This window comes from Vidua chalybeata, chromosome 2 (assembly GCF_026979565.1).
Source record: "Vidua chalybeata isolate OUT-0048 chromosome 2, bVidCha1 merged haplotype, whole genome shotgun sequence".
Taxonomy (NCBI): Eukaryota; Metazoa; Chordata; class Aves; order Passeriformes; family Viduidae; genus Vidua; species Vidua chalybeata.
In genome coordinates, this window is record NC_071531.1 from 56,359,503 (window position 1) to 56,647,860 (window position 288,358).

The window sequence follows — 288,358 nt, forward strand, 5'->3', positions numbered from 1 at the left end:
ATTTACATTGCTTTAGAACTTGGACTAGGAGTAAGATCAATTAGTTGGTGACAGCCACACCTCAGCAATGAAGATTACAGAACTCAATTGTATAACACTGCCTTGGAAAAGAATTTCAAATTTTCTTCTTTGTCTTTGGGATTACAAATGCAGGCTAGCTGCAATCTTTACTTTCTAATAAATAAAGCTTCAAAGAGAACACAATGAAAAATAAATGGGTCAATTGCTGTGTGAGGTCAAAAAATCAGCTTTACCCTTTGACTTGAATAGTATTCCACTGGGTGCAAATTAGGATTAGTATTTGAATAATTCTGTACCAGACAGTCAATTTGTATGATGAAAATAGAACTTGCCTACTCAATACTCTATTTACAATTGCAAATGAAGGATGAGATTGATAAAGCATCCAATTTCTGCCAACTTCTACACAAATAAGTTACCCATAGGCCAGAATTAATTTGTTGCAATGACATTGCAAGGTCAGGTGTTCTAAGGAAGCATTGTGTTAACCCTTCCACAAAGGGATGATGGCAGTCATCTATTTGTCCTCTTTAGGTTTAGAACTGATGTCTTTAGCAACTTTTTTTGACATGAAGAGGTGATGGCAGGTCAGATGAGGAGGTTCTGAACCAGCAATTTTATAGTGACCTGCATACTGAACAGAGAAGAGCAGTAGCTGCATTCCCAGTATTACTGCTGATTCAAAGACTGTGAAAATGGAATTTAGAGAGCAAATTTGCATCCCCACATAATCTCACATGCAAGGCTGTTGTAGGGAATAGGTGAATATAAAATTCCTATCTGCATTCTTCATATGTAATTTTAACATACTCTTTTCACCTGGGAAGTCTGGCTCAATTAATCACTTGTCTTATCTAAACTCTTCTGCCTTAAAGGTTTGATAAAGGAGTATGGAAAACTACAAAATCTCTCTGTGGGAAGAGAAAAAGCAAAGAAAAAAGTTAAAGAAGAAATAAGCTCTTCCTTAGCTACTGCCAAGTATCAAATTAGTTTCTGTTCATTTGAAGACTCACTTTGTATTAACTTTTCTTCCGACATTATAGGAAACAGAACTTGCCTGAGGCTTCATGCTTTAAAGACTGTTTCTGAGATGTTCTGCCTGTAATTGTTGGTTGTCATGAGGTCGCTTTGCTCTTGGATCACAGTTTGTGAAGAGAAAAATCTGAACAAACATATTATTTTTAAAACCACGATGATATAGGATAGCAAAATGTCATTCATATCCCGTTTCTGTGTAGTGATCTTTTCTCTGCACTCGTGAGATATATACATAATGGTATGCTTAAAGGGAAAAAACATGTGCTTGAAAGAAAAAGACCCTGTTCAACAGTTTAAAATGCAAAACAAATCCTATTTACCAGAAAAAGAAATTCATATCAATGCCTATGATTCTCCTCGCCTCCAGATTGTAATGGAAAAAATGAGGCAATTAAAACAAAACCAGAAAGTTTTTTTTTAAATTTGCTTGAAGCACTGAGATTGAAGGACACTAGAGTGGTAAGAAAATTAATCCTGATTCTCTTCCTTATTGGACACACCAGCAAGTCAGCGAGGATCTGTACATACAGCTCTTAGCTGAAGTTATGACTAGGTAATTAAACTGTTGGCCCTGAATGCAAGTGTTTCTAAACAGTGCAGAGGAGCAACTGTTAGTAACCATGAATAATAATCTTAGAAAACTGTACTTCACACTGTTTAAAACCAAAATGAAGTATGAGATTTATTCTGTACCTGCCAGAAATGCAAAAGTTAAAATGAAGCAATATTAAAGTAAATCCTCAGGTTCTCTCTCAATTCAACAGAGAGAAGTGTGGCCTTCAAACAACTTTTACAGGGAAATTTCAGGCACCTAATTCTGGTGTCTAACTGCAGACACCCTTATCCTTCTTTATCTTGGCTCTTTTTTCTTTTTCTTTCCCACTGTTTGGGTTAGAAAGAAAGCCCTTTGTCATTACATCCCTGAGGACTCTACTGGGAGTATAAAGGCCAAGGAAGGGGTTGAGTTCCTATCCCTGGAGGTCTTTAAAAGGCATATAGCTGCTTAGGGACATGATTTAGCAATGGACTTGGCAGTGCTGGGTAGGACTCGATCTTCAGGATCTTTTCAAGTATAAACAATTCTATGATTACAATGGTATTGATGGTAGGAGCTTACAACTCATATACATAGTTTGAGAGATGTAAGAAGAGGAAGGCTGGCTTGCTTTCTTTCCTTTTTCTGCAGGAGGACATCCAAAGACAAACTGACTCATATGCTTATTTACCATCCTAGGAACATTTTCTCCAGAAACACATTCTCTGGTGAGCACCTATGAAACTGCGTGAAAGCATATTAATATAAACACAAACAAACAGTTGCAGCTGCAAATACAAAACTTTTGTACTCTTGAACAAAACTTTTATCTTCTTTGCACTGGAACAACCAACCAACTAACCAAATGTGCAGGTACCAGATAGGCCATATCACTCTTTGGGCTTCAAACCACAGCAAACTCACAGCTGTGCTGCTGACTCCTTTAAGCAATTAGGGAACAATATTTTTGTGAGTAGTGCCAGAGTTTCCTCACTTAGAAGATGGGTATACTATGATGTATCAGGTATCTGACATAACTGATGAAATATTTACCTATGGTTTTAACTATCTTGCAGAATTAAGACCATTAGCTGAAAGTCCTTCCTTTATGAGAGCTGTTAGGCCAGTGAATATTATGAAATGTATGATTTGTTTTTATAAAAGCAGACCTCTATGACTGAAAAAAAAAAAAAACAAAACAACCTCTAAGTCTTGTATTTTAAAAATCTTAAATAAGTTATCAGAGAATGCAAGGACTTGTGCAATATCATGTCACTTTTCAAATTACAAGTTATGAATTTATGCTGCACTGTTAAACACTTTTTGTAGCTTTTCAGTCTGACAGTACAAAGTGCTAGTTATACATGACATAATGAAGTCATACAAGACAGAAATGAATTATTCATGAAGCAGGTTATACTTATTCTGAAAAAATTTGCATTTATTATTATTCACATTTTATTCTATATAGCTAGAAAGAAAACCTGAGAACAAAATGGGTGGGAGGTCTTCACAGACAAAGAACCCCAGACACACAAACTTTTCTAACTGTTACCATTTCTCAAACTGCAGCTCAGTCTCACCCTGTTAAATCCAGGTCTAATAATCTGCTGCTATTTGGGGTGGCTATAACAACAAAGTAGTCTCTTAGTGTGTTTGAGATGGATATAATAGCAAAATACTCTCAGAACCTTCTGCAAGAACTTGAAAAAAGGAACACAATAGATTTTTCTTCTCAGAGCTACTGTATTGTAGGATAAAGAGCACCTACTGAATCTAACCTTCACTCTCGAACTTTACCATCACATTTTCTTCACCCTTAAAATGATATATTAATTAGGTTTGTCTCTATCTTTATATTATTATAAAAGTAAAAGAATATGACATAAGTTACTCCTAAATTTCTTTGCTTGGTGAAATGGTATTTTTAGGTGAGTAAACAATAAATTTACCTTTTTTATGTAATTTCACAATTTATTATTTTTCATTATTGAAAGTAAGGGTTTTTTCCCAATACAGGTGACTCTTCAATGATTTCTGTGCACACATTCTTGCTCTCTTCCTGAAGAATGTTCCATTTATAAAACAAACAAAAAAAGATAACTGTTTTATGAATTCAATTATGACAATGGAGGAAAGAATGAGTAAAGCAGAATGTTAAAAGTAGAAAAAATTTCCTTGCAATTGGCAAGGCACTACAGGTACACCTAGTGCACTTGAAAGTATTAGGATTGTTCTCTGTGATGAACAAAAATGCATAAAGCAATTCAGTCCTTCAGAGGTCTGGATTTTGTCTTCTTTGATATGAACACTGAGACAAATGTTTGGAGTGCTGTTCCTGATAAGAAATAAAATGAAGTAGGAGAAGGCATTTGAACAGTGCAGGGATAGTCACACTTGTAATGATTAAACACAGTTTCATACAGTGTAATTTCAAAAGCAAAATCATTACAAAGGGAAGAAAATATACTTTTAAAGAGCTTTATCTGACATGGCAGCACTATTCTAATGTTAGTAACATATGCTAGTTTCATAGTCTCTGTTTTGATTGTTTATGCAATCTATTATGTGTGCCAGGGTCCTAATAATTGCAAAGCTAAGCATCTTATGTTTCTTCTTTGTCCTTTTCCCTTCTCATCTATATTCTCAACTTTTAGAAGTTTTGCTGTTACTATTGTTACTATGTTTACTCTTAACTTCCAAAGAGGAGGATCATGGATGTGTAGAAAGCAAGTGTGGCAAGGTTAATCTCAGTAGACTGAGAGCAAGGTAGAGAAAGACAACAAACTCCAGATTTTTGAGGACCTCAAAAGACTAGGACACCACTCTAGAAAACAGGAAATTCAATGTGGGCTTGTTTAAAAGTGTTCTGAATCACTTTGCTATTTTCATCCAACATAATCACATGCTAGTAATCTGCAAAGTAAGAGAGAAGACTCCATGCAACAGGACAGACAGGGCTGGAAAACAGCTCTGCAGAGATGGACCAGCAGGGAAGCTATCTTGGTGGCCTGTAAGTTCAATGTGAGACAGCCATGTACCCTGTTGTGACAAAGGTTAACCACATACCACCAGCAAAAGCTTAGCCAGCAGGTCAAGAAAGTCGATTATTCTTCTTTAGTCAGCACTGTGGAGGCTGCATTTGAAATGCAGTGATCAGGTCAGGGCTCCCCCAGATGAGACATGTTGTCAAAATAAACTCCAACATAAGGAAAAAATTATTTCCAAAGGTGGCTTAAGAGTTGGAAACAGCCTGTCCAAATGGGTTGTACCATTTCCAGCATGGAAACATTCAAAACCCAACTGGGGAAGGCTGTGAGTCACTTCAATGACCGTTGAAGTGCTCTGCAAATATCAGGAGTTGGGACTAGGTAATCTTCAGAAGTTTTTCCTGAATTATGCTATGAGCTATTAGGAAACTCAGTTTCTTATTTATCCACAAACTAATTACAATGCCATAATTCTCCAGTAATTTTCATGTAGCATAGGCCAGCTAAATAAAGAGATCCATTATGGTTCCCATCCTTTTATTAACTGCCCACTTGTGCCAACATAAAAGTTTGTGTTTTGTAGGCAGTAAACTAGGCAGAAAAACTTGTCCAAGTTAAAAATTGAACATTTATTTTGCTTGCTCCTCTGCCATCACCTCTCTTTGTCCAGCACAGCTGTTTGTGTGGGCACAGAAGCAGGGAAAGTAATCAGGGAAGGCTGAATGTCTCTTTTGTCAGCTTGAGGAGTTTAGAGGGATGGTTAAACCACAGCATAAATTTCTCTAGCTTATTCCCAGCCAATGCCCTTCAGTTCTCTGTAATAAACTGTTTCTGTGGGTATAATCTCTCCTTGTGATTTCTGCTCAGTTAGCTCACCCCAGGCAGTTAAGTTGTGACCTCTGTGGCATGTTACATCTGCTGTGTAATATTAATCACAACAGAAGCCAAATTTTAAAAAATGTAAAATAATTTTTCATCCCTCATTTTTAAAATTCTTTATTTACAGGACACTAAGGCCGTCATGTGCCCTAGGGGGTCTCCAGCTTTATTAACTACAACATTATGACAAGATTGAAACCCACTGAAAGTAATTTATGACAAACTTTTTCTTCCTTTAAGTGGAGGAACCCAAAAAAACTAGTTACTGAAAATATTCCTCTTAATCTAGGTCGGTGTCTCCATAATTACTAGTTACTAATTACTGTAACTTTAAATGACAGTTGGGGGGGAAATAAATAGTGTTGGGGAGTATCCAGCTAAAACAGTGTTACATACATATAATCTTAAATTCTTACAAGTGTTCACCAGCTCCAGCAGCTCCAGGCCTAGGGATTCCTCCCACCTGGCCACTGCAGCCCAGCCCAGGGAACCCAGGGTCTTTGTCCATGCTGAGGGACATGGCTGACACTTTCTTTTTTGTAGGTTCAACCAGCAGCAAAGCTGACTACATATCTCAGAGACACACAGACACATTCACAGAGGACACAGACAGAGTCACAGACAAGGTACTGCCCCCTGCGGCCCCCACATTCAGGACTCACAGCAGACACAGGCACACAGGGACACGTCTCCTCCACCTTTTGGACTGCATAGGCAAAAAGTCACTAGTACAGGACAGACACCACACTGCCCAGGTTCTTGGAATCACAGAATGATTAGTGTTGGAAGGGACATCTGGAGATCATCTAATCCTTCTAAAGCAGGGGCACCTTACAGCAGGTTGCACAGGATCATGTCCAGGCAGGTTATGAATATCTGGGGAAGGAGATGTCCACAACATCTTTGGGCACTATGTTCCAGTGCTCTACCACCCTCACAGTAAAGAAGCTTTTCCTCATATTCAGACGGAACTTTCTGTGTTTCAGTTTCTTTCTGTTGCTCTGTGTTCTGTTGCTGGCAACCACTCAAAAGAGCTTGGCTCTGTCCTCCTTACACCCTTCCTTAAAATATTTATATACATTGATAAGATCTGCCCCCAGTCATCTCTTCTCCAGGCTAAACAGTGCCAGCTCCCTCAGCAGAGAGATGTTCCAGTCCCTTGACCATATTAATTGTCCACCACTGGACCCTCTCCAGTCTCTCTTGTATTGAGGAGCCCAAAACTGGTCACAGCACTCCAGATGTGGCCTCACCAGGGCTGAGTAGAGGGGCAGGATCACCTCCCTTGACCTGCTAGCAAGGCTCTTCTTAATATAGCCCAGGATATCATTTGCCTTCTTGACCACAAGGACACACTGCTGACCCATGGATAGATTATTGTCTACCTGGGTCCCTAGGTCCTTCTCCACAGAGCTGCCTTCCAGAACTTCAGCCCCCAGCCCATACTGGGACATGGGGTAATTCCTCCCCAGGTGCAGGGCCCTGAACTTGCCCTTGCTGGACTTAACTGGTTTCTTCTCTGCCCAACTCTCCATCCTGTGCAGGTCCCACTGAATGGCAGAACAGCTTTCTGTTGTGTCAGGCACTCCATCCAGTTCTGTATCATCTGCAAACTTGCTGAGGATGCGCTCTTTCTCTTCATCCAAGTCTTTGATGAATAAGTTGAACAAGTCTGGGCCCAGTAGTGACCACTGTGGTTCACTGCTAAGCTACAGGCCTTCAACTGGACTCAGTGGTGCTGATCACTGAGACCTACCATGCAGCCAGTTCTCAATCCCCCTCACTGTCCACTCACCAAATCCACACTTCCTTAGCTGAGCACAAGCACACACACATTTACAGATCCCCTGAGCACTTGTATGGCCCCTCTGCCCACCTTGCACCCCTTCCCACATCTTGTTCCCCTTACTCACCCCACAAGCCCCTGACTGGCTGGCTGGTCCCGATAGATGCTCACTGAACACATGCAGGACTCACACACTTGTCCCACGGTTGTCCCACACTCAGAGGTTCCCCCAAATACCATCACAAACCTTCTGCCCACCTGATAAGCCTGCCTGGACCCAAGGCCCACTGCTCCCCGGCTGGTTCAGCTTGGAGTTTGCTGGGGAGTGCAAACCCCCCACACATACACGTGGTTTGGGGCAAGTATGGCACTTAGAACTGTAGTCTTTACTCATCCACAGATTCAGTGTGTGGCTTCTGAGAAGTCATTTGAGCTACTTTAGTCCTCAGTTCTTTTTCTCCAAGGCGGTGGTGAGCTCTCCTACTTCGCTGTGCTGTTCTAAAGATCAGAGCACTCAAGTTTAGAGGTTGTGAGACATTTAAATAATAAGGTCTAAAAAAAAAAAAGAGAATACCTTGATGAATATACCGAACAAAAGCTCCCTTCAAAGCAGAAGGAAGGAACAGGGAAGATTAAAAAAGGCACCTCACTGAAGAGGTTCAAAGCACAAAAGAGGAGAAGGGAATTCCTTTCACCCAGCCTCAGTCAGGCGCCCACATTAGCAGGACATTGTGGAGGTAAAAGAGAATCAACCTTCATGATGCTCAGAAGGCAATTTTTGTAATGTGTCATTAATTATTTGAGAAATTTCATCAGCTACATCTACAGTGAAAAGCCTTTGCTGGTCCAGGCATTCACTGACTACCATGGCTGGACTGCACACACAGACCAACCCTTCATCTACCTCTGGGTACTCACAGAAAAGGAATGTGCATTTGGGGAAGACAGACACAGCACATATCAGTTGTCCCCTAATCTAGAAAGCTATGAATGATATTAAAATTAACCAACTAGAGAGGTGTAAGCACAGCCTTTGCGACTGGTTTTTACCGCCTTTGCTTGCTTTTTTAGAGTCACCATGGATCTGTATCTAAGCAAAAACAGAACTGGGTCCTACATCCCATTCCAATAATGTATTCATATCCTTCACATTTAGAAAAACTAATAAAACAAAATACTTCTAAGAATTTCTATTCTTAGTCTATATTGACTTGGTCTCTTGTGCCTTAGCATGTAGCTAAGTCTAAGTTAGGATCACTGAGAAAAGCACATAGACTGCCTGCCTATGAAGAATATGAGATCACACAAAATCAAAGACTCATAGAAAGGTAGCATTGGAAAGGGCCCATGGGAAGTCTTCTAGTCCAACCTTCCTGCCCAGGCAAGGTCCCCTAGAGCTTGTTACTCAGGGTTGTGTCTATCTCCATGGGGGAGACTCCCCAGCCTCTATGGGCTAGCTGTTCCAGTGCTCGGTCACCTGCACAGTAAAAAAAGTTTTAACTCATATTCAGGTGGAACTTTCTGCTCATTGCCTCTTGTCCCCTATTGCCTGGCACCACTGAGAAGAGTCTCTTGATACCCTCCCTCCCTCCCTTCAGAAACACACCTGATAGGCCTGGCTCTTAACCCTTCTCCAGCTCCCTTCTTACATGACTGCTGCTGGCTGACTGTTCAGTCTGGTCTCCGCTTTTCAGTTTGTGAGTTGTCTAAGATTTCTCTTCCTCTTGAAAGAGATTTAAGAACTGCCTCATGAAAGGACAGGGGCCTTGGTGATTAGCCTCCTTACTTAGCCACTATGTCTCTCCAAGTAGGAAGACAACTGAAAAATAAGATATATAATACTACAGGACTCCCCACTGTGGCAGCTACCTAATGACTACCTGCCATTAAAAGTGTCTCAGAAGCTTTTAATAAATTCAGGGAAAAAAAAATCTTTGCAGTGGTTGGTGTCCCAGAAGGCACAATGAGATTTATTAAGAATTTTTGCAGACTTTAGACACCTTGGTGATCATGCAATTCCTATATTGATTTATGCTAATTTCCATTAAATCTAGCTCTTTGTCAAGAAAAAAAAAATGCTTTCTTTTTCTTTGAGAAGTAAAACATATAAAAACTTCACATTCCCTCACCATATAATATAATTGAATATTATTTGTTTCTTTATTAAGATTGTTAAGGTTGGACATGTCCTCCCAGGAGGTATCTCTGTTGAGATTACGCATCTACACCCAACACTAATCAGCTCCACAGACTTTTAAAACATGTCACTTAGCTAACATTGAAGGCTGTAAAGGAGAATAAACCAACACAAAAAACCACTTTATATTCTCAGCCACTTGACAGTGAATAGATATAAAGATAGATTTAAACATTTTAAGATTGTTCTTAGACTTTTAAAACTGCATTGCTAATCTTCACTTCCACTTTTACTGCTTTCAGCTAATTTTCTGTTGAACGCTAACAGTAAGCAGGTGTAATAAGAAGAAATAGAAGAGGATTCACAAAACATATGGACTACATTTTACAAAATTAGGCATAATCTGGTGTGTATGTCTAAATTAAGCATACAGAAAGTAATATAAGGAAACAGACTGTGTGCAACACTATATACCTGACTTGTACTGCACAGCAGGCATTTGATCAATGAACTGCATCTTTCAAGTTTTGAGTGTCTAGTTTTGAAAATTTAGCCCATTTACTACAACAGGTAACAGTAATGAGTAAACCACTTTTATTCTTGTTGTCTATTTAAATGGTACTTATCTGTTGTGGTGTGGTTTTTGCTTTGAGTTTGAGTTTGCCCACTATTCCCTTCCCTAACTTCCTCCCTCCCAAGCTGTCAATCCTCCCTATCCCTACCTCTTTTTCCAGAGTGTTCCTTGTCTAACTTGTAGTATTCGATACCCCATTTGTTACTTTGTATTATCCCCCTCCCCTGCTCTCCCTGATAGGTTTATAGAATGTTAGTCCTGCCCTAGATTCCTCCTCTGCCATGCCCTCATTGGTTGGTTGCCCTATACCCCCCTCCCCCTATAAAAACCTCTGCAGACCCCCTAAGTCTTGTCTTGGGGTCCCAGGTCTTGGACCTAATAAATCCATCTAGTTCCACGCCAAGTCCCGTGTCGTCATTATCTGTTCCTGCGCTGGACCAAGCAATAACTGGGAATAGCAGAGCTCACGGGGGGAAAGTTACGCCCCTACTGTCGCTGCCCAGCATGATATGACAGTGAACAGTGACACTTATCCAAGTAAAATAGACAGACATTTGGACAACAGGAAAATGGCTGTTTTAGCTCCTTTCCTTTCAATCTAGATACATGTATTCCATAAAGCAATAACAGAAAATACAAAAACCAGTTCACATACTGGAGTATAAAGTGTTCTTTGTAAGGAAAAAATAAAGAGAACTCATAGACAGCTTGTTTATTACTAGAAGAGTGTAAACACACATCTATTTTATTTAACTCGCTAATCCTCTGACAAAACTTGTGATGTGTTTGATCAGCAGGCTTCTTGTTCATCTTCCACCGTAGAAGTATCTCGGCTTTCCTTAGGGGTATTGACACTTGGCAGCAATCAAAGGCATCTAACTGCCAGTATCTCATTTACAGGCAATGACATTCAGCTACAGAAATGAAAATTATTTTAAATCACTCAATGAATTTGAATCTCAATGAAAAAAAATGCAAACACTCTTGGGAATGGAGACATTTAGACCCTTTCTTCTGGAAAGGGTTTTGTTCACTAATCAGTATTTCAGAGGCGAGCAGTGCAGGACATTTCTTGTTCTTGGGCAGGTCTCAGGCATAAAGCAGCTATGTCTATCATAATCCACTTTGGATATGTTGTCTTCAAGTTCAACATTAGGAAGCAATTTTCTTCAGAATTAGCATAATTGGTTTATTTGTGGTCTTTCAAACAAAGGCAACACATTTTTTCTGGAAATCACACTTTCAAAACAAATCACTCCACCTATCTGGATTTTCAGCTCATTCATGGCAAGTCAAGTATAAGTTATCCTCTAATGTGCTGGACTGCTGGACTAGAGTCTCAAGTAATTTCCTTCTACCTTGTCCTCTTGTCTGATTCTCAAAGAAAGAAAGTCAAGACAAAAAGGCTTTTAATGACAGAGATGGAAGGTGAAAGAACTTTCCCTAAAAATTTCAAGTGTTATCAAGCTTTCTCAGCATATTGTCCTGACTTTGAAAAATGTTAGGAGCTTAGTCTCCTAGACCCAGTGTGTATTAAATTTCCTGGAACTACCAAGTGGCTTTCCAGCAATTCCCAGCTTCTCCCAGTGTCAAGTTTTGATATAGCACAACTCCCTGGAAAAATGAAAAAGACAAACTGAATGTCCCAGTACTCTACAGAACTTTATATATTGCTGTACTGATGGACTAACAAGAACCAGTGATGGGACTGGCACAATCTTTTTCTATGTCATCACTTGTAACTTCTGCAGAGCAGTGGGGTCAATTTTGCTTCTTACTGAGCATGTTAGTAATCATCCTGGTTACCATAGTATAAGCAGGTCTGTATCAAAATTTCAACCCATGCATGTCTCTACCATATGCCCATCATCTTTCTTGTCTTTTAAGTCTGTAGTTTCAAAACACTGTAGGCTTCTTAAGCATAAATTAGTCCTCCTGAATTCAGCTCTCAGGAAATGCTAGCTATGTCATGCTACAATAACTCTGAATCTTAGCTGTGTATTCCAGTTTCCAATTTCAATCAGGATTTTTATCAGATGTCTCTATTTTCAGACTTTTTTTTACATTCATCCTTCATGCATTTCGCATTTGTGTGGAAGGCTCCATCCTCTATCCGCCTTCATAGTGTATTGATATGATGAAATTACTTAACAGTTAAGTAATTAAAAACTATGAAGCATAACAAGTGACAGAACCAGATATAATTAGAAGTTAAGGACATCATTGTCCTTAACATGATTGTCTTCCTCCTCATTCATTGCTTAGATGGCAAATGTAAGCGTTACTTAAATTTTTTGCTCATCTTTACAACCCAGGTGAAAATTCTAGTGGTCTTTTACATGTCCTATTTTTCAACTCAGATTATTTTCTCTACCATTTATTTACTCTCAATACTTGTCTTCAGTAGCCACATCAGGGCAAAGCACTTAGATGATATCTTATTTATTCAGTGACAAGTGCCAAATATTTCTGCATAATAGAACACACATATAGTTCATTCTTTGGCTCTCTAATTCAAACCCAGTTATTATAAAAGCAGATCATAATTCCTCACATTTATTTCTCTCTTTTAACATGACATGTTTGCTGTAGTCCAAAACTATTTATTTACAATAATATTTAAAAAGTTGACTATATCCCCCATTTCATATTAATTGCATAACCTACAGATCAGGTTACCCAGATGATGAACTGTGCTAAAATTCCACACTGAAAGAGATGCACAACACTACAAAAGACCCAAACCTTTGAGTTGTCCTGTACCAAAGTAGACAAAAGTCCAGTTGTGGGAGCTGCAGTGAAGGGCTGCAGAACTCAAATTGACTCAAGCTGTTTCCATGGAATATTATATGAAAAAATGTATCCAGCAAAACCTTGGAGTAGGGGAGAGATGGTATTGCTATCTACTCACTACCAGAATAAATTACTCCACTGATCCAGAGAACTGACTACATTTCTTTCAGATATAAAAATTAATCGAAATATTATCAGTACTCCTTTGCACTTTTCTCTGCCATTTTTCCTCATACTGTATATTTTTCCAAACTTAGTTTGCAACAACAAGTTAAATTTTGCACATAGGATTAGAAGGCATGCATTGAGCAGTTAAATAATGGGTAGTATTTTTTTTCTAGTTCCATTTCTGGTCCATTTTCTTGGTATTGTAGAAGTTCCTTCTACAGTTTTCCTAAACTGACTATTTCATCAGTCAAAGCCAAGGTAAATCAAGAGTAGAGAGATTAAAAAATATCATTAGTGCAGCTATTTATTATTTTTTCCTTGAGATGACATCAGATACAAAACCCTTGCAACTTAAAACTGAACCAAGATATATACTGCAGCAGATTGCCCATCTGGTGTGACTTCAGAGTACTAAAATATTCTGCAGGCTATCAGCACAATGACCAGTCAAAATCTTTGCAATCGCCCCGACATCTTATTTCACATTACATGGAGTTGTGTGATCTCCAATTAAGATGTTCAGCATCATCATTATTAGCTTATGATGAATGTTGATCATATCACCCAACCACAACAGTTCTGCATTTCAGCTGTAACCATCCAGCTAATGCGCAGTTACTGAAACAAGGCTTTGTCTGTAATCCAAAATATTACAGAAAATCAGGAACTGTCATTTATAGAGTGTGAAATCAAACGATTTTCTAGACTCTGTTGAACACTGTCGCTGTAGATTAATGTGATACAACTCCTAAATGATTGCAAAGCCATGATTTACATAAGACTGAATCTGAATGAACATAGCTTGTATAATCTCCCAGTTTAAAATAAATGGTTATACAATGACAACTTTGATTCTAGATACACAGATAATTTTCCTCTATTTCCACCTAAAACATAAATGGATAATTATATCCATCCCCACCTCCCTCTCAGAAGCCATACTAATAGACATAGGGATAAAACATTCAGTTATGAGATTGTGCACATGTATAGTTCAAAGCTAGAAAATACCACAAGTCTGAAAACTGCAATGTCAATTATAAAGTAGGGATTATTTACTAAATATGGTGAACATTTAGAAGTTACAACAGGCACTTAGTTAGTTGTAATACTATTCAAAGAGTGGAAAGTTAAGTATGGAAAGCAAGCATTGTTTATTCTGACGTATCTGTTCTGGTGAATTTTCTCATGTAAACACAGGCAGAAGATAACAAAGAAAGTCTAGAAATGAAACAGAGTTTACGTGTTGTAGTCTTTGCATGTAACACAAGTATCAAGCTCTGTGTATTAATCAAGACATTTATTATTGTAAAATGCCAGAGCTGTTTTGAATGGAGAAAAATGCAATGCCCCAAAAGGTTGCTGTCTCTTTGTGGAAGACAGACAGGAGATGAAGTCTAAACCAGGAGCAACACATAACAATGAGAGAGGCTGTATTTAATTATTCACTTCTGTGGGCAGATTGGCAAAGGAGAATTCTAAAGAAAGATTAAAAAGATAATAATTAAGTTGTTTGCAGATGCTTACATATGACTTCTTCATAGACTGAATGTCATCTGGGGAGAAAGCACAAAGGTACCTGTTTAGAAAGCTAACATATTCATGATGGGACTGATGTCATGTACCTATTAGAGAGTTCATTTCTTCATCTTGCAAAAGTTTCCAAGGTTGAATGCGAAGCTCTGCAAGTGAGAAAAAAACCCCAATGTATTGTAGCAGAAAAGAAAAAAAAAAAAAAAAAAAAAAAAAAGACAAAACAGAAAAATGGAATAGATTTCGCCAAGAACATGTTTTAGAACACTTAGGTTAGTAGCAGCATTAATTCTTTTAATCACCATCCAAGTAATTCTGTACAACAGGAGAGTATATTTGCAACTTAACGCTTCTCACAGTTTTTGAAGTACTTTAATATCCATAATGATAACAGCCTTCAGCAAAAGGAGTAAGGGAACTAGTCATTAAGAAGGAATATCTGTCTTCAGTTTTCAGACTATCAAAAACTATTTTCAAAGATGTGCAGATTACCTTGGAAGTGTGATTATTCAAGATTTTATTCTCTGAGGATCGCAAAAGAATTTTATTGTTAATTCCAAAGAGTCATTAACATTGCTATTTAAATATATCTGTGATCCTGAATTCATATGAATATGTATAATAAAATCTATTGAAAGGGAGTGAATATATTGACTGAAAATTGCTGAAATCCCCAGAATAGTTTGAGAGAATGAGATTTACCTCACCTGCCTTCAGCATCTAAATGTACTCTTCTGTTCTAAACCAGGTATCAAAGCATCTTCTATAGTCAGTGAAAACATAGAAGGATCTCCAGAGGGTCTCCTTTCCATTTGTTTTAAATTCATATTTTCAGAGTAGATGAACTGATTTTTGTAGATGTTAGTTTTTCTTCACTAGATAAAAGTGAGAACTTCAGTTAAGTGCTAATTCCTTAATCATAGAAAGAGCCTAGATTAGTTCTTTACTGATTCAATTGTCCTTAGCCAGAGAATATAGACCTCCCCTACACATAAATACTACAAAACTCCCACATATTTTGTTTTACAGAACCATACTACTTTGAAATACTTTCTCATTTCAATTATATTGTCACTCGTTCCCAGTATCGTTACTGACTTTTGACATTTTGACTTTTGACGTTGAAGGGCCACAGGGAAGTCACATCACCTAAGCAGAACTTGGAGTGATCATTACAGGGACAAGGAGTCTTAGAATGAGTAACACTGTTGTTGGGGGGTGGAGGGTGGATGAGTCAAGCTCATGATATGCTGAAGCAATGCAGTTTATTTGGGATCGGTACATTCCAGCGCTCAGTTCTCAGCAACATTCCATACATAAACCTGCCTGCTGCTTTTGCTGATGAGCTGTTTGCCCTGCTCTTGCTCCTGTGCATGCTGTTCTTCCAAAAAAAACTTTTTCTTGGTATCCTATTTCCCACAACGAATGAAAAAGAGTTGGGCACTGTACTGCTTTTAATCATGTTTATTTTGAACCACCTTTGGGGCAACATTCTTCCCTTTTCCATGTTGTAGTTCATATAAAGAAAGTATGTACCATGCACCCAATGCTGTATCTGGATTATCACATTTTGGCTGCCTTTATTAATCCCCCAGCATCTCGCAAGCCTGTGCAGATAGATCTTCATATTCCCTTTCTTTCAATGGGACCAAAAGAGGTCTTTGTTGGTGCTTTTCTAAATGGAAAACCTGCATCTATCTGATGTCCAGATTTGAAGCTCACAAAACATATGGTAAATAATAATTTTATGAGCATTTAGTGGGGTATAGTGTTTGACTTCTTGATGACTTCCTGGTTGATTTTAAATCCTGTCAAAGGCTTTCCTTCTTCAAGGAGACTTCCTCTTCACTGGTACCAGTGAAGCATGATTGCTCAATACAAGGGAAAAGAACTCATGAATGAAAACAAATACAGTTTTGTAGACAGATGAGGATAAGGAATTACATTACTTTTCAGAGACTAATAGGCACACTTATAATAATGAATTTTTTTTCCTCTCAGATTAAGGGTGGCTGTAGAAGTAACAAAGCTCTTGAGCCTCATGAAGTTATTCATGGGATGCACACACATGATGGATTGCTGTGTGTATCACACCACAGAAAAGAAGACAGACTTTCACTCTGCCAGATATGAACCCTGTTGATCCTGCACAGTATGTGACTCCCAAGCTTCTCGTGTTTCTTCACTGTGGATACATCTGATCATCTCCAGACCCTTGTTACAGTCACTGGAACTGCTCCTGACCCTGATCTTTGGCCTGACTTCAGACTTGCTTCATCATCACAAAGTTGCCTGGCAGACTGGACTACTGGATAAACCTAGCTATCACCTCTGGGCTGGTCTTTCCTTAATCTGGCTGGGGTCAGTGAGATGGGCCCTGGCTAGTAAGGGCCCTTGTCCTGCTGGCCATCGTATCTTCCTCAGCACCACATCCCTTAGGGAAAGCTGGTGTTCACCATGCCCTGACACTTAAACAGAGGCTGAGATTCTGCTCTCTGTAAATTTTCCGTTTATAAGGTAACAGAAACAATGCAACTGGCCTCTACTTTTCTGGAAAATACACCTTGGTTTCATAAGTGTCTATTCTGGTTAGGCTGTCGTACAATGAACCAAAAGCATCTTGAGACCCTACTGCCTATGGCCAGCTGAGGGGCAATCCTGTAATAGTTACAATACAATTTCTTTCACTTGCCTCCCTCTCCTCAAACACATATCTGACAGCTGATTGCGTCTCTAGGTCCTACAGGATATCACAATCCAATATAATCATATCTCCATTCCTGCAGAAATACTTTGTAAAAATAAGTGAAAGTGTTTTTTTTTTTTTCTTAACCAACAGCTTTCATTTATTATAACATAGGTGAACAAAGATGGAAACTTATGAAGTTTGTTCTGATTCACACTATCATAAAACTGCCACTCAAGAAACTTCCTAGGAGAAAACCCTAAGCTTAGCTGTGCTGCACTGGAAGACTACTTGTGATGCAAAGTACACCCTCCAGTTACACTCTTCATCATCCTATGACAAGAGATGAAGCTACTATTTAGCATAAGAAAGGCAGTGCATTGCACTCTGTAGAAATTTATGACTATGTGTGTTAAAAAGCCATTAAAAATTAGGTTGTCCATTGAAACTTGCCAAGGAACAGAGCATCAAAAAAATTATATGCAGTTTGGATAGCAACAGAGTGACTTCCATTACCCACAAAATTGCTGATTATGTTTCATATACAATGTATTTCAGGAATTTCCCCAAATGATAGATATTGTTTTTTTTAAAACAAGAGGATGCTTTTTTCTTAATCTACATGTACAGTACTTACTGTAACTGAATATTAAGTTGCAGTAACCATAATATGATTATATCCACTACTCTTGCAAGAGGAAAAAGTAGATTGAGAAACTTAAAGATGGATTAGAATACGAAAATCAATCAGAGAGAAATAAAAGCTATATAAACAAATTATAGTCAATTTTAAGACTTCTGCAATACATAACTAACACATAAAAAGCATTAAACATGCACATACATATATGTGTTTATCTCTCCCCCCCTCCCTCCCTCTCTTTAAATGACACATCTGTCAAAAGAAAATAAGGGACTTCTGAAAGCAAACTGTATCATGCCCTAGTAGAAAGTAATATAAATTACCACAAGGAGAAATGAAAGACAGAATCTTAGGAGGAAATTCAGAAAATGAATAATAAAAAAAATGCAGAAGTATATTAAAAAAGGAAAGCTATAAGGAATTTGGAGAGTTATCAGGAAGTAATGGAAGATAATTACATCTCAGAAGTCTGACAGAAAGCTTGAAATCTTTGCAGTGAATGCCCTGAAAAAAATCACTAAACTTGATCACACTTCTATGGACCCTAATAGTCACAAAAAAACCTTCAGTACGATTTTATCTCTGAAAACATATTTATTTTTTTGGACAAAATTGAATGCTTGCAATAATTTTACTAGGAGCATAATGATAGAATAGACAAAGTTTGAATAGCTCATTTAATTCTTTAGGCAGCTCTGAAAATCCCACATGAAGTATAAAATTAAGTAACACAGCCTTTATTGCGGCCCATGACACTCGGACCATTTACAATTTATATCACCTGTCAGGCGTGGCCTAGTCACTTCAACTAAAGTTAGAACTGAAGATAATTTGGCCCATAATTAAATTACAAACCTGAACTTTATAATAATGTAGTATGCAATGTATCCTAAATAGTGTCACAAATCACATCTCAAATATCCTCATAAAGATCCATTTGATGAACTATAATGGACTTCTTTACTGTTTTTTTCCCATCTAGACAGTATCTTGAAGGAGGTATATTAGATTTCCTCAGCTGAATGAAAAGCTAGCCTAAAATATTTTGTGAGAAATTATTAGCAACATGTAATCCACAATAAATTGATGAAGCAAACTACTTTCCTACTTCTTATAGCCTCATCTTTTACAGGGTGACTTTGAAAGCTTCAAGAAGGAGCGTGGTGCTATTCAGACCACAACTATTTCTGAAAGTCCTTAAATTCTAACTAGAAAAAACAGAAAATGAATCCATTACATGTTAAATTTTGTTTGAAATTTCAAAAAGGTACGACTGTTATATCAATAACAGGACTGTGACATATGCTGTCCTCAGGAATGCCTTGTCTGTCTATTCTGGAGTAAAGACAGCTATACCTGCAGGTTCTACTAAAACCTGCAGGATCTTGCTTTGTTGTTTTCTTCAGTAAAAATGTTAATGTTATAAGAAAAAAGGTGTTGTAGTATTTTAGACACAACTCTCAGTGGAAATTTCATTTCAGCTTGAGTAATTTAATTAGATCTTTAAGTGTCTGGAAAATACTGCCATGCAAACATGAAGAATGGGCCTGAAGTCCTTTGTGCTTCTCTAAAATCCAAGTATTTTTTATAACTATTGCAAGATACGTATTCCATTGACACTTAGCACTGATACCATCGTGCAAGTGTGACAGTCCAAGACTCCTAGCGAATATGGATATGGATATTGGGATGGCAATCAGGGATAGTCTGGTTTCCAAAAGTATTTCTACTGGTAACAGAAATGAATTGCAAGAAATATGACCATAATATTTTCCTGGAATACAACCATAATACTTTTTGTATAAGAAAGGGAAGAAAAGAACTGTTTTCTGAAGACTCTAGTTCAGATACTTTTAAGAAACAAGAAATATATGTGCCAAGAGGTCTGTGCCAAGAGCAGCTTTACCAACACTATGATCACAATGGCTTAAAGCTGCTTGCCTTTACAGACTATTTGCCACACCAGGCAAGACAGCATTTTCTTTAATTATCTGTCCGGCCATAAGTTCCTCTCTGCTTCTGCCTAAAATATGATACAAATATTAATTAGCATACTCTAGTTGTCTTTCAGGGTGCCAGTGAATAATGGCAAACAATTGTTTTGAGTACTTCCAACTGTACATAGCATGCTGGGCAGTCAAGACAGATGAGAGCAAGAGCAGGGCTTTAGAAGAGATGCATCATAAGACAAGTGGCATCCTACATTCTTAAAGCATCACATGAGAAAAATGATCTTGTTACCAAAGAAGAGTATAAGGAACATCAAAGAAAATTACTATTTTTTTTAGCACTGTCTTGGTTTAAGACAATTTAAAGAAGAGCATTCTCTAAAATAAGTTACCCTTAGTTTCAACCAATCCCTTTCCACAATAAGGAATGAATATGAGTAGATGTAAGTGAAAAAATAACTATTTGCTAACAAGCAAAACAGCAACAGGCAAAAAAACCCCAGTGAATAATCACTAGATAGAAAATTGCTAAATCTCACCAACTCCAGAGGAACAAAGAAACACCCAAAATGTTTCCAAATCTCTTGCAAGATGGTGACCCCCACTGCTGACTGCATCTAGGGAGACAAAGGGAGAATGATGCCTTCCAAGGGTGCCTATATAACACCCCAGTTACTTAATTCCAGGCTTTAACCAAGGTTCTTTTGTTCTGGGTAGACACAAATGAGACAATCCCAACCAGATAACATGTAAAAAATACACAAAAGTTTACTGGCAAACCATAGGAAATAAAAGAACATTGGCAAAAGAGTAAATGCAACATAACATCACTTATCACACAACAGACTTAGCCCAGAGAAAACCTTTAAACCCACTCGATGTTATGTTATGGAAGAAGAGAGTTAGAAGAAGAAAGTGAGAAAACCAGAAAGGCAGGAGAGGTATAGAAAAACAGTCATAGTTCTCCACTCCTGGGTTACAGTGATGTAACACGCCAAAGAGGATAGGAAGGCTAAAAGTCAACAGGCTTGCCCTGTGGTCAGGCTTCTTAAAGCCTTGGCCCATCCAGGGCCCTCCTCCCAGGTAGGACCTGCGGTCTCTCAGACACTCAGGGGCTGGGTCAGGCAACACTGGGGCTGCTCCATCATGATCTGACTGACAGACACTGTGGGGCTGGGGGGTATCCGGGACACGGCACCAGAGCAAGCTCTGACCCACCCACTACCACACATTCCAAGCTTCCCAAGATGTCTTGAAACAGATTGCGTTTCCAGTCTCTGACAGCCCGCCACAGGTGATCATGTATTCTGGGAAACAAAGGGACAAGATGGTGGCAGAAAGACCTCTCCCAGGAAGGTAGGAGCTGATGCAGGAGCTCTAGTGGCCGATGAGAAGTGCTGGCGGACGTGGGGTCAGCTCAGCTGGCTCCTCCTGCTGCCCGGGGTTCTGCTGGTGCTCATGCTGCAGTCTGCCCACCACACGCGTGCTGGGGCAGAGCGGAGCGCTCTGTGGGCACCAGCGCCGGCTGACCCAGCCCCAGGAACCGGCTTGCTTGGCAAAGTTCACTTGGAAGCAGTTTGTGATGGCGAAATGCAGTTCCTCTGAGTAGCTAGTATTGCAAGCCCAGAAAAACAAACAAAATGCCAAGCAAACAAAAAGCCAACTGCCCCAAACAACCCCCTCTGAAGCAGAGCCTCCACCTTCAGCAAACACTGCCAGGCATGAGCAGGTTGGCTCAGCCCTGTAAAGGGATCAGGGGACCAGCACCTCCCAGCTGCCCTGCAATTCCAGTTCTTGCCGTGCTAGGTCTTGTTATAGGTAAAAATTGACCCAGCCGAATTAGAAAAATAATTTTTATTATAAAGATCAAATTCTATCTGAGCCAGACACAAAGAAAAGGACAGTGCCGAGCCTGGGATCGGTGCTGGGTGAGACACAGGTTCAACCACTCTAGCAGAGGGTCTCTCCTATGCTTCGCACAACCCGTCCTGCACGAGCAGTTTTTATACAGTTTATTTTGCTTGAGGCCGGGATTTTGGTGATCAGCCTTTTCTTTCCATTCAAAGTCCCACATATTCATAAAGTCTCTTTTCTCTGCGCTGGGTTGAACAATCCGAGGTCCGGGATGGATGTACATCGATGATGGAGTTATGGGAACCCGACACTGAGATGCATCTCCCGGAGATTCCAGTGATTCCAATCTCGGGTACTTGGTGGGACAATCATCGATCCTCGCTTGTGAGCTCCTAGATTATGGCCCATCTCCAAGTGAGCCACTTGTATTAACTTGTAAATGAAGCCTTGTCTACAATGGTTTCGACATACATGAGACAGCCTTTCCCCTTTGCCCTGGCTCGCTTGCTTTGTGTCTATATTTAATCATATAAAAACTCCTATCTATATATCACTCTATAGGGACAAATTATGCCTATTACACATAACGGTCTGAAAAAGACAGTAACAAGTTTGGGGCAGAGATAGATATACAATATAATAACATTCTGTGTTACCCACAACAAGCATTTAGCCTAAACACAGTTCTCAGAATCTCTTTAAACACATTCATAACGAACAAAAGTAACCTTGATCATGAGCTTAAGCAAAGGAAAAATTCAATCCTTTATGAAGACTATTAAAACCAAAACTCTTTTTTGTCACATTTTAGTAGACTTATAATTCTGTAAGCTTTTACAACTAAGTTCATAACCATATATCAGAAAACGCTTAATACATTTTTCTCTTGTAAGAACTTAAGGTTAGTGTTGTATTAGTTGGCAAATTTTCAATTCTTTCCTTTTTCTGATTACCATGATCTTCTAGGATAGTTTTATTGGTGCTATAATTCCCAACGGGGAAGAATGATGCACAGAACTCCAATGATTTCAGAAGGCTAATGAATTACTTTATTGTACTGTAACTATATTACACTATATTACACTAACAAGAACTGTCACTAACTAGCTATAAAACCCATGACTCTCTCCTGAGAGTCCCAATACACACATGGATACAATTGGTCCAGGAATCCAAACAACCATCACCAGAATCCAATCAAGCAATCACCTTCGGTAAACAATCTCCATACCACATTCCACATGGGCACAAACACAGGCACAGATAGGAATTGTTTTCTCTTCTCTCTGTGCTTCTCCAGGAAAAAGCCCTGAGAGAGAGAATCATGTCTCTCTGTTCAGAGAATGTGAATGCCACAAGTTTTAGCAATGGATTTTCATTTTTCCCAGTCCATGCTAAAAACAGAATGTAGAGATGACATATACTACTACTGTGGCAGTGACACTGACTAAAGGACAATCAAATCATGTGCAAAAAAGCCAAAATAATTGTTTTACAGGAAATAAAACTAAAGCAAATTTTTGTTAATAAAACTTTATTATTTGAACAGAGTATGAATTTTTTCATAACTGTAACATAAATTTGTTAATTTATTAGTATGATAAACTTACAGCCATGTTCCTTAGTCAACTTAATAGGCTAGACTAGATGAACAATTTGAGATTTTATCTCCCCATTATCCTAATAATGAAATAATATGTTTTGAGAGCCACCCATGCTGTGAAAATTAAGTAAGATCTTATCCAAAGGTTACATTTAAGGATTTTACATTGCAAAAATTTAAAATAATAATGAATTTTATTTCAGTATAAAAATACAATTGTTAAAATATTTTCTTAGATAAAACAAGCATCAATTGCCTCCATAAGACATAAGGACAGGCCATGTTTTTCTAATGTAATTTTTATTTGCCTTATGAGTTAACAATTACATATCTTTTTGTAACTCCTGTATTAACTTTTTGAATAAGATGGTAGGAAAGGTATAAGATACATATTCAATTGGTACAATTTACAAATAGCTATGCAAGTTTGAAGGATTTGGGCTAGAATCGCCTGTTTGGGGCTTTCCATGGGAGAAAGAAGAAGCCATTTTCCTGAAAAGACGTGTCATTTGCTTGTCTCTGCCAAGCTACAGGAACTGTGCCTAGGAAGGTTTTCCTTGTTAGCATTCTTAAATAGAGTAGTATTAAACTTGTGTGCTTGCTTTGTAAAAACAACAACGTTGCTGACAAAATCCTTCATAACTTTTATGTGACAGGTCAAAAGGATGAACCTCATGAAAGAACAGTTAATTGCTTTATCTTCTTCTTATAGGAAAGAACTAGATGTTTCCAGATGAAATGTAGACAACTGCCTAAACACAGCAAAGGCCAGCTTTGAAATACTTTGTGCAGGAATATATTTGAAAAACTGCCTCTCTGGAACAATGAATATTAGGACAATATTCTATTTTTTTTTTAAGTCATGAATTACAGTATATTAAAAAAAATAAAAGAGAGATGGAATAGAATGCTAAAAGCCTAAATGAATCCATCAGTCTAAAGGACTACTTCTGCAAAATGTCCATGGTTACCTTTATGCACTTACTTTGTCTCAGACTTTCATATTTGAAAAATTCTCATTCCAGAAAAAAAATAATGCAAAATGGCCAAGCTATTTGCATGCCCCAGACAATCTGCATGCTATGACTAAGTAGAATCTCTGCACAATTTTAGTATTAGTGATGCATTTCTTTCTCACAGTTTTTTTCCTCAGTCGTGATTAATCTTAGTAAACTGAGCTGTTGCAACAGTGTTTCTGTGAAACACCTACCGAGCACAAGAGGGGCAGTATAAAATAATAATAAATCAAAAGTACTAACATTTACTTTTGGCTTAGTAAAACTGTCTGGTAAATTATTCCCTTCAGTGTTTCTCTGTTATTGCAACACAGTACCTTGAAAGTGATATATTGGCACAAGCCATTGTGTTCTACCACAGTGCAATTAGGAAGTCCATTTAAACAGCTTTATCATATGCACACAAAGCTTGATTAATTTTCTAATCAAATGTTCCAGGAAATCATTAACCATGACATTAAACACTGTTCTGCTAATTATACTCTCCACAAAGAATTCCGATATAAATTTACAAAACATCTATAGAAAGGTGCCAAAAGATGAACTGTTTAACGTCTACAAATAATTACGGCATCTCCCTGTGTGGCCCCACAGCTCCTCACCCTGCAAAGGTTGAGTCTGGGGCTGAATTCTGCTATGTTTCACCAGAACTCTGTGTACTGGCAGATGTTACATTTTGTAGGTCACTGCCTGTGTAAGAGATGGTGAAGGACTGAATGACAGAAAATAAATTCTTCTGTTTTAGGAAATACTCTAGAGATATAAATGCTGAGTATTAGCCTTTTCTTAATGATCCCTAACACTGAGATTTGGAAATAGATTTTCCCCTACATAAGTCTCCAGTTTGCATCATTATTCTAACTACCCTTAATTTAAAATAAAGATAAAAGCAAGGTATTGATTGTAGCAATGAGAATTCAATTGCCTTGTAAACCATATGCAATTTGCTAGTTTACAGCATAATGAAATCTCTATTTATGTATTTCCCCATAAACCACAGCGTCTTGCAGGTCTTTCAGTGATGGAAAATAACAGATTGCATTAAACAAATGCAGACTGCAGGTACACCTGTTCTTTTGGCCTTGGCAACACAGTTAACAGTTCCTCCACACAGACTCTGTCCATCACAAAACAGAAACTTGGGTACAGGAGGATGATGGAAACACTGCCACAGTTTTGGACAGGGACTATGTCTCTTCTGTGTTATTCTGCCTTAACCCAGTACCACCAAGTTGGTATAAAGTAATATGAGAAGTATTAATATATGACATATATATATATGTGTGTGTGTGTGTGTGTGTGTGTGTGTGTGTGTGTGTGTGTGTATGTCTCTTTATGTATGTCTTGCTCTCTACAGCTACCAGAGAAGAGGTTCTAATGGAGGTGGGGGCCAGTCACTACTGTGACTGCAGTAGAGACCAGAGGAAATGGCCTAAAACTGAGACAGGGGAGATTCAAATAAGATACTAGAAAATTATTTTCACTGTTCAGATGGGCAGGCATTGGAATAGGTTGCTCGGGGAGGTGATGGAGTCACCATCCCTGGGGGTGTTTTAAGAGATGGTTTGGATTTTTGGACTGGATGATCATGAAGGTCTCTTCCAAACCCCATGATTCTACGATTCTATGTAGTAATGTATATTTATATATAAAAGTCAGCGCTCTACTTGTTTAAAAAGGTCATATAGAAATAGATGAACCACTTTTCACCTGTTAAACAACGGCTTGAGGTATGGAATCGGAATTTTAAACAAAGCCACTTATTGGAAATCGGCATCCTAGGCCAAAGAGGTGAGGGACCCGCTCCGTGACCAGATCCTGACCAGACAGGATGTAGAGAAGACGGGGTTTGCACGATAAGGAAACAAACTCTCCCTTCCTCTGTGTGTGTGCGTATGTACCTCGGAGGCGGCGTTACCTCAAACCTGCGGGACCGTCCCGTTCCCTGCGGGGACAGGCGCGGTCCGGCCGGGCGGGGCGGGGTTGCGGCGGGGCCCGGCACGAGCCGCTGACTCATCGGAGACGGGCACCGGTCCCGCCAACCGGGAGGCGCCGCTGCCGCCGCGCCGGCGCGGATTGGCCGCGGCGGGCGGGCGGGGGCGGCACCGGCGGTGGCGGGACGGTTCGGACTGCGGGACGTTGCCGCGCGCCGCCAGCCGCGGCCGTTGGGAGCGCGCGGCCCCGCGCGGCTCGGGCGTAGCGGGATTAGGGCTTCTCCTCGCTAAATCCTGCGCTGCGGTGAGGCCGCGGCTTTAGCGCTGAGCCCCGCTCCTCCCCCCGCGGCGCCCTGCCTGGCCGAGCCCAGCTAAGCCGCGCTAATCGCAGGCGCCCAGCTCGGCCGGGGCCGCTGGGCCTGGGCCCGATCGTGGGCAGCGCTCCTCTCTGCCCATCTCCCTTCCTCGCCCGTACGCGGCTATGGAGCCCCCGCGGCCGCGTTATTGCGCCCCGTCGTCGCCGCCGAGTCGCGGCGGGCGGGAGAACAAGGGGCTCCGTCGGAAGGGCCCGCCGGGAACCGGGAGCGCCGGGGGCCCCGAGGAGGCGGCGGACAGCAGGAAGCCTAAATTCGTAAGTACGAGCCGGTCCCGCGGCGGGGGTGCCCGAGGAGCGGGGCCTGGCTGGCCCGTGCCGAGGGGGCCCGGCCGTGCGGTGACACCCCCGTCTGCCCCTCGCCGCCCCCTGCCTGGGGCCCCCCGAGATCGGGGCATTGAGTGGCAATACGTGGCGCCGTCAAGTTCAGCTGGGCTTCGAAGGCTCATCCCGCCTGGTCCAGCTCGCCTATTGCTTGCCCGTGTGAAAAGATACAAGAAGTTTTCAGGTCGCTCCCGAGCGCTTCATCATAAAGGTTCATTGCCTTACTTGCTGCGCGACAGCTATGGGTGCAAGGGTAGTAGAACAGAATTACAGCTCTTAAACGGTGTTACTTCTAATAGGACTGCAGTGTTTGTTTTGTTGGTGGTTTTTTTTGGTTGTGTTTTTTTTTTTTTTTTAACTTTCCTGATATAACTCTACAGTGTAAAACTGGTCTTTGAATTTAAAGGACATAGTAAAGTTCTCTTCCATAGGCCTGCTTTTACAAGCTTTTGGCTAGCACATCAAGAAATTGGGAAACTCAAGATGTCTTATAACCATTCACGAGATAACGTGTCTTCCAGATGAGCTCTAACCAAAGTGTACCCAGAAATAACCAGTTTTTGTTTGAACATGATGAGAATTCCAAGCATTAGAGTTGGGACCAACATATATTCTACAGGCCTTGTATCCACAGAATCAATTGGGTTGGAAAAGACCTCTGGAATCATCGAGTCTAATCTATGACTGAACACCACCATGTCAACTAGACCATGGCACTAAGTGCCATGTTGAGTCTTTCCTTAAACACCTTTGGGGATCATAACTCCATCACCTCCCTGGGCAGCCCATTCCAATGTCTAATCACCCTTTCTGTGAAGAAATTCCTCATTATGTCCAGCCTAAATGTCCCGTGGTGTAGTTTGAGACTGTGTCCTCTTATCTTGTCATTGGTTGCCTGGGAGAAGGGGCTGAACCCATCTGGATACAACCTCCTTTTCAGGGGGTATCTGCCATGTGCAGAGGAAATGCACCCCATGCTCATATTTAGGTGATGCATATTGATCTTTGTTCAGCTGTCCCTGAGCCCACCTGCTCTAAAATGTATTTGTTACATAATTACGAAAGAGATACCCTAACAATTATATTAGACTCTTGATTCTAAGTTTGTATTTATGTAACATTCAGTACTTGAGTGTCTGGCACTTGTGCGCAGGTTCAAAAAAGTTAGCCAATAAGCGGTATCAAACAGGCTGGCCAGACCTGTTCTGGAAGGTCACAACTTGCTCCTGGAATATTCCTGTTTGCTGCAATCTTTTTGCATTGTGGCTGCAGAGACTGCTGTTTGAACCATGTCCCTGTGCCTTTTTCTGCATGTTAGAAGAGGCATATATGAGACTGACCAAGAGCTATTTGTTCGGCTTCCTAAGTGGTTGTATATCCACTGGGGGAATGTGCGTTTTAGTCATGCAGATGACACGGCTGGACACGTGTAAGGCCCCTCGCTTGACGAGGCTTTCAAAAGGGGTCATGGTTGTTCCTGTATTCTGAGTTAGATGTACAGGAGAAATAGCAACAAGATATTCTCAAGAGATCAAAACAACAAAAAGACTTTACTGGCAACCTCAGAAAATCAAAGATTTGGCAAAAGGTTTAGTGCAACATTCCATCAACATAAAATACATCTCAAAGCATTAACTTAGCCTGTTCAACTTGGCAAACTTCAAGCTTGTTTGATTTTAAGTTACTCAAAAGTTCCTAGAAGAAAAAGAAGAGGAAGACAAAAAAAAAAAAAAACATGAAAAAGAACATGTATAGCTACCAGCTGCTGGGTTCCAGCAGTGCTCAGCTGATAGAAATTCCCAGAGGAGGTAGGGTCAAGATATGTGCTTGCGTTCATGTTTAAATACCCCTTGGCCTTCCGGAGCCCTTCCTCCAGGTGGGACTTCTGTTTGTTTGGCCACTCAGGAGCTGGGTTAGGGGCTCCAGAGGCCAGGTGTGCAGCATTGCCTCCTCTGTGCCAGGGATTGGTAGCCAGTGTGGGGCTGGCATACAGGCCCCAGGAGTGGGGTGTGTGTGCAGAGCAGGGCATCACCTCACCATGGTAAGGCCTAACCAACCCCTTGCCCCACACACATGTACCCCAAAATGCAGATGACACGGCTGGACATGTGTAAGGCCCCTTACACGTGACACCAGATCTTCCCAGTCTCTCACAACATGCTTTAGTATATGATCTGTGAGGAGAAACCGTGTGGTCTGGCCCATGTAAAAGATAGTGTCGTTGCTGTATGACTTGAGGGTTGGATTATTCCTTTCATGAAAGACATGGATTTTTGTGTGTTTGCGACTGACAAGAGCTCTGAGTCAAGATGTTTTATTTACTACCAATACTTCAACTGCCAAGTTCTTATGCAGATATAACAATGGTTTTCATTTTTTCCTCTAATTATGTGCTAAAACAGAAGTAGTGTGTTGCTATCATGTTCAATTTTGCTAATCATGTGGTAAAATGGCAGTACAATAGTTTATAGGGAGTAGAAATTAGATGTGATAAAAGCCATTGAGCCTTTTTTTCTTAGATGAAATCTCATCTTTTCAGTGAAAGAAGGCCTTTTTTTTTTGGTGCAGATGAGTTTGATGGGCATATGTTTAGGCTTCCCAGGCTATGCAAGAGTGGTTTTGATAATGTTTCAATATAGGCATCAGCTGACTTTTTTTTTAAGGTCATGGTGTTGAGGTCACAGCTACAGAAAATAAAGGGGGTTGAATTTGGAGTTCTGACTCAGTTTTATAGGGTATATAATCATCCTGTAGGTAGGTGTGGATTTTGATATTTTTTTTTTATTTTGGCTCTTCCTATTCCCCTGCCTAGTTTCTCTTTAAGCAGGGATATATGAGAATGTTTTGTCAAACTGTAATTTTCAAAAGCATTTCACCCTAACAATAGTCCTATTTTTCATCTTTAAATAATGTCTTAAAGCAAAGATTTTATCTTTGGATGTTGATAAGACTGAAGAATTATGGATTGGACATGGATTGTATTCTTGGTGTGCCATTAACTCACTGACTGACCTTATTGCTTTCTACAACTGGAAGGAGGCTGTAGTGAGGTGGAGGTCAGTGTCCTCTCCCAAGTAACAAGTAACAGAACAAGAGGAAAAGGCCTCAAGTTGCACCAGGATAGGTTTAGATTGGGTATTAACTAAACTTTCTTCACTGAAAGGGTGGTCAAGCACTGGAAGAGGCTGCCCAGAAAAGTGGTTGAGTCACCATCTTGTAAGGTGTTGAAAAGATGTGTGTGTAGATGTGGCATTCATGGACGTGGTTTAGTAATGGACTTGGCAGCGTTTGGTTTATGGTTGGGACTTGACGATCTTAGAGTATTTTCTAACTTGACTTCTTTGCATCTAATTCTTTCTGTAATACATCTTCAATGTAATTTTAATAGCTAAATTAGTTTTGTGTCAAAATGTGCAGAGCCTGGCTCTCACGCCTTTGGGTTCTCTGTAATCCAGTCTTAGATTTAGTTTATGCCCTTTTCTCTGTTTAGGGTACTTAGAGTGCCATACCTCATGTTACCTCAGTTATATTTCTATCTGTGTACATTTGTCAAACTAAGTTAGATTTATTGACCTCAAGTAATACAGATTATGTGAGTGTAATATTTCTCAGTGTTCAAGGCTTGAAAATAAGTTCCAGGTTGGACCCTTCCAGTCAATGCAACATATTGATCAAATTCTTTTTTTAACTGAGGAAAATACTGTTTTTAAAAACCCACTTCATATGAGGTGTGGAGGGGGGGAGAAAGAGGCGTTGGAATCAGCCGCTATAACTGTTTAGCCCTGCCAAATGAGGCCTTCAAGGACTCTTTTTGAATAAACTAGCTTCTCAGAAGAAGTGAATGAGTTTTAAGCCTCAGTTGTCTTTGTTCTTTTGCAGAATCATTTTAAATACTTTTTTTGAAGGAGTTCATTTTGAAGTACATACCAGCATGACTTTGTTCAACAGGTCCAAGTTTTTAGAAGAGTGGGACTTTTAAAAGGGTAAAAGAATTTCTGTGGTACTTCAGCTTATTGAAAGCTCATGCCTAACCCCCTTGTGGTTTAGGGCCTTGTAAAAAGAGGAAATCTACAGAAGGATGGCAGATATTTTACTTGTTCTTTCTATATACATTGACTGAGCAAGAAACTTCTGAAATCTGCGAGGGCAGGGTGGGGTAAAAAGAAATTGTTTGCCACTTCCTTTCCTTGATTCCCCCCTCACCTTAGAAATGTTTGGAAATCATTGCAGTGAGCACTATATTATGTGACTTCCAACTGCACTTTACAGATACTACATATTGTAGACTGGTCTTCAAAAGATCAACTTCAGTTTCTAGATCAAATAAGAGGTGTTTCTATTAATTTCAGTTTACCATTGACCTGACTTCAGTGACTTTCAGGGTATGTTTTTGGTTAAGCTCTTTATGAAATTTATGAGTCAAGAAGGGTTTGTTTACACCAATCTATTAAGAATAGACAAATTAACTGTTGCATTTAACAGTGTCTATAAATCAAAGAAAGATGTAGTTAAGAGGAAAAACACTTCAATTTCTCTGGCATAGAGTAGAAAGGTAAGACCAATCTGTGTCAATATCTTTAATTACAAAGTGACTGAATTATTGCTGCAGTTATGCTGCAGTGTAAGACCTTGAATCTAAATTAGTCTTTTAAAGAAATGATTGCTGAACAGATGTTACCTAAAACACTTTATCGCGGCTTTATAAAATTGTAAATTCTTCATGCTGTTATTTTTGTTGGCATGAATTAACACTGTGGGTTATGATACTAAATTTTAGTGTTGTGTTCTAGCACTTTGTTATATGATCTTACCTGTAAGCACCAATTTTGAGTTTAACTCATCAATGCCTAAAGAATATCACTGTGTAGAACCTGTCATGTTAAGGTAGTTTTGCTCCTGATTGCTTTCCCTATCTTGTAAAGATAGGGAAATAGATGTAAAGACTCACAGGATCGGACTAATACTGTTGATCCAATTAAGAGGGATTTGTCATTGCTTTGCTTTGCTTCACTGTCTCTACCTGGACTTGACTGGGGTAATTATATAGGCAATCCCTCAAGTTATTACATTATATCTAGCAGATGAACTTCAAGTATGTACTGCTGTTTGGATGCATCATCTTGTGTATTGATACCTGGGCAACAAGATAATGTTGCCCCATCATCCTCCCTGGTTCACCCCCTCCTCCCTTTCTTCCTTTTGATGCTGAGGCAACAAGATAATGCTTGAGCGATGCAAAAAGCTGTAGCTATGCGGAAAAAAGTAGTTACTTTGTAACAAGGTATGTGAATGAAGCGCTTTTTAGAAATCAGCAGATTTAGCAGAACAAGCTAACTGCAAAAAGCTAACCAGTGGCTGTTTCAGCAGGCAAGCTTATAGAGCATGCACAGAGACAGAGGTGAAAAGTTCACGCCCGAGGAAGACTTCTCAGCCTTCATCCAAAATGACCACAAGGAGGCTGATCACCACCTCGTGCAGAAACCGTACATGTGCTACAAGGGCTTTCAAAATCATGTAATTAGAAAATATGTTACAACGTGAAGGTTAGGAAAGTATAATGTGCACATTAAGTAGAAAAAGTATAAAAGCTTGTACTGTGCAAAGAATGGAAGAGTGAGTGTGTGGTGGAGCTATCCCCCTCATTCCTGGCATAGAATAAAGTATGCCTGCTCTATAGGCCTTGTGCTATGGAGTACTGTTTTCTTGCCTAGTTTTCAGGCATCAATATGACAATAAGATTCTCTACTGTGAATGTATATGAAGCCAAATAGTATTTGGCTTCCTTTAACTGAGAGGTGTGAAAGTTCCATCACACATGTCTTCATCATTTGTGACCTTTTCAAGAGACACAGTACTCTTCCTGTCTCGGGAGCAGTCGTCTTGTTGCTGTGCTTGTGTTGTGAAGCTCAGCCCTTGCATCCTCTTGTACCTTTCAGCTTCTAAGACTCTCACTATCCTTGGAGTTTTGCCAGCTCATCAAGAACACTGTACCACATGCTGCATGTATATGTATATCTTCCGTCTTATGACACTGGTTATTCAGCAGTATGCCTGAGAGACATAATCTTCTGTAAGGGGTAATTCTGTCAGATTGCTTGCTTTCTTCAAAAATGATACACCTGTGTATTTCTTTCTCATTGGACTTAACATTAAGTGAACTGCTTCTACTCAATTGCAAAACAAAATGACCTCTTCCTCCATGTCCTAGACTAAAAACTAAGGTACACTGAGGAGTGCAGTTTTAAAATTTAGTTTATAAATGTGTTTTTATAGCTGAAAACTAAGCAATGGTGTTTCTTCTGTTTTTCTAACTGTAGGTGCTACTTATAAATCTTTCCTGAACTGTCCTAATTAACTCTAATATCTTTGTGCTTTTGTATATCTCTGACTAGAAAACACGATGTCAGCATACTTAAAATACTGATAATTTGTTTTTCAGTTTTGCATATCTACTTTCTACATGATAAACAGACTAGAAGAATACTTGTACATAGCTCCTGTGCTTTCAAATCAATAATTTTGTTATTGTGGAGTTCATGGAAGACTCAGAATAGCATGAAATATTTTCATCCATTGTGAAGCAGTATTCTGTAAAACTACTTAATGTTTTTAGCAGTGACTGAATATTATAGGAATATTACTTAAGTCATATGTATTCACTTGTGGGCCTGTGTTTAAGGCAACCTGTTCACTTGAGCAGAATGTATGTTTTGTGAACTGATATATCTCAGCCTGGAAATAGAAATAGGTCCCTGTGGTAGTAAAGCACTCTAGCCTCTATCTGGAATTTACCTGACTCCTAGTCTAGTTATTTTTCCTCTTACTAGAAATGTGTTTGTTTCGTTTGGCCTGTCAAGAATAAAAATATGCTCTTATTCTTGAGTTGCAGCACTCCTCTATATACAATGCCATTAAAAGATCCAGTGTGGTAAGTTTCTTTGTTATGGTTGTGGTCGTTAAGACCACAGGTACTGTTCCACGTCCTGTATCCTTGCATGCTATAGAAGACCAGTGAAGCTGTCAACTGATTTTACTTTTGTTCTTCTGACAAAAAGAAGGACTTGGTGAGGGAGAGGGGAAAAAGAGAACCCCAGTTCTATTTTAACCAACTCCTCTGACTGAGAAGCATTATAACATAAAGTTTACTAAGTAAGTCTTTAGAGATGTCTTACAACAAGTCATTCAGTCTTTTGAGTGCTGAAAGGGCTGAACATTAGGTTGTAGTTTGCATGGAATTTCTTCTCCTTTATAAAGTCTCTATGTCACCAGTGTTGATATTTGGTGCTGGTTAAGTAGATTCTTACTTAAGAACCTGCTTTTAGCATTTGCCTTCAAACTAGACTCCACAACTTTTTATGAAAGAAGTGCTGATATTTTTTAGACTTCTGTACTCTAGGTATCCAGTAAGATGAAGATTTTGAGAGAAGGCTCATATCTGTATGTTGAGTTTGTTATACCATTATGGTGTCCTTAATTAGTTGTGTGGTAGTCTTTTTTTCACTAATTAGTCAGGTGACTTGGGTCAGTGAGGTGTTCTGATATACAAAATGGGAAACTTTTCACTTGTGATCATAGTAAATTGCACTGCTGAATTTCATGACTTAAAAGAAAAGTAAAATACTAGCTTGAACTATCCCACTAACTTCTGTCTTTTTCAAAGAACAAAACCTGAATCTGAAATTGCCTGGTTACCTGCATGCTGATGGTGTCTTGTATGGAGCAATTACAAAACATCCAACATCTGTTCTTAAGTGGAAATGAACCTGATGTTCTTGCTTTCCTGCATTTTTTTAGTGGAGTGAATTTGACATGAATCTTGAATTTCTACTCAAAGCATAGAATGCAGGTGGTTTTCATTCTAAGCAGATTATGTAATCTCCTGCCATGTTAGAGGAGCTCCATGATGGTATTTGTGCATTGCTTAAGGCTTAGTGATTTAAGTCATCTGCATGAAAAGGGAATAAATTTTCATGTTCTTCTCTAGCTAGTTGCAGTGTCAGACCGTATGTTAGTGTTTTCTCTTGCAGTTTTGCTCACTTAAGGGAAGAAGTATTGTACCAAACCTTTCTAAATGCAAACTCATGAGCTTTTGTAAATGACACCAGTTAACATTTTTACAGTCTTTGTAGATATTTAGCAGAATGGGAAAAGCAAGTAATAAACCCCAGTTCTATAGCAGTGTGTGGGGAAAAAGTCTGATCTACCCTTTGGCAGGAGAACACCAGTGAGAAGACTGGGATACAGATCTTCAGTTTCCTGGCCAGATTGGAGTAGTTGTTTTCATTTATTACAAATCCTCACCTGTTAGAACATGGAATGGAATTGTCATAAAAGTTCAGTAGTGACCTAGTACCTTTTTTAACAATTTTTTTTTGACGGAATATAGTGTGTCACTGAATATTGTATTTCCTTGCACATCATTTTTCTTCTATTTTTAACTTCATAACCATTCATCAGACACTTCTTCCTCAGTTTCTTGACACTATTCAGACTAGAGCTGTTGTGTGATAATGTTTGACTTAACACAAATTGACAAATTGTTCTTTAATTCTGAGGGATGAGCCAGAGAAGATGTCAGAAGTAATTGTCACAATCATAGAACCATTAAAGTTGGAAACCTCTGAGTTAATCATCATTAACCTAGCACCACCACTTTCACTGCCAAACCCAGGTGTTATGTCTCTGCATGCCATTAGAATGCTTTCAGGGATGTTGAGTCCAGCCTTCCCTGGGTAGCCTGCTCCAATGCCTGGCTACCCTTTCAGTGAATAAATTTTTCCTAATATCCAAGCTAACCTCCAGTGGTGCAACTTGATGCCATTTCCTCTTGTCCTATTGCTTGTTAACTGGGAGAAGAGTCTGACCCTCACCTTGCTATAACCTCCTTTCAGGTTGTAGAGAGAGATAGCCAATTATTGTTGACTTGGTGAAGAGTTTCCAAATCTGGTTAATTAAGATATAGTTGTTGACAGTTGCTGTAGCTGTTGCCAAGCTGTGTATACTAGGGGAGTCTAAGAGAAGGGTAAGAGTCTATCTCACTAAGTATGTGACTTCACATTCTTGACATTTTCCTGCCAAGTCTGTTCTCAACCTCTTCATAAAAATGATACGTCGGATCCCTGCAACACTGACTCATCAGTTGCCAATATTCTGTGCTGCTCTTTGCTTTTGTGGAAGAGCTGTACATCGTAGCACTTGCTGTGTTTGTAAATTTGCAGTGGAGAGCAAGTGTTGGTTCAGAAACTGCTGTTTTGAGTGATCTATAGATTTTTTTGGATGCTACTATTATTAAAAGCTTAGTTCAGTTTCTGCTCACAGGTTCATGTTCTGCTTGCTACAGAGGCATTATTTGAGACTATTCAACAATGTGAGTATTTTGAGTGTTGCGGCTTGAAGGATAGTTTTGAACTTTTGAGGAGCTATGTGTTCTTCTATTGGGTTTGAAATCTCTGGATTATTTGTTGTTGGTGTCCCCACAGCCATCTTGAGAAGACACATGTCCAGTAGCTGTATTTTGAGCAGGTCATCTGTACATTTAGCTCTAAAGCATAATTTAGTTATGAAATATAATAAAACACAACTTGTTTCAAGCTGTGCTTAGTTCATAGTCTTTTGATGTTCTGTTGGAGGATCAAATGGAAGATTTTTTAAATCTGTATAATTTGCTGTGCATTATAAACCAGCAAGGTACAACTTGCCAAGAACTTGGTTTATTTCAAGTGTCAGGATTCAACACTGTTTAATTTGCATGTTTTGAATAAAAGTAACTATAACTGAGCTTATTTTTTTTTTTACTGAACAATTTTGACATGACTGCTTTCCTGTTTGATTTACAGCACTTAAATATCAAGACACTGACAGATGATGTGGTAAGACAACTTAAGTTTTGCTTTGGCTAAGCAAATAACCTTACTGCTAATGCAATAGAAATAACCTTAGTAATACAAGAAACTATCTTATCTTTGAGGATAATTTAGTTAATTGGAAAAGTCTCAATGAACTGGTAATTATCTGTAACATAATCAAGATGAGTAGCAAAAATGTATGGATGGCTTTGAAGTATGCTCTAATCACAGCTAAATGAGCCTGACACAGGTAATTGTGCCAATCTACATGCAGTATAGTTAAGATATCTGTGATTGCATTTTTAATTCTGAAGTTACTTAGGCTGCGTGGCTAGCTTAAAATAACATGTTTAACAAAGTAACATTTGCTTGTGAAACTTATTAATGCTTGTTCAAACCACCTTAAATATATTCAGTGTCATGCTTAACAGTGTTTCTTGAATTTGATTAAGAGATGAGGTTCTGTATCTAACCACAAACCAGATTTTTTTCTTGCTCTTGAAGTTACCTCTTTCACTGCCTATACTATTCTTTTGTGGGTAATAATATTTTTTCTTAAAATACATAATTTTACAAAGTCTTTGAATTTGCCTAGGAAGTAATGTTTTGTCATCAACTAAAGATCAGCTGTTACGACTTCAGTGCTATACAGAATTCTTGCTGAAGTACTTCTGTGTGTAGCTGGGAGCTGAAGTGCAGAGAGATTTATGTCTATCAGTCCTAGTTTGACTTAAATAATCTGTTTCTATTTCTTTAGCAGAATTTCATTAAATGGAAATTGTTATTAAGAAATTTGAGTCTGACTGGCTGCTAATACAAGTTTGACTGGCTGATAATACGAGTCTGATTGTATAAACTTGTATATCTTGGAGAGCTAGGGAAATGCTATCAGCTTTCTGAAAGCAAAAGTATTTTTTGGTAACTAGAAAACAAGTTTTGATAGTATCATGTAAGGATTATAGTTGGGATACATGAGATCTTGCTGTTTGTTTTTGTGAGGTGCCTTTTTTCCTGTTCAAGAGGCTAGCTTGCTGCCTTTTTGCACTTGTACTTTACAAAGCTTATTGGACTTGTCATGCTTGTAATCATTGCCCCAAAAAATCGGCAGATTTATTGTGGATTTTTGAGATAAGGACAAAAAGCTTGTCAGCTCTGTAGTAAACAAACTTTTCCCAACTCCTTAAATTTCTCAGAGCATGAAAAAGGCCCCTTTCACAGAGTAATGAAATCTCATTTGCAGGGTAGTACCAAATTGTTTATATAAATATATTTTTGAAAAGGGAAACAACAGCTATTTAGTAAAAGGCTAACAGTGAAATAAATTACAACACCACAACATTTGAGAAATTTTAAATACATGTAAAGGGGGATATTCTGTTTACTTCCAACATCATCTTGGAATGAGGGTATGCTTTCAAATGGGCACTTTTTATTCCTCTATTTCAGTTTTCTATTGGTTTACTCTTTCTGTGTCTGATTCTGAGACAAGGACAAAATTTATAGTAAGAAAAGGTAAAGAAATTGAAGGTTTAACATGACTTGATTTTGTAGCTTTCGATGAAATAATATATTTAATTTCTTCTCATTGGCAATCACTTGCATGTTTACTTACTGCTGCATTATGCTTTATGAAATATTTATATTTCCCAAGCAATTTCTTACAAATACAGTTGTATGTTGGTGACCAGGAACTTTTTTTGTTTTTAAACTCAGACATGTTAGCAGCATGTTGAGAATCTAAAATGCAGACTGCTTTTCAGTATCTAAATTGGATTATTTGTGAGATGCTGATGAATTGTCTACTTTTAGTGATAAATCCTCATTTTTAAGTTCAAACCTTGATTTTTATACCTGTGCTTCTTTTAGCTTAATTGTTTGCTGTATACAAAGACGGCATTTGCATTCTTCCTCCACAGAGGAGTGGAAAGCAGGTAGCTGAGATATCAAATTATCTCTCTCAAATGCTCCACATTCCAACAATCACAGAATCATCAATGTTTGAAGATACTTTCAAGATCATGTAGATCTACTGTCAACATAGCACCACCATAATCACCCCTAAACTATATCAAGTGGCACATTTAGATTCCTCATGAACACTTCCAGAGATGGTTACTCCATCATGCTCCTGGGCAACTCATTCTAATGCCTAACCACTCTGCCAGTATTTTTTTTTTTCCTAACGTCCATTCTAAACTTCCTCAGGTGCAACTTAAGGCCATTTCCTCTCCTTTCACTTGAGATGGCCGAAGAGGCCACCTCCCACCTTGCTAAAACCTTCTTTCAGGTATTTGTAGAGGGCAGTTGGATCCCCCTTGAGCCTCTTCTACTCCAACATAAACATCCCCAGCTTCCTCAGCTGCTCCTCATAGGATTTGCTTTCTAGACCCTTCTTTCACCAGCTGCATTGCCCTTCTCTGGACACACTCCAGCACCTCAATGCCTTTTTTGTAGTGAGTGGCCCAAAACTGAACACAGAATTTGAAGTGAAGCATCACCAGTGGGATGGTCACTGCCCTGGTCCTGCTGGCCACACTTTCTGATACAGGCCAGGATGCCATTGGCCTTCTTGGCCACCTGGGCACAGCTGGTTCATGTTCAGCTACTGTCAACCAGCACCTCCAGGTCCTTTTCTGCTCAGCCGTGTTCCAGCCACTCTGACCTCAGCCTATAGCTCTGCAAGGGGTTTTGTGTGACCCAGATTCAGGATCTGGCACTTGGATTTATTGAACATCAGGCTGCTGTCCTCAGTCCATTGATCCAGCCTGTCCAGATTCCTCTGCAGAGCCTTCCTGCCCTCCAACAGATCAGCACTTGTCACCCAATGTGGTGTCATCTGCACATTGAAAGAGTACTTAACCTCTTAGTCCAGATCACTGATGAAGATATTAAGAAAGACTGGCCCCAATACTGAGCCTTGGGGAGCCCCAGTTGTGACCGGGTACCAGCTTGATGTAGCACCATTCACTACTACTCCCTGGATTCAGCCATCCAAGCAGTTTTTCACCCAGCAAAGAATGCACCTGTCCAAGCCACGAGCAGCCAGTTTCTCCATGAGAATGCTGTGGGAAATGGTGTGAAATGCCTTAGTGAAGTCTAGGGAGGCACCGTCCACAGCCTTTCCCTTATCCACTGAGTAGGTCAAATGATCATAGAAGGAGATCAGGTTGGTCAAGCAGGACCTGCCTTTCCCAAACCCATGTTGGCTGGGCCTGATATCCTGATTGTCCTGTACATTCTGTGTACTGACACTCAGGATGGTGTGTTCCAAGACTTCCCCTGGTACTTAGGTTAGTTTCACAGGCCTGTGATTCCTTGGATCATCTTTCTAATTCTTCTTTTAGGTGGGCCTTATATTTGCTAATTTCCAGTCAACTGGAACTTCTCCAGATAATCAGGACTGCTGGTAAATGTTTGAAAGTGAATTGGTAAGCTCTTTTACCTGCTCCCTCATTATTCTCTGGTACATCCCATCCAGGCCCATAGATTTGTTGGTGTTTAACTTCCATAGCAGATCACTAGCTATTTCTTCCTGGATTATGGGGGCTTCACTTTGCTTCCCATCTCTAACTTTCATCTCTGGGAGTTGGGTTTCCTGAGCACAACTGGTTTAGGTATTAAAGACTGAGGTAAAGAAGGCATTAAATACCTCAGCCTTTTTGTCATCCTTGGACACTACACTACACTCTGCAAGCAGCAAAGGAAAGAGACTCTTCATAGCTGTACATTGCTGGCAATGTATTCATTGAAACTTTTGTTGTCTGTAACAACAGTGACCAGGTTCCTCTTTGGCTTTGACTATTCTACTTTTTCTCCTTACATAACCTTACAACACCCCAGGTTGTCTGACCCTCCTTCCAGAAGTGATACACTTTTTTTCTTTTCTTTTTTTTTTTTTCTTCTTTTCTTTTTTTTCTCTCCTCTGAGCCCTGAGTTTCAGCCTAAAGTTCTCTATTTAGCCAGGCTGGTCTTTTTTCTCCACTGGGTTTTCTTATGGCATATCGGACAGACTGCTTCTGTATCTTTAAAATTTTCCATATTAAAGTATGTTCAGCCTTCCTGGACTTCTTTACCCTTCAGAATTGATTCACAAGGGACTTTTTCAGTCCATGTGCTAAAAACGCCTGCTGGCCTGCTAAAAGTCTGCCTGCCAGAAGCCCAAAATGGCAGTTCTGCTGGTGCCCATCCTTACTTTATTCAGAATTGAGAACTTTAACAATTTTGTTCTCCCAGTGCCCAAAATGGCCACCATGCACACCATATCACCCACTAGTCTTTCCCTGCTCACAAACAACAGATGTATTGGAACAGCTCCCTTGGTAAGTTGGGAGGGGATTCACCTGGCACCCTGAGCAGGGACCTACCTGTCTCTTATGTCCCCTCCTGCCTCTTGGGGTGATCTTGCACTTTCTGAGATGCAGTTTGCTGGCATGCCTGACTCAGTGTTGGCAGAAAGAGGGAGAATAAGACTCAGAAAGGTTAACTAAACCTACATATTAACAAAATTTTATTAAAAGGTATCTTATGGAGACAAAAAAGAAAAGCATACTAAAATTCCTTAGAACATCAAATTATACTGATTTCATAGCAACTGCTTTAAAGATTAGACTAGGCTGTATAATTTTCAGTATATAGAGAAATAAGATTCAGAGTGAAATATTGTCTACACATTTAGGATGCAATTGTGCACAGGTCTAAATTCTATAAATTTTAGATTGGTAAAGTAATCTCTGAGATTGAGTTTATTAGTAATAAGAAGTAATTCTATCAAAGGGATTCTTCTGTGTATCTTGGTTTATGCAAGTCTTGCTCTTCCTAAAAGCTCTACTACTAGCAGTGTAATTTCTTGCATACTAAGAAGTTAATCTTGTAGAGCAATTTGACAGTCAAAGAAAGAATATACTTTTTTAATTTTCTGGAGCTTCAAGGAGGAAAAATATGTTAAGAGGTCTTTGACTCAGAGTCATTGGAAGTAACTTCTTTGATCTTTTGAGAAGTATTTCTGCTGGTAAGTGGGTTGCTTTAAGTTCTGAAGATACTGAAATGAATTGTTGCAACCCAGTTCATTGTGTTGGTTCCCTATCCAGTAGGAATAATAATTATTTCAAGTGAAGACACAGGATTTGTTCCACTTTGTATTCTCCTTTTGTTCTTTCCTATGTTGTTAATGTTCCCCTTTGTCATCTGTCAGCATCAGGGTTTTACAGCAGACTTTCATGACTGAGCTCTTGGCTTCTGTGACTAAAATGATTGGCAAAATGTCTGGGAGATTGAGTTATTCTGTAGTGCTTGAGCAGATTTTTTAGATGTGAAAATGTGTTTACTGAGTATATAAATAGCAGGCAGTCAAAACGTGAACTTGAAAATAAAGGGTGGCAGTACTTTTTGTCCTACATAGCTATAAGGCAGAGTGAGATAAACACCCAGAAAAAGAGCAAAAACTATAAGCAATACTCTTGGCTTTATGCTTTCACTCAGGAAAGGAATATTTTATACCTGTATATATTTCATATCAGAACTCTGCTTAAAAACTCTGCTTAGTGATCACCATCAGTGTCTTGATGGCCTGTATATTTATTCATTTTTTTTTTATATATGTGAATGTGTGTGTCTCTTCATGAGAATGGGAGTGAAAGAAAGAAGATTGTTCAGTACTTCTAGTAACGTATTTTAGGTTAAACCATAATAATTCTGTAATTCTCTGTTTTCATGATGAGGTATCAGAAGTTGTGTCCTCAGGAAGACAACCCATGGGGAAGATACCTTTGTCAGGGACTGAAGACGGGTCTAAGGCCTGACGTATTTGGTCTGCGATTGAGCATGTCAACAAGATAATGTAGAAGAAGAATTTATTGTTAGTTGGTAGGACTAACCTTCAGAAATGAAACTATGTAACAATGGAATTCATCCTTTGAAAGGGGAATAATTAAGCTGTTGTTGGCAAGGAGGTGTGATCATGAGCTGTTGTGACTTCATCTCATGCAGTGGCCCCGTGTGAGATGATGTTGAAACTGGCCACTCCTGAGGTGGAGATATAAGGGTGGAGGAGAGAGGATGACATGATGCACACCGTTTTCATCAGGGGATGCCCTGATGCCTCTCCCACTCAGGAGCTGTGCTCTGTCTCCTTCTCCTGCTTGGCAGCTTCTCCAACATCCAGGGGTTGGTATGTATTTATTGCTAACACGACTAATAAAATTGGCTTGCTTTGCTATTCTGACTGTCTTGAGTTTTTTTGTGTACAGGCATCATCCTGAACCCATAACAATACCTTCCTGCATCTTTTTCCCTCCCCCTTTCATTCCTTCTCCTCCAGACCGATTACAGTAGCCTTTGAGAATTTTAAAGATTTTGAATAACCTTTGAATACCCTTGAAACCAACCTGATCCTTTTTCTTGGAGCCGGCATGTTATTGCATATGGTTCAGGTCTTGTTTAAGATCAGACTCTTAATTAAGAACATCACCCAGACATATGCCCAAAAGCTGGATAGTTTGGAGTGGAGGAATGTGTGGGACTGTATGGGCCAGTGTCTAGGGCAGTGGTCTGTGTTTGCACTTTACCCCTAGCAAGTGCAAAATCCAGAAAAACTAGTAAACGTTTTGGCCTTGGAAAAGGTGTGCTGCCACCCTGGCAACCCAGGAGGACCTAAACCACTAAAAATGTGTTGGGGCCTGGCCCAGACCTACTGAGCCATGCCCAGCACTGCCCAGTGCCCTCAGGAGGGAAAGAAGGTCTCTGAATCTGACAGTGAGGCACCAGGCCCTGCAGCTGCTCCAGCCACCGTGACAGACTCTGTGGTTAGTTCAAGCCTGATGACAAAAAGTGCCACTGAAGCAGAGAAAAAACATGTGCTGGTGTCACTTTCCTCTGTACATAAGCAGAAGAAATGTATATGAAAGTAACCCTTCAAAAAAGATCTAGCAAAAGCAGTCAAGGAGAACAAGGAGGCTGGAGACGGTGAAGGAGCAGGGCCATCACAAGGGCTATTTTCAGTGCTTTTACTAAGGCCATCCCTTACAGTGATAATGAATGTAATGAATGTTTTTTTTTTTTTTTTTTTACATGAATGTGCTGGATTTAATTTTTGAGAAATTTCTTAATATAGGAATAGGTGATTTGATGTGTTAATTAAGGGAGAGATGAGGGAGGCAGGGTGGCAGTGAAGTAACACCTTTCATTCCTGCATGCATGGCAGCTCTGTTAGTAGGTCATGTCTTGATAAGCTGTCGTGCCAAAAATTATTCTAGCAGTAACTGATCCATTGACTCCTGCATTATTGTGTGTAAGTTCAATATACGCTCTTTTATTATGGAGAATGGTATAAGAAGTCATCACTAAGGTCAAAATCAGAACACAAAAAGATTTACTTTCTAGGGACCTGATTAGAAACTGTGATGAGCCAGAAAGTTTGTATTGTGGATCTCTTTTTAACTTTGATTTTTCAGGGCCATGGTGTGGGCATAAAATCACTTTCTTATTTCATGGGCTCTCAGTGGAATAATAGTCAGCCTATGAAATAAGCCAATAAAACTTTGCCATTCTTTCTTGATAGTGGCTTAATTTTTGCTCATACAGATAGTTTTCTTACTCTCCTAGAGCACTGTTCCTGTATGCATCTATATGTATCCATTGATAAAATAAATACCAAAAAATAGAAAAGATGCAAGGTCAAACCTGCTTTAAACTCTAGTGAAACTGTATCAAAGCTAAGCTTAGCTGGAGCCTGTTGGTTACCCTGATTTAAAATGTTTTGGTGTAACATGGAAGATTATTGAACTTTTTTTTTTGCTGTTTCCTCCTCTATGCACTTGGATCGCCAGCAGCATCAGTGGTAGATTTCATAACACCCAAGCAATGAAATTTCTATTCTTTCTGTATAGTGCTTTCTGTGGACCATGAAATTATTTGCCTGTATGGAATACTGAGAAGTATTAACTTTTCTGAAGCACTATCAATGTATAATTCAAAAGGGAAGTATATGTAGAATATCCACACTCTACTGCTGTGCAAATCTTGTTGTGAATTCCCTTTTATTAATGTATGGGAATCTTTTTTTTTAGACTGCATTGTTTTAAATTATTTAAAGTAATTTAAAGTTTGACACATGTTTAAATGTCTTTATAATCCTATTATCTCAATTTGTCTTAAATGTTCTGTCTGATCAAATATATTCCAAGATGTGCTTTCCTCCTCTAGGATGAGTGGTATAGGATTTGGTGAATATGGGGGAATATGAATGTTATACAGCGTAATGTATAATGATGCAAAATATTTACTATACATTCAAGAGAAACTTAAAACCAAAACATAAACTAAAAATGGGAACAAGTGAAATATGTCTTTTCAAGGAGGAATAGGCTCTTCTCCCTGAATAAGGGCTGTCTGTTTCTAGCAGACCTCTGGGACTGCCTGGGATACTTCATGGTAGTTCTCCTGGCCAGGACTTCTGTTGCTGCTGTTGTGTGGAGCAGGAGAGGAAGAGGAGACACTTTGGGAGCACAGACTGTAAAGAAGGGACTGAGATTTTTCAGGAGATACTGGAAAAGGCATTTAGGGCACAGCTGTCTTAAACCAAATTTGTTCTCTGTTCACTGATTCATGGGCTGAAATCCATTATTTCAGCCAAAGTGTCTTCCTTCTACACCTGTTTCAAGTCTGTATGTGAACTGTCTGCAAATACAGTGGCTTGTGTCTTCACTTTATATTTAAGATGTCGGTGCATGGAGAAGCTAGTGGCTAACTCATTTTTTGGAGCAGGCATGTTGCTTTCATTAGTACTCTGTGAAAGACATTGCTTGAAAAGAAAAGTCTCATATAATAGGATTTTTTTACAATTCCAATCTAGTCACTTCAGTTTGAGGGCTGGCTTCATCCCCCCGTGCTTACAATAGACTTCTGATTTTAAAAGCCGGAAGGGAAATTGCTTTCTAGTCAAGATGTGAGATGGTTTTTGCTACTGATGACTACTACTGCACTTCCAGTGATGTTACCCTCCCTTTTGCTTTTGTTGCATTCTTTGTCTTCCTGGGTCGTACCTGTGTAATTATTCCTGTAGAGTATGCTCTTCCTCATTGCCTGCTGGTTTGATGTGACACAGAAGAGCCCCATCATCCATGCTGAGCTCTTTTGTGTTTATGCTATATTAATTTTCTGCTTTTGCATGTTCTGCAACCATCTGTGAGTAGCTTACAATCTATTTCTGTGTTCCAAAAACTGTTATTTTCAATTTTGAACTGGAAGAATTAAAGTCTTTATATTTTTCCTCTAGATCTCTCTTCATGGATGTCTGATAGTCAATTCTTGCTCTGACTGGAGTGGAACACTTGTACCCAATTTTTGCTACTGATTTTCTTTGCTCTTTCTGACCTTGATTCCACAGTTGCTATAATAATTTTACTTGTCATTTAGTTTGGTAACTGATGTACTTGTCTCAAGATACTTATCTTGAAGATGTATTGAAGCCTCAGAATATTTTTGCATAGCATTCCAAGACAGAAGTCTGTTGATATGTTTGAAATCTTGTCCAAAATCTCTTATGCATCAAATGTTTCTGTAACTTTCTTTTGTGTTGACAAGTGTGATGTTGCTGTTCATATCTGTTTAAAAAGGTGTTACAAAGATGATGATGTAGCGCATCTCATTATGTGTCCACTGCTTTGCCTTCTGTTGGTCTTTGGCCATGTACCTTAAAACACACAAGCTCTAGCATGGAAAATGTGTAAAGTTTCACTTAGTAACTCTTGATCACAAAGTTGGTAAATATCTAACCAGTTAAAAATCCCACAACCCAAACCACTTTTCTAAGAAAGATTTTGGCTCTTGGAAGGATTAATAAAGCCAGAGCAATTGACGTGTGCTGGGGATTAGTCATAAGGATCATTCATGAAATCATAAATGTGCTCTACAAAGCTTTAATAGAGGAGTCAATGGTTTCTCCAAAATTAGTTTCTATATTATTGGAGCAAAGGCAGTAAATATTGTATTACATGATGCAAAAAGAAATAGAAATAGAAAGAAAATAAATAGAACTGTGTCTTAGTTATGCTAACTTGTCTTTTTATTAAAAGTAGTTTCTTTGCATGCCTATATATTCTGTAGCCACATTAGGCGTACAGCTGTTTCTGGGTAGCTAAAACCACTTTAAAACTATGCTTTTGGTAAATAAACCTGCTTTCTCATATTCTACATGTAACGCTTGGAAAGAATTCTTCATAAATTGGTTTTGTAGATATCTATTCCTCCAAACTTTCTGTAAAATTCTGATGTTCTGCATGATTTCTTTCTAATGTAATGGGATTCTGGTTGGTTAACTCCAGTGCTAGGCAACTGACCATCATATATATCTTTAGGAAAAGCCTTTAGAATGAGGTGGTTAAATAACAGGTAAGCTACCACATCAAAATAAGGATGTTCAACTTCCAAGAACACCCATCTTAATTAGGGCTACAAAGAATGGAAGCAGTATGTGATATGTTGTAACTTTTGTGTTTTCAGTTGGATAGATTTGCCAGTATAAGAATTCCAAGAAGTAAAAAAGAAAGACCTCCTCTGCCACATATGAAGCAGTCACATTCTACAGATTGGTCATCCACACCTATGGACCCAGAGGATTTTGCTACAAAACCATTGTCGGAAAGAGAAATCATAGCACTGTTTGAAAAAATGATGGTAAGAGTCTTACACTTCCTTTTAGTTAAAGAAAGACAACATGGCTGAGTGATAGGTGGAACAGGTATTCTTCTGTGCATGTGTTCTAATCTTTACCTGAATTATTAATATAATTGTTGTGAGTTGTAATTGTGTGCTTATTATGGTGTTTCTCAGGAAATAAAGTATTGGAATTATTTTTGCAATTTTTTGTTCCAAGTATATTTAAAACAGAAATTAGAAGTGAGATTATGCAACATGTTTTGAGGAGGAACAAGAAAAAGGGGATCCTTCTTCCTTTTAAGATGATCTGAAACTTTCACAAAGATACTTTATGCCTTCAAATGTCACAGCCACATTTAGTTCTCAATTTATATGCCATGTCACTCTTGCACAAAAAGAGAGAATTGCCTCCAAAGCAGTATTTGTCTGCAAATTTGCTTCTTTCCTTAGTTGTCATTGTTAGTGCACTACAAAAGAGCAGTCACAAAGATCATGTGGCATTGGTAGCACCCCAGTTGGTTGAGCTTTTTGTCGTGATGATGACATTTTGGGCAACTGAAAACTAAACAGGGAACGGCCATGAGAAAAGAGTGACTGAAATGTGAAGAGCACAAGAGAACACTAACAAGGAGAATGATGCCTGGAATATTATTTCTTTCTCTGCCTCACAGCAAGTAACAAGTAACTCTTGAAATACAAAGGGGACTACTAGGGACTGGCATGTGGAGAAAATGCAATGTGCAGTGAGAGAAGTACTTTCGTGGAATTTATACTTCCTAGTACTCAGTTTAGTTTTGAAGAAGCTTTTATAGAACTCTTGAGAACTATAACTGAAGGATTTTCATGGTTAAGCTGGTGAGGGAAAGGAATAATTAACTGTTACCAACTTTTGTATTTGTACTTGTTGCCAAATGGTTCATTTTTCTTTTATGTCTTGCTTCTCTTAAAAAATTCGCTGTAACTGATAATTGCTCAAATGTTAGGAAATGGGAGAGTTCTTTTTAAAAAACTTGAAGGTGTGCATTCTTCCACACACCTCCTGCATTTAGATTGTATTTCTCTACCATCCTACAGACATTCTGGTATAGGGTAGTCTGTGATGTTATACTGTGCCACAAATAAATGGAAACTTTCAATAAATCCTCAGAAACCTACTACTGCGTGTCTAGATAAATATAGATGCTTATATCCATGGATCCTTAAATAATTAATTCCAATTTTAAAATTACTTTGCAAAATATGTTGAAGTACTGATGACATCTGGATAATTTGAATGCCTTCCTAGTTTCATTGAATAGTAAAGCACTTAAACTTGTATTAAGCTACTTTATCAGTGTTGTTTTATCTATAACATGCACTACGGAAAGGATTTTTCAGATTATCCACATTTGAATGGGCTGGAATAAAGCTAGTTTAGTCACAGTAGATTACATAGCTAATTATATATTGTAGCCTCTAGTTTGTTGTTCTGATCAAATTAAGTGATTTGGAGGGGTGGATTGGTGAACAATTTGAACAATTTCTAAAAGCAAGGCTTTTAGAACTAATTTTGTATGAAAAAAAATAGTCAATGTTTTCTGGTGAGGATTCACCTCATGAGTCTCAGCTGAAAATAACTGCAGTAATTCTTACTAAGCTTGAGTAATGCACATAGTAAAGCACATACTGTACGTGCTTTATATGTGTGTGCCAAAATTGTTAATTGTTGCTGAAAACTTTTTTTAAAAATTTTTTTTCTATTTTCCCTTTCATTCATTAACTTACACCATGTTGAGAAATGCCATTTCTCACAGATATGCAACTGATTACAATGATCAGAGCAGTTCTAGGCTGGAACAGTAGAACTCCCTGTGTCAGAAATTCTAGTGCCATTAAGAACTGTCACTTGTGTGGTTTTCAGTGTAGGTCTTTCTCTGCTCTTTTTGACCTCTGGATTTTTGTTGGGGTGAATGAATTATGATGGGGTTTTGATACTGATTGAATATTTTGATTTAATCCTTAGGAAATTTGGCCTTTCTTATTGCAAAAGTGATTATTAATTTGTGAACTAGTTTCAGCGCAAACCACATTCTGCTGCCAAGATGAAGCATTTGGGAATAGAGGAAGAGAATTATGGAATAAATTAAAAATTAAAATTGAAATTAAAAATATGTAAAATACTGGTTTGAGTACATTTATAAATAGTTTGAGAAGTATTAAATAATGCTCTTCTGTAGTTTGGTGCACACGTGTGTGGAACTGTAGGTCTTTCCTAAGAAGAGAGTGTAGTAAAAATGGTTGTGATGCACTTGTTAATCCTAGCATAGTTGACTGTTTTTGGTTTCTTTCAGTCTGAGTTTAGAGGGAATATGGATAAGGATTTTTATGGTTTTGAGTAACATCTTATGAAAAGTTGTTTGCATAACAGCTTTCAGTTGTATGAGTTTGTATTTTTGTGTCTTTATTTATTTAAGTCAGTCTCTTACATGAAAAACATTCTGTTGATGTATGGCATTTAAGACTGTTTTTTCTTTTTTTTTTCCTATCCCATTCTAGGAAGATATGAATTTAAATGAAGACAAGAAGATGCCATTGAGAGAAAAGGATTTTAATACCAAAAAAGAAATGGTGATGCAATATATTAGCACTGCTTCCAAGTCTGTAAGTAAATTACTAAAAGCTTACGTTATTTCCTGTTGAAGTGTTGCATGCATTCCTTTGACTAACTTCTGTTTCTCATAGTGCCTTTTAAAAATGTTTGTGTCTGTCTTACTATTTTACAAGTTACAGTGGCAGGTAGTCACTTGTACTTGAAATGTGTCTTCTATACAGAAACCAGCATTTCTTTTTGGTAAAAGTATGACTAAGAGTAGAGATGGAAAGATTCTGCAAAAACTTCTTGCAAAAGTTTGGTGTGAACCTTTTTCTTTTCTAGCATTGTTTAAAAAGAATTCCTCAACTGATGAGTGTTTTTCATGCCTGACTTAAAATAGAGTTCATATTTGATGCTATGTAATAGCTGATAATGAAAGTGTTGTGCACAAAATCAATTATTGTCCATTTTTTACCTATAATGATTGGTTGTTCTAAAGCAGTGCAAGGAGTTGTATATAAGGGCAAAATTAAGGATTCAATTGGCATAAGAAAATCTGCTTAGTTTTTGCAGAATGGGAACTGACTTCTGCACTAAATGCTGCATAGCTAATCCTGTCCTCAGATATTCTGATTGTTTTGGAATTCATATGTTTGAATTTTCAGCTCACTGATGTATGTAACTAGAGATATCAGTAAAATTTGCCTGGATGTAATTATAATTAAATACTGAGAAATTAAAACATTACTGTCTACTTCACACGATGTATATTATTAGTGTTAAGCTTTAGCACTTTTAGTAAGGTAGGTATGCCTAGTGCAGGACCTAACTGCCTGGAGATTATTTAAGATGAGTTTATCAAAGCTACTAGTCTTGTTTATAGCTTAACAAGTCCTTAATGCCAGAAGATTAGGTCTAGCTTGTTTTTCTTTTTTAGAGATATTGCATGGGAAATCATGGGAAATAGTAGATCTTACAACATTCTTGAAATTTATCTACCCAAAATAGTATGTGAGGGTTTACATATCATTGGCACCCCTACCCTCTATATGTATTTTAAGACCTCAGTTGTTTGATCTAAAAAATAATATGATAATAGAACATGACTGGCTGTGCAGAGTTGCTGCATTCATATCTGTTGCTGAAATCATAGCATGCTGATAGTGGTGATGTTAAGGCTTTCTTTGTCAAGAGAAAGGTTTTCATGTCTTAGCTTCCTGGCCACAGAGTACATCTCATTGGTCCTTCTTTCTGAGTGCCATTCACAATTTTCCTTTTTTCTTTGGATGTCGTCACACTTGTGATTTGGCAATGGAGCTTCTTGCACTATGCCCAAAGGAGCTGTATAAGGTGCTTTGTTGAAGAAGACAGGTCTGTTTCCTCCCCCAGGGCAGTGATTTGTTACCACAAACTGTTGTCTTGTGTGTTTTCCTAAGGTCACCAACAGCATTTTCTCCTTTCTGTTCCCTTCCTTTTCTGCTAGCTGACGTATTCCTCTTTCTGTGGTGGGAGATGATTGAAGACCAATCCATGCAGGGAAACTTGTCGTTCCTGAACTCTCTTTCTGCTGTTGTGTCTTTACTGGAAGTGACATTCACCTGTTGTGTACTGGGAGAGGCTGTTTCAGTGAGGCACAGATTTAGTACTTTGATCCAGTTGTGCTGCAGATGATTTTAGATTAGTTCTGGAGCTATTGGGATGGGAAATTCCTTCCCTTGCCATTGAAAACTCTTTGTTCTGGGCATGCTCTTTCATTCCTCGAGTTAGCTGGACTGAGTGCCTTCTGAGTCTAGAGAGAATAGTGCACTGCACCCCAAGAGTACTTGGCTAACTTTTTGTGTACCTTGATTTCATGAAAGTGTCATACTTTTTTGGAACAGTTGAAATGTCGTGTAGCTCCTGACTATTGTGTGCAACCAATCCCATCTCGGGCTTCTCCTTCTATAAGTGATACTGCAGTAACTTCTTTTGGTATTTCTTACTTCTTTTCATACTTCTTTAAGGAGATGGGTACTAAGATATTTTGCCTTGGGAAAGATATCCTCATTCACAAATGTCATGGAAGTGAGCATGTTTCATTTAAAGCATTTATCATTTTAGGAACTATTAAAATAGTTCTTAAAGAAGAACACAGATGCACCTCTAATGAATCAATGAAAATGCAACAGCCTCCGGTAAGCAAAGTGGGCTCTACTGTAATCAAAGCTTTATCATTGACCTCAGTGTTAGGGTTTCTCTTTCTCAGAAGTACACAACTCCTTTCCAATAATCACAAAGCACACCTCTTTGCATAGTAATACTTCCAGAAAAGAAAAGTTTTGTAAATAACTTTTCCATGTTATGAGGTTAATACTCAAGGGTATATAAAAGTAGCATTGCTATCATGTTACTCAACCATAGGTTTTGCTGTTTTATAGGTTGAAAACACACAAACTGTGTTTTTTAAGTGAATTTTCTTCTCAATATTTTCTTTTTATTGTTCACGTTGTGCTCTTGTGATATTTTAACTAGATTAATTAATGCTGACTTCATGCTGCATCTGCTCACAGACCAGTTGTTCTTCAATTGAGCAATTAAGTTTCTAGAGGCACTGATGCCTCAAGATATTTCCTGTTTCTCAGTAAACTTGAACATTTTGAACTTAAGCAGCTTTTCTCATGCTGAAATACAGCTAATATAATCTGTTTCACAATTGATACCAAATGCAGCTCTCATTTTATTTAAGCACTGGCAGATGTATCATATTATGTTGCAGAACTTCGGCATAACTGAATAAGTGGTACTTAGCATTGTGGTAGGTTGTTGTACAGACAGTCACAGTTTACTGCTTCTTTTGCATAGGGTAATGTACCAGTGGGGAACTGAGTTTGAAATGGGATGACTGGTTACTCTCTGGATATTGATGTGAGTCTCCACTGCATGTGGCACTGTTTTCAGACGGGTCACATGAGGCTTTCTGAAATGTCATTCTGGTGGATTCTTCTAGTATGACTGGGCTCTTGTCCCATGTGACCTTTGCACTGCACACACTTGCTATTGATTATTTTAAATTCCCTCCAAAATATCTTCTAACCATCTTAACTGTATGTTGTGTCCATATGACTGTCCTATATGACTGTACATCAAAAAAAGAAATTTTACTGACAATTTATAAGTATTTTGTTTCCATCAGTTTTGCCAATTTTACAGCAGGAACTGCTGGGAGAAGTCACTGGAAATGACAGATTCTCCACACAGGATATTAATCCTTATGCTTAGGCATACAAGTAGTGCTTATCAAGTAGTGTATGCACATCAGGAGCTGCCAGCAGAATTTCTGAGACTACTTGAAATTTCTAACTCTCTTGTAACATTTAGTTAAGTACTTTGTCATGAAGGCTGCTGGGAGTTTGGTCATTTTGTCTCTAGTCAGTCTGTTATCTTATCTATGCAGAGTCCAGCTGGAAAGATCCATGAAAGAAAACTGAAAATACTGAGTTTCATTTTGTTTGTGGGAACATTTATTGTTCCTGATTTTTTAAATTTTTCTCTGGGTTTCCTAGATCTGTCTTCCAGATTCTCACCTCAACCCTTATTCTTTGCAGTACATCTCATCTACTTTTTTTTTGTGTAGCATAGTTATTGGAAATTACCCTCATACTTAAGCAAGTAGGGATATCCATCAATTCAGAAGCATGTTTTGAATGACATTCCATGTATTACACATGGTGTTTCAAAATATAACATGAGATGCTATATTTTTGGGATGATTCCTGGCAGCAGGTGTTTTTTTTTTGTTTGGGTGGTTTTTATTTTTCTTTTTTTTTTTTGGATGTCCAGAGCACCTGTTATCAAGTCTGAGGAAATATAGTTGGAGTGGAGACTGTTATAGCCCCCAATGTTCTGTTGTCACAGAGTCATGGAATAGAATTAGATGAGACCCTGGAGATAGTCGCATCCAACTTCTTATCTATTCCAATTTTAATATCTCTTATAGGGGAGATTACACAGTGTGACTGAGCAACCTGTTCCAGTGCTATACCAGCCTCATGCTTAAGAAAACAGAGGGAGGAGGGGAGAAGTTTGTGTTTGTCTTATGTTTAACCAATTTCCTGTATTTCAATTTGTTCTTCTTGTCCTTTCATTGATAGGGTTCCCCTGAGCCTTCTCTTCTGGGGGCTAAACAATCTCAGTTCTACCAGCCTCTCCATGTACTACAGATTCTCTTGTAATTGCGTCCACAGCCCTTTCTGGACTCGTTCCAATATGTCCACATCTCTCATGCTGGGGAGTCAGGAACTGGACACAATTCTCCAGATGTCTCACCACTGCTTAGCTGAGGGGAAGGGTCATCTCCCTCAACCAGCTGGTGATGCACTTACCTATGGTCAACTTGTCATCCATCACAACTCCTATTTTCCTACAAGCCTACATTCCAGCTGGTAGGCCCAGCACATGTTGGTGCATGGGTATATTCCTCCTCAGGTTCAAGATTTACAGTTTTCTGTTGTGGAACTTCCTGAAATTCCGCTGCCCATTTTTGCTGTCTGTTGATTTCCCTCTGGATGGCAGCTCAGCAGCCTGGTCTGTCAACCATGCTTCCTATCTTTTAGCTTCATTTCTTTGCTAGAAACTATTTAATCATCTTCTTCTTCATAGAAGAAAAGATTACATCTCAGTATTTCCTGAGGATCAACCAAAGGGATAAAACATCACTTGTATGAAACTAATATAACATAATAATAATATAATGAGAGCTATAGTAGTATAATAAGACTATCTCACCATTTACAGTGATTAATTTCAAGTTATTATTGTACTGCAAGTCTAATTCTCTTCAATTACTGACTTAAGCCACTAGTTGATCAAGAACTGTTTAGTAAGTCTCTTTGTGTAACATGACAGTTGTGCTTCTATTTTCAAAAAAAGGAGTCTTGCAATGAATTAAGTCTAAGTTTTATGCACCATTGTATGCCTGCTTTTTTGTATTTAGATACGTTCTGTAGAAAATATATCTATCCTTCATGTGAACTGGATATTAGGTGGGCTAGACTTCTTATTTTTTGATATCTGCGTGAACACTTCTACTTCTGCAAGAGCAGAAGTTACCACAGTAACATGCTGAGTATTCTGGTATGCTGCTTCTTGGCTCTGTAAGCTTATGTGAGTGCAGTCACCCTTCTGGACATGTGCCCTGTGATCTCTTCAGAGGACCTCATAATTGGTTTTTCCTTCTGTTGAATATTGACTATTAAGGTGTTTGCAATGCATAGACAGAATCCATTCAATACAAAAATTTTATTTTTCTGAGCATGTGTGATAAATTTGTACATTTCATACCTGTTGCTTTTGTCTGTTGATAAAAAATTTATTCATAAAATGACCAAATTTAGTCAGTATTTGGCAAATAGTAGATAGCCATCAGTTACAGGTTTATAGGTCTACATTATATATTTTTCAAGGAACAGAAATGAAGCTTAGCCATTAATAAGCTGTTTAAGTTCTGTATGCACCAAATAAAGAAAAAGTGTATTTTCTGTGTTTCAGGGAAGTCTCAAGAGCAGTAGGAAGATTTCTCCCCAAGAATTTATTCAGGATTTAAAATCTGGGTCAACGGATGAAAGACTAGTCACTTGTTTAGAATCTCTCCGTGTGTCCTTGACTAGTAATCCTGTCAGGTAACATCATTAGCACATGTTGAAGAGATTAATCATTTTCTAATTTCTTAATGGATTAAAATTAATGAATATGTAGATGTACATGTCTCACGGTTTTCCAGTTAATGAGTATGTGTGCAGTAGAGTGATTTTAACTTCTTTCTTTTTCATTGATTATGTATCCTCTGTAGGTCTGTTATTTTTAATAGAGTTGGCTGATCTATACAAGGTAATACTAAGAGAAGGTAAATGAAATGTGATGCAGAAGCAGTTCCCTTTTTTTTCTAGTGCTAAGTAGTCAATTGTTTTTCATTTTTATTTTTGAAATATTTTCTAAGTCTTTGATCTTCTAACTTATTTTTGTCAGGGTAATCAATAATGGGAGTTAGGCACCTTGGTGTAAGTTATTTATATATTTCTAAAGATATAGGTTTATATACATATAAATGTATATATTTAGAAATATATAAATAAACATATATATTTACATATATATTTCTAAATGTGTGCTTCTGTTCAGTGTACTTTAAGCTTGCTTCCTTCCTTCCTTCTCGTATTTTTTCTGTATCGGTAGGGCTTATCTATACAGCAGAAAGCACAACCTTTGTTTACCTGTGCTTTATTGAAGCAAGGTTAACTCATCAGTAATCACTGACAAGTCTTAATTTTGATTTGTTCCATGCAGGTTGATTTGTGAATGCTGACTTTATTTTATTAAATTGTATTTTTCCTACTCTATTCTATTTACATTCTTTTGTTTAGAGTTACCATTTAAGACAGTGGTTGTACACATGATTTGGGGAAACTGTTTAGCGTGTAGTTTAAGATAATGCAAATGAAATGTTGGGACATGATTAGAAAAGGATTGCACAACTTTCTTTTGTCTGTGTCTGGTTTGGTGATGTGGGTCTTCTCTATGGGTATTTGCTTCTTTCTTTCTACTAATTTGTTTCTGAATTGAGTTGTCTTATTTAGAATATGTAATGGTTTATGTGGAAAGAAACATGCTTTACAGTAACCTGAGTTATTCTGACAAAGAGTTTTCAATTAGTCTTTTTTGTAAGTTGTATTTTGAGTTCACAGCGAAAATCTAAATCAAATATTACTGAGTTGTTTGGTCTCTGGTGCTTAGAAACAGGTATTGAAATCTATGGTTTACTGCAAAAAGCTGTGTTTATTTCCTATCACTATAAAAAGAAAGCTTCTAAAAGGACAATCTTGGTCACTAATCTTTAGGTAAATAATTTAGGTGTTTTGACCTCACAGTTCATCAAAAGTGGTTCAAGTGATCTAGTGTACATATTATTACAGATAACTAGTTATCTGCAACTATTTCTTCCCCTGTTGTGTAATAGTTGCAACAGGTTGAATTTCATTAAGAAGACATTTTTAAAAAAATACATTGAAAATAGAGGCACTGATATCTTAGTATTTTGTCAGAATGACAAAAAGCGGAGTGTTTTCTTTGGGCAGTGTAAGTAGTTTTTGTTCTCTTGTGGAAGCAGAGGTAAAGGCAGTAAGAATGCATCAGTACTTAGTTGATCATCCCCAGCTATTGGATGTACAGCAAAGATGCTGCACATAATTCTGCTAATACAAAATGTTCAAAGAAATGAATCTTCTAGGATTATGTCTAGGACAGATACGCCAAAAATATTTGCCAGTTAATTGCCTAATCTGTTTCAGAATAAAACACCCATCAGAGAAAATCTACTTTCATAATATATTTACTTATCGAAGAAAAAAAAAATCTGGTTTTCTCTTCCTGTAATTGTTAGTGCTACTGTCAGTGTGGTGTTAACTTGTATTTGATATCAAGGGGTTTTGAGCAATACTAAACAGGACCATGAAGCATCTGTCTCATGAAGAAACACCTGGCCAAGGGTTTAACCTCATCAAAAGATGCCTTTGGTAGTAGCTGAAATTTAAAATTTCTGTTGTGTTCTCTTGAATATATTTTGGGTTTAACACCATCTAATTATACCTGCTTTTATTTATGGTGACAGTTTTCTTTCACTGTGATTAGTCTTCGAAATGTCATTTTTTTAAAATGTCTTTCTAGCTGGGTTGAAAACTTTGGCGGAGAAGGTCTGGGACTGCTGTTGGATGTTTTGGAACGATTGGTTGAGACAAAAAAGTAAGGATTTAATATAAAATTAGCTTTTCTAAATATAAATAGAATATAAATTAAATATAATCTGTATATATATAAATATCTTAATATAAAGTCTTAATGTAAAGTTAGCTTTTCTTAATATTTAAAGAACATTTATTTACACTAAATTTTTCATTTATTCAGTCAGGACAGACTTGTGAAAAGGAGTCAGCATAAAGTTATACAGTGTTTGAGAGCCTTCATGAATAATAAGGTATGGGATTTTATTTATTCTAGAAACTAAGTTACTACAGTTCAATTAGATAAGGTACCTGATGAGTATAAGTCCGTGCAATTTGGTGAAGTGGTGGGTTGGTCACTTGTGGTTTGAAGTTCTTTCTGTCTGCCAGAAGTCTGCCACTTTCTCTCTAAAATATTCAAAGACAATAATGTAAACTTTTGATGCTGTTACTTTTGATGCCTTCCTACAGAATAAGTGACCTATTTGGCACTTTTCTCTCATTTTTTTTTTTTTATTATTTCACAGACTAAAATGTCATTTGAAATTCCTACTTGAGGGGAATGGTGTCATTACTAGGTACTTGATGGTCATTTGGATCCCCTCCCTTACAAATGTTCTTCTGTTGTTTAGTATGGGTTGGAAAGAATTTTGGGAGAAGAGAGGAGCCTTTTGTTGCTGACCAAAGCAATTGATCCCAAGCAAACTAACATGATGACGGATATAGTTAAACTCTTATCTGCAATGTGCATTGTTGGAGAGGAAAACATGTAAGTACTGTAGTTAAGCAAGAAATAGTAAGGTAATTCTACAATATCCCAAATTATAGTTATATCTGAAGGAAATGGTAAAATTTTCAATTTAGGTTTGAAAGTAATATCTGTATTATATTGTCAGTTTTCAGGATATCTTTGTGAGTTTTTTTTATCGTGGCCATATCAGTGAGTTTTCTTTTTCACATCTGGATGTACTGTTTAGATGGATATAGTTATGCAGCAATTCTTTTGCTTAATATTTATTAGCATACTTTTTTTCACCCTCGTAATCCAGTAAATTATCCTTTGGTTACAAAAATCTCTAAAGGCAACAAGTATTGCTTAAACCTCCTAAATTTGTTTACAAGAAATTGAGGCAGGTGAATAATTTGGCAACATGGCTTTTAAGATAGCAAATAAATAAGTTTAAATATCTCTCGTGAGTGAAATAATACTCTTTTCTCACAGACTTGAAAAAATATTGGAAGCTGTCACAGCAGCAGCAGAGGAGAGGAATGTTGATAGATTCTCTCCTATTGTAGAAGGTCTTCAGGATAACTCAGTTCAGCTGCAAGTAAGTAATTTTTTTTTAACCACTTCAACAAGTGAAAATAAAATTACATGTTTTTCTGGACTGAACAAGTCATTACAATAAAAAAGGAGTAGGGGTGCTGTTTCAAATTGGGTCAAATTTTGGAATATTGTTTATCATTTTGTCTTTTAAGGTGTGGCATGGGAAGATTCAGCCTGGAAACATGGGGGTGTTGCAGGTCAATTTGTTGATTTCTCTTCACTGAGATCTTAGCTTTGCGAGTGAAAAGACAGTATATATTTAAAATAAAAGATAAGACATATGTTTGGATGCAAAAAGATCATATCACTTCTGGAAATATTTGTTGAAATTGAATATTGATAATAATAAAAAAGCAAGTTTTTAGGGAACTGCAATTTATAATTAATGTTTTAAATCTTTGGGAGGTCTGTCCCTCATGCTCACCTTATGACATCATAAAATTGCACTCAGAGGGTCTGAGGATAGAAAACTTTCACCTTATTTTCATTTTGCTTCAGTTGGATATAGAGTTTTCTGCAGGAAGGCACAAAGTATTAACTTTGTTTGAATGATCATTATAAATCATTGGTCTGAGAGTGTAGATGTGAACTCATTGATATTCATGTAATCGGATTGAACTGAGAGCTGTTCATAATTTAAAATGATTAAAATCTTCTACTATCTTTCTTAGCATATTTATTTGCTTACATGAGACATATTTCTACTTGCTTAAAACATATTTTGGCTTAAACTGCAAATCTTTATTCTTATTTCGTGTCTGTTTCACTATTCTATTCTAAAGCTTCAAACCTTCTCCAAGGTCTTAGGTCAAACACTGTATCCATCTCTATCTCTGAGCTTGTATGTTTGAGGCCTTGGTAGCTCTCTATGCTTGCATTTCCCACATCAATTCTTTGTTGCTATTACAAAACTAGTAAAATATTAAAGTTTGAAAGAAATGCTTGCATTACTCAGCTTTTATATTAAATAGCTTATGTCTGACAATAAAAGTTGCTGTTTGTTTCATTTGTCTCACAGAAAAGCTAACCATAAAGGAATATTTGCAGGTGGAGAATTGTTTGTAGTTCAATTTTGCCAGTACCAATGTAATTCTCTTTTGAAAAATTTTCCCTTCTTCCTTACCCCTTCTCTCTTCTAATCATAGACTGGTTTGGGTTGGAAGGACCTTTGAAGACCATGTGCTTCCAACCCAGCTACCCTGAAGGGGGCATCTTTTCACCAGACCAAGTTGTTCAAGGCCTAGTCCAATTTCACCTTGAACACTTCCAGGGATGGAGCATCTACAGTTTCCCTGGGCTATCCATGAATTTTATGGAATTTCAAAAAAAATCTGAGATATAAAAATTATTTAAAAAATATTTTGATTTTAAAAAATATTAATGGTTCATTCATCATTATTTGATTCATTGATTCAATACTTTAGATCACAAAAATTCTTTTTTCAATTCCACCATGTTGTATCTAAGTTAAGAGAATTCAAGAGTCTGTTTAGAGCATGTATGGATTTGAGGACTACCAAGTTGAAATTAGGAGGATGTTGTTTTGAGTGTAATGCTGAATTTTCAGGGCTTCTGTATATTTGCATCTGTATAGATTTAATGAAGGAAAAAAAATATTGTAGATTTAATACAGAAAAAAGTTACTATCTGTAACTTCCTTTTCTTTATAGTTGAAAGTGCATGTGAAACTCCCCTTAGAGCCAGCCATTGTTCTATTTGAGCCATCAGGCAGGTTAAGTTAATCCTTTGTACCTCTTGTTTTACCCATGATGGGTACCCACTGTTTGCAGGGGTGCTCATCTCCATGAGCAAGATACCACTGGTGAGATAACCAAATCAGTGCAGAAAACTTCAGCTGAGTTACCTATGCAATAGCAATTTTAATTTTTCTAGGACTTCTCTTCAGATATTAAAAACGTTTGTTTCTACTAGTTATTCCTTCTATCAATTGGACTATATCTCTATCTGGTATTTTGTTAATCTCTAATACAGAAGATAGAAGCATTGTTAAAAATGAGAATTTACTCTAAATGTTACCGTTGCAATACTTCTGCTAAAATACTTCTGCTAAATGCCTTTATTTGACTTTGCTGAGAGTGTTAGCCTGAAGTTCCTGCAAATAGGTAATGCTTTGCCATTTAGTTTGCTATATCTTGTGTAGACATGGAAACTCATTAAAAGTTCTTCTCTCTTTATTTTGTTTTGTTAAACTTTCATTAAAGTATGTTCCTTCTGCTAAAAGGCTTTTTGATATTTACTTTTTCAGACTTCATAAATGGTTGCTAAATTTCTATTTTTTAAGACCAGAAAAATCAAACCTCCTCATGTGAATCAGCTGTAAACTTTTCTAACAATGACATTGACCTGGTGGTTAATTTGACAGGGTTTTAATGAGACAGAAGTTTACAGTTGTCAGTTACTTGGCATTCTTGCCTTGATTGTCTGCTTGATGTATGTATGCTTGCTTTGTGGCAGTTCAATTTGACAGTAACAACTGACCTTTTCAGTTTTGAATTGACTTAACATTTCTGTTGCTAGAAGATTGAATACATAAAAAGCCTCAGTAGGGTGATTTTTGTATTATTAGTAAAAGCTCTATCTATTTTTTGCATTTGTTGAATGCAAAAGATATTCTGTCTTTCATAAAATCTAAAATTATGGAAAGCATACTTAATTGATTTGGTTCAAGACAAGATTAGTAGTATTATTCTGAACATATAACTACAGCCAGGAGTAATATCAAGTTTCTGGTTTTGTTAAAGTAAATGTAGTTTAACATCTTAAGCCTAAAAGGCATACAGGGCAATCTGGTACCTTGTGTATTTATGATGACAACTGAAAAGTCTAATACTTTGCTTGTTCAAGTCATGGAGACAGGAAATACAGCTCTTCTGACACAACCCATTTTGATATGTAAGAAAGTTATGAAAACAACAACAACTTGTTTGTTGCCTACTTCTCATTCTTCTAGGAGAAGCAAAAGAGTGCTTATACTCTCTAATCATCAATTTTCACCACTACTTCTCAAGCAGGTGGTTTGACTAACAGGAGAGTGTTATTCTTCCATGCAGATCTAGTTGCAGATGCCAGCTCCTTCTAATTTTCCAGTTAAGACTGAGAAGAGGAGCAATGGTGAAACAAAGCTGCAATTTTTCCTTTCCTGGTTAAGTTCCTGAAAAATAAATACTGCTCATCCCTGTGGAAACATGCAGGTTCATGTGTATCCTAGGAGAAGTGTTTTAGTGACAAAGTAAAAGATCGTAGGTATTCATCAATCGTCTTATCCTCCTAGTGTTTTTAATTGTCAGGGAATACCATTTAATCTTTATCATTTAATAATATGAGGATGTGAGATGGCTGTGACATTTTGGTTTGCTGAATAACTTGGTGATTCTTGATTGCTCTGTCCTAATAACTGCCCTTTCCATAACTGCTTATGTAATAGGGTCAATCAGAACAAAGCTTACCTTACCTAAATGTCAAGACTGCTCAAACTAATTTCTAATTATTGTGATCTTATGTGATTTAAGTATTTTATGCTAACTGCTGGGAATTGAATTAGTTTCACTTGGAGTATGATTTAAATGTTTTTGATCTACTATCAGGTTCCTGCTATTGCCTTTATCTTTAGTCCTTTAAAAAGTTTTTAAACTTAGAAAAAAACATTTTGTGATCTAATTTACTCAAATCTAGATGTGTAAGCAATGTGCCTTGCTTAGACTTGTTTTTCTTTCCTCTTGTATAACTTTTTCTCATTCTGCTTTTTGTAGGCTTGTGTTTGAGACTTTCACTATTACTTTGTATTCCTACACAAATAAATAGTTAGCTAATATTATCCAATGGATCATTGTCTTGTTTGTTTCAGGAAGGCTAAAGTATGTTCTAGTTCTGAACTGCAATTTAATTCTCACTTCATCAAATTTGACAAGAAATACTAGAATAGCAGTACATCTTACTGATGAATTTCTTGCTTTTCACAGTTGTGTCATGGCTCTGTTTGAGTAACACGTGCACATGTACTGTGTCAATTTGGCAAATTAAAATAAAATAATCTGTTTTTGGATACAATTACATCTGTAGATATCCTTTCATTGAAATTGCCTTGCTATCTCAAAGATAAAACTATAGTTTGATCTTGATCAGGATTTTCATACTAGTACTTTTTCTCTGATTGACTCTTCACTGATAGTTTAAATCATCTGTGATAAATGCTGTTTCCTTGCTTAACAGTCAATTCACATAGTGTTGTGCAGGAAAACATACTGTGTTTTAAACTGCTGTCATAACAATGACAAAGATTCCAAATTGTATATAATCAAACAACATGAAGTTGAAATGTAAATGTAACCCTGTAGCACTGTACTTTGGTACTGACTCTATGGTAGTGAAGTTTACAATCATTGAAATGCCTCACTGATGTTAACAGGAGAGCAGGTGTTGGTGGCAGCAGTCAGTGCACTGAATTACTGGTTTTGAGTGGCACAACTAATTGAATCCAGAAAATGCAATTGAATGAAAGATTTTGTACTCCAGAGAGATGAATTGGAGATGGTATAACTTGTTTCAATTAAATAAGATCAAAATTAGGGGAAGTAAAAATTTTCATCTTGGCTGCTGAAGGGATAGACAAATACTCATAAAGTGGACCCATACTAAAATAAATACAAAAAGCTTTAAGAATAAAGCTTTTTATATACTCAGATATATCTAAGACAATGTATTGTTTAAGGTTTTATTGCAGTAAATTTAACTGGTTTGGTTGCTTGCATTTTAAACCACTTGTGATGTCCAAATTCTTCTGTTGTGACATTTTATCTTGTGCAGTTTGTGAGCCTAAAAAATACACCTGGTATTGAAAGCCAAGCATTTAATTTTTTGTCTGAGTGATGTCTTAGTGGTCTAATAAAATTGCTTTCAGTAGTGCTAACACTTCTCCACCCCATCCCATACCTGTACATTTCTATGCTGCATTTAATTTACGGTCATATTCTATCTACTAGTTACAGAAATGTTGTAATGGTAAACTTTATGCCAGAGACTTGTACAAGGCTAAGAAAAATGTACGACTAGTGGGGTGATAGTGATTCTGTTACTAGACACATCCTGTTGCAACTAAATAAGCCAAAACTGAGCTCCAGACAGGCAAGCCAAGTCTCGAAGCCTGAGAGGTCTGGAAGCATGTGGTGTTAGCTTCATGCAAAACCTGTAGCCTGTTATTAGCAAAAATAAGTGGGCTACAAGACCGCGTGTCCTGAACAAGACTGTAGAGGACTACAGACAAATATTCAATACAAGGAGCTTTTTCTGTGTTCAAAAGTGCTTGGTTCTGTGGCAGAACCTCTCATCTCTGTTGGTTGCTGTTGAGTCAATTCCTGGAAGATTTTATTCAGTGTACTTTTGAAAGTGGACTGGACACCTTAGCTGGTTTCAAAATTTTTGGTATTGTAGTGTCAGCATTTGGATGTAAGAAAATTATATTATTTGTATTTATCTTTTAGTTGTTGTAGTTTCCTTTGCTGGGGTTAGCACCCTTCTTTGTTACCTAGTGTAGAGTGATGCTTTGGCAGTAGCAAACATATGAGTAACTCAGGAAAAAGTACTTGCACAGAAACAGGCTTGAAGAGTAATACAGAGGTTTTGTTTGAATTTGAAGAAAATAATTGATAAGTTAACAAAGTCCTATTTTCCCCTAAGTTTCTAAAGTACTGTAGACATACGTACAGAAGCAAATTGTATAAAATGAGGGCAATAACACATTTCAGGAAGGAGAAGTATCGTAAGAATTGTTCTGACAGGCACTACAAAGATGAAAAATCCACTGTGACAGTTAAAGGCTCAAATTGTTATCTATTTAGCAGCTTTATAAGAAGAGAAGTATAACCAAGGGTTGTTTCTTATTTATAACTTCAAAGAAGCCCCAAATTGGAAAGATCTTTCTCCAGGAAACATACTTTATTTAAGGCAAAGCAGTCAATGTTGTGGTATTGTTAGCTATACTCCTATTTAACTGAGTTCTTTTAAAGCTGAGTGCTACTAATGTAATGCCAATACCTTTCTGAAAGAAACCACACCGTAAGTATATTCCTCTTTGATATGTGAGGTTATTTATTTTTACTCATCAGCTGATGATCTAATTGCCCTCACTGTAAAGAATATGGAGAAAGGACAGGAAAAGGCTGTCATTGCCTTGCCAAGTCTGTTAAATACTTTGCTAACAAAACATACAAAGGCAGACTTACAGTGAGGCCAGGGGGAAAACATTAGGAAACATTACTTCAACAGAATTTATTATGACATAATTTTTGAGCCAAAGCTAAACTTTTAAACACCAAATTCAGTATTATTTATTACTAGTAGAATTTTTGATTTGGCTGTTTAGCATGCTGTTTTCTACATTTTTCTGAATTGTTTTGATATTTTGCCAAGTTGTTTAAATTTTTGAAGTCCAGACTTAGGTTGGAGCATTCTTGCCTGCTCCTTGGGCCTTTCAACACCTTTCATTGATTCATGAAATAGGACTTTGCTTTGCAAAGCCATTTATTTATACTGTCTGTTTATTCATATTACATTCTTTGTATTACTCATTAATTTTGTTCTCAACTATACAAAATATATTTCTACTGTAAAAAAAGTCAAACTTGCCAATCTGTAGTTGTCCAGATCTTCCTGGAAATGGCCTTTTAAATGTCAATATAATTTCTGCCATCATAATTTTCTTCAGTGTCAAGATACATTTCAGTATAAACTTGGATGTAATAGCAAGTACAATTATTTTGTCCTCAATTTTTTTAAGGCTTTGAATGTTTGAAGAGTGAATGCTCTTTTGTTACTTCTCATGTTGGCTTGGTTCTCTGAGTTCTTCTGCCACTTTTGAACTGTTTTGTCTCTGTTCTGCTTTGTGATATCCTTTCACACACCAGTATGACAAAGTGAATGCAAAGTGAAGCTGTTGTTTGTGTTGCTTTGTTTTCTTTGGACACTTCTTTACACCATGTTCTTTTACTGACCCTAAGATTCTGTTGTTGTCTTCCTTTTGTTATCTTTGAGGAATTGGATGTGTTAATCATAGATGCTTTTTGCAAATTATCCTTCAAAGTTCTTTGTCTCTGTTAATAAGTTTTCATGTTTAATTGGTTAGTTGTGATTGCTCCTACCCTCCACTGGTGTTGTATTATTTTGTTTAGGTATTCTAAATTGATTATTGTCTAATACTGGATTAAGTTACAGAAGTCTATCTTAACACTTATGCAATTTATTTAAATAATACTTTTGAGTCCTGTATGCAGTTTTGGGTAACACAATATAAGAAGGACATAAGACTGTTAGAATGTGTCCAAAGGAGGGCAATGAGGATGGTGAAGGTTCTTGAGGGGAAGCTGTATGAGGAGCAGCTGAGGTCACTTGGTCTGTTCAGCCTGGAGAAGAGGAAACTGAGGGGAGACCTCATTGCAATCTGCAACTTCCTCATGAGGGGAAGAGGAGGGGCAGACACTGATCTTTTCTCTCTGGTGTGACCACTGACAGGACCCAAGGGAATGGTCTGAAGCTGTGTCAGGGGACATTTAAGTTAGATGTTAGGATTTGGTATCAATTTTTCACCCAGAGGGTGATTGAGCACTGGAGCAGCTCCCCATGGAAGTGGTCACAGCACTAAGCCTGTCTGAGTTCAAGAAGCATTTGGACAATGCTCTCAGGCACAAGGTGTGATTCATGGAACTTCCCTGTGCAGGGCTGGGAGTTGGACTTTAGTATGATTTTCCTTATTTATGTCCATAAAATACTACCAATAGTTTTCTATTATTATGCAAATATAGATATTTGCATGAACTGAATTTCATAGAAGTTCTGAGGGAATAGAAATTAATTTCAGCTCTTCAAGTAAGAAGAAGGAGCAAAGCTTGTTCTTTCCTTCCTTCTATTACTGTTTCCAAGTTATTCTTGATGCAAGGTATGTAGTATGACAGAATAATCTAAGAATAAATGCCATTGTGACAGCTTTTATCCAGGAGAGGTACTGGATGGGTTAGGACAGTGTTTCGAACCATGGCATCCTCCCTTGAGCATTCTTGTCCTTTCAGATATCTCCAGAAGCTGAAAAGATGGTCCCAACTCCTAGTGCAGAGTTGTGGGGCCTTTGAGGTTCTCTTTTCAAGCGACTCCAAAATCATCATTTATTGGTTTGGGTGGAGAATACCTCGTGCTTAATTGGGTCATTCTAACCCTTGGTCCCCAAAAACCTGTTGCTCACAGTCTGCTTGGTTTTCTCAGCAGGTTCACAGCTCTCACATTAACAGATTGCTTACATTTGTTACATCTCTGTTCTCATAACTAAGCTGTTCTCTTCTGGAGTGTTAGCTAGTAAGTTCATCTACACAGACTAACACTGCAGTCAAACAGGCCTAAATTATGCTAATTGCCATTCACCTCCATAACAGCGCAGCTCAAATAATATATAAAGTTACTTTCATACTTACATACTTTGCAGTAGGATAAAGATGAGATAATGGTTGTGGTCTGTGCTGTTATGTAATCTTAGCATGTTCCTTCTGGAAACCTAAAAGGTGCTATTGTTTCTCACAGTCTGTATCAAAGTAGCTTGTACATCTTTGTAAATAGTTGTTCTTGTGACCATATGTAAATTCAGTACTTGGAGTTATGCATACTTTGAAAATGACTGGGATAGCATCTTTCCAGTGTCACCTTTTGCCTATGGCATAATGCATCATCATTTTTTAGACTATACAGCAAAGGCTTTTTTAGGCTTTACAGCAAAGTATTTGAACCAGATTGCTTTAATTGTTGACATAGTATGTAAGGTCCAAATAGAATTCTAATGGTCTGGTGCTTTTAAAAGCCCTTAAAATGCTGGAATTACTTGAATAACATATTTTTTGTAAATTGAAGCGAAACATGCAAACAATAAAGAGGGTAAAAAAGGAAAATAATGACTCTTTTTATCTGTATTAGAGATAAACAGTAAGTTGCCATTGTTCTAAAGGCTTGTGAATCTGGACAGTGAATTCTAGCTGCTCCTGGCTATGGGTCTTCAAGATGAGTGTCTTGATTTTTCAGAAGAGGGTCTGCTCAGTAGTTGGCCTGATTCTTTCTTTCTGAAGGTGTGATTCCCGTGAAGTATTCTATAATGCTCAGTATGCTTAAAGAATGACTATTTCAAAAACAAGTGGAAAAAAACCCCATTCTGTTCTTCAGGCTCAGTTTAATTTACTCAGCATTTAAAAAAAAAAGATATGTTTCACTGTACACAGATTGTATTCTGTCACTAACTTCTTATATATATGTATAGATAAATGTATATTTGCAATGATTTTTATATGTCCATTATTACGCTTTATCTGCTAAAGTTCATTGGCTAAAGGAACTTGATATTTGTGTAAAATGACAAAATTCAGTGGGGTGACAAAATATTTATTTTTTATGGAAATTTGTGAACTAGTGTTTGGTATTTATAGCTCATGTGGCTGATCAGGAATTTAAGTAGCTTACTTATAGGATTATAATAGTTTCATAATTAGAAATGATATAATGCCTAATTATTCATTTGTTGTATCTTTTTGATTGTGATGCATATTGAAATCTAAGAAATAAGATAGTTTATTATTTGCTTTATTACAGGTAGCTTGCATGCAGCTCATCAATGCTCTCGTTACATCTCCTGATGACTTGGATTTTAGGCTTCACATCAGAAATGAATTTATGCGCAGTGGATTGAAGGAGATATTGCCAGTAAGCATCTTGTCTCCTCTCTTTGCATTACTATCTAAATTTTTGAATTATTTGAGCTTGAGAGTGGGAATGGGAGAACAAGTTCTAATAAATTATTCTCAAAGGCATTTTATTAAATTTGGGAAAGACCAGTCAGGTATGACAATCAGCCTTAAAATAAAAATGAAAAGGTGAAATGTGCTCTCTGAGCTTTATTTTGATTTTATTCTGATTCCTCAGCATTTTATGACTTTGCTTAAGAACATGTGATGCACTGTTGTGCAAAAATTTTAAACTAGCCTGAAGTTACGTTTACTTTTTTAATATTTAACTTATGTGTTCTTGTAATTTTAAACTTTTAACTAATATAGACTTATGGAATTTCTTAAAAAGATACATTTATTTACATATGGAAATGCTAATTTTGCAAGCCTTTGTGCTGTTTCTTCTTTGCAGCAACTACAATGTATAAAGAATGAAGCACTAGATATTCAGCTGAAAGTGTTCAATGAGCATAAAGAAGAAGACATGATTGAATTCTCTCATCGTTTAGAAGATATTAGATCTGAACTAGAATATCCTTTTGAGAGCTGCTATGATCTTTGCTTGTGTCAGAAATAGTGTGGCCAGCAGGAGCAGGACACTGGTCATTGCCCTGTACTGGGCACTGGTGTGGCTGCACCTTGAATTCTGTGCTCAGTTTTGGGCCACTCACTCACAAGAAGGACATGGAGGGGCTGGAGCGTGTCCAGAGAAGGGTCTGGAGCACAGGTCCTATGAGGAGCAGCTGAGAGAGCTGGGGTTATTCTGGAGAAGGATGCTCGGGGGGGCTTGTAGCTCTCAATGACTACCTGAAAGGAGGTTATGCTGAGGTGGGGATCCGTCACTTCTCCCAAATAACAAGTGACTGAATGAGAGGAAAGGGTCTCAAGGTGTGCTGTATGAGGTTTAGATTGGATAATAGGAAAAATTTCTCAGAGAAAGGGTTGTCAAGCACTGGAATAGGCTGCCCAGGGAAGTGGTGGAGTCCCCATCCCTGGAGATACTTAAAAAGATTTCTAGATGAGGCATGTAGTGGCATGGCTGAATGATGGACTTGGTAGTACTTGGCTAATAGTTGGACTTGATCATCTTCTTAGAGGTCTGTTCCAACATAAATGATTCCATGATATCAGCAGGACAAATATGAATAAAATAAAGCATATAATGGATATGTTTCTGCTATAATTTCTGTTTAAAGAAATTATCAGTAAACATTTGAATGATTTTTTTTTTATTCTTTGTTATTATTCTCCTTAACACTTTCACTGAAGTAAATGATGTTTACAACATGGTGTGGAATACAGTTAAGGACACTAGTGCTGAAGGATATTTTCTTTCTATTCTCCAACATCTTTTGCTGATTAGAAATGATTATTTTATCCGGTATGTTTAATGCTGTGTTAAATGTTAATTATGGATTCTTTTTTTATTATTCAGTCATTAATAGAATATTTGTTCCATAAATTCAATGATAGGTTTTAGTCTTTCCATGTGGATTGTAATTTGTGAACTCGTGTTTAAAAGAATCAACTTGGAATCGATAATGCCATCTATATGTTTTTGTCTCTTCTGCTTAGTGTATAAGTTTATTTTATAAACATCGAAAACTATTTTTGTTAAGAGCTGGGCCTTACTGATTGCAAGTATAAGTGATCAGGAGAGATGTCTTAATCAGTTATAAATCACGGTAGTAGCATTATAATTTTGTGGTGTATTTGAGTCAAAAGACAAAATCAAGTATGCAAAGAAATGCACTTTATACAGAAATCTGAACAGATGCCTAATTTAGAGCAACTTTTGAGTTGTAATTGAGTATTTTCAGTATACATTGTAGGTCAGTGTAGACATGTTTGTGTCTCCTGGAAAATTCATCAGATAAATTATGGGGAAACAGTTAATAAAACTTTGGTGTTTCAAGCTGACAAATACTTTCCTTCCAAAACTCTTGTGTTGTCTTTGAGGAAACACTGGAAGAACAAGGTATAAACTGAACAGGAGCCATCTGTTTTCTGCACCATGTTCTGCATAACCTTGCATTTCAGGCAAGGTCTAGCACAGATGTATGCTTAAAGGTTAAGGGTGCTTGCCTGCTATAGGTACATCTGTGCTAGACCTCTTCCACCTGAAAAGGTTTGAATTCACAGCTTGCATGTTCTGGGCAAGTGACCCAGCTGTTATACCCCCTGGCATTTTAGAACAAGGTGTTTCTCATTCCTTGTACTGAAGCAGGGCTGCAATGCACTTGTACTTACAAAAGTCACAAAACTAGTGGAATCAAGCTGAAGAAAGAACATTTTCTTTACTGAGAGGAAGCAGGAGGTGGTCTTTCCTTCCCATATTTCCATAGGGAGGGAGATGTAGATTTTATAATACAAGAATTGTTTATCTTCAGGGCCACTATTTTTTCAGGCTGTTTGTAAACTATTTTTGTGTAATGAACTACCAAACGTAATTTTCCTTTGAAACTTTTACCTTTCTATGGAAACAAATCAGCCCAAAGCTTTTGACTTTACTTGGTTCATAGACAAGATTTTAAGTATAGATTCATTAATAAATATCTGTAAAATAGCTCATCTCTGTCTTTAGTCCACAGTATTTCAAATTAATTGAAGAGTGTGTGTCACAGATAGTGTTACATCGAAGTGGAACAGACCCAGATTTCACGTATCGTAAGAGATTAGATATAAATTTCAGCCACTTACTAGGTAAGTACTATGTTTGGAAATGATTACAGCATCATACTTCCTACTATGAAACTGAATAGTTGATTAAGAATCTTGTATTCCCTGTGTATGTGTAACTGTACTTGTTGTTTTTTTTCAAGATGTTTGTGTAGATAAAGCAAGATTAGAAGAATGTGAAGAGAGGGCTTCTGAACTTTCCAGAAAAGTAAGTAATTTTTACATCATGAGATCATAAGATGGACATGGGATTACGTAGTAGATTAATGAATGGCATAACCGAACCATGGCTTAGTGTGGATATTCTCAGCTCAGTCAGAGAGAAAGTTTTCTAACCAGGCAAGAGCCTGGGAAGCAGTTGGGAAAGAATGTAATTCTCTAATCTATCTTGTTATTCATATTATTTATAGATATGTCCTACCACTGTGCGTCATTCACTGCCCACCAGTGATGTGGGATGTTTTTACTCTTAAGACCAATGAAATTAGTCTTCTCGATGTTCTCTATATATAGAGCGGTACATTTGAAATAAAGGAGGGAGTTCATTTTCTTAGCCTTCTGATCTGGAGTTCTTTGTTCCCGTCCTGCTCAACGGCGTCAGCTTAGTTCTTAACTTCAACTTACTATTAGTTTTGTGTTAAAGTGGCAATTTTGATGTTCCTTGTAGGCTAGGAAGCCAAGTGGTGTAAAGTAGTTAACCTTAACTGAGAATCTTTCTACTATTTAAGTTTTCATGTACAACTCTTCCAAAAACCAACTGAATATTTTATTTCAACAGTTATCAGTTTCCCTAACAAAGTAAACAGTGGGAGAATAAAAACAGACTGCTTCATATTTACAGACTGTATTACTGTACTTCCATGGCTTTTAAGCTACTCTCTGTAATACTAACTTAATATACATTAAGTCTTTATGCCATTTATATAGTAAATACTTGTAGTGGTGGTTCAGATGATTCTTCCACTCAGCAGACACATGGAAGTTGGAATAGCAGACATGTGTCCTTGGTATTGTTATCATGTGAGTTTTAACAACCACAAAAGGAAAAGTTGGAATTTAAAGAAACTATGCAGAACTGACTGGTACCAACAATTTTCTTTTTTTTTTTCTCTTTTCTTAGTTTGAAAAAGATTTTGTAGTTCATCAGGAGACCCAGGCCCTGCTGCAAAAAAAAGAGGAAAGAATCAATGAACTTGAAACAGAATTACAAGCTTTTAAATCACAGGTAAAAGACAGTATAAATGAACGTATGAAATAATGGTTTTGAAAGGGACTTGCTTTTGCATCTTCTTCAGATTCTGATAGTACGGTTGAGAGTTTTTTCAAAGAATCTTTGTTATTGATTATTATTGAATGTTAGTTTCCTTTATTTCTGTTTTATATAAATAATTGTAATGTGACATTAATTTGCTGTGAATTCCCAGATGATCCTTTTATGCCTGAGCTCAGTTAATTAAACTAGTTTCTTAGATTTCATTTGGGTTTTGCTTTCAGAGTCATAGATTTCCTAAGTAATTAACCACATAGGGTAATAAGTCTTATGCGTTTAGATTAGCATTCATAATTGTGATTTTTATCCCTGCACAGGAAATTACTTATTATGCAGTTTGTTATACTGAGGCCTTACCATAGATATCCAGCAGTGAAAGAAATAACCTGTTGCTGGATAAGAACATTTCCCGATAATTTTTCAATTTTCAAGCATAAATAGATATTTGAAAATGTGATGGAGAGGAACAGTGCAGATTTTTGAGAGTAATACTCGAGTTACTTGTAACTACTTCAACTCTTAAATCTATGTAAGGATACTGTGTGACCAAGTGATTTTTCCTGTGTCTTATTTGTGGGAATAAGAAGAACAGTCTAAAAATGGCTAAAGAAGAAAGCATCAGAAATACATGCTTTATAGGGGTTTATTTTAATACTTCTGAGGATTTAAAAAAAATATTTATTGGCTTCTTTAATTTTCTTAGTGAGGAAAATTAATTTTGCTTTGCTTTTGGTCTATTTAGAAATGTCATTCTAATTCATGTTTCTGGTCAAAATTAATTGTTAATGTCAAAGTCAAACATTTAACAAAAGCAATAAATTGTTATACTCTAAAAAACAAAATATAGTAAGAGTGGCACATCATTCATTAAGAAAGTACTTTTCTGTGTGTATCTTGAAGTCATACTTAAATACTTTTTGTAAGTGAAATTGGTTTCCTCCCTTTTTTACTTTTTCTGTTATTCACTGCATGAAATATAACTTTTTTTACATGCAGACAGAGAGCATAACATATGATTCTGCTCACTAATTTTCATACCATGAATTATACCACTGTTGTTAATAGGATACATGAAAAGTTTTGTAAATGTCAGGTAATTGATTACTGCAACTTAGTACTTTTAAACTTTGGCTTCCATATGGCATCAGTTGCTACTTAGCATGTTGACATCTACCTCTAATACTACTTTTTTTTCTGGTCTCATTCCTTTACTCTCTTCTTGCAACTGGTATGTGTTGATGTATTTCTTTCATTTCTGGAGCCAAACTGTTCAGTGTCTATTTGTCAGTGTAAACAATGCTTATGCTCAGAAATTCAAAACATTATCATGCTGTTGTGCACGCCTTTGTATTTATTGATATTCAGCTATTTCCTTTTAGAAATTTTATATCTTTTGCATATTGTATTTCCTTTAATTTTCTAAAATAATCAGTTTCAGCTCTTAGTTGAAGAGGTAATTAGTGCTGTCACCAGTAGATAGATAGTTTTTATTTATTCTTTAGTTGCTTTTGTCAGATACTTTCTCATTTATGTTTGCAGGCCTATGATACAAGTTCTTCAAATAGTAGTAGTAACTTTATTCGACTTGCTGAAGTCCTAATCCTATTTTGATACATTATAGGTGTAATTTCTATATGGAATAAGAAGCTAGTATGTAAGGAAGCATAATTTTTTGGAAGGATATTTTTTCATTATTGCTTCATGTTTTCAGTTCTGTAGAATGAGAATGCTCCTACATTGGAAGATACCTGTTTTTCAATAGAATTATTTATCTCTTCAGATTTTACTGTTACGTACTTGGAATGTTTCTCTGTCATCTGTAGCAAGAAAACAACAGAGACTAGGATGTTACTTTTTTTTTTTTATTTGAGTTAACCATGGTAGTCTAGACAAGATCTCAGGATATCTATCATACCCTTTGTAGCTCATGGTCAGTGAAATACAAAAAGTGGGAAACCCTATTTCAGTTTGTCATTTTTGGCGTGCACCCCCCAGGTCTGAATGTCCACTTCAAATATTGACACTTCCAATCATGAAATCAAAAGTACATTGGGCTCGTTATCATCCTTATTTGACTGTTCTATACAAGACAAATGGCATTGACTTTCAACTGGCTTTCTGGATTTAATCTATAAACTATGATTTTTGCAGCATTTTGTTGGTAAAACTGTGAAACTGAATAAGAATATTTTCCTTATCAGTATGGCTCTGTGCCACCTGGTTTTCTGCCATCAACTCATGGAGATGCATCTGTTGTTCCACTGGAAGGTACAGGACCACATCAGTTTCCACCCCCTCCTCCTCCACCACTGCCTTCTAATGGAGCAATTCCACCACCACCGCCTCCCCCTTCTCCTCCACCACTTCTGAATAACTTGGGAGCTCCTCTGGGTTTTGGTGGTGCTCCTCCACCACCGCCTCTACCAGGCCTGTCTGGAATACAATGGTCCCCGCCTTCCTGTATTTTGCCATTTGGAATGAAGCCTAAAAAAGAATTCAAACCTGAGGTTACCATGAAAAGACTCAACTGGTCTAAGGTAGTGTTGATTAATGACAAATACTTGATATAAAATCTGACATTGAACTTGGGGAAAATAGATAGTCAGAAGACTAGATAAGCAATTTATACATTAGTTAAAATTATGTAAGATATGAATACTTTCTGTCTTTAGCTTTTCATTTCTTTTTGAAAACTGTGTTTCATTAACCCATGAATCATCTGGGCAAGTATCTGTTGACTTTATGAGATGTCTGAAAAAGTCAGTTCTGGTCTAGAATAAAATAACCTTGATAGCAGGATGCTTCTTATGCTTCCTGAGTCCTATTATGCCTCATTTTTCAGCAGACTCCTTATGTTGGATCAGTCACTGAACTATACTGATAGCTATACAGTTTCCAAAGAAGTGTCTTGAATCTATCTAGCCTGGACTGGAAAGGAGGAGTGCAGATCTCTCCATTTGTCTGTAGTACTTCAGTGTACTTACATAAATGTACTTACATAAATTTAATGGCTGATAAAATACAAAGTGAATTTGGAGTTTGTTTGGTTTTGGTTTTGGTTTTTTTTATCCTTCTCCATTTTGACAAGATTAAGTATACCAGTCTACTGAATTTGGAAACTATAATTATTTAGACCAAAAATAAGTCAGTAAAGAGATTTTCACAATTAATAAAGTAATCCAAGCTACATTCTGAAAGTAAGGTATGTAGTATCTAGTTAAACCAACTGTGTTCAGAGATTATTTGAAGTTTGCCCAAGTTTTAAATTTAGACCAAAGCTAATTTGCTCCCTTTAGATCTTGGATAACAGAATGTGTTGTCTGCATTGTTAGAATAATGTTTTTCCAAACCCACTTATTTTAAGTATTATTATTTTTAATGAGAAATATATTAACAACTGTAAAGATGAGTTATGTACTAAAAGTTCACGTTTTACAGAGCTCTTAAATATTTAATGTGCTTTAGACTTTACAGATCACAGTTTCTGCATAGTATCAAAATAATTAATAAAATTTTGTTTTGCCTCTTGCTTGTAGATCAGGCCTCAGGAGATGACAGAATCCTGTTTTTGGGTTAAGGCAGAAGAACACAAGTATGAGAATGCTGACATGCTTTGCAAATTGGAACTTACGTTTTGTTGTCAAAAAAGAGGTAAGTAGCTGATGGATTTAATTTTCAGCTTTTGGAGATACCTTTAACATTCTTGAGACTTAAATAAATATATGGAAAAACCCTCAGAATATAACATTCATGTTCTTGTTTCTAAGTGGGATGTATGAAGAAAAATGTCTGAAAATCCTAGACTGCTTAAAGCAGTAATATTGAACTATTTTATGTAAGCATGACAAAAATTATGTGACCTGTAGGAAAACCTCACAGAAAAAAACGCTAAAAAATTCTTCTGGATAATACAGATTTTATTTATCGCATTAAAAAAAATATTTATAAAATTTTATCAGAGCACCTTCATCAATTACTGAAATCTAATCTGGAGCCCAGAAGGTGATGTGTTTACCCTCAGAATTGATATAATAGTTGATGTGTGTTGGATCCATGATGGATGATAGTCTTTCAGTGATTTTTTTTTTTTTACTTCCCGATAAACCTGTAGGAGCATAGATGTCCTTTTGCTTAGCTTCTTTAGGTGTTAAGGCATTGTGAAGCAAAAAAATATTTAAAAGTATTCCTGGTTTTAAAACTTTTTTCCTTTCTGTGGCAAGTCACAGTAGTAGTAGTAGTAGTTTAGGTTATTTTGTCCCATATATAAAATGCCTGTTACTTCCTGACACATTTTTTTCTCCCTCCTTTTTTGGTATCAGAGATGTAGTATTTTAGAGCAGCCAAAGGGTTGTGATTTCTTTGCAAATTGAATAGGGGCTATTGTATTTTTACTTTGTCTTAAAAATTCAATTTTTATATTTTTATTAATAGAATGACATGGCATGCTCAAAATTCTCCTTTTTTGGGGGTATGCTTTGATGTGTATTATCCAATATTTTTTTACCATAACCAAGAACTTTATTCCACTCTTGTCAAAGCATGATTTTTATGCCTAGCAGTGTATCTACTGATTTAAGTATTATAGCTTGTTGCTGCTGATATCTAATAATATTAAGAATGTTATTCAAAGATAAAAAGGCAAGAAAACCTCGCCATAGACATGTTTGCTTGAATCTATTAAAATAAGTCTAGAAGCTAATTATGGTGCCTTTATAATGTTAGGAGAATTCCCAAGAATATTCACTGAATTAATAGGTTGGAAGTTTTAAAAGCCACTGGAGGAAATAGTTTCTTGTGTGTAATTAAACAGTAAAATTTGGGAGACAAGATGATGTTCAGGCCAAACATTTTAATGCCTCAGAAGAGGATTGTGAGTCTCCACAGACAGCAAGAACATTAGAGTTAACAAGATTAACATCTCTCAATATTTAACTGAATGGACTGAATGCATTGTTTTGACAAAACCCAATAGAAGAGAGTTACTGGATCTACAGCTGGAAAGTCAGTGATGTATGCTTTTATACCAAATGTACATGTGTGTGTGTAGCAATTTAAAGACTGTGGTCTCTAGAGACAAATTTATTTCTTTTTTACAGGTGAGGCTTACTACTTAATCCATTTTAGTTTTAAGTTTTGAAATCTCTCATCCCACGTGGGTGATGTAAGTGTGCCATCATCTTAATTTTTCAAAGGAAGTGGCAACAATAAAGATTTTATTTAGAACAGCAAGTAGATGTTTAAAGGGCAACATGGAACTAAATTTAATCTTTGTTCAAGTGAGTTTTTTACAGAACTTTAAATGAAAACTTAAGTGTGTTAGTCGGCAGGACCAGCTCTCAAGGTCCCTCGTTGACAGCATGAATTCCAGTACAGAGAACAGCAAAGCAACTGCTTTTATTTTCATGTCCATGGAGAGAGGGGATACTTCTTTGTAGCTTATACTTAATTTACTGATTATAACAAAATGTACCAAAGAAATCAGAGACATACAGTTTTCTTCACAGTCTTGAGAAGATTTAACACCAGGCTCTTTAAAGCAGAATCAGCAAGCTATTCACTGCACTCAAATTGGGAACAGTCCTTAACTATTTCTAAAGCTTTGTGTCTTAAACCAGAAAGAAGAGAAATTGAAAATTATTCTGTAGCCAAATTATGTCATGGAAATAATGAGCTAGTTTCCACTCTGCTGAAGGGTCTGCTTATGCACTCTTTTCATTAAAATCTTTGCATAAGAAGAGGTATCTGGTAGAGGAAGTGGGGACCAGAATGTTCAATGATGCTTTAAGTGAATTTTATTATCATTAAGTAAAATCAAATTGAGGTACTCAAATATTCAGTTTGTGCATTTTGCCAGCTAATATGCCAGAAGTGTATCAGCATTGATCTAGAAAAGGAAGTCTTATGTCTATGTAAATAATCCACTGAGGAATTTTCACTAGAAAAAAGAATACAGAACAGTATATAATAGATTTGAAGATTCAGCAGATGTTTGTACTGGAGTTATAAAATATGTTGAGTCTGAAGGCGCATTGAAGCAATTGAAAAACTGAAGATGTTATGGAGTTATGAAAGAAATACTGTTGCAAGAATAAAGAAGTAAAAGAGGGCTTAGCTTCAGACTGTAGGAGACCATTGTTGAGTATATCAAGGGATATTTCAGAGACATAAACCACAGAAGAAACCCCTGAAGGTCATCTGAAAGTCCAACAGCTTTTTGTAAAGGGACTAGTCAAGTTCATCTTGCTCAGGACTTTCTCCAGCTGAGTTTGAGGTATTTCTCAAGATGGAGATGTGGGGATGGACAGCCTGTTCCCATGTTTATCATTGTGGTGAATTTTTTTGGATAATCTTTTGAGATATCTTTTGTTGAAACTTGCGCCTATTTCCTCTTGCTTGTTGTGCACCTCCAAGAATTCTGGTTCCCTCTTACTTCTAGCCTTCTGTCAGGTAATTTTTTTTTTTTTTTTGCCATCAGTAAGTTTTCCCTTGTTCTTTATTATCCTTCTCAAGACTGACTACTTTTTCAACTTTTCTGTTTGCATCTTTATGTTTCAGCCCTCTAATTATAGTGATGATTTTCTGCTGTACTCATTCCAAAGTATCTATACTTTTTTTGAGGTGGAGAAACCCATACAAAATACTCAAGATAGTTCTCCCTGAGAGTGGGGAAATATCTTCCTGAGAAGGGGGGTAGAGGGAAATAACCACTTCTTTGACTTGCTGCTGGCAGCAGTCTTCGTACTTCACTGGAGGAAATGTTTTCACTGTGCTGCTTGCTGATGGTGATTATGGAAAGTTCACACAGACTATGGATGATATAGGATATTTTCTTTCGCGTGCTATAAAGCTGGTTTTGTCACTTTTCAAAAGTTGAATTATTTTGTGAAAGCAAAGTGTTTTATAACAGTAAAACCTTGAGATGAACACTGAGAAATATCAAAGCATCAGTTGTTGATGGTAGTCTGGTAGCAACTTACTGAAGATGAAAAGTGATTTTTTTTTCATTCATTTAGACTTTAGTCAAGGGCATAATGGCACACCAACTCCTTTGTCATAAAAGCCGGAGCAAGAGGGCTTCGTGCGTGTTAGTGTGTGAGCCTGTGCTTTAGGTCATTGTTCCTGTCCATGTCGTGGTGATATCCCTGACTGATATAGTGAACCTATCACCTGTGAAATGTCCCTGAACTGTCATCATGGTTACCCTTGTTGTGGGTTTATTTTGGCTGTTGGTTTTGGTTGTGAGTTGGTTACCTGAGTAGAGTTGGTTTTGTGTACCTCTGACAGCTCCATGACTATTCTCTCTCTGGAGGGAAAGAAAAGTATTTGACAAGCTCTGAAAATAAGGTGATGAATGTGAATGGTTTGCATGGGTGATCTTTGGTTATCTGATACATTTTAATGGCAGAAAGAAGGATTGGTATGAGGGATGGTTAGAAGAGACATGAAAGAGAAATAAATCAGGAGTTTAAGAATTACTCACCAGGGTTATCCTCATGATCTCAGACAAATGAAGAAATTCTGTGTAATGCCTTTCCAACAATGGTTTCAAAGGAATCTCCTACTATGATTTTTGGAAAACATTTAACTAAGTGTGTGACTTAAAGTTAATTGATATGTGAAATACTGAATAGCAGAACTGGAGCTTACATGTGCTTTTATATTATTTAATCCTAAGAGATAAGATGAACAAACATAAATGCTCATTATTGAATGTCAGGTGCTTTGTGATGCACTGGAAGCCTGATGGAAGAATAATCACTGGTCTGTAAAGCTAACATGCTGGTAACTTTGCTGGAATTATTAGATGTACAGGCAGGGGAGTGACACCTGACATAAAAGATAGCATGAGCTCTAGAATCATGAATCTCTTGTGGGGTAAAAGAAACCTTCTGTGCAAAACCTTGTGAATGGAAATTCCTTCTAATAATAATTTATTAGCTCTTGGATCACAACATGTATATGATGAGAAAATGTTAAGATTAGAGAAGCTGAATATTTTGTGATAATAAAGTGGGAGATTTAACTACATCCAGGATTTGAGTAAACTTTGTATTGTAATACAGAAAAATTGCCAGCAGCTAAAGCTATGGGGTAAAAAAATTGCATGTGTATTGATAGGGAAGTTCAAGATAGTACTGCAAGAAAAAAGTTAGCATTAAAAATGTAAAAGTGTGAAGATAATGAGAAAACTCATTAAATGTATTTAGATAAATATAAACAGGATGTTCTTCACATATTCATTGTGAATCTTGAATTTCTTGCAAAGGAAGCCTTTGCTAATTAGTCTAATTAGCCTTCAGCTAATTTTGAAAAGTGTATTTAGTTTTTTGTATATGAAGCTGGCTAAGGAATTGGTGGGACCACTTGGAGACAACTTGAAAAGTTCAGTAGGTTCAAAGAACATTAGAAAAATTCAGGGATAAATGGTCCAAAAGAAATAGGAAAGGTTATATTTTTAGGAGGGAACTTTTTTCTTCTGTGGGGAGAATGGATTATAAGACATGGTAAAGCTGGCATTATATCTTTTCTATGAACCTTTCTTATTGCAGTTCTTGATTTTTAAATCACTGATAGGAGTGCCAGGTTGCTTGGAGTGGCTTCAAACTACTATGTTTAAGACTTACAATACTGAAATAAGGTAAATTTTAATATGCAAACACCGGGTTTGTGGAGTTACTTTGAAGAGTACTGGTGTGGAGAAGATGATAGCAGTAAGTTGCTGAAGTCTGTGAGTAAGTGTAATTAATGTAGTGAGACTGCAGTGGTTAGGCATAATGTGAGATATGTGTTCAGGATAACAAGAGAGAACCAACTGCATATTCCTTACACTAATCCTTTGGGTGATTGAAGTGGTTTGCCAAGGTGATTCCAAGACTTAGGAAGTTGTATAGAGTACACAAGAACGCAACCTCTAACCAAAAAAGAAATCTTGAAGCATTTCAGTCCAAAATGACAAGTTGAAAATCTCATGTATGCAAAATATAAGAAAGCTAGTAGTTTCTTGAAATATGTGCTTTATAATTAATACACTGTATTTATAAATATCCTACCAATAAGTTGATTTGGCTTGATCCAAAGACTCTTATGTTTAAAGTGATAAAGTCCAAATGAGGATTAGAAATTGCACATCAAACCTACAAGAAATCACTTGTAAATTCTTCATTATTTTTAGCAATATGCAGATAACTGCAGCTAATGGGAGATGGCATGAAAAAATTAGAAATGTTCCCTTCTTTCTTTTGTAGATATCAAAGGGAATTAATCTAGGAAACTTGAGAGAGAAAGATTGCATGATCTCTCTCTAGTTTTTTTATCAGCTAGGACAGATTTTCATCCTAATCTTATTCGAAATGGCAGTGTCTGATCTCATCACACCAGAGCTCCTGCCAGACTTGATTATTCAGAAATAAATCACTTCTGTGGGAGTACTATCTCTGTTGGCACTTGACTTAAAAAGGTCAATATAGTTTATAATTTTTTTTTCCTCCCCTGTATACTCTGTAAGAAAAATCAAGACCTAAGGTGCTATAGTGCCAATTAAGTCTCAAATATTTTAAATCAGAAAAGAGAGTAAATGCTACCGAGAAGATCAAATTAGCAATATAAATCAGTTTAGTGTTGTGTTTAACACGCCACAGCCTACCTTGCATAAGCAAGAGAACATGCTGTTGTCCATCTGAAAGATTAGGTGGAGCCCACTAACCATGTATTTTCCTCCTCCTCCAGAGGATTTCTCAGAGGTAGCTCCAAACTGTACTTTCTGTAGAATATTATTATTACAAACCTGTAAGACTGCCACCAATATAGTTTAGTAACTTTTGCTATAATACAGCACTGAGTAACCTGAGTTACCTTTTAATGTAACTGTACAAGTAGAAGTAATTAAAGCTTGCTATGCATTTGTTTAGCTGCTTTTCAGTATCATCCTAACTATCCTGAAAACACAATTATTCAAAAAGATTAGTGCATATAAAATGAAATAAGGAAAAACAGTTTCTTTCTGAAGAAGGCAGGAGTAAGTTACAAGCATTTGCAAGGAACAGCAGCTAACACATTGAAATGTCAGTGGTATCTTGCAACTCGAGTGTATTATCTTCACATGGAGAGAGTGAATTTAGTATTTAGTATTGCTTGGTAGTAACTATATTAGTTGCTTATATTCGTAGCAAATTGAATGATTTCTGCTCTTATCCTTTTAAAATATTTATGCCAAATCAAATTTGTTATGTAGAGGTTGATGTATAAGAATCAGTGAGTGAATATACTTCTGTGGTGCATTGAGCTTGGCTGGCTGCCAGATGCCCACCCAGTTGCTCTCTGATAAAATAGAAAATCTTGTGTGTCAAATTAAAAGCAGGGAGATCACTTACTGATTACTGTTACAGCAAAACAGACCAAATTTAGGGAAAATTAATCCAACTTAATTTATTTTTTTCTGATGTCCTATCATGGATAGGAGAAACATTCAATTGTTCAGACTGTTAAATGTATTGAAAGAAGTGGGATGTGAATAACTTTTAAAACCAACTTTGATATCAAGATAATTTCATGAATGTGTGGCAAACAAAAAAACAGAAAACCTGAAAAAAAACATTAGCATAGCAGTGGTTAAAATAGCCTAACAATAGCTTTTTTTTTTGTAGTTTGATTTTTTTTGAAGCTAAAATTGTAGCATGTTTTCCCCTTTATTCTCCTTCTTTGACAATTTCTTAGGATGAATTCTCCCTTGAATTAATTAATTATTGAATGACTGTGTTATCAGTGTTCTAATATATGTCAGAATCATGAGTAACATCAGATCATTCTTCTAGTAGGACTGTAGAAACGAGTGGGTCAGCAGATGTTGTAAATAGGATTAGAAAAACTTTTATTAGATAAGGTATTTTGATTTGTATTTTCAGTTAGGAACTACTTTGTCAGATAGTGAAAATATATTATTGAAGAGTTTGTTACAGTATTTGTAAGCGTCTACCTAAGCACAGTATTAACTATACCTTAGTTTTAATTTATTTGACCTTTTTTTTTTCTTTTTGACAGAATTGTAGTATGTGCTGTTATAAAATGACTGTTTCTTACCTTCTATGCACAGACTATTATTTCCTGTCAGCTTCAAACTAGATTGAATTGCGTGTTAGCCTTTTCTCTTCAGTGAAATGCCTGGACAGAATAGTTCCTTTAGTTCACCTTTACCTTTTTATTTCAAATAATTTATTCTTTCTTTTTTTTTTTTTTTTTTTTTTTAATAGTTTATTTCCACACAAAATACAATGTCAGTCTGCAGTCACTTTATGTTTGATGAAAATATGACAATATATTCAGGGTAACAAAAGTGCTCCACTCCCATTTCCCAACACTGTGTTAGGAAAAGCCTTTGAGGGCTTAATGTTTTAGAAGCAATAAAAGCGTTCCTTTATTGATTTCTGCTAGAAAATGTTTCCAAAGTGTGAACAAGTAAGATCTTAGAGGAGGTAGATATTATTTTCATGTATCCAGAGATCAAAAAAAGTCAACTCAGTTTCATAAGGCCAAAACTATAAATACCAACAGAATAGAAAAGCAAGTTTGGATCCTAAAATGCAAGTCATGGAAAGTCATCCCAGTGCCCTGCTCAGTCTAATAATTTTGTTTATTTAATGGAAAATACTCACTTTAAGAACTTCAGTATAATTGTCACTATACTGGCGAGGATTCTGCATGAATTAATTTGCTAATGTTTGTATCACACAGGAGGTATAAAACTCTACACCTGGTACAAACCTATTTTCATGGGTCTTTACCTCCTATTTGGTTTTGCTACATGTTTATGCATTAAGTGCTTTTGATGAATTTCTAGTCTAATGTTGCAAGCATTTACATCTGACTAAAGGTAACACTATATTTGCATGTCATAAAATCTTCATTACAGCGCTGCTTTTATTGCAGCCTTTTTTCATTGTGAACTGAGAAAAATAATTTACATGCAAGAAATGTTTAACAAACCTTATTTGGCAATAATAAGTCACTGTTGATGAAAATTATTAGCATTTAAATTTCCATGAGCACTAGTTTTTGTCCTTTAGAAAATCTATCATTTAGTTTTTCAGTGAATGGCTTATTTCAGAAGAAACTCATTTCAAGGACAGTTCATTTTGAAAAACAAAAAAAAAAAAACAAAACAAGGAGTTTATGTGTTAATGGAGCAGTGATGTCCAATTAGGCAGCTGTTAGACAGTACTTGGGTACTGGCATGCCGTGCAGACTTGAACAGTATTATATTTGGCAGTCTTTGGTTCTGTTTGCATTTGATCAGGTTCAGCTGGAACAATATTTTAAGTTATTCATATATTCTTGGTTATAGACATTTTCTTTCCTTACCCACTAAGGTTACATACTCTTCATTATCTACTAACTTTGTATAAATATGACCTGGTCTTATTTAATGCGTAATTTATTTTCTTAATTAAAGTGAATTCTTAATTTAAATACGCAGTAAGCTGAGTACTTCATATGAATTTTTGTGAAAGAGGCTTCCATTGTGGGCTGCTGTTCTCTGCATGATCTCAACATGATAAATTTCTCAAACAATTTCCTTATTCTAAATAGATTTTTCTAGTCTTTATCTTGTCCTGATAGTTTGCTGACAGATATTTTAACAGGGCTCTTTCAATATTTTTTATGAAATAAATATCACCATGAAGCACTTTTGTAAATGTCATGTAGATGATGTACCCCTTATTAAGAGCAATTGGCTTCTGAAGGTTATGTAAGAATTGACAGAATTTATTTGATCTGAAATCATAGGATGTTTTGTGGGTTAAATTGGAGCTTTAACAAAATATTGTTTTACATAGGATATAATCTAGTTCCACGTTCTGAAAACTTTTGTAATAGGGCAGGATGTGTTTGCACTGTTGTAGTTGTTGACTGGCACAATAGTTGAATATTTACAGTGAAATAGTTGTGTTTTCAGATACATTCTTCTTCTGGATGAGTTTGTTGCATTCAGTGTCATTTAAATTTAAGAGAATGAGGGCATGGACAACATATCCTGTCAATTTTAACAACTTCATATTTCTGTTTTATGGCTTTGCTGTTCCACTCTTCCTGTTTTTACAAGTTAGTGGAACTCTACTTTTTAACTCACAAGATAGTTCTTCTTCAAACTTACTTGCCTCTAACATCAGTTACTGAGTAATGAAACTTAGAAATTTCATCTGCTGTATTACTCAGCTTTACAGTTGTAAAGACTAAATGTTTCCTGCTGCGCAATCTGACTTGTCCTTTGATATAGAAATGCCTTTTTCTAAAACTGTCAATGCATTTGTATAGCTGGAAAGGATAAGAAGCTAGAAAGAGCCTGCTTAGGGTGTCTGCTTATCTTTGCCGTTCCTAGACTGTGCAGTGTAATGTCTTGTGGCACTTAAAATTTGGCTGCAGTGGACTTGATATATATGAAACAGAATTACGGTTTTTGTTGCTGGCATTTCAGTGTAAAGTCTTGAGAAATACTGGATCATCTATTCGAAACTGGGAGGATGAAAAAATCAAATAGGTGTTCAGCAACACTTTTGAATAAAAGCTTCAAAACTTTTGAATAAAAGCTGCTGCCATGACAGCATGGAAGGTAGCTGTAGCTGGAATGCTGGAAGAGAAACTGGGATTCAAGGCATGGTTGCACATTGCAGCAAAAATCTTGGCATCTGTAATTCAGCAGATCTGTAATGTTGCTGTGAAAACAAACAAACATGGATAGATGTAGCTAAAACCAGACCAGGTTAGATCACCTTAACTTCAAAAAGCCAAAAGAGAAAGTTTATTTTCAGTACTAATCTAGTAGTGTGAACTACTCTTCTGTGAACTGATGTTTTAATGCTCTCTAGAAGAGAAGCAGTAGTGATAAATGGACTTGTTGAAACTTTAAAAAGAGGAAGAGAAAATACATTTGCTGCTAGCAGTTGATGCTCTGAATGTACCTGGGATTCTTCCTTATTCAGCAGAATAAGGAAAAGATAGTGATCAAGTAGGGACAAATGGTGACATAAGCTGAGCTGTGCAGATGCATGCTTTATAATAAACAAAAAGAATGTCAACCACTTCAACAAAAATAGGTTTTTGAGAACAGGATACTGATATGCACTGGAAATAGACAGTTCTGATCTCCAGGTTTCTGTTGCTGAGAACCTGGGAGTATAGACTGAAACTCAAAGTAGGAAGCATATTTGGAACTATATAAAGCCCTCCTGAAACTACAGTGGCAAAAATAAGTCAGTATGAAAAGAATAGGAGAAATTAAGGACAAAGCATTCCTTGTGTGAAGGAGCTAATGTGCCTCTGATTTGTCGAGAAAATAATGTGATTCATTTTGCTGGAATTCATGTTTGCCTTTAGGATGAAATGTAAATTGTGTTATGCTTAACTTTCTTAAAAATAATAACACAAATTGTTAATTTGTACAACTCTTGTTTGTTTTAGATTGTCAATATAGCTGTTGGTACTTACGCCTTTCCTGACTCTCAAGCTAAGGATTATTCTTTGATCACTAGCTGAAGTTTTCTGTTTTCTCAGGGTAATATTTGTATTCTACCTTTTGAGGGGGAGGGAAGTCATATAGATTTAATCAAATTATAATTCTGTTGCAGGAACTACATTTACATATAATCATATTTAGGGCAAATAGAATGAGTATGTTGTTACTAGTAGAACAACTAACTAATTTTTATGCATCTAAAATTAAACTTATTCCTCAAAAGTCTGCAAGGTCTAGTGACTAGGTAGTCAACTGTTATGCATACATGAATGTAACAGGAAAAGAAAGATAAAATCCTATTCTACAGCATTTGGAGATACTAACTAAAGAAAAAGACTCCAACTGATGCAAAATAGACTTATTTTTCCCTTTTTGTCTTTTTCCAGCATTTAAAAAATTGTGGCTAGTGCAAAGATGTGTGACGAGATAGTAAAGAAATACTACTATTGTTCTCATATGATAAATTATATTTTTCTTCACAAAAAATGTGTGCAATAACAGAATCTGCATACTAGACTAATTTTGCAGAATCTCTGTAATAGAGACTACATCATCTTCAATCTCATAGAACTCTAGCACAGACTTTGAGGAGCAGGAATTCAAGTAGCTTTCATTATACAAATTTTGTTTGCCTGAATTGCTGGAGGAATGAGAAGCTTTCTCGACAGAGGCTTAAAAACTTGCTAATATTTACAGTATATTCCAACTTAGGTAGCTACATTAGATTATCAAATATCTATTTTTGTTGCAGAAATACATACCTTTTTAACATAAAATAATATGAAGTTACATTCACTTTTAGAGTGTGATGTGGTATTAATGTGTTCTCCAGCCAACAAAGACAAGAATTCACTTGCAATTCTATCATTTCTGTTGTTCGGCTTCTGTCAAATAGTATGTCAGATAGAACAGCATTTCAGTGAGAATGAATGGTGCAGATCTCTCTTGCTTGCTTTTTAATAAAATATTCTAAAATGGTGAATGTTCTTAAAGCTTGCTTACAATGGATACTTTCTGAGTTTGAATCTTTCTGTTTATGATTGGCTTATCACTTCATTCCTTAATATGCCACAAGAGTGTCTCATAGTACAGTAAATGATCTGTATTACTGAATAGCTATTACAGGTTTGGTGAAAGAGGAGAGAAAACCCTAAGAAATACAGATGTTGCAAGTAATGTCAATTGTACATCTGTAATAATGCAGAAGAAATGGGATTCTGTAACAGGAAGATGCACAGCCATAATTTTAACTAGAAAACTCTTTTTGCACTTTTTGGAAAAGTGAAGTCGGTGTTATTTCCTGCAAGATTTATTTTCAGTGAAATAGCACTTGTCTTGTAACCAAGAATCCAATTGCTTCATTGATTCCTGTTTGTGTCATATTTTTCATATTTCTCTGTCATATTAGAGAAAGCTTTTAAGAGAATATTTTAATTTGAAGAAAATGATAGAATTTTCATTGCTATTTATATTGAATAGTAGACTGAATGTTAAATTTTTGAGTCTAAATATTGCTAAGCACTTAGGCTATGAATTAATGGAAAAGGGTCTTTTGTGGATTCTAAATCATGTGGATTCACATAAATTACTAAATTTACTTCACTCTTTGTATTTTTATAGTAGTGATTAAAAGCTTTTAATGTGCAAATTGTGAAAAATGTTTAAGATTAGAACACTTACATGTTCTTGGATAATTGCGCTGCAGATTTTTATATAGTCTTCAGTTATACTCTCCACTTCTGAGGGAAAGGTTAAGGTGATTTACACTTTTGATGTGCATCCTGTTTACTTTCATTCAGGAAAGTTAGAACTTTTTTGTCTCTTTCTAAATAATGTATATGTTATAACTGAACAAATGGTTTGAAATAAATCCTCATATCCTGTTTCAAAGTTGAGAACTACATAACTCTTTACATTTTATTTTACTGCACATCTCATGCCACTGGCTACAAATAAATAACATGTGCCTTTTTGTAGAGTTTATGTGGCTCTAATTGTTAAGTGCAATCACAAAACATACACTTTAAAATATGAGGAAATTTATGCAGAGGGAGAGTACTGTATAAATGCAAATATGAAAAACAATTAAGTTTCTTGGAAGTATTTTTACCAGGTAGTTTTGTATTGCTGAATACAAGTGAAGATAAGCAGTACCTGGGAAAATTGTATTAACTGGTATAGATTATAAAGTGTTTTAATATAGATTTCTGGAAAGTTATAGGAGGAAGGACTATTTGCACAAAATCAGCCTGTGGATGTATGACAACACTTTCATTTGAGAATGAAATACATGCTTTTGTTTCAATATCTTAGTTCTGGCACTGCAGTATAGCAGATATGAAATAAACAAGAAAGTTTTACTGGTTTTAGTACATAACCAATATTTCAAACTTATTTATTCGGAGCAAAAAAAGATGCAAACTGCTTGTATTTTTCAAAAAGTTGGATTGGTGTATTACTATCAGAAACAGCACTGAGAACACTATATTACTTTCCCCTGTTTCATTTTATTATTTTTATAATCTGGAAACAGCAGATACTGTTATTTACAGTAATTAACCAGATCAACCTAAAACCCTCTCTCTGTTATATGTTCAGATATACATTGATAAGTGTATTGATACGAATCAATCACAGTAGTTCTAATGGCTTGTTTTTCTTATAGACTGTTATTGAAAAATATTGGTTACTGGTATTAAATAAATATTTTACAATACAAAGCTATGTTTTATTTACTGAGTATTTTATGTGAGAGTCCTTGTATCCCTAAGGAAAGAAGATACTCTGGTAGCGAAGTAATTTGCTATCTAGAGGTATGTGATGCAATTTCCTTGTGTGAGTATGTTATGACTAGAGCAATTTTGTCTGTTACAGTTTCTGATAAATTTACTTGTGGATAAAGTTCCTAGATGTTCCTTTCCCTCCTGTTTGGCCTTGTTAGTGTTCTTGTCTTTCAAGATTCTCTTATTTCAAGACAATCAGAACTTTAATTACCAGTATATAAAGTCATAAAATTAACTAAATTATCATTGCCTCATTTTATATGTTTTTCTCAGTACTTTTTACTAGATTTTTTCTGTGCCAGATCTGTCCAAAATCAATAGCTTAAATGGCAGTCTTCTGAATGCTTGAATAATTTGCTTATTACAGGTTATATTAAAGCATATAATCTAAATAAAGGTATGCTCCATTTACCTTTATTTGCAGTCTCATTATGGCTTGAGACTGTGATAAGAGTTCAGTGTTTAGTATGATCCTTAGCAGTGTAACTCACGAGCTTAGAGGGAATACCCTGTAACAGTGTATGTAATCTTTTGTTTGATGCACAGTGCATTGAAACTTCTAAAACGTCATTTATTCTTCCTAATGTCTTTAGCGATTCTTAATATACTGGGCAACCTTTAAATGTGTCTAAAGTGGTCTTACAATTTGATGTAAACTGTAAAGTGTTAGGTAGAAACTTTTACTCTAGAATATCTTGATAGAATCCAGTTGTATCCAGCTTGAATGTATGAGGTCAGTCAGATCTCTTGGCCTGTAGAAGACTCAGAAATTGCTGTGGTTTCTTGGCTGTTAAACATCCCCCAAAGAAAAAGAAAATAATATACCCCCCCCCCACAAATGACCTCCCTTTGCTTGTGCTCTGGAACACTTAATCTCTTTCACTTGTTAATTTTCTAACATTTTTGAAGGTGTACTTAGGAAGTAAATTGAAATTGTTTATCAGACTTTTAAGCAAAAATTATTACAGAAATACTTAATAGTAATTTCTGTTGTTTATGAGCTGAAGCCAACATTAATTGTATGAGCTAGTATTTAATTTTAAAAACATTTTTTAAAAATTATTTTTAGCAATGTTAACACACTGGAATGAGTATGGAGGTCAAGGTGGGAAATAAGGTTTAGGTGACTGCATTCCCATATCTTTTTCTGCTGAGGTTCAACATACTTTTCAATATGAGTCACCCCTTGGATTTAAAGAACATCTCATAAACTAATTGTTAGTGTTTGGTCTGAAGTCCTCAGGCTGTTGTCAGTAAGTACTTTTGATATGCATTGTATATCAATTGACTGAAAGCCTAATATTTGTGATAGTTAATGAATTCCCACTGCAAAATATGTAAGACTATTAATTATCTATCTTACTGAGGAGCTGCAGTACAGACTTATGCATGGTAGTTTTTTTATTCTTAATTAGCTTTTTTTCCACAGAATATGGACTATGTTGTTAGTATTCATCTATTAACAAGCTAATGCTGGATTTATTTATTAAATATGGCAAGCTGAGCCACATGGAGATTTTGTGTGACCTTGATTGACGTTGGCTTTAGTTATAGACCTCTGTAACTTGTTTATCTTGCAAGTACTCCCTTGTGTTCTGGAGATTTGCTGTTCAGTACAATTTTTTTATTACACTTCAAAGTGGATTACTTTATTACTTGCTGGTTTCTATACATTTGAAAGATACATTAATGCTGCTTTCAGTAAGTAAATAATCTGGTTCATTCAGATTTTCCTCAGAAGCTATTTTGACATATTTTTATCAAGTGGAATGTTCCCATGTGCAACTGAGAGCTTGCTCACCTGTAACATGATTGCTATGTATCTATTAAGCTTCAAATGCCAGGCTGAGTTCCTTCACAGAGACTTTTCTCAGAAAACTGTACATGCATACAATGATAGTCTGTGTTTCAGAGGGAAAATATATTCTCCTATTTTTTGGACATTCAAGACTAAATCTCTAAGATGTTCACAGCACAATAGCTATGCACTTTATGCATCTACACTGCAAACTGTCTGCTTGCTTCAGTTTATATGCTGTCTGTTTCCACAGTGCTAAGTACTGTAGTTTAGTTGAGGTGGAATGTAGCATACTTGTAGATATGTGAGATATGGACATTCCCTTAGTAGAGCAAACCAAACATTCTTATAACTGTAACTTCTATTGTTCATCTTAATTTCCTTAATTCTAGATAATTTTAAACCTCAGTCTTTACTTTGAGGACTTCACATATACTTGTAAGAATAGGTAGGTCAGAATTACAGCTGTTGCTATTACTGTTGTTATGTGATGTGAAACTAATGTTTAAAGATGGTAGTTTAGTTGCTTAAGTATAAGATGATAAATTTTCTGAGTTTTAGCATGTTTAAATCTGCCTGATGGTTTAATGGCTGAGATAATTTAAATTAAATAGGCACTTCTGTTACCTTATATCTCAAATGGTTTGAACTAAATCAGACACTCATTATTGAGTAATGATTATGTCATATCAATATAATATGATTTTAAAAAAATTATGTAAGCAGTCGTTTTATAATTAACAAGATTATTCTTCTAACAAAAACTTAATAATGATCAAGAACTATAGTTTTCACTGTTATTTTCTAGTAGAAATAGTAATGATCTGTTAAACTTCTGGCTCTGCACTTCTTTAGATTTATCTATAGGTTTTCAGTGTCTGTTTCTGTCTTTGTATATTTTTCTTTAATTTTGCATAGATTATGTGAAATCAGTGTAATGTCTTACGTTACATTCTTGTACCACGTCTTATTGTTATGTATCCAAATAATTTAAAAAAACTATTTATGCATGTCTTTTTGACTTTCTGCTGCTTCCTGTCTTCACCATAGAACTATGTTCTTGAAACTTTTTTCAGCCTGTGTTATGTCTTATATTACTTGGACCTTTCTATGTATAAAAAAGATTCCAAACTTTACTCATTGTACATTCATATTAAAAACAGATCTTAACATCCTATTGGATAAGTTGCTAATTTGTACTTCTCTGTAAACCTTGCAACCTCTCCTTTTTTAATAAATAGATAGGTATGCTGTGGTTTTAGAGATTAGGAAGCAAAGCATCTTTATTTTTCTTCCATTTTTGTTGCACTTTAGAACTGTGGTTTTTAAAAATATTTGGTGGAAAGTATGATTTTTAGTATGTGTTGAAAATAATGGCTATGCAGCTTTAAGTATAGATTTTTTCCCCCAATCTGAAACAGTAGCAGTTTTTTAAAATGTGTTTTCTATTATAGTTAACTTGAGGTTTTAAATATACCCATAGAGATTTAAAACAATGCTACCTTTATAGTTTCTAAGGAAGAAATGTCATACCAAAGTTTCAGTTTTTCTTGGAAAAGGTTTTTATCATATTAGGTTTCAAGATAAAATCTTAAAGTAATATTTTGTAAATTTCTCTGATACATAACAAAGAAATTTTTTTTTCTACCAAATTTCAGATAAAATGCAGGTCATAGCTTAGAAACAACTATGCTTCTAGATATGTACAGTATTTAAGTGTAAATCTAAAAACAAAAATTTTGCATATTTATTGACAGAATTAAAATTATGTCTCTGAGTGCCATGTATAGTCAAGTCTAGATCTATGTGTTGATTTGAAGTTAAGTGGACAGAAAAAAGAGTATTTTAAAAGTTGAACAGGTCTGTTATTGTTTTTTGATTTGTAGCTTATGTGGCTGCATTTCTCTCACAAAGTAAATTCAAGAAGGCAACTCTGGATCATTTTTGTGGTGAGATAGCTTTGGAAGAAGAATTGCTGTGCAGAGTTTCAGTGTCTGCTGCTGAAAACCTGGATGATACTAAGGGAATTGTAGCTGTCAAGTCCATGTTCCAATCACTGAATAATGAATCAATTATGTTGGTACTTTTGATCAACAATAATAAAAATAGCAACATTACAGAGCTTGCGTAAGCTTGTGTATTTCTAATTTCAGTGTCATATTTTTGCAAGTGGATAGTGTAGAGAAACATTGTTTGGTTTTAGATGGTACTGAATAGAGTTATTTTGAACATTGTAAAGTACAGACTCAGTATTTGGGGACCTAACTTTTGAAACATTACGTGATCTTTTTGATTTACTATTGATTTACTATTGGTTTACTATTTGATATATTTGAAGCAGTATGGAAAGAAGTACAGCTAAAAGGGACTGGAAAGCTTTGGAAGAAGAATTTTGCATTTTTCATTGTCTAATACAGTCCTGGTTATCTATGGTGTTACTGCGGACAGTTTTAAAGCAGTCATGAAAAATTGAAGGCTCTACTTGGAAGTGGGAAACTGCTGTATAACCTCCCTCCTGCCTCTATAAGAGCAATGTAAATACAGCCACATTTTTCTTCAGGTTGACTGGGTAAAACACATTTTGGATTCAACTGCTGAGTTATTTCAAAGAGACAGCAGCTTCTTATTTTCTTTCTGAGGAACAAAGGCTTAATTTTTTAGAGTGGATAAAAAAGACAAAAGTTGGAAATACTGCCCTGATTTTGAATATTGATCAAACCAGTTCTTCTTAAACCCACCAGCTCAGTTATAAAATATGACATTATGAATATGTTGTTATGACACAGTATCCCTTTTTCTTTTCTTAGCCTGAATTTAAAATCACTAAGCCGAATTTTGTAAAGTGTATTATAAAAAAGGTAATGAAAAAGAGAGCATTTTCCTCAGAGGTTCATGAATTGAGCTATGATCATCTCAATCCTGCATAATGAAGGCAGACCATTGTATTTGACTATGTACAGAGTTCAGACCACTTACTTTCCTGGAGGTGTTTGGTGTTTGTACCTCTGATAGGGGAAAAGAAGGAGAGAAGGGTAGGAGCATAGCTGACAACCTTCAATGGTGACTGCATAATGTTTAGAAGTCTTGATTTCTGAAGGCAGAAAACAAAAAATGCTCCCTATGACTATATGGCATTTTCCCATTCTTTTACTTCATTTTGGGTAAAATTAAGTTGCTATATCGATGCTGCCATGACGCTTGTTTTTGGTTTTATATGTGGAGAAATTTTTGTATTTTTCTTTACAGAAAAGTTTATCCATCCAGAATGCAGAGATACTAGATATATATTTATTTCTTTTTTTTTCTGCTGTAGATTTTTGGATGAAATTTCCTTCCAAAAGTTTCATCCATCTAAAGTTTTGGTGAATGTGTGCTTTGAATGCACTTGAGGTCCAATGGAGCCCTAGTAAAGAAAATAACTCAAATGGGTAGATAGAATTGCATCTACTTCTCTTTTTCCATAAAGTCCTTCCATAAAGTACTGTTAGCCTTGATGTGTTCTTAATCCTGTTTTCCAGAGTAAGTATGGGAAGTCTAAGAGATTTTTAATTTACTATTTTCATAATAAATGTGGGAAGTGTGAGAACTATAGACAAACAATGCTTAAGTATTTGGGAAAACAAAACTATCACCACCTGCCCACCAGCCCTCCCCTCCCCACCCCCCACCGCCCGCCTCCAAAACAGTTCCAACAGCTTTCTCTCCATTCTATAGTTAAACCAAAACAAAACATCATTGTGGATATTCTCAGCTCAGTCAGAGAGAAAGAGAAAGGTTTTCTAACCATGTGAGAGCCTGGGAAGCAGTTGGGAAAGAATGTAAATAGTTCTCTTATCTATCTTGTTGTTCACATTGTTTATAGATTTGTTCTGCCACTGTGTGTCATTCACTGCACACCAATGGTGTGAGATGTTTTACTCTAAGACCAATGAAATTAATCCGCACGATGTTCTCTCTCTATATATATAGAGTGGTGCATTTGAAATAAATGAGAGTTCATTCTCTTTGCCTTCTGATCTGGAGTTCTCTGTTCCCATCCTGCTCAACGGCGTCATCTGGTGACCCCTTGTGGAATTGCAGCCTCGGCTGAAGACCCGAACCCCAGGGTCTTGGTGGGGGGAGGTTCTGCAGCTGCGGCTCCACGCCAGTAGCCTGGAGGCTCTGGCCGGACACCTTTGGCCTCCTGAGAGAGGTAACACTGAAACTGTGTGCCTTCTGGAGAAGATACCGATGAGATGCTGGGGGTATGGGCCAAGCCACGTGGATCTTGGCTCGGCAGAGAGCCTGGGCTCTCCGCCCCCCCGGCCAGGTTTAGGACGCTTGGCCTGGCCAAGCGTAAAGAGCTGTGTTTTACTGACAGCTCAAAGTACTGGAAAGCCACAACAGCCTTGGCCCAAGTGATTGAGTTAAGGGCTGTCGCCATGGCATTTCAGAGATTTCATGGCATTTCATATGTCACTCAGGTGGTTCATTGAGGACGTGACTGCATGGGCCAAAAGCCTTGTATGATTCTTCTATCAAGTACACACACCTTGCAAAAGCAATATGATGAATGCCAACCAAGGCTTGACCTGCTGCACCTTACTGGCTGGGATAAATTCCAGAGGCCTAAAGGCTTTGCAGCTGTGGCTGATTTGGGTATGTGCACATGTTTGTTAATACCTTCTTTTCTGTCATGTGGGCATCTGCTCACACTGGGAAATGGGTTTTGACAAGTTGGACTGCCAGTCCTTTGGCAGACTGACAATGAGTTGTTACTATCCTAGAGTTGGTAACTGATTTCTTGAAATTTATAATAAGAGTTTGGAATCTCTTCGACTGTTCTGAGTCAATATCCAAATTGAGGTTTTGATTGATTAGAGTTGATAAGGCTCTCGAGCTGTGTTTGTTCTCTTTCCTGCAAGGGCCCTGCAGGAGGGCACAAACTCCTCCTTTTCTTTTCCTTTTTTCTTTTTTTGTAAACAAAACGGAGGAAATATGGATATTCTCATCTCAGTCAGAGAGAAAGAGAAAGGTTTTCTAAACAGACGAGAGCCTGGGAAGCAGTTTGGAAAGAATGTAAATAATTCTCATATCTATCTTGTTCACATTGTTTATAGATTTGTTCTGCCACTGTGCGTCATTCACTGCCCACCAATGGTGTGACATGTTTTTACTCTAAGACCAATGAAATTAATCCGCACAATGTTCTCTATATATAGAGCAGTGCATTTGAAATAAATGAGAGTTCATTCTCTTTGCCTTCTGATCTGGAATTCTCTGTTCCCATCCTGCTCAACGGTGTCACATAATGTTTTTTGCATCCCGTCTGTTGTAAGTGTGTCAAATTCTGTATTGTGTAGAGGCCCCAAAATACTTAATTTGCAGATCCATCAGACATTGTTACAAGGGGAATAGGTAGGATTTAGGATGAGTAAGCATTGATTGCTATATGGAGAGAACTTTATGATAATAGTGTGGTTGTTGGTTGCTTCAAGAGCATTTATAATTTTACCAGCTGTTCTCTTGCTTATATCTCTAAGCATCATATTGCTTTTAAAAGAGTGATATTTATTCTGGAAATTCCAGGATGCTGTTCCAGGTAACGGATGGTGTGTGAGTAGAGCACAGTAGAGAGTTACACAACTGTTAGGGAGAGAAATTGCTTGTCAGTGATTGGAATTCATTGAGTCATGTTATCCACGTGTACAGATGTTACATTTTTCTATTCTGAATATACAAGGTTGAAAGTAAAGTTCCTGCACCATGTTTAGCATATTTAAGCATACTTAAAGTATGCTTTAAGAAATGGCAGTGGCTCCAAGACTATGGTGTACATGCACCCCTACACTAGAAACTATAACTGCATTTGTTCTCAGTTCTGCCTTTGGGAGGTAAGTGCTACAGAAAACCATTAATTGATTAACAACTGGTTTTAAACTGTACTTGAAATCTTTCCTGCTTCCTGAAGATTTGTTTGTTGCAGAAAAGTAAGTCGTGTACTTCTTTCATTCTTTCATCCTTTCTTTCTTTCGTTCTTTCATTTGTAATGATGCTTGTCCAGCATTCTGTTTGGAGTAGATGCAGTGGTCTGTCTCCATGCTGTCATTATGTGTGGTCTTTTCCTAAGGCAAATTTTAATTTAAGTCTGTTTCTTTTTTAAATTGAAATTATTTTTTTTTCCCTACACAATTGCCTTCTATATAAGTTGACATCACTATCTGTTGCTGGAGCCCGATTTACTTGTTTCAAATTGAAGAATTTGGTCAGGATGTAGGTTTCTAATTAATCTTCAATACAATGTTTTTCTGCATCTGAAGTCAGACTTTCTGTTGAAAATCTGCTTTCATTCCTATAGCTCTTCTTTCATCCCCAAACTTTTCTTTTTATCCAGTAAAAAGAGTGAATAATTTCTGCAGATATCTGTCACTTAATAATAACAATACAAACAAAACCCATTTTTATTATGAAGTCAACCTTCTAACTATGAATAATTTTAAAGAAATAATGTTTTTGTAGATATGGAGATTTTTCTGTTGCTGAAATGGAGCACTTTGATTTCAACAATTTTCTGGGAAACTACAGATAAATGTAGAGGGAGTTATCCTCTGACTTCAAAAAAGGTTGAGTTTTGGGGCAGCAAAAGCAGGAGATAATGCAGCATTGAAGTGATTCTTCTAGAAGAGACACAGAACATTATCAGCACATAGGACTGTATTAAGAGTTAAAAATCTGAAAGATTTTTTAAACATTATTTTTATAAGTAATCTTGTTATGTTTTGTGGTGTGGGTTTTTGTTTGGTTTTTATATTTTATTTTTGTATCAGTACATTATAATAACCATAGATTAGGTAGATATATAGTCTATTTTCCTTTAACTTGTTATGGAATACAATTATACAGCTTTATATACAGTTGTTTTCCTTACTGATTTGTACTTGATCTGAATTGTTTTATTATATTCCTAAATATGACACTTGCAGAGGAGTACAGTAAAGTTATCATCAGAGTTTTGTAAAGGTGGTTTGTGATCTGGGAGTTGTATAAATTATTTGTTATTTTCTTAGCATTTAAATTAATAAAAAGCTAAGTTTCAGTTTTTTATCAGGTGACAATTTTATAAATTCTATAGAACTGTGAGCTCACGTATTTTGATATTTGTCATGTGTTCTGGAGAAATTTCTATCTTAGAAAATATAATGCAACTAGGTAATTAAAGCCTAAAATATGTTAGGATTTCTTTAGTTGCTAATGAAATATCTTGAAAGCTGCTGAAGAGGACAGATGACTTTTAAAGCTAATTGTAATTCATTGAAGCATACTATAATCTATAAGAAAGTTCACCTCTGCACTGTTCCTGTCCAGTTGTTGTCTCAAACAATTGTCAGCAAGTTATTGTTCTGGTATGAGCCATGTCATGCTTCAAAGTGAGATGAAAAAAATTAATGAGGGTGCATGAATGCTTGTTAAGTAGATACAGTTATGCTCAGTTATGCTCTCAACATTCTTCACTATGACTGTTGAGATTGAGGCAATGTATTCTAATGAGGCCATGCAAACAAATGTGCTGATTGACAGCTCTTGCTTTAGCAATAAAAAATGTTGGCTAAATTCATATTTTGTTTCAGCATAATCCTTCAAGTGCTTGTGCACATAAAATTGAAGTGCTTGTGCACTTCAATTTAACTTATACTGTGGACCATTATTGTTTTTTTCATTATTCAATTATGTAAATCCATTTCACTGCTTTTATTAGAAACTGTGTATGATATTTAGTGATGATTGCAAGGGAATCATGCATCATTTAGTAGTTGTAGCAAGGGAATACTGAGGGGGTTTTTATTTATTTTTGCTGGGAAAACAAGACAGCACCTTTTCTAGAAGTTACATTCAAAAATGACTGAGGACTTTATTTCATAGGTTTGTTAGTTCAGTTTTTCTACAAATTATAATCAAAGACACTGTGGTAGATTAAAAAAAGGAGAGTGAAGTGTGTGTCAGATTCAGCATATGAAAAGTAAATTATGCTAGATAACATTTTAGTTTTTTGAGAAGATGACAGTTTTTCTAAGCAAAACAAATATGATCAGCTTAACCTCTGGATCACAGTAGGACTGCTTTGTACCAATATTAATGAAAAATGGGATTAGCTGTGGACTTGTAAAACAGGTAAGTTTAAGAGGATGTGGGGAATATTGAAAAACAGTGCATTGCACTATGAGGCTATTAGAGTTTCTGAAAGATCAGTTTTGGGAATAATTATTTATTAAATAGTCTCAATGATCTGTTGCATATGTTAAGAAAAGGCTGAACTGATGGCAAAGTTTGGAAGCATTTTCAGATTCAAGAAGGGTAGGATGTTAAAGAAGCTGGATGAGTAGAAGAAAGACAAATTTGAGAACAAAGCCAAATACTTAAGTATGATTAGCAAATTTTATATTACTTTTACATCCTATTAGTTCTGAAAGAGCTTGCTCTGTTCAAGTGCATTTCAAGTAATCTCAGGATATTTACACTACATGTAGGATCTACAAAATCAAAACTGCAGTACTTCTTTTATACAAAACCTTTAACTTCACTTGTTTGTATTGAAACAGAACTTTTCTTATATAACAAAGAAATTTTAACATGCTCAATCCTGTGTTAACATTGCTAAATGCTACTGTATTTGCCTACGTAGGATTTACCAGTATGCTATTGAAGGCCCAGCATGTACCTCATGGTTGCAGGGGTGCCAGTACAGAGAGCAGGACAGGAAGATAGGTAGCAGTCACTAAAAAGTTTGTTTGTTACTGGCTTTGTGTGGCCTTGTTGGCATTCCTCTGCTAATAGCGGATTATGGAGACCTATAGTAGCTGACTGACTACTTAATGGTTGCAGAGTATTGGTGGTGTTTGAGAATGTAGAGTGTGAAGGCAAGTGTAGCTGTTTCAGAAGAAAGCAAAGAAACCTGGTAATTAAACACCTGAGAAAGAATCAGTCTGAGACAACAATCAGTCTCACGCTTCTCCAGTCCATTTGGATGGATTTGATATTGTGTAAGAGCATGGCACAGTTCCTTTGCCTTCCCTTATGGTCAGGGAATCAGAACTTAGTGGAGATGCTCATGCCTAAAACTTAACATTGTGAACACAAACTTTAGGTTAGCACTAGAATCTGTGATTTTTACTTCAGTTTATGTAGATATGGGTATTTATATATATATATATATATATATATATATATATATATATATATATATGTATATGTATAGGTTGTTCACAAAAAAAAAAAAAGGGAAATAAAGGTAAGGGAAGAAGAGCAGAAGAAATCCTGGATTTCACAGAAATGTTTCCAGTAGGGAAGCATTGTCATTAATATGTTTACAAGTCATGCTTTGTAATGTGACTTTCAGTTCTACTGTCCCAGACTCAAGGCAGATTAAATCACAGATGCGTAGAAGCTGCTGGTATCATCAGGTGAAGAGATTAAATGGATTTGAAATATTTAATTTAAAAAATCAAGGATCATATTGTAGTGCTAAGATACTTTCTCATTCTTTAAGAAGAGAGTTAGAAAGGGAAAAGAACTGTTTAAATAATGAGAAATAAGTAAAAACTAGTCATGAATAAATTGAACTGCAGATCGGTTCCAGACAAGTAGTTCAGAGAGATTCAGGCACACTTACCTTGGGAATGCCTCTTTAAGAAAAAGACCTCAATATTTTGAAAATAGACCTAACAAAATTATGAAAAATGTATCTGCTATGCTTTGTTTTAGGAGTGACCTGAACTTTGGACTATGAGTTCCTATTTTACATTTATTAGATGACACGGTAGTTGCTATTAATTGTTGCAAGAATTTACAAGTAAGGAATAGATTTGCATTCCTTTATCTTCTGTCTCCTGCTCCCATACACCACATAAGGTAAATGTTTGTAAGCAGTGGGTTTATCAGGGGTGCGTGAGGAAGGAGGGTTGGAGGATGGGAGATCCACAGTGATCTATCTTTTTATTGGCTTGCCTCCCAGATTTTCCATTTCGCAGGGATTGTAACAAGGGGTAAGCAGTCTCACTCTGAAGGTTCAAACCCAGGCATCTGACCTGCAAAGCCACTACTTTCAGTGGCTATTCAGCTAATGCCATCATCCTGGAGGTCTAGTTGTACTGGCTGACTATATACCAGCATTTCATGTCTTAGGTTGATAGAAGTGTCCCATCCTGATCTCCAGACATGCTTCAGGTGCTTTGAGGTACTTTAGGTGCTAGTATGGGAGTGCTCTTTATTATCTCTGATACCCTTGGTTTCCTGCTGCCTTTGTAATTTGGCAGTCCACTGCTGGTGTGGCTCTTCATTCAGTTTCACTCAGAATACACCATCTCCTCCCTAGTAATCCCAGTTTGCTATTCTTGTCCATTTGCCCTTTCAATTTGGAGTCCTGTGTACTGCTGTTTCTTGTCACAAGTTAATGATCAGTCCTTTGTCAGGTTGGTAATGCCCCTGCCTTTGTGGTTTGTGAGGCACTGACAGTGCTATGAGGTGACAGTGGTAGCTTAGTAAGTGTTTTGTCCCTCTTATGTCAGATCATTCATTCCTGCCCTTGCACTACCCCATTTATTCTACTTTCATGTCTTGGGGTTTTTTTGTATAGTCACTCAAAGAATTAGGTTGAAAGCCTGATCCAGTGTTTTCCTCCTGGAAATAGCTTGAATTGTTTTAAGTTGATATCAGAGGTTAATAGAGTAATTAAAAATAACATCAAAACACATAGAGTACCCTTTATAAAACTGTTCAGCAAACATACTTACAGATGAATAACGTATAGTGCAATATGCACTATATTGTACTACAGTGTTCTGCAATGAAATTACTTCTTCATAATAACTAATAAAAATTGTCTTTCTTGTGAATTGAGGTATTGTTCATCAATAAGGATATTTAGTTAAACTGACTTTGAGAACTGGGTGCTAGTAAGAGTATACAACAGTATTTTACACAAGTGAAATGAACCTCATAGCAAGGCGATGAGGTCCTGATGGAATAATTTTTCTGTCAGAAGTGTATCTTCAACCTATGTGTATACTCAGATGGAACTTGTTAACTTTAAATCTTACAATAACAAAGATCAAATCAATTATGAAAAATGTCTCTCCTATCAATTACATTGTACTATTCTGAGCAAAATGACCCTTAAAAACAGATAGTTAATTAAAAATGTGTAATTTTTGTTTATAACTTACACTACAGCAAAGTTAATGAATTTGTTCTGTGCCATATTTCAGTGGCAGGCAAATCTGGTGCTGCTAGATAGGGGGAGTCCAATTCTTTTTCTTGTTTGAGAGTGTTTATATGGCTGTGCAGGGAAGTGGCGCAACTGAAAACTAGGTTCTGGAATTCACTATACAGATAAAAATAGGAAAATGATGAATAGCTTCTTTCAGATGCATTGCAAACTTCTGCTCTCCTGAGATCACAGGATGGTGGTCTTTGTGCAACAGAATACGTCAGTTCATTGATGCTGAAGGCCTGACTGATGTCTTCTGCCCTGCTTCTGGTTACATGGTCTGCCACACTTCAATGCTCATTTGATTACTCCACAAGCTGGTTAAACTTGTTACTTTGATATCACACTTCCCCCCTCCCCGTTAATTTTTCATTCATTTTTGTCAGTTGAAGTTTTTAAAGTACATTGATTATGTTGCCCTTTTCATAAATTCCAGGACTATGCAAGCAGGAGGAAAGCAGAGTGTGTAGAGGAAGGAATGGACTCCCATATATTTCCAGAAGTGCTCAGCAATGTCTCCATACTGTGACTTTTGGAATCATAGAATAGTTGGGATTGGAAGGGACATTTAAAGGCCCAACTCATGATGAGTCAAACTCATCTGCAATGGGCAGGAACATCTTCAATGACATTAAATTTCTCAGAGCCGCATCTGTCCTGAATTTGAATGTTTCCAGGGATGAGGCATCCACCACTTCTCCAGGCAACCTGTTCCAGTGTTTCTTCACCCTCACTGTAAAATATTTCACCTATCTATCCAGTCTACATCAACCCTTTTTAGGCTAAAGCCCTTGTCCTGTCACAATAGACACTAATTTCTATAAGTCCCGTTTGAATATTCACAAGCTGCAAGGTATCCCTGAAGGCTTCTCTTCTCCAAGATAAACAAACCCAGCTCTCTCAGCCTGTCTTTGTAGAAGTGCTGCAGCTCTCTGATTGTTTTTGTGGCCTTCCTCTGGACCTGGTTCAAGAGGTTCATGTCTTCCCTGTGGTGGGGACCCCAGAGCTCGATACAGGACTCCAGGTGGGGTTTCACCAGAGCAGAGGGGCGGAATCACCTCCTTTGATCTCTTGGCCAGGCTGCTTTTGATGCAGCCCAGCATGTGGATGGATTTCTGGGCCACAAGTGCACATTGCCAGGTCATGTCCAGTCATTCATCTGCCAGCATCCCCAAGCCCTTCTCCAAAGGTGAAAAAACTTAAATTACTATATGTTCAAAGACTTCTAGTCTTAAAACTCAAGGCTGGAAACATCTGTATTAAATTGAAAGTTAAGATTATGATGAAGCAATTTTGCCAGTGTAGTAAATTAAGATATAAAATAAAAAAATGAAAAAGATACTTCTACTTATTCTTGTGAATAAATAATAAATACCAATGTTTTCAAAACTTGCACAGTAAGAAGAACTAAAATTAGCTTGTGTGTTGGACTTTGGTCTAGAAATAGGCCAAGTCCAGCTTCTAGAAGCTATTTAGTGAAGTTTAAAGAGTTTTGGTATCAAACAAAGTAATGAATTCTTCATTAAAAGATAAAAAAAATTTAACTAGTAGATTCACTTAAAAAAAAAAACCAGAGTATAGTTAAAGAAATACAGAGATGGCAGCATATTAAGCATATTTAACAGATGCTACATAAAATCTATAAGCAGAAGAAGCCATGTCTTTGAGTGTCTCTTTTTCATGCAGGTTTCACTTAGGAGCATATGATTGTATTTTAATTGTGAGGACTTCAGTAGGTTTCTGATTGTAACTGCTTTACAATTTAGAGCTAAGGTGTTAAAATTTTCATACTACTGATTTTTAAACATAGATAAAGACGTAATACAAATACTATACAAAAGTATGATTTAGTGTGTCATATTTGCCTTCCAAAGGAAAAAAAAAGAATAACACACCTTTTTTCCTGCTTCCAAATGCTAAAGCTTTAAATTATTTCTGTTTGACCAAAAATGAACTTACCTCCAAGCTGGACTTTGGGGGAACACCACATGAGACCAAGAAACATAACTTCCATGGTCAGTAGAGTGAGTTTTAGAATAGATAAATAAAGTGGACAGTAACAGATTGCTAAGACCAGCTGGTATTCACCCTGGACTTCTAAGGGAACTGAAGGATGAAACAGCTGAGCTATGAACTGTGCCGTGTAAACTATTGCTTGAACTTATGCCAACATCAGAAGAAAGAAAGCAAGGTGACAAATGTGACGACAGTTTAAAAAAAGGCTTGAATATCTACAATTGCCAAAGTTGATATCAGTGGTGGACATATTGTAGATAATCAATGATAAATGGCAGAATTAGTTAGCAATCTAATAAATTACTGATATACTGGCAAAATAGGGTTTTGGGAACTGTTAAGAAAGGAAAATGAAATAATAAATAAAAGTGTTGTAAAAGTTCAAGTTGTGCCCACATTCTGCGTACTTTTTGTGGTTTCCTTCTTACTAATAAAAAGTACAGTAGAGGTACAGCAAAACTGATCAAGAATATAAAAATAAAGTCTTTCTTTGTACAATGCACAATTAAGAATTGGAACTATATGCTGAAGGACTTAAAGTTTAAAATTTATTAGGTTTAAAAAGCAATTACACAAATGTGTGGAAAGATGAACCTGTCAAGGATTATTAAATGAAAAGATTTTGCTCTGGAATTCCACAATGTCTGAAAGGCAACTGTTGAACACCAAATAGTGGAGGGGAACAGTTGTCATTCCAATTTACAATCAATAATCTTATGGTGTTTCTTGAATCAACTATGCTCCCTTTGGGTGCAAGTGCACTCAGATCTGTTTTTCAGCTTTTGATGCCAGCTTTTTGATTCAGCTTTTGACAAGTGATGGATCAGCTTTGTAAGGCCCAAACAGCTAAATCTTGATGGTAGGAGTATATCTTAGAATGGGGAGATCTGGAAGCTAGAGAATTATGTGTCTACTGGCACTAGACTCTGTTCTGCTGGGAACAGCAGTATGTTTTGCTTTTCCCTGTCCAGCAAATTCCATTGTAGCAGAAAGCTCATTTCACCATCCCCTTTTATCTTTCCCTTAGGCAAGAATTAAGAAATTTCAGATCTTTCCAAGAGTTGAATCACTCTTGGTTAAAACTTTTGGTTCTAATGGGGAGCCCAGCAGGTGTTTAGATTGTAACTAAGAGAATGATTATTCTGATTTTGCATGCCATATTACTGTGAGCATTTTAGTTACTTCTTAACAAATAAGACTTCAGGGTTGTTTTTTTTTTTTCTTCAGAATTTTGTCAGGTACTGTTAAAAAATGTGGGAATTTAATATTCTTGGTTTAGAATGAACTATAATTTAAAACAGATCTTTAATTGATGAGTAATCCCTGATGCTAACAATTGTGTTGATACAACCTTAGATTGCTTACTTTGGAAAGCAGAATATTTATCAGTTTCCTGGTATTTCAGTGTTCAGGCATTCTTCCTGCTTCTGTGTGCTATGCCTAGAAACCTTATTTTAGCCTTGTTTTCATAAAAATAAGAAAGGTATTTTCAAGGCTATTGTGAAACTACTTAGATCTAGTTCACAATTTCTTTTGTATTTTAAAGTAAATTGTCACAAATAACTGCTGGTGAACAACTTAATATGAAATATGTAAGTGGAGCTGATGGCACCTGTGTAGTGTCGTGGTCTAGGTTATAGGCTTCATTGTGGCCTTTTAATTTTTTTTTTCTTTTGAAACTAAAGGTTTGTTTTGTTTTGTTACATGTCCTCTTATAGCACAGTAGTCATGCAGCTGTTAAAACAATCCAAGTCTTCCAAAGTTTCTGTCCTGTCAGTCAAAAGACACATATTCCCTGCCTGGCCTTTGATTTCAGCACTGGTATGGCCACAGCTGGAATAATATGTCCAGCTCAAGTCTCCCCAGTGAAAGAGAGACATGGATGTACTGGGAGAGTCCACCTAAGGGTCATGAAGAGGGTGAAGGGACTGAAGCCGCCCTCCTGTGTGGAAAGGCTGAGAGAGCCATGAGTACTTAACATGGAGAAGGGGAGGCTCAGGAGGGTCTTGCCAGTTTACATAAATACCTGAAGGGAGAGTTCAAGGAGGATTGAGCCAGACACTGCTCAGTAGTGCTAAATGACAGGACAAGAGGCAGTGGACGCAAACTGAAACACAGGTTCCTCCTGAGTATCACAAGCCACATTTTTATTACTTGGAGGGAGACTGAGCACTGGCACAGAGTGCCCAGGGAGGTTTTGGACTCTCCCTCTGGCCTTGGGGTATTCAAAAGCCTTCTGAATACAGTTGTGGGCACCTGGCTGTCGATAGCCTTGTGTGAGTAAGGAGATTGGACCAAATTACCTCCAGAGGTCATTTGCAACCTCAGTAGTGGTTGATACCAAGGTACTCCACATTTTAGCTTTGAATAACTGAGAAGTTCTGCAGGATGTGTTATTTAGCTAGAACCTCATTTTCTATTAAAGATCTGTTCCTTTGATTCCAGATAACTTTTAGGAGATGAAGAACTGCAGGTTTTCCAGTTGAATACCCTGCTATATGGGACAAAAGATACCATTTACTTTTGAGAATTAGAGCTCTATACAGATAAACTAGGCATCTACTTTCATAATGACACTCGCTATGGAGTCCTTTGAGTCGATGACCCCAGGTTTGTTCTTTCATTTGTCAGTGAAGAGAGAATGCAAAATGACTATTGTCTTTGCTAATAGGCTAGGAAAAGTGTAAGGTCACGTGTAATCTTCTGTACCTCTTTTTCTTAGTAACAAAATAACTCTTCTTAGTGATGAAATAACTCCACTGAGTGTTCTGTGAAATGTAGTTTTCAAGTTTCATCTGAAATAGGAATTCAGACTTCTAAAAATAAATGTTCAGATCTAAATGTTCATATATATTCCTTTTGAAGCTTGTATTTCAAAGGTATTTTGTTTTGGTTTTTTCCACTAGGATGATGTATTTTAGAAGATTTTTTTTCTTTAGCATACAGATGCAGGGACATGATTTTTATTACAAAGATTGTGGGTAGCAGATTATATCAAGACCTGTAGCAGAAATAGAAATGTATATTGCAATTCATGAATGTAGATTATTTTAGTGGCACCTACCAAGAATGTAATTGTTTCGGAGTTTTACAGAGTAGCTCCATGGGATCCAGGCCACAATTTTATGAAGTGCTGTTCTGCAGGCTTCCGACTGTAGTATTTATAAAACAATCCTGTCACCACTCTTTTCAGGACCCTAATATCAGTCAGGTCATTGCCACAGATGGAGGTAGTTGACTACATTTGAATGTGTATATGGATCTGAATTTGAAGGAGACAGTAGAAGCAATCTGTCCAGTATCTAAAACTCCTTTGAGGTATTTGTGTTTGTGTATGTTGGCAAGCACATATGTTAATTTTAGAGTCTTGTTAATAAGGATGTGGGGTGTGAAGAGAAGAGGAACTGTGAAGGGTGGGAGGTGCATTCTGTGTGTTTCAAAGTGCTCTAGTACTTTGTTTCTTGTCCTGAGAGGGCAGAGCAGGAGCATCAGATGAGGTACAACTGACAAAACATAGCTCAGATGCTAGGGCCATGTGTGTGTCCTGCAGTGGGTTAGACTTAGCATATAGACAGAACTTTAAAGGATGTGTGGTTTTCTGTTGTATAATAGCTGAAAAAATGTAATTTTGAAAAAACTAATGCTTTAGTAAGATCAAACTTCTGGAGCCATGAAAACTGTCTGCGTATTTTGTGATCCCCTGGTTTCTTCTCTCATTAGCATGGTACCATCTCACATCTGTTTCCTTCAAACAGTCACATCCTTTCTGCAGCAACTGCCCACTCCCACTAGGCTGCTTTATTTTTTTTCCACTGTAAACAGATGTTTCCATTTTCTTTCTTCTGTATACTTTCCCCTCTATTCAAGTGCTCTCCACAAAGGAAAATTTAACTGCTTATTTTCTTTGAGTTCATTTTAGTCTAGATTCTTACTTCACCTGTTCAGATATTTCTATTAATTCCCCTTGGCTGTGGGATTTTTTTCTCTTTTTACTTGTTGGAAATAGAGGATAGTTACGTTTCTTGGGATTTTGGGGTTTTTTTTTTTTTTTTTTTGCTGCCTGTCATGGTTTAGGAGCGGCACTCCCTCATTTAGTGCCCCCCTTCTGCCTTCAATGGGAGATAAAAAGGGCAGAGATCATGGGTTGAGATAAAAGCAATTTACTGGAAACAGCAATGAGATAAGAACAGTAACAGCAACAATATTGATAACAAAAGTTTGCAAAAAGAGTGATTTGCAGGGAATTGCTCACTGACTGGGACAGTGAACAAAATGGTGGACAGACCATCTGCCCCCATGTTTTTCCCCCAAGACAATGAAAAAAATGGCAGACAGATCATCTGGTTGGGACCAGTGTTAACCCACCATTACGTTTGTCACTTGGTTCCCTGGAAAAGGAATGCCTTTTCCTTCCCTCTCTTTTCCAGGAAGCAAGAGAGAGACCCATTTCCCTCCTCCCTGGCCCTGAGGTGAGAAGGGATTGAGTAGCACAGTGTCTTGACCATGCCCACATGGCTTCACATGACCCATGTCCTTCTCTGAAACCAGGACATTAGCAAAGGAGGTGAAAATTTCTAGAGACAGTAGGAGGTATCAGAGTTTTCAGTGGGAAGTGCAACATTTCAAACCAGCAAGAAAAGTAATACATGTCCTCTGCTTCTTATTGCTGCCAACTACATAAGGACGTGACCTGAATTCTGCTGAAGAAGTATCATGTAAGTTTGCAGTAATTTAGTTTGTTCCATAATTGTAGAACGCTGCATACAATTCCTGCATGAGTTTCCTACAGTAGACATGTTCTATGCTTAGATGTTTTTCCTTAGTGTTGTGATAACTTAAGCAGTGCTTGAACATTGTACATAACCCCCTCCTGGGTGAAAATTCCTGAGGCTATTAGCAGTTCATTTGCAGCATTGTTTTTTTGATTTGGAAGTAGGGAATTAAGTAGTGCATATTTAACTGTTAATTCTTTTTGCATATTTGTGTGTCTGTATTATCTTGGTTATAAGACTTATAGTTAATAAATTTTGCTTTCTAGTGCTGGAAGAGGCAAACTTTTTTTTTTACTTTTTTTTTTTTTATTTCTGCCTTTATTAGCATCCAGTTTGAGGCTGTCAGGGCACGTTTAAGCAAATTAGTAAATTTAGTTAATTTAACTATTTTTATTGTGACTACAAAAAAACTTATTTTGTTTCTTGTAAAGTTCCAGGGTTTTTTGCAAAGTTCCAAGGTAGCCATAAAACATTTTACTGTATTTTCATTAAGACATGAAAATTGCTTGGAACCTGTGCTACAGGAATGTACAGGTCTTCTAGGAGAATCTGCAATTCTAGCATTGATAAGACTTTGAGGCAACTCAAAAGTCAAGTTTTTAAGACTCAGTGTTTTCAGTGTGTAGTTGAAGAAGTAAAGAAATTTGAGAGGTCTGTTAAAGTGTTTAACTGCAAGAGAAAACAGTAATGTGATTCTGGGATCTGCAGCCCCTTGACATACCCTTCTGGGTTCAGTAAGGGCTCTTCTTCAAGCATAATCAGAAAAAGTGAACCTTTAGTGCTAACCTTTTTATCTAGTAGCATTAGTGTCATTTGGAACCTTGGCTGTAGAGTTCTCACATTGGTGATGAAAACCTACTTTTGCTTTCACATGTGTAGTAAGCAGGGTGTGTAGTTTTTCCTGGTACAGGAGACTGCTAACCATTCTGTTCAATGTTCTAAAAGAAATTCAAAGCCAAGTGAATATTGTGGTTACACTGGAAACAGAAAAAGAGGAAGATTGTGGCTTTGTAACCCATTTTCCAGGACCCTGGTTATTAGTCCTTCCAAGGACTACTTTATGTCTTAGCTTAGTGATTTCATTTTTGCAGAATACAGGTTCTTTTCTGCACTGCGGCATGTTCTCAGGAACATTGTACTGCCTAGCAGAGTATTAAAAGTGATTTAGGAGATGATTCAAATTTCTGTCTCCACCTACTCGGAAGGGACTTGAATCTGGTTCCTTCAATCTCTCTGTGAGGTCTTGAATTCTTTATCTCTTTGGTTGTATCTTAGACTACAAAGATCAAAGACCTCAAGAGGTCATTTAGTCTGTGTCCAAATCCTTGGCAAAAATTATCATGCTTTGGAAAACATTTTTTAAGAATGATGTAGCTCTTAAATATCTTTCTTAACATTTTTGGAATTAATTTCAGCTTAGGGAAATCCTCTTGATAATTCATGCTTATGTCTAGTTTTGTCAAGGATCATCACTGAGCTAGAAATTTTAATCCTATGTCTCCTTGACAGGATTTCTCATCTATACCTATCTCATTCAGAAGGCAGTAGCATGTTACATTATTGTAGCATATTTTCTTCTCTCAAATATTTGAAGCATGTATAGCTTAATTTGGAGCAATCATACTGTAAAAGCTTGTTACTAATTTCATTTGTGAAATAGTATACAGAATTATATAAACAGTAGCAATATATTTGGTAAATAGCATTTGACAGTGAAGATGTGTGCTGGGGGGAAGAAGAAGGAAAAGTTTAAAAGAAGAGTATTTTTATTATGTATTATTGTAAAATAATACAATACCAGATCATATTTAAGGAAAGATTTGTGTGGTTTTCACTTTTTAGTTTGTTTGCATAATAATTCATACTAATACTTTATCAACCCTGTGTTGTTATTTTAAGTGAAATTCTTATGACAGTGTGTGACTAATGAAAAATAAATTCAGCTTACACTATGTGTTTGGGAGATCCTATTTGTATTAATTATTTTCTATTTGTGTGAATTATTAAAAGAAAGAATAAGCCAAAATCTCCAGCAATGTTAATATATGTTTATACAATCACTTTTTCTTTGTGGTATTTTGTAATAATGTGATTACATCATACATTTAAAAATACATCTTTTTGAGAGGGGCAGGAAAATAGATATATGTATATACCTATAAGCTATATAGGTATATAATAACTCAGCTATATTCTAAGTTAATTTTTCAATAAGCTGGTGATCTTGGATAATTTTGGTGCATATAGTTAGACAAAAGCAATCACAAAAATAGATGTCTCAGTGTTGAGATATATTGCATGTTTTTTAAGATTTGTTATTGTTAAAGTCCACTTCATAATCCTAGCCTGGCCAGGGTAATCGGAGCATGTTGTATGGTATTTTAAACATGACTGAATTTGTACAATTAACATTAGCATGTTTATTCAGGCCCTGTATATTAAAAAAAAAAAATCTAGAAGGCCAACAAGCTGACAAATTTTACTGAAGAGCAAAAGTTTTGGAATACAAGCACTACATGCAAAACTTCTCAAATTTTTGTCTGTGTGTTTTATGATCTTTTCTCTGTGCATTGACTATGTTTGATAGCAAATATGCTTTCTGAATTCATGAATGTTTCCTCTAAATATTAAGAATTAACCATGATTGTATTTATGATTAATTTGGCAGTAAAAAGAGAGGAGGAGGATTTTGAAGAAAAGAAATCCATTAAGAAACGAATCAAAGAATTAAAAGTTTTGGATCCTAAGATTGCACAGAATCTGTGTAAGTAGCTTCTGTTGGTTATTTTTTTTTCCTCGGAGTGATGTATAAATGTTCCATAAAAATGCCTTTCTCTCTTGTGTGATTGCCTGGTAACCATTTCTTGTTTAAAACATGTTTTAATATGTGCATATTGTTTTTAAGCACAAAGGTGAGTTTACACAACTGAAACACTTAAAAAGACCCGAGAAGTAGGTAAGGATTATTCCTTGTTCAAGACTGTATGTATTGAAGTGCAAGCATACAGCTATGTATCTAATCCATCTGTATTTCAATATATTCATCAAGGAATACTGGATGCTCCCTCCCCCTGCATGTCCCCCTTGTCAACAAAAGGATGAAAATGCCTGCAGCATGTCTACCCATCTCATGAACTTTGTAGAAACTAGGCCATACTTGGTATTATGGAATAATATGCAAACAAAGAAAATAAAGTTTTGATGGAGAGGAGTTCTAGGAAGAACAGGTTCCTAAATGCCAGCAGAGATTAAATAAGAAATAACTGTATTATGGTGACTAAATAAAGACTGCTTATCAGAACATTTAACAAAATGTTCTGTTTCTGTGGTTTGGTTTTGATTTGTCATGGTGCTTCTTTAAGAGAAGGCTCTGACAAGACTATTGAAAAAATTACAATTGTCACCTTAGCACAAAATACTGTAATAGAAGTGATTCTTCTGCAGAGTAGATTTGTCTCTATGGAAGTCTTCTGTGATGCTGGATGTTGTATATAACAAATGGATATGGAGAAGGCTGGAATTGAAAGAGAATAGTAGTTAAAAATACATTAAAAATTGTTATCTCTTACCTATATTATTTGGCATAGTGTTTGTTAATCTGGAGATGCTATGACCTCTTTTGCTGCTGTTTTTTAAATAGAAGCAAGATAGTTCTTGTCTTGCTTTCTTCATTATTTGTGGAATCTTTGTTTTAGCAATTTTCCTTGGATCTTTCCGAGTGCCTTATGAAGAGATCAAAATGATGATATTGGAAGTAGATGAAACACAGCTCTCAGAGTCCATGATTCAGGTAACAAAAATAACTGGCATTTAAAATCCCAGTATTTCAAGAGAAGCTTCTTAGTAAATAGAAACCCATAGCTAAAAACACCTCTTAATGTAAACTTTTGGTTAATAATTAGCTACAAGAATGTTCTTTTCCTGTGACTGGTAATTTTTTTTTAAATTTCTAATGCTAATACATTTATGAAAGCAGCTTAAGTTGTTTTTGAGTTAACTTTCTTCACAGTGGCTGATACGGAGTTTTGTTTGCATTTGTGCTGAACACAGGGTTGATAATACAGAGATGTTTTTGTTACTGTTGAGCAGGGCTTAACAGAGCCAAGGCTTTTTCTGCTGTTTGTACTGCCACGCTGGCAAGGGGGCTGGGTGTGTAAGGGAGGTTGGGAGGGGGCACAGCCAGGACAGGTGACCCCAGATGACCAAGATGACATTCCAGACCATATGACATAATGCTCAGTATGTAAAGAAGGGGGAAGAAGAAAGAAGGGAGATGGAGTGGTGTTGTTTGTCTTTTCAAGTCACCATTACATGTGATGGGGCCCTGCTCTCCTGAAGATGGCAGAAAACACCTCCCAGCCCATGGGAACCAGTGAATTAATTCCTTCCTTTGCTTTATTTGTGTGCACGATTTTATCTCATCCTATGAGTTTTCTGACTTTTATGCTTCCAATCTCTTCCTGATCCCACTGCGGGGAGAGTGAGTGAATGGCTGCTTGGGGCTTGGTTGCTGGATGGGATTAAACTATGACACAGCTGAATTTCTATTCTCAATTTTCCATACTGTCCACACCTAAATAGAGACTTTTTCTTGGGTACATATAATGTTTTGTTTCTTCCCTACTTACCAGATTTTTCTTTGCTTTGTTTTAGCTCTGTCTTATCTGCACAAATCTCTGTTTTGGTTGTTTGGTTTGTGGGTTTTTTCTGTTTGTTATAGCTGGAACAATCCAGTATCTTGCCCTAGGGCATTTACAGCATTCACCACTTCTCTTTCATGGAGTTTATTTAGGTAGTGTCTTCTCTTTCAATATTATTTTTTTATAACACAAGGTCAGTATGACTTTATGTGAAGCCAAAAGAAACTGAAAGTTCTTCTACATACAGTGATATTTAAGAGTTGAAAACCTGAAGAATTTAATTAAATAAACACAAATGAATAATTTTAGAACCATGGGAAAATAATTTGGAAGGAGTGTCTTGAAGTCATTTGAGCCAAGGCTCTGCTCAAAGCCAGGTCAACTAGAGCCATTTGATCAGGGCCTTTTCCATCCGATTTTTAGTATCTCCAAGTCAGGAGACCCAATAGGCTTTCTGGACACCTTTTCCAGTGTTGAACACTTGTAGTAGAAGATGTTTCTTTGTTAATCTAACTGGAATCTTTATTGTGATAACTTGTGACCTGGATCTTCTATTGCAGAACACTAAGAAGAGCTTAATTACACCTTCTTTGTACCATTTAGTTGGGTATCTGCACACATTAAGAGCCCATGAGGCTTGTTTTCCTAGAGTTCAACAAAGTGACTTCTCTCAGTCTGTCCTTGCCTGTCAGGTGCCATAATCTTGAGTCATCTTGATGAACATCAGTAAATTTGAAAATGTCTGTCTTTAGAAAAATTATCTGTTTTGGACAGGACTCTGGCATACTGTGATGAACTTCAAATTATTTCCGTTATGGCTTATAAATGTCAAAACATAAAATATCAATAATTGATAATTACTGTCTATCTGCTAGTAATGTAGTATAGGTTTTAGATAGCTAATCTCTTCAGCATGCTTTAAAGTGTGTTACAGACATGGGTACCACTCCCTACTGAAACATGAAAGAAAGTTGAAGGCAGATTGGTTTTTTAGAAACATACTCTTTTTGCAGGAATGTTGATTAGGTAAAACAAGTACAGGTATCAGGGTCATAAAATCAGTTGTTACATTAAGGCTCACTGAAATTCAGGTGTGGCTTGCACTGCAGCACATAAGAACTTGTATTCGGATGTCAAAACGAGACAAATCTGTATATCTGTGTTTTTCCTCCTAAATGAATTTCCACCATATCAGAATATCAAAAGAACATCTTATCTTATTGCACAGGAGGCTGTGCAATGCTCAGCATGCCCTTTTTCTTCCTGCATGCAGTTTTGCCCTCACTTCATGTGACTTGGATTTCGAAGGTGTTCAATCTCTCTTCAGCTATCTGGACTTCACTTTCCCTTCTTCACTGCAGAATGAGATGTTTCTCTTAAATATTTGAAGGAGCAAGCATGAACCATGATCTCCAGTAACAGTATATATAATCATTGTATAATTCTCATTCATTTGTTCAATGATGCAGTTAATATTGGCACTAAAACTATTACTTAAAGGTTATTAGGATGAACATAGTTTACACTTCTAAAATGTTTTTTTTAGTCTAATTTGCACTTAGATTGCTTTTTCAAGGTTTTCTTCATGCTCAATAGCAGCATGATGTCTATCTTTATTTTATTTTATTCGGTATAATAGTAGAAATTCTCTGTGGTAGCATGAAAAACTGAGAGATGGAATATGCTCTGCTGTTATGTTCAGGTTAAACTCTGCCTCAGATAGTTCATGCTTGCTCTAAGACTCTCTCATGCTATATGATCTTAGCACTGTTTTTCAATGTTTAACATTTAGCTTGTTAGAAAAATTAGGTCCTCAACAACTAAATGAAGCAACCTGTATAAGTAAGTACTGTAAATCAAAAATATGAAAAACTGTCATTTTGGTAATTTCTATGTGTGCTATCTAAAGAAGGAAAAAATTATTTTTGCATTTAGACTCTGGGAAAGAAAATCATCAAACCATTGACGGATAGTTAATTAATAGCATACTTCTGTGGGAAGATGCAGTAATCTAAGATATTTTGGATATTTTTTTTGCTTTCATATCACTATTTTTAATTGTTTATGTGAACTATTATTTTCATTATAATTGTATATGCCTTTTGATAAAGAATGCCTAATGTTCAATATATTTAGAACATCTAACACACCCTAACCCCACTGGAGCTTTGGAGTAGGCATGGCTAACAATATAATAGGATATAACTTTTTGACACTATGCTGATAATCTTGTGGCTCTATTAATTGGTATTGGCATTAAAGTATGTTGAAAGTCAGTGTATACAGTAACCTCTCTATGTAGTTGGCATCAAAATTGAGTCCAAAGTGATTTTGACAGTGGTTGAGCCCTTTTGTGTTTGCTTTTGGAGGGGAGTGAACAATTTTATTTAAGAAAAGGGTAAGAGAATATGAAAAGCCAAAAGTGAGCAATTGTATCCTACAAGAGTACAGTGATACTAGCAGCTGCTGTGATTGTGTAAAAGTCAGTGGAATGTAATACAAGTGATCATGTGCACAATATCTGTATAAACACAGTCATATAAATCACTCAAGAATATAGACTGCATTTTTTTGGCAAGTGATCAATCCCTTGAAGACCTAAATCAAGTGGAAAATTCAGTAGAACTTAGTCTTCAAATTTAATTTGCAAATTTGGATGTAATAATATTTATCAAATGGGTTCATCCAAATTGCTTGTTTCTGGGTAAAATAACCCTATAATAACTTTGAAAAAGGGACTGAGTTTGAACTTGAAAAAGGACTTAAGACACCCATCCTTCTTTGAAAGTGGTAGAACAATGTGCCTCATTGCTTCATAAAGTTGGTATCCACCTTCATATATACTTAGGTTACTAAATAACTTTAAATATCCAGCTGTATGGCACTATTTCTACCTTCAAAATCCTTTTCAATAATGCATTATGACCATGCTATGAAAATGTGTTCCATGTATTTTGTCATTCTGAGAAGAGGGAAAGCATACATAGGTTTGCAACCATATAGCTAATCTTCTTCATTCATATAAGTTACCTTAGACAGTATGGTACTTCTCCTTTCAGGAATTTCTTGCTTTCAGCAGATTTTTTTGTTTATCTGTAACTGTTATGTTCAGTGGGTCCTAATATCACTTTTTCTGAAGTTGGAAATTTGTTCTTAATCCAGCTCTTGTTATGCTTAAGAAATAAAATGTGTTTTCTCTCCATCTGACTCCATCCCCCTCCCTCCACCCCACTTCAGTTAGAAATTACATCTAGTGCTTAAAAATATAAAAACTCCAAGTCATGTTGTAATCCAAAAACTCAATGACTAATTATTGAAATGTTTCCCGTGACTTAGTCAAAATTCTTTCTCCTGCTTATTCCTTGTTTGATATTCAAAATGTGTTTCATCTGTAGCTGTTCAAAAGCTTTATCTGAATACCATAAAAGCTGCTTTGATATCAGCTGCTCCTTCTGTTTTGGTTGCTTTTCTTTTTTTATTCTGATGCTCAATATTGAAAATATTCACCTAACACTTGACTGTTTTTGGTTTTTGCAAGTTTTGTGGGCAGTTTTTCTTCATATGAAAACTATTTCTGCATCAAACAATAACATTTTCATTTCAGTAAATATTAAGGAATTGTATTATATTTAGAGCTGTTTATGGAAAGGTTGGATATCAAAAAAAGAAATAGGAGTGTTGTGAATTTCTAATTTAAAATGTATATTTTTACACTTTGTACTTTTTCATTTTTGCTCAGTGCTACTGATTTAGTGCCAGACATCTTCATCCATAATTAATAAATGTAGTCTGTTCTACAGAAATATTTTCCAGATGTAAGAGTGGTAAGGATATATATGACTGCTGTTCAACTAAAATTCAGTTTGACCATATCCAAATCAAGCTCCTTAAAATTTAAGTTTACATTATTGTTTTAAGCATCATCATTCATGTGTTTTTAATACTTTTGTCTTTTCTTACCAAAATCCTCATTTGAGCATGGACATTCTGTTGAATCAGTCTATTGATTTAGGGATATTTTTTAGCTACTACTTAAAAGAGTAGGAAACTAAAGTAAGCATTCTTCTTAAACTAAAGAAGTATGTTAACCAAAGCATAGGTACGACTTTTTATCTGTCTGGCCGCAGAGAGGTAATTTTTATATCTTAACTGGCTGAATTTCCTGTAAAAGAAGGGACTAGGATCTTTAGTGTGTAAAATGAGGGGTTTTTTAAGACTTTCAGATGGAGATTCTGTTCTCTCTAACTGAAACAAATTTTTTTTTTGCTCATTGTATATCACCAAAGCTATTTACTTGAAAGATAATAAAACAAATGTTGGCAACCAAAATGTCTGCCTTTTCTCTCAAGTAATGGGGAAGTGGTGGACTTGGTCTTGTTTCTTTCTTGAAAAATGGTAATAGGTGGTGGGATGGCTGTGTATCCTAGACTGCCTTGAGTGTTAATAGGATTGAATCTTCAGTTCAGTTCAGGAAAGTGATCTTACCAGTATACCAGGGAGTGTTTTAAGAAAGGAAAATATCTCTTGTATTTTTCTCACTGTGACAGAAGCTTTACCCATGTGTAACCAGAAGCACAAGAGTCATAATCTGAGAGGCACAGCAGGTCGTAGGGACTCTGGCTGTTGCCTACTAGCTGTAGCAGTCATCTTGAGAAAGGACAGAACTGAGCTACTGACTCAAATTTTATATAATTAAGTGTGTGAGAAACTTTCTATTTCCAGAATATCCAAGAAGCCAATTTTAGCCAGCCTAGCAGAAGCTAATTAGAATGGTGTTCAGGTGCCCAAATGTGAGTGTCTTTATGTAGATAATATATGTCTAAATGTTCAGGAAACTCCAGGGAGTCAGAGGATTCTTCAGATGAATAGATGAAGGTGAAATCTTTGATTCCCTTACCTGTAAGACATTCACTTTATATGTGTCCAACCTCCCCATATTGGCTACTGAATTCAGCTGAAGCTGAATCTCACCTCTGATTTACTACTTCTAGCAAGTTTTCACGCTAAATAGTAGTGTAAGTAAGTAAGTGTAATGCAATTAAACTTTTGTTTTGAAATGTTTGAAAATTAATTATTCTTTTTCAAAATACTTTTCATCTAGCATTAGTAATTCTTGCCAGCCTTTCGATGGTTATGTTATACTTGAAGTTCCTGTTCTGTTTCTGTTTACTTTGAAGTGTTCTGTTTCCATCATGCCTATCAAGCATATTCTTTCTTTAAAAACAGTTTTAAAAAAATTCCTATGGAAGTGTGTAGGATCCGTGTCAGGTGCTGGCAGTATTGCATCGCTTATCTTTGACATTCTCAGTTACTTTAATTTGTGTGTTGCTATGTACATTCTACTGTCTTCAGGGAAGAGGGTTGTGTTTGGAGTGTATGGCAGTAATACATATGTAAACCCATTTGTTTACAATAATAGAAGCAACATTGAATCTGTGATTTCTGAGGCTATTTTATTTTCCTTTATAGAATTTAATAAAACACCTCCCTGAACAAGAGCAATTGAATGCATTGTCCAAGTTCAAGAACGAGTATAATAATTTGTCTGAGCCAGAGCAGTTTGGTGTTGTGGTGAGTTGTGTTTTATTATCACTTTTTTTTTTTTTTTTTTTTTTTTTTTTTTTTCCTTTGTCCTTTCTGGAAATACAGTTTTAATGTAATATTATAGAAAAAAGAGACAGTTGCTTCTTCCAAAAAGTGAAGGGGTTCCAGACCAGGGGAAGAGTACAGGTGCTGCCATTCAATTGGACTTTTGTTGACTTATTCATGGATGTGAAAGGCTTGATTATTGAAATATTACTTCTGGAATGATTTTTGATTCTCTTTGTTTAAAAAAGTTATTTTGTTTTCCAAAAGAAACCAAACCAAAACCATAAAAACTTCTGTATTTTCTGTGGCAAAGTTTCACTGGGAAATACAGAGCTATTTTTGAATTTTCATAGCTAAAATAGTTTGGCCTTACTTTTGGTTGCATTAATAAATCCTAACTTTTTTTACTGAGGTTTTCTACACTTACGTTTTTCTTTCTATTCTACACGTAAATGAGAAGAAAATAATGTCATAGTGGTCATGGTGACCTATTCTGCCTCCTGCTGCCTGTGTTTTATACCATGTTCTATAAAGAGTACCCCTAATCACTTTTTCCCTTCCCTCTGGAAAGATATGTTTGTAATATCTTCCAGGTTGAATTCACAAAGGAAGACTGGAAGCAAAAAAAAAGAAAATGCTAGTTCAGAGCTGGCAGTTGATGCTTTTTGTGGAAATACAGTTTGCATCTTAATTTCTGTATAGCTCATAATTCATAGTTGGTAATTACTTCATCCAGACAAACTCAGAATAATGCTATGTAGTTTCCTGGAGCATATATCTGTACAAGTCTTTGATTTTTCTTTTTGATTCCTGGAGTTTCAACCTAAGGTGGCTATTGCTAAGATTATCTTATCTGAGGGAATTTCCCATGAGGGAATAATACTTATTCAGTTAGATGGAACTGTCAGTTGATGAGAAGAGCTAGACCAGTAACAATGTAGGTAGAGGTTTGCTGCATCTGGCCCAACTTTTCTGACAAATTTGTCTTTAAAAGTTGAGGCACTGTGATAACTCAGAAAAATAAAATAAATGGACAAAATCATAAAAGTTCTTGTATCTCAAAAATTTCTGGAGCTTCTTTTCTGAAGGAACAACCAGATTCCCACTGAAAAGTGCAAGTCCTTGCTTTTCCTATTTTTCCATGCAAAACATTAAAAAACAAAGTCCACAAACAAGACCAAACCCCATCATCAAGAACAGTTTCTGTCGTGTCACAGCTTCTATGCATGTAGTAGAGAGGATTTGGGAGAAGAAGCAAGTATATTTATTACATGAAACATTTTTCATTTCTGTTCCAATGGGAGAAAATTTGAATAAGTCACTTTTTTTACCCTGAATATGGAATCCTATCCATTTACTTTTCATCAAAGTTCTTCAAGCTCCATCTGGCTCTCCTGTATCTTTTCTGTTATTGCTGTCCATGGAGCGGGCTGAGAAATTCTTCTCATTTCTTAGGAAGCCATTGTTGATGCTAATGTGAATCTTCACATTATTCCTGGTTTTGTTGGTTTTGTTTATTTTTCCTTAAAAATTTTGGTTTATGCTTTAATTTTTGCTGTCTGTTTTAAATGAGGAGACTCAAACTTGAATGCAAAATGCAGGACTTGAAGTCTTTTAGATGAGTAGTATTTTATAGTTACATTTTTTTTTGAGAATTAGGAGATTCCATGTTAATTTGCTCTGATGTTGTAATTAAAGGAACAATTAAACTATTTGATTCCTAAGGAAGAATCTAAATAAATGGCTAATTACTACTTGTGTAATAAAATTATTTTTCATCATGGAAACCCGTTATCTTTCAGGCTTTGAATTGAAAGTCAAGATTTGATATTCTGAAACAAACAGCAAGACACTTAGTGAGATATTGCCTGGCTGTGACTGTTACAGTATTGTATGTTTCAAGCAAGGTTAATTAACTTTTGTTGTTGGCTTAAAGACCTTGAGGGCATGATTCTAAACAGTTCAGGTTTTCTTCATGAGTGCTACTTGTGGTTTTGGGATTTTGTTTCGGTTTTTGTCTTATGGTTGTGAGGATTTGTTTTCTTTGAATTGACCCTATGAGTTGCTTTTGTGGTTTCTGCCTTCTCTTTTTTAAGTTATTTATCATTTTTATATTTTCTGTTCATTCAGCAGTAAGTATAAAATAAATCCTTTATGGCCCTTATCTTTTATTCCAGACTTTGGGTTTTCTTTAGATAAACTACTTTATTTACAGCTAGGTTCTTTCTTTCACTTACTCCAGGCTGATGTCTCAGAGCACAGATGTAATCACCTATTATTGTGGAGCTTTGTTTTTGGTTTAGGGTTGTGGGGTTTTTTGGGGGGTGGGAGTGGGACAGGGAGGGGCTTGTACAGATTCATTAGCTATTTCATGACAATTACATTAATTCTGTTCATATTACTAAAAATTTAGTTTACTATTGTTACCTTAACTTGATGTTATATTGAATGTTGTATTTGCTTGCTCAAATTCATGATGAGGTATGCTTGTGCTTGATGAAAAATAAATTCTCAATTGCATTTTGTTTTACCATATTTCTTGTTTTGTACTTGGTTATACTTACTGCAGTAAACTTTCTCCGAAACTTCTTTAAAACTTCTTTAACCTTCATATTATTTTCTTGGTGGTTTCATTGATTACCACAGAATCACGGAGTATTCTCAGTTGGAAAGGATTCACAAGGATCATTGACTCCAGCTCTTAAGGGCATAGCCCATATGGGATTCAAACCCACAACCTTGTCTTTACTAGCACTATGCTGAATCTTGACTAAAACTTGATAATGATGAAGATTATCTTTGTGCAATATGAAACCCACTGGAGATGAATGAGGTTTCATCTAGATGTTCATCTTGGTAACTGTTGAGAGAAGGTTATTACAAAATACTCCATTTTAAGTATTTTGGAGTTTTTTACATTTTTTTACCTGTTTATTTTTTTTTTCCAATGGACAGTGTAAATATTTTGTTGCTTTAGGACTTTCAGCAATGTTGATTTGTTTTGCAGGTAGTTCTTTCCTACTAAGAAAAAAGCATTGTTTTAGAGAATATTTTTTCCTAATTTTTGGTGTAGCGTCTGTCATTATATCAAAAAATATTTAAGGAGTAGATAATTTAGTAAATGTTAATCTAATTTATTTTCAGTGAAGTTGATGTAATAACTACAAGTTAGATTTATTGATCATGACTGATACTTTGAGTCCAGTAATCTGTTTAATGGATTTTTGCTGAACTATTACCATACCACTGGTCAATATCTTATTCATAAGGAAGTTGACACAAACATCTTCCAGCTGTTCCGAACTTGAATATTCTGAATTCTTATAGAATTCCATTCTATACACTTGTTTATTTACAGTGCCTGTGATTCACTTGTTTATGATTTGATGTACACTTGCTTATTTTACAGTGCCTGTGATTCTTTGTGGTGTAAAATAGTCCTAGACCATTTGAAATTTATTAGATGGTTTGATATCCATAAATGCAATTCCATTTAAGAAATCACAGTTTTGATGCTCATTATCAGGCATCCCTGTGCCTCTAGGTCTGACATTTCAGGGCATTTATTGAGGCACAGAGGTGCATGGCAGTGTTTAGTCCCACATCAGATGGTTCTAGATCTTTGCTGCACCTCCCCTCAGTGTCCTGTAACTGTAGTTCCCCAACTTTACAGCACCACACATCTGCCTCTTCTCCCTCTCCTGCCCAGACAGCAGTGCTAAGGCTTCAGGCCTACTCAATGCCAATGTATTTTAACTGTTTGTTTCACTTGGAACCATTCCAAAAAGTAGTTCTGAATTGAAAATGCTGCATGCATATATCTGAATCCAGTAGTAAATTCCAGCATGAGACAACTGGAACAGGTTGCCCAGAGAATGTGGATGCCCCATCCCTGGAAATTTTTCAAAGGTAGGTTGAATGAGGCTCAGAGCAACCTGGTCTGGTGTAAGGTATCCCTACCCATGGCAGGGGAGTTGAAACTAGATGATTTTTAAGATTCCTTCCAACACAAAAGTTTCTATGATTTTATGTAGCCTCATCAGTGCCTGTAATCTTTAGTGGTATTAAATGGTTGTGGTCCATATTAAATTTATTATATGACTTGAAATCTATAAATGCAATTCCATTTAAGAAATCAAAGTTTTGATGTTGTTTATAAACACTTCTAATGCAAAAAGTTTCTAATGCTTGACAGGATGCTATTAGTAGACATTTGACCTCAGGTGTAGGCAAGTGTACTAGCATTCTTACATATAAGAACTGTCTCAAGAGCCACATGTGATAGCTCCTGCTGTCTTTCTTTTCTGGTAATCTGAGACATTCGGAAAGATGTTCCCATATTGTCTGATAGTAAAAAAAAAGGAAACAGATTTTTCCTTGATCACTTATATTTGCTCAAAGATAAAATTGAGGGAATTACAAAATATTGTTTCAGAAATAATTAATGTTCAGACCTTGTGAAATTCACTGACAGCTAACCCAAATAGAATTTGGCAAGCAATCCTCATGTGGCTTCACAGCTTGTTCACTGATGGATGTGTTTTTAATGAGTTCGTACCAAAGGAAAAGATTTCACTAGAGTAAATTGAAGATTAGAGTGAGGCCTGATGAAGGCTAGTTTGTCTTAAATAATTCAGCAGATGCTTAAATTGATCAATTCCATATTCAGCTGATAGTTTCACCTGTATGTTCTCATTGAGGATAACTCAAAATGTATTAATGTTTTTTCACTGTTGTCTGGAAAATATACTATCACTGCTTCTGCAGAGGCATACTCTGCCTTTCTTAATACTTGATGCTTGGACACAGCCATACCTACTGACATTTCACTCTGTTTAAAATTCTGAAGTACTGAAGTGCATCTGGGCTGTGAGATATTTTGATTGTGTTAATTTCTATCTGCAAACCTTATCTTCTGTGTCTTCTAGATGTCATGTGTATCTGCTGCTCTGCCTTGTCAGTGTTCTCTATCAGTATTTCCAGCCTTTCCAGGAGTGTTGCCAAAAATTAACTTTCTATTATATGCCATCTGCGAGAGTTAAAAAGTCTTTATGATAGATTGCAGTCAAGTTACCTATGCTGTTGCGAAGGAGAACATCCTTAACTCCTGTAATATTGACGTATTTCAAACACTGAACCTAGGTAAGGCTGGAGAGCAAGGCTCCAGAAATACCTTCTGAAAATTGCCATCATTAATGATCTGCACTGATCTGACTATTTGCAATTGCTATTGGATTTGCTTATATTACTTCCTTTCGATCAGTGAAAGATTGTGATGTCATATTATAGGTGAGACTCCTGTAAATGCTTCAGTACAAGCAGATCTTACTCTTATCTCTGTTTAGTTCTGGTAAAACCGTTTTGTGTAGTTAATCTAAAGAACAGTTTAAAACATTTTGTCTTACTGCCTGATATTAATTCAGATGGCTAAGTGGGTGCTTATTATTTGTTCTAGCCCACACACAGACTATCTCAGTTTTATTCTTGGCAGATTTTGCTATACCTTAAAAGCAGAAATGTTATTTCTCTGAAGGATCCCCATCTTTTGCTTTCAGCCATTCACTTTGCACATTCTGTCAAAAGCCTGTCCTGGATCTGATTTGATGTTTTTCTTCACTACTAATGTAAGCAACCCTCTAATATTCATGTCATGCTTTACACATCATAAGGAAGACACTTCTGTGTTGAGTAAGGACCATGATCCTGCTGTTTTGACTTAGCAAATTCAAGGATTTCTTGGAATTTAGCCACCTAAATTGAGTTAGGTATCCAAATGACTGGCTAGTGTGGGGCAGCTATACTGAAAGAACCTTGAGGCTGATCAGTACTTATTAAATCCCTAGAGCCTGAAGTTAATATGCAGATATTTCACTTTTCCAGCTTCAGACATTAGAGATCAGTGGAGCTCCAAGTGCTGAGCTCCAAGAACTGAGGAACTTTCTCCAAGTCATGCAAACTGTCTTCTGCAGTAGTTACTTATGTGACATGTCAGACTGTTTTTGCCACAGATTAACTGTGGTTCCAAATACACCAAATAACCATATGGAAAAAAATTACACAGTCATTACTGAATTTGCTATTGACAGGGCTACAGAATCTCTACAGTGGAGTGTTTTTTCCTTAGCAATACTGTCATGATCATAGACACATATCTTCCTTCTTAGGAAATTAACTGGTACACACCTTGTTGGGTCAGTAGAGAAGATGATACCAGATAGGAATGGTTGGAGGCCTGAAATTTTTTGTAATGGGTCATGTCTGTCACATCAAAGACATCAGAATCAGCTGCTAGTTATGTAACATCAAATTCCACTTTTATGTGGGAATTGTTGTGATGGTTCAACCTGATGGGAAGTGCTAAACTTGCTGTCATGATTTTGAGACATTCTCATCCAGACCTTGATCTTGTGTCTTTATTACCTCTGTTTTGGGATATTCCTTATAGTAGACTTTTCATTAGGAGGTGGATTCCTAGTAGTAGCCAGACAGAAAATGAGACATTTATTTTCAAATCAGGTTGTTTGATCTGGAATACAGTTGCATCTGATTTAATTTTACATCTGATTTACTCCATTTGGTTTAATACTAAAATATTTTATTTTAAATTCCTCAATGACATCTGCCCTTGACTTCTGATGTTAATTTTTTTAATTCTGGTGTTAATTTTTGCTACCTGTATGGATTAGAGGTTTTACAGAGGATTTTTACCTATATTAAACTCTTGACTTGGCTTCCCACAAGGAAACCTTTTCAGTGTAGTAGCATCTGCTCCATATGTGTTTTTTTAATGAAAATAGGCTTTCAGACATCTGTTAGGCTGGCTAAAAATAGGAGAATTTGGGAAATTTGGACCCTTCCCTCTTGGAAGATTCCTTTTTAGGAAAATATCATTGTCTGGTTTCAACTTGGAGAAACAAAAGCTGTCTGCATTTCATACTGATCAATATGTCAGTACATCTAATTGTATTTTTTGGATCAGATAAAAGAAAAAGACCACTTTCTTTTCACAGAACTTATCTTCCTGTGAATTTCAGCACGAAGACTGTAAGCAGAGCTTATTTTGACAGCTGTGTTGTAGCCCCCATTGGCAATTCTGAGATATGCTCACTGACCTTGCTGGGCCATCTTTGTTGAACATAATGCAATCCAAAAGAGTACCAGGGATTTTCTGTGCTGTGAATCCGTGCACTGTCATCCACAAGACAAGAGAAGGCTGCCTGTGTACAGCTAGGAGGTAATTGATAGGTGTTGTCCCTGTGTCGCTTACAATATACTGCCTTCTATTCTGCTCTGAATATCCTTTAGGAAAATATTGGATTTGCAAGAAACTTAGTAGTTCAAGCTGTTTATAGTTCAGGCTGGAGAAGCAGAGTAACAGGCCATGCTCTCCATCACTGCTAATAGGGCTGAAACGTCATTAGTTCAATTGTTTGCATGTATACACACACACACACACATATATATATATATGTATATATATATATATATATATATGTACTCAATTTCTCTTAAGTAATTTTAATTTTATGTTGGCAGTTCTTGACTTTATTATAATTTCCTTGGGGAAAAAGAATATGTCAAAGGTGAAGAGGTACTATTTCCACATATACATAAAAACATTTCAACAAAAATACTGGTTTTTATTGTGAATTGACTTCCCATACTATGAAATAATATTTGATCTTTCCAGAAGATTCTGGAAATCTTTTTCACTGGAAATCATCTGCTGGTTTTCACTAAGATTTAGGCATTTTGGCCGTCCTTTTCAAATTGATCAGTATGTTCTTTTATCTTCTTTAAACATGATAAAATATCTGTTAAGGTATCAGTCCTTTCCTATTTGATTTTTTCCTGCTTTTCAAGTGCCTGGATTTAAAGATAAGTATCAGGAATTCTCAATTTTTACCTCTGCACTCTTAGGAGTTCACTGATGCTGCAGAGGTGAAAGCCATACATTATCCACAGGGAATGGTGCTCTCTTTAGTCAGCTTGGCTGTAACTGTTATTTTACTTTTTGGATGAGAACATTTTCAGGTGGTCTGACAGTCTCAGCACCGTTGCTCCTTTTAAAGAAGGTATGAAACTGAAGCACTTGCAGTGTTTTTTTCTATGAGCTTGTGACAGGAATGTGATCAAAATGCAGTGTCAGTGGAACTTCTGAGATGCTTTACTTGACATCAACAGAAAAGATAGTGAGAGTACACATATATCAGATTGCAGATTCTTGTAGTTGCCTTGTGATTTATGCTGTATTTGAGAAAAAAAAACCTGTCTTTGCTGTTGGATGTGAGATCTCCGAGAGCTGCTACTGGGTAGCTCAACTCATGAGTCAGTTCCCATGTGGACTTGCTTGTAGTGAGACTCTTGTGGACTATTACTTAAAAAGTAGTACAATTCATTGCCTGTACACTGAGTTCTCTGACATGTATAGGTTTCTAATTCAACTTCCTGTTTTAGTTATTTGGATTATTTGTTTTCAGAATTCCACTATCAAGACTGACTTAAACTTATGTTCTTATATGCTGATTATAAAAAAATACAGGGTGTTAACATAAGATGGTCAGCATTGCAGCACTTAAATTTAGCACCTCTTGTGGTAGGGTGTATGGGTTGAATTTTAAATATAACTGTGAACTACATGTCACAAAAAAAGCTATATGTTACTAAGGGAGCTCTTCTCAATTATTGACTTAGCAAACAGGTAAAGGAATAATACCAACAACATGCATTGTGCACGGATTTCAGAGCATTTTCAACAACAATAATACTAGTAATAGCATTCATAGCAATCCCAGTGGCATTTCTGTTGTGTTTCTGGCATGTGTTCCTGTTTCTAATTTTTAAGATTACATATTTCTGCATTCATCTTTAAGAATTACATACTTACATACTGGACATCTGAATTTCTTGTAGTTCAAGTGGTTCTGATGAAAACTTTGCACTTTTTATGCAGATGTGCATGCTCATGTTTGTGCAACACATCTTTGTGGTCTAAAGTGTGTGATTATTACAGTTTCAAGGATCTGCCTGTCTGAAAAGCCAAGAGCCAACAAATGATGCATCTTCTGGTGATTCAGTAGTATCTTGAGTTCAATATCATTTAAAATCAATGCAACTTACACTGCATTTTTTTAGTTTCTATGGTTTAATATTAATGATCATCTCTCTTGCACCCTGAGTAGGGTATTAAATACTAAAAATCTAGATAATTTGAATAGAATATTGTGGGGATTTTTTCTTAGTCTAGTCTCAATTTTTTTCTGGCTAACTTTAGGACAAAACTTAAAACTAAAAACATGTTCTCAAGATGCTGAGAAGTAGTAGTACATATACAAATTTAGTAAGATAATTGAGGAAAAAGAGTTAATAGTGATTCTTCCTGACAGAGCTTGGAGAATGAATTTATGACACTTGCCTCTGTCCACTACCTTAACATTCTTTTATGTAGTTATTCTTACATTAGGTATAAAGTTGTTAGAGTACTGTGTTAATTTCATGTGGAATTTAGATATCTCTGTTTCTATTTTGCTGTGAAATACCCTGTTCAGATTCAAGTGCCATTATCCTTATTTATCCTTTCTTAAGTAAGAATTTTACCACACTTGTTGGATGCTATTTCATGTAGTATAAGAACAGAATATCTGCCTACTGTTGGTACTGAGCTAATAATGTTCAAAGAGTACATTTTAAGTACACTTTAAGTGTTTTAAGTGTACATTTTAAGTGCTTTACTTGACGAACAGGCTGGAGGCAGTCAGTCAACTGAAACAACAGTTGATTTTCAACCTAGTTTAATTTGAAAGACATCCTGATTATGTGCTCTGCTCTATGATGAAAACCAAAGTACAGTTAGTGGAAATGATTTCTTATTTTACATCAAGATTTTTCACCTGAACTAAAATGCAAAATGGTGTGTTTACTTCAATGAGACATCATAGTGTGGCTGCAGACATTTCTGAAATGGCCTAGTGACATAAAATGTTAACTCTACCTGATTTTATTTTCTTCTACGGTCACAGTAAAACCAATAAAATAGATTGTAAATTCCATCCTCTTCTGCTTCTATATCAAACCCTTTGGATGAGACAGCCTTCAGTTTCACTTTACACTGAAAATGGACGGTGTCACCATTATCCTTTACACTGAGTCTCTGTGGATAATCAGTGCCATATGACTTATGAATGCTGCATTGTCAGAGGAATTTTCACATTGGTAGACTAGATCTGTGTTGAGAAATATTCTGTAAAACCCTTAAGGTATCACTGTGGTTTGGAGGGGAATATGTCCAATTTAAAGGCAAAAGTTTAAGGCCATTATATGAAGCCTGCTGCTTTGTAGGAGAAGTGCCAATATTATTGCACTTCTTTCTTGCATTTAGAAATACTGATAGCTGGAAACAATGTGTTCGTTATTAAGAAAAAAAAATAGTAAAAACTTAGTTTAGAATTCTGGGAATTGTAAAGAAATTATTGTGTTGAACCTTGCCTTGAGAAGGAAGAAGACAGGTATAAGGAAGGAGATCCTATGGAATTCATGAAAATGATGAGAAAACAGGGATAGGGAAAAATAAGATAAGCAACTCATTGAATAATTTTTAGTGTTCCTTGTGTGGATGTAGAAAACAATGTGCAAAGTATGTCTGGAGTGAGAATTCAGTTACCTAGTATATAAGGTCAAAATTTCTGTTGAAAATACACGATCAGTAAGCCATAGAAAAAGACAAGTCTTTTGTATATGATCTGCAGAAGCTGTTTTCCTGGAAGCATTCAGCTGCACCTAATGAACAGTATTAGGGTAGTATACAGGAGTGCAGGGGGTATGAATATTGGTATATATTAGTGTATGCTATATTAAGTGTTTCAAAGATTTTTTCAAAACTGTTAATTTCCTGCAACTTTATCATAGGCTCTTATTGACATCAGCTTTCAAATATGTGCACCAGAAAATGAGATTTGTCTTGTTTTGGTATATCCAGAGTTATACAAAATTTGTGAACTACTTTCATTGCTTTGCAACTACTGGGTCATAAACTTGGATTAGTTTTATAGGATTTGGTATATGAGTTGACAGATGTGATATATGATGACACTTTATCTTTTATTGCTTACACATACTAGTTGTTTGGAAAGGATGGGAGCAGTTCCTATTAACCATAAGATGGGATTTCAGTTGCTTACCCAAGTGTCTCTCATTCATTCATTCATTCATTTGCTATCAGTTATAGCAGATATATTGCTTCTTCAAGCCTGTCACACCAATAAATCATTTCAGAGTGTATGCATTTGTACAGTGCCAAAGTGTACCATGAATTTTAAAGGAAATCTTCTATTTTTCTTTTCAATCAGATGAGCAACGTGAAAAGACTACGGCCACGGCTCAGTGCTATTCTTTTTAAGCTTCAGTTTGAGGAGCAGGTGAACAACATCAAACCTGACATCATGGCTGTCAGTGCTGCCTGTGAAGAGATAAAGAAGAGCAAAAGCTTTAGCAAGTTACTGGAACTAGTATTGTTAATGGGAAACTACATGAATGCAGGTTCTCGGAATGCACAGACCTTTGGATATAATCTCAGCTCGCTATGTAAAGTGAGTTTCAAAATGTCCATGTTGAGTATTACATTCACTTTTTTTTTTTTTGTTTGTTTTGTTTTTGTTTTTGTTTTTATTTGTTTTATTATGCTGCATAAATACTCTGGTTTTGATGTTTTTCCAGCAGTTAATTATTTGCTTACTATTTTTTTTCCTTATTATTGGCATTAGTTGATAGTTTCAACAGTACAGCTAATCCATGAATAGTCATCTTAAAACTGATTTGCATTTAATCACTTTTAAGTGATTCTATTTTGAGGGAATAGTAAAAAACCCAAACTAAATAAGGTTATGTAAGGACTTGATCACTGTGATCATAGCAGTTTTGTAATTTTAACATGTCTGAGCACTTCTAAGACATCTATCACATTTTAGTATGTTTTAATACAGTTATGTTTTTCTTTGGACATGAATTTACTCCTTATGTGATTCTCCTCTTATGTTGCTCATTTTCATCAGTTTCTTGCTTCTGATTTTTCTTAAATTTTCACAATTTCAACTTTTGTATAAGGTATATACAAGAATGTGTCTATACTTTTCTGGGTGTTCATTTATAATCCATTCTAATGCTAATTACCTTTCCCATATTTAGTGTTGTTTTTGCTTTTTTCCTGTGCTCTCTGCAGGTTACTGAACAATCTTCAGAGTGCACATATAGTTCTTACAAAGAAGGACTTATTTGAAACTTTATATGTACTCTTCGTCTTTCTGTTTCTTTATCCTTTTGCACAAGAGAAAACACAATATGTTAACTTCTACATTCATGAAACTAATCACCCTTATTCTGCCAGATTTCAGAAGAATTCTTTCACTGAGTGTTGAACGCGATACCTATGACATAAATATTCATAAAAAATAAGTTATATTCTTTCCCTCATCTAAAGTAAGCATTAAGGATGAGTCATCCACCTAGAGTTAATACATTGTAGATGAAGTGATTGATTTAAAAATACAAGTTGTTGAGGAACATATTCAGAAGGAAGATACTAAAGGTTCTTTATCCAATTCAGAGCATTTAAGTATGATTTTACAAGAATCTGTCCTAGGTCTGTTTATATTCTCTGGTTTTTTAATGCACAAGACAGAAAATATATTTATGAAAAGAATGTCAAGGTAATTGATATAAGCACTTTGCAGTGCAGGATCAAAAGTCAGAATTTAGCTTGGAGAAATAATGTATTAAGATCTAGAATATGAAGATTTTGAAGATAACCATGGAATACTAGATATAGGAGAGGGAATTGATGTATATAGATAATGAAAGTATGGAAGGAATGACTGTATTAGTTCTTCTGCATCAGAGAGCAGCCATGAGTAATCTCAGAAGAGAGATACAATATTTATATGCTAATACTCAATTGTTCATTAATTACTGATGTATTAAAATTATATGCATGTTTATAACACAGGTGCATATTTATGGCTAACTATTGTTTTGTGTCACAGTGTATTAAATGTACCACAGTGTCACACTGTAGAAATTTTTTGTGGTGTTATTGAGACATCTTTCACTGAGGTTCCCAGTACAACAGAAGTAACATATTTTATAATATTGCATACAGTGAGGTTCCTAGAATATATTTTTGGGTTTTGGTATACATGTGATCCATTTCCTGTTTATTTGGAAAACTGTGTTATTAATCCACTTTTCTGAAGGACAGCATGCATGCTCTGGGAGAGTATATCTCAGCATTGTAGCATTTTGATCTTTGGAAATAAACAGACTTTTTAGAGTTAATTATGAAAAATCAGTACTGTGTTAAGGACTTGGTGCCGTGATATTCAGTCTTTGTGTAATTGTGGCAGCTCTCTTTTACTCCTGTTTATTTTGTGCCTACATGCTTGTATACTTTTCCTGCTAAATTTTTTTATGCAGAAATAGTTCTTAAGTAGTGAATAAACACTTTCATATGTGATGTAATTTCTATTTATAAAAATGTCTTTGATTTAAAAGAAGATCTCTTTTGAAAGACTACAACAGAAGTGTTTGTCAGTTGTCAGTTGTTAGTGTATTTACACAAGCAGGTGCATGTTTTAAAGTGGCCATGCTTGAAAATAATTTTGTATGTATAAAGAGTCCAGATAGAAAGCTTTATGCTTAAGAATTCTTTAAGTCAGCATTTTTAAACAATAAGACCTATGAACTCTTATTTACTGCATTGAGAATTGAAAACAGGAACTTGTGCATGTTGAGGTTGTGTGGCTTCCACTGCATAAATATTTTTAGGCTAGAGTTAATTTCATACATTAAAAGGAAATAATGTAGTCAGTGGATATGTGCATTGTGTATAGTTAGATTTTGCTGATTTAACTTCAACTTTTCTTTTTTGCACTTTCATGTGCTTATTTACAGTTTTGTAAATATCCCTATATTGTTGAAATAATTGTATTTTTAAAAGAAATATGTGTACTGTTTTTGAATACTGAACACAAAAATTGTGTGAAACAAAAAAATACTTAGTGCAACCTTTCTAGGGATTTTTAGCAAGGGGGGAAAATGAAACAGCCCATTGCTATCTTTAAAAAAAAATGTACTACTCTAATAGTTTGCTCTTTCCTTTCTTAGAAGGATAATTACTAATATATATCAATTATTAAAATGGCCAGAAATAAAATTTTTCTCAGTGTTTTTACATTTCTTTTTTCCCCCTGCCCAGCTGAAGGACACAAAGTCAGCAGACCAGAAAACAACATTGCTTCATTTTCTTGTAGAAGTGTGTGAAGAAAGCTATCAGGATGTTCTGAATTTTGTTGAGGATTTTCAGCATTTGGATAAAGCTAGTAAAGGTTTGTGTGACTAACTAAAGTTTTGATTTTGACACATTGCAGTGTCTTGTGTATAAGATGATGCTTATTTTTTACTAACAATATTAAAAAATAGATATTAATAGTCAGTATCACAGATCACTAATTTAAGCTGCTGCAAATGGTCTTGAAGATATGTACTGTTTGGTCCTTTAATATTTACTACAGGACTTGCCGTTACATTTCCTCTAACATATTTTCTATAACCATTTTCCATACTGGATTTCTTTTAAAAGTTATTTTCTGTTGCCAGATCTTAATTCCAGTCTTCGTTCTTTTATGCAGTAAGTGTATCACTCACTATCTTCTAATTCAGACATGTAGAAAGGCTGTCATGGCATCACTTTATTTTATTTTTTTCAAAACATGGAACAGTTTTGTCTTCCCTACATGTATCTTTTTCATTCAACAGTAACACTGGAAGTCTGGAAAAATTTGTAGCTTCATCATGCAATGTAGAATCTCTGTATAAGCACCAGCAGAGTTTTTTGAAATTAATTTCTTAATTAAAAGTGCCTTTTCCACATTTTATCAGTTTAAGTAAGTTAAACAGACAAGGCATAGAGGTAGAAATTGATGGTACCTTAGCACTGTCCTTCTCTAGCAGGAAAAAGGTGATTGGATGGGCTCAGTTAAAAAAATTTTAGTTTATGTCAGTTTGGAAAACATCACAGTTTATCTATAATGCTTTGTAGAGTGTCATTCTCATACCTTAGTCAGTCTCCTGCCACAAATTACAACTTTGCAAAATCTGCCTCTGATAGAGGACTTGAGATAGTGGTCACTTACACAGAGTTCACTTTCTGCTTCTTAAAATTTCCAGTTTTACTTGGTGTATTATAACCCTGGAAAAGTTCAATTATTTTTAATTATCTGTCAAATGCTTCAAGCCCTTTACCTAACTGTTTATACTGGTAATAGAAACAGTTTCTGCTGTATATTAATTTGGTGTGTTTGGCATTATTTTCAGTGTTAACTAGTAACTGATTTTTTTTTCATCACTAATATGTTACTGTATGTATTGTGCTTGAGTTTTCCCTTAACAGAAGGCAGTATTTTCAGTGTAGACAGTTGTCTTATTTGACACTGACTGTTTTCTGGAAAAATTCTGAGATCTAGATCACTGACCATTCAGAGAGTAGCCAGTAAAATTATCAATTAGTCCAGGCTTTTTGTTCTGTTCTAGGTATCTGGTAATGACTAGTTGAGTCTTTGATCTCACTCAGTATGAGGTAGGATGGAAATCAGTGATCATGTTTTCAAGTTTATATATTGAATTTACTACAGTGTATTCTGAGATGCATTTTGCATTTCAGTTTACTGTATGAAAAAGACAAAGTCTTAGTATATCTTTAACAGATTAGGGTATCAGTGTATTTGTTAATACTTTTTTCTCTACCTGCAAAATTCCATTCTGTTTTTGAAATACTCCTGCTGCACTGGAATTTTGGAAAACCCAGCAGATCACAGAAACTGTAGCTCATGGAGTTTTTTTAAACCTTTTAATACTTTTACAAAAGTACATTTTTATGAAGCAAGTTGATTTAATATGCACCGACTTTTGTACAGTAAATTTTTAATGAAGTCGCTATTTTTGCTTGAGCTTAGCAGAAGGTCAGTTATAAAGTCTATGTATCTGTTCAGTCACATCCACTGTAATGGTCTCATGTACTACTGATATGCTGATGAAGACTAACAAGCTGACCAATAGAGCTGGAAAATCATGGCAGATATTACAGCAGATATTTCAAGTTATCATTATGGCTACTAGGAACAGTGATAGAGGGGAAGTAATCAAAAATCTTTATATAGTCAAATATGTGTATTCCAGGAAAAAAAATGCTTGTTGTGGTAGAACAGAGCTTTGGTACTGAGGGCTTAGAGGATTTCCTCCATTCTAAGATATTGTAATTTAGGGTTTAGTAGAAATAATCCATCCTGATTTGCATTTCTGGGAGGCAATTTACACTTCCAGTTAATCTGGAAAACCACAGGATCCAAATGTTACATCTAAGGGTTAGAGGCTGCTGATAGCACAGAAGGGAGGAAGTCAGCCTGGGTTTTTCCTGTCATCCAATAGAAAGGTTCTAGTCACACATATGCTGCTTTGTTCCTCAAAGTTGTTGGGTGAAGAGACAACATCACTCTTTCCTGCTTTTCTATCATATTAATATATTGTTCAGTATTTCCCTGAACCAGAGATAGTATTTTGTTCCAGTACTTGTTTTTAAATCCTAGCTTTTGTATAGCTTTTGTCCTGGCAAAGGTTAGGGTCTTGTACAGGTGGTGGAATTAAATTCCCTTCATGGTTTTACTGAACTTTGTTTTCTGAAGTAATTGTTATTAATACTTTCAAAAAATAAATCAATTAAGTTGGATAAGAATATTCTATTCTCCTATGCCTTTGTTGCAAGCTGGTTTTTATTGAGCTGGTTTTATTACCTGTCTGCATATTCATGTCTTCAGATACAATGATTTCACATTCTTTATCTGGCATAAAAGTATTATTTTCAGTATTTATTATTATAAGTTTTTAAAATTATAAATCAAAATTAATGTGGTAGAGAGATGTGTAAATGCCATTTAAGCAATATTAACAGAAAACTTGAAGTTGAACATATGTATTTATATATAAAAATGGAACTCTATTGTGCACTTGTTAGTTTTGGCTTTATCATCTTCAAGTAATTGTTGATTCTCCTACAAGTTTCTCAAAACAAGTTTCTTAAAGGATGCTTTATTTTAGAATTCTTCCTTGACGTGACTGTCATATCAGCCAGCCTATTTGTAACATGCCTTGGATTTTTTTGTTTTATACTTGCTCATTCTTAAAACTTCTCTTTCAAGTATTTCTTATTCAAAATGGTGAACATTAGAACATTACAATGTTTAGAAACTCATTTTCTTTTTATACTTTCCAGAAGAAACATTCATGCTTCATTAATTTCATTAAACGTTGTCCAGTGATCATGCAGTGAGTTGTTAAAATAGCTTGTAAGACTTCAAGAGCAGTGTCAACTGACTGCACCAAGTTAATGGTGAAGCTAATGTATTTTATAGTATTTTATAAATGATTGAATATTCACAGTATGTAAATTAATTGTTGCAGGAAAAATATTTTTTAAAATCTAATTTTGAGAGGCAAACAGTAAGGGACATATGACCTGTGCAATTGAAGTTTGCTTCAGGGTATTTAAGGTATTTAATTTGTGGTTTTGATTTCTTTCCATTGTATGCTAAAGTTTTAGTTTTTACTTTTGTAATACTAGAAGTAGATTTAATTCACTGTTACAGTACATGAATTAAAGATACCTTTTTACTTTTAAGTGTAACAAATCCGTTTTCTAAGTGCTCTTAGATCAGCAGGAGGAACTTTCATTGCAGCTAATGAGCTTACAGATATGACAGTTCCTGAAGATTCATATAATTAAAGCTGTCCTTTCTTTTAAACATAATTACTTCCCTGATTTTCTGTTAGTATTGTAGACAAGAAATATTTTGGTAATCCAGTACAATTTACTAATTTTTTTTAATGTTATTATAAAGGTTTGTATTGTATTTATTCAGGCTGCTGTTTTACTTGATTGACTCTAATTTACACAGACCTTACAGGTGTGAGAGAGGACTGTGTATTGAGTCTTTCAAATTGTACTAACTCTATAAAGCTGCAGATTTTCCTTTATCTAAAAGACATTAACTCATCACAGCTTTACAAGTAACGTATCCATTTTCTCCTTTTTGAAACTTCATGTGTTTTTTTTTTTTATAGATAATTAATTTCACTTCAAAAGTAAAAAATCTAGGAACCAAATTGAAAATGTGAAGTTTAAACTATATTAATGAAAAATAGGACACCCCCACCTATAAAACTTAAAGACGTTAGGGCAGCATGAGAGAAAAATAGTAATATATATGTCATAAGAATTCTATATGTCATAAGGAAAGGGTGTTTTTCTTATTAGAGAATTTCTATGGGAATGACAATTTTCTCAGTACTATTAAATAATATACTTATGCTATGCATTGCTTGGGTTTTGATTTGAGCTGCAAATTCACAGGCTCTTGTTTTCAGGCCGTCAGGGTTCTATACTCACTAGGGGAAAAATGTGGATATCTGCTGAAATACAAAAAATATCAAATGGATTACACATAAATCAATTGCAAGAGGAACCTTAAAATGGTGGAAAATGCAATTAAAAAAAAACCTGAATGCATTGTGCAGATGTATAGACCCTTGAAGGTGAGAAAGCTTAATTTTAATGAGTAGGAAGGTGCTGAAATTGCATTTAGATGTACATGTAGACTTGTGTATCTTGCTACCTATATACCTCAAGGAGTGAGATCTTAGAGTGACAATATTGGGTAGAAAACTGATAAATGTGGCCACTTTAAAACTCATATTTTTAACCCTGCTGGACTGATATTCATGGCCATTCCATGCTAATAGTTCATTTGGAATCATTATTAACCACTCTCACTGCATACTCAAAACAGTTAGTTATTAACAATCATACCCTAAATTATCTGCAAGTATACAACATGCTGCAGTCAGCTCAGCACTTTGTGGTCTTCAAGGAGGCAGGTGGTGAGGCTCAAGAAGTCTTCAGCAAGGGAAGCTGCAACTGATGCAAGGGTCTTCTTTCTGCTCCCTCCTCTGAATTTAATTTCTTCTTTTATAAGATGGTTTTGTCTCCTGACAGATCCTGGTCCACCACTGTACTATATTACTGTGTGCTGTGCAACAGTGGGGGACCTTGATCTCTGTGCTCAGGGCTGGTGCCGTATCCTGTTGCTTGGCCATTTTTTTCTTCTTGCTTTAGCAACTGCTTCTTTCTTTCAGTAGCAGCTCAGGGATGAATAACTGACAATCAGTGAATTGTCATTCAGGTGTTTCTGTTTTCAGCTGTTTCCCATATTAACAATTTCTGAGCTTACACTATACATTATAAAAAGAGATATGGTGTCAGACTGCATTTCTCCCAGGAGGCTCTTGAAGTTATAACAAGTCCAGCAGGCCAGGGTTCTTGTGGAGGTAGTATAGGGCATAGTTGCTGTAAGACTGGAGACCTAATACTACTGATGATAGTACTGGTGTACTGGGTACAAAAATGCTTCCACATTGTTTACCAGTTACACTACATTAGTGTGCTCCTATTTGAATTCAAAATAAGAGACAAAAATCCTACTTAGGTGATTTTTTTTCCTGTATGAAACTAACATCTGCTCTGGCTACAGAAGGGAAAGCTGAGTGCTAAAGAGCCAGTGGCATTGTCAAAGCTTTGGGGGAAAAAAGTTCTCAAAAGGAATATTGTATGCACCTTAGGCACACACACACAAAGAAGAAAGGGGAGAGAAAAGGCAAGAAAGCCATAAAATGGCTGTAGAGACAAGGGAAATCATTATTTTGGGAGAAAAAACCCCATAATTTTTATATTTTCAGTGCCATGTGACACTGAGTATATCCAAATAGATCTTATGCTACTGTTAATGGATATTTCAGACCTTTACTGGTGCTTACAGAAGCACTCAATAGTTTTCTTCTGCAATTTTTCTTTGTTAGTGCTCTAATTCCACCTGAAAATATGGATGAGTTTTTTCTTGTAGGTTATTGGGCTTTTTTTGCTGTCTTTTGTCATTTAACCTTACTTTTAAATGCTGCATTTATAATATGATGACAATTTTAGAGAATTATTCACTAAACTCAATCAGTTCAGTGTAATTTTCACATGGCAAAACCAATAATATATTTCTAGAATATTTTTAAATAATATGATATAATTTTTTGTATCAGGCTAGAGGTCAGTTTGTCACTGTCACTCTCTCAGAATAAAGGGGCCATAATAGCACAAGGGAAGAAAAATACCTGTAGACAAGAGGATGAAATCAAGATTAGGAGATGGCAACATCCAAGCAAATTGTCATAGAGTGTGGGCATATAAGATGTCTGAAATATTGACTGATGCAAAAAGTAGCAAGAGGTTTGCAGCAATAAAAATGAGACAACATGCAAGTATTGCTTCACTTTGGAGAATTATTTTTGTATTTAAGATAAAACAGGTATAGTTTCAAAGCTAGTTAAATATTGTTTTATTTTTAGGCAAAAATAATGATCTGGGGATGGGAGAGATGGGAGTGAAAACTGTAATAAGGGCTTTGGTCAAGAAAAAAAGTATATTTTATTGTAAATTAATCAGATAAGGTATTCCCAGAATAACTGGAGAAATTGTAATGCAAAACTTAAAGGGCTGGTGAGTCATCACCTGAAACTCTGTGCAGAAATATTTGAAAACAGAAGCAGGTGAAGGGGCTTCAGGAATAATTGTGATATTAGAAAACCAGATTCAGAAGCCCTAAGAACGAAGTTGTTTTAACCATAAAAAACAGATGATGGGAAATCTAATTATTTCTTATAAAAATAGCAGGAGCCATTCTGGAAGAAGGCTGTGAGAGCTTAGGCGGTATGAGCAGGTGTAAGTAGGAGATTGTTTAGGCACACATGCATTGTATTCAGCAAACAGCTTTGCTTTGTGGGCTCACTGACATTAAGAACCTCAGGGTTTGACTTTATTTTTTAACTAGCTTATGAGTTGTGTACTTCAGTTTGGCTTGGGTTTTTTCCTGAATTCTTCCAGGATTAGGGGTTAAAGTTAAGGATTTTTTTTTTCTGCCATTCTTCTGTGTCCCTTCAGATTTTATACCATGTCTTTCAGAGGCACACAAGAAAAGGTTGGCAATTATTTTATATTATGTTTTTTTTGGAAGAGCTGGTTATATTTAGAGGTTTGATTTTTTTTATCTGTTTTCACTAAATTTAAAGCTGCAAAGACAATAGTACCAAACTTAATAGCAGCATATTGTGAACTAGCCTTTATTTGAGGCTATCGTCAGAAATATAGTCTTAAAGGAAAATATATCTAATAGTTATACACTGCTGAAATCCAAGGCATACTGAAATCTTAAGTTCAAGAATAACCTAAGATCATGACAGAGGAGAAAAAACCTCTTCATGACAAAACACAGATAAAGATTCTTGATCAAATATGTAAATGTTCAATGTTAAAAAAAACCCTGAAGTACTAGAGTGAAAAACAGGCTTTGCTGGAAGCAAGAGCTTGAAAATCTCTGGTATAGAACCTGTTAATCAGCTCTAGGCACTGAGTTATTTTGCTGGGTTTCTCATCTGGGTAAAAGAGTGTAGCTGTTACTCAGCTGCTGCCTGCAATTGGTGTAGAAGATTTTTTGGTGGGTTGGGCTTTTGTATTGTTTTTAAATCAGTGTTCCTTGCCAGCTCTCATAATTTTGACATTATATACTATATGTACAATATGTATATGTCACATTAATTTATACTAGGAACTCTTTATGCAAGATAAACGGTCTTGTGAAGAGTCCAATCAATAGTTAGACTACACACAAGTTGTTGTTTTCTGTATTTCCTAGCATCAATGACACAAAATGGTGTGTGCCTAACCCTCAGATGCTTCTCACAACAGCAGAAGTATGACTTTCTGTTAAAATCAGGTTTGTTTCTGAGGCCAGTGAAGACTGAAACACGTCTTAGTCAACATTGTCAGCTTCTAATTTTAGCTATGCTCCCCAAACAAAGCATTTTTTTAACTACTGAAGCCAACTGACCTAACTGGTGATGATTTTGGTTTACCAATTGCTGAGTCAAAATGTGCAAGTCTAACATACAATTGAGAAACTATTTTTTTGAGTAACCAGAGGCTTTTTAAAATGATGATTATAAAACAATTTATCACATTGCCGTGGATCATTTTATAGTTGTCGTAACCTTTCTGCTATGAATGGGATTGTAGTTGCTATGCAGCATCTTACTGTGGTCATTTGGGGACTCTGTCAGGCTTGTATCAGGGAAGGATATGTTTATTCTATGTATTTTATGTTTTCTCTCACATAACTATTTGGTGGATGAAATTAGGGATCTACTACAGATTGTATGGTAAGATGAAGGAAACGATACCTTTACAGATGTATACAGTATATTATGAATGAAATAAATAATTAAAAAGAAAAAAAAGTCGTTAGACTAGAATTCATTGTGCGTTCTTACCTCTTTATGTATTGCTCCTATCGAACTTAAATAAATGTTGATTTCATAAATAATCGAAAATTAGTTTTAACCGATAATATTTAGATAATATAGATCTAAGAAACATCTGTAGTGATAATATAGATCTAAGAAAGAATACGTTCTAAGTATCCTAAAATTACTCTGGTCATCTTGATATTTCAATCAACTATTTACAGATCAAGCATTCAACTTTACGTGCATTGCTTCAAATGGATGAAAGTTGTATCTCTCTTTTCCTGGCAAAGAAAATTTTTGCTTTTTTTTCATCCTTCTATGAATCCCTGATGCTTTAGCTCCACTCCTTTCTTTTTCCTAAGTCCCTGTGTTGCTCTGTTGTACCTTCTCAAATGCTTGGCTGGCACTTTTGCTCCAACAAATTCTGTTGTGTTTTTTACCATACATAGTGCTTTTAAGCTACAGGACTGAGGTTTGGTTTTTATGCATAGATGTTTAATAGCCCAATTTTCTGTGTTTGGGAATCTTATTTTCTTCATGATCGTTCATAAAAATGTTTGTATTTTCTGTTTTAACAGAATAAGATGGAGAAAAGCTTTGTGGTTCTTAGAATATCTTGAAAACTTGTCCTTTGGTTAATCACAAGAGAAAGACTGGCATATGTATATCTCACTTTCACTAAAACAGAGCGTTAATTGCAATGCAAAACATTGGGCATAAAAACAGATGTAAATACAACATTCAAACAGCATACATCTAGTGAGAATAAAGAATCTGCAAAAGAGAGGAGAGCTGAACATTGTAGAGTGACATCCTCATTTTACATTGTAATTTGTTCAGTGTGATTTTATTGCAGAATTAACAATGTAGCATGCTGACTTGGGTAAGGTTTTAACTCTTGCATTTGGGAAACAATGGTTTTTGTTTAGTGTGTTAACAGAATGAATGTTCTGTATTTTAGTCTCAGCAGAAAACCTGGAGAAGAGCCTCAAGCATATGGAGAGGCAACTTCAACAGCTTGAGAAGGATTTGCAGACTTTTCCAGTTCCTGAAGATAAGCACGATAAGTTTGTAGCAAAAATGTCAATATCCTTTGAGGCACTCTTAAAAAACAAAACAAATAAAAAATCCCTAAGTAATTTTACTGCATTGCTTTAAATTTTAAATTTCTTTGCATAACTTCTGTCTAGTTTGTAGCATGTATTTTTGAAAAATATGACTTGTGTTTCCTCTCAAAAACTAAATACATGTACAGTCCAATTAAAGGATTCCTCTGAAGTGGAATGGATGAGGAAAAATGCTTACTGTCGGCTTTTATACTGTATATAAGTTTCTTAACTAGTAAAGAGAAGTTATAATAGGAATCTTAAGCACTGTAGTGTTACATGGCATTTTTTTATGTCAGAATCTATTAGACAAATATGTCTGTCACCCTGTGTCTCTTTGTTTTCTAGTGTATACATTATCATTGTGAATGTTTTTGTGCATGGAACCACAGAACCAGAAAATTTCTGTTATTTCAGAAATGAGATTCATAGCCTATGAAAACTGTTTTCTGGTGTTATTTTTGCCAAAATTCTTTCTCTCACTATTTATTTCAAATCAGGCAGCCAACTTTACTGCCTCTCTTTCATAAGAACACCTTGTGACATCAAGATAAATAATTAAACTGGAAAAAATGTCATTCTTTCACTTAAACCTCTCCAGCAAATGTTGGCCATATATGCTTGGCACCAAGACTAATATGGAAGCAGAAATATGAGCAGACAGGTTGAAATTTGTTCTGCAGGCATGGTTAAGTTGTTACCTAGCTGGGAGACTGCTTTGTTATGTACAAAGACTGGAGGATTTGGGACACAGTCCTCTTGATTCATCTCATCCTATTACACAAGCCATGGCAAATGACCCTGAGGCCAGGTGGATGTACTGGTTCTTCCTGTATGAGGGCCAGTTCTGTCTTTGTTAGATGCACTGCAACCCAAGTGTTTGCAACTTAACTTCAGGCCTTCTGTGGCTTCTGTGGGTTATCTTTACCTTGCAGTGTCGTTACTAATTTTTTGTAAGTTGGGTATTTTGTTGTTGAGTTTGTTCTGTTTAATGAGATGCCGTTTTTTCCCAGCTCAATGTGTTTTTAGGAAATACATTGCAACCCCCCAGCATGGTGTCTCTACAATATGAAACATAAGTTTGATCCTGAAGAAACTGACAGCTTAATAGGAGAACTAGGAGATGGGTCCTGAAGGCAAGAGATAAAATATTGCCAGGAATTTAGAGGAAAATATGTCCATGAGAGCTTTTGGAGAATATTGCTAGGACTCACAAAGTCTGTGTTTTGTTTGGAAAATTATATGTAGTCTAGGAAATTAGGAATGGGAAGCACTTGTTAAAAAATCTAAACTATGAAAAAGGACAGGCCCTTTTTTATCTGTTAGAATATAATAGACTATTTCAGTTGGAAGGGACCTACAACAATCATCTAATCTGAAATAGCCATGATGCAGGGTCTTCAAATACCCTCTAACTTTTTGCATTTTTTTTCTAATGACTAGATTTTGAAGGAACAGATAGTATACAGCTTTCCTTGGATATGTAGTTATAAAAAAATATAAGAACTAAATTATAAAAATTCAGTTGAGAATGAGTGAATCCTTCCAAAAATCTAAGAAGAAAAATCAAGAGAAAAGTGGATAAATAAAAATGTAATTTATATCCATTATATGCTAATACCAAACATCTAATATTCAAAAATTATTATGTAGGATGCCTCATTTCCCTTTGTGTTACTGACTTCTTGGGCATTTATGAAACTTCCTGGCAGAAGTGAGTGGAATACCATGATAAAAAGTTATAAATTGTATTTAAGACAGAGTAGGTAGGCAGACCTTGTCCATAAGTAGCATAAACTTTTTCTGGGATTGAAAGTCCATCCCCATATATGAAGACCATTAGAGCAGTTTACTGATTGCTTAAAAAGATAGTGATAATCTTAGAAAATGCAAAGGAGGACCTACAATTCGTCTTTTTCAGGCATCTCAAAAGCTCTAATCCTGCTAGAGAAGATGTGGATTATCAATGTCTGTTAAGAAGATAAGTCATAGCCATAAAGTTAAATTTGTTCTTTGCGTCAGTTTTCTTTAGAGAGAATTTCAGTTGATCCTACTGTGTAATGTTTGAATTGGAAGGATGATGTTAAATGAAGGAATCAGTAGAATTCTTTTTCTTAATATAAAATACATAGCAATAAATCCCCAGGAGTAAACAGTGGTCACAAAACACTTGAAATATGCAAAATTAACTCAAATATAAATTTAATGGACTATAGACTCTTACATTAACTAAGATAGCTGGAGGCACAAAGGAATCATGCAATTGAGGAATCATAGAATAATTTGGGTTGGAAGGAATCTCAAGGATCATCTGGCTTCAACCCCTCTGCTATAGGCAGGAACACCTTTCACTAGACTATGTCAAAGCTGAAAAGAAGCCCATAAGTTTTTTAGACGGGCTACAAGGAAGATCTTCAAGTCAAGCTTTGCTACCAAGAAAACTGATGAAGACTAAATACGAAATGAACATGTATTAGGTGGAGCTAAAATGTGATGGCAGAGAATTGTGTGTTTTGTAAAGAGAAACCATCCATTGCAGGCCTGTTGCAGCATGCAGATAAAGGTAAGAAGTCAATAGAACATAACTGAACTTCTATCCATGTTTCAACATTTTCACAAAGACTTAGAAGGAAAGAAATTTCTTAGATTAAAAAGTAGTTTGATTACTTTTTTTTTAAAATTAGTATCTTTGAAAAAAATCCTCACATCAAAGGGAGATACTGGCAGATGCTGACAAAGCAGCAAGTGAACTTCAGTGATTATAGACTGATACACAGAGTATATACTCTGTATAATACATACTCTGATATACAGAGTAATTCTCTGATGGTGGAAAATCAAAAAAGTTTAAAAAATACAGTAAAAATACTTGTAATTTTGTGTCCCATGCAGAAGGAAAGAGAGGAATATATTCTTTGTGTCTTTAATTAACCATGGGTTCATCCCACGTGAAATACTGTCCAGCAGGTTAAAACACACTAACAGAAATGTTTTCACGGACAACAGACAATTAAACTGAAAATGTGAATGAATTTCATATAAGGCCTAAATAGGTGGCTAACAGTGGCCTAGAGGCAGCTTTAGTTCAGAAGAATGACTAACACACAGATTGCTAGAAACAGAATTATCATGCTACATTTGCCAAGTTTTGTTTCCTCCTGTTTTTCCTAATTATTGAGTATTGACTGCTGTCAGAAACTGGCAAAATAAATATTTGGTCTTACTTGGAATAAATCAGTTCAGGTAAAACCAACTGTTAAAATCTGATTAGTGACCTGAGACCATATGCTGAAGTCAATAATACACATTTTATTTAACAGTAAATGTGAGTCGGTAGGGGGAAAAGGGGATGTAAAGCAGGAGATAGTCCCCACACCTGGATCCAGTGGCTTGCTGTTAGTCTTCCTTCACCTTGGGCTTCCTGGTTGTGGTGTGTCCTGAGGTGGTTAAAACTTTTCACTATTTATACATTTTAGCAAACAAATGAATTAATGATCATTGGCTACACAGTTCTCTTGCTGTTAGTCCCGTGCTCAGTCTTTTTCTTTGTTTGAGTCGGTGCGTTTCTTGGTTCAGTGGGTTGTGATCTTCCCCTGCCAGAATTACCTTGCACCCAGCTGGAGCTGATTTCAGCACAGTTGCTGAGTTGGCTTTCCTGGTCAAAAGGAAATGGACTTTGACTTGGAAATTGGACTTTCTAGAAATTCTGCATTCTTTGTGTCCATTATCAGTGATCTATTCTTCTTCCCATCTTTGTTACCTTCCCCTAGGTCTGAGATAACACCCAACAATAGTACCAGCTTTATCTTATCTTGTGTTCGTCACAGTGGCTTAATTTATAGTCCCTAGGAAACATATTTATGGAAGGGCATCTTCAGTAGTCAGAGTTGCCCATCTATCCCATAACTTGGGATGATCTTTGTGATATTTGAATTTGCAGTTGCTTCTTTACACAGATTTCCACAGTGGGAATTGTTGTCTGGATGCGTTAATCAGAATTTGCTACCCAGACCTCCCCTCGGCCAGGTTAGAAACATCCTGTCGCTCCCTTCTGTTCTTATCTTGCGTCAACGTCCTTCTGTGGCCTAAGGAGTGTTTGAGACAGGCAACTGTGCTCTTTAAGTCTTTACAATAGCCATACTACATATTTAATTGTATTAGACTATTCAAATACAGTATTTTGAGTAGTAAATATTATGAACAGAAATAGTTTACCCTCACCTACTACCTGACCCAGCAGTCAGACAGCAATTTCTAAACAGCATAGTTGCATACAGTTTTTAGTCATCTGTGAACACACTAATTAAAGCAGCTCACTTTTAGGAAAATAGGAACTTCAATAAATTACGAAGCAGAAAAGGTTTGATGTAAAGGTTAGATAATGCTGCACAGCATGATGAAACCAGGACCTGTCTTTACTTCTGTTCCTATGACAAGGAAATCTAAATGGTGATGATGTCTTGAAAAGCAGGTGGGTCATAAAAAAAAGCCAGCAGGAAGTCTTAAAAAAGAAGAATAGATAGTGCTTTGTAGAAAATAATTTTTCATCCTGAGTACAATTAAGCTCCATGGACAAGCAGGCCATTACATCCTGTCGCTAAATATCACAAACCAAAGCCCCCTAATGAACTGATTAGCATTCCTATTTCTTTAGGAAGTCAGGGACATGCACAGTTGGTTCACTCTTTTATTGACAAAGTCTGTAATTATGAATATTTCTCCTGTATATTAGATTGTGTTAATTTGTGAGCCATCGTGTGTATGCTAGCTGAAAAGAAATAGTTATTATCTCAATTCTTCTGTTTCCTTTAATTAGGGAAGTCAAAGAATATTGAATTGATATAGATCTAATGTATTAAGTCCATCAAGTGAAATGTTCCATAAAAAACACAGTGAACAAATACACTTGTATGTTCAAAATAAAAATTTAGTGGGTTTAGGGAGAGTATTTAAATTGCATGTTAAAAGTTTAATTAAGTGATTTAGTCAACATGCTGTTTATCAATACACCTCCCATCTTCTGATTTTCCAAGCACCAGCTGAGAAAGTTTGAGCTTACTGATAAAAGTGATGTTGATAGTATTCTTTTACAGAAACTTAGGAACTAATACTTGAGAGACAATCGGCTGATTGCTGCTTTTCAGCTAGGAAAAAATCCTTTCTTTTGATCAATTAGCTGTTCCTTTGCCATTTAGTTTGATTTGTTGACATTACAGAAAGGGGAGGAAGAAACAACAGCACTTAAATAAGTCAGAGCCTTCACTACCAAATGAGGTAAAATAAGCCCATTTCAGCTGCAGGGAAGAGTCTTGCTGCCTCCAAACTGTTGGTTACGTAATTGACCTCATAGTTTGAAGTTCCCCCTGTACAACATAAACTGAATCTGTAAGATGTCCTTGTATCCTAAGGACTTTGTGGATTACAGGACCTGAGCTCTTCAGATGAAAAAAGATTGTGTGTTGCTCTTTGGTAGAGGGCACAGACGTTAACTGTGTGGACAGGTAATGAGATAGGGCTTTGTCAACCAATGTAAATTTAATTTAAGTCTATGCTTCTTTTAATATTTGGTCTGGACTTAAGGCATATATTATAGCTAGCACTGGTTTTACTTGTAATATATGATACATACACAGTGGATGCAGCAGCTTTGTGTGATACAAATACTTGCCAATTTGTTTAGTATTATAACATAGAGACAAGTAGGAGTGAATCAAAGAGAAGGTATTATTTGACAAGTACTCTTCAGAAGGTACTGATTTAAAAATCTAAACATTTCTATGTGTTTCTTGAACTATCTTTTTCAGATGCAGAATTTTTCTGTTGAACTTTGGTATATGTATATAAAAAGAATTCTCTCTGACATGTATTTTTCAGACAATTGCAATTATTTTCCCAAAATGTGAGAAATCCTTAGCAGAGTCCTACAACATTCACACTGCTTGCTCTTAGTAGAAAATAATTTGTTGAAATGGTTTGAAGTGACCGCAAAGTCTTTTTGCATCAGTCTTCAAAAGGTTTGCCATGTTTTGTGGGGGCTGTTGTCATCTAGTATAGTGGCAGTCTCAGTTCTCTTTTGAAGATTCTGCTAAAATACAAGTAGTCAATATTGGTGTCTTTTAAGGAAGCTTTAAGTAGAGATTAATGTTATTCATCATCTTTTTTAGGGTAACAGCTGCTTTTACTTGGATTGATATGCTGTATTAGTACTTTATAGGCACTGTATTTTATATACACAATGTATTAAAATCAGTATGAACTTTGACAACCAATTCACTGTGAAAAGAGCTGCCAGAATATGCAAGACCAAGCATACAGCAGTTAGAAATTCTTTCACAGATCTTGTTTCAGCTGTGCAATGCTGTCCTGTGACATTAATTAGCAGAATGATCTGTAGTCCAGCGATTCCAAAAAGGCAGTCCATGAAGTAAAGCCACTTCAGAAAAATTAACAAATACCAAACTATTTGATTTTGTTTTCTTCCCACCTGTGTTGCAGCTCAGGTGTACTTCTGTCTTCATTCATCCAAAACCAATGAATTGTGTAGTTGATAATGTGTATGTATCAACCTGTTCATAATAATTACAGTTGGGATTGCCGTACTCAGTAGTATTACCTGCTGTTTCCAGTTTAGCTAGAGTTGGCTAACAAAAGCCATATTTAAGGTGAAAAGGAAGAGGAGTTATTAAAAGTACCTAAATTGCATCACAGTCTCAGTAGAATGCCAAGAGCTTAGCAGTATCCCATAATGCATCAGATGGAAAATAAAAATCTCAGGATTCATCGTGTCTGGCATTGAAATACTAGATAGCAAAGCATCTTGCCAGAATACTGTAGTTTGTGTTTAACATTATGTATCAGATATTCAAGGGGAGTCAATTTTCAACGGTATAAAATTAACCAGCTTGTATGGACTCTATTAAGATAGCTGTAATTTTAGCTGTGTCTTGAAGAATATCAGAGAAATTTTCTCTCACTTTCCCCACTCCCCAGGTTTTCTTTTCAGGATAATATTTTGTACTTTACAAGATGAAGTCTACATTTTACTGATAATTTCAACCCTTTTTTTTTGTTTTTGCTTCCTAGAAAACTAAAAATACTGGAGTGTTTAGTATCTGGCATTTATGTAGAGAGTCAGCAAAACTAATTTATCTAATTTTCCTTTACCCTTCACTCTGTGGAAATAAACACCCTCATAATTGCAAAAAACTATATTTTTCATAACATATGTTAATAGTCAAAGAATCACAAATAATAAGTATCCTAAATTTTAGGATCAAAATTAAACCAGATGTCTGAATTATTTTTTCTTTCTAGTTTCACTTCTTTTTTGTTGTTTTGGTTTGTTTGTGTTTTTGTGAACTGGTGACATTTCTTTTGATGGTCTTAGCTTTTGTGTTGTCATGTCTTGTTTCACAGAATCCTTTTTTATATAGTCCTTGGGCAGCATTTGTAGACAAACCTCTCATCAACTTTCTTTGGTTTCCTACCAATAGCTTTTTAAGAGTCTGAACAATTTTTTAAGAATCTCGAGTCTAAAGATCAGTTTCCTGTGTGCTATGCTCATCTTGGGAGCTGAGTAAAGGAGATTCAAATTGATGTAGAAGAAAAGAGGGCTGGCAGTATCAGTTCTCTTTGAGCTGTTGCCAGCCAGTCATCAAGGCAGTCTGGAGCTGCTTACAAGCTGCATCTTGTGAAGTTACTAAAAGCATGAAAAGAAGCTTGTACTGGCAAAAGAGCCATGTTGAGAAAATCCAAAATTAGGTGGTTGATGGGTGATAGAAGATGTATATTTTTAAATTGTTGAATCTTGACTTTAGTTAGTCCTTTTTCACAAGACTATCGTAGGGGAGGCTGTTCTGCACTTACATAATCAGTTAGTAGCCGTTAGTGACTAATTAGAATATTGTGGAAGTGCATTATTTCTCCCTTCCTGCACATATCTGAGATCATTATTGTGTGAATTTCTGGCCTGGATTCTAAATCACAAAAAAAAAAACCCAGAAACTGCTTACTTGTTATTTTTAAAGCAACCATGACAAACCAGAAGGACACTTAACAGTGCAACTGAAATGAAATTCAGCTTCTAAACAAAAGTAAAAAAGGAGTGCATTGCAAAAAACCTGAAGAGTGAAAACAGTCATCCAGCTGTAAAATGTTAATATGTACTGGTCACTAGTGGAGTTCCCCAGGGCTCAATATTGGGGCCAGTCCTTTTCAACATCTTTATTGATGATCTGCATTACAGGATTGAGTTCACCCTCAAGCAAGTTTGCTAACAATACCAAATTGGGTGGGAATGTTGATCTGCTGGAGATAAAAAGGCTCTGCAGAGGGATCTGTGCAGCCTGGGACAATGGACTGAGGCCAATGGTATGAGATTCATTAAGAAAAAATGCTAGCTCCTGTGCTATTCTGTTGGTCTAGATTTTCATGCACTTGATTAAAAATTCTGTGCTTCATAAAGTGACCATAGTGTATTTATTCTGTAGTAGAAAGTGTACAAACACAGTAAATTCTCTTTTGCAGTAGTTGAGGTGGGCAATTGAGAGTAAAGATAAAATGGCTATTTCTTGTCTTTTGTAGCATTCATTACAGCAGAAAAATAATGGAACATAAATATTTGTTTAGCTACCATTCTGTTAAAGTACACACTTCTTGAAGTTGCCCAACATAGAGAAATGGTTAGGTAGAATATTTTGTCTTTGAGCTTCTTTGGCAAACAACGTTATTGAAATTCTGAATAAACATAGAGGTTTTTATTTTACATGCAATATTTTGATGCTGTTTATAAATTATCTTTTATATAAGTAGTTTTATTGTTTTCACCTCTAATTTAATTAAGTTGTGTTAACATTGCAAATAGCCTTAGAAAAAGCATAAATACCTAGTGCAACCTTCAGGAACAGAAATAAATGCATTGCTGTTACAATGAAATTTTTTATCTTTCATGATTTTTACTTTTAATACTGGTTTATCAATGTTTCTGTTTTTACTCTAATTTTACTAGGGACTATAGTGTTTATTGATAAAGTATTCAGGTTAATTATTGGTATCTGTACCTAAATTCCAAGGATATTGTAATTATACCTAAGCATTTAGCTTCAATAAGGAGACAGTGATACTAAATAAACTACATGGGTGCTTGAAGTTAGATTAGTTACATACATTTCATTTAATTTCATATGAAATTATGTAGTAATTGAATAATCTTTAAATGTAAAGTGGTTGAGATATTTTGATGAAAGTCCCTGAATTTATTCATAGGCCTAGTATATATACATTAAATACAACATGGAAGGAATTCTTTTGGTCCTTATTTGAGGAAGTAAAAAATGGGTATGACATACAAATCAATGTTAAGTGAAAGCAGTGTGTTTGATTGGATCCACTGAGTATTTTTGCAGCCTTAACAGCAGTGTACAGCTTCCTAGATCATGCCAAAGAAGATTTTCAGAAACTTTCACGGATGCATGAGAACATGGAAAAACGCTATCAGAATGTGATGGGGTATTATGCCATTGACCTGAAGAAAGTTTCGGTGGAGGAGTTTTTAACAGACTTGAACAACTTCAGGATGATGTTCATGGTACAATATGTTTATTTGATACCTAATATTTCTTAGAAGTTATATTTTGTAACGTTATCTATATGTATGAATTTGGATAATAAGCTGATTTCTGTCACATCTGGCTTCTTATGATGACATCGCTTAACTTACTGATTACACTCCCGCAGGAATATTGTATGAGCATGAGTTTTGTGACAAAATCTGGAGGAGTGATCCAACTAATGCCTATAGATCAAAAGAAAGAAAGATCAAAATATTCACTTAGTCATTTTCCACTTACTCCTCATTGCAGCCTGGTCATTACAACTTATTATTGCAACACATGTATTTAGGATGTTTGCATGTTTCCCAGTCGTGTTTGATTTTACTTGGATGGCTGGGTTTTTTTAATGATTTCTGAATATAGGTGGAGAAAATTACTTCTCACAGGTACTGAGAAACAGTTTGAAATTCATATATCTATCAGTTTTGAGGAAAGTGCTTAAACTGAAACCCATATTTAGCAACCATTTGGAACATGCCATGATTACTAAGCCTCTGCTGCTTCAGAGTTTAACAACTAAAACGCTAGATAGTATTCAATTGCAATGATTTTGCTTGACTAGTTACATATGCCAGATTTTTGAGAACAGGGGCATTGATTGTGTTTTCCTAACTTGATCAGTGCCTAATATGAAACTCAGTAGTCTGATTTCAGAATTAATAAATATTAGAAAATAGTTGTATTACTTTAATTTCTGATGTTTAAACCATACTACCCATGTAAATGTTGTAGAATTTTAAACGCTTTGGTTCATGTTGAGTTGAGGCTCTAGAAAAGTTGTTTTGCTTTGCATTAATTTTCCCATATTTCTTCTTTGTGTTTTTAAAATTAGCAATGATGCTAGCCTCTACTTCACAGCAGTTTCATAAAGATAGATTAATTAATGCTTCAGAACAGGTATTATTGATGAGCATGATAGAAGGAACCTTGAGGAAAATTAATAATTCTGTCTTGCAGAGCAGTTTGAAGGCTATATGAAAAAGATGTGTGGATAAGGCATGAAACCCCTTATCATTCAATGACACCAATCAAAATCTTGAGTAGCTGCTCAGTTTTGAAACTTTTCAGAAAAGATTTTTGAGATGCCTAGCATGAGACAGATGAGCTGATTTTCACGATTGTTTAATACTGGGGTTTGTTACTGACAGAAACTGAAGGTGATGGTTGTCTTAGAAAATTTAGTTCAGAAGACTTGTAAATTTAGTGCTGAAAAATTATTGGATTATTAAGAAGCTCAGACTAAAAGATGACTTGTCACCAGTAGGTATCGGAGAGAGTGAAGTTTAGTCAACTTGTTGTCATGCAAAGTTGATGATTTACATGAAATATTTTCCTATTTTTAGTTATTTTTTTCCATTCTTAATTAATGAAAATGTATTAAAAAGTTTAAAAAATCTCTGTGTTTAAATCTTGAGCCCTAGACTTGAGTTTCATAGCTAACTTTGATTTGCACTTTATATTTCAGTGTTATTTGGTAGCTGTGACAACTATTATTCACACTCTATGAGTACTGAATCTAGAGTACAGTTACTTGGCCAGATCCAAAAAAAGGAGTGAAGCATCTTGCCTTCAGAGCTTTAGCTTCCACAGCTAAATTCCTGGTACACTCAGTGGAATATCTTAGGTATCAGATATCCCTGTTAACCTCCCTCTGTACTTTCACAGCATCATGGGTACTGCTAATAAGCTCATTCCTTTCTTTGGAAGGATAGCTTTCATGATGAAGAAATTGTTTAATGGTTAGAATTCTCCTCCAGTTGCAGGAAAGGGAGCAAACACACCTTGAGGTATCAGCTCTTCTGTCCAAGACTAGGCTAATCATAGGTGTAGAAACCCCTTGCTCCTATTGGCACTAGGTTACTCTTCAGCAGAGATATAACTTCAAGAACCAGAAGAAGAGCAACCAAGTAAGAATGTTCCCTTTATATGAAGCAAATACTTAAGTAAAAATTAGAAATTACCCTGGAAATCACAAGAGAGAACCCGAGAATGCCTCCAGTTTGGAAAATCTAGGTCTTGGGATTCCACTTACATTTCCTGTTGAAAACACATGGGACAGGTAGGATAGAATTTGGCCTTAGGGCATATTTGTATGAGAGTTTGAGTGTCTAATCTTGTGTTTTAGGCAAGGGAGATGCATACTTAATTCATTTAGTGGAATTTGGAGAGCTGTCCACCTGATGTCTCAAAGGAGACATAACAACAGAAGTACCTAGTATCCTGGAGAAGTGTCTTAAACAATACCCAAGACATCATCAGCCTGAAATTTTAAGCTTTGACATAGAATTTATGGAAAATTGGTTTCCTGTTAGAGAAGGGCTGAGGGCAAGGTATGATACTCCAAAGCATCCAATTTGCACTGCATATGAAAGTATAAGCTATTAAGTCAGGCTCACTTGTTCAGTGTGATTACAAAGAATAGACATCTACATTTGAATGACTGCAGTCTGAGGCTGAGTCCTACTGATATTATTTTTGAGGAAAAAGTAGGTGCAAAGTAGATATTTCCTTAGTCACTCTATTAGGAAAATGTGCAATTTCTGCCAGTATTGTACTTGTCAAGTACCAGGTCCCATTTGAATTTTATCCAGTAGTTTATTCTACAGAATGCCCAGTCTGAAAATCAGCAAATCATTTGTTGAAATTAATTCAATCAAAAATTTTAGAATTTTGTAGGAAGCATCTACCCTCCTCCCCCTCAATCAAGAAATTTGACAGAGGTGACTTTAGAGGAGTCACTGTGAAAGTACAGTTTTGCTTTGTATAAAAAATCCATTTCATTGTCATTTTTTCATGATGGAAAGCTTATTCTTCTTCAGTTATCCAACACAAATATTTCTTCACAAACTTTATGTGATATTTTTTTCCCCCTTCTTTTGCTCACTCTCTATGGCAGTGATGCTGCAAACAATGCCTGTGTGCCTGTGCAGGTATTGTTGTAATCTGCATTTGTCTGTACTATGTAATACTTGTCAGTCCATTCTTTTTTTCCTGAGCACAGTCTGGATGTTTTCCCTCTAAAAGCAAATGACACATTAATTATCCCTGAAAATTGCAGCTTTTTCCTCCGACCTTGTGAAGCTGTTAGCCATTAATATATTATCAAAGACAGGGCTCTGTATAGCTGTTTTGAAAGAAACCAACTTTCTGCAATGAAGAATAGGTGCACTTTAATGCAAATGTAAATTCTTAGAGCACTGAGAGTTTACCAGTGTACGTAGCTAACACTAAAATAATGAAAAGGTAATCCCAAAATACTTTTATAAAAAATATTTTGAATGTAATAGAGTTCTTTTGCTTAATGTCTGAATATGCAAAATTTTTTAATTTCAGAACTCTGAAACTCATTGTTCTGTTTTAGCTTCACTGGAAGTTTTGGAGTACATATTTATAATTCTAAAGAAACAGTATTGTACACATATTAGCCAGAATTTTTAAACCCAGTGAATTAATGCATATGTTGATAAGAATAAGAAAAATGCAACACTGTTACCCAGGCAGCCTTGTTTTGCTTGGTGTAGTGACAGCATGAGAAAGTATTGAAATTGTTTTAGAACTACAAATGGTTATATACAATTTTGTAGAACAAGGTGGTTTAGACATTTTGAATTCTTCCTACATTAACATATGTATTCTTAAGATGTATTTCTTGTTGAATTTATAATCCTCATTTGGGGGCAATTAGTATGCTTTTAACATATTCTGAATTTGCTTATTCTTCTGAATAAAATGTTCTATATATGGAATGTGAAATACTTACTTGATTTGATAAATTAAGGTTAGTTAGGTGTTACAGTTTGAAAGCTCTTTTCTTTATTTTTAAGGTTCAGCTTTGTTTTTGCTAAGACTTCCATTTTAATGGAACTCTATTACTTTTTTTCATAGCAAGCAGTAAAAGAAAATATGAGAAGAAGGGAAGCAGAAGAAAAACAAAGACGTGCTAAAATAGCTAAGGAGAAGGCAGAAAAAGAAAAACTAGAGAGACAACAAAAGAAAAAACACTTGTTAGAAATGAAAATGGGTAAGTGATATAGAAAACACATTTAACTAAGCATTTTACTGGAAATAAATCTTCTGTTTTTTCATTTGCTGAATGTGCTATGAGAAAAAACAAAATAGGTGAATTATTTTTCCACTAATTAAAGTTTTCAGCAAAGAGGTGTTTAAATTTTGGGTTTGTTTTTTTTAATGGGCTTTCCTAATTGCCTGGGGTTTTGAGTTATAAAATAACTCAAAATTTGAGTTATTTTATAACTCAAATTGCTGCTTTTTATTTTTCCCTTGGAATATATTGAACCTTATATAACAAAGTGTAAGTTCAGTTATGCTCAAAACCCTTTATGTTACTTGAGAAAAGACATTTTCCAAATCACAAAACCATTTTCTTTAACTAAGGTTGCATACTCATTTTTGTTCTTTTATAAGAATAAGCTCTTCCTGAATTACTTGGTATTTTTCTTCGATTATGTCAATTGTTATTTTAACAGTTCCCAATTGAAACACCTCAAAAAGCCACTCAGCCATGCATTTTAAAAGTTACTCATGCTATATTGTCTTTTGTACTAAAAGAGATGGCAGATGCTGTGAGTTTTCTCTTACTAAAAGAGGTGTTTTATGATCCTCTATATGCCTGCATTTTATCCTAGACTGAGCTTCTGTAGTCCTTCAGAATGATACATGACTTGCTGTGTAAATTGCCATGAGCTTCTCTTTTTTCTTTTCCTGAGCAGATCTTAGGCAATTCCCTACCTAAAGCCTGGTTGGCACCTTTGGCATAAATGATTATCTGTCTCTTCCAGTTTTCACTAATAGCCAGAGTAGGTGTGCTTAGTTTCAGAGATGCTTCAGACCAAAAGTCTTTGATTCATTTTTATAAGCCTGTCCATATTTTGAGGTGTGAGTCTAAAGCTTTCTTATGGGAAATCAGGCAGCTGCTCTCTGAACACAGAAATTCTAATTCTTTAGAAGTACAATTCAAGACCCAGTCAGAAAACAACCAGTGACAATCTTTTCAATGCTCACAGAAGATAGAGGAGGCTGCAGAAGATTAGGAAATGGTTAAAGTGGTATCTGTATTTATGCATGGTTGGAAATGTTTCAAACGAGATTTCTCTCAGACATGTTGTATGTATGACTGATAGCATTTTGGATGGAAAATTGATAGTCTTTTAGTCCAAGTTAAAGCTGCTCTCTCTCATTATGAAGCTGTTCTTCGTGTCATGTTCAGTCTTCCCAGAATAGAGGTGCCAATGTTGGAGATTTGTGTGTTAGTACACATGTGTATGTAGGCCTCTGATAGTGAACCCTTCCACTTCAGCTGATGTGGCAGGGAGCTAAGGACTTGTCCTCTACTTCTCTTTAAGTAGCCTGGAGGTTTGATATCATGCAAGTGTACAGAAAGATGTTTCTTCTCCTGTGAGTCACAGAAGGTTCAGTTTGGAATGACTGATCTAAACAGCAGATAGTAGAACATGGTGTTAGAGTCACCTCAAGCTATAAATGTTTTGAGCCTCATACTGTCTAAATTGGCCACTGATGAGTTATAAGGTTTCTTGTGCCTTTTTGCAACATATTTTTAAGTCTACTAGAAAACCTGAGTTTTGAAAGTGAGAAGGAAAGCACGTGTGGTATACTTGTTTGTCAGGGAGGACAACAACAACAAATGTGTCTTCTCATTAAGAATCTGTAAATCAGTCATGTCTGATCTGCTAAAAATTTCATAACCAGGTCCTCTGTCTGTCAAAATATCAAAAAAAAACCACTCTTACCTAAAGTGTGACTGTGGAGTAACTGATTTTTGCTGCCTATTATTTCTTCATATGGTGATTAGATCTCATGTTAGATTTGTAGGAACATTGTTTCAAATATTGCTCAAGTAAAACTCATTAATGTAACCAACCCAGAAGTTATTTTTGGGATTTCAGAAAGGTGCACACTTGGTAGAAGAGAAAAGATGAGAGTATATATGCTAAATGGTTCTTCAATTTTTTTTTTCTCAGTGGATAGATCATAGTGTATTCTACATCTCAACTCTTTTTTTTTTTTGAGTAACATGGCTTTTTAACAGAAAATGATTTGAAGATTAGGAATGGCTGTGAATCCCTGTACTATGTGCTACTTCATGGTTTTTTAATTGTTTCTCTTAAACTTCTTTTAAACACTCTAAGAAGCAGTGACAGCAATAAAAATCAAAATAAACAACAAAAACAATAATAAAAAAAATCCAATCCCACTTTACTGGGTTGACAGTCATTAGCGGCACTGGTTGTGCTATTATCTTACCCTTGTCACTATAATTAGTTCTTAGTACCTATCAATCACTACCTCTGCATAGTCTATCTTAACATCTGTGTCCTAAATTTAATGTCAGTATAAAATCCTGTGGAGTTGATACTGTAGTGTTGGTGATGATGGCTACCAGTGATGTTCCTAGTTGACAAGATGGCATATTGAAATTTCAGAGGTTTTCTGCATGGGAAGCTAGAATGGAAATAGATTTCTTTTTTCTTACTCCACCATCTCGCTTTCCTTCCCCATGCACAGTTTTGGATCTTATTCTTTTATAAAATGGTTTCGTTTCTAGATAGTTCAAGTCCTCTTGTTGATCTCTAGGTTAGAGGGTGTAAAATGCTTCAGCGTGTGTTAGTTCCCCAGGCCACAGCAATGCCTTTGATTTTCTCTTGCTTAGCTGCTGCTCCTTTTCTTGAGGTAAAAGCAATCTTTCACAGTGCTTGAGGTTGTGCTTTTATTCAGTGACTGTTAATTAGCCATTAATGACTACTTTATGATTCTGGAGCTTTTCTTTCAGCCTATACTTCATACCTTTCAAGACCCAAGGTGCTGTCCAGTACTTAAACAGTATTTGTTTCATCATCCTAAGCTTGTATTGTTAACCACTGGTCTCATTTACAACACAGACATCTAACCTTCTCCAGATACTGCTTTGTTCTTGAAGTCCTTTTCTTTGGGTTTCTTCATCTTTCATCTGCTTTTGGAAGCTATTTGAAGAGCAGTGTTTTGTTGCCTATCATGCTACCTTTGGCTGCATGAGGTGGAGGAAACTACTTTTGCATAAAAGTAACCTACATAATACTGCAAAAGTTTTTAGTTACTTGGGGGGTATTTGCTGACTTTTTTGCATTGATAAAACTTAATATAGAATCATAGAATAATAGAATGCCAGGGGGTTGGAATGGACAATAAACCCCTGACCCCTCTGCCATGTGCAGGGACACTTACATCATATGATTACATCATATGTAATGAAATATAAATTTTATTTAAATATACCCAGTATGTGACTTGAGTCATTAATTTCCATATAGCATGTTAGGACTGCATTTATACCAGTTTTGAATGAACTACAACAAAAAAAAATGAAGCCTACAAAGGTCATATTAACCCAAAAAGAAAATCAGTCTGGATTAAAGGTAACTCCTCAGTTTTAGCTTAAACTAATTTTTTCAGGATGAAAACAATAATTTCATTAGCAGTAATTGACATTTATGGCAAATATGAATTCCCAAGTAGTCCTGTAATATATCAGCCTTCTCACAAACTATAATAATCTTTCTTAGCCTGTGTTGTGTCTTTGATACACAGGCAACAACTGAGTCATCTAGATCACAGGTATGCTCTGTCATCCATACTTCTATATCAGGCCTCTTTTCCCATACTGTTGCACCAAATTCAGTGTGGATATGGTAATTTTCTAAAATTAGATAAATATGTGTACTTTTTGATAAGTCTTTGTGAAGTTTTAAGTTCTTTTTTTTATCTCTCAGATATAAATATATTAATATTTTATAGTTTGTGAAGTATGTAGTGTTTTATGAACACACAGTACAACATGTTTTAGAAAAACTTGAACATTTTAGGTAGGCTTTACAATATAAATTTTAACCTCTGCTAATAAGACCACATATTTCTGTTATTATATAGAACAGTTTCATTTACCCTATTGCAAATTGTTTTTGAGATTTGGACCTGCAACCAGTGTCAGATTTACATACCTCTAAACCGTAGTTTGCTAAAAGTCTCTATCTCTACATCTTAGCAACATCTACATGTCCTAGTGGTCACAGCTCAAATAGTTCACTGATAAAGAAGCCTGTGAGTCTTCAGTTTATGTAGTAAAAGTATCAGGTTCATATTTTCCTTTCAACTCCATCCTAACTTGAAAAGTAAGTGGCATTCAGTAAACATTTTGACTAAGTAGTGAGTGATACTTAGCATTTTGAAATTTATGTCAATAAAATCTGTCCACTAAATATTCTCTGGACTACAAAATTATATTCATCGTGAGATACTTTACTTGCTTTTTTGAAGCCAAATCAAACTATCACACACTACCCTTCCAAAGGTAAATAGCCAGTGAAAGGGGATCTTTATGTAAATGCCACTTGTCTGCATACTATTAACATTCAGATACAAACTTTCTCATGCTGTTCAGATTCTTAGTAGAAGCACACCAATCAATTATTTTTATCTTATCAGAATGTAAAGAATTCTATAGCTGACATAATAGCAGCTAAATTTATTGTAATATAATTGAGAACTCCATCATTTTGGCATTTTCATTGTGTCTTACTTCGAATACTATTTAAGTAACAAGCCAGTTTTATCAGTGGTTATTTACAAAGATTGCCCTTTTCTTGCATAAAAACAGTGAAGTAATGCCAAAATGGAATATCTGATTTCCAATATAACATATTAGTTTGCTTTCAGTTGTGTTATTCAGTTTCATTTTTATCATAATGATCTGGTTTTAAATAAGATTTAGTTCATTTAAACAGTTATGACCTTATTTGCAGTCAATTTTGCAGCATTTATTTTTGCAGAGGTTTTATATTGCTTATCTCATTTTGGAAAAAAAAAATCCACATTCCTGTCTCACAAACTTGCTAGGGGCATTTTAAGCTTTAGTTCTTCAAATATTTACTGCTTTATTATTGTCTGCTAAGTTGAGCAATATGAATATTTTCATTAGTTCTGTAGTGTTCTGCAAAACAAAAGGACACCATGGATGCCAGTACTGATAGTTTAAAAAATGAAAGTAGTAAATAAAATTAGGTAATTAAAGTTCAGGGTACAACAGATAAAATGCTTTACTTATATTAGTAGGTGCCTTCAAAGATCCTACTTTACCTGCTAAGGTCAAGTTTGTAAGGCCTCCATTTTATTAATTTGTTCTCACTGGAGTAAAAGATTCAATACTTCTCAAGAGTATTCTTTTCCTCTGAGGGGAGTGAAGGACTGCAAAAGTCACTGAAAAGACACCATTAGTTTCCAACATATGTTGGTAATTTGTTGTTATAAAATGTCTGCTGGGATAATATCCCGAAAAAATACAGATTTTTGAACAATAGTATATAAATTACTAGGTTTTGGGAATTTAGGAGTATGTTTCATTCAACTAAATTAGTAAGTTTAGTTGAATTTAGTTGTAATGGGGACAAAAGACCTGACAATGAGATATATGAATAAGTCCTAAGGACTATATTATTAATATCCAACAAGCATTTTATGTACGTTATTTTCTCCAGGTAGTTTCCCCTTTTGGAATTTCAAGTGCTCCACTCAAGTCGGTTCCTCTGTGGTGCTGATGACTTTTTCCTCTTGTTCCCTGATTGCTTCCACTTATCCTCAAATTGGACCCTCGTCACCAAGAGGATTCCTGAGGGCTCTCTCTGTTATTTAAATTCATTCTTAAGAATCACTTTTATTAGGAGGCCAGTGGGAAATAACTCTTTTCCATAACTATGAGGAGTGTAAGCTCTTCCTCTTATGTTACATTACAGTGGCAGAAAGAACTCTGAGATTAGAGTTGCTTACTCAGTATTTACTCATGCTAATATTTACTGGACAGTTCGTAGTAAGCCCATGACGATTTTGGAGAGTAGATCTAATTTTTGCATGATGTCTGTTTACCAAAAAAGTAAAAAAAAAGGAAGTCATACGTATGAGGAAGGAGATGTGATAGACACTGGCCACAAATCCACCAGAAAGGAGGTATCACTTGATACTTCCTTAAGTATGGAGGTTATTTTTCAGCTACAATTGTATTGTTTTGACAGTAAAGTATAAATCTGGGTAAATTACCAAGAACATCCAGATGTTCCCTCAACAATAATTGGCACATGCATGCTTGAAAAAGGTTCCAGAGAATGATAAAATACAGGTATGTTTAATAAAAAAAAATCTAAAAGAATCAATGTGATACATGTGATGTAAAACATCTGAAGAAGCCACAGCAAAACATGGGATACAGCAAAACCTTATCTGTTCACTGAATTTGATGTTTTTAGCGCAAAAAGGTAGAACTGATCTGAATGTATATTAATTTAATCAACAACTAATAGTCACAGGTTGTGTGCTCTAACAAGATGCCAGAAGTGTTAAGTCTTCTGGAACATGGAGGTTCGTGCACTTATTTGCAGCCCATGGGCTCAGAATGCAGCAACTGCTGTTAGTTTGTACTGTGTAGAAGCTCCAAAAGAGCAAGTTGTTTAGAAGAAACAATTATTTATCTTCTGAAAATTTTACTTAGAAGTGGAATCTTTGGAGAAAGCAGCTGAAAAGCTTCTGTGAAACTGAGTTTTATACAAAGCCCAAGGAAAAATAAACAGCAGCTGTATTTAGAAGAGAGAAAAATAATTAGAACAAACACAACTGTTGAAAAAATTAAGGGTCAAGAAAGTAATGTCTGTAGATGAATATTCTCAAAAGGCTTGCCATTTATATTATAGGGGTAAAATTTCTCAACAAATGTGAAAACAATCCTGCAAACTTAAAATGACGTTACCGTGAAAAACAATTGCAATATCTGGAGACATCTTTGGGATTAAGAGCTCTAACAACTCTAATGTTTATACATATAATAGGTTTTGATTTGAGTAGGCATTTCCTACTCCAAATACTACCTCACATCTCCTCTGTAAGGAGGTAGACACCAGAGTCCTCTAAACTCTCACTCCTGCTATATGATGCTTTTATTCTCTGTTTTTTTTCTGTATCATCTAAAGTTTCTTTTCTCAAGTTGCAGAGGAAGGGAGGAATAAATATCCTTACCAAAGCATTGGAGGATATGCTTTATTTTTACTTTCCTCAGTTCAAAGTTGTAAAAAAGCCAAGAACCTGCTCTGTAATTGCTGGAAAGCTAGCTGATGGGAAGGGCATGTCTCTGACTCTTCCTTCAAACTGAGTCTGCTATTGCTTCTATTACTATGCTGTTTGCTAGGATGCTTATCTTCACCCAGCAATACCTCAGTGGTTGTATAGAAGTACAGTCTCATTACTGCATACCAAAATATTCTTGCTCTGAAGTTTGCTGACAAAAGTTACTTGATTTCTCTGGCAGCTTCTCTCTATTGAAGGCTACTAAATTCAAATACAAAATCTTTGAATCATGAACAGCTGGAGACCAAGAGACCATTCTAGAAATGTAATTATATATTTATCCTGTCCTTTGTATAAATGTTTCCTATTGGCCTCTAGTGCAAAAGGATGCAGGGGTAGATTGGCTGTTGATCTGATTTTTCTGGGTATTCTTAGGCATTTACACCTACCCAACCCAAGACCAAAGGATCTTTCCCACCTAAAGCTGTCCAGAAATTTTCCTAAGAGTAAGCTCAGTCATGCAGTCCAGTCAGAACTTTATCACTCCACTTATGAAAAAATATTTAACCTGAAAATTTCCTTGAGCCCCTCATCTCTGTAGCACAACTTTTAGTATGAGCAATCATTGTGTATATTTTCTAATTTATTGGCTGTTTATAAATTTAAATGGAAACAGTACTGTGCTCAATAAGCTCCTTCAGAGGCACACAGTAACCAAGAGACGAGATGTTCACATACACCCACACAGGTGTATTATGTCCAGCTCCATATATTCTTTTAAGAAGCTATGTTCAATTAATAATGCTCCTATAGTTGTTCTTCCTGTTTTCTAAATGAAATTGTAATTGATTCATCTCAATAATAGATGTTTGTATTTTTTCCCCCTGTGAAACAAAAGTAATGAAAATACTAGTTTTTGGCTAGTCTGGAAAGCAGATTGGTTGTATTCTTGTTAGTGTCATTGGAGTTGTGATGTGTAAAGAAAATGGGAAACTCCTTAATAGTAAAACATGTTGACTGAGTTCTTCATATGTAATCAATAGTTCTTGCTATTAGCTGTCCTTTCAAATCATAGCCTTAGATAATCTGAGTGCATAAGGCTGATCTGTTTTAGTTATCAGTGGTTAAATAAAGCTAAAAGAAACTTAACATTGTTCTCAATTTAGCAGTCTTTTTTTCCCACTAAAAGGCACAGCATCACAAGCAAATAGGAAAAGGACTATAAAAAGTTTGAGTCTTTTAGGTGGCTTTAAAAAATATTAGCAGATAATGCAATGTAAAATTCATTTCTAGACTATCCTGTATTGTTGAGCTGGTGAGAGAGTAGGTATGTGAGCAAAATTGAGTGGACTTAGTGAAAAGTTAGCCCCTTTGTAATCAGTTTGTGCTCATGTGTCCTCTCTGGACATCTCTAAGATGAGTCTGGTGCAGTCCCCTTTACAGCCCACAGCGTTCCCCACAGATGTTTATGTATATTGATAAGATCCCCCTGAGCCTTCTCCTTTCAGGTTGAACAGCCCTAGCTCTCTCAATGTGGTCTCATATGAGAGATGCTGTAATCGCTTTAGCATCTTTGTGGCCCTTGACTTTGCTTGGGTATGTTTGTGTGTCCCTTGTACAGGGGTGCCAGAGCTGGACTCAGCACTGCAGATGTGTCTCACCAGTGCTGAGAAGAGCAGAAGGATCCCTCTTGTGACCTGCTGGCAATGCTTTTCTTTGGTCATCTTTGCCACAGAGCCACAGTACTGACTCATGATACGTATGTTGTCCACCAGAATGCCCAATTACTTTTTTTAAAGATGTCTTCCAGACAGCCCCCAGTCTGTGCTCCTGGATGAGGTTTCACCTCATCACAAACAGGTCTTTTGTTGGATTTCATTAGGATGCTTATGTGCTAAGCTTTTCAAGGTTCTTCTGAATGGGTCAGCCATTATTTTGAATTTTGCACCATATGCAAACTTGATCAGAGTGCAGTCTATTCCATCATTCAGGTGATGAATGAAGATGTAGTAAGTATGAAGTCCTGGGGTACACAACTTCTAAGGCTTAGCTTTCTGTTCATTTTTTTATAAGTCCAGTTTACCTGGATGTCTCTCAGAAACACTTGCTCTGAGAGTCATTCTGCTGGATCTGGCACCAATATAAATAAAACTGGATAATCTCTGGAAAACTCTGTGTGAGTTTACAGTGGCTTTTTTTCTGTTGTCATTTTTTTCTGTAAGTCATAGAGACTTACAGACTCACAATGAACATCAGAAATGTTTTATTAACATTTTTATTAGTTCAGTATTAAGATGTTTTCACTCTCAGTCCCATTACTTAAATGGGAAATTGTGATCCAACTGAGATGCAAGAATTGGTACCTCACACCACTGAAGTATTTTGGTATCTCTGTGGTAAAGAATCATCTCTTACCAGAGCTTACCTTTGATTTTGTATGAGTGACCTTAAATTAAATTTGTGTAGGTACCAACCTTAATTTCAAGAGCTGATTTGAAAGGGACAGCTGTCTTTCAGAGTTCATGAAGGGTGGAGTTTATTTTGAATTTAACTTGTTTAAAGCTCTCTGGAGTTTGGGGCCCTCTTTGTTCATATGCTTAGAGTCAAAATGTATCTATTTCTAAACCATAAAAGCACTCTAGGACAGCTCAACAATGGACCAGTTTATCAAGAGCAAACAAGATGGCATGAAACCTACTCTTCTCAGCTAGATTTATGAAATGGTGCATCAGTCATTAGGAGAAATTATACCTTTTTAGATTATATTTGCCATGGGCTCTGAATCACTATCAACAGCTTTCTACTTTGTGTTGGGCATAAGTAAGAAATGTAACTCTTCTGATACTGGACTAGAGTGTTGATTTGAAATGTGAGGTATGTGCATGTGTTTTGCTTTTGGAAGGGCTGTTATGTGTCCTTTGCCTGAAGTCACTGTAAATAGTGATACTTTTCTTAAGTTGCATTTGATACTTTTAAATCTAAAAGGAGCTGTCCTTTCAGCCTGTCCATCCAAGGCGCACTTGGCAGCTATTTCTGCTTGTAACTGTGCACTGGAAATTTTCTTACTGTATTGTAACAAGGTTCTTCCAAAATTTTATCAGTGTCAAAGGAATCCCTGTGTTTGTGCACTGTTATTGAAAGTCAGACTGATAGTAATGTATTCCTTAACTCAGCTGTCAATGATTATCTGGTTGCTGCTATGGCTTTTACCAGAAAAAATTCAAAGCCTTATATAAAGTTCAAGCTGAAGTCTATGTATCCTGTGCATTTTCTTGACGAAGTTGCTCTTATCAGCCACCGACAATTTCCTTGTGAAATTGTATCTGAATTTCATTGGAATGAAGACTCAGAGTTTAGGTAAATTGCTAAATGACTTTCTAAATGTTTCAGTGTTACATTGAACCATTAAGGTTTCTTTATATTTTAATGTTTACAACGTAAAAGCCCTCAAAAAGTCTTCTGTCTTCATCATATACATGGCTGAAAGATCTAGAAATTGTTCACATCAGCACTATGAATACTGCACAGAATCTGGCTGCCTTACACTCTGAGACTGAAAAGTTGGAAGCCACATCCAAAACACTGGAGCCCACTGCTGCACTGATGGTTTCAATTATCTTCCTCTATGTGATCTGCTGTTCTGCTTCCTGGAGCCTAAGTCATTCAAAACAATGCATGCCTAAAGCTTTCCTCTTGTGATTTTGTTCAGAGAATGTACTTCAAATTTTACTCAGATGGAGGCCTTTAGTCAGCTGAGCAGTGCAGTGTAGCCTGCACTAATCAAAATCAGTCCTTATAAAAACAAATATAAAGGACTTTTCTTTATGTCTTTAAAGTAAAGGTACAACATTAGTAAAGTTAAAAGATGTAACTTTCTTTTTTCCTTCCTTGTGCAACTAGTCTGGAAACATCTCAGCTGTCACTGTCCCAAGCCTGGTAATCATTTGCCTCTGAAATTTTTGTATGTAAATGCACAAGACAGGAGGGAGCTAAACCTGGAAGTAGGCTGTGAAGGGCTTACATTTTAGTCAGTCAAAAACTGAGTGCAGTATGGCTAACTTGAATTATGTCCTGAGCTGAAGAGGAAGGAAAAAAGCAGTCTGTATTCTAGCAAACAAGAGCAAAAAAGTATCAATTCTGGTACTTGCTGAATTGAGAGGATTTAATTCTTAAGATGAGGAAAACAAATCCAATAGCTTCAGCACTCCAGGTTTGTTGTTAATGTTTATAAAGGCTTGAGTGCTGCCATGGAGTTATGTCAAAGATGAAACAAAGATAATTAAACTCAGCTATCCAGCTAACTTCAGAAGTAGCCCTTGAGGTTTTGCATCCTTTTTCTTCTGTAACAGGTATGGAATCTGTAAGGTCTCTTTTTAATGTATGTATTTGTCCAAGTTGTGTGGTTTTAGTTTCACGTGAAACTTAGTGTTTAGCTTTAGGAGCTGGTCCTTTTCATTTCCTACATTATAACAAAAAGTTGAATGTTGTTGCAATGCCATAAATAAAGGCAGGTGGAAGATGATAGTAAAAATTCCTGTAGCTAAATCTCGTAAGTGCACAGATTGAGTAAGCAACATCAACAGTAATCATGCTAAGGAATCCCTGGTTTGCTTTTCTGAAACTTCTTGGTATTTTCTTTTGTGAGAAGAGTAGCTGAATAAAGCTTTGATTCTGTGAAAAAGGAAACAGGCATGTTGTTATGTTTTCTCCTGGTAAAGTGAACTTTTGGAGTCCTAGTGTTCTGTAGTTCATTTTATATTGGACAGATTCAGGGGAACTGTAAAAATAAAACATTTTTCATCCAAAATAATCTTGTTACAACATACTTTTAATAAAACCACATTGCTAATGATATTTGTGATTCTATCATGTCAGTGGACTACTGCTCCTGGAGTTATGGTATATATAATTTGTTCTTTTATAAGTACATGAAATGCAGGTGTCACTACTGACTGCAGTATCTGTTGATATCATTATAAGACATTATAGATGCACATGTAAAGCTAATGATACTCACTGCACTAGAAGAGAAGGGTCTTTAATATTCTTAACATTTTTAAAGATGTAATTATGAAATTAGGTAGTTTATATCTGACTTGGCACTGAAATGTCAAGGGCAAGACTCACCGGCTACTTTGGGAAGTTTACTTCTTTAGATGGTATTTAAAAGACAGTTGTATGAGTTTTAATTAGGTATGATATTAAAAAGTGTTTAAATCTTCTATTCTGCAATTGAGGGGAAAGAGATAATTTAAATCATAAAAGGATATCTTTCTCAAAGGAATTGCTGTGGACTATGTATCTATCTGCAAGCCAACCAGAATTCCTAGTTCTATGATGTCAAAAGATTGATACACTTGACTAATTTGGAAGCCGGTTGGGACTGATGCCAGTCATCTGCAGCAGCTTGTGAAAGCGCATTTAAAGCTCCCTTAGGAAGTGCTAATATCGAACAGTATTTGTGACTCTTGTACTGGCATGGTAGCAGTGTTGTATACAGCTCTCCCAAGGTAATTTAAAAGATTTTTCACATACTGCATAGTAGACTGTCAATTCTTAATCTTCCCATCATAGACACTTGGACTACTTTAATAATAGTGAGGGTACTGATAGTTACCTGCATAACTTGACAGAAGTTGTCACAGTCAGCCGCTGATGTAGGTATCAGAAACCAGAATTAGGAGCTTACTGAAGTTGTATGAGTTTGAAAAACAGGCTTTTTGCATGTTTTGGGTACAAAGATTGTTAAGTATATGCTTTTTTTTTGCAGTGGTTAGCTTGTTTCAATACATCCATGTATACAGAGAGTTTATATATTAGAGGAATTTTTTTCATTCAGGTTTCAATCTACTACAATTTATTCTTCTAATACTGTTTTGTATGTCAATGGAAGGATTAATCTGTAATCCAATTTGTGACTACCAGAATATTTCATATAAGTGTGAAAAACAGATAGTGCATGTAAATATTACAGCTTTACTGCGAGAAATTGTGGGTTTGCAATATTTCTGTTTCATTATTTTAAAACTTCTTTTTAAAAAATTTGATTAGCCTTTTTATAGTAATCAGGGATTTTTTTAATACTGAAAATTGTTAAGTTTTTGAATTAAATTTTTATTAATTCTTTTCCTAGACATTAATGGTATCATTTTGGTGACTGTGATACTATTCAGTATTGCTTCAATTGCGTTTACCCAAAATGCTTATAAGCTTTCCTCCAGCATTCATGTTCATTAATGTAACTAATGGCTTGGCTCAAAATTTCTTCAGGCAGCATGTTGGTTTGAAACTATTCACTGATTATATTCATTCTAGACATTAGTATTTTAGAGAATTGCATGACATCAGATAGAGAAAGTTAAGTAACAAAAAACCTCCTACCAAACCAACAAGAAAAAAAAAACACCACAAAAAAACCAACACCAAACCAAAACAAAAAAAAAAAAAAAGCAAAACAAAATCCAAACCTGAAAAAGCAAATAGGAAGCCAAAGACATAGGCTGAGTGATTTTTTATAAGGTGTATTCCAAGCCATACTAATAGGTGTGATAGTCCATTAGTCCTAAGAAAGCAAACTTCAGTGTAATAAAGCATGTTATAGCAGACACAAAGAAAAATTAAAAAACATTCTGTATTTCAGTCTTCATGTTTATTCTATACCTGCCATAAATATAAATGTTAGGCAAAGTTTTGTTTAATTTGCTAATTTTCACTTCTTTGGTTTTGTGTGTAGCACTTTAGTCTAAGGTTGAAAACTAGCCTGGTAGTACAGAGTATAGAGAAAAGAGAAGAACTAAGGGTTACTGTTTCCTGGATAAAAAGCTGGCGGGATGGCTGAGCCCAAAGAGTGGTGTCGAGTGGAGTTACATCCAGCTGATGGTTGGCCACGAGTAGCCCTCCACAGGGCTCTCAGTGTTGGGCTCTGTCCTGTTTAGTATCTTTGTCAGTATTCTGGATGAGGGAATTGAATGCCCTCTCAGTCAGTTTGCAGACGACACCAAGCTGGGTGACAAGTGTTGAAATGCTGGAGGACAGAAAGGTTTTGCAGAGGGATCTGAATAAGCTGGATCAGTGGGCTGAGGCCAGTTGTATGAGGTTCAGCAAGGCCAGCTGGTGGGTCCTGGATGTGGGTCACAGTAATCCCCTGCAGGCTGGGGGCAGAGTGGCTGTAAAGCTGCCCAGTGGAAAAGGCTCTGGGGGTGTTGGTTGACAGCAGCTGAAAGTGAGCCAGTGTGTGCTCAGGTGGCCAGTAAGGCCACTGGCACCCTGGTTTGTGTCAGCAATAGTGTGGTCACCAGGACCAGGGCAGTGATTGTCCCCCTGTACTCGGCATCTTGTTATATGCACCAGGTAGTTTAGATCCTGATTTGCATATTCACTGTTAGCAGTAACTGCTGACTCTATCCAAGATGGGTGTTGACCTAGGGAGTTTTTCCCAGTGGGGTATAATGAGATTTCTGTAATGGAATTCTTTATTCCTCCATGGATATTTTTTTTGTTGTAGTTAATTTTTTGTAGTTGATCCCTGGGTTCTGTTCTTTGTCCTCCCATGCATACATACAATGGGGCAATAAGGTCAAAAATGTAACACTTTCTGATGTTTATTATTTATTTAAACTTCTGATGTTTATTAAAGGAAATAAAAGGAGAGTATTTAATACTTGCATTTGGTTACCATCTCAGAGTAACATGCATAATTCTTTTGGGGGTTATTATGCACCTGTGTATATTATTAGGCTTTATAAGCATATAACTCAATGGGTAGAATTTTCCTGAACTACATCAATTATTTAATATTGCCCAGAGGTTATTAAATGTGAACAGAAAATGGCTTTTGATTAAAGCTACCTATGGATATCACTGTATCCTATCCAGTCCAATACTGTTCATTCAACTCCCTGCTGAGAAACAATTTTAACTTTTTATCACAATAACTGAATAGTCTTTTGTCAAATGTAACAAATCATATAATGGACAGTTCTCGAAAGCTGACATGAGACTGATTATTTGCAGTTATAGAAGGGTACTAAAATGAAAATATGAGTTAAATGACATTTCCCTTAAAACTATGCTTGACTCTCCATATAAAGAAAGAGGAATGTGAAATTAGTGGAATAGAATTTGGTCTAGTTCACTCTCTAGAAGACAAAGTCTGTTGTAGTTAATTGCAAAAGAGCAATTTGTAAATATTAAAGCACTGGTCGAAGTTTGAAATTAATTGTTTTAATAATATTATTGGTATTATTTTTGGTATTGGTGTATATATATTGGTATTATAATCCATTATTATTGGTTTTTGTTGGTGTTATTCTTTATGCTTTGATATTGCTGTGGTAACCAAGAGGGTTCCTTCTTTTTCCTTTATAGAAGGTGAGGAGACTGGAGTGATGGATAGCCTGTTGGAGGCCTTGCAGTCAGGTGCAGCTTTTCGAGACCGAAGGAAAAGGACACCAAGGTCCAAAGGTGAATAGTCTATTTTAGATTTTATTTTCCAGAGAAAGTTAAAAGCATTATGGGTCCAGTCCTCTAGAATTTAGATACTGTCAGCTTTAAGTCATTTGTGCAATGAGTTTTCAGGGATGTTCAGACTGTTGCTTATGTCAGTAAGACTGGAAATTAATGTACTGAACTTATTATAGCCAGATCATTATGGCAAGACCTTTCAATACAGCCAAATGTACTTTAACTTTTTAGGGTTTATAGTTGTATGGGGGAAGTGACAGTCATCTTGCTCCATAAGTGACTCTGAGTCAAATTATTTCTCTGGTATATAACTGTCATTTATTCCAAGAAATACCTAACTTGTAATTCTTAAATTCCTAAACTTCTGCTTTGTAATGTTGTAATACTCTGGTGGCTTTCAAACTGGTGTTTTATTTCCATTGTTTCTTTGCTTTTGCAGACACACCACAAAATCTCAGTCCAACCACACAGCGGCCTGTGCTGAAAGCTTGTAACCGTGGTAATGAACCATATTCATTAATTGCATGCACTTCTTAGCTTAGCTTATGTAGTTGATCTGTGCTTTCAAGACTGCTGTGATTATTTTTTCAGTTTTGTACATTAGTGGAGTACTAAACCATGTAGGAACTTGCTTTTTAAGAATCATCTGAATATTACATCCTGAAACTATATTTACTGATTCCTCTTCAAAGCTCTTCTATCTTTTGTGGGATTTTTATTTATTTAAATTTTGATTATGTTTTTAAATTGTAGCACTTTTATAGTCCTTACGAATTATTATGCAAGTTTTTTGGGGTTTATGGAATTGTAATGCTTAATGTTTTAAGTGTTACTAAGTGCCTATTATACCGAATCTGAGAACTTTTGGCATTCATTCTGTGTTTCTTTGTCTTGGTTTTCTTGGTGCTATAGCTGGAATGGTTTAAGCTATTGTTTATCAGTGTTAATTCAAAGGAGTGTTGACTCAACAAAGTTATAGTAAATGTTTATTTCTAAATTGCTGAACTGTCTCACTGCAATCAGTAGGACTTGTTCTTGCAAGTTACAGTGCAGGTGTGGGTGCCTGTTAGCTTTGTTAGATAGTCAGTCTACAGAATATTACTATATTGACTGTGTTTTATTCAAGCTTGAGGAGTCCAGAGTGACTCAGTTGCTCATGACTAGTGCTTTCAGCAAAAAGTTTCTATCTGTAGGCTTTCTCTTAAAGAGAATGTTTAATAATGGTGAGAAAATCTTATTTCTTAGTTTTTAAAGCAGATTGCACTATTTTTTGATATTTAAATGCACTACAGGTTTTATAGAATGGATGTCATGAAATTGATTCTATTAATTATACCTCATGTTTAAGTGTTTATTTCTCTAAGTGAGTCTAGCAAAAAAAAAAAAAAAAAAAACCCAAAACTGTTGAATTTGGCATATAAAAACAAAATTGAAGAAAACAGAGCTGAAAGGACAGTTTGTTGATAATTGCAGAAATTGGATCAAAGAGAAATCAAGTATATTTGACAGGTACTTGTCTAGCACATAACAGATTGATATTTGAGTAATGACTATAGAGCACATCTGAATTTATCTTGTAAGTGTTTCTGCTTGTAAGAGCAGTCATATTGAATACTGCTTCTTATCAGCACATTCTATCTAGGTAGCTGTCTGTGGAGAGACTGTAGCTTCCAGTTTTCAAACTTAACTGCTTTTGGTCAAACATTATGGCCATGTTTCAGATTAAAAAACAAAACAACAAAAACAAACACTCACACTCACCAAAATTTTAATGCTGAAAAATCTTAGTCTAAACCATGGACGAATTTGTATACCAAATGGATATAATTGGGTGTTAAAGTTTGAAGTTCAGATATCTAATTTGGAGAGAAGAGTGAAAGTAAGCTCTTGGATATTTTGTTGTTTTTACCAAAGTCGGTTTTTCCATAGAGCATTTTGAGATAGTCTCATTCTAAGACATTTTAAAATGAATTCAACGTTTATTTCACTTGTCTAGTTGGCTCAGAAACAGGTTAGTACAGACCTGAGCTTGATTTTAAGGAATTCATTAGCATGTTCTTGATTTGTTGACACTCGTTACAATGTCTGTGTGTTACACCTTACTATCTTGAGCCAAATAGAGCACCAAACCTGGTGTAGATTATGGTGAGTTCAAAGCCTTTTTTTCCATTTTAGTAGAAGTATATGGTCACTGTCTAGAATGAATGCTAGACTTGGAGTGTCAAAATCAATTTTGGGTAATAATAATAACTTTAATAAAATTAATGTGGTCAGTCAAGATAGGAATTATAAAGTTTCTTTATATTTCTCTTTCTGGGTTCAACAATGTATTGTTCTCTGTATCATTTTTTCTTGCACTTTATATCTGATATATAGATATATACTCAACAGCCTGTTAGTTCTATCTATATGTGTATATTAAGTGATGAATGCTCTGTATAATGGTCTATTAGTTATACACCATACAAGCAAGAAGTCTGTGACTTCAGCTCACTTCAGCTTCACTCCTCATATCCCCAGAAACTGGGATATGTTATTAGACAGAAGTATTGGCTTGGTTGTTCCTAATTTCCTATTTATTCCCACAGCCTAAAACTTCAACTGGATGCCAAATTTTATATCACAGGGAAAAAAACCCACTGTCTTACTGTAAAGCTAAAATATGTGGAGATTGCTGAAAGTCCTTAAGTAGCAATTCAAGCACTTTCCATGTTTGCTTCTGTACTGGTTTTGGCTGTTTGATTTGACTGGTAACTGGTTTGTTTACTGTTTATTCTGCTGAGACTGACAGATTCACTTATAGTAGATATATTCTATTAATGCACACTGCAGATTCATACCTAGGATTCATCATAGAGTCAAAAATAATTACAAGCCATGACTTGAAATGGCTGTCCTGAATCCTTTAGAGTGGAGTAATCTCTGTTGGGCAGGTGCCATCAAGTTCTAACGAATCTCTTCTGTTTCAAAACACAACCAACCAAATTAATAAAATCTAGTTTAGTCTTTATGATTAAAGATATTTCTCTTACAAAAGTGGAAGTCAAATCAGATCCAAGCATAAATAGTGTTATAACCCCAAACTGTCAATTAAGTGTCTCTCAGCCTCACGCTTTGTCTTCCCTGGTGGGATGGAAAAAGGTAAAGCTCATGGGTTGAGAAAAGAACAGTGTAATAATTGAAATATAATAATAATAATAATAATAATAATAATAATAATAATAATAATAGGGAGGAGGAGAAGGAGTCTGAAGTAAAAAGTCGAGGGAGGGAGAGGGAGGGAGAGGAATGAAACACAAGAGAAACAAGTGATACACAATACAATTGCTCACCACCAATGCTGAGCCAGTCTCTTCATAGCAATCAACATCTCCTGACCAACTTTCTCAGTTTGCATGCTGAGCCTGATGCCATATGGCATGGAGAATCCCTTTGGCCAGTTCAGGCCAGCTGTCCCAGCTATGATCCCCCCAGTTTATTGTGCCCCTGCTCACTTAGCAGGGCACATGCAGAGCATGTGAGCTTCCTAGAGCATGGGAACCTGAAGATTCCTTGACTTAGGGTAGGCCCTGCTGAGCAACAGCTAAAACATCGGTGTGTTATCAACATCCTTCGTAGACTCAATTCGAAACAGAGCATTGTACCAGCTACTTGGAAGGAAATTAACTCTATCCCACACAAACACAGGACAGGAAACTGGTTCCATGTCTCACAGGGAAAGGAATACATCCTGAATGCACACCTTCTCCATAGCTGTCATATAAATGGAAGCAGGAAGGAAATTTTTCTAATCATTGCCAATGTCACCCTTAGTACAATGCTACAGAAGGTATCAAACTAGCATTTGCTTTTCAGGCTTCGCCAAACCCTGTAAAATAAAGCAATACAGAAAAGCAATCCAATGCTGCTCAGGTCTAGAACTGAGAACTGAGATTGTTTCTTTTAACTAAATAGACTGCTTAAGGGAAAAAAAAAGAGCAATAATAAATTTAGTGAAATGCTAGCTAATGCATGGACCATTTTTCTCTTCATGATCTGTTGAGCTTCCCTGAAAGCTCTAGTAGTGTTCAGCTGGTACTTCTAGTTAAAAAAGTACTCATTCTCATGCCACATTCCATGGTAGCCGAATGTGTGTTATTTTATTTTCAATCCTACTGCATTCTTCTGTTATTGAACAGATTGCCTCTTCCTAACATGATATGTGTTTAAAAAAAAATGTGTTTAATAAAAGATTGGATGTGGCACTTGGTGCTGTGGTTTAGTTGAGGTGTTAGGGCATGGGTTGGACTCAATGATCTTGAAAGTCTCTTCTAATCTTGTGATTCTGTGATATGTTGGATTTGTCAAGTTTAAATGTGCTCTGTTTTTGTGACCAGAATTACCAGTTGTATTTTTAATGCTTGTGACAAGGCCCATCAAGTCAGAATATTTCTTGTGGAGAAAAACTCCTCCTGCATAACTAACAGAAGGATTTAGAATTAGAACTAACACATTTAGAATTGCTAAATCTTGGAAGTGTTTTAATGCCTTAAGAATGCAAGTAATATGCACTAGATTTTAGTGGATATAGATACAAGTGGTGTATTTAATTCCTGTTCATAGTGGTTTTTATTTTTAAATTACCTACTGAATTACATCTATATGCAAAACTATGTGTTAATGTTACAGTTTGCTTTAACTGCAAAGGACCATGGACTGCAATAAATATTGTGGTACATGCTTTTGCTTTAATTCCAGTTCAGAGCACTGTTTGACACAAGCAAAATATTGGTATAGTTTTAGTGGTGTGCTTAGGATTCAATAGCGACTAACAGAGGAGCTCTTTTATTTTATTTAGGAAGCAGAAGAAAGCACTTAATTTTCAGTGATCAGGATTTTGCACATTAGAAGATCATTTCAAGCTATGGCTATCATTTCAGCTATGGCTGATCTGAGTTTTTCAGTTATTTACAACAAGAGTCAAGGCATATTTGCAGCTTGTATGTTTACTTCAAGCTACTGAAGTTCAGATACATGGAGCAGCATATCCAAGGCAGGGCAGAGCCCACTGCCGCACAGAAAGCTGCATTATTCACTAAGCTTTTGGTCAGGTTTTGCAGCCTGCATCAAATTCTCTGCTGCTATGGCTACACATTTATTTGCTGTAGCATTAGCCAAGCTAATGCTACCTGAATTGCATGAATACAAATTTGAGATGCAGCTTTGATTGTATATGAACACATACCTCAAATGCAGCAGGAAGAGTTTGTCTTTATAAGCAGATCATATTAAAAATGCTGTGAGTAAAGAAAAGCTATAATAAAATGCAAGCAAAAAAATACAGATTGCTTTTTGAGACTGCAGAAGTTGAAAGAAATCTTTCTGTCACAATCTGTAATTGCATGTGGACTACATTTCTAAAACAAAAAGGTCTTGTTTCTATATTGAGATCAAACTTCCATGGTAAGAAATGGTTGTAATTATTATAGCTGTTTGTTCAGTAAATCTGTACACAATAGAATAATTTTCATGTCACATGTAGTCTGAAGCATTTTAAAGGCTTCTGTTAAATAAAACCCTTATGTAGTAATGTCATTCTGTCCCAATTAAGTATAAGGAAACAATTTTTCATGTGTGTTGGCTTCTTTTCATCTTGTATTTATAATAGAACTGTCATCTGATATTCATATTAATGTCTCTGCTACCTTATTTTTGACAAGTGAAGCTGACAGTGAGCTCAAGCTCATCTTAGTTCTTGAAAGTGTGACCACATAGAGGTAATTTTTATTTTGTCATTGTATGTGACAGCAAGCTATGATTGGCTTTTCAACTTAATTTTTCCTTAACTCTGTGTATGTGTCTGTCTTTTCCTCAACTGTATGTAGTGAACATTAGGAGGCACCTAAAAGTGAAGAAGCTACCCATGAAGATAACTTTTTCCCCAGAACATGTTAGCAATAAAGTCACTCTCTTGAGCATTAGCAGTCCTTCACAGTAGATATTGCTTTCAAGGCACCATGCATGTTTAGGCATGGGATCACAAAACATCAGTATCTCTGGTGGAGAAAATTTTTGTAAAGCTTTGTGAAGTTTTACTCAATAGAGGAGTTTTCTCAGTAAAAGACATGGAATAACTGTAGGCACTGTTATGAAAGGAAAACATTTAATAGGATTTCTATTAAAAAATGGTACTCAGATGTTGCCATTTTAAGACCAAACCTTCACTTCAATATTGACTTCATAGGTCAAGTAAAATTGGTGCTTATTCTAACAGAAATAATTCCCCTGGAACCATCTACACTATTTATAATAGTTTTTTTTTCATAGAGCATACAGCAGAGTTCAGAGAAACTGACCATAAAAGTCAATTTTGCATGTGTGGAAAGAACAAAATAATATCCAGACAAGGAAAGTGAATTTACACATATTTATTTCTTTCTTTAGAACTATTTCTGCATTGCCTCAGTTGCAAACACATACCATCACAAAAATATCCCTGAAGAATTTTCATTCCAAAATATCTAGGAAAAAGATTAATTTTCATGCAGAGTTTTTAGCAGTCTCTCACATTCATAATTTAATGTTAGAATTAAGTAAGTTTCCAACTCAGAAAAGATGGCAGCCAGCAAGAAGAGTTTAGAGTGAAAAAATGAGAATTTTTTTTGGGGGGGTCCTTTCTAACAAGAGGTTCTTTAAAATAAAGACTGACATAGAGAGGTATAAACCACTCATTTATTTAATCATTTATTTATTTTAAAGTGCCAAATGCTGAAAAATGGTTGGAGACTCTCTCAAGAGTGGAAAAGGGTACTTCAAATTAGTAGTAGTAATTGCATATTATTACTGTGAAAATAATGATCTAGACAGAAAAAAATGCTATCTTGCCCTCAGTATAAGATAAACACACACTGGCAACCTTTAGAAAGGTGAGAAGGAATTGCAATCCTACTAACAATTTCTCTATTTTATTAAAGTCTTGTGAGATTTCCCTTATCAACTCTCATGAGTGAGGTTGCACGCATGTCCTTCACCCTGTGTCTTATCATATAGCATTAAATCTGAACATAATGTAGACAAAAAGGAGAACCCAAGCTTTTTCAGAGTAAAAATTTTAAATACTACCCTGAGACAAGGTGGACCTTATAATGGGGCTTTTTCTCCAGAGGTTTGACAGCTTCATTCCTAAAATGTGCCCTTTGAAGATGTCAAATTAGACACTTGGAAGAGCTAATTGCTTTTGTAAATATTTTGCCAGTGTTCATTGATATTAGTTGAATAAGATCACGGCTCTCAAGGGAGGCAAGGACACTTTCTGCAAGATAAGAACAGTAGCAAAGAGGTGACATTTGAAAGCAGTGACATTGTACATTCCATAACTGCACATACCATAAATGTCAGCTTCATAATTGCCTAGGTAGGTAACCAGATTTCCAAAAGCTACAGCAGACAAGTTATATATTCAAATCAGTCAGCTGAAAATTTATCAGTGGAAAATCTTAAATCTGCAAAGGGAGCTGTAAATTACAAGCAGTTTACCCCTATTTGCCTTTTCATATTTTAATCACACAGAACTTCCCATTCGAAGACAATCACCATATTTATAGGTATAGCAAAGAGATTATGTCACTTCTCAGAGAAATTTTCCATACTTGTTAAACAAGATTTTAAGTATAAATTTACCAGTTTGTTTCACTTCTGTTTTCTGAATGTTAAGAACAAGTAGTATCTAAACTTCTGTCTCATTCTTCAGAGGTTTTTAGAAATTTGATCTGAGTAGCAGATTTGCTGAACAACAGCCATAAAGCTCTTTATATTGTGGGTTTTTAAAAATAGCTAGATAGATACACACACACACACACATATATATATATATATATATATATATATATATATATATATTTTCTCAAAGGGGTTATCTTTCATAAAGAAACCACAAATAAAGCACAAGGGAAATATTGGGTAGGAAATTTTCATCAACTACACATTAAAAATTAGTTTTCTCTGGTTAAAGATTTCACTGGGGACAAAATCTGAGATCCTAACAGAGTATGATTCCTGACCTGAGTCTTTTCTGTGACTCCAGTGATGTCTGGTTAATGCAACATTGTTTAGTCAGTCAGAATTCAAAATATTTAGAGAAAGCACAAACATTTTTCATTAAATTCTTCAAGCACTTTTCTTAAGTCATGGGTTCTTTTTGCCATGTAAGTGAATGGGTTCTGTTAATGGTCTGGGATTTTTCCTCCTTTGGGAGAATTTAGTTTCATTTTTTTTTCCAGAGTGGTTGCTGTAGCATAACAAAAATGTTGTGTAGAAGAACTACTGGAGTTATATTTCTGCCTGACTTTTTTCTTTATAGCCAATTCTCTGCAAAGGTGCAAACATGCAGAGAAAACAAGGGTATCTTTAGCTTCTCCCTTTTGTTGGGGTGGGAACACTTGTAAGATTTACTTTCAAGTTTTTGAATACTCTAAAGGGAAATTGGCAGTTCAGTTGTGTCAGAATTAGTGCTTGTGCCTGAAAGTTGCTTGATAAATCCAATATCTTGTTTCATTCAAAAAATAGATGAGTCTTGTGTATTTCCACCATACATGCCTAAGGCAATAGCTGCATCAATCATCCAGTAAAATAATCTGAAGCCTCAGAAGGTCTTTTGGTGGCTCAAACCTGGAGTTCATGAGTGATAAAGGAAGGAAATACAGGAGTCAAATGCAGCTCTTGCCTGAATGGCAGGAGGAAGGATGATAGCCAGGCTTCCACTGAATGATCTGGAATAGTGTGAGCAGGTTGGTCTGCAAATTTTCTTTTCTTACAGTGAGGTAGGTTACAAATCCAAGATGGCAAGCTGTAAGTTAAGCAATTTAGGGAAAGAATATTTGGATTTTGGAGGATACTGGACTAGTCAATCTATTCCCTTTCAGCAAGCACTGTGAAGTAGTTTGTCTCTTATCCTTGGCGTGGTAATCTTTAGCTTTAAAAAAAAGTCAACAACTTTTTAAAGCAAAATTGTTTTAACCAAACAGAAAAACTATGTGAATTCTGTGCACTTTCCTAGATGATTTTGCTTCCTGGACTATAACTAGTATATGTTTCTTTCTTTGAGAGACTATAACTGTCTAGTTAGTAGCATAGTCTTTCTGTTACAATAGTTTTTCATGGTGTCTTCAAAAGAAGACTTTGCTTGTAATGGTGATGGTTTTTATTTCCATGGGGAAAAGAGTTTTTATCATGCTTTTTTGTCTCCTGATATTATCTAACTCCATACACCAGAGAAATAAAAGAAAAGCTGTTGCCTGACCCTATAAGCTCGAGCGTGTTTGCCATAGGTTTTAAAAAATCTAAAGACAGGGATTTAGAAAACTTAAGAGTTAATTTATTCTATACTATTCAAGCTTGCAGTTCTTGGTTTTTTCCCTCCTTGTAGCATAACAAAATGATAAAATAAGAAATTGAAAAAATAACATCGGGACTACTTAGTGTCATAAACAGGGAAATGGAATGAAATCTCAGCAGATTTTCAGCACAGGCAAATAATTATTCCAGAGGTTTTTCTTGTTATCTGTTTTCTTAGGCTTTAAGTCTATTTCCTTGTATTTGAAAAGAGATGAGTGTACATGGTGCATTATAATAAAGTGCACATAAAAATACTTGAATTAGCTCTAGACAGTCTACTTTGTGTACTTGAAGCAGGATAGCTTTTAGGTCAGGAACAAATTTGGATATCACAGCCTGGTTTAGGGGTTTCAGAAGATATTTGAACATCTGTGTACTACACCTAATGGAGCTATGCAGTTTCAGAAGCATGTCCAAGAATGTGGCAGGAATCATTACCATCCATCCCCATCCATTATGATTATTTGAATTTGTAGATTCACTAACATTTGTTATTTATAGTGGCACTCTGTGAGCAGAGGGGCTAATGAACATAAGGGAACTTTCCAGGGGTATACAAAACATGGTTTAAATCCTCTCCTTGATGGAACAATAAATCTTGATGAGCCAGGGTTAAACAAAGCTGAGTGAGAGCTTTCATTACTCAGTTTAACTTTGGCTCCTAAGTTTTACTGGTCTTTTAGCTTGGTAACTAAATTTATTAGCAAAAGAAGAAATTAATATCAGAGTTGTGTACCTTAGCTGAAAGGCAGCTGTTTGAGTTACTACAGTTATGTTAGCCAGAAAAACAAGTTTTAAAGGTAGTGATCATCCCATTGTTTTCTCTAGGCTCTAGAGAAGGGATCAGAATATAAAACCTATTAATACATAAAGACTTCTGCTGCTTTTATAGCTTTGTATAAGGTTGTTATTTTCTGATTTTGGTTGTTTTCTACTGTAGTCGTAATTACATTTGGTGATTTTTTTTAACGTTGCCTTAGTTTCAAAAGCAGAGACTCTCTACTCCTTGCCAAAATTGCTTTCTTTTCGGTGCATAAGCACAAAAACATTTATCTGGAGACATATTCTTATTTCAGTGGGTGCGTTTTATTGCTGTCATTATCAGAGAAGGGAGACTGAATATATATTTTTTTCTTCCTATGCTCTAAAATGTAAATATCTCCTTTGATCCATCTTTTCCAAGAGAAAGTGAACTTTATGGTATCTAATCTTTCACTCTACCATCAGTAGCTCAAGAGCTGTCTGAGTCAATCTAATGCTTCCAAATCTGCTGATTAACTCCTATGAACACAATGCCAAATTAGGCAATTAGGGTGAGGGAGGAGCTTGTGGAGGGCATTGTTTTGGTCAGTATGTATAAAGTGAGATAACATTAAATGACAGCTATGTCAAAATAAATGCTAGAAGCTAACAGAGCACCCCATACTTTCCTCTGATCCTAAACTTTGTGGAGGTGAGTGGAAAGTGGCTTTGGTTTTGGGTTGCTTGGGTTTTTATAGAATCATTAAGGTTGAAAAGGACCTCCAATATCATAAAGTTTAATCTTTGATTGAACAACACCATGTCAACTGAACAACGGCACTAAGTGCCACATCCAGTAATTTCTTGAACACTACCAAATATGATGGCCCTACCACCTCCCTGGGTAGCCCATGTCAAAGCATTGCCACCCATTCGGTGAAGAAATTCTTCCTGGTGTTCAACCTGAAGCTACCCTTGTGCAGCTTGAGGCTGTGTCCTCTTGTCCTATTGCTGATTGCCTGGGAAAAGAGGCCAACCTCCTCCTTGCTGCAATTTTCTTTCAAGTTGTTGCTGCAATTTTAGTTGTAGAGACTGATAAGGCCTACCCTAAGCCTACTTCTTCCCAGGATAAACAACGCCAGCTCCATTGCCCTTCTCTGGACACGTTCCAGCACCTCAATTTCTTTCTTGTAGTGAGGGGCCCATAAACAATCAGAGGATTTGAGTGCCACTTGAGTGCCTCACCAGTGCTGAGTACAGGGGGACAATCAGTGCCCTGGTCCTACTGGCCTCACCATTGTTGACACAGGCCAAGATGCCATTTGCCTTCTTGGCCACCTGGGCACACACTGGATTGTGTTCAGTTGCTGTCAACCAACACCCCCAGGTCCTTTTCCTCTTGGCAGCTTTCCAGCCACTCTGCCTCCAGCCTGTAGTGCTGCAAGGGGTTGTTGTTACTCAAGTGCAGGACCCACCAGTTGGCCTTGTTGAACCTCATTCAATTGGCCTCAGTCCATTGATCCAGCTTATCCTGATCCTTCTGTGGAAACTTCCTGATCTCCAGCAGATCAACACTCCCACCCAGCTCAGTGTCATCTGCAAACTGAGGGTGCACTTGATACCCTCATCCAGATGATCAGTAAGGATAGTAAACAGGACTGGTCTCAGTGCTGAGCCCTGGTGAACACTGCTAGCAACTGGCTGCCAGCTTTGTTTAGTTCCTTTCTCCACCACTCTCTGGGCCTGGCCATCCAGGCAGCAAAGAGTGCACCCTCTCTAAGCTATGGCTTGTCAGCTTTTTCAAGAGAATGATTTAGGCGACAGTGTTGAAGGTCTTACTGAAGTCTGTGTAGACTACTTCCACAGCCTTTCATCGGTCACCTGGGTGATGAAAGGAGATCAGGTTGTTCAAGCAGGACCTGCCTTTCCTAAAACCGTGTTGGCTGGGCCTGATGTCCTGGTTGTCCTGCACATGCCATGTGATGGCACTCAAGATAATCTGTTCCATAACCTTCCTGAGCATCGAGGTCAGGCTGCCAGGCCTGTAGTTTACAGGATCCTCCTTCCCACCCTTATGTTAGAAGTGTGAAATTTGTCACAATTTGCATTGTTTGGTTCTTAAACTGAGCTCTCCAAGCTCTCCTTACAGACATCTACAATTGCACTGAAAGGTAGAATCAAAACACTAAACAAATAAAATTCTTTATAATGTTAATTACTCTGGGAAATCAGGTATTAAGCATTTTTAACTGACCTCCAGAATTAATCTATGTATATAGTCTCTTGAAGAGATAAAATACCTCATAAACAGATGCACAGTTTAGGGTGTTTAGGCTCCTTGTAATGGCTAGAGAGAGGCACATACTGATCCTACACAGGAGTTAGCCTATGTTAATTGTTAATAATCAATGACTTCATGCCTCCAATTTACAGTGCTTGAGGCTGAGAGACCTGGTAAGGGCTGTTCATGTTTTAGTTCTCTGTTTCTTTGTATAATAAAGTTAATAAAACAGGACACAGCACACTCAATACTGCAAATGAAACAATAGCTTGATTAGCTGCTCTTTAAGTTCATGTTCTGTTCTAGGCAATGACCGATACAAGTGCTTCTGAGGGAAAAAAAAGTGTAATTCTCTTACATGCACAAAATTTGCATTAAATTTGGATAGCTAACTTTGTTATGCTACCAAATTCTAGTATTTTGATACTCATCTCTTTTCCTTTACTATAGAGTATGCTTGTGTATACACAGCTAGTGCAATAATAATATTTTTTTTTTATCTACTCATGCTTTATTTAACTGGATTAAAAGTAAATAGATCAGTAGTGTGGCTTTAAGTTATGCAGCCTTCCTGGAATGCAAGGTGATTTCTTAATTTCATCATAAAGAGTAAATCAGGATTAATGTGTGAGTAGCTCCTTTTTGGCCATTCAGCACAGAATAAAAAGTACTTTGCTATCAGGTAATCCCTAGTTTTATAATTGTACTGTAGATGGTAGTCTTCACCTTTCTCTAAGAAAATAAAATAATTTTAATTCTGTGTGATCCATCATCAGGCAACTACTCAAAAAAGTAACATTCTTAAATGCTCTCAAATGTCCAGTAACAAAAATAAATGAAGGGCAGAGTGCATTAAGGGATTTCTAGTTGAGTCTCACAGGGCAAAGAAAACTGCTGTGAGAGAGCTCCTGGGATAGCTCCTACTCTTGCTGCCTTTAGCAATAGCTTCCTGACTAATCAGTCTCTGAGCTTACCCCAGTGCTTTAAGTCTGTTCTTTCTCTGTTGTCAGCTGCTGACTGAAAACAGGACACAGCCAATTACTCTCCGCTGAGCTTACCCAGTCTCTGTTTATCCACCTAACAGCAGTTGCTCTGAGATCATTTTATTGAAAACTTGTTATGTAGTGAGATCTGCTGTTATAAAATCCTGTATTTGTTTCAGTGGGGTCAAAAATACAGGAATCTTACAGTCTAAGATTGGATTTTATTATTTGGAATAGTTGCTTCCTATGGGACAGAAAATAAAGCATGCTGAAGTGGAATTAATTTCTTCCTTTTCCACATTCCAATGCCCATCAAATATCTTTAATATTAGAAGTTAAAAAATAAACTGTTAATGACTTTTTAATTGTAGATACTATTGACTATATCCTAATTTCTTGTTTTGGGTTCTGATCTTCCTTTGCAGATCTTTTTTCTTCCTTTCTATTCACATCAGATACGATATGAATGATACCTAATGAGTTTTTCTTGTCCCCAGCCACATCGTGTAGCATCCTTATTCTAACCAATCTTTTTTTACTCAATTATCAGTCCTATAGAACATTAGCACGGTCAACAGAACCACTTAACTCTAGTTTCTAAAACATTTTACTCCTATTTCAGTCTGTAACTGCAGGTTTAGCCTAATAAAAAGGGCATTTTTGACCTGTGCCAATAAAATATAAAATGTACTGTGGTCTAAAAATGAGGATATTACTTATCCTTTTACACTCACATTAATAATAAAGCTTTGGTGAATATTTGCATGTTGAAGGAACTAAGCAACCAGAAAGGCTGCAAAGCACCTTCAGCTGATGTTTTCTGGGAAAGCTGTAGTAACACAAAATATACTTTTATTATTTTTCTAGTAACTGAAAATCCAAAGTGATACTTTAAAAAAAATTATGTCATAACTGCTTAAAGCTAAATGAGGGACAGGTCAGCAATAACTTAAAGTAACGTGCTGTCCAAAAGTAATAAAATATTTTTAAATTAGATAGCCATAAGCCATACAGTTTACATCCTTTAAAGTTCTGAGGTAAAGGTAGTGGGGTGGGATTCAAACATCCAACACTTAGCCCTCCCATCCAAAACTGAGTGGGACTCAGAATCTGGTTTTGCTCAGATATTGCTACAAGATGCACTTTAAGATCTTCTAGCTCTGGGGTTGCACCATGCAGTCAAACAATATTTTCTTCATCTGTACTTCTACAATGCCAGTGCATTGAGTAGTTGCAGGGTATTTTTTTCTTATACTTAGTACTTCTTTGCTTTAATTTAGCCCATTTGAAAAAAGTCACCAAACAAACAGGTGTCGCTTCTTATTTTTAGTTTAAAAATCTTTATACCCTTAGCCTGCAATGACATAGTGGAAGTTATTTCAATGTTTGCATTCCAGTAATATATTTCTGCTAGTGATAAGAAAACTTACTTGGTCAAGAGCACTTTTTAACAAAAGTGCTAACTGTATTTCATATGGAAATAAAGTTTGACTAAAATTAATTTACCAGGGCCTGGCTTTTTCAAAGCTAAACTAAACTAGGGAGAACAATAGGAAAATATGAGAAATGGGAAAGCTTTTCTTAAGCTGCCAGTGTGTTTGCTAGTAAAGACTGCACTGCACTGCCTTATGTTCTTGGCTTCAATTGCAGATTTCAACCTTATTTTTTTTTAGTTATTAATGTAGAATTATCTTTACACCAAATTGTCTACCTTCAAAAGCCAAGTTGAATGCAATAAAATTTTATAATATGTTTGTTTTCTTGTTATATGGCGAACAAGCTAGTGGACAAATCTACTTCACAGTGCTTTGTATTTGGAAAACAGTGCTGCAGCGTTGCTGTCCTAAACAAGATTTTCAGATTTTGGAGCTACTGAAAAACTTTGTACACTTACATGAGGTATACTGATGAGAAAAACATATTGCTCTTGAAGTGTTTTCTTGTGATGAAGATGCTTCTCTGCAGTATTAAGTTCTCCTGCATATCTTTAGGACACAGAGCTTGGTAATTTTCACACTGCATAATACTAAAAGTATCATAATTGGTATTTCAATGTGTTTTAACATGTTCTTATTTGGTGTATCACAGACATTAAATTTGAGCTTTGAGATTATGCCATTTTCAGTACATACTGAAATCCTTCCTCTGTTTGGTGAAAGTAACATACTTTAACTGATGTTTTACCTGTTGTCTTTGAGGAGTTACTCAACTTTGAGGTATATGAACAGTGCTGGGTTTGATATTTATTTCTTAAACTTGCATAGAAGTGGGTATGTGGGAGTGAACAAATTCACCCAAGAAAGCTGAAATATCTTTCAATTTACTCAGTAAATCAGTCCAAGCTTATTAAGTCAGCCTAATAATAGAACTTCTATCAGCTAAACTTTCCACTGGGATTTATGATTGGAGTGCATATAATAACTCATTACTGATCAATGCACGAGAGATGCTCTGTTGTAATATGTATTCATGGGAAGTATCTGTACTCGTTTTCCATTTTACATTTTTGTAAATAAAATCCTATTAATTATTAACAAAAAATTGAGTCAGCCTTGAAACTCTCTGGATCACAGTGCATCAATCAAACAGAAGCAGTGATTTTTCTAGGATTTTTTTTTCCAAAATAGGTTTCCAATTAATATTACTTATTTCTTCTTTGTTGGCAAATTACATTGACAGCACTTTAAGGAAGCAAGAAATACTGTGATTTAACCAATATTATTTGTTGAACTGAATTAATCTTTAAAGCAAGTTAATAAGAAATACTATCATCCAAAGCCACAACAAGATGATGTAAAAATTACCCGAGTGCCACTACAGACACTTTTGATAAAAATGTTCATATTTCTTCATCACAATTGGAGTTTACCTAAAAGTTTAATTCCTAATACAATAGAAACAATTGCAACTAAAACTTGGGGCAGAGGTCTATTGGTTTAGAGAAAAAGTGTTTATTGGTTTTTCTTGTTAATTTTTAGAAATTGTTTCATTTGTGCTCATTCCTTTGATGATTTGAATATGAAGAGAAATATGGAAATAAATTATTTCACCCAAATGGTGGTGCTGGAAATGAGATTGTATTTTAACTTCTGAGTCACTTTTTAAAACCTACTCTGATAATAGTTATTCTTATGTTAAAAAAAAGAGAAAATAAAACACTTACTTTGCAGAATGAAATCAGTGAAGTACCTACATTTTTTTACTTTTTCTCTGCATACAGGACGCTACACAAAAATGTGGCAGATGACATCATAGTCAAACTGATGTTGAAGTATTTCTTGGGATGGGTATTTGATTACTAGTTAGTTCAGTGGCCCAGCTGTGTTAGCATGAGTCACCTGAAGGACTGTTTATAACCATTATTCTGGGTGGAATTTGCATTTGATAAACTCATAAGCATTACAAAAAAAAGTAACAAGTCTATGGTGTTTTCAAAGGTTTAACAACTTACAGCAGCTTCTTGACTTAAATGTGTGGCCGAACAGGAAAAAGAAGCTTGAAGTTCGCTGTTTTGTTTGGGATAAAAGTTTTGAAGAGTGCTTCTGAAACACTTTATTTACATGTTTTATTTTCTGGTACAGTATTTTCAGTTAATTCAGATTCAGCTCAAATTAACAACTCTGTGTGCTTTGGGATAATTAAATTATGTTTCCTCTTATCTTGGCTCACCATGCAGACTGTTGCCCACCCCTATAGCTGCTTTTACTCCATTGCTATAGCAGCTCTGTTATTTAGGGATAAATCTTTTCTTCTCCCCATCAGTTGTTGTGAAAGAAATGTAAGCCACCTGTGAAAAAAATTAGCATATTTGGAGTGACTTCTTGTGTTTGCTTGTCTGGCTGTATTCCAGGTATTTTTATGTCTCTGTAAGGGAAGGAGCAAATAAAAGTATTTCAGCTGTTCCTAGATATTAAAATTGACCTGGATGTACTGGATTGGGAGGAAGGGGAATGGGAGGATGAAGAAAACCCAGTTCTTATGAATCAAAGTGGAAAATGGAGGAGGGATGCGAAGGGCGGTTGCATGGGTGCATGAGCCCCAGCCTGCTGTTGGGAGCATCAGCCGCCACATCGTCCGGGCAACCCAGGTTGCCATGGCGATGGCAGCAGGACTGAGGTATGAGTACAGCTCCCACTGCCCAGCCCTCCCCCGGATTGCAGCTGCCAGATGAGTGTTAGAGACTCCCTGAACCTTGTTCTAGCAAAACACTTTTGTTCCTGGCTGAAGGGAGCACCAAACAAAGCTGCTGCTGAGTTTACAAAGCTGTTGCACATTCAGCAAAGCTTTACAGTCATGGGTGTTTCTTTCTGGCAGTTGGTGAAGAGCAGTTGGGCTTAGAAGGTAGATATGGAAAACAAACATTGGTTCTGCTCCAGGGAAACTTGCCATGACGCAGTTAATTTTTTAAAGTTTATTTATTTAGGAATATAGGTGACTACTAATAGCACAGGCACTCTAATTGCCTTCCAGAAAAACAACATAAAACTGATATTGTCCCTGTTATTTGTTATCAAGAGGTCATTGCATAACAATGCATTTCTATAGTAGTAGCACACTTTATTTTTCCTGCACAAGTGGACATTCTTTGTAATTTCAAATGTGAGTTGTACTTAACTCTAAATGGGAATTTTAAGACACATGTCTTTATGTACCAGGAAAGAATCCTTAAACATTCATTCAACCTAAACGTTACATTCAACCTTAAAAATTTAATCAAAGAAGGACATGTGTGTTTGTTTCTGGAAGGTTAAAATCGCTCACAGTTAAAACTGGTTACAGTATTTTAGATGACCAAGATTTGTATCACCATTGTACCATATCAACTAGCTTAAAAGGCAAAATGTTCATTTTTCTGCTTTTTTTTCCTGTCTGTGCACATATACCTATTTTTAACATCCAATCCTATCATTTGATTATTTCCTCCAACTCCTGGAAAATGTTTGAAACTGACTGTTAAATGAGGTTTTTCTTGGGCTTAAGGCTTGGGTATTTGGGAGTGGGGGATGTTTGTTTGGTTGGCTGGGATTTTTCAGGGTTTTTTGTGTGGTAGGGAGGAAGGGGGAGTATTGTTGTTAAAGTTGTAGTGTGATACCCAGAAAGATTTAGTAGAAATCCTAGGCTGAAAATAAATGTGGTAACTCTTCCATAAGTGAGTCTGTCACTGAACAGCAGGCTGACTGCCATCTAGAAACACTTCTGACACAGTAGATGTATTTTGGGAAAAGGGGGAGTAATGGAATGGGTTATTTGATGGGGAGTCTAAGAACGTATTGCCTGAGAGAAATGTCTGGGGCAGAGCTGTGATACCTACTCTTTTTTTTTTTTTTTCCTCTGTTGCTAAGACAAAGAGAAAAAATAAATTTTACCCCAGATGTACATTTTTCTGCATTGTATTGGAAACTGAAATTTCTTTCCGTTTGGCATGAAATATTTGCTTTTCTGAGAGAAAGAACAAAAAGCAATTGAGAAAGAAGGAGATGGATGTTATTGCCTTTGCTCAACGCCCAGATTACTTCATCATTTAGCCAGGAGATGAGAACACAGATTCAGTTTTGTTCCTTTCTGTGAGAATGTTTGTGAATTTTCTAGAAATAAACAAGTCACCTACCCACCAAGCTTAGCTGCTCTTTCCCAATTGCTGCATGCTCTGAATATCTATGAGTAGTGGAACAGTCCCAATGGATTAAGTCTAACTTAAGTCTCAGTGAGAAATGGGTTTGACAGAGTTAATCAAGACATCCAGGCACTGCATTGGATCATCAGCTTACTTTTTAGGTGAAGTTGCAAGGTTTATGGCCTCAGTTATTACAGTTTAGATAACCCTTAGGTCAGGATATAAAATCTAAGAAGATATAGATTGATCTATGTGCCTTTTGTGTGAGGTGCAGGATTTTCCCTGTGGATGATGTACTAGTAGAATCAAAAGAAAATATGCCTGCAGCTTTTCTTTTCACATCTTTTATACAACCCTTCTTTTTGTAATAACCTGTGAAAACATGCCACAATAAATGGCAATTTTTTTTAATCTGCCTTTGGAGAAACAGAATCCTAAGGCACCTTCCCTGAATACCTTGGGAATAAAAGCTACTCTGCTTGACATAGTTCTCAAGATCATCGGACCAATGCTGTTTCTTCATGCTTTTTTCCTCTCTTTTCCTGTCTTTTCTTTTGGAGGTTCGCATTTTGCAACAGGATTAAAATTACCACACTGACTTCTGAAAAAAGTTGCTGTTCTAATTTCACTTCATATTTTTCGAGATCATCTCCCTCACTGCCCTTTTCTGGGGGCCTTCACAGGATAAATTGTTTTAAAAGGATGATGAATCAATTTAGGCAGAAGCAAGATAAATTCTCCTACACTTTCAGGGAAATATCTCTTGTATTTTTCTGTCAAATGATCATCAATATGTATTAAGGTCTGGTGTGCAAGTACTAATCAGTCATTTCCTGGATATTTTATCTATTTCTATTTTTTCTTCACATTTTTTTTTCCATTAGTTGTGGTTAAGATAAGCATTGAAGAGCACAATATTTGTCATGTCCCTACCATATTTTCCTAGGCTACCAGAAGGATATAAAACAGCATTTAGGTTAGGGCTTCATCCCAAATGAACATGTCCTTCCTGGTCTGTACATTTATGAGAACATGAATTCATTCTTTCCTGGGTTCTACATTGCTATGTTAGCATCTTCCATCACCTCAACAACTCACCCATTTCTCTAAATGCATTACTCTAAATGCGGTACATATAATATAGTGATGCATTTTAAAACAAAGAAGCAAACAAACACAACGACAAAACCAAAAACCTCTTAGTCCTTTGGACTCGCTGCATGTTAAAGACTCAAGTAATTGGTTGGCAATGGTGAGATAACATTGTAGGCATAAGTGTTCACTGGATAGCAGGTGAATTTTTTTTTACTTTCCATAATGTAAAAGAGGAGCCTCTTGTTTAAAAAAAAAAAAAAGTGGCAGTGCACTCAGAGGAACATCAGAAAGGGAGTTTCAGCCAGCTGATTTGTGTGGCTTGGTTGGTGTGGGTGTTATTTGTTTGCTTTTTTAGTAGAACTGGATGTCCCAAAAACTGCCGGGAATCAGTCTGAGGGATTTTTCTTGTTCTTTCATGAATCCTTTACATTTTAGCTTAGGGAATCCTGGGAATGTCTTCTGATAGTGTGATTTTTTTTTTTTCAGAAGGAAAAAGTGGAATTATATGTTGATCAATTAAGATTCTTCCCAAGAGAAGTGCATATATTAGTGTTCTGTTCTGTAAGACTCAGGTGCTAATGCAACTATTTTCTCTGATTTAGCTACATAATATTAATACTATGGATCAGAAATAAATTTTCTAAGTGATTTAAATAAGGATTTATTTTAGTCAATGCACGTATTACCAATTTAAATAATAACAGTGCTATAAAGTTCCACTACAGAAGTATCACTGTTATCTGCAGTGGAAATATATAGCATGTTTTTCATCCCAAAACACAGATATAAACCATTAAAACAGCATTCCCCTACAGAAACATCTGAACAGTGGTTTGCTGGAAATCTGAGTGTGGCAGACCTTTATTTCTTAAGCATACACTGTAACCTGATACATACCATGGTTTAGAGCTTCACACAAACCAGAGAGCTGAGCTGTTCACCAATTGCTTTTAGCAAAGGAAGCTTGCAATTCATTTAGTGATTCAGCTCTTTTCAGATCAGCCTTGGAAACTTAGATGTGAAGCAAATCCATATATTAAGATATGTAGCATCTCTGTTGCCACACAATTCATTGTGCCACTTAGTATACCAGTGAATTCTGTTATATAATTCAAACTTATATTTGTAACTACAGATGATGTTTTAAAATAGTATAATAATTTTAAAATATTATAATTATTCTTTTTCATTTTTGTAGAACATTAAAGATCTTCTCTTTTAATATTAACATCCTAGCTGAGCATGGTAGGAAAAATACAGAGTTTATCTATCATCTCATGCTTGGTAAGTCTGAGTTTCATTTAAATGATTCACTGTTCAACATTCAGGTATAATTACTGTAAGGCCATAATAACAGGTCAAAAGAGCAATTTCTTTTTGGTTCAGATGATAGTATTACCTAATAAAAAGAAAATTCCCAGCAAAGCTAGGTGTCAATACATTGTTAAAATTACAGTGCATGATGCTCTTGGTTCCTCCTCCCATCTTTAAAAATAATTGATGCTTTATATTTTCTAAGTGTTGCTCTGGTGCCAGTGTATAGGAGATTCTAAACAAAACCAGTTTTATACATTAACCTTCCTGAACAGTTTATGCGTTAAAAATTATAACAGTAAAGTGATACCAGATGGACTGAGTAGAGTTGACAGCACCTTTCTGAGTGATGAAATTGCTATTGATTTATGACAAATGCCAGTAAAAGCAGGCAGGGACTGTTTTGTTGCTGTCAGATGAGAACTGAAAGTAGGCAGGTTTTGTTATCAATCATTTGTTGTCGGTGTAAGACAGTGGCAGGCTGCTATAACTGATTTGATAGCTCTTTCTGACTTGAGCTCCAGTGGCCACCGCAGATCTTGGCAATGCAACAATGCAGAGAATGGACATGAAAAAGAAGTGACATGACTCCTCAGAGGCCAAGTTGTATGATTTAAAGGTGCATGTTTGTCAAAACATTTTATAAATCAGAATTTTTAGACTTAGACGCAATTTATTGATAGCATGCAGTTTTGAGGTTAGTCTGCAAATGGGCTTATTTTATATTGTGGCATTAATTTAATATATGTTTTATGATCTAAAAGGATTTGCATGAGTAGAGAGACTTCTTTTTTATTCTTTTCTTTGCCTTGAAGAACAGTTTACAGGATTTCATTCAGTTTGGTCTTTTGATGAAACTTTTCCCCTGATATAGTATCTGTCCCAGTTATGCCTAGTGTGATTGTAGAGTATCACTATGACACTTTGATCCTCTCTAATAGGCTGGGTTTTGTGTTTTAAAGAAATAAAATAATGATGGCTACTGAAGACCTAATAGGACTATTGAATAAAGCTTTGGGGACTTAATTCTGAGATAACCCCAAATTAATCTGTAATGTAATGTCCAGAAAACCTTACTTATTTCTCTGTGAATTTTTGATTTCTCAACAGTTTCAAGTTTGGTTCCAGCTGAGTTAATTAACAAACACTTTGCCATTTCCTACTGGGGTAAGAATTATAGAAATGGAAAACACACAGCAGAGAATTATCTTAAGAAATATGAAGTCATGGATACATTCTGTCTCTTCCTTATTTTAAGCATTAATTATACCAATTAGATACAAACTTTATTCCCAAACAAAACTCTGTAATTATACTTATTTTATGTATATGACAACTTGAGAGATAAGAAAGCATCATATACTTTATATAAACAGAGGATTCATGAGCTGGGAAGGACTTGAACAGTTAAGTAAGTGTAAAGATCAGGCTTATTTTTAATTCCACTGCTGTGCATCTTTACAAAAAGTCAATAGTTCTCTGTCTGGATCAAGAGAAGTATTTTTGCAAATAAAAAGTGAGATATTCATAGTGTTCAAAAATAATTAATTCAACTAGAGTTAATGTAGAGCAGGGCTGCTAGGTTAATACAGACAAATAGACTATTTAAAATTAAGTGATTGAAACAATGTGGCTTGTTTAGTCTAACAAAAGGAAGAAAAGAAGAAAGTGTATGTGTACACAGATGTGTGTGTAAAATACACACAGATCTGTATTACATGCAATGTAAATGTATATACAATTATAATATATGCAATATGTTGTATATGTTTGGGAGGGTAAATGTTGGAGAAAAAATGTTAACAGCATAAACACAAGAACAAATGGAGATTAGTAACTAGTGCAATTTTGAAAATAGCATTCTAGTAGGATGGATAGCTGGTCCCATTTACATGGGGACATTTAAAAAATTAGTCTATTAATGAGCAAGTAAAAGTATATTAGCATAATTATTGAAAATAATTAATGAACTGGAATCTCTTAAGTCTTATATCCTATACTTTAATTGTGACTTTCTCCACACAAATTTGTATTTTTCCCAGCCAATTCCTGTTTATTTAAAACTTACTTAGATAAAAAAAAGAGATGTTCATCAGTTGTGTTTGTATTACAAAAAAAAAAATCTAAGATTTTTATACTCCAAATGTCAAATATAGCTAGATCTTTTAAGTACATATATAGCTTTCCTATTTTTTTTCAATTTTGTTAATATCCCCAAAGTCAAAGCAAAGCGAAAAATGTTTATTTCATTTATGCTGATGGATATTAATTGCAGAGTAATATTATAGATATTAAGAAAGCAAAGACAACTAATGGATGTAAAGAGAGATCATATTTCATACTGTTTCTAAAAAGATTCCAGTTTAAATAGAGTATCAGGTGGATAAGACATGGAAAGCTACTTCAACTACTTAGGTGTTTTGATAAAACACTTAAAAGTAAGATGTAAAGACAACACAAAAGGAGTCTTGAATTCAGCAAGGAACCTGAAGAGACTAAGACTATTGAAACAATTAGGATTAAAGGTTTAGGTAAAGGCAGAAATACGGAAATAATCTCAAAGTCCTTGAGTTTCTACAGCTGGAAAAAGTTATAGTGATTTCACTGTTCCAAGTCCTAAATGTTACTCTAGAAAGAGATATGCAAAAACTCCGTGAGAAGAAATTTTTTTAAGAACTTGGATCTAAATTATTTTCACTTCATAAAATATATTTATCATCTTAAATTTTACCTAGACACATTTACTGCAAGGCATCAGAATAAAGGTGTAATACGCTCCTGCAGATTACTGAGCAACTGCATGAAATGTAGAAATACTGGCTAAAAACACTACACAACTTTAACATAGAAAATTATGCATTTGATTGCTCTACTTTTATTTATATTCAAGAGTAACACTGTAAATCCAGTCAATTTAAGCTGTAAAATACCCTGAAAGATCAGTTCTACAACAGGTCTGAAACTTGCAGCAGATGATCTGGGTTAATTAGCTGCAACCTTAAAGACATCATTCTAACATGCTGAAGTTCATGTGTTTGACATAAACGGAGTACTGAAATATCAAAACTGCTTCTGTCAAAGGTGATTGTGCTTAATGATGTATCTCAACTAGTGGTGCCTCTACATCCTTGTCTCACTATTTATCTGCCTCACTTCATCATTAATGCTGATCTCTATGCTTGTTTCCACAAGCAGTGCATTTCTGTATTCCGTGATTCGTTTAATGCACTAAGTTCCCTGGTTGAGTACACTGCTCGCTCATTACGGAGCTGGCACTGCACTGAGGAGGCTAACTGAGACTCAAAGTTAAAAGTGGCTGCTCTGCACTCCTGGTATGTTCATTACACTATTGGTTTCTAACCTTTACCTCTTGCCTTCCCCTAAAAAAGTATCTGAAAGCATCATTTCAGTTATTAAACTTGTATTTCTCTCCACCAGTACTCTGCAATTTTTATTTTCTATGTGCTGCTTTAGACTCTTGTGTCCTCTTAACAAAATTTGAAACAATTCACTAGAATGTAACAAGAGTACTGTAGCCTCTAACGTTAAGGGTAAAAATTCTGGAAATTTCTCATCTTTCCTTAGATACTGTGAGCCCTTTCTTTTTAAAGTACTATTATTGGACATAAGCAACTTAATAATATTTTCCAAAACCATTATCTGTATTAAATAGATGCGAAACCATTATAAGGTAAAATCTGTAAACTATATTTGAGCTTAGTTACAGATAGATAAAATGAGTAGCTTGTTTCTGTAAGCATAATTTCACTACTTGAGCAACTTGTTATGAAGTTAATATATAGCTACTGTTTTTTCTTAAGTGTACTAATTCAGAAACTCTCCTTCTGGTCACCTGGATTAGACCATTAACATTTCAGAGAGCATTTAATTAACATTTACATAGTATTTAATCAGACTGTTCTTTGACTTGATATAGCATGAGACCAAATAATCTCAGATTTCCCAAGGTGCTTCTTGCCTCTGAAGCTTGTGTGTCAAAAGCCCCTAGGAACTTGCATATTTTTCAGCTAGAATATAATGATGGGACTGCGATTCAGGCAGAGCTTTGAAGGAAGTGTACCAAAAGACACAAAAGGCTCCCTATTTATCTTCCCATTGTAGAAGAATATAAAAAGAATAAAATAATTATGTATGTAGCAAAAAATCAAAACTGGTGGGTGACCTGGATGACCTGAAAAACTTCAGAACCCATTTGTATCCTGCCCTGAGTGTCCTCTGAAAAAAGGTTCATCTACTTCATCCCCTTCTATTCTGCATTAAGAAACTTGGCTGAGGTTGAACATGATTACTTCCTCAAGCAAGAAGCAAAATGCCCCATCTCCAGAAACTTCATATTCAGCTGCCTTGCATTTGTCAGGGGATAGTAAACAACCAACCTTTCCACCACTGTGATCTTTTCACAAATGGCTGTTACTGCACCTATGCAGTGAACTGTGAACAAACATACTTTACAGCTATTTTCTATATAGTCCTGTTACCTAGAAATAAGTAAAGATAAATAGAATCACTTCAAGGTGTCCAAATCTTAACTGATGCTTTGGTGGGGAGGGGAGCAAAGAAAGCTTTCAGTGTTTGCCTCTGCAATGTTGTCCATGAATCTGTAGGTTAAATTTTATTTCTGTCTTATAAAATATTTTTTTTGTCAGTGGTTTTTTATTTTCTTTATTTTACTCCCCCTTTTTCCTAACTTGAAGGGTAAGGCCAGATTGTACTGCAGTAGATTATATATTTATAGCTTAATACTTTGTATTTGGAGTTTTCAGGGGATACATTTTAACTTGAAATTTTAATTGCATGCATTTATATGTAATTATGTATGCCATTTCTACTTTTTGTGGCTTCATTATATTTTTCATGCTTTTCTGTCCATTATTGCTTTGCAAAAGTCCAATGCAAAAGAGGAAATGGGTATGTTAAGCAAGGTAAATAATGCAGAATGTTCCCTTATAGAGAATTATTCCTTTATTTTATTTCTTTTAATTCCATTTGGGCAAATGTGTTTTTTAAGTTGGCTGTGTCCTTTTTCTAGCACTTGAAAACATTTATTCAGATACTGATGGCTATCTAAATCTTACTGAGATATGAAACAATCTACATCATTCTTTATCTTCCTAAAATCTTCCAGTTGTCCCTTTCACCATTTTTTTTCAGTTTTCCTGAAAGAACAGGAGATTATAAACAATGACTCTCCATTCTTACACTGTTATTTAAGATTCTGTGTTCTGAAACTTTGCAAGCCTAAAAAGGCCAACATGGTGATCACCTGTCACAGGAGTTTTACACGAAGACATTTCACCAGGCCAATGAACTTTTCTCATCTGCCTCGTGCACGCAGTTAAAAGATACATTTTTGCATTAAAAATATATTTATATCTTAAAATCTGCCCTTGCCACGCCGAATTGTCTCTAATTTGAGATGCCTGTGAGTTAACGCTACAACTATTTGACTGTACAATTCACTATCTGCTTCCGCACTGATTTCAGTGTGTTAATGTAAAGCATGTCTGTGTGAAAACAAATTCCAAATGAAATGAAACAGCTTTAGAAAAGTACTGTAGGTTGTGGTACCAAACACTGCTATGAAATAATATACTGTGTATTTGTGTGTTGCTAGAAAAGGGTCTGAATGTGCTGTATGGATAGTAAAAAAGAGGGAAGGGCTGTTTCTTAGTGATCTAGTGCTCAGGCACCTGATCTATGGAGACTTTACAGATAACAGTCTTAATTCAGGGGGAAAAGCTGAGGGAAAACCTACCAGAAAAAGATAATAATTGTTCCTAATAATCCTGTTGGAAATTCTGAAGAGTTAAGAAAATAATCTGTCATTTTTGATTGAGACTGGTAATTTTAATTTAGGATGGCTAATCCTAAACGGTGGATCAGTCATAGACATGTAAAAAACAACTGTTTGAGAAACTATACATTAAAGTATTGTAGTTGGGAATGGAAGTAAATACATTGTCTGGTCTGTAGATTTAAATGCCTGGGTGTTTAATTAATGAAACAAGTGGTTAAATATAGTACTTTGAAGGAAATTCAGGAGCCAGGAAGAAGAAAGGGATAAAAGGGAGAGGTGTTATTGCTTCTGATAGGCATGACTCGCACAGTAGTACATTTTGTACTTCATTTTTGCATATAAATGCATTATAAGATTGTTGTGATAGAAATTCTCATCTTTTTAATTAGTTTCCTTGTTTTTAAAATTCATTCAGACTTCTAATGTGAATATAGCACCCATTTTCAAATGAAATCAGTTGGGTTTTTTTTTTAATTCAAGTTGTAGAATTTATAAACACTTAGAATATCACTGTCTGTTCTACAATTGAAAATGTAAGCTGCATTGACTGTAAGGCTTAAGGAAAGCTTTCACTGTGGTGCTGCAGTCCAAGTCTGTTCTTATGTGCTTGTTTTATATCTGTTCAACTTCCCAGAAAAATGAGTTTTAACTAAGAGTTATTTTCGTATTTTAGAGGTATAAGTAAATTTAGAGTTGTATCTCTTACCTGTATTTATTACCAGTGTGGAATTTCTGTTAATAAATGTCAGAAATATGTTTACTTTAAAAAGCTGGTTCACAGATTTAATTTAACTGATAGCACATGGTCTATCACATTTTCTCATCGATACTACAATAAGAATTACATGAAGTTTCATGTTGAGTGTGGCAGATGAGCTGCAGGGGGATTTTTCAACCAATCCATATATACCTTATTAGTGCTCTTGCTGTACTCCTTGTTTTTGTTACCTTGATTTTGAGTAAAATAACATAGTTATATTACTCAGGAGAAATAATAAAATAATTTTTTTCACGTGGCAGATAGCTCTCCTTCCTTTCACTACATTTAAGAATCATAAAACTTAATGGATAGTTAAGAGTTTATTTAATCTATTTCCCTTTTACATTGTGAGTTCAAGGATACAGATACCATTCTCAATGGAGCTTTCTACAAAAAAAATCACATCCACACTGGAGAAAAAGAGCAGCATCTTTTTTTTTTCTTTTTTTTGCATATTTATATCATTTTTGCTTCTTTATATATATTTAGAAAAAAAATTACTGATTAGAGTGTCTTACTGATGAGGAAGACAGACAGCACTGATCAAGGGAATAAGAGGCTTATGTGGACTTCTGTAGTACCTCTACTATCCCATGTTTTCCTTGGTATTTTGCTGTCTGCAGACATAACAACATGATACTTTTTTTCTGCCTGTTCTTGTAGATTTTGGATTTTCAGATATCTAAATGAAAAAAAAGGCAACTTATTTCTTGTAGTTCAGTGTTTAAAACTGGACAAAAATCTGAAGTTGATGAACAGGAGAGCTAAGGCATAGTTCATATTTTTTGAAAGACTATGTTCCTGCTCATATGTCCTAGAAACAGCCTGATATTTTGACTTATGTTGAACAATTCTGTGACACTTCTTTCCTTTGTTATTATTAGAATAATAACTTTAACATTCTTTCAGTTTTCTTAAATCTCTTCTAAAAAATTTATCAAATGTAGCTGCAAGATTCTTTGAGGTTACTTTACCTGATACTCTGGGTCTGATTTTATCTGATTTTATCTGGGGTTTTGGGGGAGTTTCCTATAAAAAATCAGAGTCTGCTCTCTCACATACATTAATTGTATTCAAAATGCAAATTTAGTGAATACTGAAGTAAAAGACTAAAAATTAAACACTTTGGTGGTCTCATCCACTCAAAGCTTTTCTTCCCTTTTGAGTAATGAACCAAGTCTTTATTTGTTCTGCTCCTTATCAGTATACCTAGAGAGTGATTTTTTTTTCTTTCTTCACCAGTTGTATCTCATTCTGAGTACTGATGTTATTATTTTGTCCTTAAGCAATTGTCTATATTCATCCTTACTAATTCTCTCCAAGGACTGTGGTTTCTGCTTTTCATTTCTGAATTTCAAGTCATGGACGTCTTTGTGAATTAATCATGTTGGTTTCTTACTACTTTTTCTGTACTTTCTCTGCATTGAGATAATGGGATTTCATTACTTTTATATTGCATTGTTAAAACACGCCAATGTTTTTGAGTCCACTCATTCCTAATATTTCTGCTGTGGGAACTTTCTTCCGTGCAAAAATTAATGTGGGCAGTGTTTACAATAAAGCTAATAAAGCCTATATTTATTTCTCCTGTTTCAAGGCATTTCTTTTGAGGATATAAACTATTTCTAGCATTAATCTAAATTGGAATGTTGGTGTTCCAATCTATTTATATTAATAAGCAGCAGTAAGTAATAATTTCCCTCTTGAAGACTGAGCAAAATGCTATATCTAATGACTTGGAATTTTCTTTTTTCAGAAAAAAATATATGTTCTTCTAGAGAAAACAAGTTTTTATTTAATTTCTTGGTTGCAATCAAAAAAATAGAATAGATAGGTTATCTGAAACCAGTTCAGATTTTTGGAATATTTCAAAATCCATTTTCTGGTAAGATTTCTGCTTGATAAATTTTCTCATTTCCCATGTCAAGTGGCTGAGGTAGCTGTTCATACCAATCTGTTTGGCCTTCAGTTAGACCAGAACTGAAAGTAGATAGTAGACTTATTTTTTTTTAAATATATCAAATGGGAAAAGTGTCAAAAAATTGCATTTTGGTGGTATTTGGGAAATGCAGAACATTTCAGATTATTTGAGTTTGAGACCATTATTTGCTTATGATTAATATGAACACCAAAATACTAAGCTCTCCTTGATTTTGACATATTATAAGGCTGTCTTTGTCATATAAAACTTATTTCTTGAATGTAGTGAAGAATTTCCCTATCCATGTTTTTATTACCTAACTATACTGATTATCCTGTGTATTTTAGAATATGAGCAGTACATTGACAGGAGGAGGTTGTTTGCCAGGGTATTTTTTCCTGAGCTGTAACCCTCTAATGTTAGGGAATAAGTATAGTGGTGTCAAATTGGTCTCACTGTTACTACAAAGTGCTGTTATGCAATAACTACACAATATTTTCATCAGAGATGAAGATACAATATTCCTCATTGAAATTACCTTATGAGATTGATAAGTGAGCAGTTAACCATTTTCACCCTAATCCTAATGCTAATGCTGACCAGCACTGACACTGTGGTTTTTATCTTCACTAGGTGGAAGATGATACTACCAGTCAGGAGAAATTCTGTAGATTGTATCTATAATTTTGTCAGATAAATATTTCAGATATTTAAAAGAATATAAAAGCAGTTCTGAGAACAACTTCTGTCATGGAATTAAGTGGCTATGTTGCCAAAGAGATTACATAGATGCATTGTAGATGCCACGTTTGTGATGTATGGTTCACCGTCCGTTATGAAGCGAAAGAATCCTCTTCAAGGATTGTGATGTCAACATGTAATTGGGAAGAAAAGCAGCCAGATGAAAAGCTAAATAGAGCTAATATCACATCCATCAAATTAGAATTGCTTTCTACTTGCTGAAAGCTAGTAGCTGAGGAAACCCTGAACAAGTTTTTTTTCAGCAGCAGCCTGGGTTGGGAGATAGTGAATACAACCTGAATTTGAGAAGATTAATATAAATTTAACTAGACAGAGAGGAATATGTTAAATACAATAAAACTTGTTTGTTGAGATTTTTATATTTTAGCAAAAGGAGTTTGCTTTCCTATTTTAGGAAGGTTAAAATGACTTTTCAAAGGAACTCTTATCTTTTATTTTCTTTTTTGTTGACTCAGCATCATTTATAGACATTTTTTCATGTCTTTGTACTTTTTCCCATTATAATATGTAAATGTCATTTTTGAATCCTTGTAATGCACTTGATAAATCTTTTTTTTCTGAGAACAAATTAGTTAAAGGTGAACTGCCCTTTTGCAACTGAGTTTAGACTGACAGCTGGGATTTTGCACAGTCACTGTTTCAAAGTATTGGTGTAGATGATTAACAGAACTTCTGTTGGCATTAATAATTTTACTAAAGCCTGTTGAGTCAAGAAATCTGGATGTAATGTATTTTCATGCATAATATCTGAATGAGTATAAAATGTCTATAGACATCATCATTTTTATATGTGTTTAATAATTATATATTTGTTAGAATCAGGCATTAATTTTTTAGTAGTACCAAAATTAGGGTTTTCAAAAGTGTTAGTAATGAAAAATATTCTCTGTAATAGTTGTTGTTCACTGTAGAAATGGGTTCTGTTGCTTATATTTTTTCAACTTAAGGGAAATAGTTTGGTTTCCAAAACCAAAAATTTTTCATTTGTCTACCTAAATCACTCACTAGAATTAATATGTCAGTTATGTCTGAAATTCATTGACTTTAGATTGACCTGAGTAAGTAATGTGTTTAATTCAAAACTGTTTTACAAAGAATCTCTACCATTAATCTCTACCATTACCATTGCTGTGTCCTCTTTTTTTTAACATGCTAACATGTTAAAGAAGAAAATTAAGCTTTTTAATGAAATGTCACCAAAATATCTAGAAAGTAGTTGTGTATTATGAAAACAGTCCTATTACTGATTAATATTTATTATTGTTCATATTTGTGATTCAGATTTTTCTTAAGCTCATTTTAAAACATATTTACAGTGCTTAGTTCATTTTCAAGCAATAATCATATTTTAAGCTTTGAATATCAGTTTCTTCTTATGACAGTTCTACCAGAAGAGAAGCCCAGTTTGCAAAGTCTAATTACAGTGAAATTCTGATTCCCTTAGCCTTGTTATTGGCAAGAACTTTGGCCATTGTGAAATTATGCTGGTGGTAAAGTTGTATCAAAAAAACCTACAAACCCAAAAACTTTCATATTTGGGCTTCAGGTTTTTTAAGGTTTTAAAATCACATATTAGGCATTGCCAGATTATTTTTAGCCAGTGCAGAAACAGTCTGAATTATTACAGTGTGAATTTCTAGCTATTTACTATAAGAATGTAAATAATGTGGCACAAAGCCATATTTATAATGACTAATGAAAGCTGTTACACTGCAGTCACAGTGATGCAGAGCAATAGGGCAATTCATTAGGAGAAAAGTAGTTAATAAACAGCATGCCAGTTTGGACCTTTTCCTTTCAACTTCAAAACATATACCCTGCTCTTGGTTTGTTATGCTAAATAATTATTTCTAAGGTAAAGTAGATAAGGAAAAGTAAGGTTATTCCTGCCTGCTGATTCTTGCTTACTCACAAAAATGCAAAGAGAAGGTGTAATTTTTGGCCTTGTTATGAACAGATAAATATGCTTGCCGTGTTCCACTTGTTAAACATACTGTACTTGTGATTTGTTGCAATGGGATGTTGATTCAGCACAGCATATAAGCACATACATAAGTCCCTCCTGACTTCAAGCACCTCTATTTAAATTCAGTGTTCAACTAAACTAGATCAGGGAGTCAGTAAAGTAAATCAGGCAATCTGGACTTAAATTTTATACTTCTAAATTACAGCTTCTGTGATATTAACAATGTGTATCTCAAAAGACACTACTGACATTTTTGATTGATTTTTCTTTTTATTTTCTGTCTTTAAGAAACCATTACAAGAAATAGAAATTATAAAAGCAGCATTTAATTTCAATTTCTCTTTTATATAAGATCTATCTATCTATCTATCTATCTATCTATCTATCTATCTATATATATATGGAAAAAGGCAAGTGCCACAGGTGCTAAATGATAAACTTCATAGTTTTTAAGACAGGCTTCATCTGATATTTTATTTTTTAAATAGTGCGAACCCAAAATTTAGACAGATATGAGTACTTAAAAACCACCTTGCTATATTTATTTTAGAAATAGCATTTTGTATAAAGTAATTTTACCAAATTCTATTGACAAAATTATGTGTCCTTATCCTTAAACATTAGCAATATTACATGTTGAAATCTTATTGTGGCTTTAATTTATTTGCCCATAAATCACCATTTCCTGTATGTTTTCATTGAACAGTATTTCAGGAAATTAAATTATTAAAAAGTGAAACATTCAGGCAGTAAAACTGTAGGTTGCTGGTACAGGAGAAGGAATTTTAAAAAAGCATCAAATGACCTGACTGCCATATTTCCATCTCTTCTCCAGACAAAGCAGGATCTTACACTTACATGATGCAGTTCAAGAAAAGACCCATTTCATGTTGACAGGTTAGGTGAAAATTCAAAACTCATTTGCAACTACAGTTATTCATAATCTTGTTATTTCTGTGATATACAAGTAGGTATATTTGTGAAATATGTGTCAAACTTCTCTCTAATTTTCAAGGCTGTTTTTGTTAAATATGTTCAAATTCTGCTCCAGATGAATTTTGTGTATGACACAAAGAATACAAACTTTGTGTATAACATAAAGTTACTCAAAGTAATTTCCACAACTTGCAAGTACCTCAGGTTTGTTACAGTTAAGATAGTTTACCAGTAAGAAGATACCTGCTAGTGTATGGTAAGGTGGAGTTTCTGTAAGTCTGGTTCTGCAGATTTGTGGTCTGTCCCATGCATGTCAGCCTGCTAAGAGCAGAGGTGCTTATGCTTTCACGGAAGCAATGTTTTCTATTAAGTTGTTCTCACATCTGTACTTAAGTAAGAAACCCAGACTTCCAGAATCACGCTGAAAGTTGTAAAGCATTAAGTGAACAACTAAGCATAGAATCATAGAATGGTTTGGGTTTCAAGGAACCCTCAAGATGCCACAGATGCCACTCACTAGGATGAAGTTGGTCAGGGCCCCATCCAACTTGGTCTTGAACATTTCAGGGATGTGAATGCACAGTCTCTCTGGACAACCTGTTCATTCTTCAGCACTCTCAGCCTGTCTTTGTAGGAGAGATACTCCTCTCTTTGTGTTTAATACATTTACTGATTTTCTGTAAATTTTCCAAAACATAAAACTAGTTTTTGTAATAAGATGTGGGTTTTTGTTCTAGTATAGTTTTAAAGGAAAGTTTTAGATATTTGAAAATGTGAAATCAACATTGTACAAAGCAGTGTCACAGACCAGAACTGCAATTGTAGACTTGAACATGAGTAACTTCTGCAAAGAGTGACAGTATTTGAAGTAAATTAGATAAATCAGCTGAATTAGGTTGCTTCTTTGGTTATATTTCAGAAATAACTACAAGTTGGGATGAAATGATTCTTAGCAGCATTTAGAAGATGACCACTAATTATCTGAAGAAACATTTTTGTTCCTAATGCATTGCATTAGCTATTAAGAAAATAATCTTAGAAAATGTTAGGTATGCAGCAGATTTTCTTTTTTCTTAGCCCTAGTCAAGCAAAATGATCAGTTTTCTGTAGAAATCTTTTGTATAATATTTTCTTAAATTTGATAGGGAAGTAAATAACATTTGGACCTGCAATCAACATGGTTCTTCTAAACAATCAGTGATAGATTGCTTATAAGAGATGACCATACCTAGCACATTTTCAAGCAACTCCAGAATTAACTTCTTATGACTTTCTAATCTTCTAAAATTATCGTCTTTACATCCCAAACTTTAATTTATGTTTCAAAATCTATTCAATATATTAAGTAGCATCTAAATTTAATAGGTTTTCCTCAGTTGAGTCAGTAAGAATTCTAGAATTTAATTCTTAAGCCTTTTCTAATTTTGAAAATGGCAATAGAAAAACTGCATATTCATAAAAAGAAATAAGTCATATAGGGAAAAAAAACCCCAAAAGATTTTGCTTTGTGAGCTTTATTGTTCATGAAGCTTGGTTACTTACATTTGTGTTCGTTAGTTGATAGGCTGTTGAGGTGAACTTGACTTACTGCTTTGTATAGACTAATCATGCTGTCCTACACGGAATGGATGGACATTTTTGGTGTTATCTTTGACTACTTAATTCAGGTGATGTGATTAAATGTCACCAAGGTTAAATTATTAAGTTTGAATCTTTAATAGTCTATCCTTCAAAAAATTTTATGATCTGACTTAACAACTGTATCTCACTTTGAAGCTGGGTTTGAAGCAGATGACCTCTATAGAGATCTTCACCAACCTAAGCTTTTTCATTATCTGAGAGAGCTCTATCTCTTTATTAAATTTTGTGAATTAAAACACATAAGTAAATTTTGAAGTTACGACATATGTAAATGTCTCGAATATAAAGGACTTGTTTCCATCAGGAGCCATGTAGATGATCTGATCATTAATTTTTTGTAATATTTTCACATCCATATAAAAAATAAGAAGCTCTTGATTAACATAAAAAGGCATTCGTCTTGCATTCCTCAGATTCAGGTTTTAGTGGGGTACCAGACATTTCAGATAAGTGTCAGGAATTTTTAGGGCACCTATTCTACAGTACCTAAGTCTTCTGTACTTGTGCTTCATATCAGCAAGAGCTGTATCCACTTTATCAGGGGAATCTGAGGCTTAAAAGGCTTTATTATTTTATTTGTGGTTTTGTTTTTAGGCTGATAAACTGAAGTATACATTCTTTGTACTTCTTTATAACTAATTTTGTTGGTCATGTAACTAAACAACTATCTTTGCATGTCTCCCTGAAATCCCACTGGAAAATTACTTATTAGGAAATCACTTAATCCTAAATTTTATTTTGTGATGTTTAAGGAGAATCTGTTTACCTTCATGGCAAACTGAGCAGTTCTGGAAGCAGTACTACTGTGTTTTACCTCCTGAGGATTCACTTACACAGCTTCAACAGGTCACAAATTTGATGGCAAAATTTAGTGACTCTGCCTCATGCTTTGGCCACTAAGAGACTTTCCCTAAAGTACATATTGCAATAGTTACAAGTTTTTATTTATAACTTCTTTTCTTCATAGCAATAATAGTCATCTCAATAAAGATGGAAAAATGCTTTGCATTGATGGAATTAAGCTTACTGTAAATGCAGTAGCCAACCTTGTCCCATTCAAATTGGAAAAACAAAACAAAAAAAAAAACACTGTCAAAATTCAATTTAGCATTACAGAGATTACTGCAGTATAACAGCCCTTTATCTGTAGTAGTGTATAAAAGCACTTCTAACAGTGCATCAATTTTCACAGCCATTTAGTAGATTAGAAAGCAATTGTAAACAGAGTAAAACCTACATTAGCTCCTGTCAACAGCCTGCCTTTTTCTCAGTTATGGATTTGTTTGAAATAACAGTGAAGTCTAAAGTGATTGCATCAACATCACAGATTGTATTATAAATATGAATGAACCCATTGGAATGGACTGCATAGTAATTGATGGCAAGAATTTGTCCCCTCCCCTCAAAGTAACAGCTTATGTAAGGGAAGAATAGCTGTGACATAAGGAAACATGTCACTCTTCAAGAAATTACTGCTCCTGTTGTGAAACAGTAACTGCACCAAGCGAGGGATTTTTAAACTGCCCCTATTTTCATATTTTAGTAATGCACCATTAATAAGTGTCTGGTATTTCTTTTAACTGAAACAAATTGAAAGTTATATATATTAAAAAATCCTAAATCAAGTATTTTTAAATGAACATTACTGGTGGTGTTTTTTGAAGTATGAAGAAAAAAAAAGTAGCCATACATGGGATTGTTTAATTTGGAAAAGTACCCTTCTTTTAGCTGCTTAAAAATGATAAATGCAATGAAAATGAGAAGAATACTATTTTTTCCCTCATCATCAAGTAGCACAGTGGTACTTACAATAAACTGATTCATGGCCAGTGCGGTGAAAGCTGATCTTGAAAGACTTGAAGATACACAACATCATGCAGAATGGACTGTTTTTTGCATGTTTTTTCATTTCTCCAGAAGATGTCTAATGTCTCTAACAAACACTGGTCACTAGATATTTCCTAACACCTGTTTCTAAAAGGTGTTCTACTGCATATCTTGTTAATTGCTGCTGTCCATTTAGCTATTCCTTACAGACTTCAATAAGGTCTACTATTCAATTGCTTTTGTTAGAAAACCCTGGCTACCAGTGCATTGTGATAAATGTACCACAGTCATAATGCTAGGTAGGCACTGTGCTATAAAATAGTGCTTCTCTGAAGTAAAGGGGACACTACTGTATATTTGAGTTCCAATTTGTCATGCACAGGATATTAAACACTGAGGACCAAATTTGCAAATGAGGACAAAAGTAATATTTCGGATTTATGGGAGTAAAATCTGTTAGTAAAATAACGAAAAAGATAAAGTTTTCTCCAAATTGTAAGAATGAAATGTGACAATATTTATCTTCTCTCACCTGTTGCATTTCATTGTTATTTTGTGAAATATTATTGCAACTACTCAATGAAACATTTTGTACAAAGACTTAATTTAAAAAGTCTTTAAATTTTGGCTGAGAAAGTGAGTGGTTTTGTCCATAGAGATTGTATATTTCTTTGATAACCCATGTGTAATTGTAGTTTGTAACCTTCAACTTTGTACATTTAAGCAAAAACAGTTTCAGGAATGGTGATTTCACATTAGTGAATTTTCTGCTTTATTGTGTTATAGCTATTTTTGGTATTTTATTTATATTTTTGTAAAAATAGCAAGAAAATGCAATTAATATTTTTGAGAATAAAATGCTTAACCAGTGCTATATCTAGATTTATATTATTTCATCCAATAAAAAAAATCATGCTTAAAGAAAAATAATCATCACTAAAAAAATACTAAACATCAAAAAGTTTATTTTATAACTGTCTGATTTCTTGATTTATATTTTTCAAAAAAGAAAAAATTCAAACATTTTTTCTCTTTTTTTTCAAAAAGTGCAGGTGAATGAGTGGTTTCTTAAACTGGACCCAGCATTCTAATGTAACTGCCTGTTGTTAAATGTTCCTATGTAGTGGATTTCAATATACCAAGTGAAATAACTGCACAGAATAAGTGCTGTTCTGTGTCCTAGACTTACACAATCATAAATTTGATTGTCTTGCCTTCCTCTGTCTTTCATTTACCTACATGCTCTTGAATGCAGCTGAAAGTGTTTTTCCAAAACTCTCTCATCCATCCTAAGTGCTCAGTTGCTTTCTCACCTAATGCAGATTCACATGTAGCCAATCTTTTATATAAATATATAAAATTAACTGTATCTTGCACTAATTATATTACTATTGGCTTAGTAATCTGTCTTCTTAAAGAAGACTTAAATGCCTTTTAAAAGCAAGAGAAACTACAAAGGAAAGAAGTTGTTAGAAACTAGAACGGGTGAAGGTCCCACGGGTGGAGAGCAAGCTATCATCTCATTAGGACCTGCTTTAGAATGAAATACTCAAGAACGAATTGCAGTTGAAACTGAATTCAGACAAGTACAGTCTCCTCCTACTGACAGTCACATCACCCCTAAAGCAGTCAAGAGTCGCTGTTCTCTGAACAGCAAAATTGTCTTCCCAAGGCAGGTGAGGACTCCCAGTCCAAGATTTACTAGTCTTTCTGGCCAGGAAGTCACATCAGTGCACCCTCTGCAGCCAGCCAGCTGCCCACAGTGCTGCTCTTACAGGTGTCTGTCTCTCATATACTCTATTTAGTTACTTCAGCCCACTTCCCTTTCCAAGTTACACCACTTCTGTTTGAAAAAAAACATCTTTTAAAGACTATTGGTGAGAAATTACTGTTCAAAGCTGGCAATTCTCAGACAGGTATGGACACATGTAAAGCAGGTAAATAAACTTCATGTTCAGGTGTTCACTTAAGGTCCACTTAATTACATGGGATCTGTTTTGCTTGCCTTCACTATCTATTTAAAACTAATCTAAGCTAGGCTCTGTCTCTAATCAAAAGAAGCCAATAGATACCTAAAGGATGTGCTTTTAATTGTGCTCTGAAGATTGCCTTTTTCCCTTGACTAGTCCCTTGACAGTGCAATCTCTTTGCCATTATTGTTCTGCAGAGTCAGGCATAATGATTCTGTACCAGGACTACCATGCTCTACAATGATTTCATTATAGTGAAATACAGCACTAGTGGGTACATAGGATCCATAGATAACATTCCACACTTTGTATCACTCTCAGAAATTCTGTATTTTGTGTAATTAGTATGGTACAAAACAACCTCAGCCACCCACAAATACATTTTTCTATAAATGATTTGTCTCCTAAATTTGAAATACCTTTCAGCTGAATCTTTGTGTATCACAGTCCTTCCTATATGCACCTATGCACCTCTAGTGACTATGGAGCTGTGATGAGGAAAATGGCATTTCTAATTTAATTCTGATGGCCATAGGTAATTTGGATTAGTTTCTGAATGAATGATGGAATATATATTAAAGTCTGTTAAACAATGAAAAAATCAATGAAAATAGTATTTTCAAATGATTGAGTCTCAAGTAACGGCATGTTTTTTGTTTCATACCAAAAATAGCTTTGTATGTTAGCATTTTATTTTTTTTTTTTACTATGTTGAAATCTTAATGCTTTTCTTTGTTAGTTATTTAGCTTTATGCTCTATGGAATAATTCAAATTTAACATAATATTTACTAAGTTGTACAAGTAAGAGAAAAATATTCTGTAATATAGATGTAAAATGATGATAAGGCCCAGTTTTTATCCCTTTGTCTTTAATTTGGTGCATACTCTGCAAAAGCAGTGTTATGGGTGTTTTGGTTTTTTTGGATTATCTTGTTTTTTTAGAGAGAGGCTTCATAAAACATTTTCATGGAACTCAAATCTCTGTTACTTTAATTCTTTCACCTACTAATCTATCTTACTTAACAAAAATGCGTACACTTCAGAAGTAATATCTAATTATCACAGGGTTGCCTTCCCTTTTGAATTATCATCTCTAAAGACTAAGCTTAAACACTTAGTCCTCTATGGATGTGAAATTCTTAAGATTTGATGTACACAACTAGAGTTTTTTAAGTTTTGCATGGCCAGGACTAAATCTAAGCCAATTTCAGTTTAAAGAAGTGATGATTTTCACCTCAAGGGTAGGATTGCACGTACCAATGCAGAAGTAGAAATCATTTATTTTATGGGCTGATTTTTAAATCCAGAATATGTTTCAAGCTTGTCAGAAACTTGCAAAGCTATACAGAATTTGGGTATCACAAATCTGTTAGAGAGAAGAACCTAAACAACTATAAGAGCTATGTCTACTGGTGGTAAAGGTTAGTGAACATGAATGATATTTTAAAAGGAAAAAAATGGTGATAGGTAATGGCTGAGCAGCATACTTAGTAATTATGTCTTTCACATCTACAGTTCTTGTCAGCATATTGCATATTAAACAATGTTCCTCTGCTTATATCCAAAGTGTTCACTGTAGCAACTGTAATTTGTTTTAATTATATTCTTCATGTAGCCAGAAAAAGTTTTGTGAAATTTTACAGCTTCTTTTAAATAAGTGGTGAGATGTATACTTAATGGTCTATCAGGCCTTAAAATCACAGAATCTGCACCCTGTCATCCCTTACATCCCCTTACAAGGGGAGGTGTCATCTCAACAATCCCTTGTCTCTGTCCAGACTAGGAAATCCACTTTTTATGCAGATTTTGCTGCAGTCAAAAGAAAACTCCCAGATACAGAAGTTACTTTTAGATATCTGAAGTGTGGGCTCTCTTTACCTGTTTGAAATATCTACGTCAGGGTGAAATGAAGCACAGTTTAAAAGTGCTTGTTTCTCCTCACTGAATGTGAAGGAAGCCTAAGGCAACCAGCACAAATTCATTCGGTCCGCTTAATCTCACACTGGATCAAGGGCCTTTGGTCAGGCACAAGGACACACAGGAGTTTGCATGCTCTTGTTACAAACAATTTTATATAACACTGAAGAAAAGAGTCAGGTTTGTTTCTGTACCTGCAAAACATATGGATCCATAGTCAATGAGTTATATCTGTTTCATAGTTGTAGTTGTAAATAAGGCCAGTTAAATTTGCAGTTTATTGTTTTAAATGTAACTTAAGAATATTTCAAAGTATTCATTCCCACAAAAAAAGGAAATGCATCTACAAAAATGTAATTGAACTTTTTGCTTTAAGCTGTATTCTGTTACCTAACTAAAGAGTTATAAATTTATACATCTGCTTCAGCTTACTGAAACTGTCCTGATTTTAAGCTTAATTTCTGGAAGAAATCTGTTTGGCTAGTAAGCTCAGAAGAAGCAAATGCTTTAAGAGATGTAAGATAAATTATTGAATGCCATAACTGAATTCTTAGACATAGATGATATTCTCCCTTCACACTCCCTTCCACAAAGTTTTCCTCAGTTATGTTTCTGAAATAAAAATACATAAATATCTAGCCTACTATTTTTGCTGCAAAATTTTTACAAATCTCCTTGGAGTCAGCTGAATTGTTATTCTTAACACTTCTAACATTGAGAATCTAGATAATAATAGCAATTGTATGTGGTATTATTTTATGACACAAAACTGAAAATTATATTTCTTCTATAGGATGTTGATTTGAAATTAATAGTAACATGCATAAAAATTGCATTTTGATAAATTTTCCTTAGAAAAGTGAACTGCTGAACATTATGAGATTTTTCAGTTGCATTTGTTTTTCTTCCTTATCATTTAAAGCTACTCAGGTGTAGCTTTTCTCTGGAAATGAGCACTAATGAAGGTGCTAGAAAAAAATTGAGAATATATCTAACGTGTTTAGTATAAGTGACTAATTTAACTGATGAGCTAGCAATGAGTTTGCACAATATAGTTGTTCTCGAAAGAAGTGTCATTTTAATAGTTATTATGTATATTGTGTTTCCTAAAAGGTATTTTTATCATCTCTTTAGAACATGGTGGGAGAAAAAGAATTCTCTTTATGAGAACTGCGTGGCGATTGTGCTCGTGTATAACTGAGAATAACCTATAGACATTCTAGCCTGAATGAATTTATGCGCACGTGAAACTGTATGTGCACCTTGTGTCCTAAAAAAATCTTTTCAAGTCTTTTGAGTGGTCTTAAATTTTTGAAGAGTTTCCACAGAACTTCTCCTGGCTGTCTTCCAGTTTCTTCAGTTACGTATGGAATAACGGAGGGGAAAATTGAGGTTTCTGAGCAGTCAAGTGATTTCCATCACAGACAAACTTGGTCCTGGAAATAAGTTGTTTCATGGGTTGAGTTGGCATCTATAGTCAATACAGTTGCAAAGTAGAAAACACTAGTGATTTCATACAATTGGCAAAGCTCACCCCTAAACAAGACTGGCAGTGGCTGGTTTAAAGGCAGTGAAGTGTCTGCAATTTGAGAAGGAATTGTCATTGCTTAGATGTGGTCACGTAGGGGCTTGGAACTAAAGTCTAGGCTTGTAGTGGGGTGCGTGGCAATATAAACTGATACAGTAAACAACTAAACAAAAGTCTAAACAGGAAAAAATGTAACTGTGTAAAAGTTTGCCATTAAAATCTGAAATCTGTCATGTGAACAGCTTCTATCAAATTCATATATGCAATGGCATAGAGTTGTTACACTATCTCTGGTTTTACTGGGGGTGCCAGGATTGGCCTTTATGTTCTCCATGGCAGCCCATAAGCTGCTGTGCTTTGTCTTAGTGACTGGTGAAGCCACCAAACCAGTGTTTCAGCTGTTGCTGAGCTGTGCTTGCACAGTGTTGTGGCTTTCTGTCTGTCCACACACAAAAACACGGAGCCAGGAGGCTCAGGGTGGGAAAGAGGTTGGAAGAGGATAATTGACACAGCTGACTGATGCTCTACCATATGATGTCATGCTCAGCAATAAAATCTCAGGGAAAGGAGGAAAAGTTCTTCTTGAACATGTTCCCTTACAATATTAAGCGTTATTTTAAAAGGACTACATTTTTCCCAACTTCACTCAGAAAACCCCTTCACAGATGTTATGCTTTTATGTGTCATAGTATGAATAATATTTAGTTGAATACCCAGAATAATTGAAGAAAAGCATTCATGCTAATTCAAATAAACTTCAGTGGTCTTTTCTGTAATATGCTGTTCTCTGAATTCTTGCACTGTCTTTACATTTACATTTAAAATGACAATGTATTTGACCATGCATGCTACAGAATAATAAGTTAAGCATATGTTTTTTTCTTTGTGAATGTCTGAGCTTGTGTATTATTATTTTAATTACCCCTCAGGCAGTCTTCTGATGTGTGATCAAGTGCAGGTCAATGTTCTGAGAGTCCTTCAACATGACACTTCACAGAATAATTATCCTGTCATCACACCTTGATTCATTGTTGCATCGTTTCTTGGACTTTTTCCTCTTTCTCACATTTGCTTAGCAACCAGATCACAAATCTCATACTTATTATTCAAGTAATCACCCTCTGCAGCACATAGATGCATCAATTAAAGCTTTACAATGAAGTATATTATTCTATGTGGAATCCTCAGGTGTCAGGAATTAAAAACTGATTTTAAATGTTGCAGGCTGCGTTCAAACGGCTCATCTGTGTTTATGTTAAACAAACAAGCATGCTAACAATTCCAAACAAAAGAGACAGGTCAAAATCATTAGGAAATGAATGATAAAATTATATTCTGTTCTTAAAGCACTTAGTCTTTTCGAGGTTTACCAATTAAATTCAGCTATGAAATGTCTGAGTGTCAAACATTTATTTTAGCTCTGTTTTTTCAGATGCAAATCAATTTGATATCTGCTTTATATGTTCTTACCTATGGTCTTTGTCAACATTTTCTGGCTAATTTTCCGATTTGTGTAAATTTCACAGCAATTTATTATTAGAATGAAATTCAAGTACCCAGAAGCTGTCAAGATGGTTCAGTGATTTAATGTTGGCATCCTGCAGCTTTGACTTTAATCAGCAGATGCTCTGGCATTACCAAAATGTTTTCTTAACTGTCTCCATCAAAACAAAACAAAACAAAACAAAAAAAAAAAAAAAAAAAAAAAAAAAAAAAAAGAGAGAGAGAGAGACTATTTTTCCTGTTTGGAGTCTCCTGTTTCTGATTAAATTTGGTTTGGGTACTTTTGCATAATTAATATACCATGATGATCTCTAACCATTTGTTTTTAATATCACCTTTTGAGCTAAACTCATTTGCAAGACTGCTTCATAAGTCAAAACAGACAAAAGAAAAACAAGTCTGTGTTTAAGAATCCTCTGTTTCCATGGCTTGGGAGGTCTTATTGCCTTCTGCCTTGTTTTTTCATTGAGTATAAAGGCTTCAGGGTTTCAGTAGCTCAGTTTTTCATATTCTATGTAATATTTTAAGTTCTTCCATGAGAGAGAGGTTTTTTTTTTTCTGTATGTGCAAAGGTGTGTTGCATTTTAGATTTTTGAAAATTTAAAAAAAAAAACCCTCCTACATGGTAAGGTTAACTTTTGTTATCTAGTGATTAATAAATAGTATTTGAGTGCAATTGATGAAGAATAGAAGGAGGAAGTACTACTGTTAGCTTCTGTTGATTTTAACATACCAAAGTGGCTGCTAAGAGTTTAACTGGTCAAATATAGGGCAGTAAATATGTTCATTGCATAAAAAGTGCATGCCATTAGTGACATTAAACACAGCATTTTGAATTCACAATGACTGGATTAATTACCCATGATAATGCAGCTTGAATTTGTCTTGTGATAATTCAGTGGTATTTGGAGGTGTCAGTAAAAGCCATTTTTAAATAATAATTCCTCTTTCAGAGACTGTTGAAATCTGCGTCCCTTTTCAGAGCAGTTTGTCACACTTGCAGAGTACAGTTGTTGGTGTCGAATACACATATGGCTGGATCATGTGCAGAGCAGAAATATTTTTTTACATCCCGTCACTCTCCACACATGAACAAGGCCAAATGAGTCCATCCCAGAGAGAGGGATTTCATAATTAGGTGAAAGCACATAGCATTAATTAGAGCATCATATAAAGAGAGAGAGAAGAATTGTCAAAGGAATATGTTTATAAAATCTTGTAGAGTGAGGGAGAGATAACTTTTCTTCTGCCTTTATTTCCCAATATTTACTTTTGCACAAGAGTATTCTTCAATATGTACTATTTCCTGCTCCAAGGTTACAGTCTACTTGTTAGCATGCTGTCAATTTTTTTCTGCAGAGCTTTGTCAGAAGAAAGTAAGGACCATAATAATAATATAAAAGTTACATGAACTAAGATGATTTGGCTTCATTCCATTTGCATCCAGTGTATTCATAAAGGCAATCTTGGATGTTAGTTTACGCAAGTTAAACTTCACAGTCAGGTCTGCTTCTGCTCTCTTAAAAAGCACCCATGCTATAAAGAAGCACAGATTAGAATTCAGAGTTCTCATAAATACTTGTCCAGGTTAGTAAATCACTACACTCTTCCCTGTCATAGCATTAACAGCATGTAGTGCTCTCTGTTGCTCTTCTTCCAGCGACCTCTTTTAAAAACGTTCAGAGTTAGAGGAGCCTGAGAACCATATGTTATTCCTGCAATCTTTTGAATAATAGTGAATGACAGCCCACTCTGACTGTGACCTGTGTGGGAAGAGCTACCCCAGGACATTGGTCCTGTGCCTCTTACAGCAATGTGAGCAGATTGTGTTTCTATTCAACTGTTAAAACTACTACTACTAAAAATTTACTTTCAGCTCTAGCCTCTCCTCTTTATGCTGTTCCCAAAGTATTTCCAGGACTCTGTAGATCTCCCTTTAGCTTAGAAGTAGTTTGATTCCTTAAGAGAAAAGAGCAACAGACGATGAGAGAAAGATGTTTTTTTTCATTGGTTTGATCTGGTATTACAAAGTGTATTCAAACTTAAATCAGTTCAATCTACCAGTACTCTCACTGCTGGTATAAACCTGGGAATGGAAGTTTGGGATAAAAATAAGAAATAAAAATTGTATGGATTTGTAGAAGCAACTGGAATAGCTGGGGAATATCTTGTAAACGTTTGATATTAAGAGTAGTGAATAAGAAATATTAATGGTGTCAAACTTTTAAGGCAGTTACTGGAAATAGAGACATGTCCTGGTTTAAGGCAAATTTGGGAGGAAACTTCTGAAGGAGTCCCTCTAGAAAGCAAATTCAAGCGGCCCCTCCCCCTACCAGTTTGGGAGACATAAATCTCCTTGGAGAGAAGCAGAAAAACCTGTTTATTTAACAAGCAAAATACTCACAAACATAGAAAAATTAACAATATTAAACAATGGAACCTCTCACTGTTCTGAAGAGATGGCAAATTCAGAGAGTCCTTGTCATGGGCTGCAGCTCATCTCGCTCAGTCTGTTATCAGTCCCTCCTGTGCTGGAAAATGCCACATCCTGGCCCCGGTGGGCCACAGATGTGAGCTCCTGGTTTTTTCTGGGTTTTCAGTCCAGAGCAGGTTTGAACAGTTCCAGAAAAAGAAAAAAAACACAGTCCAGGGATCTTCTGTGCCTCAGCTAGCAAAAACCTAACTAAAAGCAAAGAGAGCCCTGTCCCACTGTCCAGGCTGCAGACAGCACAGTCCAGGAGCTGGAATGTGGAAGAGTGAGCGCAGCATCTGAAAGCAAACTGTGCCCTTCTTCTCTCACGCTTCGCTCTCAGAACCAATCTTAAAGGGCCAAAACTTAATATCCAACATAAACAGAACAGACAACTGGGGATACAAGCATCATATGTCTAACCCAAGACTATATATAAAGTCATAGAATAGTTTGGGTCAGAATTGGCCTTAAAGGTCAGTTAATTCCAACACCCACACCATGGGGACGGACACCAGCCATGAGATCAGGTTGCTCAGAACTCCATTCAGCCTGTCCTTGAACCTCTCCAGGCATGTTTTGTGTGGGGTTTTGCTTGTTTGTCTGGGTTTTTTTCAATGTGTATGCTAAATAGTATATACTGAACAGAAGCAACAACAACATTTAGAAGTGCAGTGAGTAGAATCTCATAAATATAAGGTCAGTCTTTAAGAGTTGCTTTGTTGTTTGGATTTGTTGTGGGTTTTATTTTCCAGAGGAAGGAGGCTTCCTACTGTGTTTTTCCTCAACGGTTGGTAAACAAAGACAAAATTGTGTTTCTTTTCCATTACAGTTATTTTCATCAGCATGTTGCTTATCATTCCCCATTGCATCTGCTAGTGGCTTTCCTTTGATGACAGCAGTCTTTTTGCATATCCCTGAAGATTTTTTTTATCAAAGTGCACCTTGAAAGCAGTATTCATCTATAGGGAGCTGGTTTGTAGACAGGTTTGGAGACTAAATGTGTCTACTGCTTGAAGGCAGTTTAGTATGTGTGAACTACATTAATTATCATCAGCTGAAGAGGGTAGCTTTAGACTATGGACCTCTGTGTATCTTGTCACAGGTCACTAACTTAGTCATCATTTTTGACTGTTAACTCTAAAGACAGTTTGGAATGCAAGCTGCAGTATAGCTGTGAACAAAAACAAATAACAAACTGCATTCCAGGAATTTAAAATACTCTAAAATATGTTAACTTCCAGTTTTATTGTTGTCATTTCCCTGATACTTTCTGACTTAAAGAAGAGAAAAAGTTGATGTTTGTCCTATTTGTACCTTGAGAGAAATCCTATAAACCCCTAGGCTGTGGATTGCTTCTGCCCTCTGGGGCCTGAAGACCCCATGCCTCTGGTATTCATGTAGATCAATATTTACCTTTTAACTGTCTTTTTCTGACACAAATATGAATATTAATTTATTAGTTGTTAATACTAAAGTTATGAGTTATGATTTATCCATTTGGAAATTAAGACACTTAGAATTTAGTTTTTCAAGAATGTTTCAAACCATGTGCTCTAAAAATCATTAATGGCCACAAAGCAGATTTCTGTTTTGCAAATTTCCATTTTGCAGTTTTCCTAGAGCTGTCAAATGTGCCTTCTTTTGGGGAAAAATGCATGAAAAGACACAGAAAAACAACTGTAATTCAGGGTGAAATAGGAAGATTGCCAAACTCCTAAGTCTGAAACAGTCATCTTACAAGACACCTGCAGAGGTTTCTTCTCTCACTGACCTTGGGTGATTTCTGTCAGCAGCTTGATCCACACTCTTTTCTCTTATCATCTTGACAGGTTCTCAAGACTTTTGTTAAAATCCAGTAAATGAAAGTTGCGTTTCTTGTAGAAAAAAAGTCATTGTCTTATCACAGGTGAGAATATATTAGTTTAAACAGAGAAATTGGTCCAAACTCATTGCAATGTGTCTTCGGAAAAGATAGGCAAAACTTTGAATGGAGTGATCGGCAGGAAATTAAAGTAGTCTTTGAGAAGACATAGGGAGGAAAGGGATTAAAAGAATTTTTAAGGGCTTTACTTTAGGGCCAAGTAAAAAGATCCAGCATAGTTCCTCTTATCAAAAATTTGTTTGCTCACAGTTTGAAATTGACTGTCCTTGAAATTTAGTTTCTATAAATTCTCTGTATTAGTCACATTCTGTGCTGATATACTCATTTCTTACCTTTGAAATGCACATAAACCCCCTATATTCACTATTTCTGAAAACTGTCTCATCTAAATTGAGCTTACTGATAGTGTTTCTTCCTTGTCTTTCACACCTTTTTAATGCAACACTCAAGAACAGCAGCAACTATTAAATGATATGTGCAAAGTTAAAAAAAAAAATGTTCCAAATATCAGTAACACTTTTTCATGTCTCATGAGCTATTGTCTGCTTAAGATTAGTGTAGTTGTGGGCATTTAGTATGAAGTACAAAGGTGTAAGAAATTGTTTATCAAGCAAAGGTCTTTTGAGTACAGGTCACACTCCTTTATGGATTAGGGTTGAAGCTGAAGGTTCAAACTGAAATAAGTTGTAAAAACACACAGTGCTCCTTTTACCAGGGGCATTCTTCAAGCCTACCCTTGTCAGTCAGAGATATTGTTGCAAAAACATGAAATCAATAAAAAGTATTTAAAATATTTTCCATTAAACCATCCAGGAAGAAGCTATCGCATTTTTTCATGAATGATCTTATGTAATACACATGGACCTTCTAGCTATAGTAGTCTTTCATATTATGTCTAAATTCTGGTTCTGATCTTTCTGGGGAAAGGCAAGCTTTGAGCAGGATCTTTTCCCCTGATATTTTGCTGGGAAAATACATGAGCACAGCATCAGCATGCTGTAGCTTTTTGAGAATTTCAGTTCTGTGTGTCATGGATGAGGAGCCAGAGAGAAACTACGGCACCAAATTGGGGAGCCAGTGGTAAGTTATGGCTTGGGCCATTATCTTTTCCGAGTTAAAACCCTTTGGTATGGGGACATTCCTTCAGAGTATTGTCTAGGACATGACTTAAATGACAAGTCATGACTTAAAATATAAAAATAATTTGCATTGCCAGTAATGCCAGTATGGGTGGGCTTTAGAAAATGTTGGCATATATACAGCTTCAGGAATATGATGTAGCATGTGGAGCACAAGTCAGTGAGATCAGAAATATTCCACTGGGTTTTTGAGAATTTTTCCCTGTTAACTTGGTAAGAGATGTAATGAGGTTGTAACTACAATTGTTCTTGTTATGTTACAGTTTTGTCATGCCCTGCATTGAGATGTATGATTGTAATACCAGCATATAATGCCACACAACGCTGTTCTCCTTATTGTATTTGCAACTTTATTTTTCGATCAGTCTACAAGTATTTACATAAAATCAAAATATGTCCTTAGTACCAAGATTTTACTGAGAAACTGTGATGAAATAAAGCTTTTCAACATCCTTTTTAATATTAAATATTTATTAGTTGTTTTAAAACTATCTCGACTTTAGTGAGTCTCTTGCAATCATTTTTTTCTCTATTAAAGGTAATATATAACACTATTGTGTGGGATTTTAAAATCTCCAACTGATCACATTTTTTTTCCCAAGTTCACAGCAGGCAAGTCTCATACTACTGATTTTATTTTTGTTCAGATACTAGGGCACAATTTCCCTTTTCTGAATATGTTGTATCCTTTAATAGGTTATAAGCATACCATTATAAGTTATGCTGTGTTAGGACATAATTTTGACTGTGGACAGCTATTTTAAGCACAATTTTCTGTCAGTTGATTTTCTGAGCATTGCTGTTAGAAGTCTTATGTCTAGATGATAGTAAGTTTTTGGCTCTAGGTTTTGCGAATATGGCTTGGGAATGTTTTTGTTAACAGCAGAGTTTGAACAATTAATATCTACAAAAATTGCATTTGAATAGGTCTGGAGGACCCATAAAAGTTCAATATTGAACAAGTGAAAGAAAAGATCTAAATATCATGGAATCTGGACATTGAGACTTTTGTAGTAGACAATATGATCTCTGCCTGATCTCTGCCTAACCCATGCCTGGGAGCATTCACTAGCAGTAAAATCAAAACTATTATAGGTTATCACCTATAGCATTTAGAAAATTTAATAATGAATTCAAAATTATTGATTTTTTTTTCCCCTGCATAGTCATTGTTATGATAACAGGTGAATGATAAATTTCGATTGTTGAAAGTGACCAAACAGTAGAAACTTGTCTCAACTACTTCCAGTATATACGGGAAATTAATAAGTTCTGTCTTTATCTGGTGATTTTTAATGTCTGATTTCTTTTTGTCTTGCTACTGCTTGAAGGTGCGCCTTGCTACAGTAGGTGGACAAATAGTGTATCTCCAGAAATGTAAGCTTTCTTCTGAACAAGAATTCATCCAGAAGTGCCTTTCCATGAGTAGTTTTTGTTTAACCTTCTGTGTGTTTAATTATATTCAGTTCTTTAGAAGTGTATTTGAAATAATACATGTGAGTAAATACATAATTTGTTTCCAGTATAGTTTATTGTCAAATGCACAAAACAAATTTATGTATGTCTATGATGTAATGGTTCAAAACATTTTAGGAAAAGTCTGCTAAGACTGGTATGGTTTGTGGATTTTCTGTGTGTTCCCTTTTTCTGGAAACATAGGTGGCCAATGTCACTAAGCCATGTCCAGGCTGTTTATGCAGCCATATCAAATACTGTTTTCAGAAACAGATCAAATTCCTGCTTATGACTGGTTATGGTTTCCTGCTTTCGCATGTACATATGTTAATCCCAGAACTTCATTACTCTGGTGGTTCAAGGTTTTAATGTCTAATAGCAGTAAATTAATGGCTGTTTATTCTTGTACTTACTTTGTCAGTTAATCTTGACTTCTGGCTTTTCTTGCAAGTAAATAACTATATGCTTTATAGCCTTTATCATATGGAACTAAGGAAGTCGAGTTTTTCCATAGTTGTGGTCAAAGCTGCATGCTAACCTACAGCAGTTTGCAGCCATGTAGTTCTGAATTCACATGCAAGATGCACTGTTTTTTTTAAACCACTCACCTCAACACTGACAGGTTGAAGATTAACTTCGTTGGTTTCACCACTATAGCATAGGATTTGAGGGAGGTGAGGTTACAATCCCAAGTCAAGGCAGTGGAATGGATGTGGTACCAAAGCACCAATGCTTGAGAGTTTTGAATCAGTGTGTGAAGCAGTATAGAGTGCTTAAGAGTTTGGATTTAACAAAAATTAATTTCTTTTGTCTTAAAAAACTGAGGAATTAGTGAGACTTTTTACCTTGATAGTGCCTAACTAATTGTACACTTTGATTTAAAGATAATTCATCTTTTGCTCTGAGCAGCACGTATACCTCAAGTAATACAGTGGTTAATTCTTTATGTGCACATTTACTGAAGTGAAATCTAGGGCTGTAAGTAAATGTGTATGCTTTCTGAGCCAGGCCTAGCAAAGTTCAGTGTTTCTGAATCAAATTTACAACAGCCAATTTGGTAAGCAGGGAACTGTCTACATCCACATCTGCTAATACTGGACTTGCACTTAGGCACAGCAATGCTCTGTGGAGAAGTTCCTCCTTCCTCCTTGACTGAAGAATGTAAGCAGTAAAGGTGCTGCCTGATTTAGAAAGAAGCTGAAATAACAACTTTGAGATGATAATACTGTATTTAGATAAAATGTGTCCAAGTACTATTTTTTAAAATTTACACTAGCTGCTCAATATTATTTGTAACATGGCTGAGACCAAAGTGTTCTCATTATTAAGGAATGCTGCTAATCACTAGCCTGAGACTTTGTGATTTTTCTAGTGAATCTTGACATTATCATTGCAAAGGAGATAAAACAAAAACTACTCACATAAACTGGACACTGTTTAAGGCAGTTTCCTAATGCCATTTTTCATTGTTGCAGGACCCTTCAGAGTGAAGGGAAAGGCTGGTCATTCGAGTTAAGTGTTGTACTTATTAGTCGATGCCTAGAAATTCACAACTACTGTTGTTTTAAGGGGAAAAAAAGGCACATCTCTCTTCAGCTTTACTCTGTCCTATCTCTACAGAATTCCAGATTGTAGGCAGCAATATGTGGGACACGCTGAAGTGAAAGCCTCAATTAGTTACTGAGTTTCAAAGTGGTAAAAGAGTTTGGATAGATCCCATGACCTGCTACTTATTAATAGCTAGCTTGCAGCAGTTCCCTGCTTAGGCGGCAGTTGTCTCTCTCTAAGGCACCTCTACTCTGCTCCGTGTACACTATGAGAAACTGGGGGATTTTACTGCTGGATTTGACTTTGAGGCATCAGTCGAGTTCCCCATTTTTGTTATACAGTCTAATTGACCACACGTAGTTCATCCTCACATTTTGGGGTGAAGACTGCTGAAACATAAAGTAGTTAAAATTTGGTTGGTAGTACATTTGAGAAGCTTATTTTCAGTGCCTAATTTCCTTTAGACTTTTTAAAGTCTAACAGCTATGCTTCATCTCTGATGATGAATGTGTTTTCTTATACTTAAAAGTGTTGATTTGTAAAAACCAACAGTTTTTCCTGCTGCCCCTTCCTGAATGTAAACAGGAAGGTCTGTGGTGCAGCTGGTAGTTTGTATATTGACACAGGTAGCATGCTTTTATCTGCTTGTAAATATGTGTTCAGAATCAATAAGCATAAACATTTAAGTAGGATGGGATATTTAAGAGTGCACATACAAGGAATATTTTAATTATATAAGATGGGTTTATTACATATAATTATAAAGATATGTTCATAACCAGTCATTGGCCTCCTGTGATTCAGGAACACTGTGCTGCTGCATATTCAAGGTCAAATTATTTTCTATAGTGTAAAAAAAAAAAAAATATGTTTTTCAGCTAAGTGACAAATTTGTCTTAAGAAATTTTAACTAAGAATTGCTTATCTGATTTAGAAGATGATGGAAAGGAGGTATTTATTTCCTTCCCACCTCCCAAAAGGTGATCATACTTACAAAATTCACCGAGATTGTCCAAGAAAGTGTGTAAAATCCTCATCCATCACTGAGAGCCCCTGGTCAGGGAATGACAGTGCAGTAAATATCTTCAGCAGCTGCCTTTTAATGTACAAGCTGTTTTCAGTAGGAATTTTCAGCACTCACATAAAACACACTGTCATGAGTGACTGCCTGTGCTCCAAAGTCATTACTATTGGGATGATGGAACATCTTTCAGTGAATAACCAAAAAACTTTAAATGTCATGTCAAGTGTGTTGAAGGCATTTTCAAGCTTTGCTCAAGGTTACATGAATATTGAGTACGCCTATTTTTAAAAAAGTTTGAGATCTATGAGAGAAACAACTTATATGCTGGTTTGGAAAACAGTCACTTGATCTGGAAGAGGGGTGGGGAGTGACAGAAAAAGAAATCTGTCTATTAATACATGCCAAACCTGCAAAACTCCTGCCTGGATATTAACTGAGTGCAACTTTGTGTGACAGGCAATGCCAGTGGTGTTTAGCAAAAAATAGTGAATTATGCAATTTCTTGAAATTGCTTAGCTGCCTAAAAGTTCACTAAGGAAAGAAAAGGTATAACAATGGATAATTAAATTAAAATAGATTTTAAAATACATTTTAAATTTTGAAAAATTAAAAAGTATACAGGAAATGTAATTTATGAGGTAAAACCTTGGAAGACACTGAGAGGTGCTAGGTATCTCTTTGACTCCAGTAGGAAAGGAGGATCCTCTCATGCTATATCCGTGATTTTGTAAGAAATATGGATGCTAATTTAATGAAGACATGTAAAGTCTGTATCACTTCCAAGGGACCCAGTCCACTGCTTTTGAAGTGATAATATATTTTGTCTTGCCTCCTTGGCATTCATGACTCCTTGTAGTACATCATCTGCATGTAAAATTTTTCTGATCAAGAAGTCTTTTTATGTTACAGAATATTGAAACTGAGTATTTTAATAGTGAAACAAGGTTTGTTTGATTTGTCTTCTGCAGAGAACCAGAAAGGACAGCCAGAGAAACCATGTTCACACCACAGTATCAGTCTAAACTCGACAAGAAGCCCAGTCACCAAAGAAGTTACATATGATGTGGAAACAAGTTCTAAGGTGTTCAACAGGGCTGTTGGGAGAAGGGAAGCCTGTCATGGAGAAGGTGGCAAAGAAAAGAAAATGGATCGTATCGGGTCCCCTCCTAAGGGGGAAGCCATTCCAGAAGTAGAAGCTCTCTTGGCGAGACTGCGAGCACTATAGAATAATCATATAACAGATTAAATAAAAGTTAAAAACAATAGCCTACACTACATCTTTAAAGAAATAATAATTTTCTATTTTTGATGTTATATATTTCTGTCTTTCTAACTTCTCTGTGGATAATCTACTTCTAAACTTTGTTTGCAAGACTGTACAAATCAATACTACAGTTATTATATGTTTTTACTTAATAAGCATATGAAAAGTATCAGAAGAAGATAAATACTAAATTGTTCCAAAGCACAATCCTTTTAGTGGAAAGGCTGCTAACCATCTGTTGTGAGTGCTTCTGAAAATAGGAATATCTTTTAAGTATTGTTAAATCATCATGCCTGAGAATAGGGTCAATAAATAACAGAAAAGATATTCTTATATTTTCTACTGTAATTTTTATATTTAGGAGGCAAAAGCACCAAATATGGATCATTATAGTGTCCTTTACAATTACAGTAATATACATTATCAGCCATATTCCAGTTTGAGCTCATCAAAGAGCACCAAAGCTTGATGAATTATAGATGTATTTACCAAATGGTAATCCATGGGCAGTAAACAAAAAATCTATGCAAATAATATACTTTATATGTAATTAATATATCACTGCTTTTAAGGCTATTATGATAACTATATCAAAATAATATATACAATTGCTTTGATTGCAAGGTTTTGCAGTTGTGTCTTTAGTTGGGGAAAATGTCTTCACAGTTATTTACCAGTGTAATGTTTTATCTTTTCACATGCGAAATAATATGTTTCTATAAAAGGAACATGTAATGGAGAAGATTTTTTCAATTGGTTTTTCACAAACTCATTTTCCAGTAGCCCATAAAGTCTTACTTGCTGGTACAACAGGAGTCTTGTACGTGATTGCATCTCTTTTATCCCACTGTCACTGTACAGGGTTGCGTGTTCGCTATCGTATTAATTGCACATCAGAAAGAGTTGCTACCAATGTTACTAAGTAGGGAGCTATTGTTAGTCTCTTTGCTCCGTTATTTAAAGCTTCCTTAATATAAGAGTGTATTAAGAATCTAATATCTTTCTTCTAAATTACTTTATTTTTCTTTACAAAATGCTGAAAAATATGTCTTTCAATAAGAGTCAGTTACATTAAACCAGTATTTCAATGCTCCAGTGCTTTTTATATCCTTGTTTAAGTTGCCTTTGTACTTCTGCACTAAACATTAATAAAGTTAATTAGGACTCGAAAACTGGGCCTGATTACACACACGGTGTGGGGGGGTTTTCAGCCATCATGGGAATCAATCTGGTTTTGGGACTGTTGTAGCTGTCATTATACACTAATTACATTTCCCGCCTTTGCTGAAAAAAAAGAGGTATAAACACAAATCAGGGAAGGATTCAGAGCAGGCCTGTCAGACAGACATCTCTTCAGCTCCTCTTGCAAACAGTGGGCACAGCTGTCATACAGAGACACCTTTGGTAACTTGAAATATATATTGAATGTGTAAGTCGAAATACAGCGACTGATAGTTGTTCCACTAATGTCTTCTGCACCTCCAGGATTAAGACTTACTACCCCTATTTACAGGGTGCAGTAAAAATTAATATCTAAAAAGTCCAATATGATTGACTACATAAAATGACATTTCAAACACAAAGAAAATGCCTATTCAAGGGGAATAAAAGTTAGCAGTACACTGGATCTCCTCAGTTGCTGGGGATGTACTAAAATAAAAGGGCTAAAAATAGAGAGCCATCTCTTAAATATTAGGATGTTCCTCCTACACTTGGAGGATGGTAGTATAGTGGTGTGTAGGTGGAAGTACAAGTTATTTTCATGAACACTGTAAATTTGTTCATTTGAATTAATGAGTGAAACTCCACCTCAGAAAACTGACAGTTCAGGACACTACTGCATAGCTGATCAAGCAAAAGTTACAAAACTATCTACTGAATTTTGCAAATAACAAAATGCTGCTAGAAGCCTAGTATCTCCTGGTTTTAGAATAAATATTTATCTTTAAATTACAGAATTTAAGCTACTTTTTTTTACAGTTTGGAAAGCTTTTAGAAATGTATTCCAGGGCTTTTAGTCCTTTTAAGGTATTGTGTTTCTGAATTAATCCGCAGCCATCAAGTTAATTTGCAGAGGTTTTATTTCTGTAACAAGGCAAATAAAAAGCTGTGCAACTTCTTAGAATACATGTAAAAACAGTATCCAGGTTTTTTTCCTCCTTCTGTGCTTCTTTGTACCATCATAACTTAATCTACTTAAAGTGCATGGTCCAGTTGAAGTACACAGTAGGTTTTCTTTCTACATTTTATTTTTCTTTAATTTCCATTAGACATAAACTCATACATAGGATGTTTTTGATATGAAAAATGCTAGTATTGCCTAATGAGTTCAGAGAAAAAAAAAACTTTGAAAGTATTGCAGCTGCATTGATCTCTATGATTTTATGTTTTTATTAAAGTATAAAATGCAGCTTGTAAATTATATAGAGTAAATTGCTTTAATTAAATTTAAAAATAATTTATTTAAAATTTAAAGTTAATTCAATCTCAGAATACTTAGGGTAGATCTTTATTGGTATGTGCTAGTCATTTTTAGTAGGTATTGAGTCTACTCCTACAGCTGAGGGATTGAGCCATGAACCACTTCTGTTAGAAATGGACAAAGGATTCACATACTGGGCCACACCCTCTCTATAATTCACAGCTTCTGTCCTTATAAAAAGAGCTTCCTAATTAAGTCAAACACAACTGTTCAGATAAAAGCATTTGAAGTATTCTTGCAGGACTCCTTCCCCACCTGAGCAGCAGACAGAAGGCACAAATCCCTGACTTTTCTTGCCAGTACAGCTGTAAAATCTTTTTGAGTCTTCATATACGTTTTGGATGACATTTCATTTCACTCCGTAAAAGAATTTTGATTACTACATCAATTTTTAGTTCCTGTAGACACCGTATTGTTTGTGGTGGTGGTCTAAATTTGTATGAAATATTCTAATGTTTTGATCTTAGCAAGGCAGGAATGTTTGGAGCAGCCTCTTCAAACTGCGCACAGCCAAGCTTGTCACCTGACTCACAGGCTGTACATAATACCCCAGTGTGTGTAAGCCCAGAAGGAAAAGTGGAGGAAGTGTTTTCATTACGAAAAAGTCCAACAGTGCCAGCACGTGGTGGCTGCCATGAGATGTGATATCTGGATTAGGCACTTAGTTGAAGAAGCACGGACCAGCAACCTGAAAATATTTATTTTTAGTTCCCAATTATTATGGGAACACTACTGCTTAGGAGACTGAAAGGACCACATGTAGGAAAAAAATGTCTCAGATGCGGTTGCTGCAAATAGTTTTTCTCCAGCACACAGTTTTCTTTGTTTTCCCTCATATAACCATTCCTCAGCCTGGCCCATCCAAAGTCACATTCTCCAGAACTGCACGAGTTAATGCTGACCAGTTGGAGGTGTTGCAGCCCTTCAGGCTTTTATTAGAAAAGTTGAGAAGGACGACATTTACTGCTAACACTTTTTCCACATCCATTTCTAATGAGTAGGACCAAATTATAATTTTTACACTAATCTTTCCAAGCCTTACAATACTCACTAACTATAAAACAAATGGGCAACAAACAGGGGTCAATAAACCCCAAGCTATGGCACCTAAAATATTCTAATAAGCAAGCAGGGTCAAGTGAAAGAGCTTAGCAAAAAAGCAATTACATGACAACATTGCTTTCTCCAGAATGAAATAAAGCATTACTATACCATTTTCTAATTTTTTTTAAATGTAATGTATGGGCTCTACACAACTGAACTGCAGCAGAAAAATAACTTCTCTTGAAAGTCTGAGGAACTGTTTGTCTAGTTAATGAAATAAAAAGAATTAGACAAATTGCACTTTATCAATTTTTCAATCTAATTTTATGCCAAGATTTCCTATATCTAAGAAATTCTAAAATTACCATCTGCTATTAAAATAACTACAGCACCAACTAATGAATTTGGTTTGCATTTTTTTAACACATGAAGCAAGCACATTTTCTTCCTTTCCAAACACATTTTGTCCATTGCACTATTGTATGTTTTAGCTGAAGTATAGTATTTAGAGCAAGGCTCCACTCCTCACTGTAAAAACATGTTTGATAAAGCATTCTGGTCACTCTGACAGCAGTGCAAAATAAACAAGAGGTGTTCAGGCACAATTTTTCTCTCCCTCCCAGCTGCAGAGATAGCCATTACATTTCATATGTTAGCTGAGTACATTTAAACTCCTCTGTGCTTCTTCTTCCATAATGCAGCTTTTTCTTTTTGTGATCCATACAAAGGCATACACTGAAGAAATTGTAAGAGAAATACTTTATAGCAGCATACCAAAAGGACACTAAGCAGATGACTTGCATGCAACATCAGCCCTATATGCTGTAGGAGGCATAACACTTGAAATGTAACCCAAACAGGCAGATAAGGTATTTTATTCCACAGAAAGAAAATGGTTCCTTTCATCTAAATGAGCTTATTCCACTGCTGATACCAGAATAGTATGTATTTTGGGAGGATAATATACCCCTATTTTTAAATCTGTGTTGCATTAGTCAGAAAACATAAACTATGGAAAGACAGAAGTGCAGAGGCTGGGAAGCAGAGTTGATTAATGTGCTGCCTGATTTCACTTCTGGGACCTGAAATTGCATTCAGTGCAGAATGAAGGAACTAGGGGGAAAAAAAGCCCAGTTTGATCTGACATCTGTAAAGGTCATGAAGGAAATGATGGTGGGTGATCCAGAGTTGGTTTGGTCACAGGTGTCTTGTCTTTTCAAAGACATATATCAGAATATCCTCAGAATAAGCAATGCTGTTGGGCTGTTAGTTCTTGAAGCCCTCAAATGAATCAAAGGAAGGAAAAGTCTGGCAGAGATGAATATGAGCTACCATAAAACCTGAGAATATTTTAATCTTAAATCCAAGCACCAGCCCTGCTCCTCATCACTTCGGTAGCTAAAAGATGAGCATGAGGAGAAAGAGGAGTCCACATGGTGGCCATACCCTCCCTATGGCTGTGCCAGACAATGCTGCTCTTGGCAGCTGCCCTGGCTGGCACAGTGAAGGCATGCAGATGCCACTCTGCCCTCCCAGTGTTTCAGACTGTGGAAAGACACAGAAACCATGGCCAGCAAACGTGGCCTCAAATCATGGGATCACCATAAAAAGACCCCATGGTTCTAGAGCCACACAAGTACAATAAAAAAGACATTCTTCTAAATTATTCAGGTGTCAAAACAGCACCAGAATGTGAACATATTCCATATGCCTCCTAAAGACAGCCATTACACCCAGTCTCTAAGTCTGATGACTCCATGAAAGCTGCACAGAAGGAGCTTAAATTCTCAATTATTTTGGCTTCTTATATATAGTTCTATCCTTAACTGAAATTTTCAGTCCAAAGCAAGCCATTTTAAACCTCGCACTCTATAACTGTTAGTTTAAAAAGAGGCTTTTGTAAAAGCTCTGTTTAATTTGTTGCATTTTAATGTGAGGGTTGTTGCACATAGTTGAAAACATGGAGTACAACACGACTCTTTCATTAACTAAGACAGAAATGGCAATTATGCAGTCTGTTGAATGAATTCCTTATTAACGAAGGGTACTTTCTGCTAATGGATAGAAAAGCAGAGCAGTCCAGTCAAACAAGTCACCTTGATAGTGGAACGTAAGACCCATCAATTTTACTCACAACTTCTTCAGTAATGAATCTCGGAGCACAACACATCCACACTGCTCCTGAAAGACAACCACTGAGGTAGAGAAACCACAAAAAGTGGTTTGAAATGAAAAATGGGGTGAGAGATTTCCAACCCTTTAGAAGGGGAATTGGTTATGACTAATTTATCTCCAAGGTGCTTGGGCACTGCATTAAAAAGGCTTGGACAGAAAAAAATACATTACTGCCACATAGTTGGTGGCACCTTGCCTTTTTGTGCTGCAGCATCATGACAAGATAACCAGACCCCTGTCTTCACCTCCATCCTGGAATCCACTGACATTGTGGAGAATCAGAAGGAACAGGAACCATGACAGTATGAGAATTTTTTTCACTTGGGATGTAATGGATTCCAGCCTGCAACTCCACACCACAGATTAATTGCTCAAGCCGCTGGATGATGGTTGGGAAGAGCCAGCTTTCTCCCTGTCCCCTCAGCAGGGGACATGGGGCACTCTTGTCCAGCAGGAACAGAATAAGCTGTCATTAACTTTGGCTCCAGAATACAATTTTCTATTCTTTGATTACCAAATCCCCAAGGACACATTAGATGTTTTTATTTTTCTCAGAAGGACTGTGCTACAGTAAATCTTTCCATTATCTAAGAAACGGTTAAAATTCAGTAGCACCTAGGTAGAGCATCAAAATCAGCAGGCAAGAACAAATTAAGACTTTCATGAAAGAGGCTGTGCAGGATCATTTCTTCCATTTCCATCTCCAATATATTTAATACTAAATACACCAACCTATATTAAAGTTAAAATTGCTTTTAATTAGATAAAACCAAGAAGACTTTGTGTTCATCTTATACCTTTTGCACTGGTGCTTTGATTAGCACAGTTTCAGCACCTTGTCTCAAATTATTATCCTGCCCCATTTTCAGCTCAGAAGTCCAATATAAGAACACAGATGCCCAAAACCTAACCCTATGAGGTCCCCAGCATGTCCTCGCAAGTACTTGTCATCCTCAGACTGCATGAAATTACTCTGATCAAAGGGTGAGTGTAGCCTTTCAGGATCATGCCCTAATGAATAAAATATACAAAGGTGACTTGAGTGAAATCCTCTCCAATGTGCTGACAAAGGTAAAATAAAATATTCCCCTTAGGACATTTTCCTGGCAGAACAACTTGACCCCTTTGTGATTGGCCTTCAGAAAGAAATGGATAATGCTCCAATTAACTAATTAATTCACTGAATTTTTGGGCTGTTTTTTGCCAAATGATTGGTATGTTCCATCATATATACAGCATATTCATCTCAAAGCACCATAAAGTTTTAAATGAGAATATAATACATTTTTAACTTCAAGCCCCTTGCATGGAAACTGCACTGCTAATTGCTGTGTTTTTATTTCTAAATGCTGCCTGTTTTCCAACCACGGATTTTGTTTTTTACAAACCTCTCCCATGCTGCACATCAAGCATTACCCCAGAAATTCAGCTTTGTCCTTGCTCACTGATGAAATTTTACTATTATGTAGTAATTGCAGTGCCCTGAACTCTCATCCTCCTGCAAATTTAAAGTTCCTCCAAGGAGAATGTTTCTTCTTAAAGTTATATTATTTCAACGGTACAATGTGGCTCACTAAGCTTGCCATTTGCCCCCTTGTTCTTAAACTTTAAAAGGAGACTGTAACAGTCTGATCCATCACCTACTGAGAAGAAATCAAAGGCTCCTGTTGACTTCAGTGAGTGCTGGAGACAGCTCCTAAATAGGATGACTCAAAGTGCAGTTCTAGCCTGGAGGCAGCTATACAGCTGATACAGTGGGGCTTTATTGTCTCATTGCTTCCAGCTACAATCTGTGCAGTTTTTTTTAGTATAATTATGATTTTCTTGTTGCCAGTCCAATAAATATCATGCTGGATAGGAGAGTTGAATTACTGTCTGAAATTTTAACCAGCAAAAATGATCCTGTAATCAGATTTCTTATGCCATGCAGGACTCAGAATTGTATACAATTCTAATTTTCCTTAAATGAGCCACAATCATAAAGACCACTCAGCAGAAAACACATGGTCTACAAGGCAGCATTCCAGTCAATGGCTGAGCCAACTGAAAACAAAGCAATGGGCAGGCAATTTTGAAGGCCGTGTCCCAGGACACACGGTCTCTGTGTTTTCTGTTGTGTCACCCCATAAACTGTGCATGGGCGTATTGGCATAGGTCAGACTTATTTCAGGGACAGATTAACATTATATAACGTGGGGGACAGAGGGCCAGTGCCTCAGCCCATGCTATGACTCCTTGTAGAGTACTGTTATACTCAGAGACTTTGTGAACTTGAAATCCACAATCTAGTATTGTCATAAAAACAAAGTACCTTAGCATCCTTCTCCTGTCCATCCACAACTAACTCAGGCATGCTTCACTGACCAGTAACAGAAAATTTCCCTGCATCACTGAGATCAGTCGTGCTGGACAGAAACAACACTTACCTTTAAGGTAGGTCATGTTGTTTGTGCTTGGCACAGTGCACCTTTCTGAGAGCCCTGCCAGGTTTGTGTGCAAGCAACAGCACCACCAGTAGTTTCTGCCTTTGGTCACCACTAACAAGTGGAAGAGAGTTAATCGTGGTATAGTTAAATTAACATGAAATGCCTGACCTGTCTCATTCACATTCTTTTGACAGTAGCATATGTTCCTGCTTTACACATGAAAGCTTAATTACAGCATTTTAGGTGGCAAACCAGTTAATTATATAAAAAATGGGGCCCAGAAGTGTGTGATATGACACCTTTCCGTGTTTCCCTGGGAGATGTCATGAACAAAAGAAGATGTTTATTGTTAGCAGCATCAGGCTGAGGGCTGCAGGGGAGCATTGCCACTGAAGCCTGAGCTCCCTGTGCACAATCCAGCTATAACAGAGAGGAAAATACATTTTATACAAATTGCTCTTGCTAATAATAGAAGTGAAAGGAAAATTCTTTTTTACCTGGAACAACACACAGTCTCTTGTGCAGGCTTCATATTACCTCACTTCAGATGTTGCTGATGTTAAAATCCCCAACAGAGATCATCATTCATCTCAGCTTTTCTTTATCACTCATCATGGCTTTCCTCCTACACAGAACAGGCCAATTTGAACTCTTTCAACTGCATATGTTGGGAAGAGAGAAGGCAGTCTGCAGCCATGCCTATTGCCTCCTTCAACTAGAAAGAGAGCCTGAGGGGACCAGCTCGGGTGTGGGCAGATGTAACTGAACATTTGCAAATGATTAGAGAAACCAGTGTGCTACCAAAATCTAAAATAAAGGGAAGATAGAGCCCCTGCTCAGCATCATGTCACAAACTCCATGTGCTTTATTCTTTCTTGTCAGGCTTGAAACAGCAGATGTCTCTCATGCTCACAAAAGAAGAAGGTGAATTGAGTCCTCTTGGTGGAAAATTCTCTCCGTGGATGGTATTAGCACATTTTTTTTTTACTTTCAGAACCTAACACAAGTACCTGGACAATTCTTTTCCCTGGGGGCCTTCTGTCTGCCTTTCAGCTGGTGGTATGCTGGAGGCTACCACACATAAAATGTGATCCCATAGATGCATGTTTTAGACCCTGTGGTGTTGCCTGTTGTCCCATGGATTTTCTGCTCAGTTTGGACCTTGAAATTAAATTCCCACTTTTGACCCATCCACCAACAGTCACTAAGCCTATGGCAAAAGAACTATTCACTTCAAACCAACCCACCATCACAGCAGCAGGCACTGCAGGTCAAAACACCCAGCAGCATAATTTTGTAGCAATCACCTGACAAGGTGTCTTGTTTTGTTCTTCCTCCTGTGTGTTTTTGTGCTTTGCATCAGACTTTTTGTGCTTTGCATCAGACTTTGACTGGTACAACATAGCCTATGTATATTTGGAATAATCAACTTCCACAAATGTCTTGGCATTGTACTTGCATGCAGTCACTTGTTTTCCATCTCATATTCTGCAGCTATGAAAATTCTCTCTTAAAACTCATATATATAAAATGTACAACAGGCTATTTTTATTATACCTATATATTATATATATATATATATATATATGTAAAATGTACACATCAGGCTCTTGATGACAAGAATAACTCCTTGAACTTCATCTTGCAGGTTTATAATATGACTCTAGGATTTTTATAAGAGTAAAAAGAAGGTACAACTTTAGTGTTACATAGCAAAGGACTTGCTATCTGTGTTTTTAGAGACTATCTCAGAAAGCCCTGTGAACATAATAGGATAAATTACTTAAGCTTGCAAAAACAAGGACATCTCAAAATGCTGACCTCCCAGTTTCACCTATATCTCACCTAATTATATTGACATGCAGAACTGGATAATGCCCTGCTACATCTTTCCAAGATGCTTTGTAGATCATAGGTGCAGCAGCACACTGAAAGCCTCTGGCTTTACAGCAGATTTGCACTGTTTCAGGGAAGGCAGAGGGGGATTGTGTCACGTTCCAAAAGGGTACTACTTTTGCACAGAGGGCTTCTGAAAGGCACAGCTGCTATCAGATGGCAAAATACCTAGTGTTGATATGTTTGCTTTTTTTTTTTTTTTTTTAGTAATGGTAAAAGCAAAACACACAATCCTCCAAGACTGCTGCAGATGTGGTGTCAAGACAAAAAGCAATGAAATTTTATTCCTAAGCAAAGATTGCTGTGTTACTGAAGGCAGAGAAAACTTTATGCCAGCAGCTCACAAAAGAAACCATGAGATTTTCTAAAGGTAATTGAATACTGGTAAAGGAACATAGCAACAAAAACAAACCATCTCTGATCCCTGAAGGGGAATGCAGGGACTTACCTGTGTCTAGCAGTTGGAAGCTATGTGCTATGGAAACAATTCAGTCCTGTAAACATGTCTAGTACTCATCTGATCTCTCTTTCTGCTGTTTTTCCAGTCATGTAAACATCTCTTGTACACAGCGTCCTTTGGCAAAGAACTCAACTCTCGTACTCCCCCCACGGCATCTCCTTTTGTTTATTTTGAACCTGACTCCTACTGACACCATGTGCTGGCACTAATCCTCACGTTGCAGGTATAACGCCAATCTCACTGGCAGTTTAGGAAAAGCCGCACACTCGAAAGGCTCGGCAATTCATCATAATTTCCAGGAAGAAGCAAAAGAGCAGTGGTGGTGATTGCTGTCTCTTTCCTAAGGGCAACAGAGGAATCTATCTGTCAACCAGGCATGGCATCCAGTGAAAGCTAACACCAAGTGCTCCTGTGCTGCTTATCCATATGGTATTAATAGTACTGACAGGAATACCATAGAAGAATAAAAGTGACTACGAGGTGTTGGAGTGTGGGTAGAAACCCTTGCATGTGCCAATTGTTCCTAACAAGAATCATGTTTTAGGTAACAGCAGAAATGGGCTTCTGGGGTTGGCACTGGAGTGCTGGTTTCTCATCTATAGGCTGTTGCTTAATGAGCAGCTGGGTAAAGATTAAGGTAACTTAATGAGTGTGTTTGTATTTAATAGAGAATAATGAAAAGATGGAAACCCATCCTGGAGCATGGCATCCAACTCTGGGGTCCTCAGTACAGTGACTTGTTGGAGTGGGCTCAGAGCAGGGCCATGAAGGCAAGCACAGGGCAGGAACAGCCTCCTGTCCTCCTGAAAGTTGGGTCTGTTCAGCCTGGAGAAGAGAAGGCTGTGGGGAGGCCTTATTGCAGCCTTTCTGCACTTAAGGGTAGCTTAAAAGATGGAGACAAGCATTTTAGCAGGGCCTAAGGACAAAGGGTAATCATCTTAAACTGAAACTGAATGAGGGTAGAATCAGACTAGATACAAGGAAGATTTTTTTTTTTTTTTTTTTTTTTTTTTTTTTTTTATTAAAGGGTGGTGGAACACTGGAACTGACTTCCCAGAGATGTGGTAGATGACCCTCCCCAGGAAACATTCAAGATGAGGTGTGTCGGGGCTCTGAGTAACCTGATGTAGTGGAAGGTGTCCCTGCTCATTGCAGGAGAGCTGGAACTGGATGAACTTTAAAGTTCACCTGTTAAAGGTCCCTTCCAACCCAAACCATTCTATGATTCTATAAACAGACTGCCCTAAAAATGGGGGGGGAAATCAGGATATGCCATAGGGTTCACAGAGGAGGATGCTGAACTGGTCAGAGCAGTTCAGTTCCTGTATTCTACTGCAAGTACCTGAGCAGGAGATTGTGGAAAAGTAGATACATGATCAAATCTGTAACTGAATCAGTGTAACACATCCAGATGGATAATGCTTACCAGAAGAAGGAGAATACCAAACCAACTTTTAGGGTTCCAGAGGGAGACTTAAATGAATTCAGAAGTTTGCATGGTAAAATCATCTGTGATTCTGATCCAAAGTAACTAAGTGTTAAAGATGGCATTTCCTAAGAAAATATCCCTCGAAAATGAAACAAATAAAACATGGGAAGAGGTACCTCCCTGTAGAGGAAAATGGTAGCAGATACAAATAGGAGTAAGTTGGATTTGAGAGTCAGAGAGGTTTCACAATGGGACAAACATAACTCAGGTTTCAAATGACAAAAAAAAAAAAAAAAAAAAAAAAAAAAAAAAAAAGATAAAATATTCAAAGACACAGAAGGAAAAAAAAAAAAGAAAAGCAGCAATGTAACATGATATTCAATTACTAGAGGACATGGAAGATAGCAAGAAATTGGTTTATAATAATACTGGTGTATCCACCAAGATTAAGAAAAGTTGTTACTCAACGGAGAAGGAAAGCAATCAAGAGACAGCTTCAGGAAAGCTCTTTAATCTTCTTGCATGCCTTTGCTGAAAAAGGGAAACTGATCTTGCAGCTGCCATTTCATAGGTGTGAGTAAGGGACAATGCCACATTTTTTTAGCCGGGAAATAAAGGCTAGGAAGCATTTAAGGCATAAAAAGTTAAAACCTTTCACATCAATTTGGTCTCAGGGGTTTTATTCCAGTTCATACAATGACCATCCTTGAATACTCCTAAGGGTTCAGGAGGGATCAGAAATCAGGACAGAAAGAAGTAATTATGATACTAACAGAAAAGAGGGTTGCAGCACAACCTTAGACTGTCATATATCCTGGATTCCCTGTGGCATTTCACACCATGCTCTGGAGATTTCTTGCAGGAAAACGTGACTATGCAAAACGTGTTCCAAATAGTTACAAAGCTGGTTAGAAAAATGTATTTTGTTGTAGGCAGAAGTAATCTGTTGTGCAAACAGAGAAAAAAGAAACCACTCTAGCTACATGAACTCACCATGGTAGTCACCATGAAAAACATGGTGAGGGTTTTGTAGAACCAAGGCAAGCACAAATGAACTTCAGTCATCACACTGCCTCAAAAAAAAAAGCTAATCACCCTGTTGGGACTTATCCTTCTTATCCTTATCCTTAGATCCTTCTACAGCATGGCACACCTTTAAAGTAACCAACTCATTTTGTCCAGTCCTGTCAAAACATCCTGGGAAAGCTGTGTGCAGTTTTCCAGCGCTGAATTTCAATAACAAATCCAGGCACAAATCTTAAGAGCAAGGACACCAATCAGAGATCTAGCAAAGCCTACCTAGGAGGAAAGATTGAAAGATTTGGAGATGTTTACCTAAATAAAAATGAGGAGGGATGCAGGGAAAATGATCACAAAGAGGACTATTCTGTTCTTCAAACCTTTAATGGTTAGGACAAAAGTCACAGACAAACTGAAGTGACAGTGCTTCAGACAGACAGTAGAAGAGAATTCTTAGTCATATGGAGAAGGGCAGTGATTCCACCATGCATCCTGCCGCCATCACACCCACCCCTCACTGCAGAGGATGTACAGTCCCCACATTGGATGTCTTTCAACTGCTTAGTCAATCATCCATCAGGATTTCCATAATTAGAGGTGAACTTGACATATGGCAGGGTGATGGGTTAAGTAAACAGTCTCTCTTGCCCTCTTGTGTTTTTTGTCTATCTAAAAAACACGGCTTTCATCCTCCTCCTCCTTCATGATATGATAGTCAGGATAATCCTCTGACACCTAAGCTGATCTGCTGATGCAGATCATCTCCAGATGTGTGTCCCACATTGCTATACTTTCTCTGGAACCAAACCACAATATTTGATTGCCCTGTTCTCAGCAGATGTGATGCTGATGCAGAGCCCTGTTCCTGACATGTGGGAGGGAAATGGGAATAGACTTCTGTTTCTGTCACAAGTGGCAGCATGTGGTGCTGCACCCCAAATATGGCAAAGGCTTTTACTGAATTCAGTTCAAATAGGTGAGGGTGAGGGTGCAGATTTCAATTTCCATACCTTAGTTTTTCCTGCTAGGATTCCTTTCCTTTTATTTCCAAAGCTCAATATGAGCAGAAGGCAGCATGAAAAATGGTTTGTGTGAAACAAAAGAGACAAAGGATAAGACAGCAATAGAGCTCTGAACACCACCTAAACCTGCTCAAACAAATCTGTTATTTTGGATATTTAAAGAAAGAAGCCTGTCTGCTTGACAAACCGGAGTGGTTCCAAAGAAACTATTACAACCTGTCGCATCAGGTCATACTGAAAATAGTTTCTATACAGCCCATAATTCTATAAATTACATTTACAGTCACTTCACTTCCCAGCCTGAAGCAGTGCAGACAGGGCAAAATGAACAGTGACAAAATTGTGCAGATTTTACACAGTGGGATTGTAAAGAATAATATGGAGATGGGAATGAACTTGATCGAATTGCAATGAAAGATTAATTGTGTAACGTGTATATAATTGGTTAATGGGACTGGGTCAGCACCTGGTGTCTGATGGTTTGAAAGGAGGATAAGAATGCAGCTTCAGCTATTTGAAAAAGGTTTTGCAGGCCAAAATGTTCCCAGCTCTGTAACTTGCAGAGTCTGGGAAATTAAATAAATCTAAATGTAAATTACAGAGTGTCTAAGGCAGAAAAATCTGCTTTGAGACTGATACTCACATTGTCCAGGTCTGAGGCACAAAGAGGCCAGAATGGGCATCCAGAAGGAAAAAAAAAAACATGGGCTGGGCAAATGAACCCAAATGAAACGTGATGCATTAACCTGGAAATAATTATAAGGAAAGGGCAGAGGGTAACCTTGTTAGCTACTCCTCAGTGTGTAACAGAGAGCCATTATGGTAATATGAGATTGTAAAAAATGAGGCCTTGTCTGCTTTTCAAGGATATTAAAGAATGAGTGACATTTTTTTTTCTCATGAAAAGGATTGCCCCACTGTCCTTCACCAACATTTTCTGTCTTGTCAACAGCCTACCTGTCTATTGCCCTTCCCTGCAGGTTGGCTACATCTCAGCTGTGCTATACCTGTGTGTTTTGGAAAGGTAATAAACTCACAGCCGCTCTAAGAAAATTATAATGTAAAGATTATTTTAATTGGTATTTAAATAGGCAACTTTTCAAGATTATTCATGAAAGTTTATTTTTTTCCCTCTCTACTACAATATGATAAATAAATTCACATCATACTTGTAGGAAATAAAAAAACTCCAGATGATCCAAACCAATTTTCTTTAAGCATTAAAGACCACACTCATTGAGATGTTCAGAGAAATTGTCAGCACTGAAGATTCTATTTCAACATCTCACAGAAGGGGATTTTAGATCTGGATTGACATGTTTGCCTACAGAAATAAAAAACACTCTAGATCTACAACTACGGGCAAGAACCTACCACTTTATTTGATCATGCTGAAAGGCATGCAGGGATAAAATAAGAAAAAGTCATTTTACAAGGAACAAAGGACATGAAACAAAAAAAAATTAGAAATTAAATAGAAGCATGAAAAAGACAACAGAATACACAGGCTGATTGTTCAAATCAGAGGACAGCAATAATTAATGGTACAAAGTTGTATGAAAAATCTCTTGCACCAGTCTTCATAAAAAAATGTTATGTATGATCAGCAGCCCAGAGCAATGGTTTTAGAAGAAGGCAGAAACATATGCTAGGAGAGGAATAGAATAATGAAATAACACTTAAATAGTCTAGATGAATTTTTGTCAGTATTCCTCAAAGAAATGCTTGCTAAGGTACTGAAGAATTGACAGAAAACAGACTCTAATCCTTGTGGTCTTCAAGAACTTGTGGATTCAAGGCAGGTTGAAGTGATCAAGAGGAAGGTAAATATATCCCCTGTCTGATTAAACAAAAAGAGCCTGGGCAATCAAGAATAATTAGTTAAAGTTTCATCCATGGTGATACACAGGAACAAATGACTACACAGCAACTGACAAGCTCTGGAATCACACTCCTGACCCTTTTTATCTCCTTAGATATGTTCACAGAGCAAAGCAGATAGGTCTGAGGTGAGACTTGGCAGGCTGGATGCTGGAAAGAGGACAACAAAAAATGTGGCCCCTTAAGGATGTCAATCATGGACCAACTCCATCCCACTTAAAGTGGTGTCCTGGACGATGAACAGTTTGACAGACACTGGCCTAAAGGTTGAGGCTGGGGTGGACAACCAACAGAGAGCTGTGAAGGATAAACTGTGACAGACTTATGTCATTCTCTGACAGGATGTTGTGGATCAGAAGGGGTATGTCTTTTGAGATACGCTGACTTTACTCGTGTTTCTGGTGTTAATCTATGTTACTTTTTAAATTTATCTAAGTGAAATTGCCAAGTGGTACCTTCAGTGCTGCTCAAAAAAGGCCTCACAAGTGAGTTGCTCTAAGTAATACACTGATAAAATGAGGAAAACATTTTTCAGGAGAAGCAGATCCTGAGAGACTGACCATGGATCCTCTTCTATGCCAAGTTTACTTTGAATTGGTTGCATTGCAGGAGTGGTTACATTTGGAAAATGTACAGATGGTACCTGACCATGAGGCCTTGCAAGCATTTGGAATAATAGGATTAAAGTCTTAAATTGTTCTGCAGATTTGGGACATAGTATGAAATAAGCATGATGATGTTCAGTAAGAAACAAAGAGTAATACTTAAAAGGATTAATAGAACAATAAAATATAACAATAGAAATGTGGAAAGCTTGATTAATACAGTAGTGTACTGTTAAAAAATCCTATTTTGAGACAACAAATTACCATTGCAACTTGCCCCTTTTTTGCATTTTGGGATGTATTTATTGATATATTTACTCAGATATATACTTACTTTGTATGTATATACTTTATGATTTTCTTATGCCTACACTTATGCACACACATGAAGGGACTACAGCCAGTCATTGTCCAAACTCACTGAAAGAAAAGCCAGGGTCACATTCACTCAGGTCACAACACTGCAAAAGTGGATTTGAATATCACCAAATTACTAGGTATGACAGAAATGCTGTAGTCTCACTGTGCCCCCACATCAGAGTATAGCCGAGGAACAGCCTGACCTTAGAGAGAATCCATGAGAGAACATCTGTTCCTGTGGTATACCTTTTAAATAATAAAAAAATGAGAGCATGCTGCAGGGCACTGACATAATTGGACATATGCACAACAAACACTATTGCAATGCACCATGCATGGAGTGCTGTAAATCTAAGAGATTTTTAATGACTCTTCTGTGGAGAGAAGCTGCTAATCCTGAAGACTAGAGGTCTTCTGCTAAAAAGAGGGGAAACAGGAGGCAGTCTGCATCTCAGGCCAGTAGTGAAACAAGGGATGTATTCCATTGCTAAGATGATTTTTACTTCACTTATAATCTTGTTTCTTTCAGCCTGTGCATCTATTCCTTTGATATATGACAACTGTATAATTACACTTGTAATTTGTTTCGTTACAAAGACAGCCTAGTTTCACAGGATGAGCCAAATGTCATGGGATGAACCAGGGTGGAGATGATAAACTGGGAAGCACTGCCTCTGTGGAAATGATCATCCTAAGGCAGAGTGTAGATATCTAAGTCCTCAAGAGGTTCAGTGGCTGCCGAATACACTTTACAGGAAGGCAGGACAGGATGATTGTACTGCAAACTGTCATTCTTGGAGATGAAAAGTATCAGAAAATGTATAGTTAACTGCTCCCCCTTCTCCCCCAGGCATGACACTCATCACTGATTTTCAGGGAAAAGGTTAGACAAACACCAGTGCAAGGTACTCTAGGGAGGGTGGGCTCTTCCTCAACACAGGAGGATGAACACACTTCCTAACTTATATTTATCTCACTAATTTACCATGTTACAATGCATAGGACAGACAAAAACACCTCCAGGCTGTTTGTAGCAGCCCAATCCTTCCAACAGTCCCCCAGCTTCCTCTGTGGTCTGGCCTGGCCAATTTATTACATTTTGTAGCCTGAGAGGGTCCTTGTTAAATGAAGGAACTCACAGTCAATTAACAATAATGTGTTTTTATTCCTAAGTGCCATCCACTCAACCACACTAGGGAAGCGATACCCTGTTTCCCAACGAATCTAAATTGGTCTTTAGGTCATTTTTACTCTGAGGGCAAAAATAATTGGCCTTGTGGTTAGATCTCCTCCTGGATATACACGCTACGTTTTACACCCAGTGAGATCCAAAACTCTGCTTGAACAAGTGATTGATCTGGCACTGACTGTTTTCACACTGCAAGTGCAAATAGGATGCCAGTTCAATTCTCATTCTGGCAACCAATCTCTGCCTTGTAATATGCTTTTATTTTGCCTTTTTTATTACACAGTGGAAAGAATGTACCGTCGGGTTTTCTAACATATATGCAAAGAGTGGAGTTTTCGGTCCTGCTCTGCACTGTTACAGTGCATCTTCACAAATCATATCAGCTCACATCTGCTGTGGAGGTCATTCAGCTCCACTGGCACATCGTAATGCCTCACTTCCATCCTTTCTGAGCAATGCAACATGTGCACTTCATTTTCCTCAGAGCCATCTGATTTATCCTTCTTCCAACCTCACTACAGAAAGTCTTTGACAGGGGATTTTTGCCTTTTTTTTCCCTTTCATACCCCTCCCCTGCCCCCAAAGTGTCCAATTATTAGTCATTTTGGCCATTAATTTTATTTCAAAATTTACAGTTGATGATTTCTTCAGAAGTATGAATTCTTGTCAGGCAGTCTTTCCATTTTGTCAATTTGCATCAGTCTGACATGCTGTGAACAGACACTGTAAAACTTAAGTCTTGCAGTCCTGTCTCCATTCTAGTGTTGCTACCAACGCAGAACTGCTCAGATCACATTCCCTTCCAGCAGCTACTGCGCAAGAATGCTCTTATTTCTGAATAACCTAGATGAGTCTATTTTACAGTATTTCCTTTATGCCAGTGATTTTCATACACCTTTTCCCTGTCGACCACCATGTCACTGGTGAGGTCTGTTCAGCACAGCACAATACACCTCCAAGTGAAGCTGGTGCACTTGCAGCAAGAACTTACATGCTGATCCTGCATATCATTTTACAGAAGAAAAGATCTCACTGAAATTCTCCGAATGCTGCAGCCAGCATAATATAGAAACTATCACAATCTAGACTATTACCCTTTCTGTATTTTGCAAGTCTTGCTGGAGGTTCCTCTGTTGCCAGTGGTAGTGGAGCCCCACCTCTCTTCTCATTAGTCATAGAATCATAGGGTAATTCAGATTGGAAAAGGCCTCTAAGGTCATTGAGTCCAATGGTTACCCTTACACTGCTGAAGTCCTCACAGCACCCTTCAGCCCAGCAGCTCTGCAGCCTGCTGTGGTGTGTCAGCCACAGAAAGTAAAGGACAGGGACGTGAATAGAGACAGAGTCCTGTCACCCACTGCTCAGCCCACAGCAACTACAGGAAAAGATAGCGAAATGGGAGAGGGAAGAGGAGATGTTGGTGAGAAACTGGCTGTCAGTCCAGTGCAGGCTGAGTGCTCCTCCCTTCTTTGGTCAGGATTCGGTGTAAGAAGCTCTACCTGCAAGAAAGGGAGGAGAGCACTGTCACAGGAGTACAAAAGTACTGCACAAAGGTCTCACTTCAAGAGGATGGGGAGGTCCTCAGACTCAACAGAAAGAAATGTAACTTCCCACAGAGATTTAGTCACTAGAGGGGTGTTCTCAGCATGTCTCATAGCTGGCATTCTGTGCAGCCAGGGTAGCAAAAGGCACCAGATCTGCTCTTGGACATAAAGAGGCAGTCCAGAGTTAACTCAGGGCATTACACAAAAAGGGAGATTTTGGAGTATCCTCCTTTTTTCAGGGTATGACATAAGTGCAATACATAAACACCTGAGCTGATTAAGAATGACGTCCTATTTTTTTTCTTTAGGGTTTTCTTTAGGTTTTTTTTCTTGTTTTGGTTTGAGATTTGTGTTTGTTTGTTTGTTGTTTTGTTTTATTTTGTGTTGTTGTTGCTGTTGCTGTTGTTTTTGGGTTCTGTTGCTTCTGTTGGGTGGTGGGTTTTTTGCCAGCTATGCAGAGAGCTCTCTTGCATGCCTAGCTATACATTTAACAAGAGAGCTTTTAAGTCTTTGTACACCAAATGCTCCAATGAACTAAGAGCATTCTCATAGTTTATCAGAGACTGGTGTTCAACCAATTTTAGGCTGAATAAAGGTTAGAATGAGGTTTAGCTATTTCTTGTGTATGTTCTAGTCATTGATTTCCGAAAGCATAAATTGTGCACCACCTCCTCAGATGAAGTTAGCTGTAATATCAGCCATGCCTAGATTTTGGAGTTGTTTTTATTTTTCAGGTGGCTTGATTGTTTATCCATTTTCCCCTGAAATCAGGATGATAAATGAGAACTGTATACTTGTATTCCCAGAAAAGTTAATGCTGAGAATTTACATCACATAGGGTGAAATTTTATTACTCTGCTCTGTGCAGGGCTATACAGTCCTGAAACACTTATGGTAATTTTTCATTGCTTGAGCCCTAACTTGAGTAGAGAGTAAGTTCACAGTTGCTGTGTATGAAGGCAAGTTTGAGTCATGTCCTAAACACTCCAAAAGCTGTAAAGAAATAGAAAAACACCAAAACACAATTTTATTTGTAAAGAAGTTTTAAAATAAAGTTTTATTTTGCATATTATTTATATTAATACAGCCACATAGTACTGCTTCAGTACTGTAGCCATGCTAATACTTTGTAAATCAGATTAGCTCCAACACAATGTGAACCCCTCCTTCACCTTCTTCACTCACACTGCTTATCTGGCTAGTGAATTACAGCTGGCTTGTGGTGGAACATCTTGTCTCCATGATCTTTGCTGGTTATTTTATGATTCATAATCCTGAGCTTAAATAATTATTTTTCTTTTGTGTGTTTGTGTGCTGAACAATCCTTAATGCAGCAGCATTTTACTCCTTCAAGCGTCGCCCACCTCCAAGCTGTGGCCTCAGCCACAATCCACCTACCTTAAAACAGCTACTCACATGCATGCTGCAGGGAATTTCTATCAATCTGCACTTAACAACATTTCAAATCACAGAAGATCCCTTCATACTTATTCCCTGGAACACCTGTGGCATTTGGAAGCAGGCTTGCAAGTAAAAACAAACCTACCAATCTAAGCAGGTCAATGAAGCTTTGGGCAAACACAGCCTGGGACCAGGTCTCTGTAAACAACTACAGTGTTGTCATTATCACGAATTCTTAAATTAGAAGGAAGATACCTGATTTTCCATAGGAAAAGATAACCAGCAGCTTGCAGGACTCCAGCATTGCTTTCCAAAAATCTACATTTGGTAGTTTTCACATGTACAGTCTGATGTACAACAGTTTTTTTCTCCTGTTTAAGCTCTTGTCCTCTGTTACAAAGCCAATCTTGGGAGCTTTTTTGAAAGCAGATTCTATTCAAAACCATTGCAGTTTGGACAGTTCAGATAAGAATTGGCAAAGTTCCACTTTACATTACAGAAATGTCAGTTTTTCGAAGAGTCCCACAGACAGAACTGAACTCCACAATATAACTATTTCTCAAAAGAAAATGTGGATCAAGTGCAAAATGAAGGTCTAAATACTGCAGAATCGACCATTTATTTCAATACTGCATCAACCACAGAGTTCACACAAGTACAAATATTTTCCCCTGTGTGAGTCTCATAGATACTCCAATTGAAAATTAGTATTTGACCCAAAATGAGTCAAGGTAATATTTCAACAAGGTTTCAACAAGTTTGTCATTTAAGACCAATGAATCCCTGCCTTCCTGGTAAACAAGAAATGCGAGCTCAATGAAGTACCTTGCTACCATCATCTGCAGGGGTGTGCTCAAGTATGTATTCTTAAAATTTCTCAAAGAGTGGGATACTATGATCAAACTGCTGGCACAGAAAGCACTGGAGAGAACAAGCACATGGGAGGAAATTGCTGACAATTGTGGAAAGAAAATGAGGGAAGCAATGACTGCTAGCTATGCTGGGGAAGCAAAATAGCTGTCTGGACTGAAGACAAATCTGAGATTTCATCCTCCAAGAAGACCAGCACACAATGCCATGCTCTGTACAGGGAAGCACACAGACTGCAGATCCAAATTTGGCAGTAAAGACTAGGCTACAAATGATCTAATTTATCTCAATTTGTATCAGCTTAGCAAATTTGGAAGATTTTATATGAAAATAGGTAACAAGGGAGTCACAAAAGCACAGATTTAAAAGTCTTTAAGCAATAATGACTTTTCATAATGCCTGATCTTTTTAATTGATGTCCCTCTGGTAAACAACAAGGAAATAATGAAGAACAGAATGGAATTTTTGTTTAGGAAAGGTAAGAAATACAAAAAGCAAGCAAACGGATTTTGTAATGCTTTAACAGAGGAAAATAGCCTACAATTTCACTGTCAGGGTGAAATACAAAGAATACCTCTGTGCATGTTTACACAGAAAACAGTAATCAGTCAATCATCGACATAACTGATTATATACTTTCATATACAAGAATGAAGCATAAAGCTAAAATACCACAAAATTACTCTGCTGACATCATTTGCAAAAACAAAGCCCTTATGACAACAAGAATGATTAATATGGGAAAAAAAATCTCAAAAAGAAAATAGTATTTTTTAATGCAAAAGCATTTAAATCACAAGGGAGGCAAGAAATAATAAGGAATGTAAGTAATGAATAGTGGAGAGGAAAATAATTGCAATCTTCTTCATTCTTTTCTCTCTAAGACTGAAAGGACATCCAGATACCACTGAATGACAACAACTCCGAATTTGAATAAAGAACAGTTTGATTGAGTAGGGAAATCAGAAAAGTGTGACCACACTGTTAAACGGACTGTCACAGGACACTCTTGAGATTAATAAACCAGCAAAATTAAAGGAAGTCTACCCATAATCCTATTAATAAAATTGTCCAGCTATAACGTCAAGCAGCAACGCCAAACAAAAATAAAGAGGTAGAATTTAGAGTTTCAGGGCTGATCTGTAAGGAGAAAACATATTAGGAACCATATGATATCTTATGATGATATCCTACCATCATTTGGTATCCTACAAGCATTTGGTAGTAGCTACTGGTGCAGACTATTCTTTAGATATACACACAGCCTAAAATCAATGAGTGTCAATACCCTCAGTATGACAATTCCTAAATTTGTATGCTGTATCTACATTCCATTGCAGTTTGCAAGGTATTGTTCCTGGTAGTTGCATAAAATGTAATGTTTCTTAAAGGCTTGTCAAAAAAAGGACAAGTTTGTTTGTTTTTTTTGGGATGTGTGTGTTTTGGATTTTTGTTTGTTTGTTTGTTTTTGATTTTATTCTTTTAGTTAGAAGAAATCAAGGAAGGCCCTTGTGGTAAGAAGAGCATTGTCAGGAGACAGAGGGAGGTGATCCTTCCCCTTCTGTCCAGCCCCAGTGAGACATCTCTGGAATGTAGGGTCCAGTTCTGGGCTCCCCAGTGCAATACTGACACAGATGTGCTGGAGTGAGTCCAGTGAAGTGCCATGGATGTGGTAACACACTAGACAGACCTGAGGATGGTTTCCTTGGAGAATACCCATGGCAAAACTTTAAGCAAAAGAAATGTCACAAAAATTGTTGATATGGACTTTTGAAATGCAAAAAATATTTTTATAAGTGTTGGTTAGGATAAACAACTGCCATAAGAAAACACATACAATTAGTTACCATTAGAGTATCCCCTCTGTCTGGGATACTGAAAATATTATTATTTCAACAGTCTATATGAATAATTTGTGAGAGGTTAGTTTTTCTTATGGTATCCATTAATTTTAGACTTTCTACTATATGCTGTAATTTTAAGGAAGCTCCCTCATTTCATTACTTCTAATTGAGACAAAATCACTGCATGGACTTTAATTAATCTCCTTGAAAAACAGTGTTTAGAAATGACAAACTGCACACAGACAGCTGCCTGATCAAAACATGTGTTTGAATTTTTCCCAAATCAAAGCATCCCAGGGACCTCATTCATTAAATGTTTTCTCTCATTCCACCAATGTTTCTATTGCAGCCTCACTATTTCCACAGGATAAACCTCTGAGAGGAACCTGAAGATATTTCAAAATTATAATCTTGTCCAGAACATAGGAAAAAAAAAAAAGGTTATGCTATTATTTATGCACTCAAAATTCATTGAGTCTATAGCAAAATGGGGCTGAATAAAAAAGTCACCACAGGACCACAGGACTAACTACCTTAAGCCTAAAACAAAGATCAGAGGGTTGTTTAGGGTCTTATCTCTCTGTGGGTTGTTTTTTTTTTTTTTTGGCACATATGATGAAATGCAGTGTGTGGCCTTGGACTGCCACTCACTGCTTTTTATTATCTTCAGATTTATTGCTTGTTTTGCACTTAGACACTTCACTCATTTTTCTGTCTGAGTATGTTTGTAACATGGCTAAAGTTGTATGAAGAAATTATCATTTTGTCCTTATTTTTCTGAACACCTTCCCTCTAAATAGCAGCTCATATCCTGCCTTTCACCTTTCATTACTGTTACATCGTGGATAACTGGCCTATGTGAACTGACTTACTGATCTCAGCCCCAGCCTAGCAAGGTGCAGAAATGCTGTCACAACTGCTGCTGGTTGGCACCTTATTTATAGACTCAATAGCATATTAATCAGTATCTCATGGAAAACTGCACTGCAACTTTCCCTTTAAAAAATGTCAGTAGTTTTCCAGTAATGCGGCGGCACCACATAATTTGTTGCCAAAGAGTCATCTGATATTGCTCCAGTGGTTTTATGTTGTACTCCATAAAATATAAAAGGGGACCTCCCAGGTTATTGCCCTGTTCATGGATAAGAATAAGATTTTAATTACCTCCAAGATAATTGGATCTCTGAGTTTTTCTGTAAATGAATGCGGATTTATGGAATGCAAGCAAAAAAAATCAGGAGTATTATATGCTTTCAGAAAAAGAAATTTCTTCACTCTCTTGACAAAGCTAAACTGTGTCTCCATTAATCCCAAGGTCATTTGGCTGTATCTTTCCCAAATCTATGGCAAACCATCAACCAATATGTACTGAAACTTAGGAACATGTGCAGCACTTTGCAATACATGACCAGATCTGGTGCACACTGTGAGCAATGTGGGCATCACAGGGGTGTAAGCCACACTGTCTGGGTGGGCTGACAGGGTGCCAACCCCTTCTGCCACCTGTAGCTGTTCCCTCACACTTTAACACTGCTGTGTTTCCCTCTTTGAAATGTTGAGTGTGTCTGAGTGGCCATGCTGACATGGAGGTCAGGAGGAAGACCAGCTGCATTTTAAAGAAGTTCCCAGTCCATACTGGGTGGTTTCTTTTTAGCCTGATGGTTTTGAAGCTTTAGGTTACAGTGCAGCCCCAGTAAAAGTAAGGTTTGTAAAACTGATGGGCTAGTGAGATGTAGAACAAATGCCTGGGGACAGAGGTTCCTTCAGCTGTCTTAGTTACCAGCTAAAAATTTTCACTGGACAACACAGAGCATTATTGTCTTTGGGAGATCTTCCCTTTGGACTGTTTCCATCTTTCTTCCGTGTACTCAGTGACCAGGCCACTCTCTCAAAAGATGAAATCTAAAATGGATCACTGGCCAGACATTCCCATTTCTCCAGCTCTGGTAGCATGACAAGTGCATCTGGCATCTGAGAGTCCTTCTTTCTTCAGGGATTTGTGACTGCTGAGCTAACTGCAGTTTTTTTCAGAATGTTTTTTTCAGAACAAAGCACTCCCTTTTTCAAAGGCACACACATACAGAGCAGAGAGCTAAAAATAAAATAACCTTTTCTGGATATTTCCTTCCTCCCAGCTTTCCTTTTTGCTGAAGCTTTGATACATTCCAGTCAGCTCAATACACTTCATCCAGTTTATGCACTCCTTTCTTAGAGACTCTTACCCACCTGTTGGTAACTACTTCATTCATCTTCATTCCCATTAAAACCTGCCATCATTAGGGCTTCATTATCTCCTCGAAATTTAGGTCTAGTAAGACAGACTAAAATGTCTGTCTAGTTAAACTACTTTCAAAAGCTAACTTGTCCAGAAAAACACCCTTATAGTATAATACTGATTACTTGTCCATCTCCCATAACTTTCCCTGTTCTCCTGGTTCTACCTCTTGTTTTTAATTTTTAACTCCGGGCAGGCAGGATGATATCTACCTGTAAATGGAGGTACACAGAGAACTGAGTACCAATCACATCTGTATGGTTTCATCCTCTGCCAAATAACATTTATATAAAATACTTTTCAGATACATTTTTGAAGTAAATGGGAACAGAGCTCCAATTTATTAACAGGTCCCCAGTTATTACAAAATTAATCACCTGTTATATGTGAAAAGAAGTCATAAGGAGGTATCCAGAAGAATGCAATTTCCTATGTTCTCAGGAGAGCTAACTTACAGTATGTACATATATCCCTTTCTGCTCATACCTCAGTGGGGAGTGCACTTATTGAGGTCATGGTTAGTATCTGGTTAAATTCCTCCTATTTCTTCAAAGCATTTGAAGACAGTGCTGGTACCGAAACAAAAAAATTTTTTTTTGAGGAAAAGCATGTGAAAAGCATCTCAGCATGTGAATCCTTGCATCTAAGTTTTTGTTCTCGTTCATGCTCAATTGAAAAAAAAGCAAAATGGACCTGTTGGGAAATAAGAGTTTGAGTCCATCCAAGACAAGGAAGACACCGAGCCAGGTTTCCTGCCTTTTGAGAATGTGTCTTTAATTTCTGCTTTACTGTAGAGAAGGATGCTGGTTACTTTCAACCTTATGAATATCAGCTGCTGGAAAATCCATTACCAGTACAATCCTAATTGTAATATAGGGATCATGTTGGGCCACAGTGCTGAAATCTAGATTTTATTTTGCCGAAGTTCCTCATGCATGAAGAAGGTAATTTCTCCATAAGAGAAATACAAAGTTCAGTTTTCACTCAAAAATAATGGATGTATTCCTGAACAGGACTGTGGGATTTGGTTTATAAATGATGATGAATTTTGTCTTGAGATGCTGATAGTAAATCTGCTGTTGATGGACATTTACTGATTTCATGTGAATCTTTTTTTTTTTTTTAATTCTTCTAGCCTAAAACTAAATGCGAATATTTACCAATCTCACTGATAAATTTTCATTCAGAATCTTCATGTGAATCACATTATGTAAACAATAGCCTTTTGTAGGTAATATATTAATATATGGGAATTACATTTAGCAAGTGCATATCTTTTAACATGATCAAACACAGAGCTTAGCTACATTAATATAAATGAAAACCTGATTGTATTACTGTTTGCAGTCGCACAGTGCACTGCACTGATAACAGACGTGCCAGTGCACGCACTACAGGTTATGCAGGACAAAGAAGGATTTTGCTTTGTGAGTCTTTGTTGCTGAATATGTTATGAAGAATAGAGATTTTGGTTGCTAATACCATTTTTCAGTAGAAAGTCTGAAAAAATTTTGGAAACTTTTAGCAAGTATAGAGAAGATGAAGAAACATATCTCTTCCCTGTATTTATACAAAGTCTTTGAGTTAAGAGAAATGAATCAAAATAATCCTTTTTGGCCTCCCTTAAAAAAGTCTTCTTTGTAACAGGTCAATAATTGTTATTTCCATAGGCCTTGGGTGTGCATGATTTTGATAGCTATAGTAAAAACATACATACAGCAGGAAAACCGCCAAACTAATTGCTGATAAATATTTTCAGCATCAGATTACTTTTCCTTACAGCATTTAAGGGTCCTAAGCATTGGTTATTATTTAACTGATGAACACTTTCTTTATGTTCTTTTTCAAGAAATGAAAGCATTTCCACAGACAGCTATAAGAAAAACTTAAACGCCTTTTGATATTTACCATATATATTTATCAAAACATACAAATTGTAGTCTTTATAATCTGTTCTTTCTCAAAAAATATCTTGTATTTTGCCTAGTTTAGACTTCCAAGAAGTAGCAGATTTTGAAGCTAAAGATCATTTTCAGAAGGGGGGGACATTTTGACCCATAAGTCTCCTTGACAGTTAATGTCATTTTGCTCCTACATTACTTCTGGGAACAGGATTTGGAAATGCAAATCAATAAGATTTTTATAAGTTTTTTTTTTTTTTTCCTGTGGCCTGCAGGAGGAATCTGAAAATCTTAAAAAGAAGTCTAAATACTAAATAATCTTTTCTGGTTGCTCTCAAGAATTGATGGGTTTTTTCAGTCATCATGCTTCGTTCAAGACTTCTCACCTCTGTAGGCAAGGCTGCATTTTGCTATCTTTGTGTTCTCAAAAAAAATACTTTAAAAAGTATTTAATTGAAAGATCACTAAGATGCTACAGTCTGTACCTTTCTTTTCTTTTTCTCAGGAGCACACACAAAAGTTCCAGCTAATGGAGTGAAATAAAAATAGAGGAATAAAAAAGGTCCAAGGAGCAAGGCACACCAGTGGGCTCCTCCCCATTCTACTCTTGGTTCATGCCATACTTCTACCTTGCACTTCTTCATCTAGGTCTCCCCAAGGCAACCCTGTGATGGAAAGCACTAGGAACCCCATGAGTATAATTAACCTCAGAGTCAACACTGAGAGAGAGAGCAGGAGAGTGAGAGCCAGTTTCTGCACATCTCAACTGCCTCAGTTGCACCTCACACCTTGGGGCTGGTGGGCTGCAGTGGGGCAGGTGGACTTCTGGACTTGGTACAAGAAAGCTCATGTGGCCCAATGTGAGCTGGTGGGAGAGGGATGTTCTGACTCCCAGGTCCATTAGGGTAGTCCATGCAATCCCTGGAGAACCACTGATTAGGTCAAAATACCTGGCCTAGTAACTCTAATAACTCAGCAAGTAGAGCTCACAAATTTGGGTGGAGCCTGAGCACTCTACCTGTTATGCTAAACTGGTGGACAGTGCTTGAAAACAGAAGCTTGGTCCTCAAGCAGAAAATTAAATATTGTTACCTGAAAAATATCTAAACACCTGTGTGTGATAATGCACATTGATATCAACTTGTGTGCTGTAATGCAGCCAGCTTTGCCAGATACTGACAGCAAAAAAAAAAGAAGCATCTTCCTTTAATTAGTATGTCCAGATTAATCCAAAGTTCAGCCTTCAGTCAAGCAATGCTCTAAAGAGTCAAGCAACACTTTAAGCATGACAGAATCTGTCAAACTTCATAATAACTAACACAAGTCCTTGGATATCAGTCTCCATTTTTATTTCTAGATAAATTTTTTATCTTAGGGTCACCTAAATCAGGGGATATTAATACTTGAAAAATGAAAGGTTACAGGCAAGACTAAAAATATTTTTTCTCTTTTCTCCCTAAAGCAGTTATATTGTCTGTTGCCCAGGGAAATAGTGGAATTGCCATCCCTGGAAGTGTTCAACAGTGGGGTGTGGCACTTAGGGACATGATTTAGTGAACATGTTGGTGCTGGGTTTACAGTTGGACTCAATGATTTTAGAGGTTTTCTCCAACTTAATGATTCTATGATGTTATAGCAGGCATTTTTACTTGTCAAGGCAATACCAGAATGAAATTTTGTTCGATATAGAAAAAATAAAAATTACAAAATGATGTGGGTATTAGAGTAAATCAAATCTGCTGTTTAAAAATGGACTTAGCTAAGAAAAAAAATCAAAATACATATCTTGATGGATTCTCATATTGATGAGAATATGTTATACACTGTCAGCATTTGTTAATATATGAGAAGTTATGACTGCCCCCACCATTCTCCCTAAGGACTGGACTTGGATGTTTAACCAACACAGAAATCTTTCCTCATTTTACTTGCATAAAGACTGAAATTTGGTGCCCTGTGTATTTTATATAAGTACTGGGATCTCTCTGGAAGAAATGTCTTATTAAAAAATACACTATTAGAGAATAATATATATTATGAGGCTGATTTTGTGTCTATTAGCTAGAAATTAAATTTTAAATTGCTTTTTGCAGGCAGGATGCTTGATATGACTTCAAGAATATATAATGCTGCTTGGTACCTGCCACTGAGAGATTTTGTTCTGTTGTCATGTTTTGGACTGGCAGAAGCAATCTCATTCTTAGCTTATCACAGGGACATACTGGACTGTGGATAGCTTTATTGAATTCAATATCCTGTAAGGATATACTCATCTCACATGGAGTTGCCAGGCAAAAGGTTGAAATAGTACTCAGCTAAAGCTTTATAAATGCAAACACTTTCTCGTTACATCACTTCTCTATTCAGAAGCACATAGTACCTTTTCTATTGAGTGTTAGAGCAAAATGAAACTGTCCCTTGCAAACTGAGTTAAATTTCACTTGAATTCCAGCATGCTTGTAACCTTTTGCTGATGTAATAGAGGGAAATATGATAATGGAAGAGCTTGATAACATTAAAAATCAGGTAGAGGCTGGTAAGGAACCACTGAAGGACTGTAGTTGTTGCCTGAAGATAGAAGTCCTCAAGGAAATCCTTGTAACTGAATAGTATAACTGAACATAAAATCCTATTAATCCCAGGAAGATACTGAAATACACTGCTGAAATATCTGACTCAAAATAAAAAATACATCTACTCACTAGGGTTGCAAGAATAGTTGACATGATTTTAAAGCAGGACACTAAAAATGCTACAAAAACTGTGTTAAAATGATGAGTGAGTTAAATTTAGTATCTGTAACCAAGTAATTTACATGGTGTGCAATTCTGTGCTGCTCTACTGGACAGACTGAAACTTCAGTGTGAACTTGAGATTAAGGGACTGAGATGTGTGAATGAGGGGGCAGAGATTCACCTGCAGCCTGTGGAGGATCCCAGGTGGATGCCTGAAGGAGAATGTGACATGTGACCTGTGAGATGCCTGTGATGGAGCAGGTTTGCTGGCAGGACTTGTGACCTTACAGGAGACCCATGCTGGAGCAGTTTGTGAAGAACTATAGCCCGTGGGAAGGATCCATGTTGGAGGAGTTCAAGGAGGAGTGTCTCCTGTGTGTAGGACCCCACAATGGAGCAGAGGAAGAAAAGATTCCCTTGAAGCCTGTGGTGCAAACCATGGTGAGGCAGGCCGTGCCTCTGCAGCTCATGGAGGACTGTGATATGGACTGTACAGAGGGAGGGCTCCAGCTTGAATCCCTTGTTAATCATGATGGGAACAAACGGAAGAGTTCTTTGCAATGTTGAACCAAGTAACCGGGCCCAAAACAGCCAGAAGTGGAGATTGAAATGGATGTGCCTTTCAGATGTTGTGAACCATGATTTGAGTTGTATGTTACAGGAATTAGCATAACAGGAACCTTCTGAACCATGGGAAGTAGTCAATTAATTCTTTGTTTTGCTCTGCCTGTGTGTGCTGCTTTTGCTTTCGTTATTAAATTGTCTTTATCTCAACCCAAGAGTTTTCTATCTTTCACACTTCCGATTCTCTCCCTGATCCTGCTGGTGGGGGACTGAGTCAGTGGCTCTGTGGGGTTTGGTTGCTGGCTGGGGTTAAACCACAACACATAGAAAGAAGAAACACATTTTAGTAATCCTGAGACAGCTGGAGATACTTCTAAAGCTAGACTGAAGTTTACTGATTTTTTTTAATATATAATTTTTATTTGCTGTATTTTATCAGTTATAAGATAGGTTTGGGGTTTTTTTGATAACACCAAAGATAAATACTGATGTGATTTACAGACAAATGGAGAATGACAGAAACCCTGCTCTAAAAAAATTGCATCTGTTTTATTTATATATAGTTAGGAAACATGAAAGCCCAAGAGAGCACATCATTACATTTAAGTTATTCAGAGTGTGGGGTGGGGGAGAAAAATTATTGTTCCTCTGTTAAGCTCAAGAAAGCTGTCAACTCTTGGGACTCTGAGGTATGTATTTGCTTTCAATGTGCAGAAAATAGAGAAAAAATCCAGACAAGAGGCAATCTAAATAGCTAGAACAAATAAAACAACTGAAATAAATACTCCCGAGGGGATTCAACAATTCCCACAACTACTCTGACATACTGGCACTTGTGATTATAATGGACTTCATAATGGTGCTGACTTTTCCTACCAGAGTTTGCAAAAGCAAAGTAGTAGAGTAATGGCATACTCTTACACTTATTGCCTCTGAAAACTATCTAGTAAGTTGGGTTAGGGACAGGGTTCAAAGTGCAAGAAAGCTTACAACTTCAGGGAAACTGGGGCTGGAAAAGTCATTCCAAGTGGATCATTCCAAGGCAGTAAGATTGCTGTCTCCACACCTTTCTAATCTGGGCTGCCGAAGGTGATGGGATGAGGGGAAGCCATACGAGAAGTGACTGAGATCACTTGGTCTGTTCAGCCTGCAGGAGACTGAGGGGAGACTTCATTGTAGTCACAACTTCCTCGTGAGGAACAGCAGGAAGTGATCTCTTCACTCTTGTCACTTGAGGACTTGAGGAAATGGCCAGAAGCTGAGTTGGGGGTGGCTTAGGTCAGATATCAGGAAAAGGTTCTTCACACAGAAGGTAGTTGGTAGGGCACTGGAATGGCAGTCCTGGGAAGTACTCACAGCACCAACCTACCAGAGGTAAAGAAGCACCTGGACAATGCTCTCAGGCACATATGATTGTTGGTGCAGCACTGCAGAGGGCCAGAACATGGATTTCAATGGTCCTTGTGGGCCCCTTCCAACTTAGGATATGTTAGGATTCGATGATTCTAGATTCTAGGAAACTTTTTGTCTCAAGGCAAGGAAGAACAAAGGTAGAAGCACTTCCTATCTTCCTGAATTAGATCAACTTAAAGGTTTTCCGCAGAGATTGCAAAAGCATTTAAGGCCTAATGCCATCAAAATTACCTTATTGTTGCTTTAGAACACTTCTTGCTAGTGCTGCAAGGGTTGGGGATTTTTTGTTTGTTTGTTTGTTTAATTTTAATGCTTTTTGTATAATTTTCCATCTCGATTCCTTAGGTCTCAGCCTGTTAGGATCAAAATGCATGCAAGTACTAGTATACATGCACATCTTTCTGTCCTTTCCCGTACAATTTTTGAAAATGGAGATGTATTTTAGAAATATCTTGCTTATATAAATGGACAACTAAGTAAAGAAGGTTCTCCATTACTACCCTCTCTTCTCCAAGTGAAAATCTGCAGATATTACTCAACAACAAATTTCTGCAGTCAAAAATGCATGTTAGAAACTTTTCAGCTAGCAAGCACTTCAGCTGAATTCAAAGATCAAAGAATTCAATGAGATGACCAAATCCCTTTGGATACCAGGCTTCCTTATCTCTGCTTCTAATAGAGCTACCTTTTGTCCTCGTTTGCATTGAAATACACTGATCTTGAAGTGTCCTTGACTCCTAGCATGCCTCATTTTTGGAGATTAGGGCAGATTCCTGGAAACTGTACACCTCTCTGATAAATTCTAGAGGTACAAATGTAGGAGAGTGCAAGACTTTATGATAATTAATAGGAAACAACTAGTTGCATTCCATGAGACATTGCTGAGAGTACTTACTATAGACAGTTATACTCAATGAACAGTTTAAAGTTAATACTGTAAATATTACTTATGACCTTTCAAAAAAGACAGCTGTAAGCCAATATGACCCGTGAACTTGGGGGATGATCTACTAACTTATTCCTACAAGGTGCTGACCTTGTAGGTCACATGAAGAAGACACACCAAGTCCGCAAAGTCAAACTCATTCCCACAGGAGTTATAACTAGAAGACCATATGGGTGCACACAAACATGCACAATTAGATCACTGTGGATGGTTGGAAAAGGTTTTGTTTAATAAATTATAATTATTTCTTCGAAGTACTGCACTTAAATCAAAGGTAATTTTTCAAAAATAGACATGGTACAGTGAAAACAATGCAAGATTAATAGCTTCCCCTAGTTGCCAGCCTCTCTCAACATCATGCAGATATGATGAAAAAGCCTCTGATAAAACAGACTAAGGCTAATTTACATTTCCTCTGCCCTGACGTGAAATCCCTTTTGGTTGATAAGGTCTAATTTTCTCTCTAATGCTGTGCAAATTCTAAAAAATGAAGCATTCATTCACAGAACCTAATGAAGACCTTCCCCTTAAAATATCTGCCTTTTTTATTTTTCCAAGAATTCCTGTAGGTATATTAGTTTTCATTTCATGAAGTAACACCAAAGGAATATACCCAGAACCAGAAGCTAGTAGGAAGGCAGAGGACAATGTGAAGCCTCTAACAGACTTACTTCTGTTCTTCCTGCAAGCTAAACTCATGAGTCAAAGAGAGGGAATCACTGAACAACTTCCTCCTTAAACCTTACTCACAAATGGAGAAAGAAGATCACACCCAACAAAGGTGATACCTGATGTCTTGAGAAAGGAGATGGCTCAGAATGAACAAAGACATCTCAATTGTACATCTTGAGGTCATGTTTCCAAACAGTGATTTTTTCTGAAAAAAATTGGCTAGATATGGATTTAACATACTTCAAGATTTAAGTACCCAGGCCTAAACATTAACTAATTGACCCTTATAATCTGACATTTTACCTCCATGGTGAAAAGTTAGCACAATAAATTTCAATACTTTTTCTAGACCTCTGATAGACAATATGTATTATATATCCCACTTACTGAGATCCTTAAACACTCCATAAAAATAACTTTTTTCTAGGGAAAAGAAAACAAATCAATGGCTTCCTAGCAAAATAGGGCTCTCTCCCCATTAAAAAAACGAAACAGAACATTAGACAGTGCTGCCAGACAGGCTTTCATAAAAAATCAGTTAAAAGACTGGCAGATGCTGACACCAAAAATAGGGATAGGGCACTTGCACCTCAGCCATGCTTACCTCTGTAATTTGCACTTCAAGAGACCCTTTTATCTAAACATGTCAAAGTACCTGACAAATATTAAATTTATCAATCAAAAGTTTCCAATATATTAACTTCCTTGTACTTAAAAGGAAACTGAGGCACAGTATGATTAATAAAAGTTTTCACAAAAATTTAAATTAAAAAAAAAAGACATATTAAAACCCCAAACACTACAGAGATAGAAACATGTTTTTAGGTAACAGACTTTCTATCCTGTACTTAAATAATCAGTCAAAAAGTTCCTTTATAAATGAGATATATTTGCCTTCCTAATGAGCTCACAAAAGGCAGCAATTCTGATTATCACAGCAGAACAATTACTTTTGTGTTATGCTGGCATTTCTGCAGAGCTGCTAAGACTGAAAAGACACACAGGAAGCCAGGCTAACACTATAACAACCTCTCTTGCACCCTGCTATCACACATTAGAGAATAAGCGAGTTGTTGAGCTAATGGGGCTATGGAGATTAACATCAGTTTCTCCTACTATTACTTTAGTTTTGAACTCCAAAACTCCAGCTGTGAGAGAAATATATATCAGTGAAGAAGGAGGCTGATGCTGTCAAACTACAGAGCTTTAAAATTGCTGGGGGAAGGGCACTTCAATCCACACCACTCCTATCAGTTTGATGCTAGGGCCAGTGAGAAATGCCCAGAGGCTGGAGAGGGATTGCAAGTCAGGAGAGCACCTGAAGTGCAGCATAAAGGAATTCCAGCCACTTCAGCCAGCAAATCAGCTTCATTGGCAGTCAGTTAAATGCCCCTATGTGTTGCATCCTGGGTTTTGGGTTCAGATTTGGGGTTCTGGTTTTTGTTAGCTTGCTGATTCCATGTATCCTCGTGCATCCCCCGTGTTATCTCCCCCCACGGAAGTCAGCCCCAGGCTGCCGGTCATTGGGTCTTCTCCCCTGCCACTCCTGTGACCACTCCCCCATCCAGTCTCTGGCAGTTCCATGCTCATCACCTCATTCTCGCGGTCCCATTGGCCCTGAACCCCCGTGTCCACCCCCGTCGTGTCCCCACTGTGGCAACGTCACCGCCACGGCATCCGTATTCACTGGGCGGAGAGCTCCCGTCCTCCCCTGTCCCACCCCAGCCTCAGGGCTAGATCTGTCCACACGAGGTTGGGAGTGGCCGCGGCTTCTCCATTGCGGCTCCTGCGACCAATAAACATCCAGCTGCGACACGGACAGGTTTGGACAATTCCCTGCCTCTTCGTTTCCTTCCCTTGCGCTGACGACAAAGCACGGCCAGCCCACCCTGGGGCGCAGCCGCAGAAGCACCCGGAAGTAGCGGTGGCATCGACCCTGACGAGGAGCCAAGGCGCCAAGCCGCATTCTCAGGAGCTGGTTGGGGCTGAAAAAGTGACGCGCTGCCGTACCTATGCAAACACATATAGCAGGGGAAATAAACAAAAGGAGTCAGAGATGGAGTCAGCCCTCCATGCCTGCAGGGCTGTGATCCTATGGGCATCGTGGAGATGCAGTGGGATGGCAAGCAAGTGTTGGAAAGGAAGGATACAGGCTCTTTAGGAAGGACAGGCAGGGGAAACCAGGAGGGAGTGTCACGCTCTGTGTCGGTGGCCTACTGTAGTGCATGGAGTTCCACCTGGGGATGGATGAGAAGCCATTGAAAGCAGGGGTAAGGTAGCATTATAGTGGGGGTCCAAGAAGGCTGGTTAATATCAAGGAGCACATCCTTCAAGCTCAGGAGTGGAACATCCTGAGGAATTCAGACAAAACTACCAGTAGGCCTGTATGGATGAACATGGACCTTTTGGAAAACGTCCAGAGGAAAGTCACAGAGATGATCAGATGAATGGAATACCTTTCCTAAGAAGACCTGTCCTTGAAAGAGTTTGGGTTTTTCATCCTGAAGAACAAAGGCTCCAAAGAGATCTTGGAGCACCTTCCAGTACATGAAGGGGGATACAAGAGACTTGGAGAGTGACTTTTGAGAAACACATGTAGTGATAGGGCAGGAGGAGAGGCTTCAAACTGAAAGATGGTACATTTAAATTAGAAATTATGAAAAAAATTATTTACTATGAGGGTGATGAAACACTGGAACATGTTTCCCAGAGAAGATGCAGATGTCCCATCCCTACAAGTGTTCAAGGTCAAGCTGGATGGGGCTTTGAGCAATCTGATCTTGTGGAAGGTGTCCCTGCATGTGGCATGGGAATTGGAACTAGTTGATCTTTAATGTTTCTTCCAACCCAAACCTTTCTATGTTTGTATGAAAGTTTTCCCTACCCACATTGCTCAGGGAACATTCATAGAAAATATCTTCACGAAGATCTTGCAGTTGTGGTCTAGTCTGGCCAGAATAGGCACATCAGCAGGTGTAAGTGCCACATGAATCCTACACTATGTGCAAAACTTCTCTGCAACAAAATGCTGCTGGGAAAAACCCCAACTGGTTAGCATGTTTCTGTGAACTGGGCACTTATATATATCCTTGAAGCAAGCAAAGAGTCTCCGACTGGCTCCCACAAAAGCTCTCTTCCTGGGTGCAATCTTTTATCATTAGGTTGAGGTCAGAAAGGCTGGAATAATATTTAATTACTTGGGCAAAAATGAAGCTGCTTGTCTTCATTCTGCCATGATCAGACAGTAAAAAAAGATTTATATGAAGCTTTAAGGTCACTGATGCTTTCTTTACTCCTTTCAGACAACTATTTTAAAATGCAGACATTTTGTGGTTTCTGAAAAATCCTAAAGAGTCTGAAAAGAAGTGACAGCTGTGAAGTTGCCACACTCAGTATCACTGAGATAGTATAATCCTTTATTACATTCTATCATTTTTAGATTAATTTAATCTGTGCTGGATTCTGAAATACTTCAGAAAGTATATTCTTGAAGAGAAGCAGAGAAATCAACTTTGTTATTAGGAATGATAAATTCTTGTCTCTCTGACTTCAAGAAGGTGTGCTTAGGATCTGTCCCCATTCCAGGAAAGATCATGGCAAATACATTGTATAGGAATATACTATGAAGAGGCCTATGAGATGTACCTTTATGTGAAAACTTAGATAGGAATCACCACCTAAAGGGTTTTAATCTGTGTCTTTGACTCACTAGTTTTAACATGTAAAGGGATGGCTAAGGGAGAAAATACAACACTGGCAGAATGTGAGTGAATGTACAGCTATATAATAGATAACATGCTCTGTGACTGGGCTTTTAAAGCCTGCCCTTAATCTCTTTCCTCATAGACTCACATATTTCCAGAAAAATCTTTCAAATATAGAACACTTGAAGCAAGTTTTCCTGTCCAGTTCCTTCCCCACCTTCCTTTCCCTCACCAGTGTGTTTCCTGCAGGGAGGTGGACAACGTCAAGGCTAGTGACTCCTCTCCTACATCAGAGGCCATATAATGGAGGCATCACATTTTTGTGCCATGTTCCCCAGCTGTGGGAGTCTAAAGGGCAGTCTGGCTCTCAGTCACTGTTGTAGCAGAAAAGAACAACTTGTACCCACTGGCTGTGAGAGATGGGAGCTCTCTTTAGCTCTGGCTTCATGTCTGATGATCTCAGGCTGCAAAAAAGTTAAGATCAGATCTGGAAGGTTTCCAAGCAAACACTGTCTCAGGATTATTGCACTTCACTTGACATCTGTCATTCCCTATATCTTTGCCTGCCCACAAGTCATGTGTGGGACAAAATAGCTCTTCCCTGGATCAAAATACCTAGTATAGTCCAAGAGAGAGAAGAATTACTATCTACATACTGTGGAATTCAACTATTCAGAAATTTTCATACTATATCTCTCATACATTTCCAGTAACTATAGAGGGTCATTTTGCCAATAATCCTAATAATATAAGAAAGCCCTATTTCCACCTAGTCAATAGAGCCACGATTGTGAAAACAGAACACTGACAGGAGACACTAAAGGTTTAGCTGTATCCAAATGTGAATGACATTTTTAATCTAAATAATATCAGAATGCATTAAGAGAGATTTCAGAAGGGAACGCAGAGAGCTGCAGTGTTAAAAAGTCAGGTGAATATCTGAACTGAACCTTTCTTTTCCTTCATGTTGAAATTCAGAGATGACCTGTCTGTCGCTACATAGTCTACATTTGTCTGCCATCATCCAGGAAAGAACAATTCTAATGTCTGCGGATCATATTAGCTCTGTTAAATCTTGTCCACTTTTGCCCTCATTAGGCTAATGAGATTGTCTCACATTGATGATGCTGGTATGAGGTAGAGCCTTCCTTGTTCAGAGCCAGTGTTTCTACAAGCAACAGTAAAAGACAGGCTGGAATTCTCACAAACGGAATATTTTCAGTTCATTTTTCAGGGAGTACATTGAAGTCAGACCAATATTCTCTATTTCTGTCACAGCTGTATGGATGTAGGCACTTGCATAATACTATTTCCTTCCAAGAAAATAGGGCAGAAAAATAAGTGTTCTGAACTAGCATTTGTCAGAAAAAAAAAAAAAAAAAGTGCTGTTATACAGGTTGTGAAATACTAGACTGTAATAGTGGGAGAGCTGTCTGAGCAGATGTAAATAACAGAGGGCATATAAAATACAACGGGCAAAGCAGCAGAGTGATGAAGGCCCAGACTAACTTCATTTGTGTTCCTTTTAAATTTGAGCAACTGGGATGAGAAACTCACCTTCTGTACATGTAACATAGGTATATGTTCTGTCTTACGGATGGAGGAAAATACTGATACTTCAGAAGCATGATAGCTCTTTAATATTTTCAATAACCTAATGACATTTTGTTTTCATTATAACAGTTGTCTCAGCCATTTTTTCTTCCTTCTTTTTATCTTTCATATAAGGCTCTTTATTACACAATCACATTCTATATTGTATTGCATTATGAACAAAAAAATGGTCTATAAAATGTTATTTGAGTCACCAGAAAAGCAGAGTAGGATAAAGTGGCCTATTTAACAGGCAACCATTTTACTTCACAGAACAGCTACAATTGATATTGCGGCAGCACTCCCGTGTTGAAAAATGCTCTACTCCCAGGTATTGTATACAATGAACATAGCACTGCTTCTGCCCAAAGACCTTATGTGAAAGTTTAAACAACGTGTTTCAGAAATTAAATGGCAAAAACTTCATGCTATTTTCTGTAGCAGAAAAATAAAAAATCCTATTCACCTCTAATTCCACAGTTAAGCCACCAGCATTATGTGATTGTTCAAATATATGAGATTAGAATTTCAAGAAATTCAGACTTTGAAAGATCTTGAACATTCTTTGGTTTATACCAAGCCAAGTAACATAACACCATACCATGAAAAAGTAAAACTCAAATCTTCTCTAAATATCTGAGACACTTTTCCATCAAGCATGTCTGTTTTAATATACTTAAGCCAGATGAATCTTGCACAGATGAATACAGCTTTCCATTAGCAGGCATAAAATGCAAAAGATACTAGGTTTGCAGAATTACTCTATGGAAAGTGAAATACGTCAGAAATTGAGAAAAAAAGCACTATTTTTGACAAAAGTGTGTTACAATTAGCATTAACTGTATTGGTGGGTCTATAACACTGTACCATTTACCAATGCAATCTAAAACATCTACAGTTCTCTAGCTGCTTATTTAGATGGAAGTTTATGAGTTTTCTATGCTTAGTGTTGCTCTTTAAATCACTTTTTCTTGCAAGATATTGAATGAAGGACTAATACCTCAATCTTTTAATTAGTATCATGTCCAGAAAACATCAACAAGATGGCAATAAAAAGGCTTTAAAGGAAAATGCGTTGTGGTAAAAGGTTGTCTCACCCCAAGACAAAGGAGAAGGGAGTATGATTAAAATTTCTAATTGTAACTAAATAATAAAATTATTTTGAGATATTTCAAAAATGTCTGAAGTTGTTAAGTGGATTATATTAGCTATTATGTTGAGGCCTGACTAGAAATGTCATACTGTATATATTCCTCTGTATCACTGAGCTTTATGAATTGGACATCTGCAGTTATAGGTAGATCCATTTTCTCTACTTGAAGGTCTGTGCTTGAACAAAAAAAGATGAGAGGTAAAAATATATCATTGTCTAAACAGAAGACAACCTCTTTTTCTCCTGAAGAGAACAAACAACAAATAGTAAGTGTGAGGAAATGGTGGAGACTGCATTTTGCACAGCCATATTTGTCAAGACATGTTTTCAAAGTAATTGCTTGATTTCAGTTCCTGTAAAAGCATAAATTGGGCAATCACACCCCAAAGAAATCAGGGAATCCATTGTAAAAATCAAATGGACTACAACATCCTTACATTCCTCTAATTTCTGTTCTTGCCCCTTGCTCTGGAGCAAGCCATTTTTATTTCTTATCATTACAGCAATTCACTACAACTGAGTGGACAGATCATGGTCAAGGAAAGAGGGCTATCTAAGCATACACAAAAGTTTGTGCAAGGTCAGAATGGGAAAGAAATGGACAAGACAGTTCTTTATACAATGTGGAACCAAAGGAATTGCATTTTAAAGCATTTGATTAACAGCTAGTCTCTACAGCAACAGTGATTAGTGTCCATCTCTGTCTAAGATAATGGACAGTGACTGCCTGAAGGACCCATGGGTAAAAATAAGAAAGAAATACATTTTTATCCAGAAGTATCATAAAGACATATTCATGACAACAGAGTGGAATGTCAACTATTTTCAGTTTTTAAACATACATTATCCAGGAAAACCAGCTGCTTTATAAAGGGCTGTGGCCACCTAAATGTGAACAATCAGAGATGAATGAAAAATAAGAACATGAAACAACTTCTGAGTAAATATGCTTACAAGTGAAAAGAGTAATGAAAAGAGTTAAACTGGTCCCAATGCAATTTTTAACAACTAAAAAAAATATGAGACTGGAGAGGTAGTTTTAAAACATGGATGTCAAATCTAGTTCACATCTGACTATAACTGAGCAGGGTTACCAAACACTAAATTCAGTTTGAATACCAGGGTGATACTGTGGACACCAGGAAAGCTGGATTAATACCTATGTTTTCAAAATCTTTTGGACTGATAACATCTTGTAAATTGAGTTTCTTCACACCTTGCACTTCTGATGACATTACTATAACAAAATCTGACTACTTTCCCCCTTTTTTCTATATTTTTACTTTTATATTTAATTTTTGATTGCTGCATCTTTGGAATTTCCTTAATACTGATTCAACATCAAACAATGAGGTCTGTATCTTTTAAATACTTATGCAATCAGATCAGAGTAATACTTGTGTCTTTCCAATGTATCCAAATAGAAACAAAAACCCAATCTTTCTCTTCCTGTAAGAGAGAAGGAAAAGAATTACAGCTGTATTTTTATGTCTGTTGTGTTCACAGCTCTTCCTATGACATTTTGCATTCGGACTTGACGACAAAGCAATGCCCACTTCATCAAAACTTGTGCTGAGTTTTATTCTTCCTAGTATGAATTCCTGCCAAACAAGCTCTCAATTCTCCTACATAAATGCACAGACAATGTGTGCTGGACAGTAATCTCAGGGTTCAGAGAGTGCGTGTGTTACCAAAGGTAACTTCACAGAAAACTGCACAGAGCAGGTCCCCATTGGAACCACTCCGGCTGTGTATGGCTGGAGAGCAAGGGTGCAACAAGAGCAATGTTACTCCCCTTTCTGGTAAATTCTTTTGCTAAGCAAAGGGGTGTGGCTGTCACTGGCCATTGCTGCTGAAGCCTTAGTAAGAGCTATGGAAGCCAAGCATGACACCGTAATGCATGTACAGTCAAACAGGGAGATGCCTGCCAGGGGACAACTCCACTTTTCCTTTAGTATCTATGGGAAGAGAGCTTTGGTGGGCATCTGTGACAAAGCAATTTTGGAAGACTCCACACTAGCAAAGCCTCTTATTCTGGGATTGTACACCTAAAAAAATAGAGCATGACACTGAAATTTGCCACTGGGACTGCTGCTGAGCTTTTTTTAAATGTAATTAGAAGTCAAAACTGGCAACTATTTACTTCTAAACTCTGCACAGCACAAGTACCCTCTTTTATGATCACATGCTAAATGTGAAATAAAATTTTGGGGTTTAGGCTTCTGTTCTTTAGAATCTGAAGAAGAATATGCAAAGGACCACAGTACCAGTAATCTCAGAGAAAGATTCTGAATGATTTGCATCTTTGTTTGCATTATCTCAGACACAGAGCTTGGAAGCATGAAAGTTAATGAGATGGGGGAGAGGGGGAAAAATACCGAAAAAAAGGAAAGAAGGCGTAAAGAAGAGACATCAGTGCAACTGAACATGTACCTGCAAAGAAGAGTGCTGGAAAAAAGAGAGGAGTTGAAAGAACAGAAATTAATTTGCTCAATAACCCTTCCTGAGGCAAGAATGGAGGGAAGGCCCAGAAAGTAAAGTTGCCTCACGATTTTGTCTGATTTCTGAATTCAGTCTCTGCTTTGTTTGCATGTGGAAGTAATTTTAGTTCCCTTATTCTTAGTTTCAGAGGACTGACTCTTACTTAATCCAATGTTTATTTAGGCAGGACTGTTAAAGACCTCAAAGAGCACTTAGCCTCAACAAAAATCTGAGCAAGGCGATAATGATGTGATTTTCTGTTTGTTTGCATCCTATGATTAGTTATGAGCTGGTAGTATCTTGCTGGCAGAAGGAAAGCTGTGGAACAGAATGACCAAGCATTAGAGGAGATGTGTGAGTCAGCCAGCATTGACTCTGGCAGACATGGGGGAAGCTTCTGGCAGCTCCTCAGAGAAATCACCCATGTAAAACCCTCCTGCAGCCTCCTGCTACCAAACCCTCACCATGCAAATTCAATTAGTATCAGGTTAAAAAGTGGGCAAAACAAGTAGAAACCCCTAAGGTTAAAAAAAAAAAAACATTTTGAATTACTCTATTTTAAAAACAAACAAGAAAGTCAGATTTCAAATAAAAAATCTGAACATAAAATATAAAGTTCTTCCCTGTGACATCTTCACATGAAAAAACAGCTAAAAAGACCTATTAGCACCATATAAAATATGAATTGAATATAACCTGCTGGGTCACTGATCCATGCAGTGTTGCTGGCAATTACATCATATAGCTCCCTCTGTGAAATGATTGTATCATCTCTTCTGGATGCTTATGAAATATGACATCATCCTCAAAAATTAGATCATGCATTACCCTAGTTATCAGACCATTACAATGACATTATATGCAAAAGTGAATCGGCAAAAAATTACCTTCTTTGCTTTGTCTATTCATTTTCACCCAAAATACACTTAGACCAGATTCTTGAAGTGACTGAAGGAAGGCAAATCTGGGTCATACCCAGCCACTATGTAAATTGTTCTAAATCACCCTAAAATACTCCTCAAACTTGTATTTTCCCCCCCTCAATGTGTTTTATCATATGTACCTCATTTAAAGCCTTTTAAAGTCTACAATATTAATCCTACATGTAAGCAAGGCATTTTTGCTCCTCCTGAATAAAATGTGGCAGTCAGCACCTATGTCCTTCCTACCCTGTCTCAAATTTGTTTGGAAGTTCTATTTGATGAAGTAAAAAGCCCACTTACAACACTTTAGGTTCAATGACTCTGTTGTTGATGTTCATGCTAGCAAGGTGTTCTGTGGTATTAATAGAGGCTTGATTAAGATTATGCTTGGATCAGAATTAGTATGTGCAATGTTTTTAGATAATTATTTTCATTGTGATGCAGCCATTACCTAGTTATTTGGATTTCTTTGTTTCTTCAGCACAGAAAAATCCTAGCACACATCAGAAGTCTCATTCATTAAAACATTATCAAGGGCTAAATTTTTTGCTGGTGTAAGTGCCATTGAATCATCCAGTCCAAATAAAGCTTAGTTTATAACTACCAAAGAGATGATATTCAGGATTTTGACCTGCCAAGATGATATCCAGGATTTTGACATGTTTTGGACTGTAGCCTTTTGTGCCAGATTGTTCTAACCCATCACACCCTGATTATATAATGACACTCCTTCTGACCCAAGTAATTAATTTGGCTCTGGAAATATCAGCTTCCCAAACTCTGTAGAATGAGGGACTGAATAAATGAGTTGGAGAAAGGAAAAATGGAAAGATAGATTAAATAATCAAATAGGAAAACATGAATAAATATATTAAAATATGCTATACATACAGAGAAGAAGGGAGATAAGAGCTATTTTTTAAAAAATTTAATACTTAAATGGTAAAAGAAAAATAAGCAAATGAAAGAATGCACAGTAGGTCAGGGGGTGGAAGAATTTTGGATTTCCCAGTTCATCCTCCCAAAGCAGAGGTCAAAAAAAGATTGATAACAACTGATTAAACTCACTGAATAGTTATGTTGCAAATTCCACATACTGCACGTACCGTGCAGTCTCATAAGAGCACAGCGTTAAATAGTCAGGGGACACACAGAGAATTAGGTAGGAGAAGCTGGAGGACTATCACTCACAAAGCTTGTGTTAAGCAATGGAAATCCTTTTCAAACATCAACAGTTCACTCTTAGCATATGTCACATATCTAATGTATGTGTCTCAAGACTCCAAGACAGCAAGAGATACATGCAGCAACCAACATATGCCTGGCACTTTTCAAGTACTGACATACTGAGTGAAACAGCAAGTACAAGGTGAAGAACAGCATGAGAGTATTAGCATCTTCCATTTTCCTGGAAGCTGGGAGTGAGAGACATTCTGTAGTTGCCAAAGGCAATATCGGCTTTACACAGAGGTTCTAAGGCACACAGGATGTGCACTGTGTGTGTTACTGGAGAAACCACTGTATATGCAAAGCTGGCTATCTAGCCAGGTACCAAAATACTTAATTGACCACCTTCACCACCATGTATTTTATTTGTTAGAATGTGAAATTGGAGAGGTGTTGGCTGAGTCATGAAGCCTTTTTACAAACATACTGTGCCAACATACAGGTGGATGAACTCCACCTATAAAAATGGTACTAGATGAGATCTTGAGAGCTACAGACTAGGTTGGGAATTCTGGCTTTCACTGTTGTTAAGATGGTGGTGTTTGTATAACAGAGAATGATATCACTGAGAGCCCAAATAGACAGGGATTGCTGCAAAAACAGTAAGCACAGCTTCTGTAAAATGAAATCTTGCAACACTAATCTGCTTTTACTTGACAGGAGGTACCTGGCCAAAGATAATACCTGCCTAAATAATTTTTTCTTTTATTTTAAGTCTTTGATAAAATTCTACGTCAAAGATTATGAAAGAAATTAAGCTGCCACTGTAAGTGGTGAAAGTGCTCTTTTGTAAACTGGAAGCTGCATAAAGATTAGGTGCTACACAGTGAGGTTACTGGTCTCATTTCTAAATTAAAAAGAATCTTCAGTGGTCTCCCAGAGATCATCAATGTCTTAAAGAAGGAAATAAACAGTAACATTTCCTAGTCTGCAGACACAAGGTCACCTAAGGCAAAAAGGCTGGCAGGTGAACTTTAGTGTAGACAGACATAAAGTAATGCACCTAGGAAAAAAAGAATCTGAACCCTGTGTACATGGTGCTGACATCAGAACTCGTATTAAATCCAGTGAAAGAAATTTTAAAGGAGCAGAATTGGCAGTTCTCTGAATCATTGAGTCAGTGTACAGGGGCTGCCAGAAAAGCTTGCAAAATCTTGATCACCACCAGGATGGATGCTGTGGACAAGAAGGGATGTCAGTTTGCTTCTGTACAAAAGCTCAGCTGTGCACACACTGAGTTCCGTGTGCCATTCTGTTCTCATTTCTGTTCTGTTCACCCATCTCAAAGAAGAGTGTAGTGGAGCTGGAAAGGGTGCAGAAAAGGACAGTTAGAATAGCCTATGTTGAGGAGCAGCTGCTTTAAAAGGAGTAGAGGCTGAGAGTCTTCATATTTGAGAGCTAAGCAGGAGAGAGGATATGAACAAAGTTTGAAAAATAATGAAGGCAATCCATTAGCTGAATGAAGAACTGTTATTTGCTAAATAACAAATTATTAACTGTTATTTGTTATTTGCTTCTACATCACTTCCCTACATTTTCCTCCCATGTCAAACTATGACAATATTGCATACTAAATTGGATTGAACTGTGGGAGTTAAGTTTAAACTGAATAAAAGAAGGGTTTTTTTTTGTGCAGCAGATAGTGTTTTGAGCACAGAGACTATGGAAGCAGACAGTATTAGCAGGACTTAAAAGAAGTTAGATAAATTCATAGACAGCACATCTGTTAAGGGGTACTAAAAGGACTAGACAGGAATGCAACAACTTTTACTACTCTAATACAGCACTTCTAGATGTCATGGGAGTATAAGGAGAAAGATCATAGAAAGAAGCCAAGCCCATGTGCTCTCCCTAGAAAATATTCTCTTTTGCCACTATCAGAAACAGAATTCTGGTCTTAGCATTTTCTTGGCACCTAGGAGTTAGATATAGCTCAGCAGTACCATGCCTTGGGAGACAGATACCGAGCCCTTGCCAAAGTCCCAAAGCCCCAGGCAGAGATGGTTAGGTTTCATAAAGACTCATAGCTGCTCAAGCTGAAGAATATTTAAGAGATGCTGACAGAATTAATTAAAAACAAATACAGCAAATGCTGATTATACTAGAACAGAACTGAGTTAAAGCACAGCATGGCTTTTATACTGACACTGTCCCACACTTGTCTGACTCAGACCACAGATTGAACTGTGCTGTGTCTTTCTACAAATGATCATGAAAAGTCCATCTTGGACTTAAAGGGAGCAGACCAATGTACAGAAAAATGAAAACCTAATAATCTTGCAATGACAGACAAGGTCCAGTGCTCAAGCTCCTTGGCCCATTTCTGTGTAGCAACACACTTATGTTCACTGGTGCTGGATTGTTACACCATACCCACTGAAATGGGGCCAGAGCCAAGAATAACTTTTCCCTGGTCACTACACTCTTAATTACAAACTTAAAAGTGTTGCTTATCCTGATGTAGCACAGGCTGCTTTAACATTAGTGAAGCTGGACCCTGCTAGCAGTGTCATGAGGGCAGATGGGAGCTTAGCAGGGTTACGTCTCCTAGTTACATGCCTGAGGCCTGCACAGACTTCTGCAAGATTTAAGCTCTGTTTTTACTACATTTTTGTTGTAGCAGAGTTGGCAGCCTACAGGAGCTGCACTGCATTTTTGGCTTCAGCATAGGGAAATTCTAAGCAGAAAAGGAGGTAAAACTCAGTATGATCACTCACTATGCCAGTAATTTATTTTGTAGAAGTCCACTTTTCCATGCACACACTTAAAATATAAATAGGAATGGGAAAATACCACTTTTTCATTTCAGGCAGGAGAGAAACTTTTCCCTGAAGTCCTTTGATGGTGTTTTTCTTTGCACAAATTTTTGCCATGTTTGCTGGCATCTGATTTGCTAAGAACTCAAAGGTGTCACATGTAGAAGGAATGGACTCACTCCATCTCATGACAAGCAGACATTGATTCTGGGCTTCATTAAAAATCATTCTAATCTTACAGAACTATAGCAGTGAGCATTAACTGGAATCAATTTATGTGTGCCTAAATATTCAGAAGGACCCATTGCACTATGTTTGTATATATTTTAATTTCCTTCACCTGGCATGGCAACAGCATCAACTTACAAATTACAGTTCTATGAGGTTCAAAGAAAACCTTTTATTTAAGAGCAAAACAAAGAAAACTTAACAAGCCAATGTATAAGAAAGACAGAACATTGTTTATGGCAAGCAAAATCTTATTGTATGTGGGGAAATGAAATGAGTTTACGAGACATCCCCCAAAGTAGTCAAGTTGCACAGAACAAGCCCATAGGGCTCAGCCCATAGGGGGCTCTGCAGGACAGGAAATAGAAGAGATTTTTTCTCAAGCAGACTCATAAATCTAACATGATCTTTTCATGCTCATATCCCAAGTACAGCAGACCTTGACCCTCTGTTCAGATGATAAATGATGATAGATGTCCTTCTAATGCATTTATATATTTTTTTCCTCCTAAACAGAGAATAATTTACCTGCAGATAGTTTAAATAAGGACAACAGTTTAACTGATTAACAGAACAACTTTGCCATATAACCAACAATCCTGATGTTGCCATAGTTTACAGCAGACAAACACCTCAATCTGGTTATAGTAACTTTTTTTCTTCACAGACTTTGCAACTCTGTACCCTGCTGTTCTACTGTTCTGTATTTTACAGTGTGAAGTCAGGAACCTTAATGATGCTCTGTGACGCACTAGTGCAGAGGATAACTGCAAATCTAGGACACTAAATGTTTAAAATCGCTTTTCCTCTCAGAGTGTAGCAAACATTCTTTAAACTTCTTTAGCTAATGGTGGTATGGCTTGTTTGGCTCTTTTTAGTAAATCTTCTTCTCTAACATTCAGAGGGCTAAGTGTGCTGGCACAAGCCTCTCAGTGGCCACAAGAAACAACAGTATCACGCCTACCTCAGCTGAGCACACTCTGTGGACACTGCTCTACCATTTGGCCCTGCAAGTCACCAGATACCTGAATGAAAATAATCCTCCATAAATCCTCCACTTATTTCCATTCCAGATACCACCGCAGCCTACTTTTCTGATTTGCAACTGTCCCATGCCATTTCTGACCCTGCAAAGCATCACTCCATCATCCTTCACAAACAGCATCTGCTGCCTGCCTCTCCCTCCTTCCTCCCCTTTCCTCCTCTTACTCAACATCATGGCACTTTTTTCCCTACAGCCATTCAAACAGCCTGGCTTCTTACTGACCACTCAACGACTTATTTGATTATTCACACACACACACACGTGCACTCCTCTTTCACACAAATATTTGGCATTGTCCTCACCCAACTCTCCCTTTAGCCTGTCTAACAAACTCATCATTCTTATCTGCCATCCCCTCAGTGACAGCTATCCACATGTTACTTTTCCTCTATGTCTCCTATCATATCACATCAAATTCTTAAGATCATGCTGTCTTTGTGTCCTCTCACTAGTATTTCCTCTGCAGCATTTCTTCCAGCTGATATTTAAGCTCCTTGTTACTCTGCCTAATGGACATCCCTTTCCATCTCTCTTAAAACATAAAAAAAAATTATCAGCTCTGCAGAAACCAGGAAGATTTGGTTCATCAGGTGGGACTGTGCCACATACCCACCTGAGCTGCAACCTAATGTTCTCTGTGGCTGTCAAACTCTCACTCATGTCATGCACAAGCAGGGTTTCTGGGCAACAGACCAAGCTTCCCTATCTGGATATCCTTCCCACAAGTAACTGACTTTTGATGAAGTAACAAGAGACCCTTTCATTCCCTAATGCAAGCACTTGACTCTGCCCCGCTACTCCTACAGAAGAAGAAATTGCACCAGAAATGCATAGAAGGATCTGAGGAGAAATAAACACGAGTCAGCTTGGATGGTCAAAAATCAGTCAATGATACAAGACTTTTAATTGATCTGGAAATAATCTATTGGTATGCTTTTTACTTGTAATGTGTACTTTATAAGGGGCAGATTTCTTGTGTAGCAAATTTATTTAAATTTATATCATTTGGTGTGATACTCTTTCATCCCTCCATGTAATGTGTGTGCATCTTTCATAACATTCCATGGTAATTCTTCTGTTTTTATCTTGAAATCTGAGTACTCTATCACATAGACATTAATCCATTTTGTTTGCCTCCTGGTAATAGCTTTCATTTCCCTTTGTCTTCTACAATAATGTTCTTCAAATAACACAAGTAAAACATGAAATAGATAAGACAACCAACATAATCAGGAAGGAGGGAAAAAAAAAAACACTCCAAAACCTAAGACAAGCAATTGAGCTGTCTGACAGGAAAGAAATTTTAATACTTGGAATACTGAGGACAAATAGGTCCACTTCACTACCTGCAGTTTGAAGATGACTACTTATATATTACTCTATCCAGCAATTTATTTGTGAATTGTCTCGTCACAGAGTGGGGAGATATCTCAGTAAGAACTTAATGAAACAGAAAGACTGCTTAACATATTCAAATAAATATTTATTGAAAGGAAAAAGAAAAGATAAAATAAATTTCTTGCCTAAGACATTGTTGGCTATTTAGAGACAGGAAACAGTTTAGGAGGGGATGTATTTTGCTAGCATTTTTCTCCCTAACATGCACAAAAATTGCAAAGAAATGTTTTGATGGCCTGCTATGTTTGTAGAAACTTTTGATTGCAACATTGCCTTTATAGACATAATTGTCCAACCACTGAGTAGTTGCCAGTTATTTGTCAGTTTATCAAGCATTACCTTGAAAAACATTCTTTTTTGTTTGATGAAAAATCCACCAATGCAAAAAAATGTTCCTTTAAAAACATGTTGCATTTAAACCTATCTTTTGAAATAATGGCAGCTACTGGTTTTTAAGGTGTACAGTGAGAACATCCATTTATTTGTTCAACAGACTTCTGAAAATTGTTGCTGATGACGTTACCAAGCTGATAATCTAAAATGTGAACTATTACCGAATTTACTGTCAGAAGTGTTAGTTATGTTTGGTTTTGCATCCAATGTAAAAAGGTGCTCTCTGTTCAGAAAAAGTATCAGTGCACTGCTGCATTTCTGTTACTGTCATAAACAGATAGTGCAGGAGGAATTCTGGATAGGATTGCATCTGCTAGTAAGACCTGCACTGTTCCCTGTATAAATGTGCCTTGTCTCAAAATAAAGAGTCAGGAAGGAGCTTTTCAGATGCACATTAATTAAGCCTTGTTATCAGTCAGACAGGCTATACTACCTGGAAAGTAGAAGCTGATTTGCAACTCATGATACAGTTCAACAGAAATCAAATACCCATTCGGACGAGTTCATACACACATTCACTGTAGTGGAAAGATCTCTCTCCTCTGGCTTACTATGGATATGACTTACACATGTTCAGGAATCAGCTTTTTATATCTGCTTACTGTACAACATGGGCAAGCACAGTTATGAAAAGCACTGTGAAACTTTATTTCTGACTACATTGTCTCCCTTCCCTATAGTCTTAGGTAGCACAGAATTGATCTGAAGAGCAGATCAGACAGAGGTGCCTGGATAAGCACTAGGAAAAGGAGGTGTGTGCAATTTCTGCTATGGTTCTGATCTCTATCATTCCTATTTGACCCCATATAAGAAGACCCAGATTAGTTAATGATGGAAATTTCTTAAGGAACATTAATGCTGAAAAGAGTAGGGAATTACTGCTTTCTCATTTCTGGCTGCTCCAAAATGGTACATCAGACAGATATAACTGGTGTGTGCCAAAGGTTACTCCACATGACCTACCACTGCCATCTTTCAACCTTCACCTTGGTTATGCAGGAGGCAAATAAAATCAACTTCCAGACTGCAAGAAAAGATGACATATATGATGGAATTGGAACAATTGGATTACGAGGTAAAACTGAACACATATTAATAGATTTGAGACTTGGATGTTCTTTGGGAGACTCGTGCAGTCAAGTCAGTAATCTGTGTTAACATCTCATCTCTGAAATGCTGACCTGGTTTGAATCAGTGTTTCTAGAAAAAGGATTCACTCTTCCTTAGTTTCAGTCTGATTATTTGGCTTAGAAAATAACTGCTTTAAACAGGAGGCTTTATACTTGTCTGGGTAAATTTTGTTCCAATTTTTATTTTGGCCACAAGACAAAAATAACAGCTGTACACTTGTGGGTTCACTGAACTTTACGTGCTTGTTGGCTGCATCACCAACTAGAGGGAATAACCAATAATTAGAACATTTCAGGTCATCTTGAGAAGAACAGAGTTTTCCTGTGTTTGAAAAGGTCATGTGACCTCTTTTTCAGATGTTCCCAAATGTGGAACTGTCAGCCATAGAGCACAGAGCTGCATAAACAAATAAAACAGCCATCACTATTCAGAGACTAAAAGAAAATAACACAAGGATCTATATCTAATGATGAATATTGGGCAGAGACTTTTAACTACATATAACAATTTTAACTCTGTAAATTCATACCAGACTTAAGGAATATCAGAAGACCTCAGTCAGGTATTCTTTGCACATAAGCAGCCCTGGTCATAATGATTTTCAGCACAACATTGAAAGTCTTATTTTCTTTGTCTTTTTCTGTTTCTTTTTTTTAATTTTTTTTTAAAGTTGAATCAATACTGGTTTACATAAATATGTGTTCCTGTTTCCCAATTGTTCCTGCAACAGCATTTATGTTTATCCATTGGCAAGAAAAACAACAATATATGTAATAGGATGGAAGCAGAAAGGAGAACAAAATAGACATGACTCAGATTAAATGACTTTAGGCATGTGCAAATTTTTTATTTCTGTTAGAAGTGTAAATATTTTTTGGCACTTTGAGATTATCCTAAAGAAAAATAAAAAGCACCAAGCTTCAGAAAAACTAGATGACAAAACTGTGCTTTTCTTGTTACTAACAGCATAGATCCCTCTTAATATGGAAAGGAATGAAAATAGTTTTTGCGTCACATCTTTTAGTTCCCAGTTATCCTAAATCTGTCTGTAGAACTTCTATTTAGTAGTTCACAAATTTGCGCTGTAGATGGGTCATTTATTTGACAATATTGGAGACTCATGCATATTAGACAGCATGTATTTGAAGGATTGAATGAGAGGAGAATTCTTGCAAGGATACTACAGTTATCTTTTTTATCACTACAGAATAGACCCTGGGAGCACTCGGTTACAGTTGGTGCAACCTTGGAGAAAGGAAATTGCCTGAACATCACTTAATACAACCAAAGGATGGCACCACTGAGACACTGGTACCTTCTACCCTGCTATGGGTATATACTGTGAGGTCAAATGCCAGAGTGAGGACTTCCAAAATGCAGAGTGCTGTGAGTTCCTTATGCTTTGTGATATTTCCCAGTACACATGAGGTTGATGTTAAGACCATGAAATATGGGGATTCTCACACACACAATATTTGTGCGGTCTCCTAAGATAGGAAAGTTCTTATTTCATGTGATTAAGTCCAGCACTAAAGTCCAACTTTAGCCTGAAATTCCAGATGAATGTCTAGCCGACTAGGCTACTAAGCATTTGAGGGAATTGAAGTGTTTTCTAGTATCTCTTATTGGAGCTACTACTTGCTATATGTATAAATAAACATCCTTCAGAACAAGTATCTGAACTTTCATCTCCTGTACCCAAAAGCAGTGCTGAAACTAATATCTTTTATTCTCCCTCAATGCATTTTTAATGCAAAGTAGAACCTTCTGAAAGGCTATTCTGGGTACATCCAGAGTAGTTGAAATGTGTGATGATCAGGCCGCTCATCTAACAATGAAAAGTCTGCAGATTAAATTCTTCTGAGTCCCACAGAAGAGCATCTTCATACTGATCTCTCACCTCATTCTTAAAACTTCAGGCTACCAGCTACTCTTGTGGCTAAAGAGCTTTCCTATTTTGATCATAAATTCCACCACTTTGGAAATTAAACTGTGAATACTTGCAATTTAAGAATTATTACCTACAAAAATCTTTCTCCATCAAATAAAATTTCCCATTGGAAAAATGCTGGCCAGTTCAATTTATGCAACTATAACCTCACTGCTTCATGTTTTAACAGACTACCACTGTGCTGACAAATCATACACATTACACATAAATGCAGAGTTAAGTCCATTGTTTATAAGATGCTACTAAAATGCACTGCTGAGGCTATTGAACATGCATTTTGTGCTCACGCTATTCCACAAATGCCTTCTGTATTTCTTTGTGAAACTGCCATTGAGTATATCCTTGTGGATAATTGGACAATTACACTAATCTCAAAAGACTGAGTGCATGAAGGACCCAAAAATGCTATAAAATACATAGAATTGTGATAACAATTGCCTGAAAGTCACACCCTCAATCTGTGTTTGTGACAGTTAGCTCTCAGATTAACACTGGCAAGATTAACACTGACCTTAACTCTTGATGAGTTTTTGAGTGCCAAGTCTTCAACAGTGAATAACTGACTTGGTAGTGCATGGAAAACTTGAGCGATACAATTCCTCCTAATGACTCTCAGGTGAGCTTTCATCTTCTCTGCTGTTTCTCTTGCAACCAATTGAAAGTGAAATAACTACTCATTAAGACTCCAGGGGAAGAGAGGCAGGAATGAACCTGGATAGAAATAGGCAAAATAACAAATAAATATACCTAAGGCAGCCAATTCCATTTTAGAAGCATTTGTCTGCACAGTTCAGCTTTTAAACAGCAGTTTCTAGGTGCCTGTTTGTCTACAAATCCTTGATAAGAGGATGGGAAAATTAGTTTTGCAGAAGTCTGTCAGTCTTTCAATAATATTTATGCCTAAGACCGCAGACCTTTTGAAAGCTCTCTTGAACAGCAAGGCAGGGGGACTAACCTCTGCACAGACCAGGATGTGGAGTGCATGAGATTTATGGGAATTAATTTTGTATCCTGAGACAAGTCTAAAAAGCTCAACCTACATAATTAAATTTGATATTGAGGTTACTGAAGAAAAGACATGCAACAGGATGCCATCAGGATATATTGCCAATTTTTATCAGATCCTGGAGTCTGTGTCTCAGGAAAATTCTTTATTACTCATGCCAACAGCCTGTTAGTAAAACAGGAAAAAAGTTCCTGCTGCACTGGAGGTGCAACAGTTCTGCTGAGATGCTACTGACTGGTATTTAAAATGCAACAGTTGGAAATACTGGTTTGGATGCAAGATGAATTTGAACTTGTTATACAGCAAATAAGTCACTTTTGATTCAGTCTAGATAAATGCTGTAAACCACTCATTATTACCTGAGCCACATGTGTAGTCATACTCTGCCTTTCTTTGTCAAACTGCTTCCTTAGAAGATACATATACTGATCAAATATAAGTCAGAAATAACTGTCATTAAAAACAGATAGCTCTTCCAGTTTCTGGAGACAGTGGGAAGGAAGGACTGCAAATACAACTCCCCATTTATCAAGAGAACAAGATTATTCCCCGTTCATCTCTTCTTCAGTTTAAATATTTGGTTGATTTTTTTTTTTTTTTAAGTATTGCTTCATTTCCCTGTAGTGTAATATCCATAGAACATTTGTGGAGCTTTAACATTTTGTTATAATTAAAAGGATTTATTTTGCTCACAAAATGTTGAGATGCATCCATGACTTCTAAATCTGCTGAAAAGTAGAGCTTAAATATTGGCCTCACTGAAGTCAGCACTCAAACTACCGTAAAGAGAAACATGTTTCTACCTAATGAGAGGGCAGCCATGCATCTACTAAAAGGGCAAAGTACAGTATTACCAAAATAGAATATAATACATAAGTGATTGATACTTTTTTATGATGTGCAAATTATTATCTAGAACAAAGTAAATTATTCTGGTCATTTGCAATTAAAAAAAACCTGCAGCTGGCTCAGACATAAGATGTTAGGATAAAGATTGAAAAGGCAAACCCTTCCAAAGAAGTCTGGTTTTCTTTAGCCCAGCAAGACGAAAGCTGTGAGGCGATGTCACTTGTTTCTGAAAGTGCATTGCAAAAATAGGAAGGCAAGACTAGTTAAATTAAAGGATAAACCTGGCACAGAAACTAACTGTGTAAATACAATTAAGCTATGAATTAGGGAAGGTTTCTAACCTTTATAGAAATGACATTTTGAATAGCCATCCAGTAGTAGTAATGAGATTAAAGTCCCAGTTTCTAATATGGAATTCAATAAATTTATAAAGTCATATGTGTGGTGGCTTGAAAAAGTAGAAGCCTTGATTTATGATGTAGGAGATTTCTTTCAGACCTATGTAAAACATGTGTCTCATGGCTATAAAAAGTCATTCCTGATGGACAAATTTTCTGGGGTTTTGATATTCTAGTGTATTTGTGCATATGTTTATTAATTTGGGAACTAGAACAGATTTAATAGTCTTGTAATTATCAAAATTGGTATAGCAGTTCTAAAACTAGTATTTTTTATGACAAGAAAAAGAAAGAAGCCCGAGAAAAAATGCAGGATGTACAATTTTTTTTGTGGCATACTGAAAACCCTTCATGCTTTAGCCACTGAGTAAACATTCCGTACAATGCTAGTAGCAGTCCAGTTCATATCTAAATATGTGCCACCTTATCATGCTTGGGTATATGCAATGAATTTTTAATGTGTTGTTTGCTTTTGACTAAATTAAGTTTAATGTAAGACTTTTCTCAGGCAAATGACAAACCTCTGCAAACCAGGAAAACTTCCTTTCAGTGATCTTACTAATGAAGGCTCATTAAGACTGTGGAAAATCTCCCCAGCCAATGCTCTGCCATGGCATTGTTTGATCCTGGGGGCTGAAATAGGGTTCTGAGTCTTGGGCAGAGTTGGGGAAGCCCACTGGTGTGGGCAGGGGTAGGCAGGTCCCCAGGGCTCTGGCACTGTGTAATTTCCCATTCTTTTTCTGCCCATGAACATCTGAATGCAAGTAAATGAACAGGAAAACAGAAAGCTATGCCTCAAATTCTTTTTGTGCACTGGTGTGAGTAATCAACACTGAGGAATTACTGGGAAAACCTTGTTTTCCCCTTTTGTTGGCATATAGCAACAGAGAAAGCCAGTCTGATGTTGTGTTTGTCCCCCATGGTCTCCTATCCTTTCAAGCAGAAATGCAATGCTTGCTTAGCTTGAATGAGACAGGTATTTCCTCTTTGTTTCTTGGAGAAAGAAAAGAATCTTATCAGTATCTCTTTTCCAGTTATGAACCACTCCTTCTCCAAAATTTCACATGTTTTTTTTATTTAAAAATGATTTTCAGAAACTAGTAATGAAAACTTACTTTTCTCACTTCTGTGGGAGTCTTTTTATGAGCACTCTTTTGTTTACCTGCTCCTCTTGCAGTGTCAGATTCCCTGTCCTGTCATCAGATCAGAGCATTAAGCAGCAGATCACATTTAATAGATTTTGACAGGCCTCAGTTGCTGGTACCTCCTACAGTGACAGCCCCAGAGACAAACACAAGGCAACGACAAGGTTTAGCATCTCTGTGTTTTAATCACTAGAGCTCACATAATTCCTCTGACTACTTGACATGAAACCATTTGTGTGATAAATATTACGCTTAGTTAAAGACTGAAAAGAAAAAAATAAACTCCTTCCAGACTCATTTTGGAAAATGTTTTCACATATTAAATCCTATACATTTCACTTGGTTATCATATAGGAATCTGTTCACCCCCAATTTGTTTAAACTTTGGCATTCTACCTCCTTGAATTCAGAGAAGCTAGCCAAGGATGTCTGCATCTTTTAAGTCAAGCTTCAACAGTCCCACCCCACCTTGGTAATGTGCAGCAGTGTAACAGGAGAAAAACTAAACCTTTGTGAGATGCTTTATGCAGAAGGTTTTGAAACCAATTATACAGCTAAAACTTTAGAATTCATTTCCATGTTTTGAGCAGCATCTTTGGGGTAGAACCACTTTCTTTGCCACTGTCAAGTGCCTGTCCCAACCAGTGGCTTTGGTCAGCAGGTCAGTTGGAGGCACATTCCATTAACTCTTAACACAGCAGAGGCACACAGGACAGTTAATAAAGAGTAGAGCAAGAAGATCTGTGAAGCACTGAGCTTGATTACATGTCAACAAAGAAAAAAAATATATGGGCATTTAATTGCTTGAATGAAAAAAAGGAGTATTTCCCACTCATTCAGGATATGACCTCAAAGTATGACATTTACTTTTACATGGCTAAGTGTTCTTTGCTAGCAACACTGAGCATCTTCCCACTATTATCTTTTAGTCAGCAGTAAAAGATTGTCTTTTAAAAGAGATTAAAAACCTGCTATTAGAATTTCTGGTTTCCAGTTTAAAATGCATTATTTAACACTAGTACTGTCCTGGAAGTGCACTGTAGTAGTAAAAAAACCAACCCATATATCTAGATATATGTGATAGTTGAAAAAAGCTATTTATAAATTTGACACTTTTATGAAGCCATAGCCACCTATTTTGGCAATTATGATGTCCAGTGAAAAGAAATGCACTTCTTTTCATAAAAAGAAAACAGAATTGAAGTCCCCCAGACTGGAGACTGCACAAGAAATACAGCTGTTCAAGTAACATCATGATTCTTCAAAGATTTTATTAATATATTTGTCACTGGCATAATGATTTTTCTCCTGCTCAAGTGAAAATTAAATTTCTGATCAAGTTTCAGCACTATTTAAAAAGAGACAGGGAGATATGCAAAGTTTCAGGGGTAAACATCCACCCAAGCCAGCTGCAAATATAAGCCTTCTGAAGATCATTAATAAAAGTAATAGTTGTTCATACATGATTGCCTCATTATAATAGTGACATTCCAGTTAATTGTTTCAGCACCTTTAAAATTGAACAAATTTTCTTTTGACGTTCTTTATTGTGGCCTTTATATTCTCTTGTAAAAGAGAAAAGCTCTGGTCTGCTTGAAAAAAAAATGAAGTTTGCAGGTCCTATTTTTTCAAGTAAGGTAGTGGATTTTCTCTTTCAGATGAAATCATAAGGAATATAAATCATATTTTACTCAATTAAGAGCAATCACATATTTTTCATTATCTGAACACATCCCAGATTTGTGCGTTTCCCTTATCAAGTGCAGTTCTTTAATAACTGTTTGGTATTTGACTTGTGTAGGAAAATTGTAAGCTATGCACATGCACTAGAAATGTTTCATTACAAGGCTGTATTTTTACACCTATGCAATATGATTTGGTGTTCCTTTTCAAATAGGATTTAAAAATAGAAAATAAATAATTAGGTGTAATAAAATACAAGTCGCAATAGTTTATTTGTCTTCCAGTTTCAGCCTAGTGCTTGCATGCACACATTTGGGTGTGCAGGACGCTAACACACTGACTATTTTAAATGGAATTTTTTAAAGTGTCTTAAACATGGCTTTCTTCACACAGTTTCCCTTGGCAGACAGTACAAATAAATATTTGAACTGCCAATATCAGCTGCAATATCAGCAGCCCATTTCGATATCCAGATATTTATACAATAACCAAAGTCACATTTAGTATTGGTTTCAGTAAAACCCGTGATTAAAGACATATGCAGATTTGAAGTTTGGTCCCAGTCTCTAGATAGACAATAAGCAAAATGGAGACCACAGTGATGGTAGCAGCAGTATACAAATCTTGACAAAGATTACTATGTATTAATAACTGCTGTAGATTAGTAAATTATAGTTCACTCAATTTCTCCACAAAATGTGAAAATCAGCATAGCTAGTTCTCTTCTGACATATTCCTCTTTCTCTTATTCCTCAACATAATTGAATCTCCTCCTCTTATGATGCTGTAGAAGTGATCAACTAAGGTGAAGACTGTTCATAGTTTCACAGAATCGTAGTAAGACTATGATTCAAGATACAGCCTTTTCATCCATTCCAATTACATGTATGCATTACAGACTATAATGAAAAGCATTTATAAAATAATAAATATTGGATTCAGTTCCCTTGCCCACATCATTAAATGACCATTGATTATTATTTCCTGATCACATGATCACTGAGATTTTTCACTGAACCTCTGCTCCTTTCAGCACAAAAGATAGATAATGCTCAAAGAGTGAGCAGATGCTAGTTTTTTGGTTTTTTTTTTATCCACGGAATTTGATGTGTGGCCCCAAGCCCTATTTGCTGCACACTATTCAAATGTCATTCTAAAGGCTGAATTATTACTTTCTGCATGGGTATTCCCTATGGCATCTATTATTATTGCATCTGAATACTTCAGAAAGGAGCAGTTAACCATCCTCCGCTTTACCTCTGTGAGCTTTCTATACAGCCAAGCCACTAGCAAACTCCTCAGCAGTGTTTAATGTCTTCATCAAGGCTTGGGCAATGGGGCAGAAAGAATCTTTGTGAGCTTCTCAGATGACACCAGACAAGGTAAAGCAGTTGATACTCTGGAGGGCAGGACTGCAACACCTCCACAGCCTGGAGGAATGAGCAAGCAGGAACCTTGGCACACTTGGCAAAACTGAATTAAAAGTCCTTCTTCTGGCATGGAATAAGCCCATGTATGCTGGGCCTGAGGGGACAGGCAGCAGCTCTGCAGAATAGCACTGCTGGAGGAGGTGCAGTCTTTGTGAACAAGTAGAACACAAATAAGCAGCAAGTCTTCC

General features: G+C 36.3%; 1 protein-coding gene across 6 annotated transcripts; it reads left to right on the forward strand.

The window, feature by feature from the left end:
- The first annotated feature begins 26,388 nt into the window (after nt 1-26,388).
- Nucleotides 26,389-228,615, forward strand: DIAPH3 (diaphanous related formin 3). 6 transcript variants are annotated; one of them, XM_053935718.1, is made up of 30 exons: nt 26,734-26,770; nt 36,673-36,705; nt 42,399-42,843; nt 47,179-47,352; nt 49,870-49,974; nt 55,433-55,563; nt 57,605-57,679; nt 57,842-57,911; nt 58,290-58,426; nt 58,880-58,985; nt 68,618-68,728; nt 69,164-69,282; nt 70,016-70,132; nt 71,336-71,454; nt 71,574-71,638; nt 72,551-72,655; nt 74,902-75,237; nt 76,237-76,351; nt 109,728-109,760; nt 112,486-112,581; nt 113,513-113,607; nt 119,927-120,028; nt 131,392-131,631; nt 134,292-134,421; nt 143,451-143,575; nt 153,017-153,181; nt 157,092-157,227; nt 172,692-172,787; nt 173,227-173,286; nt 227,227-228,615. In XM_053935718.1, exons 3-30 carry the CDS (start codon nt 42,775-42,777, stop codon nt 227,481-227,483), a joined length of 3,489 nt encoding a protein of 1,162 aa, XP_053791693.1. In that variant the 5' UTR covers nt 26,734-26,770; nt 36,673-36,705; nt 42,399-42,774; the 3' UTR covers nt 227,484-228,615. The 6 variants fall into 6 exon arrangements, with proteins under 6 accessions (XP_053791689.1, XP_053791692.1, XP_053791690.1 ...); XM_053935714.1 differs by lacking the exon at nt 42,399-42,843 and having other exon boundaries at nt 26,389-26,770; XM_053935717.1 differs by lacking the exons at nt 42,399-42,843; nt 119,927-120,028 and having other exon boundaries at nt 26,389-26,770.
- The last annotated feature ends 59,743 nt before the right edge of the window (nt 228,616-288,358 follow it).

Excerpts from the sequence above, each read along its gene's own strand:
- DIAPH3 (XM_053935714.1), top strand. The coding sequence starts at position 26,621 with ATGGAGCCCCCGCGGCCGCGTTATTGCGCCCCGTCGTCGCCGCCGAGT. Across the intron at positions 47,353-49,869 it reads CACTGTTTGAAAAAATGATG|GAAGATATGAATTTAAATGA; the intron begins GTAAGAGTCTTA and ends ATCCCATTCTAG. Across the intron at positions 113,608-119,926 it reads TCTCAGAGTCCATGATTCAG|AATTTAATAAAACACCTCCC; the intron begins GTAACAAAAATA and ends TTTCCTTTATAG.